Source organism: Sturnus vulgaris, chromosome Z (genome assembly GCF_052056855.1).
Source record: "Sturnus vulgaris isolate bStuVul1 chromosome Z, bStuVul1.hap1, whole genome shotgun sequence".
NCBI lineage: Eukaryota > Metazoa > Chordata > Aves > Passeriformes > Sturnidae > Sturnus > Sturnus vulgaris.
In genome coordinates, this window is record NC_142283.1 from 41,131,860 (window position 1) to 41,420,217 (window position 288,358).

At 34.8% G+C, this 288,358-nt stretch overlaps 1 protein-coding gene across 2 annotated transcripts; it reads left to right on the forward strand.

Annotated features, from left to right (window-relative positions):
* The first annotated feature begins 4,954 nt into the window (after positions 1-4,954).
* On the forward strand, positions 4,955-198,715 carry CNTNAP4 (contactin associated protein family member 4). 2 transcript variants are annotated; one of them, XM_014869079.2, is made up of 24 exons: positions 4,955-5,328; positions 45,756-45,866; positions 75,492-75,685; positions 124,093-124,240; positions 130,057-130,260; positions 130,434-130,618; positions 132,539-132,682; positions 135,097-135,358; positions 141,553-141,702; positions 147,032-147,203; positions 153,127-153,233; positions 155,374-155,493; positions 159,904-160,101; positions 163,095-163,251; positions 166,452-166,579; positions 174,857-175,027; positions 179,936-180,154; positions 184,088-184,327; positions 185,799-186,023; positions 187,366-187,499; positions 188,512-188,599; positions 194,517-194,735; positions 195,102-195,173; positions 198,206-198,715. In XM_014869079.2, exons 1-24 carry the CDS (start codon positions 5,232-5,234, stop codon positions 198,397-198,399), a joined length of 3,939 nt encoding a protein of 1,312 aa, XP_014724565.2. In that variant the 5' UTR covers positions 4,955-5,231; the 3' UTR covers positions 198,400-198,715. The 2 variants fall into 2 exon arrangements, with proteins under 2 accessions (XP_014724565.2, XP_088013521.1); XM_088157395.1 differs by lacking the exon at positions 195,102-195,173 and having other exon boundaries at positions 198,206-198,533.
* The last annotated feature ends 89,643 nt before the right edge of the window (positions 198,716-288,358 follow it).

A 288,358-nucleotide genomic window follows, 5' to 3' on the forward strand; every position in this document is an offset into this window, starting at 1 on the left:
AAGAGTAATTTCTTGAATGAAAGAGTAGTCAGACGTTGTAACAGACTTCCTAGGAAATGACGGAGTGACCATACTGAAAAAAATTGAGGGGGCATGTGGATGTGGCACTTGTGAACATGATTCAATAGCATAGATGTCAGTGCTGAGGTAATGGTCGGACACAATCATCTTAGTGGTCTTTCCCAACCTTAAAGAATCTATGATTCTGTGCATAAGTTCAGTTTCCAGTACCCCGTATTTATTTCCTGTGTTGGGAGCCGCAATATACAGAGAGTTTATGATAGAAATAATAAAATTCTTGACTGTGAAATGAGGGCTAATAGGAAGCATTTTCACAAACCCTGCAAAAAAGTTGTCTGTGGGATTTTCATGGCACCCTTTCAGGTAAAAAACCTGAATGGTCAGACATCAGCAGCAAAAGGACTCTCTGTGTAGCCACACACCTTATTACAACCTTCAAACACAGATATAAAACAGAGTTGAAGGCATTAATTCTTTTGTAGGTGCATGGAGCCATGTCTGACCTGGTTTGCGTTCTGGAAAAAAAATAGATTTCAAATCCTTAATGAAGTCATTAGTGTAGGTGCAATAAGTGTACTTGCAATAAGCGGTAAAATGAGCCATACACAGATGACTTCCATCCCCTCCCCTTTTAACAAATACAGCCTGAAAGGAAATTTGCAGCTTTGCAATAGGACAAACTATGCTATCTTGACCCTACTGGAAAATAACAAACCAAAACAAAATCAAAAAACCCCCCAAAACATTGTTAAGACTAGCAGTTATGCTACCATTATTTCTGAAAATCAATTTTTACTCTTATGTCATACCTACTATATAGAGATATATGATTAAAAACTACATGTAGAAATATAAGGTGGACATGAATTTTATTTTTACTTTAGAAATGGCTTAAAAACATTGCAAATATCATTATTAGTGTACCTGGCATTATGTGGTTCTGCTCATTTATTTTTGATTCATATTTGTCTTTGAGCATTTCTGCTCTCTGCAGTCTCTGCAGACAATTACAGCAGTGTTTTTCTGCAGGGCTGGGAATAATGCTGGGAAGATTTTACACGATCATGAAAGAATTCGATTGCATTACAAAGATACATTCTCCAGCTGCATTATACGACTGGATGCTACAAAGAGAAGGTGCAATACCAATTTACCTGCAGCAGGTGGCACTAGAAGGAGGGTTAACCAGGGCCATGATGCAGACAAGAGGACCAAGAAAACTATATAGGAAAAGACGAACACAAACGTTTAAAAACATTTACCTTTCTTTTCTGTCTCCTGAAATAAAGTTGCAGTGTCACTGCTAGTTGGATAGTAAAAGTGGGCTCGATGAAGCCGAATTAGTGAAAGGTGAGTTGAGGAAGGTAGTAAGTGAATAGCTAATTTCTAATTTGGTTTATGTCTTTGAATGAGGAATTTACTGGGAAGGAATAAAACAAATACTCTCAGTCAGTCAGACCGAGTATAGATGCTGTTGACTTCTATTTTTGTGCTTTGCAAGCAAATTATTATTTTGTTGTTATTAAATAATGTGTAGCGAATAACTGTAATACACTGAAAACAATTGTCCTGTTGTAAAGTGGATTTTGTACCAGAAGCAGAAGGAAGTGCTTATAACTGTCCTTTTCAAAATTGGTTTACAATTAATAAGCAGATCATAATAGTACCAGGAGTATGGTTAGCATTAATTTAAAAGTGCTTTTTCTTTATAGACAAAAAGTCACACTGTAAATAATTTTAAAGAGGAATCATTTATATACTAGTTTTCGTCTGCTAAGAAAAAGGACTTTACTACAAGGTCTTTCATTTGCAAATGAAGGCTGGGTATACCGAGGTCAAGTTTTGAATAACTAAATTTTGCAGATATTTTAGCTGTAAGGATTAATTTGTAACAGTTGTTCTAGGGAACTTGCACTCTTTCTAAAGAACACATGTATGAAGATCACTTGGGAAAGTTCCTCAATCAAATCAAGTGATCATAATGTTACATTTCAAAGGCAAATAAAACAAGTAAGTTTTTTGGTGTTTGGGGTAAATTTCAAAAGCAAATATGAGAAGAAAAACAAAACACTGGAAGAGTGAGGGAAATTTAAAAATTATAATAGGAAAAGAGGCTTGTAAGAAACAGAAAGACTTGTCTGGGTTCCACAAAGAGGAGCTCAGAAGTTAGTGAAAAATCTGGACACTGTATGGAAGAGAAATGGCAAATGTGATAAGATTATGTGAGCAGAAATATTTCATGGATGCAGGAGGAAAATATGATGCAGAAGCAAAGAGGAGGCTGCAATATTCTGTGTGAGTCAAGCAATGCTATCTTATGCATTTTACCAGTGCCAGATACCATAGATTCATCCCTGGATAAATAGATGAATATCTTGATATTCCAGGTAAATACTGTATAGACTTCTGTAATTCTGTCTGTCTAAGCAGAAACATATGTACATGTTTTGGCATACCATTTCATTCCAAGACTGGGGTTTTTTCCATAATTATAGAAGTATATAACATCATGTGTATATTTGCATGCAATTCAGTAAAAAAAATAAGAAAAAAAAAAGCGGAAAATCCTATGACCTTTGTCTGCTAGATGTTCCTTTTTGGTGACTGTAAGCTATTTTATAAGACAAATATTTACCCACAATGGCATTGGCCTTTTTACTGAATTTGCATTACATTACCAGAATAATAATTCTTCCTGATTCAAAGCCCTGGGGATCTTAGAGCTAATCCTAAAGAACATCATTACATTGAAAGTCCTTGCCAAGATTTTATGTGATATTTGTCCTATTTTTAAGCATGAAATTTTGTCTAGCTGCAGAGTCAAGGACCATCTCATGGGATATTCTTTAGAGATGGGATGCAGCACATGGAACATTTTTATGCTCATATTAATTTAGTTAGAAGGTCAATATTAACTCAAGGAACTATATAGCAAAGAAATCCAGCTTCTGGACAAGTGACTCTATGGTTGTACTAAACTCTGGAAACAGAATGTAGAATTTAAAGGATGATTTAGGAGAGCTGGAAGGCAGGTTATGATTCACATAATCTTTAATACAGTTTCTCCACGCATTTTCATTCAAATAAAAGTTGACATGGAGAAGTGGAAGGCCAGCTGCATAACAGATTATTAACTTCACTTGAAACTTTCTACCCAATACAGCAATTTAGAAATAGGCCTTTTTTTCTTAATCGTGCTGATTTGCTATTTTTAAAAGAATGTGACAAAAACCTGCATTAATCGTCTTTCAAATTTTTTATTTTTAATTGTTTTGGCTGAGCTGAAATACATTTTTGTAACACCTAACACAATCTGGCTTAGGTAGCATGAAGACAGAACATATTTTACTCTTACTTCTGAAGATGAATAAGAGCATCCTTCAAGGGGTGAGGAAGCTGATTTAAACAATCAGCAAATATTCAGAAGCTTCAGGAGCTTAATTCACGTTTCGTCTCTACTCCACAGTTATTCCTGACACCCAGCAGTTCTACACCGCAATTTGCAGAGAATTCCATAGCCTGTGCAACGTGGAAGAGGGACGCTCGGCAACATTGTACCCAGTGTCTAAGGCACAGACCGCAGTATCACTTAGGATGGAAAATCTCGTTGGTATAGAGGGGCTGCTAGATTGCTCGTATCGAGTAGGAAGACAAAGTTTGGACCACCGGGCTGAATATACAAATGCTAAGTCTGCTTTTTATACACCTCACAGTCACAAGGCACGCAGTTTTGTTGTGCGTTGTTATAGTAATTTCTGCCAGAATATAGACAGTTCATACATACGGTGCAAACACTGCAGAAGCAGCAGGGATGGGGCCACTGATGTCTTCCTTTAATGCAGCTTCTACCCTCACTAATGTCATGAGTTTGCTAATATGCAGTTAAATTTCTCACACTTGAGAAATAATGTCTCTAGGGTTAGCAAGTGCAGTAATGCAGCCTGTTTTGCAAAAAAATCTACAAATAAAGCAAACAAAAAAACAAACCAAAACCACACACTTTTAGGATATACTTAGAATATAATGAATTAAAACTCTTCGGAAGCTCTTTCTCAAATGAAGCTATTTCCCAAGCAGAAGCAATGGGACAGCTTAAAGAGAGCTTGTCCTTTGTGAAAGTTATAGAAAGCAAAATGCTCTATGTGGTATTTGGGGAATAAAGTATTTTGGGAATGCCAGGTGCAATCACATGTTTATATTACGTTTAGGTGTTTACTCTTAGGAGCTGAGAATGTAATTCTTTAATGCCAGCATTAATAGCGACAGAGCCCTCCAGGGACAGTGGTGGTGCCTTTTTCTGAGGGGCAGTCAATCACTCACTTCTCAACTACAGCCAGGCTCTCATTTTATTCGCAGGCTTAGGTTCTCTCCTACAGGCAAATCGCTTTCCTTTAAAGAGAGCAGAACTTGCAACGCTTTCGCAGCTGAAAAATATAAAAATAAAAAAAAAAATGTAAAAAAAAGAAAGAAAAATTACCACGCCGGGAAAGCTCGGCGGCACGCAGAGCCAGCGGTGCCTAGGCGCGGATAGAGAGCGGCAGAGCTCGGCTGAGCGCAGGCAGGGAGGGGAGGGCAGGTACACGGCGGGCAGAGCGCGGGGAGGGCAGGCAGGGCGCGGGCAGAGCGCGGCTGAGCGCGGGCAAGGCGGGCAGAGCGCATCAGAGCGGGCAGAGCGCAGCAGAGCGCGGGCAGAGCGCGGACAGGGAGGGCAGAGCGCAGGCAGAGCGCGGGCAGAGCGGGCAGAGCGGGCAGAGCGCAGCAGAGCGCGGCTGAACGCGGACAGGGAGGGCAGAGCGCAGGCAGAGCGCGGGCAGGGCGGGCAGAGCGCTCGCTCCCGTGCCGGCCGCGCCGCCCAGCGCCGCCCCCGCGGGGCCGGCCGGCTCCCACCTGCCGCCGCCAGGGGTGTCGAGCGGCGCGGCGGCAGCAGCGGGCAGACAGGCGGCCGGGCTGCCCGAGCAGCCCCCGGTGCCTCTGTGACAGCGGCCGCAGAGTCTCGCTCCTGCTGCTCAGGGCTTGCTGCTGCGAGGGGGAGAGGCAGATGCCGAGGTGTGCGTGCGTGTGCCAGGAGATGCGGAGCGCGTTTGGCTGAGGTGTCTGGCCTGGGAAGCTCTGCAAAAAAGAGGCGGGGAGACGCGGTGGGGAAGAGGCAGGAGCAGAACTGAAGTACAGCACAGCTGTTCGCGAATACTCTGGTTCTTTTGGGTGCCTCAATGAATGTGAACATGGATTCTGTCACTGAAATATTCTTGAAGCTGCTCTTTCTCCTGTCTGTTCATCACCAGCTCATGGCAGTGGCAGGGAATAAACGTAAGTATTGCAAATGATTTAAAACTCAATCCAGAGTGTGTTGAAAACTTCTGGGATTTTGATTTTATTTTTAATTTTCTTTTTCATTTAAAATAAATATAATTTTTAAGCAAACATTTCTGCTTTGAAATCATGATAGCAAGCTCCTAGCCTGAAAATGTTCTAAACTCTTCTATAGATTTTGGTCATGAGTCTATGTACAGAATGTTGTTTATAAAGCTTACTGTATTAGAGTATCCGAAAGCAGCATTTTGCTAAGGGATGTCTGTTCAGCTGTATTTTCATTTTTGTTTTCTCTTTTGAAGCGCAGTATTTTCCGAGGAATTGTGTCTTACATGAATATTACTGGCAGACTTCTATTGTGCAGTGCCTCTATTGTGTAGGGGGTTTTAGCATTTGAAAATTTTGAAAGCTGTTTCTGCATATCCTGGATTAAGCTGCACTCAACTTAAATGGCAGTCACAGCGCAGTTCAAAAACAGTAGAAATGTATGTAACAAGGAAAAATGTGCATAGCGAGACTTTGAAGTCTCTGCATTGATTGCTCAAGGAGTATTGTTCATGCATGACTAGAGAAGAGAATGCTAACAGCTACAATAGAAAGTTGTTTTTTCTTTAAATGAGTTAGCCAGTGGAGTGGTATCACAAAATAAAGACCGTGATTACAGTTTTAAGGACAATTTGCTCTCTTGAAGGCAAATCAGATGTGTGTATATATATATATATATATGGATAGACACACACATATATATATGTAGCTGAAAATCTCTGTTTCCAGCATTGAATTAGATTAATTATCTTTAAATTAAGAAAGAAAAAAAACCAAAACAACCCTACTGAGAAATTAATTTTTAGGGCTTTTATAATTCAGTAATAGAACTGAGTTATTCTTGTTCCATTTGATTCAGCTTTAAAAAGCTGAAGGATTTCATTTTGTGTTCTCTGGTAGTGCAGTAGCCTAAATGCCAGATGCTCATAACCTGAACTGAACATATTTTCTCCCCTTCCTGTTAAGGCACTGGTTGTGCATCACAGGAATGGGAAGGGCTGAAGTAATGCTTCTGTGGCAAGAAAGTGCATGCCAAAGCATTGAGGAATGTTCAGGAATAACCTTACAGCCCAGTGACAGGGGACAGCTCCCTGGAAATTTGAGCAATGGCAGAGAAGTTTGAAGTGCTCAATGGATCTGTAGCCTAGGGTTTTGCATATGGATGGTTTGTAAACTAAACATGCTCCCCTGAGCCAGACATTCACACTGCAGCACCAAAATGATCTTGTGCTGTCATTCAGTAATGATATCTCATTTGATACTCAAGTGCATAGTGTAGCCCTAAACATGAATACTAAGTTCCTCTTGTTAAACACCCTGCTGCAATCTAGTCACAGCTTTAATTCTCTTCATCATTCTGCATTGTACAGTTTATGAATACATCCATTTTCACAAGACCATGATAATTGAATTGCACATTAATAGCATTTGGCACTATGCACGAAACTAAATCAGTGGCTTACAGGGAGGCTTATTAAAACCATTGCAGAAAAGACTTGCATCACACAGCAAAGCAGTAAAGCACTAGAGGTCACTCTTACAATTTAGGAAGCACGGTTTGAGGAAGAGGCTCAAGCTCCTTTCCAATATACAATTCTGAAGGATAAAACAAATCAAGTATAAACGACTGTCTTGCTCAGACACATCTCAAAAACAGGGCAAAATCCTGTGTCAAATGGTTGAATTGAATGAACGGATTTTTTCACAGATATGCTACTATTTATAAATGGAAAGTATTTTTATTTAGGAATAAATCCTAACTACGATGTCAAAACATTCATCTGAAGTGAAAATACAAGAACTCTGCCCCATGCTACAGGGAAGATATTATTAAGGAAAGAATAAAATGAATTATTTAAATTAAACAATGAACAATAACCTATGAAGAGAACTTGGCTAGCCACACATATTGTTCATTTTCAATATCTAATCTGGGAAATAAATCCCTTTATATGTTGTTTTGAAAATAAAAATTTCTGTAGGACAGGTAGTTTGTTTTAGACGTGACAGTTTACATCAGAACTATTATGGTATGAGTTTTGTTAGCGTGTTACAATTTTAAAAATTGCCTTAGGAGAAAAGGTTTTTCATAATTACTGATTATGGTGGATCCATGCAGGAGCCATTATCTACCTACTTGAACTTACTTTACTCCTTTCTTCTTGTGATGTTAACCAGGAATTGAAATCCTTTTCAGTAGGTTCTTCTACTATTGGCAATAATGTACTTAAAAACATTTACAAAACCAAACAAAGTTTGATTTTCTTGAATGAATTTTGATGGCTAGATTTTCCAGGAGGCTGCCAATCATAAAAGACAATACGCTGGGTCTTTAATTTTTGCTCTATATTGATATATTTTTCTTGTTTTAATTTTATGGTTATTTTTTTAGTAATAGATCCTGAATACAGAAGTTTTGCTTTGCCTTTAAGGCCAGTGGCCAGTAAGAAAAGACGAAATTAAAGACCTTTAAATGTCATCTTGAAGTTGGTAATATTACTAAGTCACCTGTCCAAAGAAAATTTCTTAGATCAAAAATTGATGTGTTCAGAATTATTTGTCTTAAAGAAATTTTATTTAATACTCTTTTGAGTAAAATGATTTTGAAGTTCTTAGGTTGTTGGGAGCTAATAGACCTTGTAATCTAAAACATTAAATTTTATTTCTAGGGTCTTATTTGTGGTTTGTTTGTTTCCTCTGAAAATTAACACTGACACTTCCAACCAAGACAAGTAATAATTGGTGCTGAAATTTCAAATATTTTAAAAGTTCTGTGGTAGTGCTGCTTAGAGCTTTCCAATACTGTCTTCCTCCCAAAGAATTGCACTTCCAGTGTAGTTGAAAGAAGTTTGAAGTGCACGGCCTTAGTAAGTAATTGTATAAGGTCAGGTGTGAGTTTTCAATGGAAGATTGAAATGGAAGATTACTTACAGAGCAAGTACCGCTGTAAGTTTCTTCCACTGGAGCTATCAGACATTTTTAGTTTATTGGTAGCTGTCTCTGCTGTTGTAAATCAGCAAGTTACTAAATCATCACTTGAGAACCTGCCAGAAACTGGTACTCCAGAAGGGGCAGGGTTTTTTTTTTTAAACTTTCTAAAGCTTAGGTATTGCAGAAAACATAATTAAACCCTCTATACATATCAAGTCAGCTGTGACTGAAAATTATTAAGGGAAATTGTTACAGTGGATGGAAATAAAGAGGAATTGGGGAGTTTCCATGCAAATTCTCACTTCTGCGTACCTACTCCTCTGTGTTAAAACTCCCCAGTTTTACAGAAGGTTTTATGAATTCAGATTTTAACATGTGTACTATGATGAGCGCAATTTCTATAAAGGCATATTATTATTATTATTATTATTATTATTATTATTATTATTATTATTATTATTATTATTATTGCTACTATGATTGCTGTTGATTTTATTTTATGTAATAGGGATTTCTCATTAATGCTAGGTTAGAGGACCTCTCTAAAGCTGACTGAGAATGACTATTAATGAAACTGAAGTTTTCAAATAGAGGACTGAATGAACACATACCTTGATTATTCCATCAGATGCAAGTCATTGTACAAGTATTATCCCCTGGGAAAGAATTACGTGCTATAAGGAAAACATTGTATATTAATTTTGAAATGAATACCATTCTGATGTTAATCATTGGTACCAAACAGTTCCGTAGACTCACTGACAATTATATGGAATCACATTAAAAATAAACTTAAGTGCTGTTTATCAAAAACAATTTAATTTAAAATGTAATTCTTTTACTGTTAGTTTGTGGTTGATATGAACTGGAGGGGAGGAGAAAGTAGTCACTTCCTTAATTTTCTTTTAGCCTCATTAATATTTATTTTCTGTTTATTATCATCTATCTCTGCTATGAGAGAGCAATGGAGCTCTCATCAGAGATCAGGCCATCTCTGGGCAATTATTTACATGAATAAAACATTACAGACATCTCTGGTATATTTGGCATGTTGTTTGTACAGCAACATCAAAAACCTACATCAACATGAAATCTAAACTAATACCAGAAGAAAAATCTATCAATCTTTTTTATAGACTTTAAAGGCTTAGAATTCACGGAAAAGCCTTGGATTGATTGCACAGAATATAATCAACAATTCACATCCCATTGCTCTAGGATTTAAAATTCCCAGGAATAAACTTGTCCCAGAGCCCAGTCAGGTGGATGGATGGAGCAAACTTGGTCATGATTGGAGAAATCATGATTGGAGGAATTTGAAAGACAAGTAATGACATTCTCAAAGATAGAATGATGATAGAATCAACCACAAGAAGAAAATTAAGTAGATTATATGTTAATTATTTATTATATTTGCTGTGTAGTTTAGGATGTACTGTATTTTGATTAAATGACTGTCAAAAGCTCCAAAGGAAGCACTGACGACTTCATGTCTTCATAAATATTCAGTCATGGCCATTCTGCTTGCTTGCTTTCTTTCCTACTTAAGAGTACGTAAGCCTACATCTATGTTCATCCACAAGAAAGACAACTTTGGACTAAGACGTTTTGCCAAAGTCTCATAAAATAATGCATGCATTTATCATAGTATCAAGTTTAATATTCTTTCCAGACGTTTCTCTGTTGCATTAGAAATAATCCACAAATAGTTTGTCCTATATTTATACGTCTGTGGAGTTTTAACTCCAGCCATCAACCAAGCCGAACATAGCCACTCAGTGATTCCCTTAACAGTGGGTAAAAATGAGGAAGGGTAAAAGGTAGAACACTTATGCATTGAGAAAAGTTGAACTTTATGATCCTGATAGGTCTTTTTCAACTCAGAATGTTCTGAAATTCTGTAACTCTGTGCATAGAAAAAGCAGAAGCCACATACACAAGAAAAACAAGGAATGCTTGCAGCACTTCCCATGGGCAGGCAGAGGTGTTAAGCCATCTTCAGGACAGCAGGGTCCATCACACATCACAGTGACTTGGGAAGACAAATGACATCACTCCAAATGTCTGCCCCTACCCCTTCCTCCCCCTTCCCCCAGTTTTTATATGCTGAGTATGATGCCGTATAGTCTGGAGTATCAGTTTGGTCGGTTTGTGTCACCTGTCCTGGCTGTGTCTCCTCCCAGCCTTCCTTGCACTCACAATTTCCTTGCCATTGTGGCAGTGCAAAAAGCAGAAAGGATTTTGGCTCTATGTGATCCCTGCTCAGCAACAACAAAAAAAATCTGTATATTATCAACACTGTATTCAGCACAAACCCAAAACATGGCCCCATACTTGACACTGTGAAGGAAATTAATTCTACCCTAGCCAAAACCAGTGCAATATCTCATATAATATACTTGCCAGTAATCTGTCTACTGATTCATTTTCTGTAAAAACTTCAACAAGCTCACCTTCTAACAAATTCAGCTGAGAAAAATAGGCCAAATATTCCCCCCATCCCTTCTCAATCCTGCTACCTGCCCACTCCAAACAAGCAAATCAAAGAATAATTAAATAGCTGAATAATTGGAAGCATTAAATCTTTCCAAGATTTCTTCCCCCCCAAATAAACCTGTGCATTGGTGCTGCTCATAATCTGAGAGTTTAGTGTTCTGTATCACGCAGGATTCTGGGAGAGAGAACTGCTTCTTGGTACCTTTAATGTTTAATGTTAGCTGCTCTCAACTAACAAGGTGATAACAGAGGTGGGAGCTGTGAGAGCCATCACTAATTCAAAGGGCTTTCCTTCCTAGAACACTCTAGGCAATTTTTAAAAAACGGTGAAGAAATAACAAGTACCAAAATTAATCATGTCTGTGTCTGTCAGTGACTCCAGAAGTACACATTATCTTTAAGATGTTTCTGAAGTGAAAAGTTAAAATTTGCTTTTCCCTCTGAGTTTTCAGTTGTTTTATGAAGTGGAATGAAAAAGCAAAAACAACAGTGAAAACACTGATTACGATGAGTTTCTGTACAATTGTTTGTATTTTGTACTGTTAAGTGTTTTGGTAAATTGATCTGATAGTTGTTAAATACAGAATTCCATTGTAACTTGTAATTTTGGCAGTCAGGCCCCGTGTGTGACTTCTAGAGATGTCTTTCTCAGAATACTGATATGTATTAGATAAATATCGTTATAACAAAGGCTGTCTTTCTAAATTTGGAAATAACATAAAACATATAGGAGAAACAGCATGCTGTCAAGATGAAAATGTTTTGCTCGGATTCTTTGTAAAAAAGAATGTATCTTTACTGCTAGGGTTTAACCAACTGTGGCTTACTGAAATTTTACCTCTACAAAGTTTTATATCTAGGTGTTTTATCATTCTTACTTATATGTCATGTATTTGTGTTTTATATATGTGTAAGTATACCATTACAGGCTAATAGAGGTTATGCTGTATAGAATACTCTGTAGGTCATCTCTTATCAGTTGAAGTTGAGGCCAGTAGCCTTGAATTAAATCTGTGCAACACAGTGGAGGATTGTTGTCCAATTATTTTGCTTTTCAGAAGAAAGTTTTGAGTATTTCCTACAAATTGGTATTTTTTAGTAACCAAAATATTGTGTGGACCTGAGCTAAAAAATGTACTGTCTGTAATCTACTTAATGAGTATTTTTAGTGTAATAATTTGAAAAGTGATTGAAATCCTGGGAACTTCATTTTAAGTAGATTAAAATTACAAACAACAGAATTATTATTTAAATATCATACTCACTTAATAAACAAGTGAAGAAAACTGCCTCTAGGGCTTTAAGTCTCAAAGGATAGAGAAAAAATATGGTTAGAAAATCTATCCAGCTGGGTAGCTGGTCTAATAATTTTTCATTAAGTAGATCTTGTTATTTAGTTATGCTCAAGAATAAGTTATTGCTTGTTCCTTGCTGTTAGAGTGCCCGTTTGTTTCTATAATACTATTTTAGCAATTAAAATATTTGCATATGGGGTCTTGAGGGAAAAGTAGATCAGAAACAGCATGTTGGAATATTTGAATTTGTTTTTATTATTTAATATCTTTCTTTCTTCAGCCAATAGCTGAAGAAGATCTTGCGCTTTTCCGGGTGTTACTCTATCCTCTTCTAAATCTAAGTAGAAAGTGTTTTTTAAACCCTTAGTTGTTCCTAAAAATAAGATTTTTGATGGTTTTTTCCTGATTTTGTTTAATATTTGCTACAATAAACCCCCATCTGTATTTGCCTGATCTGTGAAAGAATACCTTTAGCGAAAATCCTAAGGAACAAAGGAAAAGTCTCATAAAATACGTGACTAAACAGGGTACCAAGAAATATGATTATGCAGATGCCATATAACCTAATAAACCTCACCTGGACAGAAAACGGAGTATATGGTTATTGAAAAAGGCCTGAAGCAGAGGTTTTGAACAAGACCGCAGGAATAAAACCTTTTGAGGGGAACATGCACTACAAAAGTGATGCTCTAGACAAACCGAGTTGCACACAGGGAGCCCGAAACGCTGGTTTAGTTCACCTGCAGCATTCTGCTGTATCCCAAGTTATACTGGACTGGAGGTGCGCAATATGGATATTCTATAGTTATCTGAAAATTTTGAGGGGAAAGGGTAAAGTTGGTTTCTTTAGGATTACTAATTATGTCAGAGGTCAGATGATGCTTACTGCTATAAGAAAATACCAATTTGAAGCTCAAAGACTTTTGGTATTAGAAATAAAATTATAGATGAGCAGGAGAAGGGAGAATTTCATTGTTCAATTTATTTGCAAATATGACTTACTTTTGAGAGGACTAACTTCTGTCTTCTGCAGAGACAGGAAAATTGGGATTTATCTGCCTGAAGTTAAAAATCTGAAACTTAGATATTTGTATCTGAGCCAGCTAAGTCCCTTTTTGGTCATATGAAAGAAAAAAGTATATCTTACATGAAGAAGTCATGACAAAGATGGAAGGAGGAAATCACATGCCAAGGCAATTTGCAGTATAAAAGTGTCATTTGGCTGACTACTGATTATGTAACTGAGTCTAAGTAACTACATACATACATACATCTGTATGCTTCATAGACATCTACACTAGATGAGAAGGGTTCCAGTTCTGTCAAAATATCCTACTGTAAATAAATGTTGGAAAAAAGTATACCAAGCATATTGATTATCTTGTACAGTAATCACCAGCTATACCTGGCGACTCGTTCTTACTTGCTGTTAACACTCCTTGAGTCTCCCTTTCCTGTGCTTGGTAACAAAGGTTCTCCTTGATTTCCCAGGGGTTAAGGCGGCTGCTATTGCTAGCCCTAGACAAAATATTGGGACTAAGTGAGGAGCTGGAAATGTCCTACCAGCGAGACTGTCTTTCATTCCTGAACGTGTGAAATAGATACTTTGACCATACACAATGTTCTGGTAAAGTGCAATCTCATTAAATTAAATAAGCTGAAACTGACTGTTCTATCCACCTGAGACAGTCTGATCTTTCCACCCCTTTGATAAACCATGATTAAAGCTCCATTTTAACCCTAGTCTTGTCAAAACCTGTCAGTTTTTTTTTTTTCTTCTAAAGAAAGCATGGAGTGAAAGAGACTCTATTATGAAAAAAACCAACAAAATGCCAGAATACCATAATAGGAAAAAAATACCTACAGCATTTCTTTTCATAAAACAATAATAAATAAAAATATCATGGTACTTTTATGGTTACTTTAAAACCTTTCTACCATCCAGACTGACTGTTACTTAGATTAGGAAGCCTTTTTATACTTCAAGCTAGTAAACTGTGGCTCTCACTCCGATCAATGACAGGAAGCCTATCCACTATGCAGTAGTTCAGTTTGCAGTAGTTTCGTAATCATAATGAGATTTACGTACCCTTATTTTTTTAGAGGAATAAGCAATCTTTAGTAATTGTTTCTGTTTGACTGATTGTTTTTTTTTGGGGGGGAGGTGTTTTTGTTTCAATTAAAAATAGCATTGAATCTCGCTGTCCTTACTCTTTATACCTAAAGCTTCTAGGGAAATCAATGGAAGCTTTGCCTAAATAAATATTGAATAAAAGCTTTAGAAAGAATGTGCTGAATATTCATTCAACAGTGATAGGGTGCATAGTTTGAATATAACTGAAATTAACTCTTTATTTTCTTTCTACATACCAGTCCTTTCACTATTCCTTGTTAGGAAGATGCAGATACACAATGATATAACAAACAAGAATTACTCATTTGTCCTGCTTGACAAAAAATAAATATGAGAAGAAAAAGACATTTAGAATTTTAGCTAGTTCCTGTGCTTGGGGAATTTCTTTGCCTGTAGCAAAAACTTGCTGTTTTTCTGAGCTAATGGTAACTTTAAAAAAAAAAAAAAACAACTATCAAGATGATTGATTTTAATTTTCAAGGGTGAAATAGCCCTTAAAACTAAATTCTTTCAGGACTATCTGGATGCAATGGAGCACACTGACAATTGCTGAGCTTTTGCGCTGCAATTGATAAAGTATGTTGAAGTAAACTCTGTTTTATCAGCCTGAGTGTGGAAATTTTAGGGCTGTTTTTCAGTCACATCATGCCAGCAGGCTCTGGAGCTCCACCATATCTGTCAGAGATTACATTTCTGTCCTCAAGCAAAACCTGTTTCAGAGACTACTTTTCCAAAGACTAGACATGTCCTCCAGTAATTAAGACTGAGAATGAACCAACCTTTTGGAGAAAGGAGGGATTATCATAAAACTTGTTTGCAAATAGTAACCCATAATTTTACTCCTAATATACTTGCTCTTACATAAAAATTTGTAAACATATATGTATGTCACTGAATTTGTTTGTCTCCCTGCAAAACAGGACGAACAGAACCATGGTGCTTCATAATCTCATTTCCTGGTGTACTTTTGGAAGATCTAGATAGCTAGTGGTTAGCCTGCCACAAGACAAGACTATCACAGGGTTTTTCTCAGGCACTGTTCTCTAAAAATGTTATTTGGACATCAAGTAAAATAAAATACAGAAGAAATTCAGTACCAAGCCTTTGCTATGTTTTTGATAGACTCACGGTTACTGTAAGAGAGTATCAATGTACTTTTATATGTGGGTAAAATTTGCATTGCATGTAACAATAATTTAAACCTCTCACCTAGACACGGGTGACAGGTTAAGCATAACTATAGCATTCTACAGAAGAATCCTTTCAGTTATGATAAGAAACATGTAAGTTTGTTTTTTTTTTATGGAATATCATTTTAACATCTATTCCTTATATATTGTTAATGTATTTGGGGTATGAAGACTTCTTTCTTTTTTTCATTTTTCTTTCACAAGGGCTCCCAGACCACCATCTCTACTCAACTTGTTTTGACTTTTGTGAGCAGTCATTACCTCATAGATCATACTTATGCTGTATAGCTGTGCTTTACTGTGTTCTGATTCATTCTCCATGGACAGGAAAATAAAGAATTTAAGAGGTAGAGACTGGGGAAAAGCAAGATTGCTGTGCAAGTACCCGTATGTACGTACATTTCTGTGCTGTCTGCAATGAAGTGTTGTTATTTTCAAACCCTTTGCAAATTGTCTACATCTCTTTGCCAATTTGCTTTTTGTAGCCCAGGAGTGGTAGATACCCAGTCAAACTACCCCAAATTTAGAGTGATGGGTGAGTGATGGATTCACACTTATGCGGAACTTTATCTCTATTATATATACTTAGGAAATTGCTGTAGAAAACAAGCTTTTTTTCACTATCTTGTGTCGTGTGGGAAGGTGGGTGGAGGTGGGGAATCTACCGTGGCAAATAAGTATTTTCTTCTTGTACCTCTGCATTGACTACATAGACATAGAAATTTGACAATATTCTGCTTCTTAGGTGGTAGTATATTCTCTGTAGATATTCTCCACAAGGACAGATTGAGAAATTCTAACAGAATTCTCTGATCTAACTCTCACCTCTAGTAAAATGTGTATGTGTGATGGAGGTACCGAAGACAGTAGTCTCTGTTTTGATGTTTCTAATATATTTTTATAATGTCTCAGTGGAAGTGTTTCTAAGATAATGCCGCAGGTGTTGAAAATGTATGTTGAGTAGAATCAAATTATGTCGAGTTTCAGTGCATGGTTGTGCATACTTGAATATTACAGATCTAAAGATATTATTAAAAAAAATTACTGGTGCTATGAATATGATGTTCACAGTTACATGTTAGCCTTTATAGTTATATGCATCCTTGTCTTGTTGAATGCTTTAATGATGTCTCAATAGATTTTTTTAAATGAGAGATTCATCTTTTACACCTGAATTTTTGTTCATATATTATCATTTACTGATTGCATAGATATTTAATTATTTAAATTATTTTTGTGGCTTTAATTAATGTAGAAGTACGTTTGGAAAAAAACATCCCAGACTGGACATGTGTCTTTTTCTCAGAAATACACAATGGATAAATGTAATAAATTTAATCTTAAACCCAGAAGACCCACACTCATGAGAATTTTTAAATGTTTCTGTTATCCTTGCTATCCTGCCTCTTTCCAGTAAAGTGCTATATGTAGGAGAAAGTGGTGATGAAGATGGTGTTCCTCTGACTTTGAAACCTCACTGCTAAAAATATGTTAGAACAACTTTTGCAGTAATGAACAATTTCAGTCAGAAAATCAGGTATTGTTTGGTACAAAATATTTTTTTTCAGACTACAACATTTTAAAATATTGATTGTTTCTTAAACTGCAATTTTTCACAAACATGACCAGATAAATAGGTGGTAAATAGCAGAGGGTGGTAATCACTCCGTGTGCTACCTTCTTGGAGTATAGATAGTGGTCTATTTTACAGTATCTTTTAATATCTGCCTAAAAATATTTGACAGATAGTATATTGATCCACTTAAATTTGTTCTAAGCAAATAATTCATTGCCATTTTTCCAGCAATTAATCTATCAGAGAAGAAATACTATGCTGCCAGATCAACATTATCAGTATTAGAATATGGAAATTTTATGAAAGAAGAATTGTTTACTCCTTCAGACTAAACCAAAATTTTATTTTCAAAGCCTAACTGCGTGACTCAGAAGAAAATAAAACATTTTTTTAAATAGTAAGTGATCTTCTGCTTGAGCTACTGTTGGGGAATTTTTATTTTATCTGTCAAGGCATGTTAAACAAAGTTCTTCAATGCTTAAATACATATATATATAAATATAATTAATGAACTGCACAGTGAGCAGAATCCCACTTCAATAAATGGTTCTAAAACAAGTCTGCATAGATGCCTCTTGACAAATGCCTTCTATCCACTTACCCCAGTACCAGCCCTGTGAATGGTCACACCTCAGGCCACCCTTGAGTCAATCCAGACCTTCTCCCAGTTCTGCTGCCCAAATGTGAACCCAGGCACCTTCCTGGTATTCCTGGATTGCTACAAGACAATAGGAAGTCATATGTCTGGCACCCTTACTCCTAGAGTGTTTAGTTCCTTCTGAGGCAATCTTGCCCTCTAGACCAAATTATTTCTCAATCACAAATTTACTACTGATAACCAGTTAGAATCTGACTTTCCCCTTTCCACTTTTATACTTGTGTGGCTTTGTAGATAACTGCTTTTTTTATTGACAAGTCTGATTTTGCGGCTCAAATGTGAAAATGAAATTTGTACCCAGTTTACATATAATACTATGTTTGAAGGTGTAGAATATGGACAGGGAGAAAACATAGATTCCCATGTCTTAGTCTCCTGTGTTTTCAAAGAATATTGAAATTGAAAAATTATGCTTGGCGCAGATTGTTTTAGGACTTGAAAATTCATTCATTTACTTTAGAAATATTTACACTTTAATGCAGGATTTGTGTGTGTGTGTGTGTGTGTGTGTGTTTGTGTGTGTGTTTGTGTGGTTTGTGTCAAAATTGACTCAGTTTTGGGTTTTTTTACAATGGTGGAGTTTGTTGTGGTATGAAAAAATGTTACATGATCAGTCAAAACAAAGGTTTGTGGAATCAGACTGTAAGGGATGCTCTTACTTCTTAAACGCCCTCCATTCCCTTTTGCAGGCATCAGAAATTCAGATGCTTGATTGTTTCATTTACCGGGGCCTCATTTATTTCCCTGGCAAGTTTTCCAAGACTTGGAATTATGTCTATTTCTGACATGTGATTTGGCTGCCTCAATAGGCCTTGGCCACTCTGCTCATTACTGTTCCTCACTGTTAGTGAGAAATGTGCAGTTTTCATAGGAATATGAGTAGATGGATCCTTCAAACTTGGAAGCTGTGGATACATATATTTGAATATTTGAAGCAACAACTCATTAAAAAAAGAAGAGCCTGACAGTCATTAAACCTGTGTACTGCTGATAGCCCATCTGTAAAACATCACGTGTGTGTTAGCAAATTGGTTTACTCAGAACGGTAGGTTGTGCATGTCAGCACTGCACGCCCAGTGTTGCCACTTTGTGTAGTTTTTATGCAGGCTTTTGATATTGTGCACCCTCTGTGTAATTCCAACAGTTGCACAAAACGAAGTATTTCCAATGATTTTTTAAAAAATTAATCTTCCTGATTGTGGAAGAGAATAAAACAACGAGTTAGTGAAGGCGTGAACTATCTGCGTGCGAGTCTAAAGGATTTTAGGTGTGAGTCCCATTCTGGGCTCCCAGTCCATCCTTATGTAAGGAAAGATTTCAGCAGGAACCTAGCTGGCATCAGCACCTGTAAAAGAGTAAGAATTTTTCCCTTATTTTGAATCTCACAATGATTGTGTGTCTTACTTTGGTTTTGACTTGAGAATTGTTTTTTTTTTTTGGTTGGGAACATTCAGGTAACATTGACCGTATTGTCAGATAACTCAAAATCTCAGGAAAAGAAAACCACAAAAGCATCAAACCAGTAAGAAAGAACTTTTCATCATTTAATTGTCAGGAGTTAAACTTCATAATATTTTTATGCATAATATCAATTAGGGTGCCACGATGGCACTTGTAACTGTACTCACAAATCTATATGTAAAGAATTACTTCACAAACCGGTGGAGTTTTTTGTTACTATTTTTATAATTGTGATTTTAAATTCTCTTTTAATGAAATTGCTAATATACATTAGCTTTTTTTATGTGCCTTACACTGCAGAGCTCTCTTTGATGCTTATTTTGTGCTCAGTTTTAACATGATTTTCCTATTGATGTTTATATGTTTATATTGACATTTGTGAATTTAACACAAGACACAAGCGATTGAACTGCAGATACTGATGCAGACCCTGCTGAAGGATGATCAGGAAAATATCTATTGTTACTCTTCAGAGTAAGTTTCAGAGTTGGTTCTCATATGCATTCACAGTAAAAAAAAAAAAAAAAAAGCCAAGCATCCTGCACAAATGTATTCTATGCTTTTTAGGTGATTCACAGCTGTTGTGTGTTGAACCCATATCTGTAAGAAGGGATGCCTTTCCAAATAACAGAAAGCTTCATTTTAATATGTCTTTTTCTGTGACTGGTAGAAGTTTTAACTGTTTTATGCAACACCGTTGAACAAAGTGACAACACTGGTTTATGTCAAAAGAGGACAAAACCAGCCGTGACCTCCTCTAGCCATGTATGTCTCTGATGGTGCTGTATTCAGTCATGCCCCTCAAAGAGCTGCTTCCCTCGCCACTCCACCTGCCCCTGCCGTAAGTTTAAATTATTGATCTAACAGTAAGAAATACTTGGTTTGATATTATAATTAGGCACTATCTTGACTAGAAAATGGATAATACTTTAATAATTAGAGCAGGAGCATTCTGTGCAATGATAAGTTTTATTTTAATCCTAGGTAAATTCATTAAGCAATTATGAAATACAGTGTTTTTCTAGGCGCTCTGCTATGTTATTAGATCGCTCAATTTGTTTTCTCTAAAGGTGAATCACATTTCTTCAAAGAGACCAATAAGATAAAACAGGCAGCTCAGCATAGCCTTTTTGTCTCCACAGTGATTTTTACAGCTGTATATGGAAATGTGAGAAGGCAGTACTAAATAGAAATGTCCAGCAAGAGATTTCCTTTCCATGCAAAGACTGCTTTCATTGAACAGGGTGAAGAAAGACTTCACAAACTAGGGCCAAGAGAAAAAAATTAATTAATTCTGTCAAACAATGTGTACTCTTCAGAAAAAAAAGGACCCATAGTTCTTTTATCTACTGTCTTTTTGAGATTTCGGTATTTGCCAAGAGATTAAGATACCATCTTCAGCCTAAAACGATCCTTTCATTTATAGTTTGAGTAAGCACAGCAGTAGATATCTCATACAAATTTTTCACTACTAAAAAATTAACATAATGATAAGATCTGTGATAATTAAGCTAACAAAGCAGGCTGGTCTTATAACCATGAAGGCAAATTTTTTTCAAAATAATCTTTCTTCTTGAAAAAAGAGGTATTGGACTGCAAGATTTATTTTGCAAGTAAATTGAAAATTAAATTATACCTCAAAGGCCTTATTAATTCTTTAAAACCAATTTTTAAAATGTAGCATTTTTGCAATGTTATTTTAACACTATTTCAATTCTACTGAAATGTGAGGGAGTGCAATAAAGATATTTTTCCTTTCTTGTATTTTTATTTCTTCTTGAAAGGTCTCATCATAACTTTGCAATATTCGACTCCAGAAATGGGTTGAAAGGGAGTATCTTTGTGCATTACCTGTGTTTTTCTTTATTTCACATAAGCAGCTTGAATAGCTTTACTTGTCTTACACTTATATAAATATGATAGAGTTAGCAGTCGAAATAAAGCGGGAACTCCTAAAGTTGACTGTCCAAATGTTCCTCATTGGTCCTCAATTACTGTGCACTTGCAAACTTTAAATAAACAGTAGATAAAAGATGTTGGTTTTCACTAAAAGGTCAGTTTTAAAAAAATTGATTTATCTGTCTTTTAAGACTTGAGGGTGGGGGCTAAGACTTGGTTTCACATTTACTGCTTTATATTGTGCCATTACTTCAATAAAACTCTTATCATTCATCTGAGAACGAGCAATCAGTAACACCGTATTTTTTCTTTTTATTCCACTACTCTGTTCTTCCTTATGAACATGTAAGGAAAAATGCGACAATCACCCCTGAAAAAGGAACTTTTTGCGTTTCTATAAGTCTCTTAATCCAGAGTAAACAAAATCTTGATATATTTTTGTCTTGGTTTGAAAGACAGGCATCTGCTAAGGAAGGCAGGAGCCTCCTTTGGAATGGAAAATGTAAACCCCTTCCCTCTGAATTACTATAATTTTGAAACTAAGGGGCTCTCGGGCCGAGATATGAGACTAGGAATCACAGTTCTTTACCGGTGTGTACAGTGAAGCGAACAAAGCCCCCCCGAGCGCCGCCCGGAGCGCGGGCAGAGCCGGAGCGCAGGGACGGCTCCTCTCGGCCGCGGGCCTTTCCCTGGGGGCAGTTCCGGGCACGGCCTGCAGGGGGCGCTGTGCGCGGGGCTCGGGCAGCGCGCCGTGATGGCGGCTGGGCCCAGACGGGAAGGGATGGGAGAGAGGCTTTGGTTCACAAACCCGGGGCAGTGTCGGTCCCGGTGTCCCTGCAGGACTCTCGGAAGCAGCCAGCTGGAGCAGCAGGATATCTCGGCAGGCAGGGGGTGCGAGGCTGCAGTGCAGTGAAAGCTCGGAGCGGTGCCGAAGCAGCAGCGGGGCCGGGACAGCGGCGGCCCGGCTCCAGCAGGGCAGGGAGAGGCGAGCTCAGGATCCCGGGCGCCCCAGCAGAGAGTGATAGGTCTCTCTTTTAGTGAGGTAGGTGAATAAGGTCCCAGTTCAGTGGCTGCTCTCACGAGCACAGGCTCACCCCACGGCAGAAGCAGCAGCTCGGCAGCAGAGAGAGCTACAAGTGCCCCAGCCTCATCTTTTATCAGCCCGGCCCAATGCTCGAGGTGTCTCTGCCCGAGAGAAACTCCCAGATAAGAGAAGTGCAACCCGACGCCCTCCTTCCCTGAGCTTGGCTACTTCTGTTTTTCTTAAGTACCCAGTTATTAGTGTTTCCTAGCAACTTCTGGGGAAAAAAATCCCTAAGTAAAAAGGAACAAAAGGAAAGAAAACTAACCCCCAACAATTTTGTGCTCTCTTTTTCTTTCTTGTCTCCAGATGATTGAAGGTTGTGGATGAGTTGTTATCCACTAGGACTGGCCTACAGTAAATTGTTTATATCCATATCTTTGGGGCTGGGGCATGGATTTGTAATTCTTCATGTTGAGACAGCAATTGAATGTGATAAATTTTAAGCATCCACTTGTTTTTTTACAGTTGTTCACACTTGTAAGTAATTTTATGTCACCTTATGACTAGTACACTTCAGTCGTGTCTGTCTAATAAGCTTCTGACATGAGCTGAAAGTCTTGTTATTTCCTGTCACGTACACGACCTTGTATTTTCTGATGCCAGACTTCATTCTCTGTTAAATTCTCTGCCATCACCTAGCTCTTTCTTTTGATACCTTGATTCTTCTCTGTATTGATGACCCGTAATTGTACAGGGAGATGAATTCATAAATGTATCTATAGTTTTTGTTTCATGGTCTTAATTAAATTAAGGAATTCCTCGATTCTTTGATCATTAAGTCACAAGTGATTTGATTCTTCACTTCTAAGTATCTCATGTTACCTTTTTCCTGTTTTTATGCAGTATGTAGTTCCTTTTCTCGTGTACTCATGAATGACTAGCAATTTCCTATATAACAATAGATAAAATCAGCCACTGCTTTTCCATCTAAAAATTGCCTGTCACAGAAAACCAGAGATTACTTTGACGTAATCTACATGAGATAAAGTTTGTTCCATTTGATCTTGTTTTTGATTTACCTTCATTTTCTAAAATATTCTTTCCTTTCAGAATTTTCTTAAATTCTCTCATATTATTGAAGTCAGATTTACACATTTTTTACTACCAGTTTTCTACCCATTCTGTCTTTCTTATACTTTCCTTTCTGTATTTTTGCTACACAGGGTTTAGTCCACTTATTCAGTTCTAATTCATCCTGTTAGATTAGTTTATGGTGCTTTTATTTGCATCTGTATCAGGTTTCAGAATTCAGAGACAGGTACTTCTGAACAGAGCTGGGGTAATATAATACACTGCTGTTAACTTTTTTTTGTGTTTCTCTTTTCTTCACGTTATGCATTGTACTTCAGTGTCTTTAGTCATCAGTCACATTTCTAAAATCATTTGAGGTAATTTTTTTTATAGAACTTAGTAGCTTGCATTGTATTTGTTTGGGGATCAAGGAAATTTTACATTTAAGCCTGGATGTTTTCATACTGTAAGAGAAAATGAGATATGTGTAGTGGAAAGTAGAATGTCTCAATAAACATAGGCACTCTATCCTTGTTCGACATATTGATATGCAGAAGCATGGATATTAAAAGATACACATATACTTAGAATTAATTCTTAAATTTCATCATAAAATAATTTGGTAACAGCCAATAAATGTGTAACCCGTATGAATATTGGAAATTCTTCTAGGATTAGTGCTTCTTAAAATACTTTACATGTACTTTATAGTTACTTTTTATTATATTATGAGGGAACAACCTAATTAAATTGTATATTGTTGGCTTTTCTTTTGCTTTTCTTAATCTGGTTAGATTAAGTAATGTATTTGAGCTGTTACAAGTAAATAAATGGTTTTCATTTAATAAAAATACCTAGTAAAATCTAGATCCTCACCAAACAAAAGCAGATGTAGTAGCAGTAAGTTCTGTTTAAGCCTAAATATGTTGTGCACTTTACAAATGTTTTGTGTAGTATGTTGTTTAAACACCTTGTTTTTTATGCTTAAAAATGTGTTTCCCTTTCAGATTTTTAGAGCCCCTTTATTTTGTGGCAAGAGTTATTAATTTATGTCATTCAGCTAATAAAGTATTTTCAAAATCTTGCATAGATTTCAAAAAGTGTGAAACTTGATTCTAAGTATCTGTGTTTGTAGATCTTGAAGTAACATTTGTAGATCTTGGAATAACATACATGAATAACTTCAAATAGTTAAAATAGTAAAGTATATAGATATTTTTGTAGATGAAGCAGGGAAAAATACTATGTTTTTCATTTGTCTGGAGTTACCAAAGTTTTGAATTCTCTCAGTTTTTTTAAACTTAAAATTATTAAATTGTACTGCATTATAACAGTAATGGCCCATCATTTTGAATAAATACAAGCAGTTAAATATAATGATAGTTTTAGGAAAATTACTGTGGATTATGCCGAATTTTAGTGTACTTTACCATGTAGCAACTTTTAGCTGTTACGTTAGACAACAATATGAGAATTATAATAATACCTCATTGCCTTAAGATGGAAAAGAACTGCCAGTGGCTTATGTTAAAATGTGCCTTGAAATGACACTCAGTCCCTTAAGATAACTTATATAAGATATGCTTTCTTTGCTATTTATCATACATTGTTTTGATAATATCATTGGAGTGTGTATTTATCTGCTTAGGGTTTTGTTTGTTTGGTTTTTCATTTATCTAAAGAAAGTGATTAGTATTCCGCAGTAACATAGTGCCTTCTCAACTCTGAATAAAAATACAGGAAGGAAGGAAGTAAACTTGATGACATTGCTTCGTTGATCGACTTGAGCTTTTATAAGCTTTCAGATTGTAAATATTTATGACTTTTATAAGGAGAAAACATAGTATTTTTACTTCAACCTTAAAATGCTAAAACACCTAAAAATAACTTTGACCTGCTTTAGAGTGAGTTTCAGCAGAGTATTGACAATTATATTTGACAATGACGAAAAATAATGGGGAATAATGGTTAGCTATCCTCCTCCCATATGTATCTGTTTTGTTTGGGTTTTATTGGTTTTGGTTGGTTGGTTGGTTGGTTGGTTGGTTGGTTGGTTGGTTTGTTGTTGGGGTTTTTTTTGGTTTGTTTTTAAAATTTTATTTCCTGGCAGGCTCACCATGTACCCTCCTGCTAAAGGTCAAGGTTCTTAGGACTCTGAAATGATGAGTGTAAAGCTTGTTCATAGGCAGTCAAAACTTTTGAAACCTCACAGTCTTGATAGAGACTTTTCCAGCTGTTTTTTTTTCCACCAGTGTTAAGATATCATCAATACATTTCTTCAGTTGCCCCACCACTGATTTTACATGACTGTATGCCTGTGCATGCATGCCTGTGAGCACATACACTGTTCTTTAATGTGACAGAAAAGAACCTCTGTTTTCTTTCCACTCTTTCAAGTTTTATTTCTCCCTCATATTAAAACCTGAAATTTGTGTGAGTAGAATGACAAACAAAAGAGAAAAATTAACAGATCTGACATGTTCATAATGAAATCATTACATTTCTACAAATAAAAGTTTCTGTAAGGGGAAGAGGTTGGCAGCAACTGATTAAAGATTTTATTCCTTCAAAGGCTGCAAACGTGTGCATGCAGATATGTCATAGTGTGGCTTGGTCCTGTCTCTAATAAATATGTGGATTTGAGAGTAATTAATGAAGCTAAAATAAGAAAAGGTGGAATTGAATTTCTAGGGGTTTGTATTTCATCTATATAATTTTAAAAAATATGTTTTATATTTAAATTTTTAATTTAAAACTGATTAAAGTTTGATTTTTTTATTAAAAATGCAAAATATTTTTGTTTCATATATGTAGGAGGCTTTTAATTCAATAAATTGCATGTAAAATATGTTGTTTGAATGAATTTATTTTGTTTCTGTTTGAGGAGGAAAAAGAAAATACCAGCACCAAAAATGCCACTTTTCTATGAATTTACATTTTGCAGTATAAAATTGTATACATACAAACCAATATGAATTCACATTTTTCCATAGATTTATATTTTGCAGTATAAAATTGAGTATATAAACTGATCAGTACTTATCAGTTTATAGTACTATATTCTATCAGTATATAAACTGATAAAAGCCATTTTGTGTACCACTCTAAGCATTTATCTTTGCTTGTGATTATTTGTGGTTGATTGTGTGGGTTCTCTGGTGCTATATTCTATAAGAAGAAAGTCCATCTGGCATCCTTAATAAAATCCCTTTCCATTAGGATCTTAAAGTTTTTATGAACTTTACTGTCTTTACAACTTCCCCTGTTCTTAAAATTGAGTTGAAATAAGGAAACATAAAGAAAAGTTGGACAGCAGAATAAAGGAGAGACATAAATAGTCATACCCACTGTAGAAATATGCAGTTACAGAATTATGCCTTACTTCTGTAGGGAACCAAGTTAAACATTATAACTCTTTCTTGATGTGGATTTTTTAAAGTTCTTGTATGAATTGTGAGAAAGTAACCGTCTAGTTGCATATTGCTTGTGAGACAGCCACCAAGCCTTTTCTTTGTCTATTCACACAATCTGGTATGTCTCAGAAGTTTGTGAAGGTAAGTATCTTGAAAACTTACACACTCAGATGTAACAGTAATGGGTATTGTGAAGTAAGTAGGAGAGAGAGAAATTTCTTTCAGTTTTGATCTGTGTTGCACCAGAACACCATGGAAAGGATAAGCTCTGGGTTAAACTCTTAAGTGCAGAAAGGAAGCATCAAGGCTTTAGCAGTTTGTAATACATCTATCTGAAGCAAATGTCATGAAAAGTAAACTGAACATGAAGATGGGCAGATATTTTGCTGACTAGTTTTGCTTCAAACTAGGTAAATAAGTCTGTGATTTTATTTCTTATTTGCTTTTACTTGTTTTTACCATAAATATTATGAGATTGCTCTGAAGGAGAGCATTACGAATTTTGCAGACAGAGCAAGGACAGTCTGTAGTTTCCTGAATATGGTTGTGCACAATCTCCGTTTGAGAGCATTTGCATTTACTGTGGCAGAAGTATTAAGCACCACTTCACTTTAGATAGATCATTCTTGGATATGACTGAAAACTTATATTTTTTTACCTCCCAAAAAATAAATTATGTGACTGTAAAATTGGTATCACCTAAAATATATACTATTAAATCAAGTAAACTTGACTCAAATACTTTTCACTGATTGAAATATTTTAATCACGTGGCTTGAAGATAATTTTTAATTCCCAGCCCTTTTAAAGTCTCTATGTGCTCTTAATTAGAGCCTAGTTTTGTAGTGGAAGCGTATATCCTTGTAAAACACTGAATTCTGAAATGCCTGCCGAGCATCTCAGAAAAGTAGTCTAATAAGAAAATCTGACAGAAAAAATTGAGGTTGTGTATCCTACTGCTCCTTTGATTTTTTTTTTAATTAAAAAAAATTGAAATTAATTATTCTAGGTTCCTATTTCACAGAGATTATGGGTTACAGATACTTTCATTTAATATATACTTTCCACCCAGTCAGAGGGGGGAAAATAGTCAATTTGCCAGAGAGAGGAACATTCCTATTTCTTTCTTCGTTCATTTTCTTAATCAAATAAATTCTTCTTGATATGTAGAGCAAGACAGTTCATTTGAACAAGATTTGGGTGAACAGTTGTGTCATGATTGAATGTCTTATGGTCACTTAAAGAATCACCTGCAAAGGTATCAGCAAATATGAGCAAATAATGTAAAAGCGAAATCATGACAGAGTTCATTGGCAAGGTTCACTCTGCTACTTACTAGATGCTTAAGACACACTGAGAAAAGCAAACTAAATTCTAAAATCAATCAATCCGAAACCAGAATCAACCCAAAAAGTACCCATGTGGAGGGGAGAGGGAAAAAGAGCAAGAGTCGGAAAGGGTAAGGATAATAAGGAATATAGAAGACAAAGTTGAGGTAAGACACCCAGTGGTAAACTGATTTAATTTTAGCAATATGAAGAGAAGAATTTTGTTGCAGAACAACCTCTGCATTAGGCATTTCAGAAGTGCATTTGGTTCATTCTGTAATTGCTGTGAATCTAAACTTTATCATGCAAATAATTTCTTTACAATGTGGTGATATGTACTTCTGGAGTATTATTCTCTGAAGGTCATCTGTGTCCAAAACAGAATGATTCCAAGAATACTATGAATTTTAGCTGTGATTTCACTTCAAGTCAATATTCAAATAAAACAAACAAACAAACAAACAAACAAACTTGTGTGTTTTCCTCAGAGTTACTGACTAATAAAACTGTCCTATAGCAGTTTCATAAGAAAAGGAAGGGCAGCTTTATGCTCTGTTCACTTCCTTAATCCTGAGACCCAGTCATACCTTTTAAATTAAAATCTGATTTACCAAGAAACAACAGAAATGGTAAATGAATTAAAAGTGAATATCTTTAGTTTTTACAAACCTGGAAATACTGGAATTTTGCCTTTGGGAATAATTATTAACTTATCACAAACTCTTCTAAATATGATTATAGCAGCCCCTCTTTCTGAAACAAGCTTTAAATGGCCTTTCTGCAGAATTAACACTTGACAAGTATCTCATAATAGCAATTAAAAACAAATCTCAATTGAATAACTAATTCCACTGAGTTTTGTGTGGTTGAACAAATGAATCTTTCTGTAAATCATAGAATTAAACTTAGTAATAATAAAAATTCCCATTCAGTTTTTAACAATGAGTTGCTACCTATTGATGAAGTTTAAAAATCCTGTTTTATTATATGCAAATATTAGAATTGTATTCTATGGAAAAGAAAAAAAAATAATGAAAAAATGAACAGGCTTTTATAGTAAAGTAATTACATATCAGACTAAATACAAGTACACTTTGCTTCCAAAAGCAGTGTCAATATTTGAGTGTTAATCTTCTAATACATTAATATATTCAAAGTTATAATCCACAGAATCAATTATATGTTTAATCTGTGTATAGCTAAAGGAAGATAAAACGTGATGTAAACTATAAAACTATTTAAACTTTTCTGATACTTTTGCATCAGTCTGTGACAGTGCTAATGCTCTAGAGGAAATTATGAGTTAAACAAACAAAGGTTTTTCCTTCTCTGAAATGCTGGATGACACTGTAGGATTTCCACTGTCAACCGTGCATCTCTTGTTTGATTTTACCACATTTATCTGGTAGCTTACCAAATTCCAACTTGTTCTGAAGACTTCTCAGTGCATTTATTTGCATAGAGAGACTTGTAGGATTGCTATTGTTTGTAAGACAGAAAACATAGCTATTCTCTTTCGTTTAGACATACTCTTTGATATAAAATAGGAGGAAAGTAAACTTGGTGTGTAACTTTTGTATTTCGAGTGTTTATCTCACGGGTCAAGATGAAGGCAGTTTAATAGGAAAGACAAAAGCCATGCACACAGGCAAAGCAAAACAAGAACTTCATTCAGTACTTCCCATTGGCAGGCAGGTGTTCTGTCATCTCCAGGAAGGCAGGGTTCCGCCATGTATAATGCTGGCTTGGAAGGATGAAAGAGAATTGCTCCAAAGGCAATTCTTCCTTCCTATTTCTTCCCCCAGATTTCTACAAGTAGCATAATCTGTATGATATGGTAGTGAGGAAGTATTTCAGCATCAGTTAACTGTGTGATTTGAAATTCCTGCAGACACCAAGTTGGTACAGATTAGTACTTTGGAGACTGATGCTACTTTATTTTACAAAGTACATACTCTTTTATGATTTCTTCACCACCTACTGGTCCTAATTTTTGTCTTGTGACTTCATTTTTGCCCACATTTTAATGCAAGGAGAAAAAAGTAAAGTTAAGGTTTTTCTATGTGCTGCATTAACAGATCTTTTTTTGTTGTTGTCATTAATTATAGAATTATCTCTTTTTCAGAGTACTTTACTGTGGATCTAATTAATTGATACATGAAATAATTTCAGTTAATTTAAAAACCTATAAAAGTTTGCTTTCATTTTCTTCATACCACTGCTACCCTTTGATTTTTTTTCCTGTTTTCCAATAAATTTTATTACTCATACTCCATGTAGTACTTCAGCTTTGAGTAGTTTTTTATAAAGATTTTATAATCCCTCTTTATTGAAATCTTTGGAGCTTTACTCCTTACTTCTCCTTACTTAGTGTCTATGAACCTTGCTGGAACCTTTTTTTATTTTTTTTCTGTAAATGTAACCTTTTTCCATACCAACTAAATAATAAGAGGCCTCAAAATCATATTTAAGTGTAATGTGATGTAGGAAGTCTAGGTAGGAAGTCTAGGTAAGATAAGCCGTGTGCTAACATCAAATTTATTTTGTATCTGAAAATTGTAAAATTCCTCAAAATCAAACATGAAATTCTTTCCTTTGAGTAAACATAGACGATGTTTGTAATAGAAAAAAAATTTATTTTCAGCTTTCTGAAAAAGGGAAAAATATTCACAATTTTTTTTAAAAAATGAAAAATCACACTGACGAATTTTAACCAAGTACTGTAGCTAGGAGTGCAAGTCAGTTTTGTAGCTGAATATCTCCATTATTGCTTGGCTTTCTTCTGCATGTTTTATATACATAATGTGGGACTTAGATCCATTTTCCCTGTGGTAAACTGCATTATGTATTAATCCCCAGCTACTGTGATATGTCCCATATTTAGTTAGATCTACTGCAATGAGCAAAGCTTACTGTTCAGCTGTCATGATTTAGAGAAATAATGTTGGCTCCTTCGGTGAGATTTTATCAGCACATACTGTGTTTTCATACTTAAAAGAAAGTACTCCTATGTTTTGGAAGTCCTGTATTGGTCCCACAGTTAATGTAAGTGTAGTCTTAAGGAAGAAAAAATGCTGTGAGATCAATAAAGTCAATCTTCCCCCATATAGTTGTACGTAACTTAGTTTTAGATCCAAAATACTTTAATCTTTTATGCTAACGTAATTATGAGAAGGCTTGTTAACTTTAAGCACTACAAAGTCTCACCTTAAATTTTTGAAATCAAAGGACTGTTCCAGTGTTTTGAGTTTTGATGTTGAGAGCTTTTAAAAATATATATATTAATGTTGTGAATAATCTGGCAATACAGTAAAAAGTGCAAGACTTCTGCTAGGGAAAGTAACACTCAGAGATATGGCTTCAGAAGGCTGGTGATGATTGAAAGGAAGATGTAATTTACTCAAAAGTCAATGAGGTCATAATGACTTCTGTTTTTTTCTCATGCTTTTCATCTCTACTGAGAGAAAACACAAAAATCTGTAATGCTTTAGACCAGATAACTATTCTTATTTTCATAATTTAAAGCAATCATGAAGCTGGTGAATTGATGACCTGAAAATCATCCTGTTTAGGGGATCTACATGACTTTGAGCTGTTATAGAAGGTCCTAAATCATGTCAGTTTTAACCTTGCACTCCTGGTATGAATGTTAAATGAGGACCTTCATGATTTTTCACACTGAAGGTTTTTGCAGGCGGGGTAAATGAACAAAAACTAGCCATGCTATCGAATTACTTTGCTTACCTTTAGTTAACACAGATGTAGCTGTATTATTTGAGACAGTTGTTTCTGGTTATTTCATTGTTGTAATGAGATTGGGTGAGAATTAACTTAGTTTGAAAATTACAGGTTCCAGAGGATATAAGTCTGCAAATGCCATAATATTATCATCAAGGAAAAGTGGTAAATAACTTATTAACAGAAAATAAAGATCTGTTACTTTTCAGTTTAAATAATTTAAATTCTCAGAATATAATGACATACAATTTTAGAGGTTTCATTTAAATTTTCCTAAATTTAGTGGTGTCTTGGCTGATCTGGAATCCCATTTTATGCCATTGTGCTTCCTAGTTAACAGTTTAAGTGAAGTTCCAGGTACACAGTTAAATTCCACTTAACTTGTGCAACAAAATGAGACCAATCAACCAACCAACTATCCAACCAACTAACCAACCAACTAACTAACCAACCAGCCAACCAACCAACCAACCAACCAACCAACCAACCAACCAACCAACCAACCAACCAAAAGTTCCTTATTGTAAGGCAGTTCTTTCCCAAATCACTATAGAAGTCGTGAAAAGACACCATAATTTAAAATGGGCTGGCATCCACTGGTTTTCTGCCCTGTGTGGTGTTGTATGGCTTCTGTTTAAATTTGAGTAATAAAACTATTGTCAGACTCCCGTATTCATCCCTTCCTGAGACAAAAAACTTTGGTATCTAGGGTATATTTTCTTCAAGTCATGTCAAAAAATGATTAATAAAATATTGACAAAACAATATCTTGAAATTCATTTCTGTTCTACATGATATCTCTCTGCCATCCATTCTTAGAAATGCAGTTAAAAGCAAGAAAAACCCACAAGGAAGACAAGAATGTTCTGTACATTACAGATTTGTTCTTTCATAGTAAGCTCTCCATTATTTGACATGCTTTAAGTCACTTTAATTAAATTGGTTGGGAATGAGGTTTCAAAAATCTCTGAATGGTTTGCTTATTAATTTAGTTTATAAGGGGAAAAAAAGAGGAAAAAAGTGAATTATTTCCCTACTTTGCACAAATATGCTTTGGGAAAATGTAGAATTGGCTGTGTACAACACTGATGGTACTCTTTTTTCCTTTCACTCTGTGCCATATTGTACTAATGTCTTCTTCATAAACTTAAGTACTAATTTAAGTGTATGCTTACAGACCATAAAACAAGTATTATTTTGAAATGCACTATTCAGTCATTTGGATATGTATTAGGGAGTTCCTGTATTCAGTTCCATTTATAGTGCTAAAACAATTTGAAAAATGTGTATAACATAAAGTGGATGTGTATAACATAAAGTGGTTAAGGTCCTGTCTCTGGGCTAGACTGACTTGGCAAAGCATCATGCCACTGTTTTTCTTAGGCTGTATTTTAATGCAGTGCCAGATACACAGGCAGCTTCAACCAAACTTGTGAAGAAATGAAAGTCCTTATTGTAAGAAGACTTCCTGATGATGATGATGATGATGATGATGATTCTTATTACCCAGATCACTGCTGAAGTCATAAGACTAAGATATCATAACTTAAAATTGTCTACAGTCCCGTTTTACTTACATGTATGGTGTAGTTCCCTCCACTTTGTTTCATGACAAGCAATAATGCCACCAATTTTAGAAGAGATTTTGCAGTTATGGTTGCTATTCAAAGACTTACCTGAAAGCCTTACAAATAATTTTATCTCCATATTTCTTTAATGTTTCTTTAATGTCACTATTAGCAGTATTAGCAGTTGCAGTAGTATCTGTTTATTGAGATAGAGTTGTGCTAAAATTCAGTTTAACAGAGAAAATTACTTGAGAGTATTTGCAGTGAAATGTCGCAAAGAAATATGGCATGAAGTGAAACTTTCACTGCTTAACCAAGTGGAATGAATTTGCAAAACTTGCAGGTTATTGAAAGGAACATATCTTTCTTTGTCTCTCTTCCTAGGACAGAGTTGAGCATTGAACTAGAAGTGGAAATTTGCCCCCTGATAATTTTGCTATTCCTTCTTTACTCAGATTTAATCGGTGTCTGGTTTCACATAAAATATTGATTTGTTTTAATTTAGAGAAGAAATAATTGTTGAGGTATTTAAGAGAAACTTCTGCATAACTCTTAGAGAAATATTGTATCCATTCTGGATCTCCACTCACAGAAAAAATTGCTAGGTTTTGTCCCTGTGAAGTCTGCATTTTAGGGGTTTTATTTGTGGAATCCACCCTAGTATTTTAGCATTTGTTTTATTATTGTAGAATATTTTCTCTTGGGAAACACGGAAAAGACATCACTTATTCAAACATTTTTTATCTCAACAAAGCTCTCAGTCTTCTCTGTTTACTGGACTGCAGCCAAAACCTGCAGGACATTTTAGAATGTGCTTGTGATGTAGCATAATGTAGGTCACCTCAAATTTTCTCCCACCCCAAACAGATTAAATGGATAGTCACACATAGGTGTTTTTAATCTTCCCTAGTGAACTGATAAATACTAAATAACTCATCCAGTGCAAAAGATATGTGTGGTAGCACATATCTGTAAGATTGGAGAGGGTATTATCCCTTTGGAGCAAGGAGCTGTTCACTACCTAGCAAAGTAGGCATGTCAGCCAGCCTAGGGAGGATACAACTGTATATTTAAGGAAGTGGAACAAAGATTATTTCAGTTATGAAGAGTGGTCATCTCAAGAAGGAAATGTGGGATGAAAAAATAAATCTTTCTGAATCCCTAGGAGACTTGGAAGATGAGTTTGCCTGTAAGAGTTAGTGAAGCACTCAAAAGGGGGCACCACAGCATGTACATTAGTGGAGGAGCTCTCTCCACTGGAGTTATCTGCGACTAACAGTCCCGAACAAGCAGCTATGATTTTTAAGGACTGAACACCAAAGTAATTGAATAAAAAATTGAAAGACAAAGAGAAATCAAAAAATATGGGTTGTTGTCTGATGCTATGGGCTTTCACTTTTCATAAGAAGAAATTTTACAAATTCTTTCTTTATCTTCTTTCTTAATTGAAAGTGAATTTAATGAGATTGAAAGTACCTGGATAAGAACTAGGCATTATCTGTCTATGCAGGTAGTTTGGAATGTTAGCTCTCGGAATAATTCTTCCAAAGCATGCAAAAGGTAATAACGTGTGACTTCACTCTAGCTGAAAGGGCAAGTGGGAAAATGTCATCAAAAATGAAAGAGAAGTATGTTCCAGCAAAACACGATAATTGAGAATGCACAGTAGCATGCAGTGACATGCAATGAGGTGTGTAAGCCTAAGCTTCAAGATTTGTGAGGTGTGTGTAACATTTCTGGGGTTGGTATTCATACTTGGTTTTTTGTTTTTTATTGTACCCTTATACAACATGATAGATAAATATGAAAGTTATATGGAATATTCCCTCTGTTTAAAATTTTCTATTTTCAAAATAATGCTCATTTTTATTAGAAAATCAGTACAGTAATTTTTCACGGTATTCCTGTGAAATCAAACACTGTATATATTTCTAAGTGTAATATGGTTTTCTCACTGATGTTTCTAATTTTAATTTTTTAAGGTTTCCATTGTGTATTTAATTATAGCATATTTAATCATACATGCCAGTGAAGCTGAAGCCTATTACACTGTTTGTTACACATGATGATACCAGGTCTCAGTAGATCCCAAACATTACAAAAAAAGAAAAGTGTTACTTCTTGTGGTCTATGCATGTCCACACTTTCTAAGAAGGTCTTAATACCAGCATTCCTTACTGGCATTTGCAAGTTATAAGGTGGTTAAAAAACTTGTCAATGAAAAGGAATTGTATTTGGACATTGATGAAGTTGTAATGAATGATTTTAGTGCCAGAAACTACCTTCATAAAGGTCTGGATATGACATAAGACAACAGACTGGTGTAACATCTTATGGATTTGGTCTGCTGCAGGATATTAGCTCAGGCTGTAGGATTCAGATCAATTCTTAAACTTAAAAATTTAGTAATAATCAGAAGGAATAAATTACATATTAATTAAAAACCAGTGATAAAAGCACTTCTAGTATTATATATTTTAATAACTCAGTAATGTGAGGTAGTGCTAGGTAAATTTTTGATTAAAGAATTGCCTTTTGTGTTATTAACATAAGAAATCTTAAATTCATAAAAACTGGCTAAATGCCAGTCTCAAAGTATGTAGGTGTAACTAAGGTGAGATAGCTGGATTGAGCTTTGTTTAGAAAGATGCCTGAGAGACAGGTGCTTCATCTAGTCCTGTTTTGCCTACAACGTATGCTGGGATAAAAATTGCGTGCTATTAATAATAAAATTGTTTGGATGAAGAGATAGACTCCTCAGCAAGTTTGCTGATGATACTAAAGTGGGATGAGGACCTGTGCAGGCTGGGAGCTGATGAGTTGGAAAACATCCCTGTGGAGAAGAACCTGGGACAACAAACTGTCCGTGAGCCAGCAGCATGCCCTGTGAGGCCAGCAAAGCTTGTGGAATCCTGGAGTGCGTTAGGAAAAGGATTGCCAGCAGGTCATGGCAGGTGATCTTGTTACTCAGCCCTGGTGAGGCCCAGTTCTGGCTCCCCAAAACAAGAGAGACATAGAGCTCCTGGAACAAGTCCAGCAGAGAGCTATTAAACTGATTAGGGAACTGGAACCTCTCTGTTATGAGGCGTCCTAGTTCTGGCCAGGACAGAATTAATGTTTTTTGCCAGGAGGGGGCATAGCCAGGACCCAGAGGTGATTCTATAGGACCTCACATCATATGGGCGTGGAGGAAGGGCTCCCTTCCATGTCAGATAGCTGCAGAGGGAGTTTTTGGGTGTTGTCAAGGGTTTTCCCAGAGGGTGAGGAATTGCATGTGAATCGTTCTTCTCTTTTCCTGTACACTTTATCATTAGTATTGTTACTGTTCATTGTTTTATTTTGTTTCCAGAGAAGATTGTAAACATATTTGATCTAATCATTTGTTGGTTTAGATCTCGAGTCACTGGTCACAATGTCACTTGCTGATTGTGGTACCTAATCCTGTATATATTCCTATATATGCACTGTGTACTCCTCACAATGTTCTTTTTCAGAACAGGGAGAGGGATTAAATTTTTTTTTTTTTTTTGCTGTACTGTGTGATACCAGCTTGTGATATGATAGCATCAAGGGCAATGAAGATAATTTGGGATGTGTATTCAATGTTGCTCTGCTATCCTTATCTTGGGTGTTACCTTTGGGAATCCATTAATAACTGTATCCACTGGAAAGAGCAGGGGAACATGAATTTCTGCAGCCTTTCACCCCTCTTTACTTCCTTCAAGTCAGTTACTTTTGAGAATTTTGAATTTCCCTTTGACGTTAAGGAAAGGATGTTCTTGCTAGGTCTGCAGGGCTTCCTCAGTGTGGTTCACACTCATGTTTGTGTCAACAAAAGAGTGACAAAAGCGATTTTTAGGAGGACCTTTCAAACGCCTGCCTTCAAGGGTGGATGAATGGCATGGAAAGTGGAAGAAAATGGGCCTGCTTTTGAAGGGCTGTTCTGCTCCAGTGGTTCAGATGGTCATTCCTGAAAAACTACAGAACCCTGATTAAATGACAGAATATCCAGCAGATAAATTCTGTGAGGTGCCAAGTTATGCAACGTGCTGGGCTGTGGCTACTACTTAGCAGACACTGCTTGTTATTATACTGCACTCTCATGAGGAGGAGAGGAAAGTAGAACAACAGACACTGTGGCTCCTCAAACTGCAGCTGAACCAGAGAAGCGACACATGCCAGTAGCAGTTGCCCCTATAAAAAGTAAAATTCAAGAACAAATCAGTTAGCTAAGTGAGAGGTGAAGAAGAAGCAAGACCCTCAAAACAGGAGGAAGTGGTAGGGGAAGAGGTAATCACCTGATCTCTATTCTTGGGTAAACTCAGAGATACATAAATAAATTGCAACTGGCAGCTGAGCGAGCCCCATGTGACCGGGCTGCTCTGATGCTGAGATATCACAGCCCATGGTAGGAAACAAGATGGTAGTAAAGCCAAGCAATGTTGGGGAAGATGAAACAGGAAAGCCTTATAAATACGATTGCCTGGCAAAAGATTATGAGGATATGGAAACTATAAACGAGATTGAAATGAAAGCCATCTTTGAGATACCAAACCTTAGTTACTGAACAACTGGAAAACAATAGTATGGCCAGCTGAAAGTAATCCCCTCTTGATTGAACAATTCCCTCTGCTTGCAGACAGGTCCAAGGGTCAGAGAAGACCGTACTAACTTGGCAGAGGGGGTCCAAAGAGTAGTTTTTAGGGTTTAAAGTGTAACACAGTATGGTAATGTAATGATTCTGATAGGCTGTATGAAAATGCTATAGGATTTGTTTCTTGTATTAGATTGATTAGTGAAAATTAGAATATTCAACACAGAAGAAGATGTATTGTAATGGGAATCTCGCTTTCTTACCTCTTACCTCTTTTACACCTCGCTCTCTTACACCTTGCTGTCTTACCTCTTAGTCTCTTTACTCTTCTTACTCTTGCCCTCCTGCTCTTACAGGCCTGCTCTGAGCTGCGGCTCGCAGCTCCAAGCAGGGCCTTTTTACCCACGCCCTTTGCAATAAACCACAGGTTCCAACACCTGGCTTTAGAGATCTCTGCATCAGTCAATGGTGAAAGAACACATGACTCAATAAAACATTAGACTAGGACAAATTAGACCTGAAAAGTTATAGGAGAAATGGTTGACTTCAAGTTAGGATCTTCTTATTCCCTTTGAAAAAATAAGACAAAACTTATTAATTAAGCAAATATACTTAAGTAACATTTTTGATCGACTTCTTCAGGATGTATTCTACAGTAAATAAAATAGAAGGGCTTCAATTAGATGGGCAAGTTTTGTGTCTTTTGACTTAAAGGCTTACTTCTTCTCAAAAAAGAGTCAGAATGGAAAAATATGATAAACACATTCCAGTTTTGTGGATTCTTAAGGGCCTTATTTGGTTGTATAAACTCAAAATAATATTTAATTAATATTTCTATGACTGAAATATTCATTTTCATTGAGTTTTGGTGGGGATCTTAGCAACATGGACTACAGGTTGCAAAAAAGCTTATAATTGGAATCTATGAAAAAATACAGTCTTTATCTGAACATCTTGGAAATTATTATAAGACCTTTTCTGGTTTCAAATGGTGGTAGGAATTAAGTTTTAGTGATAGTACTTGCCTTGCATTGAATCATTGTCTGAAGGTTTTTGGAAAAGACCAGGAGAATCAGGGGTGAGTTAATTCAGTTGTTATTAATGTTTTTTTAATATCAGGTAATAGTAGAGTTTCTGACTTGTGGCTGGTTTCTGAGTACTAAGAACATGGAAGTTCTTTATTTCACTTGCTTATGGATTTTCAGAACTTTGTGATTTTCATGGTCCCTTTTCCTGATATGTGGAACTAAAATATCATGTAATCAGATAAAAACAAAGAACTAAAAATAACCAAATAAAAACCTTAGGAAAGCAAAATTTCCAACTTATGTTATTGGTATAATTTCCCGTAACAACCATGTGGTTGCAGATTCATTGCAAGATGTGAATCTTTGCAAATATCTCTAGGGAAACATGTTTTTGTATCCCTTCCATTCCTGTATAATTAAATTCTGATCTATGTAACTTCAGTGTTTACCATATTCTTTCTGGTTTGTCCTTTTAAGTTTGCCATGTTCATTCACAAAAAGTCTTTCATGTCCCCGGACAATAGCAAGGTTGTCTGTGAACACAGAGGAAATTTGGCATTTTGTGCTTACTAGCTGTTCTTGATTTCTTGTTGGCATGAAGTAGCTGCAATTGTGAAAAAGGGATTGATCCTTGAAAGGAAGGAAATACAGCACTTCATGTAGTTTGTTAAGGTAAAAGTCACATGCCTGATATGAGTATAAAAGGAACAATTGACTGCTAAGTGTCAGAATTCGGTGGTGAATTTGTGCTAACTGCTATCTGGAAACGATAAAAATTTTATCAAAGAGCTGGAAGACTTTGTTTCAAATTCAAGAAAATCATCAGCCCTGTCATGCAGGTTATCTCCTCGATAAAGTCTTTACATTTGCAGAGAAACTATTTCAAAATACTAAAACCTTTTTTTTTTTTATCTTGGGCAGTCAGTTCTCTGCCTTCTCTCTCCACTGCCTTCAAGAAATAAATGAAATCTATTATTGAAAACTTGTGTGTAAATAAAAAATAAATTAAGAAAACCAGACTGAGCTAGTCACTAGTAAAATTTCAGCTTTAAAGGTTAATGTCTTTTGAAGAAGTAAACAGCAGAAAACCTTAGTGAAGTAAGGCATTATGAACTTATTTGCTACTACATGCAGTTGACATGTAATTGTGTAGAAATTCCTAATATGTTCCATAAACTGAACTGAAGAATGGAAAACCCTAATGGCTATCAAGAGGCATGAATGAAACAGTGCAACTTTCCTGGTGAGTTGTTTTTAAACTTCTAGCTACAGATAGCCAGCAGTACACCTGAGATAAAAAAGTTATGTTCTCTGAACAAGGGTAATTTATCCCTGTCCAGGAAGCAAATGCAAGTAATGACAGGCTGGGTTCATCTTAAGTGACATTGCATTTTGTGTAGCTAGAAGGCCTGAGACTGTGAAGGTCTAATGGTCTGTAAATCTGTCGACTTCTCCTCATTTCTCTTATTGATGAAGATTTCACTAAGATTGGGACCTGCATAATGGTCAATACCTCTCAGGAAAACAAGGAGAGGGGAAATCTGTTTTTATTTATGTCAAAGGAATCTCATTAAATTCAGTGAATCTTTTGAAACTAATTAGAAGCCTGCACACTGACCAAAGACTAAATTACCACGATTAACATACTAAAAAATTCTATTAGGTAAAATGACATAGGTGCTCACTCCTGGGGAAAATAAAGTCTCTTGTTGAAAGACAGGCTAGAGAATATTTGGTTTTCACAGTGTTGGGAAAAGACAGTTTGAAGTGCATATGACAGAACCAAAGATTTAATAAATACCTGTTGGAGGGCAGGTTTTTGGCACGTTTTTTTTAGGTTTCAGCAAGCACTAGTCTTGTTGCTTCAGTATGACATGTTCTTTATGAGCCTCATTACTTTTCATCGGGTTTTTCATCATAGATACTAATTTATTAACATTTAATAGCAAAGTTGATCCTTCTTAGGGCTTATCTGCATGGGAAAGATGAAGATATTACACTTCTGAGAGACTCCCAGAGCTATTGCCTCTTCTGTTCCACTATGACTGCATTTCTCGTTGTTTTTAGGTATTCTACTTGTCTGATGATTAGTAGTTTTCCCTGCTTGAGAAAAGATTGCAAAACGTTCTTTGATTTTTTTTTTCGCTCTTGTTTTGTTTTCACGTGGTTTACTGGAACCAATTTTTTTTTTGGTTCTGGTTTAATCTTAAAATACTGCTTTGCTCTTTAGGTACTCAGTTATTTCTTTGAGTCCTTCATAAAACCAAAAAATTTGACAGGTTCTAGGGAAGTCAAACATCATAATCTTTTTTCCCCTTCTATGCTACTTCTGTCCTGCCTTATGAGAGTTTAATAGTTATTTAAGGATTTGGTAGTTCTTGTTGGCTGAGGGAGTTTGGAGCAAATTAAGTTTTAAGAATAAAAAAAGGTGTATGCAACAATATAATAGCTGAAAATAATTTCATTAAAAAGTTAAACAAGTGAAATTGTAATATGTTAATTTGTGTATGCTCTTGCATTGGGATGTTTTACTTTAGGATACATCATGAGTACAGTCAATGTGTCAATGTAATGCATGTACTTTTTAGATAGTTATGAACAGAATGTCATTTTTCACATGAACTTGTGGTACCTAGGCCCTATATATAGACATTTGCTTATTTAGAGTAAATTTGCACTCAAATTGGAAAGTAGTTAGTCTTTATTGTGGACCAAGTTGATAATTCAGATAAAGAAACTATTCCATTCAAAATAAAATCAGTGCCATATATTCCTGAAATTTTCACAGAGGTTTATGCCTGTAAATGAAATCAGAGTTTTCTCACTGCGTGAAAATTAAAATATGCACTTACTCATTCTGAATAAATAAATCTCAGATTGTACCAGTATTTTGATATTTTTATTACTATTTGTATTTCAGCATGCAGCTGCTTTGGTGGAAGAAACAAAATTTATTTAATCAACCAGAATGTTATAAATGTAGTCATGATAACTATTACTGTTGTTGTTGTAACTGTTATTATTATAGGATGATATCCTATTTGAACTCCTTTGTTGTAGTTCATTTGACATGATCTATGTAATTTAGAGTACCTGTATATTAAAAATTTATTGATTTACTCTTATTATGCATAATGGGATATTATTTGGAGGTGGAAGGGAAATGATAGGCATACTTTATAAATGCGTCACCTTAGAGTTTTATCCCTTTAAAATGCCTCGGTTGCTTTATAAATTTCATTAAACTCAGGCTGGAATTACAGAATATGGAAAAGGATGCCTTTATGTAACTTGAAGAACTTTTCTTGAATAACAGGTAATATGTATTTTTTAATATATTTTTTCCTTCACAAAGCCTTATTTGTGACCAGATTTTTGTGCATATTACAGAAATGTAGTGTTTCTTTATGGTTTTGGTATCCTTATGTATTGTTTAAAAAATATATATTTATAACAAAAAATGTAATAAATGCTATAGGAGGGAAAACTTTTAACTACAACTCCTTGTTTTAAATCTCATGTTAGAATAGACTACTTAAGTATTCCCTTAGCCTAGAGAACTACGTGAAATATCACTAGTTTGCCTTCAGCAGTGAGATGTGTTCTGTTGAACACTGGAAGGCTGTCCAAGAGAAATGAAGAGTCACTGGTAGCATGTGAAAAAGCACTGAATTCAAACAATGGAAGCATTGTGTATAATGTCATCGAATATAAATGAAAGCATACAGAATTGTCACTCTTCAGAGACTATTCTTTCATTTGTTTTCATTTACATTGAGAAGCAAGTTGATACTGACCATCTGGTTCCTGAATATTTCTACAAAATATTTTGGTTTCACTCTGGAATTAATACTAAATTTTGAGTTAAACTGAACAATGGAAGTTGCCACAAAAATATGTTTTAAGCTACACGTGCTAAGCAATAAAGCAGAAGTTCATATGAGGTAATTTTCCTGAAATAAAGCATAGTGGCTGTTGTAAAAGAAATGTATAATTATTCAGGGTTTATATATTTGTGACACATTGCTTGTCTCTCATATTGTGCAAAGGCAAAAAGCCATATCATGGACTGTTGAATTTTGGTTAATACCTTCTTTTAATATTCAAAATGTTATGTGCCTTTCTATTATAAATTGAGTTTGACATAAACTATTATATGATAAATGCTAAGTGCTCATAGAATTCTTCTGGGAATATCTCAAAGCAATATGTGTGTTTCACAAAAGTACCTGTATTAAACCATCTGGGTAGAATATTTCAGTACCATTGACTCCTTTCCAACATGAACATTAAAAAGAAAAAAGGTGAAAAATCCATTTGGCAGAAGCTAACATTACAAAGGAAGATATATCATCCATCCATCCATCCATCCATCCATCCATCCATCCATCCATCCATCCATCCATCCATCCAGCAGAACTGTACCTTTTTTTTTATTTTGAATGGAAATTTGTGAAGACCTATACCCAAGGGTGATTTAAAAGTAGTGTGCCTGCTGTTGTTTATCTACTAGTGCTTCTATGTATTAATGGCATGCTCTCATTCCTGATGATTCATTTCATAATGCATGCCACCTCTCACCAGAAGAGCAACATTTAAAATATGAGGCATTTTGAAAGAGATGAGACATTTTGCTGCAAGTAGCTCTGCAATTTTCAGCACAGGGTAGGCATGGACCTATGGAGCAGGTCCAGATGAGAGTTGAAAAAATGTTCAGAGGGATGGAGCAGAACCTCTCATGCAAGGAAAGGCTGAGAGAGTTGGGATTGTTCAGCCTGGAAAAGAGAAGCCTCCATGGTGACCTTATTGTGGCCTTTTCAATACTTGATAAGAAAGTCTGTAGCAATAGAACAAGGGGTAATAGTTTTGAACCAAAAGAGGGTAGATTTAGATGAGTTACGAGGAGGAAATGTTTTCTGATGGGGGTGGTAAAACACAAGAGCTGTTTGGCTATAGAGACTGTAGATCCAGCACACCCAGAAACTTTGAAGATCAGGTTGGATGGGGCTCTGGGCAATCTTACCTAGTGCAGGTGTCCCAGCTTATGGCAGGGGGTTGGACTAGATGACCTTTAAACGTCCTTTCCAACTCAAACTGTTCTGTGATTCTGTGGGCCAGTGATTGTATATCATGCAGAAAAAAAATGAGTAAAAATGCCTTTTTATTTTCTCCTCTTAATATTCATCTTAGTATCTAGACTTGCAGTGTAGGGTTTGGCAGTAGAAAAAGGTTCAGTGACACTTGAAGTGTTCCCTTGCATCAGCAGTGTAAGTAGCTCTCTGTGTGAAACACAGCATAACCATATTCTTCTCTTTCTAATGAAATTTATGACTAATAAGCTCTTTCTATTTTCTGTGCTGTAAAGAAACCTTTTACTAATGAGATCCATTTCTAAGACTTACCAGTGCAATGCATTTACTCATAAGACCTTCATTTTTTTCTTTTTCTCTGCTTACCAGTTAGACAATTTGTCCCAAGTAGAAAAGCTTCTTTCACCATTTTAAATGTAATCTGTGGATAATGAAGTGAAAAAATGAGTTTGCAGTTAGACACTAAAGAATAGTTATAAAAGTTTGTCCTTTTTATTGTGTGAACCTAAAACAGGAAATAAACTTATGAAAGTGAGAATAATTTTTTTTTCGTGAGTGAAATGCTCTCAGTTTGGTAGAATATGGTACATGTGACTTTATCAAGAGTAATTATTAAAATCTGTTGTTTATTGTGAGTGGATATTATTTATGGGATGTAGGAGAGAACTTCTAACAGTCAAGGCCGAGCTTTCCTCTACGAACTACATTAAACACCATAAAAAATATTTTTGAATGTGATAAAAATGGGACATTGATATAAAAGTCTTGCTGCTAATTAGAAATATCTATAATTGCTTAGCAGAAACAATTATTAATTAAGGTAAGGAAAAGATTTTGTATTCATTAATATTTCTGGTTTTTGACAGTGAAACAAATAGAAGGGTTGGAAAAAGAATTCACCTATGACTTGACAATTATTAGTTCCATCAAAAGAATATGATTGTCCTGAAAAGTAACACTTCAGAAAGACTAAAAGTTGACATAATTTCCTCTTTCTCTAAACAGAGATATGTTCTCTAAAGAGATGCCAGCCCCAGAAGTTAATTTTCTTTCAGCTAAACTAGTCAGATATCGATTCTCAATTGATGCATTTCAAATTTAGATGGAGAATGAACACATATCCTGTATAGTAATTCAGCTGGAGAGGCATTTAAAGCTAGAGTATTGATTAGCGTTTGCTTGTTTCTGCACAATTGATTGTGAACTGCAGTTAAATCTTCTTTTTCTGAAACACTCAGGTTTTATTCTGTATGATGTTAGGATTTGCGTACTAATAATCGTGAGATAATGATTATTTTGCTGTGTCTGTACCAAACACGTATCATTTGCAAGGCAAAAAAATTTCGATTTTGTCATGTTTACTGTTCTTAAAAGGGATGAGATTACTTTGTTATTTAATTTCATTCAGTTTGCTTATAATTTTTTTTAAGAAATAGCTGTGTTAAATGTGATTGCACATTAAAAGTCATTGGAAAGACCTGTGCTGGCATGAGGTCAAAAGTAAATAAAAAGCTTGTTCTGAGGCTGTAGCTCGGTTCTGCAACACAGAATTGAATGTGCTATTCATGTAAATCATAGTGAGTGACCCATTTCTTGGTATGATCTGAGAAGTTAAGTTAGAAGGGGGTAAAAACAGCTGGTTAAAGAACATGATAAATTATCGTCTGGTAGTCTCATGAAATACTGGGTAAAAAAACCCAAAACCTGTGCTTAAGTACTGATACTTCTATACAGAAGTGTAGAATTATTAAGTATAATATGTTTGTAATACAGCAAGAAGAAATGCTTAGAGATACGCTGCTCTCAGATTCAGAGTTGATTGTGTCACAGTTCCAGTAAGCAGTGTCTGTTGGATTAACCTGAACGTGATATTTTTTGTTGGCAGATAATTGTGACGATCAGCTGGTGTCTGCTTTGCCTCAGTCGTCATTCAGTAGTTCATCAGAGCTGTCTAGCAGTCACAGCCCTGGCTTTGCAAGGCTTAATCGAAGAGAGGGTGAGTGAATTTTATTGGTTAATTGTTAATTCTGCGTTGAAATGAAAACAGTTTAGATATTCAAGAGCATATGTTACTGTTTCAAATTATTTTTGTCCGGTGTTTGTATACCAACCATGAATTACAGCATAGTCTCAGCGCAAGGAAGTTATCAGTCTCAACTTCCCATCCTACGGTCAGCTGTCTGGGCTGCTCTGTGGGCTTATTGAAGAGGCAGAATCTAAGGATATTTAATTATTGCCAATGAGGAATCTGATGAATAAACTGTTTCAAAGGTGCTGTCCTAGGAAATGTTCTCAAAATCTAGTCTTAATAATTCAGCCATAATATTAGTGGTGGTTACATTCAAATGCATCTGATTTCCCTCATGTAGTCCATTGTTATATTATACATTAATTTATTTAATTGGGAAGTATATAAAATAAATCTTGAAAATATTTTGTTGTGCCAAAATAATTTATGTCACTGGGCCTCCACGATTTCCTGGAATATTTTCTATGTCTGATAGACAGAAGCACTGTAGTGAAGAAGGAAAATCCCAATCTATTTTATTAACCTAATGTGCAGATTTGATAAGCATGAGCTTCTGTTTTGAATGCAGTTGTGATATCAGTGGAAATTATATATCCTGGAAGGGCTTCCTTGGGTTTGAATTAATGTAGGCTCTTAGAATTTTAAATAAGATATGTATAATCATCAACATTAGCATCTTCATATTGGTCTTCCCTAAAAATGTATGTTTGAAAGCTTTTTCCTTTTGGCTCTCTTCGTGTGCTGTGCAATTGTTTGTGCCATGTTAAAATGCATATTTTAGATTTATGATTTCCTTCACTTTGCCCTGTATTGTATGATCACATTAAAAATGCTTACAACCTTACATCTGCTATCATTTGAACTCATGTAGATACAAAACAGCAGGTAGCCTAATTAGAAGATTGTGACTGTCTACCTTCTCATTCTTTGTAACTCAGGTTCGTGGTACTCAACAGAGTACAGGTTTGAATGTTTTATTCATTTGTCATTGTTTAATAATATGGCTAGATTGTTTAGCTAGATACCTTTTAGTTCATTCAGATGTAATTTTATGGAATGGTGTAGATGAGGTGAGATGAAAATTTCTTCAGCAAATTAATCTTAATTAAATTAGTTTTAACTTACATTTTGTTCTTTATTTTTCACTGTGAGTAGAGACTCAGTACTTACTATGGAACCAGGAATAGATTTTCTGCATTGAATTTGTGTTTCCCCTGCAAAACCTGATTATATTTGTAGGTGTATATAGGTGAAAGTTTTATTTATTAGATGGAACCACGGTAGTCATTATACATACGTGGTAATAAACACAAGAAATGATTGCTAAACCATACAGAATGGAAAAAAAAATCTGTTATTAGGAGAATACAACATGTTCTATCAGTGATTTTATGGAAGCAATGAACAAATCATTAGAGTTTTAAAAGAAATCCTGTGATAAGTGAAAGTGGGTTTGCCTTTAATATAACTCATTCTCTACTACGAATAAAAGCAACTCTTTTTTTCAGCCAAAGTTAGAGATTGGGAGTAATTCTGACTTCCTAATGTTAATTTAGGACAAGCGGATTGTGGTTCCACCACAATAATCTGCTTGGTTCATAACAGTTAGGGAAAATTGAATACATTTTAGACAGAAAAAAGTTGAGCTTTACACAGATTACGTGAGAGTCAAAATGTTGTCCTTCATCAATAAAGAAATAAACTAAATATACATGGGCACTTACCCTGTTTCAGTTGGCAATGGAAAGTTAAAAAATAGCAGGAAATTTATCAGAAATGTGGGAAGTTGCACTGAAGTAGTTTTTTAACCATGTAGATTCGTGTTTGTTAAATGCAGAAGATCAATAGGAAAAGTTAAAGAGATTGAGGAGAGAAAACTGTAGGCTAAAAAAAAGTACAATATATACTTTATGTGAAGACATAGTAAAAATTATAACAGCAGAGAATGATTGATAAAACAGCTAACTGAGAATATGTTTCAGTTTTCTCTGTGTAAAGCAGAAAGATAATGTGGTTGAACTCCTTGATAAAAAAAAAAATCAGTCCATTAGAAGTTAGGGAAAGTGATAACATCCAGGAATAACTCATTAAATTTTCTTCAGAGTTTTAATTATTACTAGTTCATTGATTCCCTGAAGTTTTCAGATACTCAATACTGAAGCACAGTTAGTGAATACTCCTGCTAACTGCTAAAGTAGTTACTCTGACATCAGCTTTGCTTGCAATAATGGAAAATTAGGTAGAAAAGTTAAGTAACAAGAACTAAGTTAAAAACCCCCGAACACTAATAGCAGTTTAATATTTTTAAAGGAAAATAATTTTTTAAATTCCTGATTTCATGATTTGAAGTTAGCAGATATAAAATGCAGGGATTTAATGTAAGTAGAGTTTGACTTTTAGCCTAATGTTGTATGACTTTTTAATTTTAAATAATAGCACCATATCAATGCGGTCCAAATTAAATGTACTAAGATCTAGCTGGTGGACCTCATAATGCTTTTATCATTACTATATAAAGGTGTTTTCACAGAATTTTGAAGGAAACTCTAAGGCCAACTTTGTCAAATACTTTAGTTGATTATATGGAAGTAAGCACAAATCATTTTTGATGAAATGCATTATGACATGAAGATTGATGAAATAGTGAATAATCATGGCAAAGCAATTATGAAGAGATACGGTAATCAATATACCTAGTGAAATAAGCACTGCAACAGTGTGAGTTATAAAGTATTTAAAGAAAAGAGAAGAGGTCATACTTATCAAATAGGAACTGTATTCTACAAAGCTGCAATTGAGATTAAACTGGGAATTGAACTAAATTAGCAATTCTCTTTAGCTTCTTCGCTAGCAAAAAAAAACCCCAACCAACAAACTAAACCAAAACAAACAAACAAAATAACCCAAACCAAACAAACTTGTGCATAAGCAAACAGAAAAAACATTTATTTTTATACGTATTATTATTCGATATTATATATAGAATGGAATGGAATGGAATGGAATGGAATAGAATAGAATAGAATAGAATAGAATAGAATAGAATAGAATAGAATAGAATAGAATAGAATAGAATAGAATAGAATAGAATATATATATAATTTTATATAAAGCTATATATTTTACCACTGCGCTGTGTATTAATAAATTCTGGATCCTGAAAGTCTGGTTGAAATTCTAGGCTGTTTTCCTATGCCAGTGGGAATAGGCAACACAAAAAATGTTCAGGGGTGGTGCTCTCTTTTTACATATCTATCTAGTCAATGAAGCCAAAAGGAAGAAAGAGCAAAGGTAAAGTGCACCTCTTTATAGGGTGAAATGAGGCATCCCAAAATAAGGGAGAAAATAGCCAGCATTCAGAGCAGCTGGCCTGGGATAGTGATAGGAATTTAAATACCGATACCTAACCCGGATTGTCAAAGATGTGTTTCTGTCCACTCATTGCCAATAATTTACATTACAAGTAGTCAGTTGAAGTCTGGTGCTTCAGAGGATTTGCTCTATTTGCTCATTCTTGATGTATTGGCCCTCAACTATGATCTGTGAAAGAGCCCTTTACCACATGGAGAGAAGGCTGTGTCATTGTTGGGCTCAGCATTTTCTGGATTTATCTGCAGTGGGCTGTCAAGCTGGTTGTACAGACTCTTTAATTCACCATTCCAATACCCTTGGGAAAGATACCTTAATGCACCATGCCTTTATACCCAAGAACACAGGCTTTCTTTTGAATTAATGAACTTCTGAATCCTTGCAAGAAAAAAAGTTCAGAAGACTGTTGTTCTACAAGAGTGAACATACCACTGGAATAGCCTTAATATTTGGACAGCTAAGCAAGCTGGATAAGGATTTGGCTGTGATTATCTTGCCCCATGTTCACACACAATTAATTGATCAAAATATGACAGAAGAAAATTGAATATAGAAGTTGTTAAGTAGCCAAAAAAACTGGCTTACAGCTTTCTCTTTCCCTCATGTAGGGAGAAACCCATTTATTTTAATTACGCTGTCAGCTTACCCTGCCAGTTTTTCAAAAGCAGCCCGAAATTTTGAAGGCTTAACAGCTACCAGGTCTATTTTTTCCACTGGCGTATATATGGAACTTCTTTGTCTTTTTCATTACCTTTACCTTAGTATTACACTGAATATCCTCCACTTTATTGCATTCTTTTTGTTACAAAGAATATTTAAGGGATAGTTTATTCAGTATGGTACTATAAACTCCATATTTATTTTTCTTTTTATAAAACAGTACATTTTAATCACTCTTTGAGTGCTCACACTAAGTAGGTCAAAATGGATAAATGAATTCTTGCAATCAGTAGTTAAATAAAACATCAAATCAACAGTTAAAGGAAAAAATAACATTTCTTACACAATAATAAGGTCTATTTTCATCAGTTTTTATAAGAAGCTGTTTAACCTTCATAATGTGATGCTAACAATTAGAATAAAATGGCAGACAAACTAAAGCACTTAATTGTAGCTAGGATTGTATGTCACCAAAGGATAATTAGGAAACGTTTACCCCTCCATTTCAGTATTGTACAAATAAAATTCATTCAAGCTGATATTTTGCTTTAATACAAGGAATAAAAAAAGGAAACTAGAACAAAAAAAAAATCTGATGGTATGTTTTTATAAATTAACAGCAAATCTAAGTTCAACCATCTAACATCATGACATATTTTTATGATTTACCTGCATTTAATCTTATGTGTGTATGTTAGGAAAAAGGAAGAAGTAACAATCTCAATCTTTTGCTTTTAAACAACAATAAGCACTTTTACAGTGATTTCTGCATAAAGGATCAAATGATATACTGCTGTCCGGGTAAAGTTCAGGACTATGCAGTTTCCGAGGAAGAAATCAATTTGGCTTTGTTTGGTTGGTTTCTTTCCTGTAGCTGTTATAATAATAATATCTTTCAGTGAGAACATTAGATTTCATCTCTCAGCATATTCATTATAAAATTGTTTTTAATGCTATTTTACAGCTTCACTTTTTCTGCAGAAAATGTTTTTAATAAGTATATTAGACACCTTAAAAGTTACATGAGCACATAGGAAAGTGGCATATGGTGTTGCACATGCATATGTTGCATGTACACAATTTTAGGAAATTCTCAGGAGTATGTCAGCCTTATTAAAGGTAGAATTTGAAGCAGTGTTATTGCATTAATGTCAAAATTTGAATTTATGCTGCTTTTGTTTTGCTGTATCTTCTGTTCATATGTGTATATGGTGTGATTCTGATATTGCAAAAAGATGTGGGAGTGAGAAAAAAGTGAGAAAAAAATGAAGAAAGAAAGAAAGAAGGAATTAAATTACTCTTAACTGGAGTGAGTACATAGGATCAAAGATTCACTAATATTTTACATATTTACGGCCCATTGTGCTTTCATGAACATTTATGAGGAGTTAGGAATATTTGTACAGTTATTTCAAGAAACCTAATTCCAGCCTTGTCATCAAAATTCATTCAAGCATAACAAAGCATAACAAAAGGTTTCAACCAGCTATTTCATGTGTTTCATCATTGGAATAGCAAAATCCACGGTGAAATGCACAGAGGAAGTGAAAAAGTGGTAATAAGGGTACTTCATTGTTGAAATTGTTAGGGACTCTTTTTCTACCTGAAATATAGCTATGGGGATAGAAAAAATAAGAACAATAGTATTGCAAAAAACTTGTGTTGAACTAAAGTATTCAAATACTCTTAACAAGCAACCAAGAACAAGATCAAATAAAAATTTACTTCAAAAATAAAGTTTGCTACAACCCATGGCTACTACCCTTTTTGTTAAAGTTCATAAAATAAAAAAAAAAATCTGGATATAGCTATTTTGTTTTTCTAGGTTTAGATAGTTCTAAATAATATACTTTTGAAATCTTAGATAAAGGCTGAATTTTATCCAAAATTTGAATCATTATGATATCTTTTAGAGTCAAAATAGAATTTGACTCCCAGGATTGCTTTGCAGTAACAAAGAATTTAAGATCATTAAGATCCTTTAATATTTTGAGGGATAGAAAAATAGATCATAAGTGATGATGCATCTGATTTTCTTCTTTTTTTCCTTGTATATTTGGGGCAAGGGTAAAGGAGCTTAAAATATTTTTTGCTAAAAAGACCTTAAAAACAATTGCTAGATGGAAAAAAACAGATTTTGGAAAATATCTGAAATTTTAAAATGTAAAAAATTTTTATGTCATGTAATAATGACTAATTTCAGCTGTAGTACAAAATTAGCTTGAGTGTCATAAATTCCAATTTTAGAGAATTGTGAAATTTTCAGTTTTAAAAGAGAATGCTGTAAATATATAAAACATTTTTCCTGCCACACCCCTACAAAAAGTTCTGAGACTTTACTAGTACAAGGGATCTGTCTTTTGACATCTCATTTGCAGTAGTTTTCCTTGGCTTCTTAAGGACCAGCTTTCTGGCATAGAAGACATGGGTTTTTTCCCTTTCACCATCCTGCTTATACTGCACTGTTGGTACAACCAACTAGATTGGCTGAACAGAGAACTCAGGATTCCTAGACTAATCTCAGAACTTTATAAAATGGTGTTACTCTAATGAATATCCTCTATAGTCACTATTTCTCTCAGTATCATATAGGCAGATAATTAAATTATTGTAATAATCTTTGTATTTTCATAATCCTTATGAAATTATGTTAAATTTAAATATTGCATTATAATCCACATCGTTAGGTGTCTCAAAGATAGAGAAAATCATGGACTAAGCCACTTCAGATAAGAGATAAGAGCTGAAGGTACGTCAGGCACTCTTGAAATGTGTCTTTAGAAAGTAATCAGACATCATATTTAATTGACTCATATACAAAGTAGAACTTTCTGGTGAAAAGTAACTTCGAACTTATCTCAGCCTTTTGATTTCTATCCATCAATAAGATTTTATTTTTAAAGATAGATGTAATAATAAAGAATAAGTGAAATACACAGATCTATTAGACAATGGTATTATGTTCAAAATGCATTTTTACATATGTAATACCATTTTCATTCACGTTTTTAAATTTCTGTCACAAACTGCTCCTGCTCTGGACTTTGAAATGAAATTAGCAATGAATTTCACTGGAAATTCCTAATATTCAATAAATACTTAGCTGTTTTGAATAAATTTCACTGTTCTTTGGGTCAGATGTAAAACAGCAGTCTCTGTCTATCAGTCTTATATCCCTTTTTTTTCCTTCCAAAGCAGAAATAGGTTTTGTTCCAGAAGAATAATTTTCAATTGCCTCCTATTGCATATAAAGAATTAGACAGAGGAATTAGTTCTAAGTCATGAAAATTTGTGTAAAATAAACCAAATATATAGTTATTTCTCTATTTTCTTCAGATTTCAGTGAACAATGAAGTCTATTCATCATTCTTCAGTAAATTTCCCCATTGCAGTACCTCGATTGATAACCAGGGAGGTTGTAAAAAATTGTTTTTATGTAGATAGTTGAACGAGGCTTTTAACAAAAGTTTGAACTCTACAGGGAAGAATATAACAACACACTGACATCCTTGTCGATGTTGGAATTAATTCCAGTCGTTGCTCCTGGTATAAATATCACACAAAACTACAATGGTGCAGCTTTAGCTGGGTGGACTTGCAAGACAACTTTGTATACTTTATGATTTCCTTCACTTTCAAGGGAGTTGTTTCCATAACTACTCCCATTGGCTTAAAGCAGTAGAAAAAATAAAAATAACTACATCAGCAGGATTTTTATGTACAAATAGAAGTGTTAATGTAATTTTAGGTTCGTTGTTTTGTTTTGTTTTGTTTTGTTTTTACTTCGTGGTGTGATGATTAATAATGGAGTGGGCAGAACTGAGTTGAATAAAGTCAGTAGAAAATTTTATTAGTATTTTTAAGTCCCAGATGGAAGTACCCTTTTTCGGAGACCTTTTTTGAATACCTCTTCATTTCCTTTGTTATTATTTATCAAAATTAAGAATTCTGTCATAAATTTATTAACACAAATTTTAGTTTACACAATAACATCATTTAAGAATCAATAGATTATGATATATCATAAAAATAATAGTTTTATCATTTGCAAGATTGAAGATAGTTCTGTTAGCAGTTTTCTACAGTTAAATAATTTATGAACCTGTGAAATTCTCCAAAAAGTCTTCACCTGTGGGTTTTTAAATTTCCATTAATATGGCGTGCCAGCTCCTTTGTATTATTTTTTTAGGTTTCTTCAGTTTTAAATATTAGGGACCTAAATTCCAGTGTCAAGAAGATTATAGAATTGAAATAATTTCTTTAATGTTCTTTCTGTTGTTGTGGTCTCTTCCTAGTGTCACAATGGTAATTGTAGGTTATAGCTTACAAACCATGTTAAATGAAACCAAAAGGTCATCAGTAAATTAAGCTGCTCAGTCTTCATCATCTTGGGATATAAAAAGTCATCATCCTTTATATAGTATGTGAACTTATCTACACTACAGGCTATTTTTCTGTCTTAAGATTAACATTACATTTTTTGTTATTCTCTGGTGAGTTGCTTATGAGATTCTTTGGTTTTGGAGTTAGAAGCTTCTCAATTTTATAGTCATTTATTTTTCGTATTAATATGGCTTTCATTCTCCGAGAACTGAAGTACAGTTATGCCTTATTCTCATCATGTCTGCATCTAGAAAGAAAATGAAAGGTAGCCTATTTTTTTATGCACGTGTGTCAGTTCAGACTTTTTCTACAAGTTGATTTGAGTGTTTTATTTTCCAGTGTCTTAATCTGCCAGAATTGCAAATATGCAGTCATAGTCTTTGCAAAAGTCAGATTGGAGGTCAGCAAGTGAGTGTTTGTAATGAATTTATCATACTTTCTGGCTGAGGAATTCTCTAATCCTTCAGTAGAGAATTAACTTGAATAGAAATGGTGCTGCTATCAGATACCTGTGTATCAATTCATGCTAAGGTTGCTGTCTGCCTGAAGCATACGTGGATTGCAGGATGTCTCTCTCATAGATTATTCCTTGTATTTGCATTAAAAGCCAGCATTAAGAGGTCATTGATAAATAGTGTGACCTGCAAAGGAACAGGAAAAAAAATTATTTTGCAATTTATGGTAATTCTAAATTGCTATGAGTATATTTCACAAAATCATCACCCCAAGGCTGATTTCCCCTGTTTTGGGACAAGAGAAATGTAACCTTAAATAATCCTGTTTGAGGAAGTAGGTTTAAAGGAAAAACCAAAATAAAAACCCAAAGTAAAATCCAAATTATTAAATTGTTGCCTACATTAACAAATGTGTTTTGGGACAGGTAATTTATTGTATTCAAAACTAATTTTTACTTCTCAAATGTTATAATGAACCTGAAAGTTCAATAGGGATCTTCAAGACTTTTTAAGATTTGAATTTTGATTCCGTTACCTGAGAACTTTGTGAAAAACAATTATTTAAAAAAAAGCCATGAGGAACTAAATGTCCAGGAAAATAAGAAGGACTTAGTTAAGATCATTTCCGTCTTTTGTAGGCGAGTATTTTACTGCGACGTTCAACTGAAAAAAAATACTCTGAAGACTGAAAGAGCATGTTTCGCTTAATAGGCACCAAGAATGATGGGTAATACAATAGGAGAAAAAATTTTCCCATTTAATCTAAATTTTTTTTTTGTTGATAAGTTGAAATTATCTCTTTTAAAATTTCTCAAATGTAACAAAATGGGTATTTTACTGAATATCTTGTGTGAGCAGGACACTACATGTATAGCTAATACAATTTTGAAATGCAGATGGCATTTTAAGTACATAATTAGTGTCATTGATCAGGCCTTGATTTAAAAATATACTCAGCTGAGATCTCCAGTGCTGCAAGCTGCAAGAACAAAAATTCAAAGGTGGGAATTTTAACGCTGATACAATACAGAATGCTTTGCGCTTTTAGCATACTTTCAGAAGATAGCTGTTTATTTCAGTAGTACTGTGAAATTTAATTGAAAATTCTGAATTTTTAAAAGGGATTGTTAGAATAATTTTAATAAGCAAATAAAAATATTAAGAAAATATATAAATAGATTCCATCAGTTTTTTTTCCAGTATTTTAGTTTACTTGTTGTGTGAGTGATGAGTAAAAGCTGTGCTCAATATTTTTAGATATAAAGCAGCTGAAGTCTTCCTTTAATATTAGATCTTTGAGCTATAGAAAGATGAATGTCTTTCTGATGGGAAATCAAAAGTGTCTATTGATTCTAAAGCATAAATTGTCAAAAACACACTGGCGGGAGCTCACTGATAAATCAGTTTTCAGACAGCCTTGATATTTCAACTTCTAACATTTTAAAAGGGATTAAGGTGACTCATGTTGAAGTGCACCTGGTTTCTAAATATAGAATGAAGGGATGAAGTGGGATCTTCACTTTTGCTGTTGTTGAGAGGGATAATAGATTTACATCTGGCAAGAAGAACCCTTTGTTTGCGGTTACTGTGTGTCTTTAATTCTGAAACAGGATGTCTGCAATTTAAGTGCATTTATAAAACCACTGATGTTCTTAATTAAGCTCAAAAATAAACAAACAAAAAAGAACAGATCACAAAATGTGAACTGTAGCCAAGGATTTATTAATCTTGAATTCAGGAGCCTAAATATCGTAAAGTACCTTAAATTAATCAAGATCAGCATTGATGTGAAATGAGAAAAAACTCGAATATGCATCTGTTTTTTAAAAATTATTTTGATTTTTCTCCTTTTATTCCAGCTCATTTCACATAAAAAGTTTTTAATAAGATATTCAATGGACCATTCTCATGTATTTCAATGTATTTTAGCAATATTTATATGTAAAGGCTTCAAGACATCTTCTAAACATGTTTTGATCAATAAACCAAGAGAGTTTAAATATACATTTTAGCTTCAATCATCGTAAGAATTCATGACAATGCATGTGATTTTGTTTTGTTTATTCCTTTTTTATGATATTGTTTTATCTCTTTAGATCTTCAGTGTGTTCTCACAAATAACTACTTTGTTAACTGAATATCCTTTTGGTTTTTTTTAATATTAAATGTGTGACTCATTACATTGCTAAAATGAGTACTGCATTCTGAAGTGAACAGTAATTGGCAAGTAGTTGGCATCTTCCTTTTTAAAAAATAATTGCTCCTGAATATATCAGGTACTTGAAAAGATCTTCAATTTCCTTAAAAAGTGTGAATGCTTTACAGTCTTTCGAGGTGCAGCTATCATTGGTAAACTATTCTGAATTGCTAGAATGTAAGTGTTCTGACAGATTTGCAAAGTTTAACTCATCTATACATTTGTTTTACCGAGGAACAAATATTCAGTAGAAATAGAAGCAAAAGCTCTTTGATCATTAAGTATGTGTGCCTCATACCTAATCTAAAATACAATAAACCAGAACAGAATTTGGTTTTGCTATTGGTTTTTAATGATGAATTAGAATTATTTTATTTTAAAGTAATAGTTCAATAGGGTGTTTTTCTGTGTGGCTCTGCTTTTTGCATTTTTGCCTCTAGCTCTAGCTAAATGTGGTCACATTTAGGTATAAGGTTTTTTTAATATATTGAAAAATACTTTTTTTATTTGCCCAGACTTTATTCTATATTACCTTTTTCACACCGTCTAATAGCAGTAATAACTTTAAAATACATTTTTATAGGGAAATCACTGTATAATAAGCAATATCTGTATATACTCACAGGACTAGATTCTAATATGATGCAGAAGGCCAGCTGTCTACATTTAGCAAAAAGTCAACCTTGAAATTGGTAAGCTTAGAAGAGTACTCATGAAAGAGCAGTTCAGGCAAAAATGAAGCGATCCATTGAAATCATGGCTTTCACAAGTCATTACGTTGTTTACTCTGTTTCCTCAAGGGATTGTTTTGCCTTTTGGATAACTAAGAAGCCTTGATTATTTTTCTAGCCTGCAGAAATATGGAAAAGCTTTTATCATTTAATCTTTTGCAAAATGCAAGTGCTAGAGACATAAGTATATATACGTACAGGAAAAAAAATAGGAAAGAAAAAGTAATTTCAGCGTATTTCCTGATAAAGCAGAAGAAAACAAACAAATAAGCCCACCTCAATTTTCTATTTTTAACTGCAAAAAAGAATGTCTTATTTTTGCTGTTACATGAGTATTTGTCACATAAAATTAATTATGTGATCATTGTTGGGTCCTTAAAGTTTTCTGATATGTTTACACGGAAACAAAGTTTAAGATAATCAGACTGTTATGGGTAGAGATGGTGAAGGGGACACACACGTGCATAGGACTCTTCACACTCAAATGAGAAAGCACAAAACCCACCATGGCTTTGTTCTCATTTCTTAAGAGCATGTAAGATATTTTTTCTCTAATAAATCCAGAAAAGTTGTATGTGTGCATGTTCCCAGAACTCATAGAAACTTGTTTACAGGTTCATCTGTGTGACTGATCATACCTCTCACTGTAGTCTCAAAGACAGTATTCTCCTCTAGAGTGGGTTTTTTGAGCCACTTTTAAGCAATTCTTCCTCAAGAGAATATTCATCATTTTCTGGGAGTGAGGATTGCAAAGAAACCAGGAAAAAAATGGTAAAATTGAGACTGAACTGAGATTTCTGGCACACAAAATTATAACACCAGGAATGGCAGTATGACTACTGCTGTACTGTTTGACCTAGTGCCAGGATCTGAAGCAGCTGGAACCTCGTCCTGGGAGGGCATACATAATAACAAACAAGACGCATTTTCTAAATGTCAAATTTTTTCTTGAGGGAAACCATATTACCAGTACAGTTTCTGGCTATATTCCACTTGCAGTAGCTCTCAAGTCCTTTTATATGCCTTTTACACTCATTTCCCTAACCTTTTCACAATTTCTAAGATGAGAAAAGATGAAGGCACAATTATTTTTGTTGCTTTATTCTTGCTGAGGCAGTTTTGGCTTACGTGGTTACAAATGTCCTCCTGGCCTTTAGTCCAGGCTTCAGACTGCCTGGACTCAATTTCACAGTTGAACTACCAGAAATTCAAACCAGATATGAAGGCAGTGTTCCTGACTGACTGTCACATGTAAGTATTGATCTTAGAGATACAGAATATCCCATATAGCATGAAAACAGTTATCAGAGTACATTTTCCACCTAAAAATCCATATGGAAATTGAATGTTACCTGCAACTGATTCATGTTTTGGTACCAATAAGCTTTTGACTTCTCATTGGATCAAAAAGCAGATAGTATCTTAGTAATCTCATCCATGTCAAAAAGTGGACTACTGATAATATCCTTCATTTGTGCAACATGTCTGACTTCGTTTTTTCTTCATCTCACAGCATCCATATTTATGGGGGGAAAAATAAAAACCAAACTAACTAAAAACAAAGCAACAGTCAGAGAACGTTCTTTTCAAGATCACAGTTTATTCTTTCTGAGTGTCACTCTTTACCATTCTCTTTCTCAGCCTACTTAAATACTTTCTTATACTCACATATTCAGTATTTCTGATAAATCTGGTGCAGTTATTTTAAACAGCTATAACTGAAGTCCACTAAAAGTCACAACATTATTTGTAACAATTTATACTTCTCATCTTTGATCAAATTCTTATATTCCTGCACTGAATGTTCTGGCTTCTCATCACCAAAAGAAAGCAGAAGAAAATGAACTGCAAAATAAATTTCCTCATTTCAGTTCTTGTACTTGGTGTTAGCCCATAAATCTCAGCAGCGCCAATACTTCTGTGAAGTAATGCAGGCAGAACTTTCAGAGTTAACTGATAACCTAATAATATCTCAATAATTTGTTTCTGTTTTATATATCAGCCAAATGTGATTGATAAGAAAAAGGGGGGGAAATGTATTTTTTGGCACATATTCATCACCTAATAACAAACAAAATCGTTGTATGAATCTTAGAGTTGCTAAAGGCATTTCTCAGATAAGAAAAAACAAAAACAAAACTAGAAAAAGAGAGGGAATAAGCCTGAAAGATGAAAGTTTTCAGTCTACTTGTAAGTCTGACAGAATTTGAAATACCTGGAAATAATGGATAACCTTAATAATAAACCATACTACCAAGATTTCCTATAACGTAATTCTTCCTACCTTTTTTACAGATCAGTGGATTTAAAATCCAGATCTATATCTTTTCAATTTCATGTAACTTAATAAGGGAGGAAGAACATGTAGCTCTTGGCAAGCTATGGTTAGGCAATCAACATTCAGAGCTGACATCTAGCTGTAAAAGGCCTCAATAATATGATCAGCTGAGGGCGGGTTTGTGATTGATTTGTGCCCCTTCCAAGCCCTTTTGCAGAGTATCCTATTCAGTAAAATACAACATACTTGTTAATACCTAATTATGTAAGGAATAGGAGTAGAAAGTGGAATTTCAGCTGTCGGATCTCTTATTTCGCTGGTAGCTCAACAATATATTGTCAAATACTGAGTAATAAAAAAACCTAATGTAATATATGTGGGGGTGAGGGGTTAGTTTTTTTTTCTAGAGACTGTACTTTGAACTCTGAATTACCAATACTTTGTTACCTAATACTAATACTTTGTTACTAGTACTTTGTTACAATACTTTGTTACATCTTTGTATGGAGTATCATACATTTGTATGTTTGATTTAACCATTTAAAAATTACACTAATTCGTTCTATACTTGTGTAGTTTACAAGATCATTCAATTTGATTTCCTCCCTTTCACCCCCAGGTAAGTCTGTGATACTGTGGATTTACCCTGTAACAGTGCTGGGGACTAGAACGTTCTTGGTTGTCTTATTCTTGAAGTAGTTACATGTTAATAGCTCTCTAGATTTTCTAATTACCTCCCAGAAGAGAAGCTCCTGTATGACACTTTAAAATGCAAAATACGTAAAAATTTTACTGTTAGAACTTGGACAGCCTGATGTTGAGTGTTATTTTGTGACTGCCTGTAGTAGGTGGGAGATGAGAGATGTGGGATAAAATGTCTCTGATGACAAAAAAGGGAAAGCTTATTATCCTGCTTCCCAACAAATAGCTTTGTAAAAAATTTGACTTCTTTAGCACCCTTTTTTAATCTGTCATCTGCTGCATTACTACAGCTTTCTAGTCTTGACTAGGAGAGCAGATTTACTTCTGTTCAAAGTTACCTTTTGCTGGGAACTCCAGTTAAATGTAAGTATCAGAATTAAGATCTTCCTAGCCTTTGTGTGCGATATCTGCATTCCTTTTCATTTGTTGGCATAAGTTTTTAAGCGTTTCATAGGCTTTTTATGAGGTTTTGGCTTCTTTTTTGGCCTTTTCTTAAGAAATGAAACTATCATAGGGAGTATGTAGTATAGATACACAGAATGTAAACTTTTCAACCAACTGCAGTACTTCACGGTTTCTACAGTCAACATTATTATTATTGCATGACTTAAAGCTAACATTATGGCAAAAGTAATTGGAAATTACTTCCTTTTGTTTAGCTTGTGATTTTGTTACAGTCCAATAAAAGGAGAGACTGGTAAACAATAAAGCTTATTTCTTTCTATAAATGACAACAACAACAATTTTCAATATTAATGAGTAATTAATTAACTATTTACCTTTAATTATTAATTACAGTTTCACTACCATCTACTTATTTAATACTAAGGATCAGTATTCTCTAAATATTAGTTTTCAATGTGAAGAAATCTTTACTGCATCTTCATCCCTCTGTTTAAGTAAGCAGAATTTCCTCGTAAGGACTGAAACCTGCAAGACCAAGAAAATAAAGTATTATCATGTAGGCAAAAGAGTTATATACATAACATCTCAGAAATTTAAAGCTCTAAATCCACATCTCTTAGAGGCAGAGAGCTTTTAATCAATTTGGCTTCAATCCTTGACTAAATCTCTTTGGACTACCCAGGAGTAAGGGGAAGTAAGTTCTTGAATTCATAAAACCATCTACACTCCAGTTAGTAATGTACAATTTCCACCTTAAATTGCTATATCAAATAAGTAGCATGCTTTTAGAATTTTAAGGGACATTAAGGTATCTGTGTGTATATATATCTATATATCTATATATCTATATATCTATATATCTATATCTATATATATATATATACACACACATGATTTTCGGATGGATACAGTCAGCTTCTCTTTTTATACAGGTATACACACGCATACATATATGCATATGATGTGCTAATGTATGATATGTCTATATATAATATGTATACATGTATAAATCTGTGATATTTATTATCATAATCTACTTCTAAAAATCTTTAAAATATAGAGAGCTACAACTTCCACTCAAAATATACTACAGTTCCTTAACACTTTAACAAAAAAAAAGAAAAAAAGCAGAGAGAACAGTATGATTTTATTGAATATCTATCTAGCAAATCTTGAATATCCTATCATCCAGGATAATGTATGAGGATATAGTTAAGCTGGTATATGAACATTTTTACATAACGAGCAGCACCACGACATAATGCTGTTAGACCTTAGCTTGCAGTTGGGAATAAATAATTGCAAAAATACAGATTTAAATGAAGGAAAAATACTGTCTGGTCACATCCTATTGATATCTATATTTTTGCCTTTTATTTTAAAAGAGTTTTTTATTTTATTAATTAACACTTCATCTACTTGTGTGTTGCAAGAATTTGAAAATAATTGTTAAATAAGTGATTTTATACCTAAAAATAGAATAGTTTAATTCCTGATAATGTACAGTAATGTAATTCCTGATATCAGATTAAATTAGAGTTCATCAGGATCATGCTAAAGAAGCCTCAGTTTACAAAATTAGTTCCTAAGGGCAAGAAAAGACAATATTAACATTAATAAATTGCAGTGGGTTGTATTAAGTTTCATTTTGACTGTTAGTTAAATTCTCTGCAATATTTTAAGTAATATAATACTTGTGAAGAAAAAAAAATGGATCATGGTAGCCTGAAGAAGTTGCACTGTTCAAATCTTCAAGGTTTTTAACAGTAATATTACCTTTCTGTAGCTGTAGAAAAGCTGTAGAAACTTTTCTACACAACCACTACTATGATTTATTTATCATTACATCTATTTTTGTCTGATTCCAGTAGCTGTCCGTAATGGCTGTCATTAAAAGTGAAATGCTATGATGACTTGAAAAGATGGGATCTGAATATGCATAAATACAGAATTTTTGGTCTAAGAAAAGCTTTTAAATTAAATGTAATTTTGTAAGTAATACAGCTTAGTTGTGCATTAGTTATACACTGGTTGTCTTAAATCTGATGCAAATAAAAAATCCCTGAATTACTCATTTGTCTGTCAAGGTTGGCTGATTTAGTTTCATAAGCATTATAATGCTATTTTTGAAAATCACACATGAGCACTAATATTATCATAATACTCTGAAAAAAAAATCCAGAATGCTGAAAAACAAAGCTTTCTCCAGGGACAAAACTTAAGTGAATGGAACTGCAATTTTTCTTCATTGTTAAGTAACTCAATTAATAAATGTTGTTCTTCAGTATTGTAGGAAACAATAATAAAGCTCTGTTATTTATAGTGTACCACCTACAATTTAAACATTTAACCAACATAGATCTTATCTCCTAGATAATCAAGCCAGATGTGATTATATTTCTTAATCATGAAATTCCATTAGTCTAGCTCAATCCCATTTTCTCCATTTTGTTTTCTAGTCATCATTATTATACTCTCAGGCTTTATGCCAACAAAACTGAGTCAGGAGTCAATGCTGTTTGAAAGAGTTGAAACCTCAAAGTTAAAATATTCAACTCTCTTCTTATTTGTGAGCTCTTCATTCTAAATTATGTGGGGAAATAATGACATCATAATGCATGAATTCTGAAACACGCAGATGTTACACAAATACACAAAACCAGAAATTTACTTGTATTTGAAGAGAAGCAGTATATCTTTTTTTTACTTATTTTTATAAGAATAGGAATCTTAAACCATAGAAGGTAAATGATATCTCGACTTTATAAAAGCTCAGTAATAAATTTCTCTAGCAACGTTTTACCATTCAGGTCAATATGAAAAATATTTTTGGAAAATAAATAGAGGAGTTAGGGAGAGTTACACTAACTTCCCAGCTGAGGATCTGGTATAGTGTGTCATCTATAGATACCAATTAATGAAGTGCTAAGTTTCATGTGATATATATTTGTGAGTAATATATTTGTATTGTAACAAAATGCTGGGAGTAATGGCTAGAACACCAAATTAGGGAAATACCATATATTTAGGGGATAATGCATGTACCAGTTTTACCTCATCCTTTTCTGTTCTTGACGGGTCAAGTTGCTCTCAAATGTACAGAAGTGGAACTGCACATGTGCATGCATACTGTGACACTTGTACCTTATGCAACGTCAGAATGTAATCAGACTAGACATTTCAGTTGTCTTATCTGTCATTCCATTGCAAAATATTCATATTCCTGTGCACTTAGCACAAACAGACTTTAAAGACCAGAAGGCTGTTGCTGCACTTGTTTTCTCAAAATATCAAACTCTTTTTGTGCATGTCAGATACACATGCAGGCCCATAACGAGCTGGAGCTGGCCAGTATCTACCTGATCTTAGTTGTAGTAATTTACAATCACAGCAATGGAAATAAAATAGAGCTTTTCTCTTTTAAATATGTGTACTTAAAGTACTTTTGCTTGGGTATGGTTGTCAATATTTTTTTCTGTTTCCTTTGCTGTACTGACTGCATCATGTGTAGTGAAAGAGGTGGCAAAGTCAGTGAATCAGCATTTTAAAGGCTGAAATAGATTTTCCAGAAGTACCACCAGAAGTACCAAAGTGGATTATTGAGGATTGAGATTAAAGTAGTGATAAAAATGACAAGCACAAACATGTTCATCTGCTCAAAGGTACTATCCTGCTCATTTTATTGTAAAGTATACAAACATATCACTTTGCTAAGTAAAACTGGAGATGGTACATCTAGTTATATATTAGAACAGGGTGATAAATGTCAGGGGGTTTAAGATTTAGTTTGATAGTATATTTGAACTTGTTGCTGATCGTTTTACAGTTCAGTGATACTGCTGTATCTTCAACATTCTTCAAAGCAGTTGGCAAATCCTCAAGGAAAATGCAATAATATCTGAAATATTCATCTACCAGGGTTTTTTTTTTTTTTTTTTGCAATGAAGTTTGGTTTGTTGTTTTTTTTTTTTTTTTTAAAAACAAACTAGTTATTTCATACCTGTGTCAATCTATTCTTAATAAGTGTCACTATTTCCTATTAAAGTGGTGGATTTATGTTTGAGGAGACAGGAACACAAATCACAAATGAATTTTTGGATCAGAAAAATACAATTTAGGTACACATATTTGTCTGTTTTGGTGTAATTTATATCACTGGAGATTGTAGCTCGTATTAGGAAATTAGATTTAATTTAATTACTCTGGGATACCTCATCAAAACACTGTCATAGTGACAAACACTTAAAATACTCAGTCGTCTTATGTCAGGTGTACTTAGGCAAACTGATCAATGCAAAATGTTTTAAGCTTGATTTCATTTTCTTTGAATTCTGTGGCCATAAAATATTGGTCAGTAAAATACTGGGATGGCACACAAGCCTGAAGTGTACAGAAGTACATGCTAAAGAACCACGTTTAATTTGGTTTCAACTTTTGGGTTTGTGTGGTTGTTTCACCCTGGAATTAATGAAAGAAAAACAGCTAAGAAAGAAAGAAGAATAGTAAAATGTCTACAAGTGAATTAATTGCAGATATTTAACTGTAAAAAATATTTCTCAATATAAAAATATTTTTGTCCATGAAAACTATGGCTAATTATCACTACTAGATTTAAATTTCAAGACAGGAGTGTAACAAGTTGGGCAAGACCGCTGAGAGAGGGAAACAAATACAGATGTCTCAGTGAAAGTAGCTGCTCTGTAAAAAACATGTAAAAATTTATTAGCTTGAAAGAAGTGCATAACTTTATAAAACTGTGATGAACGGTGCATTTGAACTAGCTATGGGGGTTCGTAACAAATATTTATACAATAAATACATGTTTTCCATTTCCACTCAGTTAGTTTACATTTCCTGACATAATGCTGTATATACAAGAAATTACATCAGTACAGAAATTTTAGTGAGAATGCTGCTTAAACTCAGTGGTGTAGCAAAAGATGGTGGCAATGAAATTTTTTATTTTTGCTTCCCTGTGAAATTTTCTGTGCAACATCTATGAACAAAATAAGTGTCTCAAGTAAAATTTACAGTGATGAGATATATGTGATCCTTACTTCACTGATGGAAAAAAAGAGAGAGAAGGTTAAATGTTGGAAGTAGGGACCTAAACTTCATGCAGAGCAGGATTTACTAATACAGCATCCTAAACCTAGATATGACCAGAGAAGAGAATAGCACTATTGCAAGAGTACATTCTCCTAAGGAGGAGACAATTTCCCAGATGTAAAGTTCTGCTTTACTTGCAGTCTTGGATTATTGCCAGAATACGTGCCAAAAAGGGGTACAAATGCTGTGTGAAATTCCTAGTTTGTAGTAAGGGAGATAGTTTGCTTATCATCATGTAAAAGTGGATGGTAATAGCCAAGAATGATGTAAGTCTTGCCATGAACTGGCACATTTCCAAAACAGTTTTTCCTAAGAAACTTTATGGAGAGCAAGAGCATTTCTTCAGCATAAATATCTTGGAATGACATTTTTTTTAGTACCTGTCTCCTGCTGGAGACAGGTACTAAAAAAGCACCTTTTTAGTATAGTGCAGAAGTGGCTTAGAGTGGCTCAGATTATATCCTACACAATTATATCTTCATTACCTATATAATGTATATAAAAGCTTTTTATTCAAACTTGGGCTTTCCAGTGCACACAAAAGATGTCTACTGTAGGGCGCTGGTTCATAACACTGTGTGGTATGCTGGTGATGAAAAATCTGAACAAAATAGTTGCTTTGATAGGTGTTTGAACCATTGCAGTATGTTTTCCTTCTGATAAACTATCTCCCTCAATATATATACATAATAATTAATTGAGGAGAAATATCTTCAAAGCTTTCTGAAGAAATGTAAAATGGGATTCACTGATGCCCTTACCTAATTTACTGTTAATGCAGAAGGGGGGATGCAATAAAATTATCTACCTTTTTCTGTTTGAATGATGCAAAGTAGATCAAACTTTGTCAGTATTAATACTATTTCCTAGTGCCTTTGTGTTGCACTGATTCAAATTCGAAGTGCCTTTGAAACTCCACTTGACAAAGTAACTACTACTTGTCACAAATTATTATTAAAACCTAATATTCATTTTATAATACCTGTCACAATTTTGAAAGTTAAGTTCCTTAAATATTAAATATTCTGACAATTGAAAGAATAAATGCAATTGCTCCTTTTCTTCTAAGATCGTACATGTTTTCTTAATTGATATTCAGTCTCAGAATATCTTAAAATAAGGTTAGACCTTCCTACAAAATTAAGCTTATTTTACCTTTGAGGCCGCTGAAGTAGCTGCTACACCCACCTCCCTTAGACTGTTCTGTCTGACTGAGGCATTAATGTAGCTCTTTTTATGTTCTGTCTCAAAAGTAGCTGAAATTGTTAGTAGTTTTGATTTCTGTTGACAGAGCTCTGCATGCCACTTGTGAAATACTCCTTAGAAAACATATCTTCACTACATGGATAAGCCAAAACATACTTGTTATGCCTATACTTATTTCTGGAAATTACTTACATAAATTCATCTCATTCTTCGGATTTTAAGAGGCGAGATTTCATCATTAATTTCTTAGCAGAAAAAATAACGTATAGGTTTCAGAATCAGATTCCATTCATGAGACTTTTCAGTCTTTATTCAAGTAGTACATCTCATTACTGTGAGTGCGAAGTTCTGATATTAGGCCCTCAAAAATGTGTCTCTTAGTTATTCTCTCACAGTATTTTCTGAAACCTAACTAAGAGCTTCCTTAATAATCCAGAAAATGATGGCTTATATGTTGAGAAGGAGAGGGTAGTACTGAAGACCTTCAGAGTTTATGTAGTGCAACAGATTTGGTTTTGTTGTAATATACAGAGATAAGTTCTGTTTTCCAAAAAGAGGACATAATTCAGAGGAGTTATTTGAAGTGGAAATCTTGTTTTTGATTCCTTGAAATACATCCAAGTTTCCAGTCTGTTTCTGTACTTTTTTTGTTATATTGAACTTAACCAATATCTGTGAGTCTGTAACATTAGAAGACAAGACCAGAAAACATCTAAGAAGCTATATATGAAGTTGGATTATGTATTTCTTAGTTTTCATCTGTTCATCTTACTAGTTAGGACAGCTTCAGCTAATACGTAGTTTCCTATATACAAGTTATATTATTTAAACCATCCTAAAATAGAAGGACAATTGTGAAGACACTGAATGATTTCCTATGAAATCCAGTTATGGAAGGATACTAAACCATGACACTGTCCTGAAGGACAGCCATGCAGTCTTTTTATACACTGGTAGAATGACAGGTCACACCTGCTGTTAATTTCCTCCAAATCAGTAATGTGTCTTTCATGGACAAAGTAACTGCGTACTGGAAGTCTTAAGATTCCCCAACAATTCAAAGCCCCTTGTTTTAGTAATCTTTAAAGAGGTATTTCTCTGATCTTGCACTTTGTCTGAATGAACTATATCCTCCTGGCTTGCAAATCTTAAAATCAATAGAGGAGACTGTGGAGATGAAAACACCAGCTGGTTAGAGCATGATGCTAATAACACCAAGGATGTGGGTTTGATCCATTTGTGGACCATTCTCTTGAAAGATGGACTCGATGATCCTTGTGAATTGCTTCCAATTTGGAATATTCTGTGATTCTGTTTCCAAGGCTGTACAGTTTCTAACGAGTTAGACATGGGTCTTTTGTCAGGCAATAACAATTCTTTTTGAAGATGTGAGCTTTCCTGCACTAAATTCTCTTTTGACAAAGACTTTTTAGTCCTGATAATAATCTCATAGGAAACAATAGAGTTCAAGCTTCAGATAAAATTTGTCAGGGAGATTCTCTTGAGAAGTCAGAAAGTTCAGAAAGAAACACTTTGCTTTGTAAACTCCTTAGAGAGGAGTGTAGGTGAAGCAGGATCCATCCTAATTCCAGACTTAGTCCAGAGTTTATGTCTAATGGTTTATCTAGGTGTTATTCAGCCTTTATATAACTTTCTCTAACAGGATTAAGGACAGCGAACCAAATATATGAATAATAAGTATGTTATTTTTTGAAATTGGTGATGATTATGATTAGACTAAAAAACTTCAATCAGAGTTACTTCCTGCAGAGTGTATTTATAACTACTATTATAGTGCATTACTTTTTTAAAGCAATATTGAAGTCATTATATTAAGACTAGCAAAATAGTTATTAGCAGGAGATTTATACCATACCGATGACCCTGGGCAACTCTTTAATTCAGCCTCAAGGAGTAACCCTGAGGAGCATTACCACTCAAGGAAGGAATCTCCACATGCGTCCTAGAAGGAGTTGTTGCAAGTCCCTGCTGTAAGAAGAGGGATTGGGTTTTCATAGTATAAAGTCATTGACTGTCAAATGCATGTTTCTGGGCCAGCTGTGTCAGCCCAGCAGCCTTTAGCTCAGCAGCTTTAGATAAATTACGACTGCTATCACTTGGTGGTTCCTTTATTAGGATATCTGTATGCTGCATCCTCACTGGTATGAGTTTCTGTTGGGAAATGTTCTTCACATCCTCAGAATATTTAGCTTTGGATTGATGTGTCAGGCTGGCCTCAGTGTTCTTTAAAACAGGAAGAGTGTAACCCCTCCTCTCCACCTGTAATCAATAACTTTTGAAAGTATGGTAAATTCCAGGCTGTTTTATCTCCACCTAGAAGAGCATCCCACTACATATCAAAGGCAAAAGATGAACAGCTATCAAAAATGTGTCTGAAAATTGCTATGGTGAAATTTTATATGTGAAGCAGCAAATGCAGAACTGGGTTTTGATCTAGCTGTCCTTCTCAGGTTTCTTCAATCTGCGTGGGAAAAAAAATTCTGTGTCCTGTATTTCTTAATCATAGCTCAAGGTCCCTCATCTCTTCTCAGGTTTACTTGCCACAGTATATCTCTGGTTTCAAATTTTGAGGCTTTTGTCCATATCTTTTATCACTGAATTATGGCTTAGAACAGCATTGCTGTAATAGATTTCACACGGCCTTTCTGAAAAATGGGCCAAGTTGTGATTTATGCTCTTCGGCATTTTTGGCTATTTAGGTTCTTCTTGATGATTACTTTTCCTGCATTTTGCTGGGCTATAAATGGGAATCTCTAATTGCATGAGTTCTATGTCGTGAATTGCCTCATTAAGACATAGGAGAACTAAAATGTAAAAGACAAGGGGTTTATCACAGCAGTACACACTTTTTTAAGGGGCCAAGAGGATTGTCACCTGCTAACAATGTATAAATATCAGATATTGCCCCCAACTCCCCACCTCCATTTTCTGTCAATTAACTTAAAGAAAAAAACCCTTGGACTTTTTATGTAAGTATGCACCTAGTTTTTTAATTCTCCATTTGTGAAAGAGGATGCTATTCAGCTTAAGAAATGAAATAGTGTCATATTTTGATATTTTAGGGGTTTTGAATGCTGTAAAACAGTTCATTTTTCATTTCACATAAGCCTTAGAAGACTCAGTTGTCAATTACTTGCATGAAGAAAATCTGCTTTTTAATAAGAGCAGGCAAATTCATCCCTGCTGCAACTTTATTGACTTGAAATTAAAATCAGCTTCTGTTAAATGATCCATATGGGAAATACAGTTTGATTAATCAAAGGAAAGCATCCTTTCCGATATGTGTTAGTTTTAAACCTGAACTTTTGCTAATCCAGTATTGTAAATAAATATGAAAAAAACTCACAGAATTTAAGAGCGGTGTAGGTGCTGGTGCTGCCTAAATGATCTAATGAACTGCATGTGAAGAAGCAGATGTCAAGGCATGTATGACTGTAAACTGTTCTGTGGTTTATATGACAATATATTCGTAGTCATACAGATAAGAAAAAGTAGGGTGCTGTTCATATTAAGGGGTAATCTTTAAATCAGTTTCTATTCTATCTAGTTCAGAGTTTTTAAAATTATGCTAAAGTAGCCTGGCATCCTGATAACTATACAGGGCAAGTTTGGAAAGCTTAAGCATCACCAAATAAATTTTCTGCCATCAGGGTTAAAGGTTTTTAACCTGATATAGCATTCCAAGTCCACTGTAGCAATACTCAGGTATTTTCTGCCCTGGATTTGAGTTTTTTGACCTTATCTTCAGTTATTTCTAATTTTGTTCTAGTTTCTTTTTTGTTACCTATTTGCTAACTTTGCTGACTTTTTTTCCCCGTTTTCAATGTTAGTGATAACGATATTGTCATGATTAGCTGGTGAAGCTAAGGAAGTATGAAAGTAAAAGCTCTTTAAACACATATTCTAGCAGACAGGAACCAGGGTAATGAAATAATACCCATTCAGTGTTGTGATTTGTTTATGTTGATGGTCATGGGAGAGGTCAGAGGATATTTAAACTCCAAAAGCAAGAAAGGTAATATAATGAAATTTAAACTACATATGAAGAGCATAAAAATTTAATTCAAGAAATATGGGGTATTTGAAGGAAAGCAAGTCTTCTGCTAGAAGTTTAGTGCATAGATCTAGGACAGATTACAGGCTGCAGTCTTGTTTATAGTTTGGCAGTTGTAGTGATGAAGAAATTGCTGACAGAACTAATCAATGACATCACCTTGTACATCTCCCACAGAAGAGCACTGTGCACTGCTTGGAGTGAAAGTGTGAGGAAACTCCAATATATTTCACTTGACTGACTTGAAAATGAATGTTATAATGTTGTAGAAACAGAAATCAAGAATAATGGAATTTCACAGGCAAAATTTGAAATATGAAATATGCATGATTGCTTAGATTTTAAGTCTAGCGCAAATTAATCAATTTTAATGCATTAAAAATATCAAAAGCTTAGGAATTTTTTCTATCATTTAACAATCAATTTATTCATGAATATCACATAAAATGAAGGAGGCTATTTATCAATTACTACATATAAGTGACTGATGGAAACTTCAAACTTTGATTGATTTCTCCCAGTCACCATAGATCCTCCATTTACTTATGAGCCATCAAGTAAAGCTGGCAAGTTCTTACTAAAATGGAAATGAAAGATAAGGTTCATGAGTTAAGAAAAGGAGTTAGTAGAAAAAGTATTGCTAAATGTGTTCAGTAAATGATGTACTTAAAAAAGTACATCGTAGTTATACAAACGTTTTACAAGCATTGGCATGTAAATACTATAATAGGAATAATAAGTTAAATGAAAAGATTTTATGTATTATCTGTGTGTTCAACTTCAAGTCAGCATGTTCTTCATAAAAAGTAACTTTGTAATGCTTGGGGTTTTTAAAAGAAATAAAGCATGAATCTTGCATGCTTGGGCAGCTTGAATGTAGATTTTTGGTATGTTTCATACAAATAATCTCAATATTGGCATGACACGGTAGGAAAGAGAAAGGGTTAAAAACTCCCTGAGATAAAGTTCAAAAAAAGGAACTCTACATAAAGGTTTTCTCCCTTTTGAAAATTATTTTTCTGATTTGCTGTTAGTTCACAATAAAAGATGTTTCATCGGTCACTGCAGAACATACATTCATATGTTATTGAAGAAAACATATGCTTTACATAAAAGACATTGACGAAAAAAATAAAAAGAGAGAAATAAGGTGAAGACTTCAAAGTCAATAATTCAGGAAATTTAGAGAGGACAAAATTATGGTCCTGTAAATCTTAATCTATCCCTGTGTGTTCATATATTTTGGTACAGCCTTGTTTAATATACATGGTATCTGCATCCTTGTGAGGAGCTGTTTAAGACCTCTCCAGATCTTCGCAGAAACATCCACACCATGCAGCATGAAGTCTGACAAACAAGATCCTTTTGACATCTGTTGTGCAGCTAACTTCTGTGCATCACCATGTCCAGATGTATGCTGCAGACAAAAGCGGTTTGGCACACTCATTAATCTTGCTGCAAGGGCAGGACACACTGTAAAGAGTGCAGGGTGAGAAGCTGGCATGCTCTACTAGTGTTTTCTGCAGGACTGGGCAACCATTTCATGTCTGTGATGTGTCAGGTGGCAGCCAGATGTTGGGAGCACACCTGGCTGCTGTATAGTCAGACAGGAGAGTTCATGAAGAGCCTTTGACAGATGAAAGCATCATGTGAGCCAGGGTTGTGGTGTTTCAGGAAACATGTTGCAGCTTCTGCCTGGTGGTCCAGACTGTGGTTTGACACAGGCTCTTGGAGATATGCTGTTTCTGCTTGGTGGTTTTTCTTTATGGGCCTTATGTTGCATTAGTCAGTAAGGACCCAATAGATGACTTCTGGGACTGCATTTTTACTGGAATCCCTCAAATCAAATAGTGCTGACATTACAACAGTGTGTATCTGTGTCTCTTTCTCTTCTTTCTTTTCTAGATGTAGTGGAGCATGATGAGGGCATATAGACTAGCTGATGACATGCCTAGCAAAAGTTTCTGGAAAACATAGTGCTAAAGACAGGAGAACTTATCTCAGGCTAGCACCAAGTAGTACTGCCATAACAGGTTGCTTTTCAGGCATTTTATTGACATCCTTCTAACTTCCATTATGTCATTTTGAATAAAGTTCTGTAGTCATCAACTGAAGATGTTTTGTCTCAGAAGGAATTTACAAATTATGTACCTAGCATAGACTACTCCTGTTGACGACAGTTTAAGTGGAAAGTTCAAAAATGTCAAAACAGCATGGTGACATAATTCTGAGAAGGCTTTGGATAACACAGCATGGCAGAATGTTGCTGTGTCTGTTAGTGGTCATGCAGAAACTGAGGTTTTGGAAGTTGGCAATTAAGTTCTATGTGGTGTGTGCCACAGATGCAGTATAGGATGTGAATGTGGACCAGTCTGCCTATAGGTGAGAGGACCCTTGTTCAACCTCCCCTGCCAAATGCTCACGGAGTTTTTTTGTTTGATGCCACCACATGGCCACTAAAAGATGAAATTATGTGGTCACAAGGAAAGGCTTTGGAATATGCTTGAGGGTAATTGAGATGCAGCTACTGAAATCACGTATTTGCATAAAATTCTAAATACTGATTTGGATAAATAGAGAAAAAATATGCACAGTATTTAATCCATAGTTTTAATTCTGTTACATTTTAATTAGCACACAAATGGTGGGTAAAGGAATTGTTACATATATGGGACTTTATGTTTTTCTCTCAGTTCTTCCTGCTTGGCTCTGCACAATGGACCTCACTTTTTGCGATTTATGAATAGCTGTATGATCTCCCACCATTTTATATTTAAGCGACAGTTTTACATCCCTAATAAAAAAATTCTTTTTTTCTTTTTCTTTCCTAGAGAAGATAATGTTAAGAACTTGACTCATGACTCCAAAAAGAATTAAGCAACATGTAGTATTTAGCTATGAATTTTTCTACATCTTGAAGCCTATGCAAGCATAAAATTGGATTGTAGCTAACTGATTGTTGTGGAAACTAGATATATCTGTTCTGGTTCTGTGTATGCATGCTTTAAGAACTTTTCAAGGTGCCTCTTACTGTGTGTTTTTCAGAGTTAGATCTAAATCTAGCCTTAAATAATGGGTATTTAAAAATTTTTATCACACCATTCTCTGATAAAACTCACCAGATGCTGTGTCTGAATACTTGTATATTTTGCAATGTAGTTCTGTAAACCAATGCTTTTTCTTACGAGATTGATACCTATCCTTGACCTTTTCCACCCAGCTTTACAGGAAAACTAGCATGATCTGAGTAAATAAAAACAAACAAAGGAGCACTGAGTGATATGATTTCTTCCTTTTAATATGTTTCTGATTAATTAAAATACTGGAGGTCTAGGTCAACATTTTGTGTGATATTTTTTCTTTGCAGACAGGTTTGCCTGTGGTTGAAACTGCATGTGTACACCTCATATTCTCTTTCCATTTTGCTTACAAATTTATTGATCATTTTAAGGAGCATGTGCAAATCTGTCATGTAACTAAGCTTTATTGCTTCATATGCAAATTTATATATCCAGGCCTCACAGAACAGGATCGTCCAGAATCACTGAGGTTAGATAGGACCTCTGGAGATCTTCTAGTGTACATAAAGTGAAATTGGGATGCATAAAACAGAAACACAAAATTCAGATTTTTTTACTTGAAGAGTCTAGTTGGTAAAAATTACTCTGCAAAATTTTCTGTGGGACTTTGAGACAGAGAGGAGGATGTGAATAAATTCCTAATAATTTATAATAGTTACATTTGGTTACAAATGTCTAGTAATCTAGTATACATTTTCAGAATACTTGCTAAATAATACCAAAATAGTTTTGATGCAACTATATCTTGAATTAGAATCAGAGAATCATTGAATGGCTTGACTTGGAAAGGACTTCTAACAATCTTCTGGTTTGAAAACCCTATGTTGGAGAGGGATATTTTTCATTAGATAATGTTGCTCAATTTTATTTTTGCATATACAAATTTTGTGTTAACTTGCTTATTTTTAGGAATACTTTTCACTCTTTTTCATTTTTTTTAAGGTGCTGGTGGCTGGTCTCCACTTGTGTCCAATAAATATCAATGGCTTCAGATTGATCTTGGTGAAAGAACTGAGATTACTGCTGTTGCTACTCAAGGTGGTTATGGGAGCTCAGACTGGGTTACAAGCTACATTCTGATGTTTAGTGACAGTGGACGAAATTGGAAGCAATATCGTCAAGAAGAAAGCATTTGGGTATGTTCTTCCAATAATGAGAATTAAGTTTCTGCAAAAGACTTAAAGGCGACTTACTGCATATTGTTGGAGATCTAAGTAAAGCTGTAGAATATAAAGAACTACACTAAAAGTGTTTAGATAATTAAATATACAAAGCAATTTAGCTCTTGAAAAGATGAAAGACTGTAAAAAGAAAACAAACATAAAAAATCTAGCTGTAGCAGTACTCCATTAAGACACAAGGAATTATTCTGAGGATTAAAAATGTACTACAAAATCTCTTTTGTCTTGCTATGTATGGCAAACTTTTTTTTCCCAAAAGCATTGATCCCAGTGCATAAAACTTGGCTTTTAGTTACGGTTGAAAAACAAAACAAAACAAAACAAAGCAGAGCAAAGCAAACCAAACCAAACCAAAACAATACAAAACAAGTCAAAACACTTGCTTTATTTTTTTTGTAGAACGTTTGAACTGATTGTAAGAATAAAATGAAACAACCAAGCAAATCCCAGTCTATTTCAAAGAAAATGAAAAACATGAAGCAATATTTAAATTTTGGTCATCAAATTCAGAGTCAAGTTTCTGATGCTGTAATCTGTTTATCTCTGACTAGCTTTGTAAATAATAATGGTAATTAATAAGCCATTAATAAGGTCATCACTTTATTTTTGCATTAATATAAATGAGAGCAAAGGGTACAAAACCGGAGAGATGCTGTCCAAAGTCTACAAGAAAAGATGGATTATGTAGTTTTAGAAAAGTGTTGCATCTTTCCTTGATCCCCAGTAATTGGCAGCTTGGACTAGAGGAAGAATATTGGAGCTTGTGTTATATTATTGTATCCTGTCAAGTTAATTCTGTTCTCCATGCATAGAGCTGATAGATTTCTAAATTTTTCTAAGCCTTAGACTTCACTTATTTCTTGCTGCAGTTAAACATTATGTTAATATGTATTTCATTTTATGCATTTTGATTTTGTTGACTTTTAATTCAAAATGTTCTTGTCACTCTTACTGTCAAAACCCATCCATGGTATAATGAGATTATGCAGTGTTTTACTTGTTGCATAATTATCCTGCTTTTTAAATTTGCTATATACTTCCACTACAGATTGTGTTTTCATAACAAAGAGAAATAAATGAGTTTCTAATCCATATGGCTGTGGGGAGTAAGAAAATCAATCAATTTTCCAAATGTTAATTAAGCATAAGTTGCTACAATATTGTCTTTGCTCATCTTAAGACTGACTGACAAAACATATTTGAGAGGTAGGGGCAGCTTGATCTCTTCCACGGCAACTCCTTTGAAATCAAATACTGGCGTAGCAAACAGTGATGCAGATTGTTATTTCTTGTATATTGCCACCAGTAAAATATCAAATGAAAGTTCTGAAAAATAGCTAAATGCTGATGCAGACATTGCATAAGGGGGTCGTTAGATCTATAAGAGCTAAAAAGTGGAGCTTCAATTCCATCATCTCAAACTTAATAAAAAATGATTATTTTAATGATTGCAATGCAGATTGAAGGTATGGCTTGCAGGCAGTAATGAATAATTCAAGGATGCAAACCATCAAATTCGGGGCATTCTATTGATCTTTTTATGTATCTTTATTTAGGAGTTCTGCTTCTAGGGGAATATATTTTCTCTTTTCTAAACTAATACACAGATGTAGTGAAAACTCTTAAATCTCTATTTATTTTATAGATTTTCTTTGACTGATATCTCTGACTTCTTAAATGACATGCTCAAGTTCATTAAGGCAAGAACATCCAACATTTCATAATATCTACCGTGTTGCTATTTTTAACTGAGTCGTTGGCCTGACCAGAAGTAACTTTGGGAATTTTTTTAATACTACTCTGCAGTAGAATGATGGAAGATGTCCAGTTCTGAGGGGCCTGTTTTGAAATCTTCACTAGATACAAGGATTTTACTTTCTAACCACTTTTGCAGACTTGAGTAAAGATAGTTCTCTTGCCTGCAAATTCACTTCCTACTTTCTATCTTTCTTTTCAGAAGTCAGATTTGAATTATCTTTGTTTCCCTATGGCTTATCTTAAAGTTCTGAAACTCCTGTCACCGTGCAGCTATAGCAGTTTTCTTCATCCACTGTAAAATTTTTGTAACAACTGAGGTGAAAGAATACTATCTACACATCTGCAAATGATCTAGTTACCAAAACTCTCTTAATAGTTTGTGGAGAGGGTAGTTTTGTCTCTGACAATAGGTGTCTTGCTTAGGTTGAAATGAACCACCTTTCACCTTTCCCTGCCTATAAAACACTTCGTAGTGTGTTGGTGCTGAATTTGGATGTAAAAATTCTGACGTTTGGTGAGATTAGCCTCTCTCCCTTCCCTGTGAAACTATTAAATACTTGCTTTCACTTTTCTGTATATTGGGAATTGGTTTAAAAGGAAACATGGTGAATGTAGTCTTTACTCATGCAATATATTTTGGTCTCAGTGTTCTAATTTTCTTGTTGTACTGACGACCTAAATGTATGCCTTACTTGCTGTCTCACAACTATAGGAACTTTGCAGTTTATGTGAATTTTATTTATGGCTTAAAAACCTATAATTATTAGACGAGTTTTTGAAAGACTAACTCCATTACATTTAATTCCTAAGACTCCTGTCACTATAGATAAAGTATTGTTATCTATGGGTTCTACAGTAGAGTTTTTCTTATTTCAACTACACGTTTTGATTTCTGTCCTCAGTGATATTACTGTCACTGTATTTTAAAGTTAACTGTATTTTCTGCCCTTTTCTTGATATTTATTTTAAGATTTTTTTCACTCAGACCTTAGTAGAATCAGGATTTCCATCTCTTTTAGGAATTGGTACAGTTTCGGTCAAGATATAACTCTCAAGTAAAATAGTTGTTATAAGTGGTAAAACACGTTATTTTTGCATAGAAATAATTCCCTTTGATAATGATTAGTTTAATCTTGGGAAGAAATAATTCAACTCAATTTTATATTTTCTTTAATTTTGCCATAAATATAGACAACACATAGTGTTTGAACAACACATGTTGTGTCCTTTTACATTCTTCAGTCTTTTTATTGTGTTCCTATTCCTTAGGATGTAGTTTTGGATGCAGTAAAGTTCAAACTCACAAGCCCAATCTTTTGCATGGTTCTCTTTTAAAATGAGAAGACACCTCAAATATTTTTGTATCAGATGATTTTTTTCTCTGGAAATGATGATTCTTTTCACTTCTGTCAAAACTCAGGAGGTATACAGTAAAACATCATTTGAAAATATATGTTAAATTTTGGTCAAGAAGTGCTAGGAAACTTTATGTCTTTAAATACTGCCTTTATTAGAGGTACTGCTATTCATTTGTCCTCGTAATTTGTATTTGTATTCTTCCTCGTAATTCTAGATACCGTCACCTGTATTTTGTTTGTGAAGAATCTCATATTGTAATCATATTTATCTAGTTGGGGCTATGTATATTGATCATTTCAACTAGTATAGTTTCTGGGTTTAACTAAATTCATAGCGTTGTGTGTTTTTATCCTGTGTACCCTCTCCTTGACATTACTAATGGCTTTTCTTTTAAAAAGAGAGTAATAAGATAAAGAGATTAAAAGGGAGGAGTTAAGAGGGCAAAGAAGGATAGCAATTCACAGTTTCAATAACAAGTTTCCCATGGCTGATAATTTCAATGAAAACATGAATCATCTAACTCATGGAGAAATGCATCTCAATGTTATTCATTAAAAGGAGTTTCGAAGAACAAAAGAAATGCAATTTCTTTTTGATACAATATTGACTATTTCTTCTCTGACACACATATGGAAATATATTCAGCCGTCAATTTTGTGGATTGTATTTTTTTTCCTGTAAGTATAATGATTTATCCATTCCACAGCTGGTATTGAATTTTTACTTTTATGTGTTTCTTTTAAAAATTATTTCCAAAGAGAGAAATTAAAATTAATGGACAAAAATAGCTAAAAGTCGGGGAAATTATGACCATTTTAGTAAATTCTTTTTTAGAAGACAAATTTGTTTATGCCTGTTTATTTTTGTACATATATAGTTGTGATGTCTACTGGATGTTTAATTTAACTTAGCTGAAGTTAAAACTGTGAATTTCTTTTATCTAATATCCTCAACCTTGAGAGCTTGCACAGAAATATTTTCACTGTAACACTTGCTATTTTAATGGTATGTAGTATAATTTTATGAATGGTGAAGAATTAATTGTATATGCATTGCTACACATATTCAAAACTTTGTTTTTAAAGGAATTGGGGTTTTATATTTTATTGGAGACTTCCCATGGTGTCTCCAGTAATAAATAACTCACAATTAGGCAAACTTACAGGTTAAGAAATACCGAATCACAAGTATTTTGTAATAACCACATTATAAGTTTCAAGACTACACTGTTCTGATAAAGCTGGTGACTTTTTCTTAGACTCAGTGATTCACGTTTTCTGTGATCCTCCTCCTTAGAGAGCAGAGTCATCGTTCTTGATCATAATTTGCTTCACTTTAGTAGCAAAAGACTGTACATATGTGCTACTTTTTTTGAGTTCTGCTAATTACTTTTTGAACCCAAATGTTTTTTCTGTTGATTCCTTCTGCAAGCCATGTCATAGATAATTTAAGTGGGTACTCTATCACTACATTTTCTGTAGGTACACTTTTGAAATATTGTGACTTCAGACTGCCTGACACTTCTGTTAGTGACAGGAAAGAGAGAACCTCTTTTATCTGTGAATTAAAGTAGAGCATGGAGTAATGACCCCCATGGGGGATCCACACTGGACCGCTGAGCAGCTGAAGGACTGCACTCCGTGGAAAGGACACATGCTGAAGTACAGACGAGTGTGAAGAGTCACAGCCCCTTCAAGAAGAAGCATGTGACAGAAACCACTTCTCATAGAAGGTATCCCTGCCCGCTGCAGGGGAGTCAGGACTTTAAAGTCTCTTTATACAGCTGGCCCCCAATCCATTAATCCAGCCCAACTGGATCCCTCTGTAGAGCTTTTTACTCTCCAGCAAGAGTATCATGTCTGCCCAGCTTGGTGTTGTCTGTGAACTGACCAAGGGGGAACTTGATGGTTTTTGTTGATTGGGAAAAGATGCTGAGGAATGCAGGAAGAAGCAGGAAAAAATGAAGGAGGAGAATATTCTTAACTTGGGTAAAAAAGGAGCTTGAAGGGAAATACGAAAAAATAATTATGAAGAAAGTCAGAAATACAAGGAATCTTGGGTGGAATAACACAGACAGGGGACTATTGTGCAAATGCCTTTGTGAAACGGGTTGCATGCATAAACTTCCACTTACTATGAGGACATTTTAATATTTATTTAAAACATTAAAATTTTCTGAACTTACCCTCTGAGCTTTTGCATTTCTCTATCTCCTTCTGTTTTAAAAGCACTTTGACCACAATGCTATTTTTAGACACTTAAATGACAATCTAATAAGGCTAATTTTGCAGTTACAATGATTAATGTTCTGTATAAAGTAACTTATATTAGGTGAAGAGATGAATGCATGCATCAAGGTTAACCTGCCTCAGAATATTTAACGTAAGTTAAAAGGAAGGAAAAAAATATTGAAACATCAACAAAAATTGCAGTGCTGTAAATAAAATGTATATCATTTTTGTGGGTAAGCATTAAAGGAATTGTTAATGGCAGAATAGGTAAAATATATATTCACACTATGTATAGTATGGCAGACCATATGTGGAAAAAAAAAAAGCTACACACACGTTTAAAAAACATGTATTTAACCAAGGATAGGAAGATGCCTTGAAAATATGCAAATCCAGCAACATGCAGACATAAATATTCTCTAGATTTAGACATTTAATGGTTATTTCAAATGTGTGTGTTAATGTTGCAGTCATTAAATTAACAACAGCTTTGGGAAACAAATGTAAATTTGTTGGGATGATAGTTTGTTATTTTAAAGATTTCTGCTATGCAGACTATTACCTATGTACCAGAATTGGTTCTGGGACTGACCTTGATCAGGGCTATTTTCCAGACAGTTTCCAGCTGCATCATAAGCAATAGAAAAGCAGCTACAACTTTCTATATTTGGGTAGTACAAAAGAAACAACAAGCAGCAGTTCTTTTCTTCTGCCTTTTCTGCACATTTAGTTAGTGAGTTTGTGCTGTAATGACTTTGCACTTATAAGATGCAGAAATTCTGTAAATGACAGCACTATTATCTTGAGTTGTTTTTGTAAGTTAAAAATAGTGCTTTTTCATTGAGGTAATAATTTTCTTCTGGATCTCTGATTATCTCTACTCTAAATATATTATATCTACTCTAAATATAGTGATACTAGCACACCATTTTTCTATGATATATGATGAATTATTTTCTATTGCCTTAACTTATTGGTTATGTTATAAACAATGTAATATTCATATGTGTGCGAAAAATGCCATAGAAAGCATTAGAACTAAAAAAAAAAATATATAAAAGGAAAAAAAATTCTTTGTCTCGCCTCTCAGGTGTTGGCTGCTTTAGAGTGATATTGCACTGATCCCTATCATTCTCATTCTAATATGAGAAGCTTGTGCTTGAACACATATGCCTGCCTGAGAATGACTTATGATGTATGATGAAAATTGTGCTATGGCTGGGAAAATATTATCCCTATTTTCTGCAACAGACAGATTGTGTGCTTGAAGAAATCAAGCTGTCTTTGAAGAAAGCATTTCATCTTTATAATCAGGACAGAGTGTGTTCAGTTTGCTCAAGGCTTATTGAGCAAGTAAGTAGTAGCAGACCACATATTCAGCTTCTCTCTTGTTTATTCCAGCTACTTCTTTAAATATAGCAAAAATACTTTCAGAAATAGACTTCAAACCTAATTTGGAAGAATGTCTCTGTCATATATGATTTGTTTTATGCCTAGTATAATTCCTGATGTTTAAAGTTAACAACGTGAAAGAATTGATTTTTTATAAAAACTTTGGTCATTGAACTTCAGAGAAAACCTCAAATTATTTTGAATATATAATATCTTAACCCTGGTATTGTGGTGGTCATGCCATTTTAATAGTTTATGAGTTATTTTATTAGTATGTCTACAACACAGTAACATTTGAAACATTTTCACATTTCCCTTTTAGACGCTTAAATTTCCTTTGTAAATCTTTTTAAACATTGAAACTGCAGAGGCCTAAAAGTAGAAATAGGAATTTGGAGGTCTAAGTGTTTCTTGAACTTGGCAGCTCCAACATACACTTAGATGCTCAATTTCCTATTTCAACTTTTAGGAATCTGATTTTTGTCAACAGTATTTCAGTGTTTTCAACCCAAATTTCATCTGTTGCTTATCTTTCTCTGTATCTGCATTTCTATAAAACACATGCCATGGCTATTAATCTTGTTCTCTTACATGACTGAATGACAGTTTTCAGGCTAGTGTGGAATTAAGATCTGCCTTTTTTCTTTTGTAGCTGTTCTGTTTCATAAACACAGCAGAAGTTCCTTTTATTTCTTGTGCTGTCTGACCTAACATGGAATAAGAAATTGCCACCCTGCTGTATGATCCAACATGAACTGTTTAATGTGCAACATCACATTTTCATTGTGTACCCATGCCTAAGCATTCACTGGAAACTTAGAAAACCTCAGCCTCATAATTTTTTACATAGTAAAGGTATAAATAATGGGCAAGAATTATCTCCTGAATACTGTGAGAATGCAGAGACTTTTAAGGAAAAAAAATGAAACCTATTTCCAAAGTAGTTTTCTTAATGGGCAAATACAGTTTAAATATAGGATGAATCATAGAGTAGATGGGATTAGTCAGGACCTCTGGAGCTCATCTAGTCCAACACCACTGCTAAAGCAGAATCAGCTAGAATAGGTTGCACAGAATCACATCTAGGTGGATTTTGAATGTCTTCAGAGAAGGAGCCTCCACAGCCTGTCTGTGAAACCTGTTTTAGTGCTCTTGCTTCCAGAGGTCTGAGGTCCCTGAGGCCTGCCTTTAGCAGTAAAGACTAAACTGAAAAGGTATTCAGTACCCTCTCCTTCTCTGTGCCCTTTGTCACCAGGACACCTACATCATTCCACATCAGACCCACCTTTTCCCTAATCTTCCTTTTACTACCAATGTCCTTGAAATCCCTTACAAGATTTAATTCCAAATAGACCTTAGCCCTCCTTGTCACATTCCTGCACACTCTGAAAATGAAATCTCTATATTTAAGACAGACAGCTATACAAAAAGATCTTTTTTGAGATAACGAATACAATTTTTGTTGATTTTTGAAGTAAAATGCTCCTATATGTCTTAGTATAAATGTCTTATTTTATCAATATCACCTTCGATTGATACCGACCTGACCAGTAACTTTGCAAAAACTCCACTGTGGTTTTTTTTTTGGTTTTTTTTTTTTTTTTTTTCAGTTGTCTAAGATTCCATATAATCATCATATCTTCATAGCCTTGGTAATGGCATAGAATTTACTAAAGTTTTACATGCTTGTACTTTATATATTTTTGTTTCATTATTGGAAACTTGAATCACATAAGGACAAACAAGGTTAGTAATCTGTATATCAATACTGTGTACTTTCTTGCTTTTGTATTTTAGGGCTTTCATAAATGGAAAGGACTCTTATTCCTCTTCTGGACATGTACTTAAATCTTAGCATCTTGCATTTCTATGCTGAATGAGGAATAGGCTTTATTCTATAGTAGATTGGTGTTTAACCCATTTAAATCTACATTTTCTGCTGCCAGACAGTGACATTTCCTACCACTTGTTTTAAAGGTCATGGGTAAGTAGGTTTGAATGAACTTTATTGCATATTTTTTGCCTTGTATAAAACTTGCTAGACTTAAACTGTGTAAGGAATATTTCCGTGTGTTTTAAATAAGTGATTCAGCAACTGTAGCAATACTATTCATATCTAGTAAAGATTTTTGTGTGATCAGACCTATACTTTGAAAATTCAGTGAATATCTTATTGTTTCCCACTTCTTAAATTGCCTTATTTTTTCAAGGTCAAGTAGCCCTAATTAAAATATTGCTGAAAATAACTACCTTAATGTGCCTCAAGGAGCCTTTTCCTCTACTTTTTTATATAGTTATCTGTGAATATGCTAGCTGGAATTCATGTTTTTTTTGATCTTCAGATCTGAGTCACAGTATCAGAAAAGTTCCATGAAACATTCTAATTTACAGCATTTAAAAAAAGTATCTCCTTTATCTAAAGGTTTTTTTATTTCCTATATCTGTTAATTTATCTGCAAGTTTCTCAGCAGATTTCCTTGTATGAAGCTCACATCTTTGAGTAGAAATTGAGCATAGCTACTTCTTTGGGTAGACTTCATTAACTTCCATAATTTTCAATAAAAAGCATCTCAATTTTATTTGTACCTGTTAGATAAAGTTTTATTTGGGTTAGTAGACAGATAATGGATTCTATACATATTTGTTGGTTTTAATATTACATTCTATGTTGTAGGAGACATCAGATAAATTCTTATGGGATTCCATGGCTTATGCAATAATCTTCTTTTTCAACTATCTGGCTGTGGAGATTTTTCTTATAATTACCACATTCATTGTTATTTATTTGGGTTACTGACAGGAATGTTTGGGGAAAAATGATAAGTTAAGTAACTTAACTCCATAATATCCTGAATCTGTATCAGGTAGTGGTAGATACTGGTACTAAGCTTGTAGTTAAGGGCTTCTATGGTCTTAATGGAATCTTAAAAACTAGGTGGTGTTAGTGTTTAGTCATAGATACAAACCGGAGTCAGCATGGAATTTTTCTTCAGATTTGTCAGCTATTAACTTCGTCTTTATTTGTCTAGCATTCTAGTGACTGGAAAATAGAAAAATAGTGGAAAGGTATTTTTTAGCTTTTATGCATGATTTTGCTGACTTAACTGATTATTTTGCCTCAAAGAGATACATGTATCTATATTAACCTTGCCATGACAAGTTTTAACAACTCTATCAGTTACTTTTATGAATCTGTTTATCATAGTCAAACATACATTATATTACTTTTTCAAATAACTCCATCTTTCAAAACTTAGAATGCATTATTCACATGCAGTCAGAAATATTTGGGCATTTATTCCTGTTAAGAGCCATTAACCATAACATTTCAGTCTCACAATTCAAATGTAATGACAAATAACCTTGAAAATTTTAATCAGTGGAATGCGAAATTTATCAGATACGTGCAAAATAGTTTTAGCATTGAACATATCCTTAGTTGTTGTTAATTATGTTTTAATACCTGTTTGGTCTTAGTTTTTGTTGCTATTGTATTGTTGTATGTGTTGGAGATAAAAAGAGAAGTACAAAGGTCAGGCTTCACCTCTGATCCCTACTATACACAGTAGATTATTTTGAGAAGTGAGAGAAAGTGAAAACTTATTGTGCTTCACTTTTTATATTTGTGAAAAGAGTTATCTTTTTTCCCCCTTGGGCCAGTGAATCCTCAAGAGCATGCAGAAGCATGTATAAAGCTACAGAAGAATAGTTAAGACACAAGAATATTATTAAGGCACTCCACTCCCAGTCATCACACCAATGTCTTCTTAAGAAAAATTGTCCAGTACCATTTTTTGTCCAGATTTAATGCATTGATAATATATAGGCTAATTAAGTGGTGAGTTTATGTGATGGCTTTATGAGAATGTGCTTGCTGCAAAGTTATGACCAGGTTAAGAGTCTGAAGTAATTTGAATTTTAAAATGAGAGACTGAAAGATAGGCTTTACTTGATGTGGGGGGAAGACTGAGATTTAAAGTAGGAGCTTATAATGCTTTTTCACCTAGCAAAGTCAATGAATCGGGCAGGATTTTACTCCTTGATTCTGGTGTATTTTGCCTACAGTATATTTAATTAGCCCTAGACAGACATAATTTCTTCAGGTTTTGCTTTCCTAAGGCTGAGTCTAGGTTTCAGAGGACTATCACACTCATGCAAGTTGACTTGGAATATTCCACTAGAAAATTCACCCATTTAAACTCTTCTTCATATCATAACTTTGTATGAGGTTTTATTAAAGCAGGCTGAAGTACGTTGCAGATTAGAGATGAGGAGTTGCATATCTGGAGTTTCAAATTAATCTGTAAAACTGTGGCTTGATTTAACACATGAATTTATGATTAGATTCATCTTATGATATCTTCACTACTTAGACTCTCTTATGGAAAGTTGTTATTTTAGAGTACTTGAGAAAGAGCAAAGGAAGTGGTCAATTTTGTTGTTGTTTCTTGGGCAATTCCTTTTTCCGGTTAAATGTCAGAGATTTTTCTTTCTGCATAGTTTCCTTCTCTGTTTTAGCTTATGGAGTTATCAAAGCTTTCTTTTGAATTTAAACAGGTGCAATGTTCTACTCAGGCCAGTAAGAGTTGTAGAAAGAGGGGTTTGTGGTGATCTCAAGCAAAACTTTCCCGTTCTTCTTTGCATTGCTGAAATTTGCAAGGATTCTGGTTTCTCTTCCTGGCTGCCCATCAATCTTCATCACATTCTGGCAAACAGAGTGGGTGGTGAGAGTTGAAAGAATTTCAGATTCAGGACAGCAGTTTTATCCTTAATGTTTCTCAGACTGAAAAAAAATTGCTGTCATAAACTTAGTTGTCCCAAAATCTTATTGTTCAGCAGTAAAAAAACTGAAACTAGCAAATTAGTTGAAGTGAAAATATAAATCTAATCTTACAAGTGTCTGAAACAGTATCTTCATCTACTCATGTGTCTGTTTGTTTCTCCCATTACAAGACCCTTAAATTAGACTTAATGCTTAACGGTGGAAATCTTGAATCTGGGACAGAATAACAGCATTTCCCAGAAAATATCAACATTCCCGAAGAGACTTGTGAAGTAATATAGGCAATTCATATACTTTAACATGGGCTCTTGGTTTGAAAGAGGTGTCTGCCAAGGGAGGCAGGAACCTCCATTGAAATGGAGAATATGACCCCCTTTGCTCCGAATTATTATATAACTCTGATATTAGGGCCTTTCAGGCAAAGCTGTGGGAAAAGGAGTACGAGTCCTTTCCATGTGTGCATGTAGCAGCAGACACAGGAGCCAGGCCAGCGCCGGCCGCGGCCAAGCGGAGCCGCCATCCCAGGGCAGGCTCTTCCCGCTCTCCAAGGCCTCTCCCCGCTGCTGCGGTGACGGCCGCCGCCGGCAGGGGGCGCTGCTGGCTCCCGGCGGGCAGGGCGGGCCGTGGCTCCCCCGCGCCTGCAGGGGGCGCTGTGGCGCGGGGCCGCCCGCGGCTCCCGCACGCCCTCATGGCGGACGGGCTGGCAAAAGTGCGGCCAGCGGGAACCTCGGAGCAGGGGCTGGAACGTCAGGGCTAGCTCACCCAGGGCAGCAAGCAAGAGGCAGCAGAAACTGCAGCTGTAGCTGGAACCGTAGGGTGCCCCTGCAGGCAGGGGGTGAGGAGCTGTAGTGTAGCAAAAACCCAGAGTAGTGGCAGAGGACTGCCAGGGCTGGGCAGTAGCAGCCCCGATCTGAACACAGCCCAGAGAGGCTGGCTGGGAGGGGAAGGGGCTGGGGATCCCGGGATTTTCCCTGATGGTGAAGTCTCCTTTTTTTTAGTGAGGTAATGTGTTAATAAGATCCCAGTGTAATGGCAGTTCTTACGAGCAGAGGCGCGCCCGCAGCAGAAGAAGCAGGACTGGGCTGGCTCTGACGGCTGCAGAGAATTCCTCCCCCAACCTCATACACTCCCCCATGCCCTGTAAGCAGCAGGTCTATCCATCCTTCTCCAAAGCCAAGAGAGCAAGAGAGCTAGGAGTTGTCCCAACCCGATTCTTTCCATATCTCTGCTCCTCCATGGGGAAACACTCAGATAAGAGAGTAGTCAGCTGCATGCTTCTCTCGGCAACTTCTTTTCTATCTTAAGTACACGGTTGTTACTGTCTCTTAGCAACAAAATGGGAGAAAATTCCTTCACAGAAAGAAAACAAAAGGAAAAAAACTAGCCTCCAACACGTAGTTGATAATAAATTATCTCTGTTGCTAACATAACAAAAAGTGAGAATGTTAACTGGAAAAAAAGCTGCTTCTGTGTAAAACTAGAGATCTCTCTACATCTCTTGCCTCTATTCTGTCACTGACCATGATATTATTAAACCTTAACAGTCAGTAGTTGTTTGAAATGTTCTGAGTCATTATGTCTGTGCAAATAATGTTTTTACATTAGGGAAAGAGTAAACCTTTATCTTCTTACTGAGCCTCCTTGTAGATTGGGGTCACATTTGCTAACTTTGAATCACCTGAGACCCCTCTGATTAACCAGGACTGCTGGTCAATGATTGGAAGTCTCTCAGTAAGCACTTCTACCACGTCCTTCAGTACCTGTGGGTGAATTCCATGCGGCTTGGTACACCTGTGTGTGACTAAGTGGCGTGGCAGGTCACTATTTCCCCTTTAATTTTGGGCCCATCATTCCTCACCTCATCACTGCTTTCCAGCTCAGGGGTATAAGTATCCCCAGAACAAATGGCCTTGAAAGACTGTACCTCCTGTTACAACCTATCCGGGGAATAGCATCAATATATGTTTATTCCAAAAATTTATCCTAGAGAGCCATAGAGGTTTAGTTCCATATTAATAGTTCTTTTCTTTCATTTTGTAATAGTTTGCCTTTTGAAATAAAAATAAGCTATCTTGAAAAATTTATTATTATGAAAATGCTAGAATACAGAAGGTATTGGCAACGACATTTTCTTGTTAAAAACTGATTTCAGTAGGAGTTACCATATTTCAGTGTTCCCTGTGATAGTAGTGGGAGCGAACAAGGGACAGACATATGTACAGAAGTTAAGTTTTGACATTGGAAAACGCGCTTTATTTCCTGTCCTTCAGCCTGAAAAAGAGCCTGTAATTTGTGTCCATGTATTTTCAACGGTGTGGAACACTGTCTTTTATGAACCCTCTATATTGGTCTTACATGCTTAGCTGTGAAAAGAAAATAAAACCCTCTATGTTTCATAGAAAAATGTGTACATGAAGAATTCTGTACTGATCTTTTGTGTCTTAAAAAATTAAAGGGGATTTGTGCCTTTTCCTCAGGTCTGTATATAGGTCAGTCTGTTTGTTTGTGAATAATGATTAAAATGGACAAAATCTCAAATACATTTAGGAAAAAATCCATGGATAGTTTATCTAGGCTTTTTTTTGTTTTTTTTTCAAAAACCAATGATCACCACATAAAACTGATGACATATAGCTGTGAGATCAGTCTATTAACAGTAAGACAAATGTTTAAGACATCTTAAAAATTACTAGGAGGACTGTCATTACTTAAAATTTGTTTAACTATTATCTTTCAGTTCATGCTTGGTAGCAACAAATTTCTCTCTTACTGTTCGGAACATTTCTTTGCTGTTATTTTTAAAAATATATTGAATTAAGAAGCTTACTCAACATGGTTTAAAAAAGTAAGCTTGTTTATCAGCATCTCTGCAGAAGTCAGGTTATGATTCTTCTAAATAAAAGTATGCTTAAAAAGATTTACATTCTACTTTTCATCTTCTTAAGAAATACCAGACTTGAACAGAAACTTGCAATTCTGAGGAAAGCAAATCATGCTTTTTTTTACATTTTGAAATTATTCTGCATTGACGTTTGAGATGTCATATTTATTAACAGACTGTGAGCTGTTATGAATTACAGGAGATAAAGTGGTCCCAAGTTTATTGTTTTGTCATCTTTGCTGAAAATGAGGTGTTCAATTTTGTCTTATATTTCCAAGGTTAAGATAGATAGACATTTTATTATGCCTAGGGTTTCAAACCCAGTAGGAGATCAAAGTTTTTTGATTCCTGATATTTAACTGTAACATATATATATATACAGATATAATTGTTCAAGCTCTGAAATGTAAGAATATATCAGTGAAATCATATTGCAAATTGCATGAAGAAAAGTAGTACATGACCTCCTGAAAATCTCTTGCCATTATGCTCCTATGAAAATTGCTGGGGTTTTTTTTTGACTCATAGCAATCAAAAAGCTTTCCACAGGCTGGGAATAAACTTGATAAATTATTTCCTTTCTGGAATTCCAAAAAATCTTAGACCTAGTGGACTCAAGGCTCTAATCCACTTTCTTTATTTGTTTCTTAAGTGTGTTAGACCACAATAACTTTTCTTTTCATGTGTGTCATTTAGTAAATACTTTCCATATGTGAATTTGAACTTTTTCTTCATTTAACTTAAGCAAAATTTTATTTCTTTTTTTTAAACTATAAATTACTTCCAATTTTTTTTTTTGAATGACTGTATTGTCTTCAGCATATTTACAGATTTTGTATACCCTGCTGTGTGGAAATGCTTTCTTCTGTTCCTCATATGTCTTCTTTTAGTTCTTCAACTTTTATAGTATGAGAGACAGGCAAATTGTATTTTTTTCTTACCTTTTTAATGCATTTTTAATAAAAGAATACTAATTCGACTCTGGTTATGGTAGTCTGTATTTCTTGTATGATAGAATTGCGCCTAGGATTAGTTTTACAGTTAACATGATGTTAAAAAAGCATGACAAGTAGACATTTTACAAGACCATATGTAGAGCCACATCCATCTTTGCTATGAGTCTCTAGACAGTCAACATATCTGATGGCAAGCACTGGTTCAATGGAGAGCACCATCAATGTAGTGGAATGGACAGGTCAGAAGTATCATTTATGCTGGGAAATAAAAATTCATTTTAAGTGGGAAGAAAAATGTTTTTGACAGTTGCATTTCTTGGTATACCGAATATCTGCTCACAGCCAAACTGTTTTCTCAAAATCCAATGCTATTCTTTTATTAGGCACGATGGAAAATACTTGGCCAGAGGTACTTGCTGTTTCATTGCCCTAACAAGGTAGTTTCAGCAAAATGTTAAAATTTGGATGCCAGTGATAAAGTGTTGCTGCAAAGCCTTATACACAGGCTGAAGTAAAATTTTCATGGTTTCTGATGCTCCACTGAAGCATGTTAAAATCTACCCCTTGCCTCCATCAATTCCTCTTCTGTGGATCTGTTCATTCATCAAGAAACGTCTTTCCTGTTCATGTCCATATCTCCTCCTGACTTACTGGGCTGAATTACAACTGTATGCAATAAGTATTTTTCTTTTTGTTTGTATGTGCTTCGGGTTTTTTTGCTATTTTGTTTCTTTGGGATTTTGGCGTTTTGGGGTTTTTTTTTGTTATCGGTTTGTTAGGTTGGTTAAGGATTTTTTGTTTGTTTGTTTGTTGGTGTGTTGTTTCAGGTTTTTTATTTCTGTGTTCTGAAAATGCTAAGGAAGTGTGTATTTTTTTATGGTTTTCCTATTCAAGGGAATATAAGTATGGTATTTTCTTCCATCATAGTCCAATAGTCAGATAAAATGAACAGGAGATGGATTGCAGATCTGTACTCTCATTTTGAAATTCTTTGTCACATATAGGAAAGCACACTCTATTAAACTAACCTGTCATCAAAATTGATTTCTTTCATTGTATATATTTCTTTTCTATAATGCAGTACAAATTTCAGCTCTATGTAACATCACTGATAAATAAAAAAACCTTTATTTTAACCTTTCTAATGTTTTCACAACTCATTAATCACTGAATCCAGAATCTCAGAATGATTAAATTTAGAGGGGTCCACTGCAGGCCAACTAGTCCAACTTCCCTGTTTGAGCAGAGTCCTCTGGAAAACCTTATTGAAGATTGTGTCCAGATGGCTTTTGAATACCTCCAGGGAAGGAGACTCCTCAAGTTCTTTGGATAACCTGTTCCAATTCTTGGTGACCTTCACAGGAATGAAGCAAAATACCTGAATGCAAATTAATTAAAGACACTAACTAAGGATTTTTTTTCTATGACTTACGAAAGAAGAAAATAAAGGAGGAAGGTTTATGTGTTTTCGTTAGGTCAACCCTTCTTTGAAGGTTAGTCTTGATACAATAATTACTTAATAGAGTGCAATTAATATTGGGAGATCAAAAAAATCTGGAAGATGTTAATTAATTTTGTTATACACACACACACACACACACACACACACACACATATATGTATATATATATCCCCAAAAAAATGAAAAGGCACCCCGCCTCACACAAAAAAATGCTAAGAACACAGTAGCTTATGAACAAAACTAGTTAACAATGGATAGCAAGGCAGTGAGGAGAACAATCAGGAGCAGCAAAGAGCTCCTAATTTTAAGGAACCTTTATGGCTGTTTTTTTCTGTCCTGGTAAGATTGATCTAATGTAAACACCATCCAAAATTCAGTCCTATTTTCCTCATTCTGATGCATGCCTTTGGGACTTAAACACTGATAGAGCTTATTTTTATTTATTTTTATAGCACCAGGAAAAATATTTTGGCCCTATGATGTATTATTCACACTAGGAATTTACTTAGGTTTACTGGGAACCAGCAACATCCTACAATTCCAGAAACCATTCAAAATCATTGGAAAATATGGGGAGGACTTCATATTTACATGCACCAGTGTACAAATAGGTACACAGTCAGAACTTCATCAAAGTGATAAAATCTTCACCTATGCTTATTTGTATCTAATCTGTACAATTAAACTTTTTTTTAAGATCTATCTGCTGATCTATTCTTTCACAGACTCAGAAAGCAGGTATTAAATATTTTTCTATCTTGTTATTTGGGGTTTTTTAATTACCATATTTACAGGAACTGATGAATTCTTCATCTCGTATTTTTATTTCTGTTGGTTTTTTTTAATCATCCTATTCAGACCTATGATTCCACTTTTTGGAAAGTTTCTGTGGGATCCTCACTTGGGTATGATTTAATTCTTCAGGTAGTTTTGCATGTACTCTCCTGCATACCCTCTTTTGAGACTAGTTTCCCATCTCATAATTAACAAAACAAATTAAACAAAGACTTTTCTTTTTGAAAGAGAGATTTAAACATGTTAGTGATTATTTGTTTAGGATTATTGACGTGCAAATGACACCACATCGTTGCTTGTGACTTGCCTTTCTGACTCATGGGGTCCTAGTATTAATAATATTGTTCGCATGAAATCAATATATAAACTCAAGTCAGGAAACTGTGCATGATTGCCAAAGTGTCTGCAAACTGAGACTAATTAATGAGTCAATTCTGGCACAGTCAGACATGTATCAATAAGTGCTTCAACCGCACCAGCCTAATACTTTGATTGTGTGCTAATATACAAAAATATACTGTAGCAACAGAGATTTTTATTTTTGTATTTCTCCTTGAAATTATTGAGTGCAAAAGAGAAAGCCTGAAGAAAATTAAGTAATATAGGCCTTTGCAGATAATAGATCCTACCAAATTACAATTATTCCTCTTGTCCAACTCCTGTGTTTATAAATAGGCAATATTTTATTTTTATATAAAAAAAAATATGATTGTTTTGGGAGAGGAAATATTTGAAGTGTTATGCTCAGCAGTTTGTATTATAAAAGTTTTAAATTACGTGTTATACAAGGGTATTTAGGAAAAAAATCTTACCTGCCTGTATTCAAGGAGGTATTGAACTACTCATGAATATACCTTTGCAAAAAGCAAAACCTTAGGGTAGCAAAAATGGAATTTTAATTCTAGTTTTTACAAACTGTTACATTATTAGTGTTTACAAAGTTAGTGTAATAATGACTGTGCTCAGATCAGGAACCTAATGGCTTTTCAAAACGGTTTATAATGAATAGTTCCATGAAACACCTGACAGACCACTAGTTTGGTTTAGCTTTATAGTTTTGCTAAATTTTCTGCTACCTGAAAGTATGTAGCTGTGAATAAATGCACATTATGCATATTTTGAAAAGACTAAATTGTTTTTAATCTATATGTTAATGCGCTGTCAACGTACTGTGGCATTTTTTTTCTTTTATAATGTTACTGATGCAAGCAATAACATACAAAATACTATAATAACTGAAACACAAAAATTATTACTAGAGAAAATTATTCACTGTATTTAAAATACAACATGGAAATGAAAATCACAGAGCTGTTAGTAAGAGAAAAAATTGCAGAAGGAATATTTTCCTCTTAATGACTGCAAACATCAAATACTTTGATCAGATACAATAAATTATTTATGATGTAAAAAACAACATTCTCAGATATTGAGCAAATGTCTCAGAAAATCCTCAAAAAAAGGATTTTTACACAGTGTAAGCCAAGCTTTTTACTGTTTAACAAGCTAATTGGCTGTGTTGCATATCATAATCAAACAATGTTTCCTGAATTTTCCTTATAAAATAAGAGTTTAATTTGGTGTAAAGATACAGAGCAAAAAAAAAGGAGAAATTGCAGCACATGAACATGGCTCAAAATACCTTTTTTTGTTCATAGTTTTCATCAGAAACATGCTCACCTTTTCTTTAAGAGATAGTTCATAATATTTGTTCCTGATATGTTTTTTACTTTTTTTTTTTTTTCCTCTTTTACAAATTTATATTACCTGGTAAATCCCTCTGATAGTCTGTATCTCAAACAGCAAATGTGTTTCTTGAAAACAAGAACACCTAATATCTGCAGGAGTTTCTTAAACTCATTACAGTACTGGTACTGATTGTATACCGGCCCTAAATACCCCTCTTACTTATGCAATACTCGAGTGATGACACTTGGATATAAATGAACAGCAAGATACGTGGATCTTAACACAACTCTGAGAACTATTTTTGTCTTTCATTACATGCTATATCAGCACTTCTTCCCATTACAGGTGCAATTTGTTCCCTTAGTAGGATGTAAAATGCAGTTCCTATTTTGCCTTTTTTCTTTTTCCTCAAAATTCAGTCAGTAATTGGAAGATACCTTTGCCATATACATGCGCACATGATGGGTAGCTAGAAAATTTTAGGATCCTTGGTAGGGTCAACTGGATGCTCAAGACTAAAATCCTCTTACATACTCCTTGAAAATAGAAAACATAGACTGTTTAGAAGGCTACACAATGTTCGTATTTCTAAGGTCAAATTAATTTTCTAAACTATTTCTCTAGCTTGTCTTTTTCAATAAGTTAATTACCTCTTCCACTTCTTCGTCTTGTCCCACTCCCTTTGCCTGACTCCCTCCCTTTCTTTTACTCTCTCTCACTCTCTCATTCTCACAGAAGTCAAGAAAAACCTGAGAAAGCACACTGAAGTATTTTACATTCTCAGGAAGAATCTGAAAATTTGGTTAATCTTCCTTAATTTACATATTTTTGAATTTTCTAAGTTTTTATAGTCATGGCAGTTTAGTTTTGCTAGAGAGACTTCATGTATTTCCTTCAGCGAATATTAATGTATCCACGTATTTTAGATTTTAAATATAAAGGTCATTTTTAATCTAGAGCAATTTATTTTTTTGTTTTGCTTTCTTCTACATAGACAATAATAATACCTTAGAGTGGTGAAAAAAAAAGAAGTTGTTACACACCACACCACCTACCTGATGCTTGTCATCAATCATATAAATATCCCATTTAACTCCGATAATTGTCTTTGTAGTTTATTGTCCATTTATATTTAGGGATATTGTCTGAATAATGGCAGAGTTACAGTCCTAGCCTTAGAAAAGACCATAGTGGTTTTGAACTCAACAGGCAGTCCCTTATGGAAAAGCAGAAACAGAAAGCTGAAATTGGGTGTGGTTGGTGCTGCAAATATCCCTCAGAAAGGGTGGTATGGCACATCTATTAAGAAGATATTTACTGCAGGTAAACTTCACTGTGAAACAGTTTTGTTCCATTTTCTTTCCATTCCTTACCTTAGTCAGAAAAGTTGTGTATTTCAAGTACTATTCGGAACCAGACTGTGTAGCCTTTCATGGGTTTTTTGGCTGTTCAGAGGGCTTGGCTTGCTGCCATTAAGATAGAAGTAGTTTAATTCAGTGTGCTGTGTGATGATATTAAGCCATGTGTATTCAATTAGATGGAAAAGATTTCTTCTTTCTACTGACTGATTAAGAACTGCTTCTAATAGAAATGTGGGCAAGAGTCTCATGCCTGAGAAGTATACATTTCAAAATTATTTTGTGTCATTCTGAAAGAACGAGTAGTTTTGACTGAATGTGACAGTTCCATTGGGAAAATTAGATGTTTCAGACTTTCAGTAAAATAAAGGGAACTGTATGATCTTTCTGAGACATAAGATGCTGTTGAAGGAGTGCATCAATCAATAAACAATAAATAGTGAATCAACAGCTGTTTTTAAACTGATTAACATTATATTTTACATTTACATTCTATATACTTTCGTTGAGTTTGAGTTTCTTTGTAGGACATCTTTCTGTTCTTAATGTCATAAGAGATCATGTAACATTTCCGGTTTATTCCATCTGTGTACTGGATACACAACGTAGTTGTTAGAGTGTGCAATGAGTATTAAGGGATCATTAATAATGTAGACAATAAATAGAAAAAAAAAAACAAGATTTTTTTTTTGTTTCCTATTCTAAAAAAGGATACTTTCAGATTTAATTTGCCTTTTTTCAGTCAGTAGGTTGAACTATAGGGTAGAAGTAATACTTCGTATTATGAAATAGTCTTAAAAAAACCCATATCATTGCTTTTGCAGCCATATTTTATTTCAGACTGCAGAGTTTATTGATCAATTCTGTGGAATACAATTTAAATCTGGATAATATTTTTTGTTTTCTATGAGTTGCTTGATTAACCTACACTTATAAGGATCTTAAACAATGTGGATTCTTTTACTATTTTATAAAGGGCTTATCAGGATTCTGTTTTGTTTCGTAAGTATTTTGAAATATTTTAGTTGTTGCTGTAAAACTTGATTTGTTTTTTAATTTAACGTGAAGCTTTACTAATGATTTATGATTAAAATTGAAACTTTTTTATTACTATGTCTCAGCATATGTAATTCAAGCACAAGATTTGATGCAATTACAAATTAGGATTTTGTCAATGTGTTTTCATGGTGTGAAAACATTTATTTCATTGCCGTTTCAATATCTCACCTTGAAATTAGAATGTGGTAGTCATTCTGTTGGTGCCAAAGTCATTTTAAGGAGATGAAAATCAGTATAGTGGATTAGTTCAGGTATAATGTAAATAATCAGTGGTGGAATTTCATCAGGGTGTAATCAGGGTGTAATGTGAAAAAAACCCCACAATTTTTGCTATGCATATCCCTAGTAAAAATGAGAATTGAAACGTAAAAGGCTTTTTCACCCATCTATCATTCGTATGATCTCCAGGGTGAACAGAGGCAAAAGAAAGAAAAACTACCTATGTGTTTTAGTATGAATTTTATCTTTGTTTCTCAGGAAATGTGGGTGAAGCACACTCACTCAAGTAATAGAAAACTCCATAGATTCTCTGCCATCTTCTTTGGTAAATTTGACCTGCTAGGCCTCTGTTGTCTAAGATACAAAATCTCACATGGAAGAAGAATATAATGGATTGCAGGTATTGCATTTTGGTAGCAATTGAACAAAGGATAATATTTGATTAGCATGCAGATAGTATTTGCATAGGCATATGCAATGTCATTTATATGTTAAATACATAAATAATTTCCTGAAAAAAAGTATTTTCTCTAAATACGTATTTTGTTTAAAATGTATGCCCTTCTTGACGCAGGGTGGGAGTTTTATTTACTCCCAAACTGTTACTTTGTTCTTCTAGTTGCATTAAACATTGCTAAGAAAGAAAAATGTTTATTTCTGTGAAGAGCACAAAATATCTTTGGTATGGAAAGATTTCTTCATAAAAGTAATGCTGGCCTTTGAATGCATATCAGTCTAGATAAATATACTAAATCTATTAATCTCATATATATACATTCAGGCTCAGTCAATATTTTTTTTAATGTTTAAATAAAATTCAGTACGTGAAATATTAAGGGAAAAGTCTGGGTTACAAAGAAGTATTACTCATATTTTATTCATATTTTCATTAATACCACATTTGAAAATTTATTAATATTTTACATACGATGAAATTTGAAATCAACAAGGAACTAGTTACCTTATATGGAGTAGATTTTTTTCCTCGAAACTTCACATTAAAAAGAAATCTAACCTTTTCAGGCTATCAGAAGAGACATCTTGAAACTACTAAATGAGAAAGTAAATTATGTGGTCCTTAGAACAGCTGTTACATATGTCCAACTGTGTATTTTCAAAAACTAAAATAATAATTTTCACTCCTAGAAATATTTCCACCTTTCCATTCCTAGAAAAATCTTGCATTTCATGGCATTTTTTTGGCTTTTTTTTTCTTTTTTGTATTCTTGCAAAGAGTGTATATTTTGCCATCAGAAAATTTTCTAAGCATTTTGTGAGTCTTTAAATAATTCAGATATTTTCATTAAATTACGAAATTAAAAAAAAAAAAAAAAAAGGACCAGAAAATTAATTCCTGAAATATATATCTGTTTCAGCATTTTGTTGTTGATGACCTTGGTTTGGTCGTAATATTTTACATGGTGTCTTTGATATTCTTAACACTAAAAAAGCGAAAGTCGGGCAGTGCTGGAGCAAGACAGGTATGTAGCTGTGGAAAGGGGTTATGCACAGCTACATGGTCGTCTTTCATGACAGGAAGAAAGAGACAAGTTTATTCAGAAACACACTTGGTTTTACAGCATGACTCGCAATTCCAAGAGTAGAGAAAAGGTGATTGGTTCAGAGAGAAGACACCCCATTCCCAGGGCCTGGTCACACACCACAACAGGTGTTCTATCTTGTTATTAATTCCTTTTTATTTTGACCAAATTATCACCCTGGGAGAAAATCTCCCTAGCCTTGAGCTGGCCCAGCTTATCGGCTGGGAACAGAGCTGAAAAGCTCCAGCCTGGAATATTTTTCAGGCTGTAATTTTCTTACTTTCTCAATATGTGTCCCACACAGGTAGGACTGGAGTAACCTTCACCTAGTTCTGTTTTGCCTGCCACTCCAGTGAGTTCAGCTGCTTGGCTGTCTTGATATTATGGATTTCTGGGAATTCATGCATAGAATTTGCCATCCTACCGGGAACAAACTAGTAGTCTTCTGGATTACCTGCATCCATTTTTTATTTCATTCAACAATGTCCCAAAGCAAAAAAATAATAGGCAGTGAGGCTGGTCTGGTTGAAATTAGATATTTATTGTGGGTATTGGTTTCAATGTCATTTAAGTTTATTACAGTTTATTATAATCATGGCCAGCACTGATCAGAATCAACATAACTTCTCATTCTCAGATAAATGTGCACAATTTTTAAGGCCACGTCTTGAATTCACATCACTTTTTAAAACAGACTCAGTTAATGAACATTCAGAAACTGTGTGTATAATGTTTTGTGATTTCATTAAAAGCAAATATTTGTGTATTGTGTGGCAGTATTTTAGATTTCCCAGTGAAATGAAAAGTCTTTGTCTTGTCCCATTAAGAGAGAGAGAAAATTGAGGTCTCCCATTAGAAAATATTTCCATCCCAGTTACATTCACGTACTTGAAGACATAATCCTCTTCTGAACACTTTTCACAAATCAGTCCACTGCTGTCTTAGCAAATTTAAGGCCTCGTAATGCAGAATTCAGGAGGGGGAGGGAAGAAATTACCATTATATTACTGTTATGCTCCTGGAAGGTGATGTAAATTATTTGACTTAATTCCCGATAATAAATTTTCAGGAGTACCAAATTAGTGCATAAATATACTATCCTACAGAGTGCTATTTAAAAAGGAACTGCAGTAAAACTCTTTTTAGTAAACCCATTTTAATTCTCAAAAGACATTAATGGAAAGAAAAAAGGTATTATATATGAGAAGGGCATATGGATAGTTTTGCTATAAACAGCATTCCACTCTTCAAGAACTTTATGAGCCATTTAAATTTCTTTTGATCAGGTTAGCATTTAAGCTGTATTTATTACTTTTTTATTATAGTACTGGGTTACTGATACTGTGGGGTGTCATATATTTCTACTCCTACTGTCTTCTAAACCAAGATCAATTTTACCAAATCCTAAAACTCATGAGAAAAAAAAATCCAAGAGCAGAATGAAAAAATTTAGTGTCTGTGGGATGATAAAGATGTTTAGTTTAGAGACTCTGATAATGAGGAAAACTTGAGATGATCACTTTGTATCCAAAGTCTTCCAGAATCAGAATGTTGAAGGTGTTCTTGATATTAGCTAGAAAGGCCTTTTTCTTCTAATTTGCTAAAATAGGTTATATGCTTAATAATATTTAACTGCTTCATTCTTACAAGAAGAATGAAATATAAAAACATTAAAAAAAAAAAAAAGAGAAAATAAGGAGTCCAAGGATGCAGTAGAAGGCTTTCTTAAGATATAACTTCTATAAGGAACAGTGAGGGGTAGTGAAGAGGCTGAGAGAGTATTTCCAAAATATGAAGTATAGAGTAAGGAGTGTTTCTCAATTGAGTGGTAAAACAGCACATTTTTTAACCTGAAAAAGCTGCTTGTGTTGAATATAAAAGGAGCAAAGTTCTCATCTGAGCTGATGGATTTATCTTAAAGATGTTTAGATTAAAATAAGAAAGGACATTTTATTTTTTACGTTTTATTTGAAGTTTTCTACAGTTTGTCTTATATTCATGTTTTAAATGGAGAAGAAATATCGAAAGTGAGATACTTTTATTTGTAGTTTCAAGTCAACTGAACTTCAATAATCTAGAAAGAAAAAAAAACCAAGAAAATGTACTATTAATGTATTAAAAATACAAAACCAAACCAAAACAAAAAACCCCAAAACAAACAACAATAACAAAACAAAAACAAAACCAAACGAACACCCCCCCAAAAAAACCCAAACAAAACCAAACAATAATAACCCACCAAAAAACTAACAATATGTTTGAATGCTTTTTTTTATATTTCATATTTACATAATGCAAAGTAAACCAATCTGAAAAAAGAAATATTATATTATTCCCACTTTGCACCACTTGAATAAAACAGCTACAGCAGATGTGTGCCCCACACTAGATTTTTAAGTTCAATTTCTTTGAAAATTGATAATTTGACAAAACCAATATTCTCTAAGTAGTGTAAGAGCATATATTTGTAATATACCATGTATTCAGGTAGAGAAATAGTTTTTAGTGACTTTATTAAAACAAAGCACATATTAAGTAGAGAAGCTACCTTTATTCTAGCAGAGCTCCTCATTTCTAACCTAAAAATATCTCTTCCACCAAAGTACACTTTGGTATTACAATTTCCAGTCTTAGACGGAAGCTTGTAAGGGTCAAAACAAAATCTAATTTCAGATTTGTGGTTTAGAGAATGACAGAATGCTGAACCTTCCGTTAGAAACTGGATTTCAACAAAATCTTCCACAGATCAACATGCAATCTTTGTCTGTGTTACTCAATCACTGCTGAATTGGAATGAATTTAAACTGTCACCTGGAAATGAAAAGCTGATTTTCATATTTCTTGTTGAATTCAGTGTCTCAATTCATAGACTGATGTAATATCTCTGTCTTGGTCAGGTATATCAAAGAGCGATGACTTCAATATATGAATTAATTGGGCTTCTGACAGTTAGAATTACAATGATGACAATGACTTAAATGGTATGGAAATAATTTTAAATCTCTAAAAGCTACCTTTATCAAGTTATAGTTCTTTTTTGTTGATTTACTTGAGTAGTGGTTCAAGATACTCCTCTGAGACATGCTAGAAGCTGAGAGAGTTCTACAATAAAAATGATATACTCTGTAGCAACGGCTATTCTTCAACTGCAGTCAAGATGGAAACTGTTCTGCACTGTATTTTATATTGTGTTTTCTCTTTGTGGCCTGCCTTTGATTTTGTTTGTGCTCTATATCATATATCAGGATTCCAGTTTGTCCCTGGAATTCTATAGGGAAACCTCTGATACCTCTTGTTTATTTTCTCAGATCATATACTACACTATAGTGTGTGTCCTAGGGAAGATTATTTGTACTTTAAGGTTATTTTGTTAAAAACAAATAACGTTTGCAGTGCAAGTCTTAAATAAGGTTTCAGTAGAAAGCTCACATCTTTGTTAAGGTTATGTCTGCAAACCTGAGGTATTTAATCTAAAGTTTTCTATGCCAGAGAAGTCTCTTACTCTGAGCGTGGGATTGGAGAACGATTTTCAGATAAACATATTTATTTCTGATAGGAAAAAAGAAGAACATTTCTACCTAAAAGTGTGCTTTTTAGAACTATTGTTTCAGGATTTGTAGCATTCAGCATCAGAACAGATGTCACACGTTCGTGAAGCCTTATGTCATATACATTCATAGGAACTTCCTTTTGCACTGGAAAATTACCACTATTTTGATGTCATTGCAAATATGAAAAGCTAAGGCATTTGTAAGTACTTCAGTTTAATTCCTTTTGCAATAACAAAACAATTCTGAGATAAGTCATTCTTCAGGGACAGTTTACATCCAGGTGAAAAGGATTGTCTCTGATGCAACAGCATTGAAATAAAGTTTCTAATCTATATAAATATCTTTAAGGGAAAATGTCACCCACCATTTCTTTGTAAGTCTGATTTTTATAGTTTTTGCTTTCCAATGTAAAAAGTGGAGCTGCAAGAACAGAATAGCAATCCATAAAGTGCAGTTGATATCTACAGGCCTGGATTTTCTTAATATTCTATCTTCAAGTAATTGAGAGAAGTTAGCACTAAGGTTCCATAGAACCAGCATTACTTATGAATAGCAAACAAATTTTTGTGGCCTATTTTGAATATATCTTAGATAAAGTACAGAGAATTAACTCATTTAATTAAATAATCAATTAGAAAGGTTTCTTTAATTTGATTTTCTAAAGAATGTAGTTCTGTACAAACTTGTACTCCTAAACTCACTGCTCTTGAGAGAGGTGATTAATCTTTCTGATCTTGGTAGCTGCAAGTTTTACATCATAAGAGAAATTAAATCAGAATTCTATCCTTTTTGGTGGGATTGCTGAGAATCTTCCTTTCTACCCAAACCTCAAAAATAACGTTCAACAGTAATGTGAAACAATGGTATGAGGTCTGCTCATCCTACAGAACATTTTATACTATTACATAGAAGGCACTTGTCCTGCATAGTGTGAAGATTAAAGGTTTCGTGTGTTCAATTTTCCTTATACTTGCAATTTAGGTTACTTTAACCCACTTTATCTTTATGGAATATAGTTCTCATGAAAAGTTCAAATGCCAAAATCATCAGAAAATATAGCTAGAGTAGGTAGAGTAGTATTTTTGCTGTTGTGGTTTATCGATCACTTTGGGCCACAGCAATGCAAACACATGGACTCACAAAACTAAAAAAAAACAAAACACCACCACCACCAACAACAAACTTAAGAGTTTTTGCATAAAAAAAATCCTCATCTACTTAAACATTTAAAAACCAACTAATGTAGAAATGTATATTCCTTTACTTGTCAATATTAGATTGATTATTTCAGTATATTCCTGAAATTCTCATTTTGTAAAATATAAATGATGATTTATCTTAAAAACATTTAGGTTTTTCATTAGAGTTGCATCCCTTGGTGCTTTTTATCTACTATCCTGTCTGAATTTCATTATAGAAAACATTATTTTCTGCCTGAAATTCATTGGAACAGCTTTCACTGTTGCTTTTTTCCGTATATTACAGTCTTTTAGAAAAACTACTTTTTTAAATGTCATTCAGTCCTCTTTTTACAGTGAAGGTTGTTAACCACCACAACAATTCTGAGATATGCTAGAAATATAGCTGACATTGAAAATTCTCAGATCAATAATGAAATACATAAATGTTAGAAATGGAGCTCTTAGACCATCTCAGATGTTTCTTAAATAAAAGGAATATGTTCATATATAAAAATAATGTGTTTGTAAAGACTACTTTGAATAAATATTAAAGATAATAATTACAAATGATCATTGTTTGTCTTTACTTCTTAGATTTAAAATATCCTCTTACACTTTTCTACCTCTGCCATTCCTGTTATATCATCATTTTTGCAATTTGGGTATCTTTCTCATCTTATCTTTGTCTTCTCTATAACTATTGTCCTCCCACATCCAAAAATATCCTCCTCCACCCAAAAATATCATGCATACTGGAAAATCCAGCAATACAGCTGAGGGATTTATACTTTTCAGATTGCCTGTACAGTCTGTTTGTATTTCATTATGTCAAATAATTTTGACATAACTCCTCTTCAGAAAATTTCCCAAAGGACCCCTGTAGGCTCATCTTTTCATGTTGCTGAGATTGTATCGTATCTGCATTTACTCCTGGAGACCTTCCTTTTATTTGTAGTAGCACCTGATGAAAGAAATCAGTATTTATTCCCTTGATTCTCCACTGATGGATTTCTCCCTGAGGTAATGAAAATTCAGCATCAAGTTATGCAGTAAGTAAATTAGCCATGTGTCTAGTTTATGGTAATAAAATTTTAGAAATTTGCCTCTTAGGATATTTTTTAGCATTATGAGATTTGATATTTCTTAAGAACCTGCTTGAGTTAAATGAATCAAGCCAACATTAGAAACATACAAACAAGCAAATCCAAACACAAAAAAAACACATAGCAAACCAACCAAAGCAACAATGAAACAATCACCAAAATACCCAGTTTGATGCCAGTGAAGGTTTGCTGCTTATTTCATAATGGAAGTCTGGATAGTTTTATGCGTCTTTTTCAATATCTACAGACTGGCAAAAGGTATGGAAGATAATATTTTCTCTTATTTAGAAATTAGACAGTCAGAAAATAAATGCCTTTAAACAAATTTCACAGAGTCTCAGAGTAATCTGAATTAGAAGGTACCCATAAATATCATTAAGTCCAATTCCTGGTCCTGCCCAACACCATCCCCAGGAGTCACAACATGAGAAATTTAATTTAATACTATTACCATTCCTTAATTAATTAGCATGACTAAAAGAATATTCAGATTCTGGAAAAAAAATAGAATTATACATCATCAACATTCTTGACAAAAATAAGTTAAAAGAAAGCTTGAAACAATTTTGTTGCATTTTACTTTTTATTGTGGCTGTAGGTGAGAAACCTGTGATTTTAAGGGGTTTTTTTTAACAAGGTCTTCAGAAATACTGACCTGAAATTATGAGATAAAACTCTCAAATGAGGTAATGAAGACTGTTAAAACCAATCATTTGCAGTACTAGTGGCAACATGGCATTGTAGATATTTTGCGTATATACATTTTACTACATGTATACATGTACATTAACGTATAACTGTATTTCAGTTTATTATAAAATATACCATTCATATACATACAGAACCATAGAGTGGTTTGTTTTGGAAGGGACTGCAAAAATCATCCAGTTAAAACACCCTTGCCATGGGCAGGTTCACCTTCCACTTGACCTGGTTGCTCATTCAAACTGGCCTTGAACACTTCCAGGGATGGTGCCTCCACAGCTTCTGAGCAAACTGTTTCAGTGCCTCACCACCCTCACATTAAAAGATGATTTCTGAATTAATACCTAATCTTAATCCATCTTCTTTCAGTTTAAAGGCATTCTGTCTTGTGCTGTCACTTCATGCTCCTGTGAATAGTCTGCCTCCGTCTTTCTCGTAGGCGCCCTTTTCCTGGAAAGCTGCTCCAAGGTCTCTCTGCAGCCTGCATTTCTTCAGGCTGAACAGCCCAGCTCTCTCGCCTGTCTTCATGGGACAAGTGTTCCAGCCCTCAGATATCTTCATGGTCCTTCTTTGGACACAGGAGATGCTAGCCTCACACAGACTTATATTATGGGGACAATAAATAATGTTGAAGATAAGATCTTGAAAAGCCTTTTCAGGATCTTGATGTAAAGTTTCTATACTTTTTTTTTTAAATCTTGATTAAGTTCCCAGTTAATTTGCATTATTAAAAATGTCACCTGACATTGTTAGTATGATATTATGCTGATTTGTGACCTTTTAGTTCTGAAGGGTAAACCCAAACAACTAAGCAAAATAGGTAATTGTGTTTAATGTTACTTAGTTTTTGCAGTGTTTCTTTAACTCAGCCAATACAAATTCACAAAATTGCAAAAGAGGACTATGATTCTTCTTTCAATGTTGATGTGAGAAAATTTGACTCCACATTGAGGAAAAAGATCTTCTCTGTCCTCAGTAACTTTCCTTCCCTCAATCAGATTATAATTTTCAGTTTCTTCTTGTTGATTTGAAATTAAGGAGGGCTCTAGTAAGATGAAACCAGTAAAAATAGATATAATTGAAAAATTAAGTGAGTTGAATTTCTTTCTTTTTTTCCATGATTTTGTTTGGTCTGTGGCAATTCACGTAGTAGCAAGCTGTAAGCAAAGTTCTGTCGGTTTGTATACCAGACATTAAGTTTTGGATATGCTGAAGTAATGAAAACAAACAGATCATCTTTCCTTATCCGTGGTTCTGCTGGTATTTTTTTCACACTGTTTAGGGGATACAATTTAGGGGAAATGTGTCTCCATTCTCCTGAGGTGCAAATACTTCGGATGCAGTGAAGCTTTTAGAGGCATACATGATATCTATTGTGTAGTAAATTATGTACAGTAGTTCAGTCATTTGCATTTTCTGAGAGTGCAGTGGCACGGTGTCAAAACATAGCACCTGTACTCTGGAAGTTGAGGTGATAAAATAAACATACATATCAGGAAAAAACTGGTGAATAGTTAATATATTTTATGCATTTTAAATTATCATATATATTTTAAATCTTAAAATTAGAAAGAATATCATTTCTTGATGTTCTATGCTATCTTTGTGTTAATACATAATCAGTAAATAGAATCAAATTATCTTATTTTTTTCTTCCCTGTTTGTAAATGGCATTTAGGAATTGAAGGGTAATAAAATCCAAGTAAATTTGGATTAATAACACATTTTTATTTCCAAGAGTCTGACAAATAAAATGGGATCCTCAGGATACTACCCAAGCTGTTTAGTTTGCAAGAGTCATCATCATGACATATTTAAAAAAAAAAAAAAAAGATTTCAAAACACCCCCCAAACACCTACATATAATTATTCAGATTATGCAATGTCTATGATATTTCATCTCTCTTCCAGCACATTTCCTGCAATATGAAGTGAAATTCCTCTGTTTACCTTTGATCTGCTTTGAGGGGATGTCTGGAGTACTATCACAGAGGTAGTCTCTCATATCAGTGACTTCATCAAGACATGATAAACTTTGCCTCTTGGAAGAATCTAAACTTTAATAATCTGATATAAACAGAATGACTGCCTAATTCTGCACTCTACTTGTCTCATTTCTTTTCTAACCTGTTGTAAAAATGAAAAAAGGGGAGAAAAGGGAATTTTTCTAGGAACTGGTGACAATTCATGTGACAGATATAAGCATGCAAAGTATAAAGACAGGTACCAGGAAAGCCCTGAGTAACCTTCCCTGACCTAATAGCTGACCTTCATGTAAGCAAGAATTTGGAATAAATTACCTTCCAATCCAAATTACCATATGATGAAATGAAATGAAATGGTATTCAGCTGAAGTATTCCTGAAGTTTATGTTAGCAATTCACCTTCTCCTCTTTTTAATTTGTATGTTTCTATACTTCTGTTTTGCAAAATGGAAAACAATTCACATGATATGGGAGCAAAGGAAGAATTGTTAATGTTTCATTTAGTTTTGGTAGAAGCAGGATGATTGTAACATTTACAAACTCTCATAAAATTCCTATCGTCATCTACATACCCAATGCTGAATTATCACAGGTTCATATTCAAATATCATGCAAATTAATAAAGATAGCATTCTTCCATAAAATATGCACATATTTGAAAAGATTCCTTCAGTGAAAATTATGAAGCTATACAGATTTTCTTAAATTTTCACTGTTTCCTCTTTCTCACACAAACATACAAATATCAGCTCAAAATACTGTTTGAAATTGTGCATGTAATTTTGAAAGTCTGTTGCTGAAAATCATGTGGGTTTTGTTTGGTTTGTTTTTTAATTAAACCAAACAATAGTATAACTTTTTATCTGAGAGAAAATTCACGTTTTCTTTGAAGCAAACATATCGTATTAATACTTAATCTCTTTACCAGAAGTAGGAAAAAATGTGTTGCAGTAACAAGTGCATAACTCAAAACATATGAAATAATTAAAATATTGGTCTATTCCATAGTCTTATATAAGACCTCGCCATTTTAAATTTTCTCTGATATAGTCCAATATTTCTACTTGCCTTCTTTAAAAAAAAAAAAAAAAAAAAAAAAAACAAAAAACAAAACAAACCTAAAGACAAAAAAAAAAAATTAAAAAAAATAAAAGAAAAAATATTCCCAGATGAAGTTATGACTTAGCTTTTGGCCTGGAGCGTTTATAAGGCTTTCTAATATTTACATATGAACTACTGTGATTAAGCAGAAATACAAATATCCTGGCGTCATTGCTAACAAAATGTACATGGAAAAGAAATCCCTCAAATTACACCTCCCAAGACCCCATGGTCCTTTTCATGTTAAATGAGTGACTGTGGGATGCTACTTCCAGGATAACACCTGAAAATTCTAAAACATTTATGATTATCAGCTTAGTCTTCTGGAACAAAGATGAAAATAGGGTATTAGAATTATGAAGAAATTTGAGGCAAATGAGACAGAAAACCTTGTTATTCCACTGTGAATGTGTATATATTGTTCATTTTTTCAGTGCAGATTTGATCATTTGAAAATAATATAGTAGAACTGGAAAAGATTCAGAAAATTATGTTTTAAAATATTAAAAAACAGACAGCTGGCATGGAAAAAGTGACTGAATAGGCTGGGATTCTTTGGCCTGGAAAGAGAATATTGGGTATGAATGTGACACAAATCTGTAAGCACAGTGGCATGAAGAAGAAGGTCAGTTGTTCATTGCCTCTACCAGCACACCCGAGTGCAAATAACATACCCTGCTCATGACTCAACAAAACCTATCCCTCTGGGGATGTTTATTCTCAGTTGGCTGCTAAAACTGGTCCTTTGAAGACCAAATGAGGGACAGATATTACACGATAACAATTCTGACTATTCCTTGTAGATATTGCATTCAAAAAAAGCTCCATTCATTACAGGAGTATCTTCATAGGGATAAAGGTAGTGGTGAATATTGTCACTAAAATAAGCTTATTTCATATCACAGTTTATGCATTTGATACAAGAAAAAAATCATGTAAGTGCACATAACTAGGAATGCTGGCTATAAAGAAATAGACATTTTATGTTTTATAATACTGCCAAATACAGAAAATTTCACTTGATCTTTCTAAGAATTAATTGTACCAACGATTTGTATCATATGGCAAACACATCCTTGATAATAAGTTTGGGATGTTTAAATAATGGATAATCACACTGTTATATTTTCTGTTGCTCTTATCTGTTTAGACAATATTTATCATAATGCTATTATAATTTGTTTGAAGACAGATTTTGTTCTTCATATGGAATCTGCATTAGAGTTTGGTTAATTTGTGTTGTGTGGAGTTGAAATAACATTTTCATTCCACTATGTTATGAAAGCAAAGGTGATTTGAGCCAAAAAAATCCTACATAGAAAATATCTAACATTGGATAGAAGTTAGTCTGGAGTAGTAAAGAACCTGTACCAACTTTTGTTTAGTAAGAATAGAATATCATAATCTATAAAAGAGGTGTATTTTTGTTAGATCCAAATAATCAGTGGAGTTACTATCTTCCATATAATAGAGAGCTAACATTAAAACCAAAAAACTTGAAAAAAAATCCTCTGACAGCATTATTTTAGTGCAGGATATAATCTTTTGAACAACTGCAACCACTCCAATTCTATTTGTGATGGTGGGCCTTAGCAGCAAGAAGTACCTTGCCTCTGGCAATGTAGACAGGAGGAGTTTAATGTTTGAAAGATATTGTCATGAATGGCAGCAGGAAAAATCTGAGCTCTTTAGACGGAGCTTCTGCAAGACTGCAAAATCTGTGTGGTCTCAGGTGCAGAAAAATACAAAAAGGTATATGTGAAATATAGTGTACATAATATAAATAAATAGCATGGCAAAAATAATATTTGTTGTTGAAGATAGGAGAACTGTATTAATGGAAAACACTGCTGTACTGTGATTTAATGATAAACTTAGCTCTTAATGATAAAAAGTTGAATTCACTAATGTGATTAATTTTTTTTCTTAAGAATGGTTCAATCAAGTCCTCAAATTCATATAAAAAGAGATTTAATTTCAAGAAAAAGAAAAAAAGAAAAACAATCATACCTCTTTTTACTGAAGGCTAAGATAACTCATGATTTTAAATATATTTAAAATTGCTGGAAGCAATATGAAACATGAATATTTTTAAGTTTGACTTTCCCTTAATTTCCATTCTTTTGCTTCCTAAGGTAGTCTGTTTAAAAGAAATTCGTAATAAATACATAAAAATATAACTGCAAAGGCACTTGCAGTGTATAAATTGCTTAAAAGTTAATTATTTTTACTTTGTCTATAGCACATGCTTTTTCTTCTTCAAAAATAATAAAAATACATGTAGTTAGTAAACTGACATTTAAAATAAGAAATATAAATAAACAAAATTAGAAAAAAACTCCAGAGGAGATAAAAAGAATAAAAAATCAACAGAAAAACAAATCTCCAAAAGCACAAACCAACTTTCTGAAAATATGAAGATGGGAAATAATTAGGACTGCCAAATTCTAGTTTGATGGAGCGAAACAGTAAGAAAGAGTAAGTTCTTAATTGGATTAAGTATCCATAGCTAATTTTCTGACAAACAGATTTTACCGAGGGAGGGCTTGAGTGGTTGATTCATCATGCATGCATTCCTCAGTCTAAATAAAGCACACTGCAATTATTCTAACTTGCATTATTGGTTTGTTACGGCACATTTTCCAAATACTTTGTTCTTTTATCTGACATGTTTTACTTTCTACTTTTTCTAATTTCTCTAATAAAAAAAAAATTAAACTTTATCATTTTAATTGCAAATACTCTCCTCTCCTCAGTGGAATTATTTAAAAATGTTGTCTTAGTCTTTCTTCACATGAGATCAGATCTTCGCTTTATTAAAAATTCAGTCAGTTTAGGTGATGTTAGTGAAATTATGAAGCAGTATTGTAGCTGAGCAAAAGTCTTTCCTTACACATGTATTAGATTAAATACTCTGAAGAAACCTTGCTAAAAAAGTCTTTCTTTAGTTTTGTGTTTCTAAACAAACGTACCAGGCAACGCGTGAGCAGCTTACTTCCGTTTTGCAAGGAAAAAAGCTATAAAATTCATGAAAGATTATTACAAAATTAAGATTGTATGAATTTTTTAAAAGAATTATTGCTTAAAGATGTTCTGAATCTTCTGCATAATAAGTCTAAGTGGGGATTTCATCCCCAAGCACAGTCAAACATTCAGCATTTTGGACTGAGTATTATGAGAGAACTAGACTGGAGACAATTACAACATCCTTTACAAGGCAATGAATGTTTTCTCTTATTTTCAGTGTTTAATAATTATATACATTCGTTTTTTAGAATAATTTTGCCTTTTTTGGTGGCACTCCTGAGTGTCTGTTCTGTTGCACAAATGCGCATGCACGGATTGGTGTAGATGGGGACAGATTTCTGTTGCAGAATTTTCCATCTAGGTCTTTAGCAGCTAAAAGCCACCTCAGACCTTAGAAGCTAATGTCAAATGGAAATACTTGATTTATCCGTTTAGCATGATGGATGAGTAATTGTTTTTGTCTAATAGGGTTACAGGAGGGAAAGCCTGGCATACAAGTGGGGATCATGTTTAATTACTCCTCTGCTGGATTTCTTTCTTTCTCTTTTAGAATAAAAGGTAAATTTGTAAATTCGGTCTGAAATAGGTGGTCTTTTTTTTATTATTTATCACTGTCAAAATATCCAATCATGCCAAAAAAATAAAAAATCCAGCACATAAACTCACAGACGGTTAATGTTCCAAAACCAACTTTCATAGTCTTCATCTGTAAAGAGCAAGAAACTGCAGAATAATGCCTGTAAGTTTATGTTTCATATTCATTTATCAGCTTCAATCATTCCAGCTCCTAATTAATGTCCTAGAATTTATTGCCTGTGGCAGAACCATTTTCTCCTCAATTTCTTTTCAGTGTATTCTGTTTCTTTGGCAAGATGAGCATGATTCTTGGTCTACAGTCCTGAGTACGTTAATAGCTGATCACTACTCAGACTACGAACTTCCAGAATTGCCCTCTCTGTATGAGGAATGGTAATTTAAATCTTGCTCTTCACCAGCGAACAAGAAAAGACCAGGCAGACTGGCAGCCAGCATGACCACATGCCTTTTTAGATATGACAGAGGTGTGAGGGCAGTTCTGTGCATCCCTAGTGACTACTGTCCTCATGAGAGTCCCCTTAGGACAGACTTCACATGGACGTAATAGCAGATAAAATTTTACACAGACTTAGTAAGAAACTAATTTTCTTAAGAGCATATGTACTGAAAGCAGAGTCTGAGAAGTCTAAAGGGCTGGTTTGGGGTTTGTGGGTTTTTTTGTGGCTTTTTTTTGTGTGTGTGTGGCGGGGGGGTTGGGTTTTTTAATTTTTTTTTTTTAGTTTTGAGTTTCAATTTTTAATCGATCATAAGTAGCTTAGAATTGTGAAAGTATTAAAATACTGGTAACTTATTTAAGAATTACATGAAGAGATTATGTAATACCTAACAAATTAAGGTTTGTGATAATCCATGATTGCATTGTGTATTTCTTGTTGCTGGGTTTTTAAAATGTGTATTTATTTCAAATGGTTGTGCAGAATTGTTTGTATTTGAAGTACATTTACCAAGCACTATGATACTCTTTATAAATACAAATCTTAATTTGTGGTTTGAAAAAATGAGATGACAAAGGATGACATTTATTAATATTTTAAATACAATGTGAATGACATTTTCATTTTGAAAGTATTAGAAATCTTTTACTCTGTGTTATAAGAAGATAATTTGAAACATTGTTTGACAATTGAAGAATGACTTCTATTTTCTGACAGACCTAAAAATATTTACAAATGATTCCATATTGAACTGTCATTTCCTTTTCCTGTGCTCTTTTTGACATTACTTCTGATGCCAAGATGATAATTTGTCTAACAGAAACATTCTTCTTCTATAATTAGCCTAATCATTGATTTATTAAATGATGACGTTGTTTGGGAGCAACCAATTCTTTGTTTCAAAGAGAAGGTGCCTGTCATAAGATTATATGCCAGACTGGTTCAATTCATAGCTTTTAACATAGGTTAAAAAAAAAAAAGGACTTACGTAGCTGTCATGAAGTATGAACCTACCGGCTTTTAAAACACATTTAGATCTCAATAATTATAAACTTGAGAATGTTTTTGAGAATGGGTGAATTGACTTATTGACTTCTATGGGCACTTCCTACTTTGAGTGGCTCACTCAGTATCAGATGGAGGTACCAAATGAACTGATGAAGTGTTTCCACCGTCTTCCTCCCCCCAAATGTTCATCTTCCCCTAGTAGTTGTAAAAGGCACTGGTGAATTACTCTGTAATTGCTCCGTTAATTATATTATATTGCTATCTAGAAATTTTTTTTTTAACCTTTTCTCTCTCGGTTCTCCAAGGAAATCACTCTTTGTTGAATTGTGATCTGGCAACTTCATGCTTGATCTTTATCTTAATTTATTTGTTTCCAGATTTTGGCCTTCCTTAGAAAATAGAATAGAGTTTCTACTGTAGCACACACATACTGAAATACACTTATCAAAGGGAAAGAATAAGCTGTTTTCCAATGTAGTGACAAAATGTTTTTTAAACTGGTTTCAGTGGAGTTCCCCTGTGGTCTGATGTCAGAAATGCTCTTATTATTTATTTTTGCTTTTTATATATAAAATATGATAGCACCTGAAATACATGCTGTCCTTAACAGTGAATTGTGAGTTAAACTGTGTGCACTTAAATGTTGGTTGCAAATGAAAGAGATAACAGTCCTCAGTAGAATTACTTTTGTCTGATGAAATCTATACTTATAAAGTTGAGTAAGGCTAATTTTACAAATATGCATCGCTGCGACCTTTTGTGTCCTTAATTCAACTGGGGGAATAACATTGAGGCAGATTATTGTGTTTGTTGCAAGATAATTTTTTTTCCCCCAAGAACCCCTGCAGGAAACTAAATAAAAAAGTAAAAAATTAAAGGCGAGCCCACGACTAGAGTCCAAATTTGGATATCCCTCTGAATTCCTTCAGGTTCTCAGTTAGATCTCAGTTTGAATGTTTCTCAAAAGCATTTCAGAATCAGTTCAGCTGTTCAGATGTGTTGTTTTCTCAAGGTGTAAGAAGATAATTCTGCATTTTCTTCTGCCTGCACTTTACTTTTATCCAGATGCACCAAGTAGTTAATGATGACTTGCAAACTAAAATCATCCACTTGAAATAGCTTAATTTATAACTGTTCTGCAGCAACAGTGTGCACCAAAGGCAGTTAAAGATGTTACAGTGTAAGCAAGATCCTTTATGTCGAAATATTTCAAAAAAACTAAAGCAGTAAAATTAATCTATCACACTCTTTCCTGTGGATTACTGCAGGTTTCTCTACATCAAAAATTATCTAAAAGTTTTTTTGAAATGAAATCTCATACCACAAATATTTAGTCAAAGAACTAGCATATTTAAGATTCTTATAAAAGAAAGTAATATTTTATGGGGCTCCAAGTTCCACAAGCAATGGCTACATAAAATAGTTCGTACTATTTAGTTGTTTTCTTTTCCTACTGTACAGAAAGCCATGATGTGCTATCCATCCACAATTTTGGTTTAAAAATGGACTTAGGATCATCTTCATTCCATTTTGGAGTGTTACTTTTTTCTTTTAGAAAAGCTATTTCCACATAGTCTCTTTTGAGTATCAAAGCTAATTAAATAAAAATTAATTTCCAGACTACTCTTGAGCAAAGAATAATTTAGTTTGAGAGAAATGACCACCCATGTACCTGTAGTCATTTGATCATAATTTCCAGTGCCATGCACAAATGACTTCACTGTCTCTTGCCCTTCAAGCATTTCATAAGTGTTACACATGAATTCAGTACTCTGCAAATTGTGATATTAGAAGCTGGTAACACTTCAGGAGGTTGTGTTGATTTTTGTCTCACAAGCTTGTTGCTCACAGGAGAGCCTCCGTCTAGGAATACCAAGTAAAACCCAAATTTTTTAGTTCTTGCATTTAAGATTGATTATTTTTAATATAAAGAAACAGCCTTCATATGCATAGTCAATGCCAGTTTATCCAGAAAGCAGTTAATTATTGAAAGGAAGTGGTTGGTTGATTGTTTAAGGTTAAATGTCTTGCAGTGTGCACTTTACAATCTATGTGAGCTTAAACCCATTTCCTTTGGTCTGTGTTTTAGCTTTAACCCATAGTGATAGATATAAACATAGAGGTACAACTAAATACTTGCAATGTTTACATAAACTAAAGAGATCAGCATCACAAATTACCAGCATTACTCCCATATATTCAGTCACCTCCTCTGAAGAAGCAGTTATGGTTAGTGATGTCATATGCACTGAGTGAAATTTTTCCCATTTATACCATGTAAAGTCTGATTTCTGATTATTAGAGTTGAAATACCATAAAAGACCTTTAAAGTTTGAAATTCAGTGCTATATTCAAGCTATTATATCCTTAAGATATACACTTTTGGGTTCTTACTTCTGGGTTATACATTTCTCACATGCTATAACAGCCTTAGCATGGAGTTTGATCACAGTTATATTTGCAGTAACGCTGGGGACTCAAGTAAATACTAGAGACTCTACCTGTCCCTGAGGTAAATCAGTACTAGTGTAACTTGGACTTGTGTTTTTAAACTTGAGATATAGGAGTTGGGACAGCTGACATTGTCAGTTCCTGATAGAATTTTTTTTCCTGCCTTTTTACCTTAACAAACTGAGAAGATGAAATAAAATGTGCTGTGGAGGAGATGGGATAAGTGGTAAAAGACCCTGATCATTTTAGGTTTCACATAGAAAGTGATGTATCAGAATTATTGTTAATTATTGGTAATTATTATTATTATTAACTGACTTTCCTTTTGCTTTCTACCACATAGCCTTATGAAGAAAGCAGGTGACCATCACTGATGTGTCTTCAGGCTGCAAAGCATGTGTAATATTTTCCCTATGAGCTGTGAAGTTATTCAAACTTGTATCTGGAAAGAAACTTTGTCACCTAAAATTGTCTTCTCCCTTCTCTATTTGAAGATTTAACTAAATGTTGTTTCTTTGTTCCTTGCTTCTGCTTGCTCTTTCCTGTAGTTGATGGGGCACCACCATATCAGTTGGTTCTTTCCCTTCCACAAAGGTACCCATTTGCTGAGGGTTGAAAGTGTGTCCATTCTGCTGGCTGCCCATCGTGTGTTCTGGATTGTTCTCATTGCACACCAGATTTCCTGGTCACTGGTATTTGCTAGTCATTAATTTATATTTAAAGGCACAGGAGTACTGGAATGAATTACCATTATTTTGCTGCTTAGGATATCCAAATACCTGAAGTCTGTGTCAGGAGCTAATTCTCCGTATGAACTTGGTTTTATTGCATTCAGTGTGGCTTTTAAGACACATCCCCTGGGTTCAAAGAGAGCACTCTAGTAAATATTCCTAGGTGATCTCATAGTGTGTTTATAGTGCAGACTTTGCTCTCTGCATTACATTGCTGAAGCATCAGATGCCTCCTAGAGCAGTAGGCTCCACCATGAATGCTGATGTTTCTGAAAAAATGAAGCTCTACTTTTGTATTCTAAATGTTCTTAACAGGAAACATTTCCCACGTTTTAATAGTCCCTGATAACTATTGAATGCAACCTTAATACATATTCGCTGAACACTTTTGCACAGAATTTGTATTAGTATACAGAACATTCTTATAGCCTTATTGTTCACATCGTACCCAAAACATTTAATCTCATTAAGTTTCTTTTCATTTCTTGGTATCTTTCATCAGAGTAAAGCTAAAAAGATGGAAGTTGGTTGCTTTTGAAAGGTTTTCTAATTATCAGAATGGCAAGCCCTATGTGAAAAGTGAAATTTTGCCACTGAGGTTTTTGGTGAAATGGGTGAGATATTTGACTAATACTGTATCAACCTAACTAACAGATTGTCCTGTTAACTTGATGTTATACACTAGTTATATACCAGTCCATAATGATGAGTTGAAAATGAATTCATTTACAGAAATTTCTCTAAAGGCAGAAATCTTAAGACATTATATATGAAAAGCCACAGAAATGATTTAGTAGGAAAACTTTTTTATTGAACTATTTTATTGTTTATGATCCTCAGAACATGAGTATTTTCTGTGCGATTTCCGTGTTGCATAGTTAATAAGGTTTCTTTCCTTTCTTTCTAATAATTTCATTTCAAAGCAAGGTGTGAAATTTTATGAAAAGAAAATTTATACTATAATATTAATAAAGTTGGTTTTTTTCATATTGCTTTAAGCAAACAATTCCCACATACTGTTTTGACATTTCAGTGGATTTCATACACTGCTGTTACACTAAATGTATTTTAGTTATAAATTACCTGAATTACCTTTCTGGTAGTCTCTGGGTTATGTCATGTTTTGCAGAAGTACAATAGTGAATTGTGATTCCTACCTAAATTTCATACAATGAGAACTATATCATCTACACAATATTTTATTTTTTTCAAATTTTAACAAGTAAATATGTGGAAATAACAGGTTAAATATGCTACTGCTCTTTGAAAATATTTCATAACAGTTATGGAGTTATTTATTTCAAAGTGTATAAATTCAATTTTGCACTCTAGATTAAATACCATTAATAAAAACATTCGTTTACCCAGAAGAGTTGTGATTAAACTTCAGATTGATTTGAAAGTAAAAGGGACAGCTGCACTTTAGCTCAGATTCAAAATTCAATGTATTCATATTTTACAGATTATTTCAAATGGATTAATTAAAAAACAAGGGGGAAAAATGTGAAAATAAAACTACCAAAACTGCTTTGGTTTTTATCTTTTGAGCTAATCACAGTTACTTTTGGAATAATATTATAATATAATATAATATAATATAATATAATATAATATAATATAATATAATATAATATAATATAATATAATATAATATAATATAATATAATATAATATATATTAATAATTAAATAATTAATAATATAATTTAAATTCATTTACTACGGATCCATATAATAAAAAACATATCTATATTCATTCCAGATAAAGAGTTATCTAATCTTTGAGAGTTGTTAAAGATCATGTAGAATTCCAGTAACATGATCATGAAACACATTCATATTTTCAATTTTCAGGAATATCTCTGAGGTCCATGTGATTAGGCATTAATAAACAAAACGTAGTATATTCTTCTATATGCTGGGATTTTATAAAGAGGAATTGTTATGATAATTTTTAAAGGGGGAATGTTGTGCCTAGTTGTGTCAGTACAAGAGCTCCCTCTGATGGTGACAAGTTACTTCACATAAAATTTTTAGTACGTCGGAATGAATGAAAGGCAATAGGGTAGATGGAAGAATTCAAAACACCTATTAGTGGCTTGCAACAAGACTTTTTTGGTTTTATTTTATTTATTAGTCCCTATACCATGTCATCTAGAAAATTAAGTACCTTTTCATTTCAGCTATATTGAACATTAAATGAAAAAAGAGAGAAAACACATTTTATTAAGAACATTTCCAAACAAACATGGCTTGCTGTTGATAAATCTCTTCTGACTAACATTAGCTGTTCAAGGGCCCTAGATTCATACCCTTTTACACATCCCAGCAATGTTATATCCAACTACCATCACTGTAACAAGAAAAAAACCCCAACCTTTTCCCACTAGATTAATTTTAGATGTTGAAATCTCCTTCTTCTATGTTAATATGGAAACAAATTGCTGCAATTTTTTCTCAAAAAGAACAAAATCCACCAAAAAAACCCAAAAAACGAACAAACCCAGAAAAAAAAGAGAACCCCCCCAAAAATAAGTCCCAAACAAAACAGAAAGGCAGAGGAGTAATCTCGAGTCCGTTTGCAAATATCAGATGTCACCTTTGATAAATTAACTGGCAAGTGTGGTCTCACCCTCTCTTCACCTCTTAATTCTGGAGCTGTTCTCTTATGTAAAGTTACTCTAATATTCCACTCATATAGTGAAGGACACAAAAAGAGCATGAACCATGACAGTGAATCAAGCACTCACCAAATGTAAAGAAATAAAAGAGATAGAATGAAAGAACTTTGATGCAATTTACCCCACTACCCTGTCTCTGAGTGACAGTGATAGAAAGCTGTAAGTACAGTAGTGCAGTAGGGGGGGATTTAGGTGTTACGAGCAATGAACATTGACTGGAACAACAATTTATGATGGTTTTCTGCCAAGTGTTTTTTTCTGTCTATCTGATCTACATTAATCAGATTGTCATTAATATCTGCTGTCCTTTTTTTACAAAAGACATTATGAACACTCAGATTTATGAGTATGTGTAACTACTGTGTGTTTTGATCAATTTAAGGTAACACTACTATATTTCAACTGTATCTTCAAACAATTCAAAGAAAAGATCTAAGGGAAAATATAGCGAATAACTTTTGGCCCTTCTTACTGTAATAGCACTATTAGTGTTTTATATGAAACTTGTCAGCCAGCTTTTGATTATATATTGTTTGTAACCAATGGAGTCTTAAAAATCTGTTAATTTAACCTCTGATCTTTTTTTTTTAGTCGTAATTGTAATGTGGACATCTAGGAAAGGAGACAATTGTCTGGTACAGTGCTCTCTGGTCAGAGTGAAGGACTTACACATTTTTTTCACTTTAACTGAACAGTTGACTGAAGGTTGACTTTTGGGAGCAACTTCAATAGACTAACAATAACTCACCACAGTGGTAATGGGATGAGAAGGATGAGTCTGAGCATTTCGATTCTTGTTCAGAAAACGTGTCAATTGATGTGTACTTGTACTGTGTACTAAATTATCTGGAATAGACACTTCTGTTTTTTTACTGAGATGTAAAATTTAAACTGCTATATGAACTTGGATATGACTTAGAAGTAGTGGGACAAAATGGGAGAGATGTGTTAATCTTGCTGCATTATGTTTATGCAGTAGTTTATACAAACAGTTCCAAGTTACTTCACATTGATTTTTTCAACTACTTTTTCTGATGTTGGTACTAGAATTCATAAACCATATGATGAAGTTAGATCCATCCTGAGGTACACTGGTACCACAGCTTCTCTTCCAACAAAATTATCCAGGTTTGGTCCTGTTCCAGTACTTGTCATTAAACACTGAATGGAGATTTGCAGCTAAGTATACCCATAATTATTTATATATTTATATTTATGTAAGTAACATTTGTAATAGATATATTTATTGCAATGGGTACACAACATATGTAAAAGCTTTGTGCATATTATTTAGTATTATGTTTTACAGTATATATATATATTATACAGTAAAAGTTATATCTGTAAATAAGCGTTATGTTGTCTGAATTACGGGTCCAACACAGTTTCATTTCTGGGGAATTTTTGATTGGTGAGGAAGTTTCAGACAGGATGCCCTGTATTATCCCTGGTCAACATGTGCTTTCCACATTGAGGATGGGCAGAGAAACGAAGGAGCTTTTTTTTACCTTGTCTTGATGCAAGTTTACCTTCACAATCATTCTGAGCTTGACAATGCCCTTCTGTGGACAGGACTTTGCTTTACCCGTGCAGTGCAGGGTGCATCTGTGATTTCTGACACCATGATGAGCTGGATAATTCTGTCTTCAAAGCAGTGTTAAAGTAGCTTGAGATAAAGAAATTGCTGGGTTAGAAGTTGAGTAGGACGGTTAAACCAAGTTTGAGAGCAGTTCAGGCTTCAGCACAACCCAGAATGCTTTTACTTCATGGAACAAACTGCTGTGGAGAGTTATCTACTTAGATATCTATGCTGCTGAGTGGCATTGTTCCTGTTTACAGCTAAACAGCACTATAGTATTTCAGTGTTTCAAAGACTGCATTCTTTGAGGCAGATGGAGTGTTTTCTAGCTATTGGAAAGCAGTATCATATTGTACCTGTAAATGCATCAACTAAGATTCAACAAGTGGTTATACTGGGTTAAGTGTATAACCCCATTAATATTTATGTAAAGAGTGTTTATTAGATGCAATTATGACGTGTGTTATTTCTATTAACTGAGGGCCACATTACATCTCTTTAACCCATAGATGTCTGGGTAGGTTGTGAGGACTCAGTATAATCTAAGGTAATGGCACGTTCCCTGTACGTGGTTTGGCATAAGAATGAAGTGGTCTGAACAGCCTGAAGAACAGGGATAGGAAAAAAGAAGCTCATTATATGGTTACAATTCTATGTTTTAAAGGTTGCTGAATTGGACCATGAAACAGTAATTGTGTTCTACTGTAAAGACAGCACTGTCTGTCATGTCAAATATAATTCTCCTCTAAAAAGCTTACAGGCTTCTTTCCTAGGTTTTGGGTATACCTTTAGTACTGTTGCCTGGAGAAGAAGCAGTCTGATTTTGTCCTCTCTTTTTTTGAAGAGGACATAGACTGAAAAAAAAATCCAAAATGCATATTTTAACCTTTAGACTCCTTAAAACCAAAAATAAGGACCCATTTAATACTCAACAAAATTGATACGCTCTAAAATGTGGTTTTCCCAGATAAAAGCCTTGTAAAATTATAGCAAAAAAAATGCTGATTTCTAAACTGGCCATTCTGAGCAGTGTTAAAGGAGTACTCTGAAGTATTTTTAGGTTATTTTAAAAGCCAAAACCCAAATTTTGAATCAAAACCACATGGTTTAAATATATCCTACAGAAAAAAGAAAAAAACAAAAAAAACACCAAGCCATACACAGTCTGTTTCAAAACTTAAATTTTTATGAGGTGGCTGCTCTCCAAAAACAAATTTGCAAAACTTTAAATCTTAATGGAACACTTCATTTGCTCACAGTACTTAAACTTCTGGGTCCTGGTTCTGGTTCAATCAAAAAAAGAATTGGAACTTTCATGGGAAGTTGTATTTGTTACAGATTACAAATCGGATTTGAAGGGACAAGAGGCCTGGAAAGGTCACACCCTCCAAATAATAGATCTTCTCTGATTTTTGTTGTATTTCTACCTTTATGTTCTGTGTTAGTGGAATTCCAAAGCATTAAGATTAAAGTGGAGATTCAAAGTCACTAGCTCTCATTTCTTATTGCTAGCCTAATATATTAGCTTAAACAAGCCAATTCACCAACTGTTCTGTTTTTGTTTTGGTTAGTGGGTTGGTTTAGTTTGGGTATTTTTATTTAATTTGTTGGGGTTTTTTTCCATTGGGAGTTCAGACATTAGAATTTATTGAAATTTTACTAATACAGGAGAAAGAAGGTGCAAATATTTGTGTGTAGAAAGATAAATAATGAATGCAGTGAAGCTCATCTCTGTTTCTAAAACTTGCGGAAAGAGAAGCTGCATACCTAAAGATGTTGGTTGCTATGTACTTCTCCAGTTGCAACATCTGTGGCTTATAGCTATGGCAACAGCACTGTTCATACATCCAGAAATTTGTAATCTTTTAAATACTGCTCATTAAATATTTCAGAGAGCTATCAGACGTTTGGATTCAAAATGTCTGAAGAAATTCTTTCTGCTTCACATACCATATGACAAAAAAAGCACCACACAACCCAGAGAAATCAGAATATATTCTCCAGTTTTTAGAGTGCTTAAGTTTATTATTACAGCTCTTTCTTCCATCTTTCTTCTTTATATTTCTTTCTTTATATTTCCTGTTTACTTTATGTGAGAAAAAGGGAAAGTACTTTTATCAGTTAAATACTTCAAAAAGTCTACTTTTTTTCTTTCACCTTGGTAAAAAATGGAAATAAAAATTCTTCTTTTTTAACAGGACACTGAAAAACATTCCTTTTGAAATCATTTGGATTCTTTAGTTGGAGACAAGTCTTTTATTACCATGATCTCTCAGTATAAGACCATTTTAAATGCAGCATACTATACATTTGAAACACAGACTTGTAATTAAATCCATCTCGCCTTTCCATGGAAGAAATTTTTATATATCAGTCTGTTTACTTATGATAAAGTGTTAGATAGAGCCATGCACTGAAATGTGAGGATATTCTACATGTTTTTTGACAGGAATGTTTGGGTTTGCAGGGTTTGTCCACTGAAATTTTAGAAGTTGTTAACTAATTTGTTGAGTGGGCCATCAGTGCTAAATATACAGATGAGTTAACACCTGATCCAAAAGAATATTCAGAATTGTTTTGTCAGATGTTCCTATGAAATTCTCTGACAATTGCATTTTATTCCTGTGCTTGACAGTTTGCCATATGAAATGGAAATAAAATATATATAATCAAAAGATCAGTGATACTTCCATATATTTCTGTATTCAACGTGGATGTAGCTGATTTCTTTTTCATTTTCTTCTAGGCCTTTTCTGGAAACACAAATGCAGACAGTGTCGTGTACTATAAGCTTCAGCATTCTATTAAAGCAAGATTTCTCCGTTTTGTGCCTTTGGACTGGAATCCAAATGGCAGAATTGGAATGCGCATCGAAGTGTATGGATGCACATATAGTAAGTGTATTTCTGAGTCAGCTAAATTAAATGAATCTTCATCAATGTATTTTGCTACCTAAATAGCATTTGAAAGTTTATTTCTAAGACTAAATTTAATCTCGAATAAAACCAATTTAATAAGTTTATGTGCATACTTCACTATTTCTACATCAACTATCAATACGTGATGCTTATTTTCTAGTCCTTTCTGTATAGGAATGAATGGTGTGGACATAATCCAGCAACTGATTTAATGCAAACTCTTTCGGGTTTTTTTCATAGCCCTAAAAACTGCATTTTAACACAGTATACTTTCTAACCATCTCAAGGCCAAACTTGAAATATTTACAGTTTTAAATATATATGGTCTTGATCTTGAGCCAGTAAGACTACAACTAGATAGAGCCACAAATAAAAAATTGAAGGACAATTTGAAATCTTTTATATATTTAAGGGTACTTTTAGAATAGCTTTTGTGCCCTTAATAATGGACATAAGCCTTTGAAAATAGATTGCATAAGTGTTGTGGTTTCATTGAGAAGCAGGACAGTGAAAATTTTCTGACATCTTTCTGTTACAGTTTTTTGTCCCTGGATTTTTTTAAAAAGTTCCTCTCAGTAATTTTTTACCACTTTTTCTTCTTCACATCTTTTCTCCATGATGGAAACAGAATTAATTTTAAGCAACCTTTTTAATTGCTTTTTGTTCATACTTTAATCTGTTGTTCTTTGTTTTTTGGCTTTTCTTTTTTTTTTCTTTTCTTTTTTCTTCTTTTTTTTCTTTTATTCTTTTTTTCTTTTTTTCCAACTCTTTAAGTTATATTTTGTGTAGTTAATCTCTTTTGAATGGTCTCCCTGTATCTGTTTTCTATTCCATGCATTTGTATCTGACTTTAAGTGTATATCAAGAAAACATACCTCTGGGCTTTCTGCCTTAAACCTGACTTTGTAAAATTGGTAAAAGGTAGTGAACTAAGAATATTGAAAATTTAAACTTGGATGCAGGCGTTCAGGTCACCTTAGAAATCAGGTAAACTTCCCCATTCCAGAAAACAGACATCTCATGCCAGGAGAAGGGCCTGAAAGAGTCATGCAAAATTCCTCAGTGACAGCTGCTTTGAGACTAGGAACATGACTTATGGTTTGTAGAACAATCTGAGAAAATGGCCTTGAAAACTGAGTAACTGGGAAATAAGACCATGATTCAATTTGTCCTCAACTCTTTTGAGTTCCAGAACAACCAAAGTTTACAACTGGAGGCTGAATAGATGAATTTATCATTCCCAGCTAAAATGCCATCTGATTCTTCTGTTTGAGACTTGATTTCTGTGGTACATGTTGGGAGAATAGTCTTTCTTTTCTTTAAGCTTTGCTTTAAAATTCATTGATAGTCATCAGCTTTGCTTCTTCACAGTCCTTCACCTTGTGCATGTGATACTATTTCAATCCTTACTCAGTTTTGCTCTCAAACATTTCCAAACTGAAGAGCTCTCTTTTGACCATGCCTAAAATCCAGATTTTAATTATTTACATTCACTATCATAATTTTCTCTGTCACAACTTGCAAGATCCATATTATGGATCTCTTCAGTGTTGTGCCTATTTCCCAACAGTGGAAAACTCTATGAGTCTAAAGGACAAATAAAGAAAACTGTTTCATGCAATGGAAAAAAGAAAACCTTTAGAATACACAGCTAGGAAGTTAAACTATTTTTGTGTAGCCATTAACTATTTTTCAAGAAGCTTTTTTTTTTTTTTATTTTACATACTTGGCACAGAATTTATCCTATAGATAGCTTATGGAAGTGAATCAACTACGGTTATCTTCTAAGATTAGGATGAATTTTAAATGAATATTTACTTCATCCATTATTCACTATAATGCAGTGTAGTGAAGAACATGATGAGGTCAAAAAAATTTAATTTTTTTAAGATGGTTAAGGTTTTCTCTGAATTAGTGATATTGAGTGTTTTAGAAATGCTTATTTTTCCTATCTAGAAATGCTGTCATTCCAAATTAATTGCAAATTTCTTATCATCTCTGTATTTGTTTCAAGCATTTACTGATTACCAAGTGCTTTTACTAGTTAAATTCAGTGGTTGCCATTGAAGGCAAACCAGGTGATTATAGATTAAAGTTTTAAAAAATATTTTAAAATGTGAAAGTTTAGTTCTTTTTCTCCAGTCTTTTTCTCCATTTATCAGGCACAATGAGGCCATGTAGTTATTGTTACAGTAATTGTGCCTGGATCTTTTTGAATGACTGTGTACTTTTCAAAGTGGGACCAGAAAAAAAAAAAAAAAAAAAAGAAAAGTAGAAATGCCTATAATATCTACTTTAGTTTTGATTCGCATGTTTTGCATGTCCCATTTTCTCATCCTTCCCTTCAGCGAACTCTCACTGGGTATTAGATATTAAGACTAAATAACTCTTTTTGTTTACCATCAAGTATGTGAACTGTGTTCTGTGTTCTGTATTCAAGTGCAGACTAATTTCATTCTTAAGTCTTATCCGTTAGAAATTATACAGCTAAAACTAAATTTATGAGAATACAGGAAATAGATCTCTACTCCATAATGTGATGTGAAAGAATGCACGTCTCTATGTCCTTTATAAGTCATTACTATCTTAGAGAAGTCATACAGGGCAAATTTCGACGCTACTTCAAATCTGCTGTCTTCCAGTCAAATGCCTGCTCTGAATACCTTTGCCTAGTGTCCTGGTTTAGGGCAAATTTAGGGAGAAAACCTCTGAATGAGGTCCCTTTAGGAAACCAATTCTAGCAGTCCTTCCCCAACTGGTTTGGGGAAATATTTCCTCAGAGAGGAGTGGAAAAAAACCTGTTTATTTAACAGGCAAAGCACTTCCCAGCACAAAAATGAACAATACTAAACAACAAAACCTCTCACTGATCTGAAGAGATGACAAATTCAGAAGAGTCCCTTCTGTGGGTTGCAGCCCGGCTGACTCAGACTGTGATCCCATGAGAAGTTTGAACAGAGAGTGATGAAGAACCTTTGCCCCCAGGGAAGAGGACAAAGATCTCTGTTCCCAGAGAGGAAGATGATCTCAGAGACAGATGAAGAGAACCTTTGCTTCTGAACTGCTCAAATCCTTAAAAACAGTACCCCATAAGCTGACATGGCCCATGGACTCAGGTGTGGGAATGCTGTAAAAATGTGAGGGACTTTGTGATAGCAGATTTTCAGGTGGCTGCTATTCGCGAAAAATAAAAGCCACAAGAGAATTATTTTCTTGTAGAGAAGTCTCCATAGACTGACGAGAGAGACTCCACTCCCTAGGAGAACTGAAGAAAGACTATTCTAGAGATAAAATGACTGATTTGTTTCAGTACATTGTCATTGTGAAAGGAAAGAAAGTGTAGGGAGGAGAAAAAGTGTTTTGAAGGTTTCATTCAGATTCTTATTATTTTTTCTTTTAGTTTGTGTTAATAAAGTTTTCTTTATGCCCTTCAAAGTTTGAGCCTTCTTTGCCTTCCCTCCTAACCCTATCTTATAGCAGGAAATGAGTAGTTAATTCTAGTGGGTGAACGGATGATTTGGCCAGAACTAGACCCACTGCATAAATTGGTTGGTGCATTGGCCAGGAAACAGCAAATTGGCAAATCAAAACCACTAAACAAAATTGGTGTTACCACCTGGTTTTGAACTGAAACCACCACAAAAATGAAAATTACAAATGTATAAAATTGTAGAGTATAGATAACGAGAAAAAAAATATAATGCACATTAAAAATTGTTAGATATGTGTGTTATGATAACTAACAACAAGCATTGCAGATACTACTCAAACCCTTTTGCACTGTTGTCTATTACTTCCAATTCTATTGAGGCATTTTCAGCATTTCCTTCTTGGCTGAAATTATTTAAGTCAACATCACAGTAACATCAGTCAAAGAAAGGTATATCCTCTTCATAACTAGAATACTGGCCAGTTGGTTTCTATTGGTTTGCATGAGTTTTTTTTCTTTATAGAACATTAGCATTGATTTCAATGGATATAAAGATAAGAAAAAATAATGTTTTCAGAGATATTTCAACTAAAACTATTGCTCTGGATTGCTAGGATTCCTGGTCCTCTGGTACATGAGGCTTCCAGAATTTCCAGTTTCTCAGGGGCATTTCATGATTTCCAAAGATATTTTCATAATGTACTAAGGATTTAGATCACATTAATTTAAAGAAGACACACTGCAAATTGTGGAAACAAAAGATGAATGTTCGTAAAACAAGTCCTCCTGTTTTGTTTTTCTTATTTAAAAGAGTAGAGAAAATCCATGTAGAGGGATTTTGAAGTCCAGCAACTATAAGAATTTGCAAGTAGTTAGTAAATAAAAGAGGAAAATCTTATGATACTCTGGAGAGGTGCCCACATTCTATTTATCCTTATAACCGTGCAAGACACCAAAGCTGTCTTTCTCACAACTCTTAAAATGTATTTCTAGGGGTAATGCATGGATGCTGAAGACAAGCCCCGTGTGAGATATGTTGCAAGAATTTTGATTGCTGTCTGCAACCCTTTCACAATCTTCACTAATTCATGGGGTGAGGGTGGGGGCAAAACTTAATTTTGTTATTATTCCAAATTTAGACAAAGCAGATTTTGGTTCTTAGGAACTAGTGCTGCAGAATAGTGTAAGGGATTTTGGAGAGCCATGCTGATGTTGTTTATGCTCTTGTCCTACAATCCCAATCTTACTGTTATCATTGCCTACTAAGAATGTCTCTAGTTAGCTGGTTTGATAGATGTATATAAATGTACAAGTACTCTTATTGAAGTCATTTTTGAAGCTATTCTACATCACATTCATTATTTTAATTCAACATTAACACTTTTGTTATCCACATTAATTCAATGACAAAAGGAAGTAAAACAGTTAGTCTAGGATTCATATTTAGGTAGAATGTACATATTTAGCTATCATTGTACATTTGATAAATGAATTCTTCGTTATCAAGATATAAATAAAGTCAAGAAACTGTATTAGAAAACACAACTGCATTCACTTGACAAGAGCTTTTTGAAACTGGAATATAAATTACTAACCTAAAGTACAAAAGTTAATTTGAATTCATTTCATTTTCCTGTTGACAATATGGAGAAATATTTTTAGTGAAATTATATAAAGTTAGTAAATAGCTAATGGGTTTCCTTTGACTTGAAAGAAGTCAACCAGTCAGTTGAAAAACAACTTCATATTTTATTGAGTGTCCTTTACATCTTCATTCACTTCAAAAATGTATTTTTCAAGGGTAATTGCTTTTTTCTTCATTGCATATGAACTGTGAATACTCTATGAGCTTTTTATAGTGTTATCAGTTCCTTTGTGTGTGTCTTGTTCAATCTGTACTGATTTTGACAGATATCCTTTCATACTATTGGGATAAAATCAGTTAGCCCTATTCCCTTCCCGAAGGTCAACAGCAGCCTTGACTTTTTTTTTGGTCTTGATTTTGTTCATTAGAATGAATTGCAGATAAATTAATAGAGATTTTCAGCCTAAGAATACAAGTAGAAACAGAAATGGTCAGAGTACTTTATAGCTCCAAGGAAAGGAAAACCTACTTTTCAGCATGTGAATACTAGATTTGAATAGAGGCCAGATCTCTTCTCACATGGTTTTATTGTCTAGTTATATCATCATCATTAAAACACAACAGTCTTAATATACGGGGAAAAAATAAAGTATGATTTACTGTGCACAAGTGGATCTAGAGATGTTAGTGATGGAACTTCATACCATATTGAAGTAACATGCAACTGTTTCTTTTAGACATAGCATTATACATTATCTTTCATTTCTTTACTTCTAGGGTCTGAGGTGGTTGGCTTTGATGGGAAAAGTTCTCTAATTTACACATTAAATAAAAAACTCATTAATGCAGTGAAAGATGTGATTTCTCTGAAGTTTAAGACAATGCAAAGTGATGGAATTCTCCTCCACAGAGAAGGACAAAATGGAGACCACTTCACCATGGAATTAACTAAAGGGAAGCTGTCCCTACTCATTAATTTAGGTAACAGCTATAGTCTCATAAAGTCTAATATAGCTATTAGGCATTTTTTGACTAAACCTTCTCTTAAACTGTTTAGTGGATTTTAATGTATAAAGTATGATAAACTAGCAATATATTTTTGAATAATTATATTTTTGAATGAAATTAATAGTTTCTATTTTTCTTCTTTCAAGGTGATACTAAAACTCATCCTTCTAATGCCCAAATTAATATTACGCTGGGCAGCCTTTTGGATGATCAGCACTGGCATACTGTTCTCATTGAGCATTTTAACAATCAAGTAAACTTTACAGTGGATAAACACACTCATCATTTTCATGCAAAAGGAGAATTCAGTTATTTGGACCTTGATTATGAGGTGTGAAAATTACCTTTCCTTTATTACATTTATTACCTTTGTTATGTAAATGCACTGAAACAGGCAAAGGAAGTTTGTAGTCCTTAAGACCTTGAGGATTTTCTGTCTGTTAAGGGAATGAATCAAAGAAAAAGAGATGTTCTCGGAGAACAAATCTTCCACTAGACTCTCAACTCTGTATTTTCAAAAGACCATCTTTTTCATCTCAGAATTCATTATTTTAATACCTTTGTTTCAGTAGATCTGCAAACATGATAAACAATAATGTAAACATAATGAATGAGACCCAACTCAATGCTGTTATTTAATGAATATTAATGTTGTGAATATAAAACTTGATGACAAATGAAATAGATCAGCATAAAAACATTTTAGAAATGCTTATATCAAGACTTAAAACCCTGTTAGATCTGAAAATTATACTGTTAAAATATCTTGCATGGCCAAATAGTAGATTCATGAAAAGTAGTAGATGTAATATGCTGTGAAATTTTCCTGCCTGTGGTTTAAAATACCTCTATTTCACAGCTGTTATGTGATGACTGGCTGCTTTATGTTTGCCCTATACTGTTTGTTGGATAAGACAATGAGTGATAGAGCAGAATGTCTGGAACCCCAGGCTTTTTTGTACTAATTCCAGTTTTTAAGCATTTTAGGGTGAGTTGTCATGCTGTTCTGTATCTGCATTATTTCATTTCAAAAATATCTCTTCAGAATTTCTGAATGTAAATCATAATATCAAAGATTGGAGTATCATACTAATTTAAAAAAAAGAAAAGCAAGAGGGAAAAGAGCTAGTTGACAAAGAGATATCTTTTACTAAATCAGTCAATATTGCAAATTCAATTTTCTTCTCATCCACATGCTATAGTTTGAAGTATGTGTTGTTAACACAAGTAAAAAGAAAGCATAAAAACATTCAAAAAAGAGCAAACTACTGTGTTTTTAATTGCATTTCTAACTATAAAATGTTCTTAGTTTAATAGCTTAATGAAATATTATATATTTTATTTTGGTTGATTTTTTGGGGTAAAATTCTTTTAAATATTAAGCAAAATTTTGAAATTAAAAGGTTAATAGTTTAGACTGACCTTTTTTACAGTGTTGTCCAGAATAGCTTTGAAATATGTAAGCTCAAATGTTCACTTATACTGGGATCCTATTTTTGATGGTGTCCAAGAGTTAAAACATGGACTGGAGCAGAATTAAGGTCACCCTTGTGGCAATGCTTTTCTAAAATAATTTACTGTTTTCTAGCAGCTTTTGCCTTAGGGCAGGAAAGTATTTAGACAGAATGATATTCTTTAATTTAGTAGCTCTCAATGGGTTTTTATTTTTTATTAAATCTTCCAATCTCTTTCTGAAACTTAAGTAATTTTACAGCATTGTACAAAGGAACTGCAGAGCCTAAGCGTTTTGAAAGGGAAAATGTACCTCCTTCAGTTTGTTTCAAATCTGTCCTAGAATAATATAATTTGATGCACTGTTATTCTCTACCGTGGTAGTTATCGTGTGCACAGAGTGGAGAAGTTAAGCTCAAGTTGCTAAAGAAATTGTTGCTAATTTTCTTCTTCCTTTTTACACTGTTTTGCATAGTTTTCATGTACTTGGCCTTATAGTTCTTCTCCTTAGTTTTGCAGCTGTAATGGATGCTGAAAACTGATTCAAGACATTGCTAAGTGACATCAGAAGAAGAAAAAAAAAGCCAAAATGTCAGAATAATTTGCTACATACATTTGACTTGATATAGCCTAATTTTTTGTTAGTCTATTCTTTTAATATTTAGATGTGATACAGTGAAATACACAAGTAGCAGATTTGTTATAGGCCAGTCTTTTGACTTCTGCTCTTTCAGTATAGTCAACTTCTTTCCTTAGAAAGTTACTTAATAGTATTATTGATTTCTCTTCTCTTTCTAAGATCAGCTTTGGAGGGATCCCAGTGCCTGGAAAATCAGGGACATTATCACGCAGGAACTTTCATGGGTGTTTTGAAAATATTTATTATAATGGAGTGAACATTATTGACCTGGCCAGGAGGCATAAATCTCAGATCTACATTGTGGTAAGAGATTTATAGTTAAGAAAGAATAAATAACTAAAACAGAGAAAAATAGCACAACCACTTTCAAATCCAACCTGTTAGCAAACATTTTTAGTAAAATCTATGTTAGGTAACAAAAGGAAAATAAAGTATGGGCTGTTTTTCATTTTATGCTGTGTTGACCCATCCCAGTAGGAAAGGCAGGATGCATTTCATTCTTGAGGTCTTTAGCTGATATTTAGATGTCTGATGTCACAGTGTTGTGTGGTAACTGGGTGACAAAAGTAAACGAGTAACAAGATGCATGAGAAATCATTAAGTCTTTGGCTTTGTACAAGAGTGATAAGAATATGTGCCTGGCTAATAAGAGCACCAGCAGTACTAAAATTATAATTTTAATTTTTTTTTTTTTTCCTGAGGACGCTGACCCACTTTACTCTGTCCAGAGCATTATAATTTTGATAGATAAGTACTGTTGTTCCATTTTTACTGATCTTTGTCTGAAGACCTGTGTTTTAGGTTGGTGGGTTTAATGTATTTATTGTGATATGGCCAACAGTCATATTATCCAAATTCCTGCCTTTTAGAGAAACAGTTCCAATAACAAAATAAATGTCCTCTGTGTTACAAAAGGATTTCTAGAAATTTTACTAAGTCCTTTGCTGTTGGTTTTGGGTTTTTCTTCCCTAGTACAACAAGGGTCATCTCTGTTTGCAACAAGTACTTATTTAGTGGCAGGAAATGCAGAGGTATCATAGAAATCAGCTCCGAATAATTAAAAATATGTTAAATGTTTTCATGATCCAAATGTTTTAACTTGGATTTCTGTTCGGAATACAAAGAATAAAATTTGGTTATCTGTCATAGAAGATAGGGATGAGCGGCATCTCTTCTCATGTGAAATTCACATGAAATATTCCAAAATTAACTGTGCTGGTACCTCTGCATGGTAGTCTGTCCATGATGCTTATGAATACTAGGGAATGGGCAATTATAGTAGGTTCTGGGCAGACTAGCAGAAGGGGATCTATGAAATTATCTGTAACAGGAAATATCATTATTTTCATGTCAAATGTTTAAAATTGTTGTACTACTTTCAAAACTATTTTGGAGACGTTTCATAATGTAAATAATTATGGAAAGAATCTCTGTTACCACAAATTCCCTAAAAATAGGCACTTTACTGGGGGAATCTGCAAAAGGCCAGCTTTTAGCATTTAACAAGGTTTATTAATCTGATGAGTATCTTTTTACTGTGTGTCAGTTTAGCTGACTATTCATTTCTGTACAGCTGACTTCATAAGATAAAGGTTTTACTTATTTATGTATTTTCCTTGAAGAAAATGAAAACCCATAAACTTTAATACTTTGCCACATCAGATACTAGTGCGTAGTTTTCTTACATTGATTTTAAAACTTCTTACTGTGAGGTCAAAGTTTTATGTATGCTCAAAACTTTAAAACCTCTTAGTGTTGAATAGAAATTAAGTGTACTTCAAATTCCAAAACCATTAATCTTTCTTAATTCTTTGTCCAGAACAAATTAGTTAGAGTGCAAATGGTGTCAGCAAGTCATTCGATCAGAGTGCCCAGTGTACTACTATCAAGCACCATGAAGCATTAACTAACCCTGACAGCAGATGCAAAAAATGCATTATTCCCATTCCAGATTTCTTATTTACATCACTCAGTACAAGTACAGATGCAGGTTATTCTCAGAGTTTCTCAGTGAATTTAACTGCAAGTTTACCTAAGAAACAGTTATTTCAGAAGAAAATAAGCACAAAAAACCGCTAGGTGCATAAATCTAGTTCATCATCTAGTCCATATGGGCCTGCTTGAAAACACATTCCCTCTTAATTTAAGAAGTATGTGTTGAGCATGTGTAAGTAGCAAGAGTTTATATGTGTAATTTTTCTGTTTGTGAAAACAAATACTGGAATTGGTGCACGTTTCCAATTGCATTAATTTGGAAATAGTTTTTTTCTTACATTTAACACCGTCTTAAACAATCAGTGCCAGATCAACATTTTTTCTCTACATCCAAGCATTTAGACTCACTTAAGTGTTTACATGCAGTCAGTGGCATGGCATTTATTTGTCATTGAAGGATTTGTCAAGTCCCTAATGCTTACTGAGACTGACCCAATCTAGGAACAAAGCAGATCTTTCTAACTCCTGAAGTAGCATTAAATCAGCCTCATAATTTAGGATCTTACATCACTCCCTCAAAGGTCCTTGCCACTTTGTGCAGACAGATGAATCTATTCTGGTCAAACAACTATGTTAACATTTCTCAGACTGATGATGTTCACGTTTGATTTTTAGACTAATACATTGAAGTACTATGCCCCACGTTTTGAAACTCTACCATGTTTCCATGGATAAATTCTCATGACTCTTCCTAATGCCATATTTGTTTTCTTTCTTTCTAGGGCAATATGTCCTTCTCGTGTTTAGAGCCACAGGTGGTTCCTGTTACATTTCTCAGCTCCAACAGTTTCCTGGCACTGCCAGGAATATCAGGGCAAGATGAAATATTTGTCAGTTTTCAATTTCGCACTTGGAACAAGGAAGGACTTCTATTGTTCAGTAAACTGCACCAGGCTTCAAGTGGTTTCCTCTTATATCTGAGTGATGGGAGAGTCAAAATCAATCTTCATAAAACAGGAAGAGTACTGAGTGACATTGCTGCAGGTAACAGAAATGAAGTAAAAAACGTCCAGGACTTCTATGCATGAAAGAAAAGAAAGATTATAAGTTATTTACTTAGTACTTGCTTTCTTGAATTATTTTTATGACTAGTTTGTGTACAACTGTGCTTTACTTGTGAGAATTTTACATCAAATTATTTCTAAATGTTTTATTTTCTCACAAACATACCTATTCTTTTTTTCCCTATGAGTGAGCAGAAATTACTTGCAGTAATATAGACTGAAAAATTGAGTCCTTAGCTTAACATGCATACGGTATGTACAGCTCATGTGTATAACCGGGGAAATCTAAGCAGCTTTTTCAGTTGTGAAGTGTAAGAAATTTAGTCTCTTACTCTGTCAAGGTAAGTCATTAGGGTGTTTTTTGCCATTTTTCAGTGCTTTCAAAAGATATCAAGTAACTTTATAAGTTATACATCACTATAAATATTACATCTATTATCTTTTAGAGTTCTCAACTGCAGAGTTGTGCATTAAACTGGGAGAGTGTATGCCCAATACCAGACTGTGTTTCAGAAAACTTGGGCAAGTTTGAGCCTGTCATTAAAAAAAAAAAAAAAAAAAAAAAAAAAAAAAAAGGGAACTTGCGGAAAATTAATACCTGAGAGCTAAAGGGTCACTTTTGTAGTTAAACACTGAATTGAGACTAGATCATCTACTTTTGGTAGTGCATTGCTAGGCATCCCGCAGGGTGAAACAGATTTTCAGAAAGCTAATACCTTCTAGTCTTCTGATGAGTAATTTCACCCTTGGCAAACAAATGTGTCAAGATAAAAGGATGAAGCAACTACAGTGATACACAATCACGTTAGAGAGTATTCAGTTGGGATTCTAAGCAGATTCCAGCTTTAACTTTCTCTCTTCTAGGCAAGAATGGGACTAACTCTTTCACAAAGAGTCTCTTCAATTTTTCTGAGCAGTTAGCACTTGATGTGAGAGCAAGACTGTTGGCCCAGTCAGGAATCTCCATCTTTCAGGAATTATGAGAGCAGGACAGAAAAACATCGTCTCCACCTTCAAAGGCTTTTTATAAAATGCTGAGATCCAGTAACATCTCCATGTAATAATATCACCACCTTCACCTAGCAGCACTTCGTCAGTATTGTACTATTCTCTGACATTCCATGTATCACAGCTACCTTAGAGCTTCTCATTATTTATGCAAACAAATTGAATTTGGGCCTTTGCATGTAGATGGATTATATGATGTGACATGTTATGATGAGTCCTAAGACAGGAAAAACTGCAGAACAAAGATTAGGTGGACAGAAGGAATTACCAGGAATATATGAGTATGAGGAAATTGAGGCTGGGGTTGCAGTGGTTTCTACATGGACAAAGATGCCCAGAGTCCACTAGCTGGAAGAATATATTGTAGAAGCAATGGTGAATTTGGATGCAGAAAACACATTTATGATATCCAAAACATCATTTGATAATTGATTTATTTTGACCCATACACAAGTATGTATTTTCCGTTTCATATTCACAAATATCGCTATAAAAGAAGCCAAGTTAGTTCCAGTTACATAATGAAAAACAAGTGAGAAATCCCCTGACTAGTTATAATCAGTATAAAGACAAAATAAGAATAAACTGATCTAAATTGTTCTCAAAATTTATTAGGCAGTATAATGCAGACAAAGGAAGCAAAGCAGAACCAAACAGGACAAAGAAACTGCCACAGGATGTGAACATGAGGTCTCCTTAGTCTCTATTCCACACCCCTGTTTCTTTTAGATTGATTCTTTACTTTAGTTCCTCTAATAACTGAAAATGCCCTTGAGGGAGAAAAGAGGAAAAGAGGAAAAGGGGAAGAGGGGAGGAGGAGAAATAGGGAGAAGGAGAAGGAGAAGGAGAAGGAGAAGGAGAAGGAGAAGGAGAAGGAGAAGGAGAAGGAGAAGGGGAAGGGGAAGGGGAAGGGGAAGGGGAAGGGGAAGGAGAAGGGAAGGGAAACTGAAGTTCGTTATATTTCTACAGGTGTATAACTATTAAAAGTAAAATTTTAAACTGTTGATTATTTTAACTCAGGAAAAGACTATAAGCCTCTAATGACCACAGATAATGTTGAAATTTACATAAATACTTTGATCCTGCTTCTGTGGGTGGTAATAGAAATGGCCCTGGTATTTTTTATTATCTAAAATAACTGATGCACAAAGAGTACCACTTTAATGATAAGAGATTTCCCTAGGCTTACCATTTGAAAATGTCAATTTCTTAGTAAGAATGTCAGTGGTATGTAGTTAGCAGTGATGAATTTGACTTTTTAGGAGCTATTTCAATTGCTGTTCAATTAGGTGATGTATGTTAAAAAAAACTGTTGCCATGCACTGTCATTTAAACAGACTGGCTGAAGGTGGTGGCACTTTTAACAGCTGTAGGTAGACTTGCACATGGGGCAATTTATTCCGTTTTAAAGCTTCAACACAATGCATAAAATATTAGCATAAAAATCCCAAAATAAATCTTGACATTTTATACTGAAACCAAATTTAATGCTCTCATGCTAGGTTAAGCTTTCTGTTCATAAAGTCTAACAGGAGGAATTGTGTTTGTCTTTGTGAAGGCAAAAGCTACAGTAAAATCATCTTATTTTCTTCTGAGAAGGAATTTATCTAACAAAACCATATGGGATACTTTTCCTTGAGTTCTTGAAGTGTTTGTTGTAGCAATCACTGAAGCAATTCAAGTCTGCATTTGGAGACTGAGTAATTAAATTATGGATGGTTGGACAGAAGATTTGCTCCCTTACAGGCAAGGACTTATGACCTGACTTTCATATGCATGCACACACACACACACACAGACACAGACACACACACACACACACACACACACACACACATAATATTTGACAGTTAAATCCAACCATATTTCTTTGTGCACAAGTCTTAAATTAATTATACTGTGTTTTTAAAGAATTTCTTTGACCATATAAAACCGAGGGGAATAGCATGTTAATTCATAAGTAATTAAGTTATAGTTAGTTCTGTCTTTCTTTTGCAGAATGGTTGTTTAATGTCTTTCATTTGTAGCCTCTTTTGCAAGTGGTACATCGAATATTCACAAAGAAATAACATAGATTTTAAAAAAGAGAAATCAACACAAAGGTTAATTTGTTTTGAATTATGAGACCAAATTGAATTACAATATGTGTAAATGTTAGACCCTCCATTTCTATGCAGCTTTTAATTTCCATGCAGCTTTTGATTGATTTTAATAATAATGGGATTTCATTGTTGTACTTCAGATCAGTCTATAAATTACTTCCTTTAAACTTTTTTTTTTGTTTCTTACTGATCTCCTAATAATTTATACATACTGTATCTTATCTATCTGTTCCTGACATCAGGTATCATTGTTCTGCCTGACATCCCATAGACCCTATTTTAATACTTAGATTTAAAATGGTGGAACTAATGTCAACGAATGGACATCTTGTTTAGCAGCTATCTTATTTTGTACTAAAAAAAAATAATTGCTTTGTTTTTCCTACTTGTTTCTGGTGAAGCATTTTTCTAACTTAGTAGAGCAGCAGACAATACAATTTTCAGAAGGAATGTAGATGCTAATAGTCCACTGGCCTCTTCCACTTAGATGTTGTACCACTGAGTGACTCCACACATGCAAATGTGAATTTTGTCAAGGTTCTAAATTCAAGGGCTAAAATGAACAGTTTTCTTCAGAGTGGCTTGTGCTCCCACAATGGCATTCCTCAGTAATAAAAGGGATTTCTAGGAAGCCTTAACTTCAGCTACATGAACATTGTTGAAAGATACCAAATTCTAAGGAGAGATAAAATATCCCTTCCAAAATCATATAGTAGGACAATATGGTGAATTACAATCAACAAACCAAAAAGTGCAAAAGTCATATTAGTAATTTTCCAGTAACCAAAACTTCTGATAGTTTGAAATAACATTCTTTATGTGTTAGGACAGTCTCTTACCTACCTTCACAGTCAAATATTGCAAGGTTTGGAATATATTTTTCCCATCAGAACAAGAAGCTACTGAAAAAGGATGCACAACTAAGAATTAAAAGCAGTTATCCTAGTAACAATTAAAGTAAAGTGTCAGCATTTACTGCTAGATTTAATATTTTCAGTAAGGACATAGGTAGTGAGATCAAGTGTATCCTCAGCAAGTTTGCTGATGACACCAATCTGAGTGTGGCAGTTGATTCCCTTTAGGGAAGGAATGCAGCCCTTGGTAGATTTGGAGATGGAGGGCCCTTGATAGACTTCAAGAGTGGACTCATGTGAACATCATGAAGCTCAACAAAGCCAAATGCAAGTTCCTGCACTGTGTTTGAGTGTCCTCCAATATCAGTACAGACCAGGGGAGGAAGGGATTGAGAGCAGGCCTGCCAAGAAGAACTTGGAGGTGCTGGTAGATGAAACCCCACCTCAACAACTGCTTCAAGCTCTAGGGTCCCCAACACGTGAAAAACATGGTCCTGATAGAGGAAGACTGGCGTAGGGCCATGAAAATGATCAGAGAGCTGGAGCACGTCTTCACGAAGACAGGCTGAGAAAGTCAGTATTGTTTAGCATGGAAAAAAAATAAAGCTTAAGGGAGACCTTATTGTAATCTTTCAATACTTAAGAGAAGACCTATAAATGGAGAGTTTTATTCTTTTTTTCCTCCAAGGATCTGTAGTGGCAAAACAAGACGTAAAATTTTTAAAGGTGAAACGGGTTATATTTACATGTTCTGCTCCTAGAGATGTTCAAGGTTATGTTGTATGGGGGTTTTGGCAACCTGATCCAGTAAAAAAGGCCCTGCAAAGAGTGAAATTGATCTAACTGTTTTTTAAAGCTCACTTTCAGCCCAAAATGCTGTATGATTCTATGATTATTTGATTTCTAAAGGAAAAGATAATGTGTTAAAGAGATCTGATTGAGGAAAACTTCAATCACTTGAAGTACCTTTGAGAGGCTGGGGCTAAAGCAAAATGTTTAGGATTTCTTATTATGTGTTCTCTAATAAATATGCTGATTGAGGTAAGGAAAAAATTAGAGAAAAGTTATATGGGACTAATATTATCTTAAATATGTTGGAGATATTATCTAGGTGATAGTTCATTTGAGTTTGCAATGTTCTTCTAGGGTTTATCTCTTCATTGTATGACAATCCTGTATTTAGTCAACAATCTATGGATCCTAGTTATGCTATAATTCAGCTATTTGAACCTTCTCATCTTTCTCTTTTTATTTCTTTTCTTTCTGTTTAAATGAGTCTCTTAACTCATGGACTGTTAGTGCAGCATGTGCAACATGTTCGAGAGAGGAGTACATAAATACGTGAAATTTCAAGAGGGAAATCAGATCGCAAATCATAGGCACTCTGCAGTCAACAAAATGCTTTGCCTAATTTAAAGGTTGTATTTGTTCTTCACTGAAAGAAGTACCTCTATTCTGAAGAACACTCAAGAATATGATTAACTTTAAGCACTTGTTAAAGATAATAACCTGGTTACATGGTGCTCTGTGTAGAATTTATTTATGTATATATAAGTGTTTCCAGAATCAGGGCTATAAGTTTAGTGCTTTGTGGCACCTTACCCCTACACAACCAGAGATAATGTAAATTTGTGGTCATGGCTAAACTCTCAGAATATTTTCCCATACATATCCAATAAAAAAATCAAAAGCAAAATTGTCTTGTGACATTGGCATGATGATTACTGAAGCTTTTAGCATCCACAGTATTTTGCTATTTTGCCATGTTGTAGTATAATGACTACTTTTTATTTTAAAATATGAAGAAATCCTTTGTAACAGTGTAATAAAAATAAGTATTATGTGTAAAATACTTTATCAGCCATCACAATGATGTTTTAATGATAACCTCCTTGGATTGGGAGAATACTCTTCGCAGTCATTACATTAAATGGATATACTAGAGATAATTAGGCTACAACAGTAGTACTACACTAAGACTTATTCACTGAAGTACTTTTATTTTTTATTTATCAAATGTGAAGCAAGGTTCTGTCTTCATGAAATATGCTTGTGCATATTAAGTTCTTTTTCATTTCACTATCACTTGGAGATTTTGTGTGGGCATTATTGCTTTCTTGGTTCCTTCTCCTTTCAACTCTAAAACATTTAGATAGTATAACAATAAGTGAAAGCTTAAACTAAATTTTGGGGGTTTATTTTTCTTTCAGGTGCTGGATTAAATAACGGCCAGTGGCATTCTCTGTCTCTCTCTGTCAAAAGGAATCGTATCAGTGTAAGAGTGGACAATGATGTGACCTCGTCTGGCCATGTGTCCATACCTCTGCAGATTTATTCAGGAGATGTTTTCTACTTCGGAGGTGAAATATAGTTGCTTGTTTGTATAGGCAATGTCTAATAGTTACACCTAAATTTTTCCTGACATATTTAATCAAATGAAAAGAATTGTTTGGCTTGCTTCAAGTCTTCTTTGCCTAGCTTGTTCAGGCATTGTTCGATGTTTTTAGTTTGTTTCCTTTGAATTTTATCATGTTGGGTAGAATACCCTAAATACTTGGTCACTTTTTAGATTGTCGTAACTTGTATCATGTTGTGATAATTGAATATAGTCTGTCTGGCAATCAAACAGACATGCAAAGATTTCTCTTTCTGCAGACTTATTGTTTTGCTAAATGAATATTTTGCAGATTCTGCCACTGGAATGACCTTAAGTGTATGTTTACCTGTGTAAATACCCTCTTTGTATGATACATAGATTTTTTTTTTAACCACGGTGATACAATTTTTCTACATTTGACAAATATGATATCTAAAAACCAATATGTAAATATATATTCATTTCTCTAGGGATATCAACAGTCATCTGTCATCAAGAGATGATGTCATTAGTAACATGTATTGTTACTGATAGAGTGGAACAGGTTGTTCCATTATTCATATAATTCTTTAGGGAATGGGCTGCATAATAGCAATGATAAACATTACCTGAGTGCTTTATTAGCCTATTGCTTCCTCTCTTTTAAACACTAATGGTTGAATTATTAAATTATTATTTATTAATAATTCTCGAATTTCTGAGAAAACTGAGAAGGTTGTGTACAAAACACTGAGTATGGACTCAGTCATTACCCAAAAATCACTTTCCTCAAAACAATAGATTTTAAATAAATTTCATGCTCACAGGCGTATTCTTAATACAGTAACTGCTATATGAGCATTCACATGAATTTTCACATCTGGCATCTACCCTTTTCTACTATAAATACCCTTTGACCTGGCTAATAATCAGCAAAATCAGAGAAAATACTAGTCTTGAATCACCCTTCTATGTTGGTTCAGGTTCCCAGATCCCTGATTGGGTGATTTTCATCATTGCAGGGTTGATGGCACAGATGAACAGTTCAGAAGGGATGTGAGCAGTTACAAACACAGCATATTCAATTAAGTTGTATAAGGGCACTTCTTTTTGTGTTTTGCAGTTTGGAGAGGACAAAATAATGCCAGGAACACTGGAAGTACCAACTGCATGTCCACTTCTCAGATTCTCTGATCTCAGCCTTATTACTGAAATCTGCAGCTTATGCATCTCATAGAAAGTTAGGGAATCCTAGAAGTGGGTTTCTGAGTTTAGAAAATTATTTATTAATTATTTATGTTATATACCACTGTCAAAATGCAGACAATGCATTTTTACTTTCTTTCCAAGTTTATATGAACATTTAGTGTGTTTGTGCTGTTTGTGTAAATATGAGTATCAGCCTTTCAGGGGAGATGTCCTGGGGACATAGTGATTTGTTTACTTGTTTTAATGAATACAAATTATGCAGGAAATGTGTATGCTTAACTAGGAAAACGTGTAATAAACATGAAAATATTTTCGTGTTATGTCAGTACATTTTCTAATCATGCCATCATCAAGGATCTATAATCTCTCTCAGTTCTTGTAATAATAACTCACAGCAAATAAAAGGAAACTGATTAAAGGAATTCTCCTTGTATTAATATACAGCCTATAATTCCAAGAAAACACAATTTAATTAATGTTGGTGATGTTTGTCTTTTCTTCTAGCTAATAGAAGACAATTTTTGAAAGGGACACCAAGAAAAATATCTGAGACACACAATTTTGTAAAATAGCTATGCCTAAAATGCTAAACTTTTCCTGCTTTCTCTGGCCTTTACTTATGTATTTATTTATTTTAAAATATCTTATTTATTTATTTATTTATTTATTTATTTATTTATTTATTTATTTGAACTCTACTGGAAGTATTTCATTCTCAAATGAGCATCATTTTTTTCACCAGAAATGACAAATTTTCTGTTATTGTTCAACTGTAGAGTGCTGTAAAGGATGCAGTTAGACCTGTAATTGACTTTTCTAACTGTGTGTGGTGATGAAAACTTACTGTGCTCCTATTTTGACTTTTGCACATCTGTTTATTTGTTGTTCTTAAAGCAATACACCAGGCAGATCTTAAAGATTTGCCTTTAGAAACATGATAACAGTTTTTAACAGTTTGGTTCCTGAACAGAGTTATACACACTGAAAATCTATTAACTTGTTGAATTTCAGTTTTAATTAATTTTCTAATCTATATTTCTCAAAAATATATTTATACTATTTATGTTGTTGCACACTCATTTGAATATATTTAGTACTTTCCACTTTCATTTTGCATTCCTGTATCATAAGCCTCTCCATTGTCTTTACAGGATTTCAAAAGTACTCATTAGCTCTGTGGAATAGAAAAGTGTATTAAAACTCACTGCTTCCTAACACTGCTGTCCTGAAACATGAAGGTCTTCAAATGCTGAGAACCAAAATCAGTATTGTTTGAGTAAGATCAAAGGATGACCCTTGGTCATTTCAGAAACAGTACCCCTTGGAAGAAAGACAAATAACCATCTAAGTATTGTGATGCAGTGTTTAGCTGCCACTGGGAAAAACTGCTCCATGGATATGGTTTAAATCAAATCAGGATTAAAACAATTTAATTATTTATTACAAATGTTTAATTATTTGGCAATCAGTGAGCATGACAGTTCAGGATCAGTAAGACAATAGATAAACCACAATATTAGATTCTTACACAGTGTGGACATCCAGATGGTCTGTGGTCTCAGCATCTGTTCTAAACAAGTCTGATTAGATCAAGATGTACAGGGATGTGATGACCACTCAGGCTTTGTACAGCTGCAAAGATAAAAATCATGACTACTTGGAGAAAACTGTTCTCATATGGACCACTGTCACAATAAAAACACTTGTTGCTTGTATCTTATGCCTTATGATCCAAATTTGCAGGTTTTCAGTTTTTGCATCTTATCCTGTCACCATCCACTGCTAGAAGTAGTCTTGCTCCATCTTCTCTGTGCTATCTAATCAGATAGCTTTATCTTCTCTTCTTAAGACTAAGTAGGCCCAGGTCTCTCAGCCTCTCCTTATAGCTGCATTCAGCTTCCAGCTGTCTTGGAGGCCTCCTCTGGCCTCACTCTAGGACACTGATGTCCTTTCTGTACTGGGGAGCCCAGACCTACAGCACTCCAGATATGGCATCCCAAGTGCCACATAGCAGGAAGAACCACTTCCCAAGGCTTGCTGACTGTGCTCTTGATAATACATCCCAGAATGGCATTTGCCTTCTGTGCTGCAAGAACATATCCTCAGCTCATATTCCACTTGATGACCACTAGGATCTCAGGCCTCTCTTTGCACAGCTATCCTCCAGTTCAAATTGTTGTGTGGACTTGTTCCATCTCAGATTAAAAATCTTGATCTTATTCTTAATAAATTTCATGTCATTCCAATCCAGCCCCTTTTGAGTTGCAGCTCTGTTCTCCAACATTTTGTCCCTGCCCCTGGTTTGGTATTAGTTGCAGGCTTGCTGAAAGTGCCTGCTGTCTCATCATCCAAGTCATTAATCAAGACATTATAGATGCCACTACTGACATCTAAAGAATCTTCTTCTCAGTGCTCATCAGCTGGACTTTGCAGCATCAACTGCCTGCTTATCCCACCTGTATGTACTGTGAATCTTATTATTGGTTATTGGGAGAAAACTGTCAAGTCTTTGCTAAAGTCATAGTATGCAATGCTCAGAGCTCTCCCTTTGTCTGTACTGCTCATTACTTCAGCAAAGAAAACAAAGATCTCAGTCAGACATGATTTAACCTTCAAGCTAAACTTAGCCAGTTAACTTGTTGTCCTTTGCATGTTTAAAAATGGCTTTAAGAAGTTTTGCTCTGTGAATTTTCCAGGCACTGCAGTAAGACTAAGATGCAGTAAGATGGGTGTAACATCTTCCTTTTCCGTTTATCAAGAAGTTCAGTATATTGCGAAGACCCTTTGAGGATTAAAATGTTAATGAATTCTCAATGACATGGAAATTGTAATTGAAATGACAATTGAAATGGCATTGACCAAGCCCTGCAGCACCCTCAGATGCACCTTGGGCTCATTGTTCCTTTACTGTGGGTACTGCATTCTTTTTTTTTCATACTCTGCTAGGATGTGGGAATCCTAAGGATCAGTTTTACTAGTGAAGAAAAAGACCTTGGAAAATACAATTCTTCTCTAGACCTTTGTCACTAAGTCCCCTGCCCCATGGAATATATAGATAATATCCATAATCTCTTTAGCCTTCCTTTTCTTACTGTTCTACCTACAGAAGCCTTTTTTGTTGCACTTCAACTTCCTCGGCATGTTTTATTGCCTCTTGGTTTCCTAACTGCATTCCTAGACATGCAGGTAATGTCTTTGTAATCCCCTCTATGTTACATGTCCCTTCTAACACATTTTGTGTGCTTTCCTTTTGTGTTTGCACTCACTCAGGAGCTCCATGTTTATGTTTGCAGGCCTTATGCTACTCTTGCTTAACTATTTTGATATTGCTATGGACTTCTCTTTTGCTCTGAAGAGCTTTTTTGCTGAAAGCTCTCCAGCCCTTTTGCTCTCCAAGGCAATTTCTGATGGTATCCTAAAAACAGATCCTGATTGGAAAAATGTTGGCTTTTCTGAAGTCCAGAGTTATAATTCTGGGGTTTAGTTTCTTGCTCTCTTCTCCGTGGCTCATAAACTCCACAGCTTCATCTTTATGTTTGCTTTAACCAAGACTATTCTTGACCTTTACATTTTCAACGATTTCTTCTTTGTCCATGCAGGTCAATGGAGCATCTGTCCTAGTTGATTCATTGATGGTCTGCAACAAGAAGTTTCAGAACTTTAAAAATCTTTTTAACAACTGATGGAGTAAAATCACTGTACTTAATAACTGGGTTTTTTTTCCTTACTTGACATCAGTAGTGGCTTAAAACTTGTTCAAATTGTGACCTTGTATTGTAACCTTACATTCTGGGACTCACAGTCAAGCTGTTCATATTCAATGCTGACTCTCAGTCAACCTGTTCATATCTTGATTCCACTCATTGCTTTGGAACTTCTGTTTAGGTTATCCTTTAACAAATTTTTTAATGATGTTTTGCATATGCTTTAAAAATGGTAAGACTGCAGAGAAGTAGTTCATTAAGTCATATAACCATGGTTTACCAGAAGAGCTTCTAGCTAAAGTCCTTCAGTCACAAAGGTTAAAATATGTGGTGGCTATAAAAGTTCAATTTATTTTTGTAATGTATCATTTTTTTCAATATAATATTTCTTTTCAGCCCCAGTTTTTATTCTTCTTTCAGGCTGTCCAAGTAGTGGAAACATTTCTGAATGTAATACCTCATTTGGTGGTTTTCAAGGATGCATGCGACTTATTTCCATTGGTAACAAAGCAGTGGATATGATTTCTATTCAGCAAAATGGTTTTGGCAATTTCAGTGATCTTCAGATAGATTTATGTGGCATTACAGACAGGTAAGAAAATAATGTTTGCTCATTCGTTTATTTATGTCTGTGTTTTGTTTCTAATAGTGACTTGATGACAAGAACAGAACACTTACAAAATGACGTGCTGTTTCTTTTGTAAGAATTCGGAAGTCCAGAATAAATGCAGAATATGTAGCATATAGCAAGTAGACTTCCTTTTATCTGCAAATAAAATTTACTTTTTTAAAATTATTTTGTATCTGACAAATTTTAAATATCTTACTTTTTTTCAAGTAAGCGGCAGACACAAATCCCCTACTGCAACTTGTAGTCCCATCCACCCTTTAAAATACTATGTTTTTAGAAGATACTTCTGTTTCCTATGTTCTGCCTATTCAGAAACACAATACATAGTATCTATCACAGTGAGTGAGCAATCATCTTTTAGACCATGGTCAGACCTAATCTCATAATTTGTGATTAGCATCTCTCTATAAAAGAATGGCTAGTTGAAGTATTCCTCCCCATAAAGAAAGTCCCTCCCCAAAGAAGAAAGACTGTATACATTCCCAGAAATAGAAGTGCTTGTTGGAAAGATATTGCTGGACTTCAGTGTAGTGAAAGCAGAGGGGGTTGCAGTACAACAGAGCCTGCTGAGAAGAGAGGGAGTAAACACACAAACAGTCAGTGGAAAAAGTTTTTTTCTGTAGACTCTAGAGAATGCAGTCACACACAGCTATTTTGTCTTTAATCCAGAAGTGTTTTACTTGGATCCAGGTGAAAGGCTGTGCTGAAAGGACAACGCAGGCTGAAGGGAATAATATGCTTTTGAATTATTGTCTCTCCCTTTCTATATTTCTAGTCCTCATAACATGCCATTTGATTTCAAAAAGTCTTTCTTTTGAATCATAAAACTTTTCAAAAATTACATCTTTTTGGGAAAACACTGTAGGCAGAGATCTGCTTCAAAACAATAACCAGGTTCAGAATCAGTCACACAACTCTTCTTCTGTGACCTGCTATCCATTCCTAGAGAAAACACAGTGTACATCTAACCATGTTCTTATTTTGGAAACAATCACTACTCCTTGTAGATGAAAAACAAAAAAAATACTAGCTATTTACCTAATTCTTCATAAAAGTTTAAGAAGAGAAATGTCCAAGATAAGGATAAAAGTTCTTCCTACAATGTGTGCCTTTCAATTGCGTTTGTAGTGTGTATTCTCACTAATATTTCTACACCTATCATACATTAAAAACACATGTTGTTCATATATATATATATTCATATATAATTGTACTTTGTGCTAAGTTATCTCCTACTGAGCTAATCCTGACTTTCTGACTTTGCAGTAGGCACTAGGTGTGATAGAAATGTGCCACAACACAGTTTGTCCTCAGTCAAAACTTTACCGTATGGCTTACTAGGGACTTATATTTGGGATGCCACATACATTGATGCTTCTTTTTGCCTTTCTTTCATACTACTGCTTTTGACTTACTTTCTTACTTTTCAGTCATAACTGTCTCCTTCCTCTCCTCTTTGATGGACCTCATGACACTTCCTTCCAGCTTCTAAAGTACTGCATCACTACTGTTTTTTGAACTCTGGAATAGAACTTACTTCTCTTAGACTGCTTGTTTTCTTGCTCATATAAATACAAAATCAGGAAGAGAATCAGGTCAAAAGAATCTAATGTGGGAGTCTGCATATTCTTTAGTCAAACACTTTAAAAGATATCTAAGTAAGATTATGAGTGAAAAATATCACCCAGTTGGCTCACAATATAGTTGATACCAATTTCTGTCTGATTTACCATGAATTTCCAATGTTCACAGTAACTGTGGACATCCTAAAATGCTCCTCTCAGCGTTGCAGTTTAGAAGCTATCTCATCTTCCATGAACATGGACATATCTTACCAAATTTTTTAAAGGAAGATGGTACATTCTTTTTAATGTAGCGATTCCAGCTATTTTCAGTTTTGAATGACCATAAGATGTAAGTTTGTACATGAAGTTTTAAAAGGATGGTAAGTGTATAAATAAGCAATAAATAATGTTTAATTCACTATGTAAATCTCATTATATAGAAATCCGGAATTATTTAGAGCATGCAAGTGTTAGAACATTTAACTCTTACTACTTTCTCTCAATTTATTGACTTGAGCTTATATTACTTTCATACTTCATCGAAATTATGTGTGTTTTCTCAAGATCAGTGATGCAAAAGGAAAATAGCATATTTATGGAAGATTTATGGTTGGTTGGATTTGTTTTCTCTAATATTTGCTAGTGATAATTTATGCCTTTATTTCTATCTTGACCATTGTACCTTTCTTTCATTGGCTCTGCCTGATTTAGTTTTCAATTCCCAGCATGCTTATCATATATATGTCTTCCTTATTTATCAAAATAGAAGTTTAATCCACCCATTTTTATAAATATTCTTACCCTCATGATATTTTGCTAAAAATAGGCTGGTTTTAAAAATCCTGTCTGGTCATTTGTTGTATTACTTCTGCAACTGTTTTTTTCTCGTTTCCTGACACAGTCTCAATTCAATATCTGCAGCTTATCGTTTGGAACAAGCTTCATGTCTCTCTTTATCAAACTAATTTTACATGTCACCATAAATCTCAGGTGATAAAGCACATATATTTGGCAAAATTAAAACTGCTTACATGTTTTAAACGATTTTTAATAGGTAGCTTGTGTCATCCTGTCCTTATTGTTTAAGAAAAAATGCTTTCTTCCTACTATGATTTATAATTGTCTTCGAATGCCCTAAGCTAATGAGCATTTTTGCCACTGTGTTTCTGATAGTAATTATCTCCTATTGTAATAGTGATAGGTGAATGCAAACGAATTCCTTGTCTTGGAGTCTTCATGCAAGTCTTTACATCTCCAGTTCTAAATCGTGAAGCACAGCCCAGATTCTGGAGTTATTGATGGCTTTTGTAATATGACTCCTAAATATAGTAGTTTTATAGTAGATTTACACATTTAAAGTGCAAGAAAGAAACATAATTTACTCTTTGATAGCAGTCTGGATTTATATGCAATAGTAAATAAACTGAAAACAATTCTATTTAATCCATTCTTTACCTTATATATGCACATTTAACATATGAAGAGTGTTCTTTATGAGATTTACAGTCTCCATGGAGAGATGGTTAGTTAATAATTCATTTTCTGAATATAAATTATTAACTTTTTTTCATTTTATATGAACAAATGCCACACCATTTTCCTATTTTCAATTTTCTCAGTTTGATAAACTTTCTAATTCCTTATTGTAGTCTTAAATTGCTATGACTGTTTGCAGTCATCAGTCTTCCCATGATCCTTCATTTAGCCATTTCATTACATGATATCTTTATATTGTTCTATTGCTCATATATCTCTTATGCATGCAAACAATTCCCTTCATATATTTCTCCTCAATATATTTTCTCTCAGCTCCTTTATCAATATATATTGGTTTAATAACTCCCAATTAGATATAAACCATTCACAAAATCACTTCAAAGGACACAGTGTCATTTAAATATCTTACAATGTTAGCATATTTGGTCTCTGAGGAGAGAGTACCAGATGAGTCTGTCCTACATTGAGCCCTACACAGAAACATCCAGTTTTCTTCCAGGAAAAAGAGCTCCTACCAGGAACTCTTGCCTTGTTGTCTTGGCAGCAGCATACAAAAAAAATGATTGAATACGTTTATATCATTAAAAAGCCAAAAGTAAAAATAATGGTCACTGCACAGTTCTGAAATATTTTTTCTCTTTTTTTTTCATAAAGTGAAGGGTGAAGAAATAATAAGCGTTAAAAATGCAGCAGTTATTTGCTTTTTTTAAAGAATCTTTTAGCCATAATTTAGAACCATGATAAAGAAATAGCATATAAAGAAAAGTGTCTAGATGAAAATTTTCATACAAAGTTCTTATTTTTCCCCTTCTTTATCCTGGCTTCATTCATATTCCAGATCACTATTCTGCTCTCAATATCAGTTTGTAGTTATTAATAGGCTGCTGGCTTGGTTTAAAATATTATATCATTTTCAGAAGCCATACACTTAAAAGCATATTATCAAGAAATAGGTGGTAAATGTTGAATCAGCTGTTGCTTTTCTTGTTTTAGTAAACACAGTGATGAATCTAAAAATTATTTTTATAGAGGAAATATTAGAAATACTGTTTCAAATATGAGAAGTATTTTTTAGAAGATTAGGTTGTTCAAAGAAAGCTGTGTTCTAACTCTTGCTTTGGGGTAGGGTCACAGCATATAATATAGTTATACATTTACTTTGATGTAGCTAGTGGCTACTTTCTTATACATTCAGAAGCAGAGAAAAGAAGTTAATGCTAAAAGATTTAAAATATACTCTTAACTTGTTTTCACTTTCATTAAGATTGGTTCAAGTGTCATCACTTTCATTGAAGCTTTTCATTTTGTTAACAATATTAGGAAGATTAGTTAGTAGGAACAGGGAGTCAATACAAGTAAAGACCATGTAAAACACAGTTTTTGGAAAATGTCTTTATCAAAAAGGCATGAGACACAAAATGTGACTGAAATAAAAGCAGAGCAGCTGTTAATGAATGCACTGAAGGTCTTGAATGACAGTTTTGCTAGAGATTTGTATTTATAATAACTGATGATTAGTTATACCCCAAAAAAATAGAGCATTTACCTAAGAAACATTGGTATGCGTATTTATGTACTTCTATCAAACAAAGTATTTAAAATCAAAATAATTGTAACTCTAGTGCCTAATTTTTATCTTTGGTCCTAAAACAGAATTCATTGAAACATATGTAGTCTGCTGACTAGTCTTAGGAATACATTTTCTGAGTGAGAAAATAGATACAAGGTCAGCTCTTTCACTGCCAAAAAATGTCACAGATTTCCTTGAAAATAGGTGACATCTATCACTTCACTTACTTTACCTATACTTCACCTGCCACTTCTTTTTTTAATTCTCTTCTGTGAAAACCACTTGTCCTTGTTTATAAACATGAAAGAAAGATAAAATTCTTTGAGAGCCGTGAGTAACGAATGTGCAAGGACCCTGAATTATTTATAGGGCAGATGTGTGAAATGCTGGACTTTCTGCAGTCCTAATTTAATATTATCCTAACATTTCTTGAATTAATTAAAAGGTACTTTAAGGTCCTGTGAATGTTAGCAGGCATGTTGTTTTAGTTTGTTTTTTTCCTGTGGCTAATGTCAACGGTAAAATAATTTTACACTTTCTGAGCTTTATTAGACACATACACTCAGTGCAGTTAGAATGTCAACTAGTTTCTACTGCGAAAAGCTAGTTAATAATTGGTTGAAGTGTGCCAATCTATTTCAATATATTTTCAGCTGCATTTATAAAAAGAAGAGAATTTCTTTTTTTTCATGTCACAATTTTTATACTTCGATATGGTGCTGCAGTCTTAAACACTAAGAAGTTGCAGGTATTTTTTCAGTCAGTCAACCATTGTATACCTAGAAGAAACTCAAAAATCAAAACTCTTCAGGATCTTATCGTATTAACAGAATGGAAACTGGCTTTACAAGTAGTTAGGTCTGTTAGAGCTGACATACTGAATTCTTTCTAGGATAGAAAGTAAACAAGATTTTGGAATAAGAAATAGATGTCAGGTGCCAAGGTCAGATTTATTTGTTAGGTGATTTTTTTTTTTTTTACAAGAGCAGAAAGAAGCCTGCTGTAATGTTGCTTTAATCTTGCACTTTATTTCTGCTCACAAACTTATTACATAATTAAGATATGCAAAAGAAATACCAAGGAAGAAATTATCTTAATTTTCTTTTACTTACATTGACATCTTTACCAATGACCAGGATAACTTCCTTCACATTATACTTCTTTTACAGGATTTTGCTTTTCTTGCTAAGTACAAGTGGCATTTAAGTGACGAGACAAAAGAGTGAAAAAGCTTTTTTTTTTTTTGTTTTAGATGTTTGCCTAATTACTGTGAACATGGTGGTGAGTGCTCACAGTCCTGGAACAGTTTTCATTGTAACTGTGCCAATACTGGTTACAAGGGACCTACTTGTCACTATCGTAAGTCTAAGATGTTTTCTGATTTCTGATTATGCTTTTATTTCTGATTAAATTTCTTCACCACAAAACAAAACAAAGCAAAACAAAGCAAAATAAAACAAAACAAAAAATCAAAAAAGACAAACCAAACCAAAAAACATTTGAATCTATCATTCATAAAATATGTTCTGTCATAAAAATATTCATAATTTGGTTTGAGGAAAGGCCTTGGGAACTCAAAATATGTAACAAAAAATGGATTGAAAGTTTAAGTGTTTTTCTTTCACATTTTTTGTATTTTATATGAGATAGTAATATCACCTCTCATCCATATAATTCTGCTTTCTGAATCAATGTATCATTTAGAAATATGATAAATCCATCTGAATTCATCATAACAACTAATATTTATTATTTCTGAGCCAGTGGGACAACATGTAGGTCCAAGGGTAATCCCATGCTAAACCTCAAACACATGTTTATGTAGTTTGCTGGATCAGGAGGTAGATTAGGAGAAAATAAAATAAACACATTTTTAAAACCTAATTGAATGTAACTTAGGTAATTTCACAGGAGATGCTTTATTTTGGTACTGCTTTCAGCATGTTCTGTGAAGAAGATAAAATATGTACTCTGGCTTTCATTGCATGTCTCTAATAAGTAAAAATCCATAAAAATTTACGGTTTTGTGGGTTTTTTAGATACAAAGATTGCCCTAATCAACAGATAAATAATTCTATACTTATATATTATCTATATAAAATCTGTGCAATCATTTTTGGCAGCTTTTACACAAAGAATGTACGTCTACTCAAATGGGATTTTTTGAGAAATCACTGATTTTATAAGACTGACTATTTAAATCTTGCTTGTTCAAAGTCATCAACAGTCATAAGTAACAGTATTAAGAAAAACTGTGTAACATAAATATACCAATAGTAGAGATGCTTTTGAATACCTTGGTCTAGCCCGTTAAACTCTGATGAGCCTAGAGCAAAGATGAGGGTGATATGATTCATTGCAATTTGAAAAGTCACAAATTGAATCAACTGGTGATGTCTATGAAGACAGAGGGAGGCTAGGGTTTCCTGACGATTAAGACTCAATGAGAAATGCAATGATATGTGTTACTGATTTTTTTATTGTCAAAAATAATAATGAAATTTTGTAATTTCTAAATTTAGCTGAAAGTATTTACTGTAATGAACCACAAAATTACATTTGAAAATGGCATAAATTATTATGGATATTTCATAGAATAAGTAAAAGGAATGGTTTGTCCTTTTTTTTAGTTGTTGCCATATAACATCAGTAACCATCAGGCAAAAAAAATAGAAAGATAACCCTCTTTTTGGCAGAATTTTTTAAAGTTTTGCTGACTGATGGAGCGCAGTTTAATTTTGAAATGAAAGATTAAAACATTAATACTGCTCAAAAGAAATATAATGGTTAAAGAAGAATTTAATGTGTCCAGATGTGACATTATCATCATGTTTCCTGAGCTACAGTTAGAGGTGGATTCATACATCTTTTTTTCCTCAGATATTTGATATATACGAGGTATCACAGATTTTTTTTTTAGACCTGGACTGATATAAAGTATAGATGACAAGGAACCAAGGAGCTGTCATTTTGTCTTTGCTCATTTAGTTCTTTTACTGAAATCTCTGACAAGTCACTTGCTTTTCTGTTTAAAATGGGAAGAAAATAAGACATGTGAAAGCCAAAAAATGCTTACCGTCTGCTTTTCATTACAACAGCAGTAACAAAAACCTGAGTTGGTTGAGGTAGTTAGTGAGGGTTTCTTCAAAATCTGATAACCAGGGTGTTAGTACCCTTGGCATTCTAGTATTACTCAGCAATTTTGAAACCATTTACACACTCATATTTCATGGTTTTCTTCCAGAAGTTTTGAACTGGAAATACAGAATAAAATGCTTAAAAATGCACCTTGTGTTCTCCATAAGTAAAACCAAATATGCTTGACAATTTCTAATAAAGGCATAGTTTTGATTGCATGAATTTTCTTCATTCTTTAGCAGAGATAGTACACACCCACTTTCTTTTCCCAATGTCAAAGGTCATGCACTTTTATTTAAATTCCCTGAATGAAATGTAAAATCATGCCGTTGAATTTGTGATGGAATGTGTTCTTTTACAGCCATCTATGAGCAATCATGTGAAGCCTATAAGCACAGAGGGAACACTTCAGGGTTTTACAATATTGATTCAGATGGAAGTGGCCCATTGGGACCATTTCTCGTATACTGCAATATGACAGGTGAGGTGATAAACTTCCTTAACTTACAGCTGTGACTGTATGCATGCTCATTATATTGAAACATGACTTATCAAGTGAAAAGTCTCTGCAGTTCATGAATTTAATGTAAACATGCACAACAAAATGAAGGTGACTCCTTAACTCAGGATATTGGGTAAATAATTAGGCATAAAAATTAGAGTTATAACAGGATTCAGGCTGTGAAGCTAACACAGCATTCCTGTTATGCTTTGCATAAATGGTGCATGTGTTCCATATGGATACAATGTCACACTAGTTCATTTTTGGTGAGCAGCTTTGTTTTCACTGAAGTTGCAGCCTCTCAAGGATACTTAAGAAAATGAGAAATAAGTTATGTCTATGAGAAATTTGCTGACTTTCCCTGACAGCCTTCTGAAAAAATTTAATTTAGATCTGGCCTTTGTTGGGAGGAATATAGATATTAAACTTCATCTTTCAAACTGCAAGGTGATCTTTTAGAGAATACAAATGCAAGCAGTGGGACCCTTGCAGCCTCACATTTGGACACTGTTCCCCTCCTGCAACCAGTTCTTTGATCATATACATAACTAGAAGTTTTAGCTGTCAGGGTTTGTTTTTGATCTGCTTTTTATCGAAGCAGCTGATGTTATTTCTATGTGGTATATGGTGTATTGATATATGTACTTTCAACTAAGCTTAAATTTAAATGGCTTTATGGAATTTATTACTGCTGGATTTGTGGCTGTCTCCTTTTCTGTTTACCTAGCCCCTTTTATTTGAATTGCTTTCCAGCCAAAATGTTGGGAACATTTTATTGTTTTGTTTAACATAAAATTATTTTTACACAATTATAACTGTTTAAAAGAATACATGAATAAGCTAGATTTTAACTAGGTAGGGCTAGATACGCCCTAAGTGTTGAGAACTTGGCTTAGAAATTTTATGGTAAGATTTTGATGCTGACCTGAGCAACTTACCTAGTCTCACCATGTTAGCTTCTGACTGACTTTACAGCAAACTGTGCTTTTTTACAATAAGCACACTTCAGATTGGCACAGGCTCTTAAAAAGAAGTATTCTAGTGTCCTGTGAGACTGAAAGAGACCAAAGAATCATGGCAGAAAGATGACAATTTTTCTAAGTGTGTATAACTCTCTAAGGTACAGTGTAGTGTCTGATTTATCCTTGTGTGTCCATGAACAGCTGTTCCTGTTTTCCTCAGTCACTCCTTATTCACCACATTAAGCAAACATCATTGATCAGTTCTTCATATCAAGATGCATTCTGACAGGATGAATCCTCTATATTTGTTTTGCTCCCAGTTTCCTCATGACTGGTATTCCCTTTTCCCAACAGAGGCAGGGAAGGCAGATGCCCACATTTCTTACTGCACTGCCTTGTCTTTGACATTCATGGGGATCTATTTTCAGGCAGCTGGGAAGGAGGTGTCATTCCCTGATTTTATTCTTGGAGGTCAGTTTCAGAATCAAAAGCCTACAGTCCACACTGTCAATTAAAATAACTAAAATACTACAAACTTTGTAGTTACCTGTTTTTCTTTTTTTTTTTTTTTTTTTTTTTTGCTATTTTGGGAGTGTGACAATGAGTTGAATATCCAAGCTGCTTGTCTTCATTTTTATGTTCAGTGTAATGTTTAGATGTATTTGTGTTTGTATGTATGTCCATTGACCAAAAAAACCCCACAACTGTAGAAAACAGCACCCAAAACAAACAAAGGAACCAAAATTTAAATTTGTATTTCTAGCTAGTTTTGATAGTCTAATTTTATCCTTAAAAAATTATAATTAGATAAAAAATATTTAATTTAATTTTTCTGACTAATACTTATCTCTAAGTGACCATATGTGCTGGTTTTGCACATTTGACATTTGGTGATGAGAGAAGAAGTCACCCACAGAAATAATTTTTTCTGAGAGGAGATCCGGAGATGTTGAGATCCTGTATGTGTAACAAAAAATAATCAGTGATTAGTTTTGAGAATTGACAACCTCTTAAACCACTGAGAAAGCTGAACACACCTCTGTGAACACACATTTTAAAACTAACAAACCCCAATATACCCTCTTTTCCTTCTGGCCTGGGAGTAAGTTACAGGCCAGCCCAGTCCCTCAGGCAGCCAGGCCCCAGCCATTGCTAGGCAGGGCAGGGGAGGCCGTGGCCCTGAGATCCTGGCTGCTCCCCTCTCCCCAGCACGGCCACGCCGGCCCGTGGCTCCCTTGGAATGCTGCTGCTGAGTCTCAGCAAAAAGCACCGAGCAGGAGGATGGGGAGCCATCGACCCACGGGTGCTGCCCTGTGCTCTGGCCTGGCTGCTGAGATCCTGGCTTACCCCCGGCGCCGCTGCCGGAAAACTCGCCACCTTAAACAGCTCTGACTGGCACCTGGCAGGGATAACACAACCCTCTGCAGGCCTCGGGCCAGATATGAACTCTTGCATTGCACAGATGAGACTTGCACACCTTCCACCCTCTTTCGAGTGAGAGAAAAGGGCAGAATGAAGACACGTAGAGAAACAACATGAGGACACCAAGGTCAGTGCAGTAGAAGGTCCCAGATGGAAAGGATTGATAGAGATGCCTCACTCTTGGGCTGAAATCCTCTTGTAAGGCTATGGAGAAGATACAATTGATACATCAGACTCTTTTTCCCTGTAACTCGTTGAAAAGCATGGAGGGGATGAGGCATTCAAATTGTAGGTGTGAGCAAAGGCATTCACGCTACACAAGCCGATGTTGAAGTGGCTGTGATCCCATGAGAAATTTGAACAGAGAGAGAGTGATGAAGACTTTTTGCCCCAGGGAAGAAGAAGGATATCTCTTTTCCTAGAGATGAAGATGATCTCAGAGATAGATGAAGAGAACCTTTTTTTTCTGAACAGCTCATCCTTAAAAGTGTACCCCCTTAGCCAAAGATTGAGCCCTCAAAAACAGTTGTGGGGAAACTGTAAGTCGTGGGGAGAGACTTTTACACAGTGATCAGATTTCCATTCTCCCGGGCAGCTGATTCACTGTGACAATTGTTTTTTTGTGGAGAAGTCTCCATAGCGTGACAAGAGAGACTCCTCTCCCTAAGTTAACTGAAGAAAGACTAGTCTAGAGATGGCAAACTGATTAATTTGTTCCTTTACATTATCTTTGTGAAAGAAAATAAAATGTAGGGGGGAGGAGTGTTCTAAAAGTTTTCTGATTCTTATTATTCTTTTAGTCCTATTAATAAATTTTTGAAGTTTAAGCCTACTTTGCCTTCTTCCTAGTCCTATCTCACAACCATAAATGAATAAATAAATAAATAATTCTAATGAGTGCATTAGCATTTAGTCAAAGCTAGACTCACCACATAAAAGTACATTAACTGTACATATGCATTATGTACATTAGCCAAAAAATCTCAAATTAGCAAACCAAAACCACTACACCATAATTCTTTCCTATTTATGGATATTTTGTAATACCTGCCATGCTTGACCCATAGGCAGCTGGTGAAATAAAATACAGATCTAGTTAGAAAACTGCTATTAGAATGTCTGAAATATTATATCAATACTAAAATTCAGAAAAAAATAATATTTCTCATGTTTTTTTCAAATTACACTGGCCATGAAGATTAAAGAATACAGTGACCATTAATGCAAACTTGACTTGACTGTCCCAGATGGGCTTTAACTGGAAGCCTTCTGACCCCTACCTTGAAAGGAGTTTTGGTCAGGAGAGTGAGACTCACAGGTTTTGAAAGTGGTCATTGAAGCAGAATAAGATCATTTTTTTCCTATTCACAGGTTTGGCAAAAATACGAAACAGAAGAATTGTATGAGCCTTCACCATGACTACTATTTAATTTTAGGTGGCAGTAATAATTCACCTTCATGTAGTCTTATATATGAAGCATACTAAACACAGTATACTCAAGATACTTCTGCTTCTTTGTATAATAGAAAGGGCCTGTAGGCCATTTTCTCATACAGAATAAATTAATTCAAGATATAAGGATGTATGTAATGTAGGTAGATTCTATGAGAGAATTACTGTTTTTTTATACGTTATTTAAGCCTGGGGAAAGTAACAATAGTAAGTGGTTTTTTTCCTCCTAATGTCTCATTGAAATTTACCAAGTAAACAATATTTTATTTCTGATACAAATGTTTGGATGTCATCACATATTCTTTCCCTATTCAATAATCTTAACTAGTTGAATACCTGTTATAGTCATTGTACAATGATCTATCTATGAATAGAAACAATGAATAATTGTTTTAATTTTTGCTCAATTATTTATGTCTGTTTCATGGGCCCCAAAGGACTTTCTATCATCAAAGAAGTTGAAGTTTGGCTGCTTTAATCATAAATACTCTTTCCATAACTAACTTATGCAACTCTCTCATTCTTTACTACTTTTCACATGTGTTTTGAAAGATGCAACGTGGACAATTATACAGCATAATAGCACCAACCTAACCAGAGTTAAAAGTGCTAACCGAGAGAACCCACACACTGTGTTTTTCAAGTATTCTGCCAGCCTTGACCAGCTTCAGGCTACAATAAACCTTGCAGATCACTGTGAACAGGAGCTTGCTTACTACTGCAAAAAGTCAAGGCTTTTAGATAAGTCAGGTAAGTAAAGCAAACTTTATCATATTGCATTGTGCCTTTTATTTTAATGGCTCCTAGAGTTATTTATTTATATCAAGGCTATGGCATTTTGCTGCTATGAAGTTTAAACTGCTTCAAATACTGAGTTTTCAGGTTTCTGTACGCTAGAGATATTTGAAAATACAAATGTCGATTTATAATGATTTTCTTTCAGAGAATTAAATTCTCAAGTTTCTCAATTTTTCTCATAAGACTTTTAAATTAACGGAGATGGTTATTAGCAGAACCCCTCTTTGGTCTTCCAAGATTTTTTTTTTTAAAGAAGGAATTAAATTATTACTGAAGAAATATCTTTTTAAAAGAAATTAGTGCATAGATACCAGCAGAAGTTAACGTGTGGACTTAAGTGCATATTGTGAGTACTTGACAGAACACATCAATATCATTGAATTTCCACTGTCCAATATAAACATTCTTAAAAAGCTCAGTAGTTAAAATGTGGATTATTGACGAAATTATAATTGCTTTAAGTAATAAGGAGGTCTGATCTACATAAAGAAAAGTGATGTAGTCTATTTAAATTTTAATTCTAAGTGAAATTTTTTTACGTGTTCACCAGAAACTCTTAAGGTGCTAAAAATTGATTCATTGGCATTCTGTCCTACTAAACAGAGAATGCCTCTGCGTGAAGCCCTCTCTAGTTCTATGTCTAAGCTCTTTCCTTAAACATTCTTTCTCCCTAATTATGGCATGGACATCTCTGGGCTTCTTAGGCTGGTGTTTGCTCTTGGAAGAATATCTGTTTGAAAGCACTTCCACAGCAAAAAAAGGGAACCTGCTGCTTAAGATGTCCCAATGAACCTTCCTTTTACTCTGGGCTCCAAATTAAAGCTATGTTTAGCTGTTCAAAAGTCTGGTTTGCCTCAAGCAGAAAGTTTGAAGACTATTTTTTTATTAATCTGAGGAGATTTCATGTAAATGTGCTAAAATAATTCACTATCTATATTGTTATACTGTTTACATTACATATAGGTGCATCTTTATAATATGCACATAAATGTACTAAAATAAATGTTTTAGAAGTGTGCAACCAGTCACTTGTGGCAAGTCATCTAAAATTTAGTTTTGAATGCTAAGAATTAATAGACATGTAATAGCTATATGAGACTTCTACAAATTTTCTAAAATCATTCTTTTTTTAAAACACAGTTTAATCACTCTCATTTCTTCTGTTATATTCTTCACTAGCTATGCCTGAGAAATAGAAAATTTGATTACGGTTATATAAAATATTTTTTTTGGAACAAACAGTCCGCCTAGTATTCTTAACTGACTGTATTTTAGAAATGCATTATATTCAATCAGTCTGGATAGCATTTGCAAATGATCTCATTAAAGAAGTGATCGGTTAATACATTTATGTGATCATTATGAAGAAATCTCTAACCATTTTAATTAATGGCTTTATTTTGCCTAGGCAGTACTTTCTGCCAAGGCGGGGGAAAAAAATCCAGGCTAATCAGTATGAACTTGCAGCATTTCAGTAAATACTCTCTCCTCACCCTGCTGTATGAACAAATAACTGAGATCAGCTTTTAAGCATACCCCGATGTCCCTAGTGAAACACTGGGAATGCTAATTCATGACTACAATATAAACCTAAGGCATGCTGTTAAAGCAGCAGAAATATTCTGCTTTTTACAGTCTTAGTTGTTAGAACCTTTTTAAAGTGTCACCTGATAAATTATTTATACACAGTCTCTGGGTTTTCTTCCTCCTGTGATGGTTTGCAAACACAAACACTGATATTGGACATTGATGCCATTATGCAAGCTTGACTTTTCGAAAAACTGCTCACACTGTTTTTCGGCCTGCTGGGCTGACAGTTGTGTGGTAATGAATGCAGTCAATATGTTTGCGATCTGAAAGATTGTCAGTGTAACAGAGGTCTTATCTAACAGTGAGGTTTAATAAGCAGTAGCAGTTGTAAGTAAAGTTGAGAGTAGAATATATTCTGGCTTTTTCTTGGGGCTGGGTGCTGAGAATGGACCTCTAGCAGAAGCAAAAAGAAATGCATCTGTAAGAAACTCTGTAATTTAACAGTACTTGATTTCTTCTCACGCCTTGACTTTCATGCATCCATCATCCTTCTTCCATCTCATTTGAGATGGTTTATCTTTATGCTTCATATCATTTAACCGTTATGTGTTCTGCAGATATTTCTTCTGTTCCTATGCTTGCTTGGCAATATCTTTAAGCTTATTCTGCAGTACTGTAACATTAAGGAAACATACAGTTTTATCATTTTGCTATGAACAATGCTGACTTGATGCACCAGAGAGATGCAATAGTCCTGGAGAACCTCACTTCTGCTCACCAGATAAATCAACTTGCTTATGAGAACACCGTTAACATGATTTCTGTTGTCTCTGAGTATATAAATTCTGAATCTGCTGTCCGTGACCTAACAACTGTCTTTGGGCATTTCTGATTAACATCACTATTCAGCTGCTTGACGTTCATCACCGATGTGGGTAGTCGTAGGCTGTAGTACTCTTGGTAGTGGGATGAGGCCATTTCTGTGACTTTCCTCATTCTGTTTCTGGTAGTTCCAACATATGAAATTGATTTTTGCTTGGGAATATAAACTACCCTGATTTTTAGGATGATTATATCTCCTCTTTCATGAACCATTTTAAAATGACTTATATAAATGGACTGCTTAAGATAAATTATTCTAATATCATGGCTGGCTGAACTAGGTACTGTGAATTCCCTTTTCCACTAATGCAAGCAAAAATCTGTGACAGTCGCTTAATACATGATAATGAAGTATTAAAATGAATAATTACTTAAAGTAAAGGTGGAAATTTATTTTTTCCTGGTCATTTAAAGATTTTAGATTTGAGCAGGGATTTTTGTCTTCTTAACCTTTTGGAAAATTATTTGGATGGGAAACCTGAGAGAAGCAGGAGACAAGACTGGCCACTGATTTTCTCTAACCTGCTTTTTAGATGGGATGCCACTGAGTTGGTGGATTGGAAGAACCAATGAAACTCATACTTACTGGGGAGGTTCCTTGCCTGCTGTACAAAAATGTGCTTGTGGACTGGAGGGAAGCTGCATTGATTCCCAGCACTACTGCAACTGTGATGCAGACAGGGATGAATGGTGACTTTTTACTGTTGATTATTCACAATACTTTTTTTCTTAAAAGTAAATAAAGAAAATATACAGGGCTTAGCACATTTATAATACTAAGGCAGTTGTAAATCTAAGTTGCCATAGTGTCATCTGGTTATTTGCCATAGAACATATTTTTTCACAGAGTTATTGCTATGTACATTAAGTATTGCTGCTAATTCTTTCACTCTAAATTTTGGGGGAGGTTTAAGTTTACAGGTACTTTCTAGTCTATTAGTATATTGCATGTTGCAGATTAAGACAACAGTTCTTTAGCAGAACTTCAGTTAGTTTTAGACTACTGAGTGTAATTAAAGTTCAAATAAAACATTCTGTGAAAAAAAAGTTACTTTTTAGCATAATCTATAACTACACTTTAAGGTTTAGACTTTTTACACTCTTTTTTTCATCTATAACATAGATAATTAAAATTAATACTCTTGCTATCAATGAAGCAAAGAACTCATATGGAGTCCTATTCAAAGAGAATGAATGAATTTCTAGGATGTACACCTTCCACTTGTGTCTAAAATTCTCTGGGGTCATTTACGATAACATTCAAATAAATAATATAATGGATAAGTTCTTGTTACAATGTCAAATCTGAACCTGACTTTTTATGTAGTAGGATCAGATACAACTTTCTCAACCATAGCTGCAGTGCAGTATAGGCTTTGATAAAGCAGAGGGACTTTTCAGATTAAATCTCTTCTGTTGAAGAAACCTTTATAGTCTTAAAATTTTGAAGTCCGTGTAAGTTACATAAATCAAGTTCAGTGAGTACATTAATATATGCATTTAAAAAATGCATCAATATCTATTTTTTTGAAAGTAGGAGAATGTAAGATATTTAGGAACAACTTGATGTGTGCAAAATCAGGCGATGCATCATTTTTTTCTTCTGAAGCTCCACCCTTCCTTTAAAGGAGAGACTAATGAGTTGGGTTGGAAAATGCTCGTTCCCTCAACATAAGCAGGAAATTCAGCAGACACAGAAATGAAAGTACAAGAAAGAGTTGATTTAAGAACAATTCTTCACAAGCTTCAAAGATTTATGGAGAAAAGAATTTGCTATTGCAGTAAAATTCACAGGGCGATAGCTGCAACATTAATTCTGATAAAGAGAGTAAAGAAACACATATAACACTAAGAATTTCCCTATTATTATGCTGCATGAAAATAAAACCAGTGTGTTTTATAAATAAGTGTTAAAAGACAAATGCATTTTGGGAAAAAAATGAGCAAATTTTCTCATACATGTAAAATATTCTTGCTTAGTTTTGTCATTCATTCAATCCATGCTCACATATATAGGTTAATTTATAATGGTAGCATATTTGTAAATACAGTAGATGAGAGGATTATGTGCATGTCTTCACATGTACATCCATTTCGAGTAAGTTGCTGAGATGTTTATGAGTGTATAAAATGGAAAGAATAATGAATCTGGGTTTATGTTTCTGTTTGTATCACTTTTGACACTTATAAGTAGAGATTCTTCCCAGTGATTCTAGTGTTACAACAGTTATGTGTACACTCATTTTGGTACTTGTGATTAAGATTGTATTTGCTTCCCTAGAAGCTACTGTTTTGAATCAGTTGACTAGGTACTGTTCACTGGGTGGAAAGGTAGAAGTTCTGCTTGTTTGAGATGCATTTTGAGCATAGAGAACTAGTTACACACCACTGTTTTGACACACTGGTTTTGACAGTCCACTTTTATAATGAAATCTGTCTTATTTCTTACATAGATTTAACTCTAAACTCCTTACCTGACTAATCAAAAACTTTAAATCTCTAGAACTCTAGAACAGAAATATTATTTTTTTAAAAATCTGGTCCTAAAAATTTAAAAATTGCAAATCGTCTCAGAAGAAGATAATTTCTATTCAGTTTCATTTTGTTTACAGCTTCATTTTACTGAAGCAAACACTATTGGTGTTTTGAGGAATTTTCTTTAAGTTCTAAATTAGAAACGTGCAATATCTCACCTCATGAAAAATTAACATTTTTTTTAAAAAAACATGTTTTCATTCCTCACTTAAGCAAAATAGTTTACTGAAAAAATGTCCGTTTGTTTGCACTGTGCTCCGAAACAGATAAACAGAAATTGTGTGCAGGAGAAAGATGATGATGATGGGAAGGGGAAAGGGAGAGGGGAGAAGGGAAAAAGGTCGCTAATTTTATTTAGCATGAGAGTGGACTGTCTCCCTATTGTCTTAGTCCCAGTGCACTGTGCACTGAAAGACAAGGTTGCTAAGCCAAATGACATTCTCAGAGAAACATGGATTTCTTCCTGAGGTATGTCTTATGTTTCATCTCTAAGCAGTGGAGTCTCTAGATTGCTTCTCCTCTCCGAGTTTCTGCTGTTTATTCTGAACTATTTGCTTTGCCCTTTAGAGGGAATATTCAACCATGAATGGATTGAATGGACAGATTGAATTTTCCAGAATAGCCCTGAGTAACTGAACATTTCCATGGGTTTGGGGAAAGGAATTTCAGGGCCAAAACTGGTGCTTGTGAAATTTAAAAATTAAGGTCTGGCACTAAGTCAACAAAGATTTTAAACAAGGAATTAGGTCTAATATTACAAGTTCTAGATGCGTGCTCTGAGTACAAAGTTGTATACTTTCTTTCCTGCAAGTTTCATATTTGTAGCATATGCTGCTTTTCCTGTAGTCAGCATGACTTTGTACGTTTCTATTTGATTTTTTAAACTTTTCTCAAGGCAGAAAGAAAAAAAGTAGACTTACTTGAAAGTTATGTTAAGCCACTAAATATTCCAAATTGATGATGGAGTGAATTACAGATACAGTATCTCCTCAGAGACATAAAATTCATTTGCAAATTTGACTTGGGCAAATTCATTGACTTAGGCAGCCAGTTAGTTACTTCAAGGGGACTTTTCTCACGCTTGTCTAGACCAGCACAACCATAAAACTACCCACTTCCAATTAAATCCTTTCAGTCCTGTCAAATGAGCTCAATATCAACTCCAAAGAATATGTTTCTATTCACAGTTTTTTTGTATCACACACATATACAAACACATATGCACGCATACAAATTTTAGGCAGCCTGTTTCTTTTTTTAAAGTTTCTTTCCTTTTCCTCAGGAATGTGTCAATGATAATGAAATATTTTTTGGAAACATTTAGGAGAGCTGTGGCTTTCATTTTACCTTTTCAGGACTAATGATACTGGCTTCCTCTCCTACAAGGACCATCTACCAGTAACAGAAATTGTGATCACAGATACTGGCAGACCAAACTCGGAAGCTGCTTTCAAACTGGGGCCTTTGCTTTGCCGTGGTGATAGTAAGTAACTACTGAAAAGTTTTGCTAAACAATGATGCATTTTTTCTGCTATAACTTTTAAATGTTATTTGTTACAAGCGTAAGATAGGCTTCTCTAAAAACTTCATCCAGTTCTTCTTGGAATTAGAAAAAACCGGTCATCATCCAGTGCAATCCATCGACATTGTAAAAATGCATTTTTCATGATACACATCAATAGTGAAAACAGAAAGTGTTATAATAGTTTTCAAACAGATATTTTGGTTTATCCAACTGGAATTAAATTATGAATTCATGAATACATGAATAATTTAATTACATGTAGGGGAGTTCATAGCTGGTTACCATGTCTTGCAGACATACCCTTCACCAGCTATGCATGTGTCCATCACAAAACATTGCACACTTTATCTCCTCTGAACTTCTATACAGTGGGAGAGTAACTCAGTGTATGCAATACCTACATGCAAATTTTCAACTACCTGTAAGAATTCAAATTTTATAAATTTACACAATAATTCTAGGTTTACATTCTGAATATATATATGTGGTAATCAGAATAATATGTTTACGCAAAACACACCTTATTGAAGATTTGTGATAATACTTTTGTTTATAATAATTTCCCTATTCAATGGAAAACGCTTGATTTATGTTCAATAGTAACGTATTACACAAAATTCTATGCCTGCTGCTGTTTGCAATCAAAAATTAGGAATTAGGAGAAGAAATGCTATAAACTACCCCAAAGAACTCAACTGAAGAGTTGGATGAACCATATTTGATATATAGTTGAGTAAGTTATTACAATATGCAATTAGGTTAATTTCTTTAAATCATATGTTACCTCATCAGTTTTCATTAACTTATCTGTTATCTATAAAAATTATGTTTAATATATGATAGATATAATATTTAGAAATATTTTTATTCTTTATGTGAGTTTCCTCCTTCATCATATTTCTTCAGCTTATATGGATAAGAGAAATACCAGTACTGATTTATGTGTTTAAGCTCACTCAGGAAAGTGCATAAATTAAAGAAATATACATTAGTATGTATTTGTTTTTGTATCATCTCTGTCTTGTCAAGGAAGATTTCTTAACAGATGGGTGTTTCAGCACTGCATTCTAATTTTCCTATGAAAATTTATAAGACTTAAAAATCCCGTTGGGTTCTTTCACTTCACTAGTCTGACGTCTGATTGTGAACTATCATTTCTCCTACATATCATGGGGCTGTGATATAGTATTATGGTTTAATTCAGTGTGACAGGACCTCAGGAGGTCTCTTGCTTACAACAGGATTAGCCATGGGTAGAGATCTGATTTCTCAGTGCTTTGTCAAACTGGCTTTTGAAGCATTGAAGGATGGAGCCTGCACAGTTTTTCTGGGCAACCTCTTCTGCTGCTTGGCTGTCCCCAGTGAGAATTTCTTTTCACTTTTATCAAGACTTTTTACTTTTATATGTGCTTTCACTATAAGCACTGTCTTTGATACTCACACCTTACACCAAAGCAAAGACCCTGTATCTGTTTGATGATTTCCACTTAGGTTTTGGAGTCTGCTATAAGGTTCCCCAGAAAACGTTTTCCCTCCCCAGGCTGAAGCAGCCCTGCTCATCCAGCCTGAAGGGCAGGACAAGTGCTCCAGACCTGAACATTCTGGTGGCCTCCACAATGCTTCCTCCTGTTTATTAATGTTTTCCTTTGCTAGGGGAAAGGAAATTGGAAGCCCAATGCAGGTGCTCTCTTACAAATGCCGAATAGAGGGGTGTAACCACCTCCCTCAGTTGACTGGCCACGCTCACTCAGCCTGTGATTCAGCAGACCTCCCTTGTGGCCACAGACAGTGAAGCCAGTGATGAAGACAGCCGTGAAAACAGAACACTTAGAGCTTGGGTAATTCTAATTACTAGGGGAGAAGAATTTGAATTCCACTACTCACCAAGTTCCCAAGTATTATTAATTACATAACCTGAGTTCAGATGTGACAGATCTTAAAATGGAAGTCAACTAACTTCTTCAGAGTAATCTCTAAAACAAACAGACAGTTCTGACACCCATTGACCTCCCTGGCTTCATTTGATGTTTGCTTAGTCTGGGTGATTGAATTGCTGCAATATTTCACACACTGATGATGAATGATCACAGTATTTCTAGACAAGCTGTGATGTAGAATTCTAAAATATCATGAGAACAAGCACAAGAACTCAATCTGAATGTCAGAGAAATATGCTTGTAATGTCATACAACATTATAGTATTTGACTTCAAAAAGAAGCAATTTTGAACTGAAATAAGCCCAGTGAAAAGATTTCAAAATATAACACTTCATGGTCATAATACAGCAAAAACCTTGAAATAAAAACATTGACTTTTTTTTTCTCAGTCATTTGTATCATAAAGACAGTATGAGAAGATGTATTTAAGGTGCTAAGAACTAAAATTTGAGAAAACAACACCACTTTTGAAGGAGAATAATTATGTCATAGATTTGGACATAAACCCAAAGTACAATTTGTCAAGAAAACCACAAATTCTATGACTGTATATAATAAAATATCTAAATACAAGTTATTATATAATTTTTGGCATGTTATATATATAGACATAATATTTATAATGTATAATATATGAAATATTACCCATATTATGAAATTATGATATAAATATTTGATAGCATGATATGTAATGAAATCCAGAGAAGGGCAATGAGGCTGATGAAGGGCCTGGAGAGAAAGTCCCATGAGGAGAGTCTGAGGAAGATAGGGATGTTTCGCCTGGAGAAAAGGAGGCTCAGGGGTGACCTTATCACTCTCTACAACAGCCTGAAAGGAGTGTGTATCCAGGTGTGGATCAGCCTCTTTCCCAGGCAACCAGAAACAGGACAAGAAGACACCGGGCTTATGCTGCCCCAGGGGATGTTCAGGGTGGACATCAGGGGAATTTCTTCATAGAAAGTGTTGTTAAACACTGGAGTGAGCTGCTCAGGGAGGCTGTGAAGTAATCATCCCTGAAGGTTTTTAAGGAAAGACAGGATGGGGCACTCAGTGCTATGGTCTAGTTGACAAGGTGGTGTCCAGTTAAAAGTTGGACTTGATGATTTCAGAAGTCTTTCACGATGTAATTCATTCTGTGATATAGCCTACATAGGAAATTTTATATATATACATAATATATATGATATAATATATATAATTATTATAAGTTTTACATATTATATGTAGACTATATTGAAATATATTAGCATAATTCCTCACATATAATATATTATGTGTTATAATAAATAATGCGTGTAGGACTTAGTAGATTTTTTTCCAATGGTAATTATGTATCAGCATAGATTTTATAATTAACATTTTCTTTAATATTCAGTTTTACAGTTAATGTAAAGAGCTATGGCTTGCAGTAATTTCTGAGTTTTACATATAAATTTTCACACTAGAAAAAAACAATGAAATTTAAACTCTCTTGCCAGGCTGCTGCTTCTAACAACAGTTTGAAGAAGGAAAGCAGATTATTATTAAGACCTTTTTCCTAACCTGAGGTAGCTGACACCCATGAGGGTCTAATTAAATGTATTTTTAATAATGTTTACCTTTGTATAGGTGAAGAATATCAGGAAGGTGTAGTGGAAAATACCCAATTTTCAGAAGTGCTGTCAAAAAAGGGAGAATAGATATTCTTGGACTCACAGTGTTACTTGAACTCTTCAAAGAGATCGTTGCTTATTTTTGCTTCTGTTGCCCTCTAGAACTAAATGATACAATTGTATTTCACAGGAAGTATCCTTTATTAAATAGGCTTTTCTTCTATCTGACAGACATAATTTTTTCGGAATAACTGACTAGCATACCATGTAAAAACATGGATGAGAAAGTTTATTGGTATTTATAATATATTCAATACTTCATTAAATGACTTGAATCTAAAAGATCATAAATTCTTATTGCATCAATAATCTATTCCTTGTAGGACAGTTACTTGGAGGAAAAGAAAAAATTTTAAGCCTACAGCAAAATAAAGTAGAACCATGAATAATTGTTGAATTGAATTATCGTGAACCATGCACTCCACTAAGTTTCCAAATTAGAGTTACTTGTTTGGGTGCTTCTGAAAAGTCATGTATCAATGCAGTCCAGAAGAAGTTGCCTATTGTTGCATATTTTTTATTTAACATACCATTACTGTACGTGGCTTCTTCAAGGATTTAAGATTTTAAGGGTTGATCTCTTCAATGAAGTACGTTAATTATAAGAAAACCAAACCATATTAGTCAGAACAAGGCAGGAAAGAATAGCCTTCTGTAAGAAAAAAAAAAACCAACAAACCCCCCCCCCCCCAATCGAATATAAATATAAATATAAATATAAATATAAATATAAATATAAATATAAATATAAATATAAATATAAATATAAATATAAATATAAATATAAATATAAATATAAATATAAATATAGTTTATTTTATAAAGTCTTAAAAATTGTATTCAGATGTTATTGATTTTTTTCACCACTTGTGATAAAGTTGCCTTACTATATTTATAAGATGCCAAGGTACAATGAAACTACTAAACATATTCTAGAAGAATATAGCCATTAAAAAAAAAAAATCAATAGTATTTGGTGACAGCACCATGCATATGAGTAGCACTCACACTTTTCTGTCATCTTCAAAATGAAGTACTGATTTATTCCTGATTAATTTCTATATCCCCTTTTCTGCTCTACAATACAATATGTTCAATAAGTTGTATGATAGGACTGCTGATATCAAATTGAAAAATGCATCTAAATAAAATGAAATTTAAGATTAACATTAACATCTATCAACTGAAAGATTTTGAATCATATGAGCATGAACAACGTCTTTGGAACATTAATAGATAGAAATTCTGTGGTCTTCATTAAAAAAGATTTATCTCCACTATTTTTGTCATTATTGAAGTAAAAGCTAGATGTTGAATGAATTCCAACAGAGTTAACTACTATGAGTAGATTAAAGAAAAAGCCACCTTATATGTTGGGTGTTTTTTGTTCTTGTTCTTTTCATTACAAGAACTGAGTAGACATATTCTGATTTATTTCTATGAATAGAAAGTAAGTATTAGGATATATAAATAAATCCAATATATTGAAATATATCTAATTATTGTATTAAAATTATTTATTTAAAAAATATTGTATTAAATGAGTGATTATAATCTGTCAGCATAAGATTGATTCCTGGACCCAAAATAAAATTGATTACATAGAGTTTCGTAAAAATAATGTAAAGATACTATAAAGCATTGTAAAGATAAGGTATCATTCAGCAGGAATTTACATTAAATAAAGATAAAGATGATACTGATGGGGAGACTGATAGACTCTAGTAAGGTATTGAATGGACTGTCATTTAATTGGCTGAATAAAATAAAAGTAAATTCAACTGCAAAATGGCAGTGCAAGCATGTAAATGCAAGCAGATAATGCATTCAATGTGAGTTCTCTGACATTTAAATGAAGAAAGAAAAACCAAATAGTGTGAGTTTTGGATGTAACAGAGACTAACTGTATTAACCAATTGTAAGTGATACCTTCATTAAAGCAGCACAATAAATTTCTAATTTAGCAGAAGCAATCTCTTCAGTACCCTGAGAAATCAGAGCATGTCTTTTGCTTTCAATTGCAGGAGTAGTTGTAAACTGCGTGTTCAACTCTTCCCGTTTATTTAGCTTTATATAAATTGTTATTAATTCATATTTGTCCTAACCTCAGTCTAATCAGCATTGTTTTCATCCTCTTTGCAGCTTTCTGCATAATCAAGAGGTTTAATACAAGCCTGTGATTACAGTTTTACAATATAGGAAGAGAATGTAAGGATAGCATTAAAGTTGAGGTTCATTTTTAGTGAAAGCATTTAAATCTCTTTTCTGATTTTTGGGCATAATCTGAGGTGATTGTTAAACTTAAAAGGAGTTTCATAGAGGAATAAATTCCAAATAATATTATGAAAGCAGGAAATAAAACCAGAAAATTATTTAATGTTTGGGATTTGAAGCTAGACTAGGTGTGAATACATATATATGCACACCAACTGATAGTAAAAGCATTTGTGAATTTTCATAAATTGACATGTTTTAATGCAATCGAATATTTTTCCTAGACTAAGTTATCTTTTTCAGACAAGAATTGTTTCAGGGAATTTGTATAGTCTGTGTTATATCAGACATTGAACTAGATGATTGCAGTTCTCCCTTCTGGTCTTTTATCTATGGATCTTACAGTTTAAAAAAAAAAAAAAAGTACAAAATATACTGTTTGGCAACATAAGTTCTTTTTTTTCTCTGTCTCAAGACTAAGTGTCCCTACTGACAGAATGAAGATGCAAGTGTTAGAGATATCACAAGGAATCGATACAAATGATGAAGAGATTTCAGCGTTGAGTTGGAACTTGTAGAGTGCTACAAATTGCAATTGCATGATTGTTTTGAGAAGGTTTATTTATCTGTCTTTTCATTATTGTCTCTTTTTTATTTTACAGTTTCAAGTTGGTAAGACTAGTTGATATATGCCAAAAACTTATGCAATTTTTTCAATAAAAATAACTTTATGTATAATTTGTAAGAATAGGATCTCCCTTCTTTTTACTCATAGGAAGACTGCAATCTTACTGCTTAGATAAAATCCTGAATAATATTGATTTCCTAACCAAATGGCATTTGGCAGTTCCAGAAAACTAAATGGGAAATTGCGAGCCAGATGTCATAAAGTGAAGAAATTATTTTCCCAACATGATTTACAACAATATAATTTGTAATATGCTTTTCCTAAGCCTATATTTAACCTGCGTTATTGATAGAGTATCTTTATGTTCATAAATCACACAGTTTTCAGAGCTGAGAAAAAGAACAGTTAGACAAGAAAAGGCAGTAAATTAAGAGAGAAAATATAAAACTTCTTATCCCTACCCTCCCCCAAGGATTCCATTTTGATTTACAAATATAATTCAAATGCTTCAATGAAGCTAATTGTGTCATTACTTTACTGGACTGTTACTGCCACTATTGACTTTCTTCTAATTGTTGGCAATGTTGTACTAATTTTGTATAAATTACAGTATTAAACTTCCTATTGTGTTTGAATTACTGGTAACAGCCAACCCATTATTTTTAAGTAGCTGTGGTACACTTGACTCACAACTGTTGTGAAGTTTGCTCTGTGGGAGCCATGACCTGAAACAGCTGAGGAACACGGGCTTAAAATCGATGCCAATATATAAGGCTGCTGCTTTTCTGGTGTCACTTTTCAGAGGCTGGCAACTTCAAGAAGCCCATAAGGCAGCCCAGGAGAGCGAGGTGCAGAGCTAGGCATTCCCCTCCCAGCCCCAGCCATCTGTTCACAGCTGCCTCGCCGTGTAAATGTTGTCCCGATGGCTGCTGTAACTCGTGATTGCTGGCAATGCTCCTGAGCGCCAAAAGTCACAACGAGCAATTGCCAGAATATGTGTGAAAATCCTGTCATCCCGCTGTTCTACGGTTTTGAAGGTTTGGGATCCAAACCCTTCCTAAAATGGTAAAACTGCTGGAATGAAGGACTGGACTATAATTTTACTTCACTGTCTCTGGACTAGGCCTCCATATACACTGTGTTATAGGGTTTGATTTTGCAGGGAGAGAGAAATTGTCAAAATTTTTTTGTTGTTGTTTTTGGTTTTCTTTTTTTTTGCTTCTCCCTTCCCATCCTGAAAGCAGAGGATGGCTGGAGCAAAAATTAGTTTTGCATAACTGCTAGACCAAAATCAGACCATTATCAGGAGAATATGCAATGGTGTTGATCAATTAGGTAAGAAAGTATTGATGTCTCATTTGGTTTAGAATGCAATGTAACATAATAAAGAAATACTTATGTATCTGTAAATATTCAGCAATATTAACAAAGAACTTCTAGTTGACCACCATAAATGAAGATTATGTCCTTATTAGAAGAGGGTAATATCAAAGATTTTACATCAGCATTTTAATAATCAATAACAAAATTTTAATGATCAATAATAAAAGTTTGCAAATTATGATTGAATGCTCGCTGAAAAATAAATAAAACCAGGAAAATGTCTATGGTAATTTATTAAATTTTACAATTTTTATAAATTTATTCTACAATAATTGCAAGGATATTTGTCCTATATTCTTTAAGATATCTGGTAAATTTCACTGGACTACAATGATAACAGGTCTCTTTTCCTTGCTATAAAATTTGAACTTGAAATGTTAGATAACACTATATCTATCATCCTTTCATTCTGTTATCCAGGAACATTTTGGAATTCAGCTTCCTTCAACACAGAGACATCCTACCTGCATTTCCCCACCTTCCATGGAGAACTCAGTGCAGATGTGTCATTTTTCTTTAAAACTACTGCTTCCTCAGGAGTGTTTTTAGAGAACCTGGGAATTCAAGACTTCATAAGGATAGAGTTACAGTGTAAGTAATATGACTGATGGTGTTTTTGTTGTTGTTACTGTTATTATAATAAAAATTGGATTTTATTTAATTTAAAGGGGGAGTATTTAAAAAGTGTTCTCTACTTTTATTACTTCTACTACCACCAGTTCTTAATCATTATTGAAAAAAATCATAACACTGAAACTAAACAAGTATCCATTTGAGAAAATTTTCTGCCACAGAGGTTTCTTAATCTAAAAGCACAGCAATCAGCCCCTGACTGCTAAGACTGTTTCTGCTTCTTTTGTTCAGGGCATCCATGCCACCAAATTTTCTTCTTACACATTTTAACATTAGGCATTGTATGTGGCTGCTGGAAGATTCACTCAGTCACTGTGCGTGACTCAGATCTTTTGTGGCACAGTATCTTAAGTCACACATTCTCATATTTTTTTTTCTTTTTTCAATTTTGTTTCATTTTATTTGTGCAGACACAAATTCTTAGACTTACAAGCAGAAATAATTTTTTGTTGCATAAGAGAGAATTAAATATCCCACTAAATCCGACATAAGGTGACCAACGTCAAATGAAACCTTTATCTTAGTTGACTCAATGTATTATTCTTACATTGCTTTTTATTAGAAGAGAGAATATTTAAAAGGCTGAAGCATTTTTTTCATTAGGTTTTTGAATTAATTTGAAATGTCACATTAATTGAAAAATCTTGTGTTTGCCTGGTGATTCTGAGAGTTCTTTGGAACACTTTTTACCTTGGGATTAGACAGTTCCTCATTTTTTTCTAAATGAATTTTGTTCTGAGACTCCAGTATTTTCTGGGGAAGAGTAAAAATAAATATATGTGTTGTATTGCAAAATATTACTGGAGAAACTTTAAATAATTTTATTAAAAAGTAAAATATTTTACTTTCTTGGGGTTTTTTGTCCATGTTAACATCTTATGTTAATGAAACAAACAGGAAAACACCTTCCGTACATAGTTCAATTGTAGGGTACTCTATAGTGTTTAATGAATTTGTTTCTCATCATCACAAAGTATAGTGCTGCATTTGAAAACTACCCTGTTTTCAATATTGTTTTACCATGTTTTTTGGCAGTATGAAAACTTCCTTCTGTTAAAGCTCTGTGAACAGTTTAAAGGCCAGTAGCTTTGTAAACTCAGTGTCATACAATACAGAAAATGTGCTGGGTCAGCACTTTAGTGGAGGCTCTCAGAAGCATTGATGATAGTCTTGTCTGATAAATTATTTTCAATTTTCAAAATAAACAGGAAAATCATGGAAGCATTAAAGGAATGCTTCTGATAACTGAATTTATTTAGACATTTGTCAGAAGACTGTAAGTTTTTCTTCAGAAGACTGTAAGTTTTTCTTCAGAATAATATTATGAAGACAGACTCATGTCACTTACTTGTCCCATTCATTCATGAACGTACAAAGCACTGCATACTTATGGATTTTAAATGACTTTATATGAGTAGGGAGGTGTGAGAAAAAGCAAAAGGCTGAATTGGTCTGTAATTTCAGCATCTAAAAAAGCAAAGTTATCTCGTTATTGTGTAGCACATAGAGATATTTCTTCATTTCCATAAAAACCCTAATCTGTTGAGTAGACAGACCTATTATTTTTTGTATGTCATATGTAAATTATATGGAGGATTGTTTGTAGAGGATCCAGAACTGTCTGTTTTTATTGAGGAAAATATCAGCCAGAAATGAGCAATATATATTTCCATCAAGAGTACCTTTCTCAAAAAAAAAAAATTAACTTGAGCATTTCATACGGAACAAGATGATATAGATTTCACCACATAAAACATAATAAATATGAATGTAAATTACCAGCCTACACTTGATGTTCTCTTAATAGTTTAAAATAAATTAATATATTTTATTTATGTAATAATAAATAAAAACAATGTAAATTTCAGATGTCACTGTTTTAGATGATGATGTAATAAAATGTTTAAAAGTTATGTCTAACTTTTGACATTCAGTAGTTGGGAAGACTGATATTTTGTAATTTTATTGATTGTTTTCAAACTTTATATCTAATGCTTTTACATATGGGGTAGTGATCTTCAGACTGAAGTCTTGCTTCTTACAAAAAGTCAGATCCAGAAACTTAATAGGAAATGTGAAACTTAAAGCTATTCTGTTGGTTTTATGAAGTTATAAACACTGTAGCGCTTATATTCTAGAACACTGTTGCAAAAATGGTGTGTGCATCCTAACTGTATTTTAAAACAGAGGTTAAGGAAGATACTTATCTCAAAGAAGATTCTTCATTTCTTATTTTTGTTTTGCAATAAGTTATAAATGCATGTTGAACTTCTTCCTGATTTCCTCATTTTCTGCACAAGTAGTGGTTGAAAGCAATAAAGCCAATTGAACTCTGAAGAGTACACTCTGCTAAATACTTAGAGGACCAAAGGACCAAAGGTTACATGTTCTAGCCAAAATCTGGATATTTAATGTTGAATGCTCACTGAAGGTTTATTTCCAAAGACTTAAATATAAATTTAAAATAGGGTTGGAAACACCACAGTGTATTGATTTGGTTGAACTTCTGCAGTTGCTTTGGAAGTAGATCAGAAAAATCTAATATGCAACTACTTTGTCTGCCCAAATTTACAACCAGGGTGAGTGCAGTTCAACAGTTTCTTTTATGGAAAACGGTAGGATTTTGCATTCTGTAGCATATTAATTGGCAATCACTTTCTGCCTCTGCCCACGATGCTCAACTCAATGCTCTGGATGGTTCTCTGTAGCTCTGCTTTCTGTTTGTCGTTCTAGCCACAGCTAGTCACTGACCACTCTATAATTGCCAGCAATCTTCCACTCCACTTTGCCAGTCTGTAGCTGTGCTCTGCCTATGTTTGAATGCACTAGGGTTACAAGAGTTCCCGCAATACTTGGATAGTTTTTAAGTAACATCAGTGTAGGAAGGACTCAAAAAATACTTTTGTGCCAGGAGAGGACTCCTGGATGCATTCTCTTCTGCTGCCTAAGAAATGACCGAAGTGCTCTGTGCCTATGTCCTTTGTTGCAAGACAACACGTTTTAGAACCCAGCATCATCCTTCCACGTGGCATATTTTCTTGGTGATTCATATAAACCTAAATTTTCTTTCAAATTTGCAGTGTTGCTGTTATTAGCAGAAATACTTATAATATTGTAAAATGTTAAGTGATTATATTTTTCACTTTTGCTGACATATTCTGGTTAGACTTCAGACACTACAATGGATGACCATACACCCATTCTTTTTATTTCAGCTATCATATGTGGAACTTAAGGGATTTTTTCAAGATTATATTAATTTTTTAGTGGTACTAACATAATTCGTTATTGAAGTGATTATTTCAAAATCTTTATTATGTGTTTTCTTGCCTTTAAAATCTTAACAGTAACATTATTTGTCAGATCTGTCATTCTGATATGCTATTTAATAGGCCCATTCAGTGAGTTCAAAGCAGAACTTGTGTGTTCAGGCTAAACTCCAACAGTATCCAGAAGATTACAAAGACCTCTCTGCAGAAGGTAACATTCAGTAGAAATTCTTTTTAGCCAGTCACATGGACTTTCCGTTTCTTTTGTTCTCCTACTGTGTGGTTGGCTTTTTTTTTTCCTTTTATCCCTCTATTAAGGGGGAGTGAGTTCTCAGCTTTTTCTAAATAAAAGAAATTTATCCTAAAATTAATTTATTTTACTGTGGAGCTGTGTTTAGACATCAATTATTTCTTATTATTATGTAAAACTGTTGATTTTTAAGCAGAAGAGGTAATTTATTACAAAAGGCATTCCATTTATAAATTGACTGCACAATATGCTTTATTTTATTTAGTAAGTGAAACGGTTTATATATTTCCCATTTTACTTTTCTGTCTTAGGTTCAACTATTATAGAAAACTACTTTATAGGAACAAAATTTAGGGCTTAAGGGATTGCAAATGTGTGACATTACTCATTCTAAAGCTTGGCCAAAGTGGATTTAAATGTTTTAAAATGTTTAAAATATTTTAAAAGGTGAAAAGAAAGTAAAAATACTGTATAGAATATTTTTTTCTAGTTCAATAAATTCCTCTTTAAAATGTTATGTAAAGCTCACCTAATTCCTTGACTCCTAATTTTTTTGCTTTTCTGTCAGAATTCGATGACGTAAATAGGAAACTTTTTTTTGGATCCATGGAATCTTCTCTATAATATTTTAATGAAATTCTTAATAATTCAAAGTAATGGCTATCCATTGCATAGAGAATGCTTTTTTATCATAGATTATTGCCTTTGAATATATGAAAGAAAGACTTTCATAGAGAATATTCACAGTTTTCAGATTTTCAGTTTTCTGGCCTATTCCTCATCTTTATATTTTGACCTGAAAAGATACAGTTATGATTTTCTAGGCAAACCATGAAACTGTGTAATGTGAAAATTGCTTAGAGAAAAACTCAATTTACATCATAATTTTATAAACTACATCAAAATCTTCCCTCTGATGTTTGTAGAGACTATATGAATAATTAACAAAAGGGAATAGACAGTAGAATATGCTGGTTGGATAATAGTTGTGATAATTTAAATACAGTTAACAACAGCAATCAATTTGCATGTAATCAAGAGATGAATTTCATCCAAACCGAAAAATCACAAAGCTAGCACATTTTACTGTTCCTTGACTACTATGCTCTCCAGGGGTCCACCAACTGATTGGTTTCCATGCGGTGCATAAATCATTGCTCTTGCTGTCAGTGAGTATGAAGAATGGGCTGCAGGCCCCTGAAGTAAAGTCTTCCTCTAAAACAATGAGTCTTATCCCATGAAATAGTAGGCTAAACCTTAAAGTAGCTTGTTCTGCTATTAATTATTTTGTGAGCCAATTAATTAAGAACTTACTCAAATGTCTGTTAATTACTATCCTTTTTCTAGCTCCGTCTGAGGTGGTCTTTTCATTTGACGTGGGAAATGGACCCAGCGAAGTCATAGTGCAATCACGCAATTCCTTAAATGACAACCAATGGCATTATGTGAAGGCTGAACGAAATGTCAAAGAGGCTTCCTTACAAATAGATCAGCTTCCTCAAAGATCTCACAGTGCTCCACCTGATGGACATATTCGCTTGCAGCTCAACAGCCAGCTTTTTGTAGGTAGGTGATCCACAGAATAATTCTCAATCATCATCATTAAAAATATGAAAATTCTGGGGTGAGAAGGGGAAGAAGAGGTGTTGGTAACCAGATCTTTTGAAAACACTTTGTACAATGACATGAGAGACTTTGTGAAATATCTGTGGAGATATTAATTATTTTGAGATTATAGATCTCACAGCACCTTGGCCAATAGTTACTCCAGGACAGGATTTCAAGTGAAGTTTACTTCTTTTGCAGTTTGTTTGAAAGACCATCCAAGGATCTAGATTTATACTTTTTTTGAGAGGTTGTAATCTACTAAAGGAAGTTGTGCCATTTCTATAATTTCAAGGAAATTGTGTTGTATCTCTTTGTCCACAGCTTCTCAGGTTGACTTTAAGGCATTTAGATATAATACCAAAAAAGAAGAAATGGAGTAAAAAAGAATTAATTAGTATTTATTTAGCTATTACAGAAAGCTATATAGAGCTATGTGTTATATCCACAGTAGTGTTCTTAATATAATATTACCTTATTATGAATTCATAAGTTGCTAGTGTAAATATATGTTGTACAGTATTAGAGTATTTAAAGTTGGCCCTACTTTTAAAAAGATTTTTTTTATGTCTGCTCTGAGAAACTCATACTAAATTAGTGTAAGTTTTATTTGATGTGTTGGGGAGGAATACATTTAAGGGCAACAATGTTCTTAAACTGTAGCTACAAAAAATGTGAGTACTTCTGAAAAAATGAAATAAGGAGGAAAGTCTTGTATGCTCTGATAAAAAATTGCCTCAAAAGGTAGCAAGGGAAGAAGACAGAGACTAGACCAAACATTGAAGGCTTTTATATTTTGATTAAAAGTATAGAGAAGGATTCTATAACAAAAAAATATATCCAATGTATTAGTTGCAGTGGAGTTAGGAGAAGTTTTGAGGCTGGTTTATATTCACAGTAATGCACTAGATCTATTAATGGAAAGACCAGATTTCTTTTTATTCTACTAGAGTAAACTGTATTGCTGTTCTCTGACTTGACTTGCCATGTAACTGCTATTATATGAATACCTGAAATTAGATCAGTGAAATGGTCTAATTGTATAGGTGTTTTGGCACTATCAAATCTAAATACTTTTCTAATTATTTAGATAATTAGTTGGTCTCTAGTTCTTCTAATCCTCCTCCTAAAAATCTAATACTATCCTGTATTAACAGTTAAACTTTCTGGTGACTCTTTTGGCCATTGAATAAAGTGATTTTTATTGTCAAATAATCTGGCAAATTCAGGTATGCTCTTGTCTATTTCTTTGATCGAGCAGACAATATAAAAACTGTTTTGACTTATTTATAGGCAAGTTGTCTAGCTTGTTTTCTTCAGATAATGTTCAGGTGAATAATTGTACTGGAATAGTGACTTTGTTTTGAATCTGGTGCTGAGGGGTTTTTCTCACTCTGAAAAGTCGTGAACATCCGGGATTAATTAAAGGATCTAGAGAAAAACAAAATACAGAGTGTCTTTAGCATGACATTAGCAGAGGCACTCTTTACTTAAGTGTCATCTTGGAAATCTAGTACCTTCCTTAGTCACCCATCACAGTCAGTAACATATGAAGACTATGATTTCTTCAGATTAAAACACTCTTTACTTCTTATGAAGAAGTAAAGAAGTTGTATGCACTCTGGTTTTTCAAAACCAGAAGAACTAAAGCCTAAAGCAGCCCGGGAAACCACAAAATCATAGACTTGTAGAGTGATTAGGATTGAAAGGAACCTTAATCTAGTTTCAATTTCTTGCCATTTTAAGAGATAACATGAAATTGCCAACTCCAGGTGGTTTTGTTCCATTATAACTGAAAATAGCAATATCTATGTCAAGACCATGTAACACCAAGAATTATAGAAATTTTGAAATTGAAAACTCAAAATGGATGATCACATGGAAGCATTAATCCAAATGAGAACTGGAAATGTATGAGAATTATAGTCTACAGTCTCACCCATCATGGAATATTTTCTGCTTTTACTTCTTAAAAGAGAACAAAGGATAAGAAACATCAGAGTAAGTTGCTCAGTAAAGGACAAGGTATGTAGGTTGCACACCTTGCTAAGCAACACAGATTAATAAAATGTTAGCTATCGTGAAATGTGCTAAAAATAAGGAACAGTAAAAAAAATGAATCACCAATTCTTGTTAGTCCTAGGATTGCTCTGTATAGCTATTACCTATGCTTGGTACTCAGGTATAACCTGTCTGGTATTGCTCTGCAGAGAGGGGTGTTAACCTTCCTATTATTGAAGAATAGACATGGCTGCCTTCTGAGACAAATTATATCAGAACAGACACCAGCTGAGGGGTATTGTAGAATCATTAAGGTTGGAAAAAACCTCCAAGTTCACCAAGCCCAACCTTTGAATGAACATGACCTTGTGAACTAAACCACAGCACTAAATGCCACATTCAGTTATTTCTTGAACATTTTCTAGGAGTCAGGACTTCACAACATCCCTGAGTAGCTCACTCCAATGCTTAGTCACCCTTTCAGTGCAGAAGTTCTCCCCGATGTCCAACATGAACATACCCAGGCCCAGTTTGAGTATATGCCCTCCTGTCCTGTCTTTGTTTGCCTGGGAGAAGAAGCCCACCCCCACCTGGCTCCTCATTCCCTTCCAGCAGTTGTAGAGTGATAAGGTCACCCACGAACCTCCTTTTCCCCAGGCCAAACAAACCCAGTTCCCTCAGCTGCTTCTCATATGAATTACTCTCTTAATCCTTGTACCCACTCCATTCCCTGTCTCCTGACACACTCCAACACCTCAGTGTTTTTCTTGTTGTGAGGGGCCCAGAACTGAGCACAGCACTCTGGGTATGGCCTCACCAGGGCCACGTACAGGGGAACAATTCCTGCCCTGGTCCTGCTGGCCACACTATTGCTGATGCAGGCCAGGATGCCATGGCCTTGGCCACCTGGGTACAGCTGGCTTGTGTGCAGCTGCTGACCTGTAACCCCAGCTCCTTTTCCAGCAGGCAGCTTTCCAGTCACTCTTCTCCAAGCCTGCAGACTTGCATCAGGTTGTTTTGACCAAAGAGTTGGATTGCCAGAATTCTAATTTGTTGAACTTTGCACAACTGACCTCACCCCATCAATCCAGCCTGTCTAGATTCCCTAGCAGATCCTTCCTACCCTTCAGCAGATCAACACTCCCACCCAGCGTAGTATCACCTCCAAACTTACTGCAGGTGCATACAATACCCTCATCCAAATCACCAATAAAGAGATTACACAGAATTATAACTACACTGAGCCTTGTGGAGCCTAATCAGTGGCTGGACATCAGCTGGGTGTAATTCCCTTCACCACCACTCTCTGAGCTTGGCCATCCCACCAGTTTTTAACAGAGCAAAGAGTTCACCTGTTCAAGCCATGAGCTGCCAACTTCTCCAGAAAAATTTTAATGATAGAGGTATCATCATCCATACCATATGATTTACAGACAGATAGACACACGTCAGTTTATCAGTTTATTCAGTAGAATACTGAAATATTGAAATAATGAAACTATTCTCCTCTCCTCTCCTCTCCTCTCCTCTCCTCTCCTCTCCTCTCCTCTCCTCTCCTCTCCTCTCCTCTCCTCTCCTCTCCTCTCCTCTCCTCTCCTCTCCTCTCCTCTCCTCTCCTCTCCTCTCCTCTCCTCTCCTCTCCTCTCCTCTCCTCTCCTCTCCTCTCCTCTCCTCTCCATTTTTTGTGAATTAATAGAGTATTCAAGAGATCTCTGTAGTTACTTGACATAACAGAAATCAGATGTACTTTTAAAGCTACTTATAAATATTCTCACATGAATAAACTTGTGTCTTGAAAAGTCATAATATACTGTTCATAAACTGTAAACTATAAAGATGGTTTTACATATGAATTATTTGAAAGTTTTAAAACTCCTATACATTTATTTTCAGGTGGAACAGCATCCAGGCAGAAGGGATTTTTGGGATGCATTCGTTCATTACGGTTGAATGGAATGGCCCTTGATCTGGAAGAGAGAGCAAAGATAACACCAGGAGTTGAACCAGGCTGTCCTGGACATTGTAGCAGCTATGGTAACCTGTGTCACAATGGTGGAAAATGTAGAGAGAAATATAGTGGATTCTCCTGTGACTGCACTTTTTCAGCCTATGCTGGTCCATTCTGTAAGAAAGGCAAGTATGTCTTTTAGCTTTATCAGTTATTGAAAACAGGACCATACAGTCCACATCAAGATCTTCACATCCCTATAAAGAAATGTTTAAATGCTTCCAAAATATTTAGTGTACATAATGTAGGTAAATATTCAGCTGTATTTAGTCAATATCTGTAAGTTTTACTAAACACTCGTCTTTCAAAGATAACTTCAATATATACCATTTAAGCAGGAACCACATTACCCAAAAGGATTAACATTTTCAGGCAACTTTTTTGATTCTTTAATACTATAGTAAATCTAGGAACTATATTTTTGTGGTAAAGCATTTGAATTTCTGTCTTTCAAATAGTAGTCTCAAAACTAAGTCTGAGTTTGGAAAACAAACCAAGAAGTAAAACTTAAATCTACTTTTTGCTATAAGAAGATAGTAAGATCTTTGCAAACACAACTGGACCCATTTTCCAAGTCTTTTAAAAGTAGTTCTTTGGTGTTGTTATCATACCAGTAGATGATCATAAGCCATCAGGTCCGAATTTCAAAAATGAAAGTTTATCTAGAAGTTTTGGTGTTTGCATAAAATTCAGATTTGCAAAAAATCTTGCTTCCTCCATGTATTAAATGCATTCTGCAAAGTACTAAGCAGCTTGTATGCCACAACTTCATATTCCTCTAAATTAGCAAAAAATCTGCCCTGTCATCCTTGCTACCACAAAAGTGAGGAACCCATCTTTGATATATGGAAGACTTTCCATATCTAGCACTTCAGATCTAATGAGGAATAATGTTTTCCTCCTCTGCATCAGAAAAGACTAATAGTTGCGCTGTAATATTCAGCAGAGACGGAGTAACTTCTGTTGCTATAAGTGCAGGATGACCTAAATAACTTGCAGTTCAGCTTTTGTCAAATACTCAGCCAGATTACAGAAACTTGAAAAAATTTCACCAAAGTGTGAAAGCTGTGAAAACAGCTATGAGAAATCACAGAATTACAGAAGCCCTCTTTAAGTGATTCATCCTAAGACCATAAGACAGTTTCTATTTTCCTTTTCTTTCCCCTACCTGACCAGTCTCTTCTACCACATATGTGTTTCAAGCCAAATCTAATCTGTATGTTAGGATTCAAATTGCTGCACCCACTTCTTTGTAGGAGTAGTATACATACAAGACAGAATATATTGTGCTTGAGGACTAGGATGATCAATAGAAAATAACCTAGAAAAAAATGCACTTCTTCATTAAACAGGTATTTAAGACACACATCTAAATGAGCTTTTGCCCCAGACCAGGTCATGTCTTATATTTCTCGGTAGTTCTAAATGCTAGTTTCATTTATATTTATATTTTAGCTCTATCACAAAAGTGTAGAATACATTTTATTTTCTTCTGTGGTGAGGCAGAAGGAAAAAAAACAAAACCCAAGCAGACAAAAAGAGATGTCTAGTGTTATTTTGCATTATATTTAAATATTGATTTACTTTGTGTTTCAGAGATCTCAGCCTATTTTTGGACTGGCACTTCTGTGACCTACAACTTTCAAGAATACTACACGTTGGCTAAAAATTACAGTTCTCATGCTTCTTCTTTCTATGCTGACATGACACTGACCAGGGAAGAAATTACATTTGCCTTTCGAACAACGCGGACACCAAGCTTACTGCTCCATGTCAGCTCCTTCTACAAGGAATACCTCTCAGTCATTCTCACCAGGAATGGTGAGTTTTCAGATTGGATGTCTGGAAACACTGATGAACGTCATAACTGTCAGCTCTAATTCTCTGTGATTTCCAGACCTGAATCACAAACTACATGTTGTCTTGATGGTTCTTTAGATGGTTTGTTTTTCACCTGCATCAAGCATTCTTTCCACATCAAAAACATTCCTCCTACTGTAATTTCAACTTTCCCGACTGATTTTTTTATTGTGTTGTCAAAATGTTTATTTCTGAAAATCCTTTAGAAATTTTTGGATTTTAAAGTTTGGAAATAAAATTAAATTTTATCTGAGCTGTGTTCTACTCATGAGGCCTATTAATTGCCATCCTCAAAATAAATAACGAAATTAAATACTTTTAAAAGTGCTTTATCCATTTCCCAAATTAATCAGAGGTAATTTCATTAAATTGATTTCATAAGCTACTTATATACCTATGAAAATACATATATATGCATATAGCTGTTCAAATACATGTAACATGGTTGATGTTTTTATTTAAGCTGAACATTAATTATTAGTTGGATTCTTTTCCATTCTTTCATCTAGGTTGGTTTTTTGTTTGTTTTTTTTTAAGTAAAATAACCCTGCAGACTAAGTTAAATCTTCAGGTTTATTATAGACTCTGCAGTCACAGTTGTTCCACGCTAAAGGAAGGTTCTGCACTTTCTTAGACATATATCTGGATATAGAATAGCTGTATTATTCTCTGTGTCATGTGACATGGAACATGTTTTGCTCATGACTGGCCTGAGTCTGGCATGGGCCTTGATTTCTGGAGCATGAGCAGAAAGTTGTGGTCCATCTGCAGCTAAGAAGGAATTTCTGACCAGGAAACTACATTGCCTTTGTGTTCTCTTTGTGTGATTATTTGTGTTTACAGATGGTATTCTGAGAGCTAACAATAAGGAATGGAAAGGGAGTTAGTACATTTCATTCTACTTAATTTTCAAATGGTCAGAAGTTTACAGGACTGGACAGGGAAAGCATTATTCAAGAATTATATTTGACAAGTCACCATTAAGAGAGCTGCCAGACTGAGTCTTTCTCAGCTAAATTTTGAAAGTAATTATAAAATTTCTGCCCAAATTTTAACACAATAATCAAAATTGAGACAGCTTTTGACTATTTTTGCCACTATATCCTGCTTCCGACATTGCTATTACTCATTCTGTTGCCTTTAATTTCTCACTTGTATCCGTTTCTGATGACTAAGTCCTTAAACAAATCAAGCATATGTTTTGCCCTTGAAGCTCCCCTGTGAAGGAGTATATGATTTATACTGTTTATAAAGTGCTACACCTTTATACTGTGCTACACCTTTGCTCTCTTTATCCCTGCAGGAAGTTTACAGATTAGGTACAAGCTAGATAGCCATGAAGATCCTGATGTCTTCAGCATCAGTTTCAAAACCATGGCTGATGGACAACTACAACACGTGAAGATTAATAGAGAGGAGGAAACACTCTTTGTAGAGGTAATTCTTTTAGGGAGGGAATAAAGTGGATTATCATAAAAAAGTAGACAAGCAAAATGAAGTAAATACTTGCAACAAGGCAATTATCCCCAAATAATATGTGCCTTAATATCTCAAAGCTAACTTAACACTCGCATGATGCACAGTCAAAACTAATGTTAGCCAATCTCTGATGTTAATTTTGTTTATTTCAAAAGGTCAGTATCACCTCATAATTTTAAATGAAAATGCAATTAATTGTTTGATGGTTAAATTTTCAAAATTTGGTAAATGTGTATGACTGCTGTTGTTTGTTTCAGGTCTTGCATTTCCAGATTTTTTATTTCAATTATGCACTAAACTACAGTACAAATATATTAGCAACCAGATAACAATTTTATTCTATTTTTAAAACTTCCTTTGGTTTCTTTTACATCATCAAAGGAGCATAGCTATTAAGAAGAAAATTTTTATACTTTTTGTGGAAATATCATGATGAAATAGAAACATTTATTTTGCTAATTGTTAATACTAACATGCAAAAAGTCTTTCTTTTATTTTTAATTTTAAATTCATAATACCTGTATGTTACAATTTAGTATTTTGGGGCTAGAACTTGGGTTTGTAAGGGTACTTGGCTTGAAGTTGTTCTAGAGGTACCCTGAGAGACAGAGTATTTACACTATTTTTGATCTTTATGACGTTAAATACTGAGTACCTTTTTTAAATGAAAATAGGCTTTTTAATATTTTTAAAGATTTGCTATTTTTATTCATCTTAGAGGTGAAAAAGAAAGAATCATCCAAATCAATAAGATAAATAAAGGCTTATTAAGTGGGATGCTTAAGAATATCAGTTATAATCAGTGATCTAAGGAAGCTGATAATCTATTTCCTGATTAGTTTTTATGCTATAAATAACAAATACTTCCCCGAGACCCTCTTATTTTTAGCCATGATCTTACCTGCTTTTTTGAAAATATTGACTATCTCTTCCATTATACTACTTTGTTCCTCACTCTATCATTCCACAGGTTAACCAGAATGAAAGAATGAAGTTTATTCTGTCTTCAGGCACAGAATTCAATGCAATCAAGTCTCTCACACTTGGCAAGATTTTAGGTAAGTGGAACACTGCAGCGTTTTCTAAAATTGCAGGGTTTTCTAAAACATGGATCAAAATGTCATCATGGGGCATGAAAAATAATAGCACAAATGTCATTGAAAGACATTTGTTATTGTGGATTTACTTAGAAACAGAGTTACAATCAAGGTAGAAACTCTAGTCTTGTTGAAATACAGATATAATCACAAATAAGTGCTTCCTGAAAAAATGATCAAGTGGGGTCCATTTAAAATAATTGTACACTTCTCTCTCATTTTGCAATCAAGCATTAAGAAACAATGCTTTGTGTTCTATTCTGGAGAAAACAAATCAAATTGAGATCATACAAAGCTGATATGATACTATTAATCATGTATCATACTTGAAAAGCTTCCTGTGATTGGGTTTTGAGGCAAGCAGTGAAGAAAATGATAATGTAAGTAACATCTTTGTTGGAGATTCTTTGTCTCATGATGATTCATCAAAATATGTCTGTTTCTCTTCAATAATGATCAAAATGAAATTTACCTATCTATAGTGACCATTTTTTTATGTTCTTAAAAGAAAATAGCAATAGCCTGGACTAAAATTCTCAAGATCTTGTTATTTTCATACCTTTCACATTGGTAAAATCCAGCGATAGAAAAAGATTTGGTGCTGGTGCAAATTTAAAGGATATTTCTCTTTCCTCTAAAGTAATTTCATAGAATCATAGAACGTCTTTAGTTGAAAATGATATAAAAGATCACCCAGTTCCAAGACCCCTGCTGTGTGCCAGAACGCCTTCCTCCAGACCAGGTTTTTCAAAGCCTCATCCACTAGCCTTGAACACTTCCCATGAGGACATGAACCATTTTCCTGGACAATCTGTTCCAGTCTCTCTCACACACAGAGCAGAGAATTTCTTCCTCATTTCCAGGTTAAATCTACAATTCAGTTCAGTTTAAAGACATTCTCCTCTGTCCTATTACTACATGCATATGTGAAATGTCACTCATCAGCTCTCTTGTAGCCTCCTTTAGGAACTGGAAGGCTGCTTTAAAATCATCTTGGAGACTTCTCCAGGCTTGAACAACCCCAGTTCACTCAGTATTTCTTTATAGGAGAGCAACTCCAGTACTTTGATTGTCTTCACAGTCCTTCTCTAGACTTGCTCTATCCAGTCCATGCTTTTCCAATGCTGAGGACCCCAGAGCTGGATGCAGGGTTCCAGGTGGGGTCTCATCAGAGCAGACGAGAGGTGCAGAGTCTCCTCCCTTGCCCTGCTGGCCACACTGCTTTGGATGCAGCCCAGAATCATGGAATGGTCTAGATTGGAAGGGACCTTAAAGATCACCTCATTCCAACTCCCCTATGATAGGCAGGAACACCTTCCACTAGACCAGGTTTCTCAGGGCTGCATCCAACCTGGCTGTGAACAGTCCCAGAATACAAATGGCTTTTGGGCTGCAAGTGCACATTGCTGGCCCATATTGTGCTTCTTGTCCACCAGCATCCCCCAAGTCCTTCTCTACAGGGCTGCTCTCAATCCATTCACCCCCTAGCCTATGTTGATATTGGGAGTTGCCCAGATCCTGGTGCATAACTTTGCACTTGCCATTTTTGAACTTCATGAGATTCACTCAGTCCCAGTCCTCATGCCTGCCCTCTGGACAGCATTCCATACCCCAAGTGTGTCAACTGAACAATTGAGTTTAGTGTCATCCACAGACTTGCTTCGGATGCACTCAATCCTCTCTTGGTCATTAGAGAGGATACTGAGCAGAAATTGTATCAGTGTGGGCCCCAGAGGAGCACTACCTATCACCAGTCCCTATTTAGACTTTGAGCTATTGCATGCAAATGTTTGGATAAGGAGATCCGATTAATTCTTTATCTGTCAAATAGGTGGTTCTTGTTTTCAATTATGAGAGTGTTATCTAGAAAATGTAGAAGAATAATTTTAAATATATAATAAATTTCATATAGTGATAGTTATTATTATGAGAACAATTGCCAAATGTTAAATAGCTTAAAATGTATTAAAGAAATGTAGAAACCATGTTTATAGACCATATAAAAAAATCTTAATTACTTTTTAGTTATCATTAGGAGAATCTCAGTGTAGCTGATTTTTCTTATTTGAAAACTAAGCAAGTACCTCTAACACAAACAGAAATATATACTTTTGAAATGTAGATTTTATATATAAAATTCACACTCCAGAAAAGAACTGCTGTGTAGATATGCATAAAAAGAGGAAAAAAGAATGATCACTTAATCATAACTTTAAAGCAATATTAGCTGAAATATAAACTACTACAAGAAAATTGTTACAAATATTCCCAAACTTTACAATTTGATAATAAAATGGAATCAGGAACATATAGTATTTTGAAGTGTAGTAGTTTATTGCAGTTACACTCACATCACAGTGACCAGTGACAGAATAAAAGCTTATTTTATCTTTGTTATTAAATATCACATCAAAACTTTTATCAATTTTCGCAAAAATGCATTTGATGAAATTTATGGAAATGTACATTTTCTGACAAATAGTCTATTGGTCTTTTGACCAGGACCAATACTGTCTATTCCACAGGGCCATGCAGTTACAAAAATTCAGAGATGGGATTTTCTTCAGTTGTATGATGGCTTTGCAATGACCCAGCAGTGCAAAGCACAGAGTTACAATGACCTCTGGGGCACTCAGCACAGTTTGTTTCAGAATCTGTCCTGAAAAATGTGTATGTTTCTCCCCCTTTCAAAGGAGAGTTACTATTTCTTCTAGAAATTTGATTGCTTTGGGTTCTGATTCCTACCATGTCCTATCTAGAGACTGGAGAAGACTTCACGAAGGCAGAAGAAAAAAGTAATGAGTGCTTGTTGCAGTGAAGAGGTCTAAACATAAGAAGTTAATAAAATATGAAATCATGTATTTCTTGTACTTGAAAATGTTGCTCAGGAAAACCAGACAAGGAAACTTTTTAAAAAAGAATTAACTTCACTTGAAGTACTTTTCTGAACTCTTCTGCATTTGAACATGACTCAGTTTTTTTTCAAACAAGACTTATGCAGAATCTCCTGCTCCAGCTGGATCCCTGTAAATCTATGGGATCTGCTCCATATGCAAGCAAGAATACTCAAAAAGCTGGCTGATGTCACTGCCAGGTCCCTCTCAGTGGTTTTTGAATGATGGAATTTGTACAAGTTCCAGTTGACTGGAATCTCGCTCATGTTGTCCCAGGTTTCAATAAGGGTAAGAAGACTGACCCAGGAAACTACAAGTCTGTCAGTCTCACTTCAGTGCCTGGTATAATTATGGAGAAGATTATTTTGGAAGGCATTGAAAAACATCTGAAGGACAATGCAGTCATTAGCCACAGCCAGTACAGGTCCATGAATGGAAAGTCTTGCTTATCAAACCTGATTTCCTTTTATGCCAACATAACACACCTCATTGATCAAGGGAAGCCAGTTGACATAATCTTTTTCAGTAAATCTTTTGAAGGTGTCTCTCACAGGATGCTTCTGGACAAGATGTCCAGCCCATGTCTGGATAAAAACGTCATGTGATGGGTGAGCAGCTGGCTCATGTGTCAGGCACAAAGGGTTACAGGAATGGGGTGACATCAGGAACCCCATCCTCAGCCCTATGTTCTTCAACATCTCCATAAATTACTTGGATGCAGGACTCAAAGGTACAGTAAGTTTGACAATTATGCTAAATTAAGAGGAACTCTTGACTCCCTTGAAGGCAGAGAGGCCCTGCAGAGAGACAGCAACAAATTAGAGAGCTGAGCAGTTGCCAACTTACGAAGTTTAACAGAGACAAGTTCCAGAATCTGTGACTGAATGTAAGGAAATAATGGGAAATGAGATGCTGGAAAGCTGTGCCATGGAAAGGCATCAGGGGGTCTTGGTCAATGGCAAATTGAACCTGAGTCAGCAGTGCCCTGGTAGCCAGAGGTGGGGCAGCCCTGTCCTAGGGTGCATCAGGCACAGCATCACCAGGCAGGCGAAAAACGGGATTGTCCCACTCTGCTCTGCTCTGGGCTGGGACAGCCTCACCTCGAGGTGTGCAGTTAGGGTGATGTAATACAAGATATAAAGCCATTAGAAGGCCTCATAGTTCTTGTCAAAAAAGTTCTGAAGGAGCTGTGTGTCTGCTGACTTTCTGCTCGACTACTTCACAAGGACAAATTGTTGAAGCAGAGTTAAAGAAAGATAGTGTGTATTGGTTTTGAGGGATCCTTTTTTTGTTGTTTTATTTAAGAAGACAATGTAGGTGGAGTAATTTTGTCTATGGTGAACTTGGGTACACTTAGCAAATTAATTGCTATTTAAGATACTTGAGGATGTGTAACTTCAGTTTACTGCAATATACTGTCTCCAATAAACAACTTGTGAGTGTTTTTGAGTGTCACAGTCAGTTAAATTTTACTTTAGTGGGAAAGTGGATATGGTGGTCTTCCCTAAGCCCTTTCACTTTATCATCAAGATTTCCTGATCCAATATAATGCTTTACTTTATCCCAGCAATATTTCCCAGGAGTCAAGTGAAATCAAAGGATTTAAAATATTCCTTTCCTATTATAAAGTTTAAAAAAAATGATTCGTATAGGAACTAAAAAATAATAGAAGCCACCCTACTCTTGAGGTTTTCAATCTGACTCATATTTTGAGGTATCTCTTTTTATCACAGGGGGTTTGTGAAAATGTGTTCTTGCCACTTCAGTGTTAATTTTTTCTTAAAACATCCCATCCTAGCAGATCCTTCAGTGCATTAAGGCAGATATTGAAAACAGCTGCAAAGAAAGCAGAGACAATTAAACAGCCAATATCTTATGCAATCCATGAGTCAGGTGAGCTGACTTTTGGCTGACATCTATCTCTCGAGTAGTCTATCACCACTGCAATAAGCAGAGATTAGTTGAAGAAAATGCTACTCTGCTGTTTTGCAACATTCTACCTGAACATATTATCCCATTTTTTGCTATTACCTAAATTTTATTGAGGACTGCAGTGTAGAACTTTAAATTATTGTTGTAGTTATTGTAAAGATCCCAAGTTCATTTGTGGGTTCCAGGACATGTTGGAAGTGAAAATTAATGAGATTAAATTCCCATTTTATTTGCAAATTTATTTCCCTTATGAGTCCTCCTTTTATAACTAATACTTCCAGAGTTTTTGCTTAAATTAGAGCTGTCAGAGTAAATAAACTGTTTGTTTTCTGCATCGAAAGTGGTGCATTAGTGAGCATTACCTGGTGAATTAACAGAGTTCTAACATGCACAGTGCTTGTCACATGAGTTCAGAAATGCAACTCAAGGGAAAAAGTGAGGAGGTCTCTTTTTTGTTTTTTCTCCCCCTTTGTAATACCCGTAATGGTATCATCTTTTAAAATGTATAGTAAGCTGGAACACAATTCATTTTTTAAAATTTCACAGAAAATATCTTGATGGATTTCCAGGATCTGAGGACCTGAACTCTTCAGGATTTTTATTTTGACAGACTTGATGGTGCTGGAAGGGAGTAGATGTCTGAGTCTATAGAATGAGTATGTTCCAAAAATGTTTATTTATGAGAAGAAATCCAATAAAATGCGTATTTCTGGAATGCATTCTTCAGTCTTATGTTTTTGTTACATTTTAATTTAAATGCTTTATTTACAATAGAAACTTTTTGCTTTGGAACTTGCTATAATAATTTAAAAGCATTTCCCTCAGCAGATTAGCAACTGTCATCTGTTCAACAAAAAAAAGAGGGGGAGGGGTTGTATGTATCTGTCTTTTCATTAAAGTCAGAAAAGAAAGGGATTCAGTGAATCTACATATGTTGCTGCAACTCAAATATTCTCAGAGGAACACAGGTTAATTATTCATTTATTCTTCTGACACTTTATTTTGTACATTTGCACTATGATTAATTGTGTTCTGTTCCTTTTGATTAACAGAAAACAGCGATGTAGATGAGGAGACTATGAAGGCAAACTCTCAGGGGTTTGTTGGCTGTCTATCTTCAGTGCAGTTCAACCACATTGCTCCTTTGAAGGCTGCACTGCACCACAGCAGCTCAGCCCCTGTCATTGTAAAAGGGCGTTTCACTGAATCCAACTGTGGTACTTTAACTGGAGCTGACTCAACATCAAGTGAAACAACCCATTCATTTGCAGGTAGCATATGGTTATCACTTGTTCTGATCTCTGAAGCAAACTCCAAATAGAATACTCATGACCTGAATCACAACTGACTTTATTTTTCCATGCGGGTTAACCTCTCAGGAGTAGTTTGTAAATAATTCTCTTTTGTATGTATTTACTTCCTTTTCTCTAGCCTTTCTCTTTTCATCTGAATGTTTACATTTTTCTTTTTATCTCTGAAAAGTGTCATTTGCATTCATGTTCTATGCATGCTTACTGACCCACACTACTGCCACTGTATCATATTGTAAATGAACTGTAACAGTGTGAGAATTTCTTAAAAAAACATATCTTCTATTTGTCTGTCGTTTTCTTTTCTTTTTTTTTTTTCTGCTGCAGATCACTCTGGACCAATAGATGAGGGAAAGCCCTTAGCTAATGCAATCAGAAGTGACTCTGCAATTATTGGAGGTAATAGGGACTGTAAGACTGTAACAAGCCACAGGAAACTTTCTTTTCTAACTGTGAATCTGTCAGTGATGAAGTAACTTTAGCTTTGTTTGCATACAGAAACTAGTAAAAATTCTTCATTTTACTATAGTTGGCAGACGGATAAAAGTCAAGCATTGTTTTAAAATATAATTGATCACACTCGTCTTACTACATAAATTTATGCCATGTTTCCATATATTGAAGCATTCTGCTGAAAAACAAGGTAGTAAGGACAGAATTTCAACCTGCATAATAGTGGTGTCTACAATTTTAAAAAATGCTTGGATTTGTTGAAAAATTTGTTGAAAATTTAAGAAAGAACCATCATTTCTTCTTGACTTTGCCAAAAAATAACCTTTTGCTACAAAGTCAGTTTTAAAATCTTCTTTAATAAATCAGAACAACAAAGACTTTATCTTAAGAATATGAGGTTTAACACTTCTTGAATCAATCCTCTGGCAGTCTGAGGAAATTTCATCCTGGTTTCCTGTTGGAAAGGTAATGATCTCTTGGAAAGACTTTCACTTGCATTGATTTACAGCTTAAAATGCATGTTACAATAATAATAAGAATAATTACTGTTGCTTTGAAACACAGTCTTTTCTTCCGACTTCTTTTGGATATTTGTCAGCTCAAATAGAAGTACAAATAATAATTCATAACCTTTTTTTAAATAATTTTTTTTAATCAGAGGAATAGAGGAAGAACCTTGTAGAATTCAGTTACTTCTGAAGTGACTATGGTGATAGTCCCTATACTGTTTATGCCTATCAGAACAAATAGAGCATAACGCTTAGGATAGATGTGTGTGCTTAAAAGTACAGGACTGATAATCAGGATATACAGGTTCCATCACCGTGCCTTTCTGAATGATTGTCCTTAAGATACATCTCATGAATCCTATGTGAAGGATCCATCTCAGATGGACACTCATATGAAATCCAGCAGTGTCTCTTTAGCACAAATGAGGAGTACTCAAGTGAGCCTTAATAGGGACAGTTTGGGGTTGGGGACCCTGATCAGAAACTCAACTCCTTTTACCAGTGTTGAAGCAAGTATATGTCTCTGTCAGTTCAAATTTTCTTTTAAGGCATAGTGTCTTCTCCTGTGACTATCACCCTCTGTAAGAATTTCTAGGAGTATGTCTTCTCTTGGGAGGAGGTGAGGAAATAAAACTTGTTTTCACTCATGATGTTTTGGCAGTGTAATTCTGTTTCAATGTGCATAGATTTTGACAGAAAGGGCAGTGGGATGAAAAGGTCACCCACTCTTGTCTTTTAAATTCTGAAAATATTTACTTTCTAAGAGTTTTTAAAGCTCAGTAGAGAAAGGATATAGTGGAATTTAGTAGAATAAAACTGTCCAGTCTTTTCATTGAAGTTAAAATTGCTTAGGTTTATGAATGGTTGAGTTAGGATAAGAAACCACAATCACTTTTCTATCTTCCATTTAAACAATGATACCTGCTATGGTCAGTGCATGCAAAAGCACACTGCATGACCAGTGGCCTCTGCTCAAGACAATGATACCAAAGATACTAAGATGAGATTATTAAGCCTAAAAGCTTCCCTTCTTGTAAAATGATACTTTTGTCTGTATAGTTTTATACACAACAAATGTGAATTTTACCGCTGATTTCAAGGAAGGTCAGAATTTAAAAATACGTTGTCGGAGTTTTTTACATGTCTAGCTTAGTATAAATTTGCTTTACTGTTTCAAAATATTAATATTATTTTACATAAATATTTGTACATCAAGATCACTATGTACTAGATAACAGTGTGGGGTGAGGATTTTTATGTATGTTAACAGCAAAGTAATTTTTTAACTTGAAGCTGTAATAGTTACAATCCTTTTATGATAATAATAACAATACTTTTATTTTTATTAAGCACATTTGGGAATATGCAGTCACAATTTGTCTTCTGCCTGTGTTTGTTTGAAAGACAAAACAAAGCAAACTGTGCAGCTTTCAGTAAAATTTCAGGTTAAACATACTTAAATGAATATAACTGAGAATGGTATCAGTTCAGCTACTTCACACAAAAGAAGTTTCTAGAAAAGTCCTTAGAGAAAGCATTTACTGTGACTGAAATAAAAAAATTACTTTTCTAGTTAATTTAAATTTTAAAAAAAATACTTAGATTATAAAGTCCATTTCAGAGAAGGATCTACTGTATTAAAACCTTTATATTCCTACAATGATGGATGGCTACCCACAGTAGAGATCAAGAAAACTGGCATGTCCTGAATTTTGGATTTATGTGTGTTTATCTACAGTGCTAAGGGACTAGGTGTTTTTATTTTTCTTGCATCAGTAACCAAGTTGTGCAACAGACTGTCCCTTTGTCTACTGTAACTGAGCCACTGCATTAAAACTGTTTTCCAGACTGCTTAGTGCTCTTTCCATCCCAACAGCCTAGAGCTATTTTCTGCCTCTTTGACAAACTGGATCCAGTTCCTTTCTGTTTCCTCAAATTCCTCTCCTGCCCATTCTGTGACTCATGAAGCTAAGGTCCTAAGACCATTATGACTGGATGAATGAGGAGGAGAGAAGATGGGTTGGCAGTCCATAAGGTCTTGCTTGTCTCTGTGAGAAGTATCTCACCTTGCTGTTCCTTCTCCACGGTGGCTTGAGTTCCCAAACTAGCCGAAATCTAGGCCCTGATAGTGAAGGAGAAAAATAAACCCTCTTATTGAAAATACTCTAGGGTGCCTAGTGGGTTTTCCATTCAAAAATTTCAAAAATTATAATGATCTGTGGATTTAATATTACTATCATTATTATTATTATTAATAGGGTGCAAAATTTCAAAATATTTACCATGAAACTTACACATTAGAGTGCTGTTTCTTATTTGAAAGCAGCTATGTCTTCTCATTTCTCAGGCTTTCCTGTAAGCCCTTCCATTATGTGATGTAGTCATTCTTTCTTTGTCCTGTTCTCTGGCTTATGTGTTATTATTTTTCTGTCCTTCCTCATTACTTTTTTTTCTCTTTTCTTCTTGTAGGTGTGATAGCAGTTGTCATATTCATCCTACTTTGCATCACGGCCATAGCCATACGCATTTATAAAAAGAAAGGCATATACTCAAAAAATGAGGCAAAAGGATCTGAAAATGAAGACAGTGCTGAATCTGCATTGAAAAGTGAGCTCAGCATGCAAAACACAGCCAATGAAAATCAAAAGGAATACTTCTTCTGATTGTCATTAATGATTTAATCTAATAAAATAATGTGACAGTCTGACTTTCTTGCTAAGCCAGGGGGCTCTCACTGGACAGAAAAAGTTCTTGCACACTATTCTAAATGCAATGGATTTGAGACTTACTATACTTGATATGTTCAGTCTCAGTGATTGCTGTAGCGGGCCTCTTTAAATTACATGCATTCCTTAGCTATTATACCGTAAATGCATTTTATGTAACAGTGAATTAGATATTGTAGCCAATTTCATTGTTGGTAGTTTCCGACTGTTCTAATGTGACCTTCTACAAATGAAGTTTAATGTACACACTGAATATGATTTTTGAATGGGAAAATTGTTATGAATTTATTCCTATCATTTCCTTTAAAATTTGATTGATTATTTTTGTTCAAGGTGAAAGGTAGATTCTAATACTTTGTGTTACTAAAGAAATTCTGCTGTGCTGCATTATGGTGATCCGTCTTACTTCCTCAAACTGAAAATGCCTTTGGAGCTGCTGTTGGCTGGTGTCAGCATCTGCTTGTGAGCCATGGCATTTGATGTCCAGAACAAACTGTATTTATTTCCCCTGAGATGTGACTGATACCTTCATTATCCCTTCCTTTTGGCAGGCTTAGCAGAACTGAAGAGTGTACAGTGGGTTGAAATATTTTAAAATCTCTTTTGCAGTAGATTTTCACTTACAGTCAGGTGATGGCACCAAAAGACTCACACACATTTTGGGCATTTTGAATTAAATTGGGGGAAAAGAAGACAAGACCTTTGCTTGGAAAGATTAAGTAAAACACTAAGGGTTGTTAATTTATCAAGAGTGGAAGCACCAAAAGATGATCAAGGTTACTGTCCCTGGAAATTAGTGATGCTTCTGTCAAGAAGTTATGCTCAGTGCACTATCTGGGATGTATTCTTTGGAACTGTTGTATCTATGATTTGCCCCAGACTTCAAAACTAATTTTTTCTAAGTTATAGAAATCATACAGTGTCTGCTACATGAGTACTTTCGTTTGCACTCTTAATAGTACCTACTATATGTCTGTGAGATAAGGTCTGATTACACCACTCAAAATTAAATAGGTGCTTACTATGCTGACAGAGTAAATGAAAGCTATCTATGTTGTTAGATAGACAAATTGTTAGATATGAAGGCTAGGTTTAAGTTGTCTACAAAGAAGATTGTAAGGTCATTTTAGACACCACAGGGTATCTGAAATGCCCATGTGGCCTGATTTGAATGTCATAGATTCTACAGAAAGTATGTGTCTTTTGGAAGAGACATACAGGAATTGGGCATCATAAATGGCATTAGATGACAATGTTTATGCAACTGACCCACACAAAGCATTTTTTGGCTTTCCCCATTCAGATGACTGAGTGCCTAGAGCTTGGATCTGAGAAAACAAACAGGATTTCTGTGACCGTGTAGACTTGAATTTGAAATTTAAATATCTTCCAGAATTTATTTATATCTACTCCCATTGAAAGGAATGAGAACTCTCATTGTTATTCTATTAGAAAAATCAAAGCTAGACCCTAGATTATGAAGTTTAGAAAATGTTTATCATAGGTGCCCAACAACATTATAAAAACTGGAAAACTGGCATGGTATGCCAAAACATTTAGTAAGTAAATTTCTTTACATGAAAGGTAATTGTAAATATAAATGTCCAGCAGTTATTTTAGTTTGAAACTTACTTTCTTCCATCAGCCTTTACTTTCTATTTTCAGAATTCTACCAGTCCTTTCTACTTCCTTCTATACAGACTTACTTAATTTTTAGGAAAAAATTATTTCCTTTTTTTGGGTGCCTGGATGTTCTGCAATCATAAATTGTTCAGATTAACGTGTAGTGCTTTCTTGTTTTCATTTTAGCAATTTCGTTTGCATCCCTGATAGATTAATCAGGTTGAGGACCTGGGATGAAGAACTGTATCTATGTTGTGGATTTGATGCAGTTTGCTTCATGATAAGAGGTGACCTTTAGGAAGGCCAGAGTACTGGACTATTCCCAATAAGTGACAAAAATATCCTGTTAAGGATGGGGAGTGGTGAAGGTGAAAGCCTCACATGAGTCATGACAAGAAGATTTTGAATTATTAAGTTTGAACCTTCTCGTCTACTTACTTTGAAGTGAAAATTATGACTCCTTTTTGAGGCTGAGACCTAAGTTGCATTAAATTCAAGAGGAGCCCTTCCATGGACTTCTCTGCAGCCAAAGCCTCTGCATTTCAGGTTTTCCCTTTCCTCTGTAGACATGTAGGATCCACCTCTTAGTGCCACTTACTTCAACAGAGTCATCTGCGGGGATGTGTCCCAGTCAACTCCATTTTTTATCATTGTAGGATGTAGTAAGAATGTGGGACAAAACCTACAAGACGATGATTATAGTACACCAAAGCAAATATTTTGATTGAATGATAAAAGACAGATTGTCTTTTATCTTAACTCTCATATAAGATTTGCTCATATAAACCTAATAAACACAACAACCCACAACAGGTCAAGTTGGAAGAATGTAAACCTAACTTTGCAATCACTCACTCTTAGTTTTATTGCCTTGTAAAGTTTTATTGTGTGTCTTCATGGAGAGAAAGTTCTCTTTCCTTACTTTGTTTTGTTCCAAATGAATATTTTCTTTCCCTGTTCCTCATAATTTTTAAAAGGAACAGGAAGGGAAAATCGTAGTAAAATCCCTATTTCACAGACTATCTAAAAAGGTGGATGAAGATAAAAATGCCTGTATGAGTGGCACATTATTTCATTCAAAGACTTATTTTAAGGCATTTTATTTTGTGAGGGATTCTAAGAGGGAAAAGATATATGGATTTTGTTGAATGAACATCTGTAGATTTGTAGAATAAATCAGTTATGTTTCCCTGAAGATGCAAATGCCCATTTTCATCCGTAGGAACAGTGATCATATGTTTGTCACCTTAATCTAAAATATATATGTTTGAAATCAATGAAGCAGCATTTTTCATTACTTGCTGCATTTCTATGGGGATAAAAAAATGGTGGCACCGAAGTGCGCTAAAACGTCATACAACATTGTGCTGTCCCTTTTTTGATTCTCTATTCCATTGTGTGACTTTTCACCTCACTGTTAATAAAGACTTTTTAAAATAAAGTGAGGAAAATATTTTTTAAAAGAATTTGTATTAAAAAGTTTAAAACTGACAACAATATACTGATTTTTTTTTCAACAGTAAATATATGTAGAAGTGCACATAATATATTGTTGAGTGTGGTTATTTATAGATATTTTGGAGCACTAATGCAACAAATTTGCTATGCATCGACACATTTTCCATGGCAAATATACTTTTTCTAAAGTACATTAGAAAACAAATAACGACATGTGTGCTGGTACATTTTTAAAGCTTTGTGTGGGCTCTAGCTACAAAGGGCTTATAATTATTTATGTACTCAACATTTAGCGTATAAATATGATTTACTTAGGTTTTGGGAAAACATTTTCCAATACATCCAGTGTTGTGTAAATGAAGAATATGCTATAAACCAAGTGCACAACTTAACACGAAATGTAGTCACAATCAAAATAAATGTGCAATATTGTTATTCTTGGCAGTGATGTATAAGGAAAAAAGCATGTCAAAGACAAAATTCCTTTAAGGAACCATCTGCATAAATTCAGAACATGCAACTATTGCAAGTTAGCAGAGGACTGAAAAGAAAATATCCTTTTGGTATAAAATTAATTACCTTCAGAAGTAATTGTAGATGTTTACACTCAAGGCAGAGATATAGTCGCATAAACTATTTGATGCTACAGGAAAAGACTTTTCTTTGTAACAGAAAAAATATTTCCAAAGTCAAAAAAACTAATTCTGAAAAAGCTTGTGCCATAATCTCTGAGTGCCATGCACCTTCTCTGGAGTAAATATGCAGAAATTTTTTTTTTGCAAATTAAACACTTAATTCTGCAACCAAAAGGATGGTAATTGCTTCGTGTTTCTGATAATTTAATGAGATTGTGCGTTATCAAGAAGGAAGAAAAGTAAAACTAGAGCTGACTGAAAAGATACATGTGTAAATATATGAAAGTAGTTTCAGTGTTGGGGTTTTTTAAAGTGCGCACAACAACATGCTAACAAAGAATACAGAACAGAAAGGATGTGCCCTTTAAACTTCCTCTTTTTACAACCTTCTCCTGGGGGCTTTTGGTAGCGGTGGTAAGGAAAGAAGGGTTTAATGAGTTTGAGTACAGAAATTCTGAAGCTGCTTATTTGAGAAACAGAAAAAAAACCTCACAGAGGTGTTAATAGACTGCTTTGTAAGAAGTCATCTTTATTCTTAAAGGACTGTCTGAAAAGTAATTTTTGACAAAAAAATGGCACTGTTATTAGGATAGATCTCCCAAACCTCTTAATTTTTGCTCTTCCTATTTCTAAGAAAAGAATCAAACATAACAATATCATTGCACAGAGATGGATGTCTTTATGTCAAACACTAACATAAAATCTCACCTAAATTCATATTAATTTCTGATGTATGATGAAATGTTGATGTTTCTAACATTTTGTACAAATAACATTGAATAAATCATTACTAAACTTCTTATTAAACAGAATGGTAAATCCACAGTAAAAATCAGCTTCAGCCTACGGGGAAATATGTGCGTACACACATGCATGTAGATGAGCTATAAAGTCAGTGCTAAGATTCTTTAAATTTTATCATTTTCTTTGTATTATGTCAAATACTGAAAAAACATCCAGAGTTCAGAGCCATCCTCCCCACACTCCCTACTTTTGGAAATATTCCAACCATTTCAGGAAATAGTTAAGATTTTCAGGGTTTTTTCAAGGGGGCAAAAAATAAGATCTTGAAAGCTCCTCCAGGACTGTAAGAGGTAGACAGCCAGACTGCTGATAGAAAAGGTTGCAGCTTCCCTCACACACAGACGGCTTTTTTTTTCTTTTCTTTTTTTTTTTTTTTATATAGTTTTCTAGTTACATCTAGGGCTTGAGAAATCATCTGACGATATAAAATAAATTTCATACACATATACATAAATCTCTACATTGAACATCATATTTAAGCTACTGTGTAATATGTGTCATTAAAAAGTTATAATTTTTTAGTAATCTTTTACCTAGCTAGCATGTCCTTTACCAATTCAACTGAAGTGTACTTCTCCCTGTCATAACCTGATTTTATGTAGAACCGGGGCTCATGCCTTTGGATTACGTGAGACAGTGGGCATCAGAAAATGATTCCTAAAACTGCAGAAGAGAAACAGATACTCAAAATTCTTTTGAAGTCCAAGAAAATTGAAGATAAACTGTCAATGAGTTGGACCAGGTTTCATCACTGTGAATTTATCATCAGGAGCCTAGTGATAACAGCATAAAAATATTTTCAAATAATGCTTATATTCTTCTACAAACGAACTGATACCAGATAGGGCTTAGTAATCTTTGTGTGTTATACTTTTTAGCACAGCACAGTATTTTTGTCTTTAACATACTGATATGTACAAGAACTTAATTCAAGTACAATGCAATGGTTTTGGAGTCTGTGAACTGATGGTTTATTTTTCTCAGAAGCAACAGTGCCTTGCAAGCAATTTATAACGCCAATGTTCATTTATCTAAAAGAAGCCATCATAAAGCCTGGATTAAAAACAGGAAATCTGCGAGACATCCCTCACTACATATTATAAATTCAGTGATGCACACCTGCCTATAAACTATTTAAGTAATTAACAGAATTTCAGCACACTTCTCTACAGCTTGTGGACTGAAATCTGAGAAGCCTAAAAATATCTATCCCACCCTTAGATGTAGGGCGTTGGAAAAAGCCATTGACCTTAACATTCCATTTATTGAATGCAAAGAATATGCTGAAGTTTTGACTAACTTGCTTTATTAATATTTGTGAAGCCCTTAGAAGATGGAAGTTTTTATGTTAAATAGACAGTAGAAAATAGAAATGAGATCCTATACTTTATTTAGCAAAAAATGTTATGAAAACTAATATTAATAATCTGTATTTGTTTTAATACATTTATTTCAGGGGATGGTCCTATTTCTTTCAATCAAAAATAATAGCATTTTCCTGTTCTTTTATCCATAGAGTAACGCATGAATAAAGAGTAGAAAACCAGACCTTGCACTACTTGGTGCAGTATAGATGTGATTGAATGTCATCTCACATCAGAAAATTAGAGCCCAGAACATTTTCATCTAAATAAGTGGGAGATAGTGGAAATAAACATGACAGGTGTCATACAGATAAACACAAAAGAGGAATTGCAATGACATGTCTACATTCTTACAAAATGTTTCCTGCTAATTGATTAATTCAAAGCGAGTATCATGTGTAGATGTTTCAATACTCTTAGTAATTTCATCAGCTTCATTAATCTCATTTTCTGCTATTTTTTAGTTACTAAACAGTCACTCTTCCAGCCTGGCCATGGCCAGGCATGCCATATTTTATTTTCTAAATGACCTGATACTGTTTTCTAATACCTTTAAATCTATTGCATATAGAAACACTCCTTATCAACATAAAATACTATTGGGTATTCTATATGAAGAAGCAAATCTAAAAGTAAACATATACTGATGTGATCTTTGGTTCTTTTATGGTTTTGGAGTCCTTTGTTGGTTACCTGCCCCATCCAAACACCCTCACAGTAAACAGAAAAGGCTTTGCCACTTTTAGCTAAATCCTGTTTGTGAATAAATTATTTCAAAAGGGCCTTCTAGGATGTTAATAGTTAATTTTAAAACAGTAGACTTGGTAAGAAAACATTCATAATATTTCAGTAGATGCAAGCCCAAGAAATATCCTATCTATTTTTTAATTGAAAGTATTACTAAACATTCTATATGTGGTGTAGTTTTTTATTTTTTTCCCCAGTGCACTCAATGACACTAGAAATAGAGGTTTACATCTTGCAAATGGTAACCAGTCAGCCATTGTCCCCTCACTATGGCAGTTCAAAAACTTTACCTGTGAAATATTTGATATTTACAGATAGGAACAGGAAATACTTCTCCAGTTATGGTGTTTCAATTAAAAAATATAAAGGAAATTATTCTTGCACAGCAAAGACATCCCATGAAATTAAAATTCAACTGGATTGTTTAGTGTCATGATCTCTAAATCAGCGACTCACACTTAAGTTATTGGTGTTGTGTTGCTATGAATCTTTCTGCTTTGATGTTCAAATTCAAAATATATACATCTGATTCAAAGTATTTTTTTCTATATTTCTTGTTATAAGCATAAAAATTCTATGGTTTTTTTTACAGATAAATCCTACTGGAAATTAGCAGTTAAATATGGAATAGGATTTTTTAAATGTTTAATATATTCCTTTATGAGACACATTTATAAAGTTCATTTCTTTTTAGTGAGTGAGTATTGTGAGAGATTTATGATTTATTCCCAGAAGTCATAATAACAATAAAAGGACAAAATTCATAGAAAGGGAGAAAAATATAGAACATAAATTTTTAATAAAACTTTTTTATAAAGTTCTGAAAGTTTGCTTTTATGATATTCTTGTACAGATATTTTTCAATTCATATGAAGTGCTTATTTGGGATCATGTCATCAAGCATATCAACTTTAAATTATTTCTTTTGTAAAAACAAACTAGCAAATTTTAGTTTCAAGCTGGTATTTAGATGTCTGTTTGCCTCAGTTAAGTACTTCAATATGTAAATTAAGCACAGCATGAAACACTTATTATGTACATTCTCTCTATGTCTAGTACATTCTCCCTGAAAAATAATAATAATTAACAGCCCCCTGAAACAGGAAGATCTTTGAGTGTCTAGAGTTCCCTTCACAGTATTATTTTATGATTACAAGCAAACCTATGTAGTTAGAAACTAATTAGGAAAGCATTAGTAAATGCTTGTTATTCAGTATTCTAGAATGGTTAAGTGCTGCATTTGAGAAAAGAAATGCTTTTTAAATGAGTCAAATAATCCATATTATGGCAGTAAGGCTGCCCTTGTACAGTACCTGCCTGTCCACTCTGACACTTACTAGTCATTAAGAGTAATTTCCACCACTACCAAATTCACCTCAGGGTTCTATGGTATACTGTAATGTACTTAAAAACTAAACATACTTGCAGCAAATATGCCTTACTGTTTAACTCTGGCCCTTCTAAATTAATCTAGGAATTTCTTTATGTTTTGCTCATAATCATATATCCAGTGGAGAATCTATAGTTGTAATTACATAAGAGGCAGCTGCAATGGAGATTGCTTTTCCATAAGGTGTCTTGTGTACCATGAGTTAGCTCACAACAGGAGTCTGCACTGCCAGCTCACGTCTGGTTTGTTTCCATCTTGCTGAACTGTGTCTCTCCAAACTGTATTTCAGTGGTCCTGAGATGAATTAATGGGAAAAGCACCCGTCTTTGGTGCCAAGGTCTCCCAAGGACAGTGTGATCCATTCTAGCTGACCAAACATCATCAGCCACGTAGCTCTTTGCAGTTCTAGGGCCAGCTTGAACCTGGGAGGAAGCATCATGCTTCTGTTTCTACAAGGCACCTGCAGCTGACACATAGGGATACACCTCACCTGGAAACTTTTCTTATTCCACGCTTAATAAAAAGAATAAGAGGGTCAAGGGTGGTAGCTTTTGCTCAGGCCTGAGAAAGGAGGCACACAACCTGACGGGCTGTCAGCAGGGAGATGGCTGACAGTGACCTGGTCTGTCCAGGGAGCCAAAGAGGATCGTGCAAAGGAGGAAAAGGAGCTGATGGTTTCTCCTCTTGTTAGCAGAAAAAAAACCCCACAGCAATATGACCCTTGGTACCTTCTTGAAGGCATTTCTAGAAACAGTAAAAATAATTAGGACCCCCATAGCTCAGCTGAGTACAGTTCTTTCCCTGTGTAATTGACAATGTCAGAGCAATGATGCAATGCAGCCATTCCAGGGCATGTGATGCATTAAGAACAGTGTATTTCCAAGGCAGTTATGGCTTAAAAATTTCTTAAATAATACCACCCTCAAATTTCCAGCATAACATAATATTATCTAAGAAATCCATGCATAATGCTATCTATTAATTGGGTTAAGTCAACAAATTTATACTGTGCTAGCTAGTTACCTCCTGCTGGGAACAGAGACATCTCGTTCAAAACTGCTGTCTCTTGCTCCAGAAGACAAATGTCAGGCTGTATCTGGCAGAGACAGTAATATGAGGCAAAATAAGACCTCATAATGCCTTAAGAACATGTGGCAGAAATCAGTCTTCCTCCTTCAGTCAGGATAAGCAAGATTGTCAAAAACTCTTGTGTTGATTCAGGGGGCAGTTACCTGTTCAGTGCTCTGAACAAAATTACTAAACCTTCAGCTCACAGAATCATAGAATGGAAGGGAGTCCTAGGGGTCATCTGATGCAATTTCCCTACTCAGGCAGGGCCACCCATAAGAAGTTGCCTGGAACCATGACAAGATTGCTTTTAAAAGCAGCCAAGGATGGAGACTTCACCATCTCTTTCAGTAATGTCTGTCAGTGATAAGTTACCCTCATGGTAAAAAAAGTGCTTCCTGACGATCAGGGAGAGTGTCCAGTATGTCTGGTCATGCCCACTGTCTCTTGTCCTGTCGCTAGTCAGCAATGAAAAGAGCCTTCTTTACACCTGCCCTTCAGTCATTTATGTACAGTTACATTCATTTATGTATACAATTCCATCCTGGGTATTCTCTTTGCCAGGGTGAACAGTCCCACTTCTCTTAGTATTTGTTCACGGGAGAGACCACCAATGCCTTCATCTTTGTGGCCTTTCCTAGTGTCCCTAGTGCTGAGGAGAGGAGGAAGGATCAGCTCTTTCACCCTGCTGTCAGTGCTTTGTTTACTGCAGCCACGATGCCACTGGGCTTCCCTGCAGCTAGGGCACACTGCTGATTTATGTTCAACCTTGTCCCACCAGGACTCCCAGGTAATTTTCTCAAAAGCTACTCTCCAGATGGATGACTTCAGCATACACTGGGACATGGGCCTATTTCTCTCCACAAACAGAGTTTGTATCTATAAACTGATCACATTGATTAGATGTTCTGAAAAGCATGGCATTGACATTATAAACACCATTAATCAGCCTAATTTCTTCATTAGTACATCTTTACTTTTACTCAAAATGACAACACTTAATTTATTGTAATCAAAGCCTATATAAATATCTCACTAGGCTATGTAAAAAGATAGTGTTTCGACGTGCTATAAAAAGAGATCCAGCAATCATTACACTTTTGCAGTTGTCTGTATGCTATGCATGTGTGTGTGTGAAGATCAATGGTAAAGTGTAATGTTCTGTTTTTATTCTGACTGTGATCATATCACTCACTTTTTACTTTATTTAGAGTGGGAACTTCTTGCTACTAGAAGTGATGTGGCTCCATGAGGTGTTGGGAAAAACATTAGTCAAAAGGCCACCAGCACTTTTCTTTATGTATGTTCTAGATGTCAGATTCTCCTTAAATGGTAGCTAATAAAATAGAATTATGGCAATGACAAATCATAGCATATCCCATAACATTGTTTTTTTCAGTATAAATTGTACAAATATTAATCTTGCCATAAGCTCTTGATTGAATTAGTTTGTGAATACATTTCGTATATCAAATTTTATTAAATTGTTTCAACATAATGTAAAATTATATGTTCTACAATAAAAGTAAAAGTGACTTAAAAAGTAAGAGAAAGCTCTGTTGAAAATAATCAGAGCAATATGTGATAATAGACCATCAAATATCTACATGTCTTTAGGATACACTGAGTAACATAAAGTCAAAAAACAGAAACCTTAAGCAAATTGGAACACTAAAAGTTTTAAGAATGTTTCTTTTTTTTTTTTTAATAAACTTTCAGTCACAACATTTCTCTTAAAAAAACTCCCACAAGAGAAATTCAAACTGTCTGGTACAGTGTAAATAGCTGGCAGTTGATTTACATGCAGAGCTTAGGAGATTAGTGTATCTGGTGTCTTAACAATTTTAACTGTGCATTTCCCTAGACTGTGTATTCCTTATTTAATACATCATTCCTCCTGGATTTTTATTGTTTAGGGGTTTTATTGTTGTTGTTGTTGTTTTATTGCTTATAATCTTGCTGAAAATTCAAAGTGTCACATTCTTATTTTCATCTTAGAGGTGTCAAGAGATTTTAACTTAAACAATGATCCTGTTGCAGAAACAGAAAAAATACACACAAGTGCAGACATTCAGTATTAAATGGAAAGAGTCTCAAACAGTTTATCTACTCAATGACAGAAACAGACACAGGCTAGAAGTTGATCCCATTACTTCTTTTCTTCTCTTCAGCCACCAATTCAACTTGCCTCCATACAGAACAATTCTACTTAATTTGTCTCATATATGAATCATCTCCTGTAATTCAATTAATAGGAGGTATAATTGGATTGCATCCCCTCCAATACGATATTTTCAAATATAAAGTAAAAATAAAAAACCTACACCTTTATTTTATAGCTGTTTCTAATTAAAATTCTGCTAAAGTTTTTTCAATTATCAAATAACGAGACTGTCCTCAGCCTCAGTTCTTTAAACACCAGGAAATAGTATTGAAAATATATTTTTGTGCTGTCTGTCTGTATTTGTCTATATTTCTCACTTTCTCAGAATTCTGTTAGTGACTTAGTGAATTGGGCTCTTTGACAACAATGAACACCCAAGAAACATTGAAAGGGATTTACGAAAACTCACGGTATGAGAGCCCTACATATGGAATAATTACATTTATGGCCTATTCTCTTCAGGCTGAGCCAATCAATATTTAGGAGAATGAGGTCTTACTCATATATTTCCCTTTAGTTCTGTATTTTTTTTCCCTGAAATGCGCTAGAATAATCCTTCTGGATATACAGGTTTTGTGTCTTCTGTATGAATGAAAGATAAAACCATCAAGAAATCATCAATGGCAAAACTGTTGCTGCTAGTGCACTGGTACCAGTTGTTCTTGACTTTTTAATGCAGAGCACAGATGTTGTTTCCTCTCACGCTTGTTTTTTAGATACATATATCTAAAAGTGACTATTTAAAACAAAATATTGTAACAATTATTCCTGAGTTCATTTTGCGCTTGCATATTACATAAAAGGGTATCTGTTAAATAAACCATTCTGGATAATTTATTAAATGGGAAAGAAATTTACATTTTTCAAATACTGCACTGCTAAGTTAGCTCTCCTACATTTTATAATAATGGTTTTCTTTTCCTAATGTATCTGACAGGCAGTTATTGCCCTGTGGAGCTGACCTCGCCCGTGGGCATGTTCTGAGACCTGCTGGCAATGCTCTTTGAAAGTGCTCCCAGATGAAAGCACTGGTGAAGGCAAATTGAAGTCTTGTCATCCCAAACAAAGCCAGACAGGGAAGCCAGTTCAGAATGCCAGTGCTCAAGCCCTCAGCACCTTGCCTTTTCATTTGAAAACTTTTTCTGGCAATCTGCACAATCAGGGCAAGAGAATGAAGGTTGAAACAGCTCAGATGAATTCTTCCTTTTCAAAGTGGTGAATATTTAACCAAGAGCAGTGAAAATACAGAAGGTCTTAATATTAGTGCAAGGCTTACATAAGGTGAATATGTTAAAGTGACAATTATTCCTAGCTAAGATCTAACACATTTTTATTGCCTCATGTATCTGTCTTGCCTTTTTAGTTTTTATTACTTTAAATTATTTAAATTTGGGGTTTTTGTCTGAATACTTATTCTTAGAGTGATTTCAGAATTCTTTACTCACATGAAATTTCTAAGCCCTAAGATAAACTGAGGACTTAGCGAGATACATAGGGCATCTCTACACTTTCAATTCTTGAATTTACATAAATACCTCTTTAGCTTTGGAAAATAATTCCACACAAATATTAGATTAGTAACTTCTCCACTGAAGAAAATGCGAGACAGTGACTACAAAATAAAATGCTTTCCTCCATGTTACTTTTCCATGTGATTGTGGGAGCACGACATCATGGGTTTTTTAGTAAGTAAACAGGTAAATCTTCTATTAATACAGATTTCAATCAATGTTAGAAGGTGTGCTTTTAATACTCCAGTTAAAAAAAATAAATAAGTTCAACTTTTTAATCAGGAATGGATGACTACAATAGCTCATGAGACTGTCATTTTATCCTCTCTTTACAGCTTTTTGCCTATTTATGGTTCCTTCAAATGGCCTGTGAGGTTTTCTATTTCCCAAAAACAGCGTGTTTGAAATATAGAGCCCGAAGTGAGGAAAATTAGAAATAAAAGCAAAAGTGTTTTTTCGGTAATTGTGTTTGTTTCTTAGAACAGAGCTGAAAAATTTTTCTTCGTGTCTCTCTATTAGTTCATTTTATTCACTAAAAACTTATTTAATTCTAAACCAACAAAAGTAATGAGAGTCAAATTGATGGCATTTAGAGGGCTAAGGTATAAGAAATCTAGCAATGAAAAAAGTCTGGAAACCTCTTTTTTTCATAATCTTGTATGAAATATGTATGCATTTTACAATCTGAAGTGAAACCTCTTGACAGCAAGCAAGAGCAAATAGGATTGAGTTAAAATGTGTCTTCAGCTTCAGGAAAAGAGAAGGCACATTTTCACAGTATAAAGTTCTTCTTAGATCACCTACAAATAGTATATGTATTTCAACTTATAAATTTCGTGAACTGGACATCAATAGTTCAAAAAGTGAATTTCTTTGCTAAATAAACCACGTAAAAAATTATAACGACAGACAACCTATCAGCCTTAAAGAAGTAGATATAAAACGAGTTTTGGACTAAGATTTTTGCAACATGGGAATCTTCTTTGTGGATTAAAATGAAATTGTCAGGAATTTATCCATCCACCAGCAAAAAAAACCCGCTTTGGAATCAAATTACTGAAGCAGATGTAGTGACACTTACTGCAGCTCTAGCACTGAGCAGCAGGATGAAGCCTCCAGAGCCTCTTTTCCAGGATGTGAGGCCTTTCTCAATGCCTCTACTTCAGCAAAAGAGGAAAAAAATGGGCTCCTTTGGTGGCAGGTAACTGGTGCACTGGGTAGAAATAAAGGAGAGATGGTCAGGTGGCTGCTGCTGTTATTTATTAGGGCCATTGAAGCTGTGCATCAAGCTTCCCTACATTTAATGCACATTTAATGTGGCATTAAATAATGAAACATTGTTTGATGGGCATTCAGGCACATACATAAGATAATCTGTGCTGCACCAGAAAATGTGAAAGCAAATTTCGTAGTTTCTGAATCAGTGTAGTCACAGTCAAAGAATTTATTTTGAGGATTTTTAAGGAAAAATTAGAATAAGAGACTGTACAAACCAGTACTAACGTTAGAGACAGAGTGGAATAAAAATTTAACAGCCTCCTAGGTCTATCTAAAGAAGTTTAAGAGTTCACAACTGTGAGAAAAGCTTGGAACTTATAAAAAGCATAAAATTTTCTATCTTTAGGATTTAATTGCCGAAGTTTCTTCATGACCCCAGAAACACAGAGATTTAGAAAATTTATATATATTATAAATATATATATAATATGTAAAACAATTCAAGTCATCTTGTTTCTTACCCCTGCTCTGCTTTTGTTTTGCCTCACTTTCACTACATCAAAGGCAAAATGCTTTCAGCTTCATCACTTAAAAGTATTTTGTTATTACAGCAGGCATGTTGATTTGTAATTTTCTATCACTTAAAAACGAAATCCATCCTTGCCTCACACTCAGCCCCCAAAAAAGGACTTTTTTTGAAAAATGTATTCCTTCCCTGCAGCACTCACTATGAGTTCTAATGGAATTTCAAGTTTCTTAATACCATTAGGATTCTTATCAGTTTCTTACACAGAATGAAACTGTAGAAAACAACTTGTGAGGCTAAGTTGGAAAAAGATGTGAAAACATGTGAAAACAGAAAGTGACTGTTCTGTGAAGCAATATCAACAAACTGGGACTACTTGAGCATATAAACATTAAAAAAATATAGTAGTGACATGATTATAATATTTAATTTTCATTTAGAATTGATTTATTGCAGCAAGAGCTAGAAAACAGCCAAGGTAAAACTATGGCAGCATAGCTTGTAGGGCTTCTGTTGTTAGCATTGCAGCATGTGCTGCAAGCATTCTCATAAATAATGGCACCAAAAATGTGTTTTTCTCATACTGTTTCCCAGATTTCAAATATACAGGAGCAAAAGCCAAAGTAGCATGTCATGGTGCAAGACAAGAGGGAGATGATAAAGGTAGGAGTTCAGCTTACTGTTTCACTTGCTGGCAGTCAGAACCTTTTCCCTGTTATCAGAAGTGTTGTTCACTGCCCCAGAGCAGACCTTGAAAGTAAAAACAGAGGTCACTGGGCTGCCTGCAGGGAGGAAAAAATAATCTAAAAATAAAGCTAGCCTTTCATATAATGCTGCTTCCTAGTGCAGGTATTTTAATTTTACCTGTAGGATGGATATCTCTAAAAATTCCCACTCCTACTAATTTTCTTTTTCTCTACTGGCAAAATCTGAGGGCTGCTTTGAAAGCTCATCCTTCATTATGTAGGAAGATAATGTTTAATAATAAAGTAGAACTTGCAAATTTCATTGCTGATGTGTAATTTGGAGATAAGCTCTGAGATTTTTTTGCAGCCAAGTAAGAATGGATTTGTCTTGTGATGCTACGGATAAACAGTCCAGTACACAGACTAAGACTACTGGGGTCCAGAATAAAATGTGTAATGGAGAACAGGTAAAAAATACACCTGAGAAGTTGTGCTTGCAAGTAAGTAATGCTCTCGCCCTTGTCTCTAACCTTTGTACACTTGCTAGAGAGAAAATACATTAATAAAGAATACTGGGGTGGATATACTATATGTTAATTCTGAGTCAAAGTTCGTGTTAGGAACACATAGTGGCAAATGTGTAAGTATTTCAGTCAAAATTAATCAGATTTAGGATTAGGTTGTTTCCAATTTCGTGGTGAATCGTTTACAAACCTGCCAGGCAGTAGTAAAAAAATATACCTTGCTGAGCTACCATGGGTCAGAAGGAAAAATAGATTAGGATGCTTAATACCTTACAAAGAGATACTAATATTGAAAATCTCTTTCTCAGCAAAACTGAATGATAAACAAATGGCCCTTGCAAACAGCAATATTGCTACTCCCTGGCTCTAAACCTCAGACATATTTTCTGGATCACCCCAGTCTTTGGTGCAAAACCAGAAAGAAAGATATCCAGAATTCATTTTAAACAAGGACTCAGAGTCACCCTATGCAATATATTTAAAAGTCCTAGTTTACCCTGAGAATCTGGAAGTACATGAGCTTCATTTGTTTATAGAGGATACATTTTGCTACTTCTTTCTTATTTAAAGAGGAGATACTATAAAATCTTAAGTGAGGGCTAGAAGTCAAAGGCCAAACAACTTTATTTTTGATAGAGAGCATGTAGCGACCTAAATGTAAACTGGAAAGAAAATATTTTTGTTCATGATTTGCTGTCCCTTTGCAAAACCATCCCTGTGGTGAAGTCAGGGAGCAAAGCAATAGGCAGAAAAAAATGGAGAAGAAAATATGAGTCTGAGGGGGCAAATAAAAGTTGAAAGAAATAAGAATATAGCTTGGAACTCAATCCATCTCAATTGCAAATGTTTCTTGTTACATTCCCAGAGATATTTTCTGGGTCAAACAAAGAAGACCCTATTAGTGGCCAAGGTTAATTTAGTCAATTTTCTTGAAAATAAATTTAGACACACAGTTTGAGTCAGCTCTGAGCAACAGAAAGCAACTTCAGCTAGGTGGTGTAGTCAGCTAGAGGCTGCCATTCCTTCATTCCTTCTTCCCTAATCTTCCTCAGACACTTGAAAGTGTCTTTCTGTATGCAACATAATGCTACATAATTACAGAAAAATATTGTAGCATCTACTATATATTACATACATAATACATACATACATACTACATAATAAATATATTACATACAAATAATGTATTACATACATAATTACATACATATTACTATATATATACATACATAACATTACATGTTATATATAGTAGATGATTTTATATATATATATATACTACATAGTAATGTTATAATGTTATATAGTATATTGTGCATATAATATATTGAGGTATTGTTGTAGACAATGCTGCAATATTTTCCTTAAAGCACCAATAAATTATTTCTGTTGCCATTATCACAAGAAGAATTGATATTTCATACTGATGTAAAATACACAGAGTCAAATGGATTTTTGCAGCCCTGTGTGTAAATGAGCTGCAAACTTTAAGGCTCTGTTTCCCGAGGTTGATTAGACAATTTCCCTAAATCATAGTCTTATTGTTCAAGCTGGGGGGAAAAAAAAACTGGGGAAAAAAATTAAAATGTGTTTAAATCCTTTTCCTTTCCTTTGTGCAAGTCGCTGGCATATTTTTTTCCATATTTCCCTATTTCTTTATATTGAAAAATATTGACAATGGTCTTAGATGTTTCCAAATATATTCAAGTTGTTTAAAAGAAGGCTTATCTGACATTTATTAATCCTTTATTGTAGATGAGAAAGGATTAAGCCCAGGCAAGGTACCTGGTTACAAAACAGATTATGTTTCAGGTTAACCTAATAAATTACAAAAATCATTCACTTTTAATCTTTGTCTAGATCCAAATTTCACTCTCAATGTGTTGCAAATGCAATGATAAATATAAATATTCTTTGAATTTATAATGCAAAACTTGATTCACTCTGGTATACAAAAAACCCGAACATTCTTGACAAGTTCATACAGTTTATTGGACTTAATTTTTACTAGGTTAATTCCATATTTCATCATTCCCACAAATTCAGTGATTATCAGTTTGCTCCTGCTTTTGACATCTAGCTCTAATAATCTATACCTATATGCGTAACACTGACAGCTCTTTAAATAAGTAACTGGTACAATGTGGTGCAGTACAGCATATTCAAATGCTGAATTATTTCATTTTAAGAACTTCATATATAATGATTATTTCACCATTTGAAATGTCATTTCTGTACTTAAACCTTGAAAAAAAAATAATCCTGTGATTTTCTTGGTAGTAAACATCTGGCTGTCCTTTATTGCTGCCTACCACATACACAAAAAAAAAAAAAAAAAAAAAAAAAAAAAAAAAAAAAAAAAAAAAGGAAATCTGTTCAGAAAATCTCTAGCCTTAAAAACAGATATCAATGCATATATGGTGAAAGCAAATAGTTTAATTTTTTTTTCCAAAACTGTCTTTTTTCTGGGGTTCAGAGTTTTGAAAGCCATCCTTTTCTTATGGTTCAAGGCTCTTTTAATGCAAATACCGGGTCTCACTTATTCAGGATCTGAATAATATATAATGTGTCCCTAGAAAATTCAAATCACCAGAATCTTTAAAAGTACAGATAATGGGGATTTATCTTCTTAACATAGTCTCCTTTCAGTGATGTTTCAGTGATTCATTTAACTGCTGATTTAACAGTCTGCTCAAAAGTAGAGAATCTGTATCTGAGGTAGCAGTAAATTGAAAAAGAAGATCCAGAAGTGAAAAAAGTACAACGGAGTAGTTCTGACCATAAAACCTGGTACCAGAGCCAGGAAACAAATCTGGTCAGGCAATACTGAAATGTGGTTTTCTCTTACCTGCCTAAAATGTGTTTTTTTCTTACCTGCCTACTGTGTTCTTGTTACTGACAGTTCTTATAGTTTAAAGATGAGGATCAATATTATGGAAGAACCAAAGATGTCCAGCATCATGCTCATTCCATGTGACCTACATCCGCCAAACCTAGTGCCTTTATTCCAGATTTGGTTTTGATGTCGTCAGAAGTAAAGACTTTCATGAGTGTCACCAATTAGAATTCCAAAATTACCCCTCCTCAAATTTCCTTGTCTTCTCCAAATATATTTTCCACAATTTGACATATGCCAAATCTTCTCTCTAAAGTATAAAAACAGAAAAAGACAGTCTGCAAAAGGAGAAAAAATAAAGCACCCTGAAGACTCTGATATGAAAAACTGTAAGTCAATTTCCTTGCAAAATACACTATGCATCTGAAAATAAAAATAAAAATAAAAATATCAAAGAGAACATAGCATATAGTCTGTATAAGCTGTCTATAAGCAGATATGAAAATGAGTTCCACAGAAAGTAGGAAATAAAGGTAGCTTGGGAGTTCTGAACTCTTGAATGCATTCTTCAAAATTGAGATCTGAAGTTTGGTAGGAATTTTACTGCATAAAATGAATGTAGAAAGAAAAAGAAGCCCTTAATAGTTTCCTTGAGACAGATCATTGTAGACATCTTATAAACAGCTGAATGTTAAAATGTTGTCATATTTATTAATCTCATACCACTGCTGTTCAATAATGAGTTATATGAATTTTTATCAATGTTATTTTTTTGGGGTTTTTCATCCTTGAAACATCTTTATATAAATGGCCCAGAAGTAATGTGCAGTCTTAGGAATCATATTGGATATGAGATAAAATAGAAATAGCAAGATCTTTGATTTTGTATGCAAACTTCTCAAAAATATTGTTGCAATTATTTATTTTAATTAATTTTTCTCTCACATGAGCATGTGAGAACTGTGAGATCAAGGCCACAAGCTGGTCTCCATACCATTTGCCAAGTTTCCCTGTCACTAAGTACAAAGTCTGCTGCATCAACCCTTTTCTGGGAGCAGATAATAAATAGTAAGTTAGCACAGTGACTACTCAATAATCCAATGGCCTTGGAGCTTGTTACCTGAAATGGCTCATGTGAGAACTTCAGCATTCCTCTTTTACTTACCCATTTCAGAACTTATTCCATAAACTTATGCCACTGTTTACATGACGTCTATCTAACAAAATTCTGCATTTCCTAGGTCCTAGAAGCCCTTATATCTGTACCAGAATTTAGTAGTGATGTACAATTCATTAACAGAAGAACTGATGTATATTTCATTCATAGTTTACTGAATTTTCAAGGAAACTTCTGACCATTAAAGAGAAATTGCTGTCAGTGGTTGATTTCGCCACATCCTAATAACTACAGTAATTTTTCTGTAGTCAAAAATCCAGTCAGAATCTCTGGCCCCTAGACCCTTGCTTCTGTTAAAAGTTTCCATGTCCAACAGTATTGCAGATTCCTTCACTTTTACTACCTCCACAAATCTTCCCAGGCAATATCTAAGCAACAGATTTGTCACCTCCTGATTGAAATGTATCACATGTTCTTCAGTGAAATCCTTAAAGGTAGAAGAGGCTCAGTGGAAGAATAGCTGAAAGATCTTAGTCCCTGAGATGCTGAAGTACTTCAAAACAGCACCATTTCTTTGTATAAGAAAAGTCTGACCAATATATAAAATAAAAACTACATCAGCCCTGTTAGACTTGATTGATCACAATGGACAAGACTTTTTTCTTTTATAATGTATTTTTTTATTGAATTACTAGTCTTTGTTCAATGACCAACAAACTCTGAATGTACATGATGGTACTATAAAAATATGAAAAAGTCTCAGAAATTAAAATGGATAGTGATCAGGAATTTATCATAGTGTTCTGTGGATAAAATTTCGCTGTCAACCCAGCAAGGTCTGAGACACATGGGACAGTATAATAAGGGATGGCTTAAAGGGAAACCAGGCTGATTGTATTAGAGCATCTCAAATAAAACATTAACATTCAGGTACCTGAATGCCAGCTCTTACTTGCATACTAATATATCTGTCAAATAATAAAGACCATCTCCTCTAATTTATTTGAAAACTTCTTGCTGAGGTTTTAGGGAGTCTTTAACCTAGGTATAACATTTTTTCTGTAAGTACCTAAGAACTACTGCTGTATGAAACTTGATTGCTGTTTACTGATAATAAGTTTATTCTCTGTTCTTTAAGACACATATTTTATTATTTCCTTACATTCTTTCAATTTTTTAACCCAGCTAAGGATTGTTTTTGTCCCTTTCCACTTAATGTTATTTTAAAAATAGATTGATACTACTGTTCTGCTCTTTGCAGGACACATAAAAGTAGCAGATAAATTCACAGCTGATAAAGGTTAAAACTCTGAATTTCATTTGCCACTTTTTAGCCTGAATGTCTGACATGAGAATATCAGTGTCATCTCTTATGAGGATATTTTTAAGTTAGTTGAATGTTCTAGTTGATTGAAATAGCTGATAGAAATAATATGGTCCTAGATTACTCTTCTTGGGGTGGAAATATTTAAATATTTACCCAATAAACATCTAACCTATAACATCATAATGAAGAGCAGTTTCACCTTCACCTATTACTTTTTAGGAGAAAAAAAATTGCTCCTGGCCTTTAAGATTCCTAACATGTACTAAAATGGAAAAAATTCTAGAAGTAAATATGGTGAAAAATTATTTTTTATGATGTCTTCCGGTGACAAGAGCGTTTTGCATGAAGTTATTTTCAAGGTCTACTTTTGCTAGCTAAATAGAAAATAGGGCTATATAATACACATCAAGATGTAAAATTTGGCATATTTGCACCCATCTGGTTGGTTGGATGCAGTTTTCCAGAAATGGCCGTGTAGTTGGATGGGTATCAATTTACAGCAGCTCAGAATTTGGTTCATTATATCAATACCTGTAATAACATAACACTAGGCTTGCAGGTTTACCTAGCACCATGTTTTTCTTGGATGTGGGATAAAGCAACTTTGAAATAGCTTTGTGGCTGTTCCTGGAGGCAGAGACCCCAGCTGAAAGTGATTCTGGAGCCAGTGCAGTCCCCTCTCCAAGCTGGAAATGTCGTCACATGATGCCTACAAGTGAATGAAAGATTGAAGGGCTAGATTTTCTGGCTTGTCTGCAATGCTAAAACACCCTTGTGCAGAAAAAGCAGAGCAAAGGTTGTGTCTCTAAAGAATGTGTAATCAGCTAAACATCTCTAAGGGGCTAAATATAAATTTCGGTACAAGCAGATTTTGGCAATATTAGAATGACACTGTAACACAGATTAATGAACACTTAGTTAAATTTAACAAGAAAATGATTTTACCAAACGGGATCAGAGACCTTGTTATGTCCAAACAGAGGAAGTATCAAAAGGAAGAAATTGCCTCTCTGGATCAGGTCAGTGCTCCGTCTGGCAGAGGCAGGATCCTGACAGGGACAGATTCTCCAGAGGAAGGCACAGCACACTGCCAGCCTGGCTGCTGGCACACTCTTGCTTTCCCCACAGAAGTGGCAACGACTGGCCTATGCTCCGAGGTATGAAGATTTACATTTTTATCCTATCAAAAGCATTAGTTTATGTTCTTGATGTACATGTGAATGCAAAATGCTGTTTCAGCGTCCTTAGTTATAATCCCTATGACCTTTCATTGAAATAAGCCCCAAAGTTCTGGGGTTGGCAGTATATGTCACAGAAGATTTTCCTCCTCCTCCTAAGTCTTTCCTTTGTTACATCCAGCACATCTGCACTTCCACAAAAGGCAATTCTTTTTTTTTTTAACTAAAATGAAAAGACCAAGGGCAAAGTAATGGAGAAGCTAGATTCAAAACGATAATAGTGTTTTGGCAACCTTGTCAAATGCAGAGTGATGTCCGTATTTCTTGTGTACATGGGCTTGCTGGAGGGGCTGTCAGGTTGGGGAGGACTTTCACATGCCAGAAACAGCTCTTCCAGCTCATTGCACAATGTGCAACTCTTTGCGTTGTCCAAAAAATTAGCGCTGAGTAAGAGTGTGGGTTCAAATGTTTGTTTCACAGTCACAGCCAGTCTGAATCTCACAGCTTCTGAGACTGCTGTTCCCGTGGATGTGCAAATAGGTAGCCTGTAATGCCAATGTGAAGGTAGGCAGTGAAATTTCACTGGCATGTTGACCTGAGGAAGGCATGCCATACAGACATCGCTCTGCTCTTATTGCAAGAAGTCTGCCCATTGTGCCCATCAGCACATGTATAGACACGTGTGTGGAGGATTTTATTACCTAAGACTTAAGATCACTAAGATTTTAAACAAGTTTTGAGATTTTAAGTACTCAGTATGCCCTTTATACTGGCCCAGAGAATTGTGTGTGGAAAAAGTTATGCACAAGCATAGAGGACTCTAATAGCTTGTGAGCTCCAGGTCATACTTTATACATATAAGAAATACTCTTACTTATAAGCTACTAATAAGGAAGTGGGTCAAGAAAATGAGTCAGAATAGCTGTGTGGTTTTCGATATGATATCTTTCCTTCAGAGGCTGAAGGTTTAGGTCAGACAATGAACAGTTTAACTTCCAAATACAGTTTATATCAATGAGTGGACATAGTTGGAAGGAAGTGTGTATTGAATTCCAATTTTCTCATAAAGTTTAATCAAGATTTGCATTGAAGCAAAATGAGTATATCATAGGAATCAAGATCCTCTGTACAGGTTTGAAAAGAGAAATTTTCTCTGCTGCGTAGAACATAATGAAATAACTTGGAAAGAAAATTAACATATAATTTTCTATTTCTTTCTGTGAAAGAAAGTTATCATGAAGTTTAACATGTGCTATTTCCTTAAAGCATAATTTCAGCACACTTGCTTTATATAATGTAATATATTTGCATATCAACATACTGAGCTTCTCCAACTGTGGGACAAAAAATATTCCTTATTCACCCTTTTAAAAGATCCATCTCCCAATAAGCATTTTCAGTGTATACATACATACACCTTAATGGTGAAAAAAATCAACCAATATAAAAACTGATAAAACAAATCGTAGAAAAGAAGCCAGAGTTAGAAGGGCTGATAGAGAGACAGATGACTGTTTTTATCTAAAATCTAATTTTATTATACCAAATTGAGCTTTAAATGTTTTAAACTGAGACAGCTCCAAAACCGCTGTATGGTCTGGCATGTGAGGAAATATATTTCTCCTGTAAAGACACCAAAGTGGCTGAAAAGTCATCTCAGAGGATGTAAGAAACAAAATAAAAAAGAAAAAAATATTGTCTGCTGGCAGAGGAACAGGGCATAGTTGTTTACGATTCAGAAACAAATGCTGAAGCAGAACTGTTTTGTCAGAGAATGTCAGAAAATCTGCATTTGTTCATGTTGCTAGCATAGCAGGTTTTCAGGTAACAGTCATCTTCAAATGGTCATCCCTATCAGGTAAACAAGCACAGCCTCCCCGGGACACTGGATCCTTGTTCTCACTGCCAATGGTGCCCCCACCCATCGGATTCAGACAGGATTCTGAAAGCCTGTTATATAAAAGGAGAGGAACACTGCCCTCTCTGGGCCCCTATTGATTTAAAATATATAAATTAAGTAGTGAGCTAGCTAGTGGAAAAAAAAATCAATTATTTCCTAATGTGTAGGTCTTCATGCACTCTACATCTACCTCAGAGAATTCTCTTCTTTCAGAAAAACATACTCTTACTTGTTGTTTCAGCATCAAATTTATGTGTCTTCATCTCTTTATTTCCAGGTCCTCAGGCACTTGCACTCCTAGATATGGAGCCTACATGGGGTGATATAATATTTAATGAATCTCTTTTATCACCAAAATCATGTAAAAAATAACTTTCTGTCCTTTCAATTAAATTGGAAGGATAGAAATCTCAGGCTGTGGCTTTAGAAGGAAAAGCCATTTTATCAGCAGGGTGTTTTTGTTAATTTGTTTTAGTTGGGTTTTTTAGTTAATTCAGATGAAAATAACTTTTGGATCTATTTTTTGACTAGTGTTTTAGTTGACTTATAATAATACTTTAATGTTAAGGTCGGGCTCTACCAATAAATTGAATACAATAAAAGAATTCTGGGAGTTTTGGTTGGTTTTGGTTTTTTTGAGTTGTCCATTTCGCCACTTAACATTTTTGAATACTTATTAAGATAAAGGTACTACAAATTTATTTATTAAATTTACTAAAGTGGCTGTATTTACCAGCTTTCAGAAAGGCTTCTGTTTTCTCCTAGCAATGGGGTATATTTCCATGGCAAGATCTGTGTGCCTGTTGAAAGAACTTACCAGTCCCTCCTCTGGCAGAAACTTTTTTTTAGAGCTCAACTGGTCTTGTGTGCATTTTGTAGAAATTTGGCCGATTTAGTCCTTCACTGTTTTTTACTTTCATTCTAGCCCTCTTCTTCCCAAGAGTGTCACACAGTTCAACATCTTGATTTTTAATATGGATTATTTATTTTTTTTGAGCTATGCATAGAGAGTGGTCTACTTTATCTGACTGATTATGAGGCAACTCCTTCCATCTCTGAGTAGCTGTTTTAGTATGAAATTACTTTTATGTAGTCTTATAATCCCCAAAAAGGAAATTCACTAAAAAAACTATTATGCAAACATGTGAACAGGCATGAGTGGCTATAGCTCATTTCTAGGCTCTTGGATGAGGCAACTCACCATTGTAATCAAGCATTTTGGGATTAAGTATTTGGATTTTGGTTAATTAATTTGAGTTTTGATGACCAATGCTGGGTTTTTTTATTATTTTATAACAAACCACAGTTCTGGATCTATAATAGGATAACTATATGAGTAATCTAGCTTTCAAATAAGACATATTTTTACTATTATTTCATTGTCCTTTACATTTTTGAAAACAGACTTTAAAACTGGAAACTTCCTATTATGTCTGATGAATAAAGGCCTGACTTTATCATGTTTATTTGAGAAATCAGATTTTGCCCACTGTAATCCATTATTTATATTTGCCAAGCTATTCTGAAATGAATTTCAGTGCTTTGGAAAATTTTATGTAAAAGAATATGACAGAAGTTTTTCAGCCTGTCAGATAATTTGACTGGCTATGCATAAGTACTAAGGATTTTAATAATTACTGTTCTGCACGTAATGCTTCTTGCAAATGTAATTCATCTTTCTTGATTTTTTTGTCAGATGCCTGAAGTGACTGCTTCTATTTGAAATTGTAATTTGGTGGTAATTTGAAGTCACCATGGCTCAGGTTTTGGTATTGGTTAGTGTTACTAAGTGTTCAAGCAATAGGAAATAGTCAGTCTACTGAACCATACAGTTTCTTTTATATAATTATGATATATATTTATGTGTGTGTATGTGCATAGATCTTTAAAAAAGAGAGAGGAAGAAAACTTTGTATTTCTTGTGTGATTAAAAACACAGAGAACAAAAGTACTGGCTGATATTTCAACACAATTTGCAGTTCCCTCTTAACCAAAAGGAAAAGCAGTGTATTTTGTCCAGCTATCTACACATGAGGTGGCTCCTTAGTGACCATAGTCAGCCTGACATAGATTAGAGAAATTCCCAGGTTACTCTAATCTGTAAAGAACACCAATAAAAACATCAGGGAATGCCATTCCTTTCCCTATGAAACACAGGATTTCCTCTTAGCAGAGAAGGCTCTAAAATGTTATAAGGCGAAGGACTGACAAGTTCAAGGTAATAGTTTCTAGTCCTTTAAATAAATTAATTACTACTGCTGTCATACTCTAGAATGCTACTATTTGTTCAGAAACTCTTTTTTTTTTTTTTTTGCAACTTTGCATTCTGTTTCTGCAATTGTGTTATTCTTCAAGCAAATACTCTCATAAGAAAGCATAGAGACACAGCATACAGGAAAAAGATGGGACTATTTTTCCTAAGCTCCTACCCTAGTGGCAAAGCAGGCCTGAAGAGAGCTGGATGAACAAGTAATCTGAAATGTAAGTTAGAATGACAGAAATTCTCCCACACAGCACTGCCTCTGTGCTGGTGGTCATGCCCCTGTGAGACTGCCCCAGAAACCTCAGGGCATAGTCTCACTTCAGGGCACAGCTGCCAGCACACTCTCATTGGCTCCATCAAAACTTGTCTCATCTCTGCTTTGCTAGACAGAGGAATAACTCAGTTCTGATAAGCCAGAAAATCCTAAACAATTTTCTTTAGTCAGGTAGTGTGTCACAGGAGACATGCCCAAGTAATAAAGGATACTTCCAGTGTGTATTAAACTAGGCACAAAATCCAAGTCTTACTTTCAGGCATTGTCCCAGTTTGATTGCACAACTGCAGTATGGGATATATTCTGTTCTCTTGACAGAGTATATTTATTTTCTAATTGCCAGGGCATATAATTATAATCCCATCTTTTATTTTTACTTCCAACTAAGTATTTATTCAAGATTGTTACCAAAAGGTCTTCATAATAATCCCAAGTAGACATTATATCAAAATATAATTCTTAATTTTGCATGGTTTTTTAACGTTAATATAAATTAACTAGTTAATTGTACATTTTTTTTGCCACAGTTTGAGTACAGAGAAATAAATGTGTTTATGTTGCTACTTGTTTTAAGACGAAATTGTTTGATTTCCCCCATTACTTCTCAGTGAAAAGTAAACCTGTTTTTATAAACACTCACAAAAGTTATTAATACTTTTAGAACTGTTGTCTTATTTTGTAAAAATCACTTTTCTGAATTAGGTGAGCAGAACAAGAACAGAACAAGACAAGGCCAAGCCAATCTGACAAGGCCAAATATTCTGTAATTTTTATTAAAAGAAACACTTTAATAGTTATTTGAAGACATCAAAGGCAAAGAAAGAAAGCACATGAGAAGGGAAATATCCCCCAAAATAACTAAATAAATGGAGGAACAGTTCAATTAAGAAGACAATCTCAGTTTTTTCCTTTTCTCCCTGAGATGGTTCAACTGAAAGGTAAACAAATACAGGTTTGTGAGTTGGGGGTTTTATGGGGATTTTGTGTTTAATCAGTGAATATAATCTTAATTATAAATGATCCCTACTTCCTCAAAGATTAATTTTGTGACAAGAAAAATCTGAGAGGCATGAATTTAAAAAACAAACAAACAAACAAACAAAAAAAGCCCAAACCCCACAAAATAAAGCCTTGTGTTTTTTTCAATCTGTCCTGAATATGGGAGTAATAGGTCAGGTTCTTGGGATAAGTGTGGCTGTGTGTATATATAATTATGCATCTGGAGAGTGTGCAAAAAGTTTTATAATCTGTATAAAAGTTCTAAAAAGTATTTTATTCAACTTTATGTGTATAATTGAAAGAAAAAATATTGCAAAATTTAGGAGCAACCTCATACAATCTTGCAAAACCATCCATCTGAAACAAGATGAGAAGTTCTGCTAGCTGTGCTGCTGATTTTATTTTAAAATTCTAGTGCTTTTGATTTACTAAAAAATAGAAAATTCTTAATGTAAGAGCACAGATAGTAAAGTGGCACTTCTCAGAAGAAAAAATATCCATTTGCAGAACTCTAGAATGTTAAGTAATCTTTTAGAGTATTATATGAACAGGGCTCCTCTGCTTTCATCTTCTGTTCAGAAAGTGACTTCCAGAACCATACAATAACTGCTGCTAGGCTGCACTTTGCAGAGGAAAGAAAAAATATAAGCACTATGGTCTTACAACTCTCAAGGGGCCAAAAATATTTTGTCCATGTAAGTTTTGTGTATGTGAGTCTCAACATCTGCTTGAAATACTAACTGGATTTATTTCATCTTCAGGGAGGAAGTTTAACATCAAATTCAAAGTAAACAAAGCAAAATAAAGAGACTCTTAGACCTTTTGCTGATCTCATACTGCTCTAACTGCTGTTGGCAAACATAGATATAAAACCATGGTCTGCAAGGTTGCTCAAATGATACTAGTGTTTGAACAACAATATTACAAAAGGATTCATAAAAAATAGATTAGAAAAATTAGGGGAAAAAATTGTGCTATTTCTCTTTTTAGTTAACTATCTTCTCTGTACTTTGATCTTTGTAAGAGAATCATTCTCTAAATACTTCTCTTCATTTACTTGCAGGATTTATCTAACGTGTCCAGATGAGAACACTCTCAGGAAGTCCTGGGCTTTTGCCTTATTAAGGACTGGAGCACATGGATCTCCTTCCTGCAGAAGCCATGACTTGTAATAGTCCAGCACTCTATCATCCAGTAGTAGCTGTGATGTATTAGGACACTAGAAGCAGGGAAACACTCTCAGTCCATCAACATTATCACAAACCATAGCCTTAATGTCTTCTTTTCTCTTGGCTGGCTGAGATTACTCTGACTTCTCACACTGTGAAGATAATATTTAAGATTACATGTAGTATCTTTTCACACTACCAAGTGTTTTGATCAAAGTTCTTAAAAAAAAACCAAACAGGTATTTATTTTAATTTTTAGGTGCATTTTAACCTTTGAAATCTGTCTTAGGTTTATGAAAAGTAGTTCTCTATTTTAACTTGTTGAAGCATCTATAATAATGAGTCAGATCAAGGGTCCATTTAGCTGGACAATATGTTTGCAATGTTTTAATTGCAGACAGCATATGCTGTAGTCATATTGCATTAAAGTGTTTTGAGGGCTTTTTTAAGGCAAATAAATATCAAAACTGTATTTCATTTTCAAAACAAAGCTTTGGATTTTGTTCATTTTTAGCATCATATGTCTCCTTTGAACTTTGCTAGTAACTTCATATATTCAGGTCAACATAAAATATCCTCAGCAATGCTTAATTTTTTGTATATTCACACGGTCAGAAAATGCTCCTCAAAGTATGAAACCAGGCAATCAGCAACAAAGGTATGCTCTTCAGGGATGTTGAGAAAATGCTATTACTGAGAGGGTGAGTAAACATTATAGATATACTTCATGTTTTTTTGCCTCAGTTATGAAGAGAAAGCCCAGTTATCCTGAGGGCAGCCAGCCCCCTGAGCTGGTAGACAGGGATGGGGAGCAGAACAGACCCCGTGCAGCCCAGGAGGAAGAGTTAATGACCTGCTGTGCCACTTGGACAATCACAAGTGTGTGGACTGGATGGGATTCACCCAAGAGTACTGAGGGAAGGGAGGAAGAGCTCAGCAAGCCACTCACCATCATTTATTGTCAGTCCTGGTTAGCCAGGGAGGACTCAGGTGAAGCTGGTGAAGGGTCAAAGGAATAAGTCATATGATAAGAAACTGTGGGAATTGTGGGTGTTCAGCCTGGAGAAGGCTCAGGGAGTAATCTTATCACTCTCAAGAGCTACCTAAAAGGTGGTTGCAGCAAGGTGGGGGTTGGTCTCTTCCAGACAGCTAGTGACAGGACCAGAGGAAATAGCCTCAAGCCAGGGCAGGTTCAGGTTGGACATCAGGAAGAATTTCTTCAAAAAAGAGTTTTCAGGTGTTGTAAAGGACTTCTTAGGGAGGTGGTGGAGTCACCACCCCTGAAAGTATTCAAGCAATCACTAGATGTTGCACCTAGATCTATAGTTTAATTGATGTGGTTGTGTCTGGTCAATGATTGGACTTGATGGTCTTGGAGGTTTTTTCCAACTTCAATGATTCCATTATTCTAGGATTCTATGTTTACCAAAGTTTTCCCAGGAATAGTGTGGCAGCTCCATCCCTGGAAGTACTCAAACTAGACAGGATAGAACTTGGAGACAACTTATCTGACCAGCCATGGTCTGAGAAGAAAGCTGGCCTAGGTGGTCTCCAGAGACCACCCATCAGACTCAGTCATTCCACTATTTTTTGCAATGAAAAAAAGTGAGAAATTACAAACAAAAATGTGCTTAAAATGTTCTGAGATATTAGTAGCTGGGATGTCATATTAATCTGATTCTGCAGGTGTTCCTGTGGACCAGGTAATCCTTTGTGTTCGTGTGTTTAGGTTTATCCATATGTTCTCTTCTGAACATATTCAATATTTCAAAATTAGATGTTCCAGGATATGAAGTACCTGTGGTTATGCATAAACCCTCCTTGCAAGGTGAGATGAGGAAGAGGTATGATTTTCAGTTCTCCTGGTTTCAGGGTATGGCTACTCACATAGCAGCCCCCTCAGCACTGGGTGGCCACCCATTTCTTGTGGCATAGGACCCTTCTCCTAACCTTCATGGAGGTGGCTTCCCCATGGAGGAGGCTGGGGTCCCTGACCACCCTGTGTCCAGCCCATCAGCAGGCTCATGGCCACTTTGCTCACAGAAGGGATTCATGACGGCTACTGGCAGGAATGGGTTGAAATTGTGACCTACACAATTTCTTATGCTTTGAAAGTATTATGTCATCTCTTACCATGTATGTGCTAAAGTTTTGAGTTAGAGACTGTCTCCTGTTCTTGCCTGAACAGGAATAAATCAGAATTATCTTTTTTATTTAAGTGTTTGTGAGGGGCAGGGAGGGAAGGTGTATCAGTGGGAGAATGAGCTGAAGATTCGGGGGACTGTTAGGCTATACAGACCCTCTGATGGGTAGCAAAAGGATTGCAAAAGCAGTGTGAATTTAGGCATTGCCTAAGGTAATTCCAAGGAGTATGCTTTCCTCTTCATTTTACCCGTTTTCTTGTTTAATCCCTCCTCTTTAAATGAGTTTCTATAAAAGTCAGTTATCTAGAATTCTCTATTTCAGATGTGGCATACCTGTAAATTGCTTTCATTCTTTCAATTTAACAGCTATGGTCTAAGACTGAAAACAAAACACACGACCCAGCTAAACAACCCAATCCAGAGATACATCACAGGAATCAAGCAAATAACCTGTAAACACTCAAAAAGCTTTGGGAAAAAGGTGAAATCCAAACAACAACAAAAACCTGTTATCCTTGTCTTTTAGGACCAGCATTTGACAATTTGTACAAAGCAAAGTCTCTCTTTTTGAAAAGCCCTTTAAAGCTACCTCCTTTTTCTTCTCTCCTTTTTCTTCTACATAGTCTTCAATATGTGGTGAAAAAGTTAACCAATGCAAATGAAATAAGACAACGAATAATTAAAACTAAAAAATACACTCACTCATTGAATTTGATGGAGAATATAATAAAAACAAATGGAAGTTTGTGACATACTCTCTCTTCCTCTTTCTCTCTCTATACACATATGTGTTATTTTTTGCTATCAATGCATATTGAGTATATAATTTTGATCATCTAAACAAAAAGGATGTCTGATGAGACGAGGAAAAGGTTTTCAGATATGTGATAAAAGAGCTTGTAAGATAAAAACGAGGAAAAAATATTTTTCAAATGCTATATTACTGACGTACTTATACTTTATTTCCCAGTGTCTGTCAGATTATCATGTGGGGTTTTTTACATAAAACCAGAGACTATTATAAAGATCAAAACTACAAAGCCTTGAGTTCTTATGATATATTTGTAACTATGATCCATTTTCCAAATCATTATTCACCCAGCAGCACCTCTTGACCACAAGCAGAAATATCTTTGTAGGTACATTCACAGATTACTGGAAATAATTAGTAGATTTGAATATTGTAATGACTATAAAATCTTGCAAAAAGGCTGAGGTGAAACAAATCAATAAACTGCATGTAATTGTTCATCTACTTTTCTATTTCTGTATATTATTGGCATTCATAAATATTAAGGAAGTCAGCTAAATAATTGTAACAGTCTTAGGCAGCTCAATCGCTTATAAGTATTTAATTTTTTTATCTCTTTCTATGGGTTCTATTTGAAACTTACTACCCTTCTTTTACCTTTATTTGTATATAAGTGACCCATAATATTTTATGTCGGCCATAACTTTTATATAAGTTTGCCCCACCCAAGGTATCACTTACAGCATGTGTTTGTAAGGAAAGACAGCATTTAAGGTCACCATGCTGATCTGACATCAATACTTACAATCATATTTTTGAATTTTTTTGATTGATTGGAGATAAATTATAGAGAATAGAAGAAATCTAGGCAGGTACTTGCATAAAACTTTTGAGTATCTGCAGTCTTAGTTTTGGTATCTGTCTTCATTTTACAAAGTGAAAAGGGAAACATCATTCATTCTTGTATTTCTATATTCCTAATTATTTGTAGGCCATATATACCTGTTCTTAGAAGACAGTCCTGTGAGAACATACATGATATGTAGTGTAGTGACAAATTGAGTTGTGTAGCTCTAAATCACTTAATTTTATTTTCCTTGTTCTTAATTTAGGTTAATTGAAATAGAAATATCAATTATTTTAACTCCAAAGGCATGTATGTATACTAGCTTGTCAGTAAAAACAGACTTTAAGTATCATATTTATGTTCTCCATCCCCATTCTGCCAATTTATTTAATTGCAACTTTCAATACTCTGCTAGTAGTTGACTTTTGGAATCTGAAGCAGTGATCTTTTCAAAATATGCCAAATAAGGTGTTTGTCTTATGAAAAATTTTAACACTGCTTTTTTTAAAAAATTGATGGGTTTTTTTGACTGAATATCCATTTTATTTAAGGATTTTTTTGTTTGTCTGTTTTGTTGTTTTTGGTTTTTATTGTGTATTTCAGCAAAATTACCTTTCTTTTCAGGCCCATGCATAATCTTCTCTTTATCTGTTTGGATTTAATAAAATGTATTATGGAAGTTATATAGACAACTTTCTTTTTAACAGAATGTCTTGTTTCTGCTTTTCAGAATTTTCCCCAGTAGAGGTTAAAAATGGATGTTGAATTCTGACACCCACTGTCATCTCCCTCCGCCCACCAAAGCAAATGCCCAAGAAAGCAGACAGAATATTTTCTTTCTGTGAGACAGATTACTAGGCCATTTGCCTAATCAAGGTTTTTAAGAATCCCAATCCAGTTATACAATATGCAAATTTTTCTTTTCCCTTGTAACTGCAAATCTAAGATTACATTTAAAACTCTCTACTAACTTTTGGCAGCCAGAGACTTTTTGTAGGTTTTGGAGGTTTATTTGTTATTTAGTTAGTTTCTTTATTGTGGTTGGCTTAGGTTTTGTTGTTTTGTTTTTTAAAGTGTTAATGAAACCATATATTTTTGATTAAAACCAAAACCAACTAAATTTCAGGATTTAAATTTTTGCTTTTTTTGTGAACAAGAAATCACTTAAGTAAATCTATTGACTGAAGCAGCTTAAAGTTGGGATTTAACTATCTAGAAGACAAATTTATATGTGAAGAATATTTAAATCTATGTTAAATATCTCCTAGACAATCAAATTTAAAATTGAGAAATAAAGTAATTACTAAAGACAACATTAGACATAAATATTGAAAAGTGACTATTCAGTGTACATCGATTCTGTTATTGTCAAATATTATCTGCACTGACACATCTTACATGACTAAGAAGGACATGAAAGAAAAAAAAATTGAAAACCTAATTTTTTTAAAAAGTAAAATATCTATAATGGAATATTTTTTCGCTATGATAGCCAGTAGTATGGTTTCAGAAGTGATCATTAAGGACATTGCTCATATTGGTACTACAGTGAATTTGAAGAGATATGTCTATGATAGAGTGGGTAACAACTGTGTTGTACCTCTGGATAATTTGGACGGCTTTTATGACTTTACTTTGGCACTGAAAACTTTCCTGCAGTGTGTGAAGAAAATACTATAATAGGAGAGAGGAGAAAGAGTCCTGAGTTTTCAGATGAATCTGAAGTTTATGGGGTAATTTGCAGCAACCAAAAGACACCACACAGCCTTAAAGGCAGTTTCTTACCTCTATCAGGGAAATATTTCATCAGAAGTTCAGGAGAAAGATCACAAATCGTCACTCCTCCCCTACCTCTTCATCTTCTAATCTGCACTGTTTTGTCTCACTGTGCCCATGACTCCTTACCTGGACTTATCTAGTCTGTCAGCAGAAAATGCAAGGATGGCAATGTCCAAAATCCTACTGAAGGTACAATGTGAAGTCCTAAAATACATGGATGGTCTTACAGTTGCTTTGCCCCAGGTTCTTAATCCATCTTCAGTTTATTCTAACCTTTCTTTCTGGGAGGATTAACCTTCCAGAGGCTATCCTTTTCACATTTTAAAGGATAATCAAAGGAAAGGGAAGACTGTCATCATCTGTTTAGACCTCTGTCTGGGACAGACTTTTATACTGAGGCTGACTTCTAGCCTGAATTTGTCAGCAGATCTTGCATAATTTGTATGAAATTTTTACTCTTCTCTTCCAATGTTATTATTCTGCCATTTGTTTTATTTGTCTAACCTTACTAATTTCTTTTTTTCTTTTTTTTCTTTTTTTTTTTTTTTTTTGGGCTGAATCCTTTAAATTATTCTTTCTGGAGTGTTTCTACACCACTGAAGACCTCACTTGCAATGCCCCTTTCTTCTATTCCCCGTATTCTTCTTCCACACAGAAAAAAGGATTACTGACATTTTTTATGAACTGTGTCAACATTGCAGTAGCTTCAGCTGAGAACAGACACAATTATATACACAGGAAAAAGGGAGATGTTATTTAATATGATGTGAAGCTAAGATTCTGTTTTTAACATGTCATATTCAATATGACCCTGGAGACATATTTAATATGACCCATATTTAATATAAGACCCTGGAGATCAAAACTGAGTTTCTTAGCATATAATAGATAATATAAAATTGTCATTTCAAGACCTTTTCTAAAATCAAGTTATATTTTAAAACAAATATAATGTTGGTTTTTCATATTAATGCCAGGGGAAAGTGGGATAGAAAGAAATTTTTTAGCTTAAGGTCCCACGGTTGAAAATAAGTTTTTTATCTTTCCTCTCAAATTCGGAGGTTGAAATAAAGTTCTTGTCTTGTTTATTAAGAGATAAAAACACAACAGTAATAACTACAAAGTATTCTAAAACAGTCAAAGAGAAAATAAATTGGTTTGGAAGGATTGTGTGCGAAAATAATCTTCAGAAGTAGAATATAATTATAGTCAATCCTGGTGACAGAAGTTATCACATTGATGTTTGAAGACCCTTTCTTTGCTGCTGAATGGTATTATTTTTGTTAAACAGCGAGAGTAAGGTGTATGCTGCTACTAATATCATCACAGTGCTGGTTTGGGCTTAAGCAGAGTTAAGGTTCTTCAGAACAGCTGCTATGTTTTGTATTCTTGCTGATTGCTCTTGATAATGTAGAGATGGTAAAGATGTTTCTGCTATTGCTGAGCAAGGCTTACACGTGGCCAAACACTCTTGTGTGATTCGTACTGCCCTGCCCCTGGGTGAGAGGACGCATAGAAGAAGCTCTGAGGAGACACAGGAAGGACAGCTGGTCCAAACCAGGGGGATATTCCATAAAGCTAACATGTTTAGTATCTAAAACTGAGGAAAGAAGAAGGAAGATGGGAATTCTCAGAGCTATGGCATTTTTCTTGCCCATTAACCATGATTCATGTGTAGCCCTGCTTCCAAGGGAATGGCTGAACACCTGTTTGCCCATGGGAAGACTTGGGTTTTATTTTGCTTGTGTGTGTGGCTTTTGTTTTACCAATAATCTGTATTTATCTCAACCCAAGAGTTTTCTCACTTTCATTCTTCCCTAATTCTCTCTCATCCCACTGTGAGGGAGTGAGCAAGCAATGCACAGGGCTTAGTTGCTGGCTGATTTTAAATCATGAAAAGCACACAACAGTTTCATTCAATAATATCACTATCATAGTCACATGTTGGTTTTCACTTTAGTAATTACAGGCTAATTGAGCTGATCAAATCATCTTTGCCATTAAATTTCATGGTATTTTCTCCAAGCTCCCTAATATGCTCCATTTATCTACTGGCAGTATATGAGGACCCATAAAAAATTATGATGAATTGTCTGTACCTAAAATTCAGCTTAAGCCAGAAAGCTGAAAGAGTAGCTGTGTGGGAGAGCTGTCATGGTGATTCTTTACCCCATGAAAAGTAAGAGACACTCATTCCTGTGTTTCAAATGACCATTTGTTATAGAAGGAATTATGAGATGAAATATTAAGGGCAAACTACTTCATGAAAGAAAAAACCAATATGCATAGGAGAAAACAAAGGCTGCTAAGAATTGTAAATCAAGAGGTAACTCAAAAGAACCCAAGTAACAGAAGAAAATCTGAAAATTGTTGGGGATGAAGAACTATCATGGCACAAAAGTGATAACATTAGCACAATAATAATAATATTCTAGAAGGAAGGCAACATGAGTTATTTGATCTGAAACCTATGTGTGCAAGAAAGGGAAGACCAAAAACTTAGGCTTGCCTTAACATCAAAGAGCAAATGGGTAATTTAACACATGAGCTGGGAACTTCCTCTCCAAGAAAAAGGGCGTTAGTACTTAAGCAAAACAAGGACAACATTTTAGTACAGTCTGTATGAGAAGACTTTCCCATTAAGCGGCATTTCATTTAGGATGCAAGGTGTGAGAAGATATGAGAAGGTTGAGAAATTGTCTGCATGTTCTGTCTGCAATACCAAAGACTCCAAAGCCAAACTAAAATACAGAAAAATATCTTCTCCATTTAGAAAAATTACTTCTCCCCTAATAGCAAATAAACCATCATTACTATGCAATTCATATATTTTTGGACTGCTTACTATGATTGGGTGAAATTGTTGCTAACTGTATATTAAGTGAAGTTAATGATGGCAGAAAATTAATGTATTATGATTTTTCTATAGCAAACATAATTTATTTTAAAAATCAAGTAGAATTTTTGTAGAGCAGGCAAATGGTTGGGAACATAAAGGTAAGAAAATAATTTAATTTTAAGGGCTAGGAAATGGTTATGAGAGTGCAAGGCACCTATCTCCATGTTATAATTGATGACAATTGATCATGGTTTGAGTAGGTGCAATAAATTGATTTTTCTTTTTTCCTGAGTGATAAACTTGATTAGCATGGGTTTAGAAGCCGACAACTGGCTTTGAGTTAATTTTCAGTATATGAGAAAGCAGAAAAGGTAGCTGCTGCACTGGAATCTGAAAGGAGCATTGTGCTGCATTAAAGCAAAAAAAAAAAGTGTCTTTTATCTTTAAAAATGACAAAAGGAAGTCATTGTACTATGTCATTGAGAATTAACCTACATTTGGGTGTTTTTTTCCTTGGCCCTTTGAGATGATATCCAGCATACCAGGAAAAGTGATTACAGGAATGACTCCTACAGAAAGCCAAGACCAAGAGGTAGTTCATGGGAGATTTTCAGCATTGAAAGGAGAAAGTTCCTTGCTACAAAATGCACCTTTGAATTTGGAATTAAGGATTTTCAGGATCAAGACGAAAAATATGAACAAAGTTCCATCTCCTAGCTTGAGTGCCTGATGACATTCTTCTGACAAAAAATTATTTGTTCCAATGCATAGTCCTAAAATGCTGTTCAGAAGCTGTTTCAAAGACTGCAAGCTGTGTAACTTGATCAAGGCTTTTCACAAACTCACTGTGTCTTAGCTCCTGTCCATTGCCATTTGATGAGCACCAAGGGGGCAGAAAGCTCTACTACCATATCTCATTACAGACACTTTCAGTGGATTTTCAGTCAGTGGTATTTCTTAGCTAGAGAATCTTGGAGACAATATACAGTAACACATCTGTGAACTAGCATAGACAAAAATGACATGTTATGACAGAACTTCACATGTTTTTGCATACATATGATTTTCCCACAAAAGCTGAGATCACTGCAAACAATAGAAATGAAGTCCTCATTTTATCCAAAGTTTACCAGGTTCACTAGTGCTAAATGAATTTCTCTCATGTTTCACCCAGAGGCTATCTTTTGTCATGGCCATAGCTTAGCCATAAGACTTTTCTAAGAAACTACAGAAAATCGTGACTTAAGGATACACACTCTTTTTTAAAAGTACCCATCTCATAGGATTTCTGACACTGCAGCTTTTAATGTTTTGATACATACTTGCATTTGAACTGCAGTCATGTCAAGGTATAGTAATTGTGAGTAAATATTGAAGCACTTGTACCACTGTTTATTTGTAAGAAGACGCGACTGCTGAATTAAATCTCCACTTACGTTCCAAAGTGAAAACAGAAGTTAACTTTAAAACCACAAGTACACAAATTGATGAAATTATAGATAGCTAATTATAGTCTACAGCTCTTTTGGGAAGGATATAATTTTGGGGAGTTGGATGAGTAGAAAAACATATGCTAATTACTTTCTATTTTCATTTTCATGTGGGATTTAACTGGATTCCCTAGAATAACATGTATTTGAGGAAATGTCTCTGGTTCTGTACCCTGCTAAGAGTCAAAGGAAAAGTTGCTAGTACCTATTCCTGTGAAAGCAGTTCTGAACATTGACTTTATTAAATCAATTAGTGTGAGGAAATATTGTTAAATCAATATGATACTCACCTGAAAATGAGAAGTCAGATTTCGGGAAAAAAAGCATATATATTGTTTCTAGAATTAGTAATTTAGGTAAGAAAAGACTCTGCTCACACAATTCACCTACCTATGAGAAGCAGGGACAGCGTATCTCATGACTTTCATCTGTATCTGATCTTCATCCAGTATCTCAAAGAAGTAGGAAACCCAGAATTTTTAGGCAATCCCCTTTGGCGGCTTCAATATCATCACTCTGAAATATTTCTGATATCAAAATGGAATTTCCCTTGTTCCAGCCTTTCTTTTAACCTCTGTTCACACCAGACAAGTCTGGGTCTTTGTTTCCTAAATGTTTCCAAGAGCAGTAAGCTCTCTCACCGGCCCTCACTGCTTCAGAATGGGGAAGGTTTCTTCACTGTCTCATCTGTTACTAAACAAATTTCAAAATTTGATTTGTTTTCATCCAAAACTGAAAGCAAAAGTATAACTGGATAAACTTAAATGCTCCTGAGCATATAATTTAAATGCTTCTGCATGGCACTGTAAATGATCTGAGAATTTTAAGAAAATTTTGCAGGCTTAGGTGAATTCTTCTGATAGATGTTGTTGTTGTCTTTTGAGAATCAATCTCTCCTCTGAAAACAAAGATATTGTTAGTGTACTGTTAGAGTTTAGCATTTAGACGTGAGTAATTTATTGCATTGCCTCATTTAGTATGATTGAAATTAACATTTCAGAGGAAAATATAGTGAAAATAATTATTTTTGCAGTTGTCATTTAGATTTTGATTGTTATTTAAATAAACTAGCACATCAAATTGATCCAGTGCCAGGCAGATTTCAGAAGAAAACTTCTTCTAAGAAGACTAAGACCTTTAAGGTTTTGAAATAAAGAAATGTAACACATCTGTAAACAGCAATGATCATTTAAAAAAACCCCAAAAACCAAAAACCAACAACAACAAAAAACCAAAACCAAAAAACAACAAAACACCAAAAAATTTGCTTCTTAAAAAGAAAATACATTGGGATGTGAATAAGTAAGTCAGGATATGAAGTTTCATATTTTCAACAAAAAACTTTCAATTAAACTTTCCAGTGCCACAGAGATATGTTCTTGGCAACAATGCAAAAAACATCAAATCTACTTTAACATAGTTTTGATAACAACATTTGGCCTGAGAAGGTTTAAAATGTGCTTATTATTTCAGTGTGGAACAATTTTTGGATAGGTCATCCTCATATTTGACTTGCAGTATTCTAGATGACAGCAGCCTTTCTGAAATTTCATTATAACTAATGTATAGGACAGTTGCTATTTCTGCTTTATGCATCAATATACGAAGCATTTTTAAGGGAGCATAGATATAAATAAGTCTAGTAACAGAAAATAATTTTGGACTGCAGTCAGAAGCAAAATGATTGACAGAATTAACTGCAATATTAATCGCAGATTTTCAAGTCTAATCTACTAACTGACTAATCTAGATTTAGAAGATAATATTATATGGAGTTCAAAATCTTTTGTAAATAGGTGCTGTAATAGGTATATATTTCCAAAGGAAACATCAAATGCAACCAATTATAATAAAAGTAAAATATTTGGGAATAGGCCAAACAACTCTTATTTTTGAATAGGTATACTCCAATGCTCCTAGTCTGCAAACTTCAATAGGTGGTAAAACATTTTAAGAATGTGCTGTAACCTTCATTTACCCATGAGAAACAATGATGGATGCCTTGTAAGCACGGAATTATACACTATGGGATTCTGCCCCCTATCCTAAATTCTGGATTGTCAATTATTACTTCAGTGCATTTCTTTCATGCCACTGGGCTGGCCAATTAAATGTTGGTGAAACAACAGACTGCTGACTGAGTGCAGATTTTTTTTTAATTACAAAGCCTCAGACATACATATACATCCCTAAATTGTAAGCTCAAAGGAGAAAACAAAGTTCTGGAAGCCAAGAGACTAATGAGAAATGAGTTAAGAACAAGGCAAAATCCTATTACAGGGACAGTGCAGAGAAAATAAATGAAATTTATCAGAAGTAAAAAATTAATTTTATAAATCTTATTTGGAAATAGCCACACAAGGAAAGACTCTGCACTAATTAGCATATTTTTGCATTTAATATAATTTTTTTAATCCGTTTTTTCTTTCTGTGTTATCTTTAGTCATTGTATGCTGGTAATGATTTTAACAACCTCTTTAGAATATATTTTCTTGCTTTTGATGGCTGTGTTTTGTAAGAGTACATGTGGTCTTTACCTCTCAAACTTTTGAAAGAACAGTTGTATCTGTGTCCAGTTCTGGGCTCTGCAGCACAAGAGAGACAAGGAGGTCCTGGAGAGGGTCCAGCAAAGGGGACAAAAGATAATTTGGGGTCTGGACCATCTCTCTTATGAGGAGAGACTGCAGGAGCTGGCCTTGTTTGGTTTGGAGGATAGGACTGAGCAGGCATCTCATTAATGCATGTCCATATCTCAAAGCAGGTGATAGTTTAAGAGGATGGTGCCCGACTCTTTTCAGTGATGCCCAGCGAGAGGGTGAGGAGCAGTAGTTATAAACTGAAACAAGAAATTCCACACCAGCATGAGGAAGAAATTCTTTACACTGAGGGTATCCAAGCACTGTAACTGGCTGCCCAGGGAGGTCATGGAGTCTCCCTCTCTGGAGACATTCTAAAACATCTGGATGTGTTCCTGTGTCACCTGCTCTAGGTGACCATGCCTTGGCAGGAGGTCTCCATGCCTTGACTGGATCTTGACCATCTCGAGGTCCATTCCAATTCCTCTAACAATATTTTCGTTATCAGATCTAAAGTATAAAATTCCATTTTTTTTCAGAGGAGAACAAAATCATTGTGCTTGTGTTTTAAGAAACTGAACCTAAAGTTCCCATCCTTATCCAGAACCATAAAGTAAAACCTTAGCATGCATGCATGTATGCTTGTGCAGAAACTTTATCAGAAATACTCATCTCTGCGTGACATTCTAACTGTATCATTGTGTGCAGATTTCTAAATGCTAATTAAACTGCAACTCAAAAAGGCATTTTAAATACTCAGAGATATGTGTTTACTGGTACTTTGTGATCATAAAAATGCTAATTGATTTGTGTATGTGTTTGCATTTATTTTTACTGCATTATTTATTGTTTACTGTGAGTATGTTGGGTAGCACCTCAATACTGTTTATGGCTACAGAATAAAATCTTTTAAAATAGATTTTTCCTGTTTTCTGGAACACTGAAATATCAACTAACATATTAGTACTTTCCCAGTCCTTAAAATCTAGTAACATTTCCTTCCTCACTGTTTTGGTATTTTTTTACTGTAACATTTTCACCTGCCATTAGTCAGAAGTTAGACACCATTATACTCAAGAAAATAATGCAATATTTTCAAAAAGCTTCAAAAATTTAGCAGCTTAATTAATTAATTAGCAGCTTGCTACATTAGAAACAGTTAACGTTTTTAATAACAAAGTTATTAAAGAATTGACTACCATAAAAATATTTTCGTGCTGTTCCATTTCAGTACACCACTAAAACAAAGACAACTGAAGGTCATTTTAATTTGTTATTGCTTACAATAACTGTTGCAAGTTTACTGTGTCATTTTCAGTACTCCAGAGCCTGTGAAGTCTCACATGGGAGGACCAGTGGATTTGCTTAAGATTAGCTCAGACAAACCAGCCCTCTATTCTTTTGTTGTTCTGTACACTATACTATGTACTTGGAAGACAATTTAAGTACCAGAGAATCTTTGCCTTAGATCTAGGTTCAACTTTGTTTATAAGCCTTTGTCCCTACACTTTTTTTCCTTTGTACTGCACAAAATGGAATGAATACAAGCTCAAGTGGTTTAAGTAGATGGAATTTAACTTTGGTTGTCAAAAAGCTCTCTCTTTTTTAATAATATTATGAAGTAGTAATGAGGAAAATTTTCAGTCACAGCTCATTTTTTTTCTCCAATGTCAATCTCAATCCATTGTTGACACCCCACTGTTGTGCATTTAAGTGTGTTGAAAGACAGGAGAAAGGGGATCTGACTTGTTATTCTGTCAAGCATAAAGATTTCCTGGACTTCATCCAGCTTTGTTTCTTGTTATTATTGTTCTCTTGGGAGGTTTTTTGGTATTTGAGATGTCTGTTGGTATTTTGTTTGTCGGGTGTTTTTTCGAGAAATTCTGCTTCTGATTTATCTTTCCGAATATATTTACCAGAAAAGAAGATTCCCTTTAGCAAAAATAAAAATTAAAAATCGCTGCCTTCTGCTTTTGATCTCTTTTCCTTTACTTTCCTTATTCTGAATCAAATATATATTAAAATTACATGAATGACTAAAGTTCCCCCTGTAATATTTCCTGGGGGTGATTATTGATCTTCTTGCTCTTGATGACCCATTTGTCTCCTGATCTTATCAACTCATACAGACATACAAGTTTTCTGCCATATCCTACAGCATTTTAGGACACTTCTATTCTCTTTCTCTACCGCCACTGTTGAAAATCTCCTTTTATTTCTGTGGCAAACAAAGTGTAAAACTACTTTTAAACATCAGTTTTGATGGGAGGATTTCTTGTTTGTTTGAGATAGGTTCTCAACACAGGATCAATGAATTTGAGCACAAAATGGGTAAGAAGACACAAGGTAGACTAAACTTAATTTAAGAAATGATTGCTTCTCTAACCATTTTGTTTTAAAATCACTTTCTCTTGCACTCTAATTTTTCTCTAATTCCTGAAGGATTGGAGCAGTTGTACCTCAGAGGTTTAACATTTAATTGTAATAAAAAGTCTGATAAATGAGAAGAAGAGGACAGAGAGAGAAGATAAAAATAAAAAATGGGGAACAGCTGACAAAAGTGGCCTGGCAACAATACTAGGAATAAATCTCTATTAGAGTCAAGTAATATGTTTCCAGTACTGGCTTTGGATTAAAAGAAAGGAAATAATGAGGCTTTAGCAAGAGGAGTAAATTTCAGCAAGAGCCCCCTCTTTAGAAAGAAACTGAAAGCCATTAAAATTGAAAGGGGATTTGTACAGGGTGAAAAGAGGTGATACGAAGCATATGACTACCTCATTTGTGTAAACAGAAAATTTCATTATCAGAAGAAAATTTAAAATGAGGAAACAAAAATGACCATTGTATTTATAAATTCTGAGTCTTTATGAGTTTTAAAGTATAATAACAGTATAATAATAATATAACAGTAAAGTATAATAATAAGGAGAATGTAGTTGTTACTCTGATCTTAATATTGGTTAGATTACAATTTAGTAAATATATTTATACTCTTCATGATTTGTAGACATGAAAACAATATGCATGTTGAATTTATTTTCTTTGTATAAAGCCTAACATAATAAAAATACTTGTAGTCAATTTTTTGCTAGGGTCTTATCCCATTTTTATATTACGCTATACTATGATGTAACATATTATATTAATAATTTCATTACATTTGAAAATATGAGAAGAATATAAGCTTCTAAAGTTATGGCTTCTTCCTTTCCCACTGGAATATACATGTATATATATGTGTACAGTGTTTTTTTGTTACCAAATATGTGTCTATCCTATTTAAAAAAAATATCCTATTTTAAAAAAAATCCTAAAATCTTTACTGCCTACGTCACTTTACAGGAAAGGAAATTCACCTTACCACATGAATTTTGAAATGCAAAATTTGGAGAAGTGAGACTTTAATAACTCTTCTACTTTTGTGAATCTGACTGCTAATTTAGTTTAGGCTAAATTTATAGACACCAACATTGAAAACTTAATATTATATAATCACTTCCAAGAGGATTTGGATTTCTATTTAAACCGAAACTTTATGTTTCAGAATATACCCAGAAACGCAGATAACATACAAAGAGCTAAATTTGGAGTGTCTGGGGACTTATCCAAAAAATGAAGCAATGGTATTTTATAGCCACATTTCCATTTTTTTAAATTATTAAGTAGTGCATTTCACATGGAATATAGATAGGGTGTGGTAAAATCTCTATTACAACTATATCCAAGATAAATCTTCAGGTTCGAATATTCAAATATTTGAAAGGATTTTGTGCACAGCCAGAATCTGGGCTGGGATTTATTATAGATAATTTTAATTTTTACACAAAAGAAGCACCTAATATTTTATTTTTATTAAGCTTAAAGGTGATCTAAATCCATGTATCAACAGTGATGAAGATAGAGTGTCTTAACATGATGTCTTAAGTTTTAGCTTTCATATTTTCCAGATTCTGTACTGCATTAGTAGGTAACTCTGTATTTCATATAAAGTGTTAGTAAGTTCTCCTCACAGTTTAGTTAGAAAAAACAATCCTTTTCCAGCCTGAGAACCAAGGGCACTGTTGCCGCTTCGGGCCCAAAAAGTATAAACAGCAGCGAACTGAGGAGAGCAGTCTGGGAGGATGGGAATTCATAACCTGGAGCTATAATTGGACTATTAACCCTAATATGTAAATGGACCAAAACTTATAAAAGTGTGAAAATTCCTGACCAGTCGTCCCCCTTGGGTGCATTTTGGGTGGAGCCACAGCCGGGCTCTTTACTGCCCAAGGTGTATCCTTTGGAGGCCTTTTAATAAATACACAGTTTATTCCTTCAACGCTGTCTAGCCTCTGTTCTAGGTAGCCTCTCACAGGCATCAACATATTAATTCTAATTATATTTTTTATACTGTGGAGTTTCACATCTTTTTCTTCTTGGCATTCAGTGTCACATTACACTAAGAATAATGCAAGGTTCTGGATTAATTTTTATCAGATCATTATGAATATTAGATACATTAATCTCAGGTTGTTCAATGACATTAGTCTCCTATTTAAAATTCAGGTCTACCATGCGAGCTACAAAGCACCATATATGAACTTAATACTGTATAAATTTATTTCATTTACTATTTGCTTCATTAACCAGATTACAAAACTCAGACAGTACAAAACTTGGAATTAGACTCTTTGGAATCGTTCTAACTGATTCCAAACTGACTTCTCAACTCTTCATCACATTATTTGGCCTCATAACAAAGACAGAGCACGATGAGAAATGGAAAACAAAAAAGTAAGGAGATAGGATAAAACTAAAAAAGGGAATGCTTTCTTAAAATTTCATGCATGTCAGAGATGTTTTTATAAGTATTTAAGTCATATTTTTCCATTTAGTCTAGCATAGACTGATTTAAAATTTTTGGGGCTTATGACTTTATGTTCATAATTTCATTTTAATCTTGCCAAATAAAAATAGCATTTTTTCCTATCTCTTTTGAGTTGTTTCAGAATAAACTTCCACCAGGATGGGGCATTATGATTTAAATTGGCAATATATATAATAAAATCCCCCAACATTTTTTAGGTTTCATACACTTTAAAAAGTTCTCTATGCTTTACTTCCAGACAGACTTGGTTTTGGGTTATTTTTATGCACAATTCACATTTTTTAAGCTGTCTTTGGGGTTTTAAGCAAAGATACCATTTATGTCATAAAATAAATAATGCATCACAATCTAATGCATCAGAATTCAAATCTAAATGTATCAGGAAACCATAGTATTCCCAAAAAACCTGAAGCACAAGTTGGAGAGGATTTACACAAACTACAGATGGGAAAGAGCTTGATAGGGAGAGGCATGGCTGCATACAGGCCCTTCTGTAGCATTGAATGTGATTCTGAACAATCTTCTTGCAAGTGAAACATGCTACTGCCCCAGCAGTGGGAGACCAAAGCACCAGGGAGTAGAGAACAAGCTGTTACTTTTCTGTGCACCGTCATTTTGGAGAAATTTAATTGTAAAAGTATATTTAAAAATATGTATAAATTCTCATGAGCAGCAATATAAATCAAAACGAGGGAAAAAATAATGGTACAACTCCACCATCTGCACCACTAGAAATCCTTTTCCTCTGAAATCTTATCAGGTCTAATGGCCTGGATTAGATTGACCCAGCCTAATGAATACCAAAGGGAGACATTTCCTAGGTAAAAAGTCAGTACAGAGTTGCTCCTGGCTTTTGCAAAATGTCAGGCTTTGTGAGGAACTGGAATAAAACCCATGACCTTAAAATGTTTATGGGTAGAAGCACTATTTCTATGCAAAGGTCACTAAGCAGCCAGTATTCACAGCTAGTTTAGCAGCTTAGTGCTTCTCTCCAGATGACAACATGATTTAACATCTCACTGATGTGTTGGCCACCCAGCAGGTATTTCAAAATAGACATCTGTCAACATGCTTGAAGAATCATCTGTTTCCTTTCCATTGAGCAGGCAGATAATGAGGGTGATTTCGAAATAATCAGAAAACAAACACTTAGTTGAAATGAAGCTTTCAGTGTTTCCTTGTGCAGATTGTTTTGTTAGCTCAAACTGCTGTTCTTGGAGATTTCTGTAAATAGTAGTAATATGTTTCAGATTATAAGTGAAAGCAGCACGTCTAAGGCATTCAATTTATTTGTATCTATTGGAAACTTAAATATACTACAGAAAGTAATTAAATGATATTTCAGAGCATTTTTCTATTGTTAAAATTTATGACTAAATTAATTAATGACTAATTAATATCTTAGATAAATATTTGTTTTGTGAGCACAGTAGTTAGGGCAAAATATGGTTTACAAGTCTGTTTTAGTTGTCTGGTAAAATAGTCTGTTTTAAATAATTTACGTATTTAAGTTTCATTATTCCAAAGAATGTATGGAGGAAACATAAATTTAAATACTTTTAAAATAAATTCATTATTTTATTATGAAAAATAATTTAATTTTTAAATATATCCAGCTGCTATCCTAAAACAGGATTTTTTAAAATGAAACACACTAAAATAATTTTTGATTCTTTTTTTCAGCTAAAGATTAAAAAGAAAAATAAAGAAGTCCATTATCATAACAGGCCTAATGTTGATTATACAAGTATACTGAGAATACAAGGTAATTGGGAAATAGTGGTGTTTCTCAGGCTATTTAACAACAGAGCAACTCAGTGATTCATAGCAGTACAAGTATTGCAAAGATTAAGTTGGTTTACAGCAATGGGCTTTTTTTCCATTTTGCATGTTTTATATTTGATGTTTATTCACAGATTAGATCAGCTGCATTTTTGTGGTCGTTTTAGTGCTTCTATTATGTTCTTAAATACTCCATGTACATATTCTACCAATAACTTGGACTACCCTAAAAGTTCAGCAGCGTTAGCAATTTACGTAAATATTATTAAATCCATTTTATAAGATGCTAAAATACATGTAAACTGGATTTGCATTAGTTAAAGGCTTAAGATTTTATCAATAACTGATGTGAGAAACTGAGGCATATTTATTTTTAAAGTAATTGAAAAATTTTTCTGTAGGCTAGGACATTACATTTAATTATGGCAAACAGGCCTCATAACATGAAAGACTAGAGCTGGACAGCATTGAAAATCGGGGCACAGTAATAAAATATTAATTGAAACTGAAGGGAAATAAAATACTATGTTTAAAAAAACAGTTATTCACTGAATAAATGTTTGGCATAAGGAGCTTTTTATTTCACTTTTCTACAAAACAAAGAACCTTCCATTTGACTGAGAGTCCATGTTTTACTAATAGCTCTAATCCCCCATGGTATGTGTTTGCAGACTTTGAGCATACACAAACCTGTTTTGTTTTATCCAGGCCTCTGTCAAAAAGTCCACTCTCAGCGACTGGACACTGCTGTGGACTTCAGCCAATGGACAGTAGGGTTTTATCTAGTTCAGTCCTCCTCATCTTCTCATATCAGGAGAAAGAGGATTGAGGTCTGATGGAAGGTAAGAGTTATTGTAGAGAGATCACAGAATTTAGAAGAGGAAGTCTCAGTAAGATATGAATCTAAAGGTGAAAAAAGATAGATGATAATAGCATTAGGCAAAGCAAATATCCATTCTAACAGGCTTCTGTGAATAATTCATCTAATGGGTTTGATCGGTTGTTTCTATTTTTTCTAAACTGTGAAACACTGACAATAATTTTCAATAAGAATTTCAAAAATGCAATGTGTAAGGGTTTTATGTGAATTTTAAGTGTCTATATACTATTGTTTGTCTGACTTGGATCTATTGATAAAGAATATGGCAAATACTGTTTTCTATTTTACACCTATCCATTCTTATGGTCACCTCAAATTCAGAATAGCTAAGGATGTTGGCATAAGGATGCTGGCCAATTGAAATAACAAATGGGGTATTTCCTGTATTTTGAATCTAATGCTATTCCTTTCTTTACAGTCAATTTTTTTTTCTATGTAACATGCTTCAAAGATCAGCTAAAAAAACCTAGCAGAGCTGATTTCTAGTTAGAATAGAGTGAATAGGTAAGTATAGTATCCAATTCCAGGGCATATATTTTCCAGTTCAAGGTGAATTATAAAAAAACCACAGTTCATTAAAAGTAGCCTATCATTTTAACATACAGATTAAAATTTAAAATAATATTAATATATTAATGATTCCTCTGGGTTCCATATTCAGATGTCATGTCTAATTAGCATATTTATTTTGGATACTATTTTGGGTCGGAAAAGAACATTACCGTGTGAAATTCACAGTAACTACCTCCTTAGATTGGAATTGATTTGGTACTTCCAGGTGAGATTTTTCTCTAAGTGTAGTTTGTACACAGCCACTGTACAGTGTAAAAAACGAAAGCATACAATTAGAATTAGACACATATTTGTCTTAGTACAGAGTACTGATACCATTGCATTTGTGATCTATTGCAATACATTTTAAAACCAGACTAAACTATTTTCCTCCCTTCTAATTTGCAGTCACATAAATTGTTTCAAATCAAATCCCTAGTGCAACACTTTGCTGGCTAACTTTTGAGATTTCTTAGTTGTAAGACTGATTTACACTGAGATGAATTCTAAGCACAGAAATCCTTCAAGAGCTAATGAATGCTATTTCTACAGGAGTAACACAGGAACAGACAATTCATTTGGGTTTAATAAGCAAAACAATGTTTTTCTTCATGACAATGCTTTTCCATTTTGACATATGAACATGTTATAGCTAGGTATTAAATTACTTCAAAGCAGCTAGACCTTGGTAATTTCATGTGTAAAATTTTACCCAACAGTACCCTGCAGTAAAATATACAAATTTTTTCCTCCTACTTTGGAATAATATGGCTTAGTTATTGCAGTTCAGCTGATATGAAACAATGTGGTAATCTTAGAATCATAGAATTATTAAAATTGGAAAAGACCTCCAAGATCATTAAGTAGACCGTTGACCAAAAACCACATCAACTAAACCACAGCACTAAGTGACACATCCAGTTGTTTCTTGAACACTTGCAGCACTTCTCTGGGGATCCCATTCCAATGCTTGACTGATTTGAACCTCCTCTAGACTGGGGCCACTTCCTTTCCCCCCATCTTTTGTTATGTGGGAGAAGAGGTTGATCCTCACCTGGCTGCACCCTTCTTCTTTTAGGTCATTGTAGGGAGTGAGAAGGTCTCCAGCAGACTCAACAGCCTCAGGTGCTCCTCCTACCATTTACTCTTTAGACCCTTTTACCAGTTCTGTTGCCCTTCTCACATTCCATAAAGAATGGAGAATTTCCTTGTCTCTCCTTTTATTTTTAATATATTTACATAACCTCTTTTTGGTTTCTTTCACAATGGTGGCCAGATGGAATTCTAGCTGAGCTTATACCTTTCTAATTTTCTGTCTACATGATCTATTAACTTACTTGTATTCTTTCTGAGTGGCCTGCACCTTTTTTCAAAGTTCATACTTTTTTTTCTCTGCATTCCAGCGAAAGTTCCCTATTCAGCCAGGACACTCTGTGCATGACAGCTCATCTGTTGGTGCATACAGACGGCCTACTTTAACATTTTCTTCTTTAGGTATTTTTGTTATTCAACCATCCAAGAACTTTGTTCTCTCCTGTGAGCCACCAGAGTGAATCAAAAGTATGTAAAGCCCCTTTAAAACTTCACTGAGTGAGCTTGGGGCATAACAGCCCTCTAAACCAGTATCCTCGACAGGCCACTGTCTGCCCTCTGGAATTGAAAAGTGGAGGTTTTATTGACTGACCACCACATGTCCCAGGGCCCTTCTCTGTCTGTGAGCAGCAGGTCTGGCAGGGCATGCCCTGGCAGGCTCCCCTACCAGCTGTGCCTGAAGTTACCTCCCACACACTCCAGGAACCTCCCAGACTGTCTCCTCTCCACTGCTGAGTTTCCAGCAGGCATTTGGCAAGGTAAAGTCTCCCAAGAGCAAGGGCTAGAGATCATGAAACATCCACTGACAGAATATTTCACTTCACCCTGGTTGGGTGGTCTGTGACAGACTCCCAGCAGGATCTGTGCCTTGTTGGCCATCCCTGTGACTGTCACCCACAGGCTCTCAGCCTTATCCCCCCTGCCCCTGAGCTCTGTGCAGCCAAAACCCTGCCCAATGTACAGAGTACAGAGCCCCCCACCGCCTCTCCTTCCTCACCTGTCCCTTCTGAAGAGCTTGTAGCCATCCACTGCAGCATCCAGTCCTGCCACCACATTTCCATGGTGATAACTCCATCACAGCTTCCAATGGCTTCCATTGTTTGTTACCCGTGCTGGGTGCACTGGTGCAGATGCACTTCAGCTGGGCTGTCCATGTCACCCACAACACTGGTGTGTCACCCCAGGCTCATCTCCAGTGAGAATGGTCTTATCCTTTTCCTTCTTCAAGCCTAGTTAAAAGCCTTCACAATCTATCCCTGACAACTCATGGGCTAGAATAATTTTGGTCCTTTTAGACAGATGAACTCTGTCTGTTGGCAGGAGGCCTGGTGGTGTACAAACTGTCCCATGATCAAGAAAAATAAAATTCTACCAGTGCAATGAGTCTCAGTAATATTTTTGTTGCTACTTTAAAAGTAATTATATCTTAGGTTTTTAAATATAAATATAACCAATTCTTTTTCTCTTTTGCATAGTCTATGCAGTTATTGTTTTCTCTATATCTGAAAATTAAGTATGATTTATTCCTTGAAGAATCTTAGCTGTCTTGCATTATGCACACTATGCTAGAACTCTTCTTCTAGATTGTCAGACAAAGATTTTTGAGGCAAGACGTTCTAATATTCTTGATAGATTTTACTATTGTCATTCTAATAATTATGTCCTTCTAAGCAATGTGCTTTAAAAGACATCCAGTCTAAAACTTGATTCATTTTTTTGTTGCAGCTATGATTTGACTGTTCAAATATGTTATTTTCTATTTTTTTAATGTATTTCTACTAAAAATAGAAGACTATAAATAAAAGGAATACGGAATATTGTCTTCTTTCTCTTCAAAATATTTTTGCCTCTTGGACTCTTACAGTTACTTAAGATATCAACACATAGAAGATATATCATTGATCAAAGAGATATGGAGTATCTCCTTACAGAGTCTATCCTCAGTTTTCAGCTTCATTCTCAAAATTTTATGTATCATTAGTCAACAACTTTCATTAAAATCATTTGGAATATTTGTGGAAAAATAAGGTTACTATTATGCCGAGGTTTTCGGTTTTTTTCATTTTGCTAGTGTTACACAGGACTTAGTGTGATGGGTTGACTTAGGATGAAGAAACTCAGAAAAAAGTTCTCTCTAAGGGAGCTTCCTCTGTGGGGATTGGGAGAACTTCACCAGCCAATTAGAGAAAGGTCAGGTTACTCCGTGCACACACATTTTGAAGGAGGTAATCCGGAACTGAGGCTCTTCGTCTTTCTGGTGGAAATGTAGGTAACATCAACCTGAGTTTCTCCCCCACACCATGCAGGGGAGAGGTTTGGGAGGCCGCTTGGGCCCCGTTTGCCAAAGAGGAGACCCGATGGCCGGGAGGAGGAAAGGTTCTTTGATGAGACCTCCACGGCTTCCTCCTCCACGGGCCTGCGGCTCTGGGGGGGCCCGGTTCCCGCTGCTGTCGGAAGGGCCGGGCCTGCCCAGCCCCCACGGCCTGGGGGAGGCAGCCGGGCCCTGTCTGGGAGCAGGGGTGGCCATGGGCAGGGTCGGGCCCTGTCTGGGAGCAGGGGTGGCCATGGGCAGGGTCGGGCCCTGTCTGGGAGCAGGGGTGGCCATGGGCAGGGTCGGGCCCTGTCTGGGAGCAGGGGTGGCCATGGGCAGGGTCGGGCCCTGTCTGGGAGCAGGGGTGGCCATGGGCAGTGTGGGGCTGCAGCCCAACCCCAGAAAGGCTGAGTGACACCTCAGGCCTGAGCCTGGCCCAACTATCGTAGTTGTGTTAAACTTTAACTCTTTAATGCTCAGATAAGATTTGCAAAACCTCCGGCCTTCTATTGGATATGAAAGCGAATAAGAAGATTTCTGAAGTCAGTGAAGCACGAGCTAAGTTTTTTAGATGGAAGGAGAATGAGGAGATGCTGTAGATGGCTGAAAATCCTTTTGTAAGACTGTAGGGATGAACTGATGTACTGAATATTCCTATAAACCATGGAAAAAGACATGGGGGGATGGAGATGTTCCATTTGATGTATGATTTGATTAAAGAGCACCTGTGTCGAGAATCTTTTGCCCCGAGGAAAGAAGGGAATTTCGGTTTTCTGAGGATGAAGCCTGAACAGAGAGAAAAGAGATGAAGAGAACCTTTGCTGTAGAACATTTCATTCTTAAAAGCAATACCCCATGAGACAGACATGGCCCACATCTACAGCTTTGGGAAGGCTGTGGAGTTGGGAGGAGTGTCACAGTTGCAGGTTCCTGGGCGGATGCAAATCATGAAAAATGAAACCACGAAAGGACTGTTTTCTTCCTTCTTGTGGAAAAATCCTTCCAGGTTTCAACAAGAGGAGGCTTCTCTGTCCGGAAGTGAACTGAAAAAGACTAAATTGAGGACTGACCAAAGTATTTGTTATATGTTTGTTTTGTTGTTATGAAAATTGGGAGAGGGAAGGAAGGAGTGGTCTGAAATATATCTTATTCTGAATTTGTTTCCCCTCGCCCCCCACCCTCTTTGTTTGTGTAGTTAATAAATTTCTTTTCGTACTCTCAAGTTTTAGGCCTGCTTTGTACTTTTACTCCTGGTTCTGTCTCACAACAGAAAAATGAGTTTATTTAAATTGGCAAATCAAAATGAAGACATGGTTTAGTGCATTGGCTGGAAAACAAAATTAAACCAAGACATTTAATTATTTCAACTTCCTTAAATCCAGGGGTTGTCTATGTTACTCTTTGCAAAAGAATGAGTTTATATACAGTAAGGATAAAAACCCCATTAATCAAGTCACTCACTTAGATTTTTAAATCAAAATTATTTCCAAAATATGATAGAATATTATTTTGGTCAGGATACAAAATATCCCCAAACTGTTCAAGGATTAGTAGATATAAATAATTCTCTATCCGGTAAAGAATACAAGTAATGATCACCAAAGTTATAGGTGGTGATATTTTGATAGATGTATTTAACCATTCATCACTATATCAAGTGTCATTTCTGTGCAATATGTCACCTCCAGCAGCCTGAAAAATGCAGCAAAGAGGGAAAGGAACACCAAGACACAGATGTTTTCTCATACTAGGGCAATACTGACAAACATCATCAACAAAGTGAAATATTGAGATTTACAATAGCAAATTGCAACAAGATTCATATTGCGAATTATATAACAAATTAACTCGTAACCATGCTTTAGGGTGAAATAAAAGTCTAGTCCTGCACTTCATTCTGCAATTTCCAATATATTCCAATATTGCCTAATAAAACCAATAGGCCAGTTTTTGATTTAAAAGAGTGTTTCTTTTAATTATTTCTCCCCTATATGAGTCAACCAAAACATGTTACAATTACAAAATATTACAGACTTTGAAAGTTTGTAAAAAAAAAGAATCAGTTCCTTCCCCTTAAGAAGACGCTTTAAAATATCTGTAGAACATCATACATTTTGTTTGCAGTATAAATATGTTTTTTGAGTAAAACATTTAAAGATAGGATTCTTATCTGATATACTTGTACAGGTTATTGCAGTATTTTTAATGGTACAAAAAATTCTCCACTCTTAGAAAAAGAACAGGTGAGATAAGACTACAATAAGATTAGACTGGTAAAGTAGCTCACTATTAACAAACAATTAACAGGCACAGATGGTACAGAAAATTTGAGAAAATTTGGCATATTTCTAAAAAAACTATATCCTGTGTTCTGGTACCTTTCTGCCTTGTACTTTTTTCTACTCTGAAATTCTAAATCTGCAGCCGACAGGCTTTGCCCAGCAGCTCGTTCAGGGGAGGAAGTGATAGCCAGCTCTCTGGCACCCGAAGAATGTTTCCCTGAAGGAGGATTTCCGCTGCAGCCCCTGTCCAGTGGACCGAAAGGAGGGTGAGTATCCCCCAAGTTAAGCTGAGGGTGCTCCAATTAGGGAGAAGGGTGCATTGGCCTCCGGGGTGGAGGGGGGACCCAGAAACCTACAGGCTAAGATAGGTAGCTGCAGAGACAGCTCCCTGTCTGTGAAACTAAAACTGGCCCTGGACTCTTATCTTTAGTTGTTGTTTCTTTTTGCTGCAGCTAAGAGTGGAATTTGTCATGGCAGCATGGCTTAAGATCAGAAAATATGGGTGCAAAACTTTCAGCACAGCAGAAGGGGATTTATTTCCAAATTGTGGGTATCCTGGAGGGTGGAAAAAGAAAATTTTCAAAGCAGTTGTTAAAACAGTTTGTTCAATGGCTTTTCCTCTGCTTTCCAAAAGTTTCCCCGAAGAAATACCAACCATTCCTTTTTGGGCCAGAACTGTTTTGGATTAAAATCCACAGTTCCTTCCTGAGGTCTGCTCATGGGGGCCCCGCATTGGGCGCCAACTGACACACCAACTGAGTGCACTCACTTTGCCACTATGGTCCCGTGCCCAGAGTGAATTCCACCCTGGGAACAGGAGCCCTCAGGTGTGGCTCGGGCTATGGCTCCATGGCCTTTTGGCTGTCAGATTGTGTTCGAAGGAGGCAAGGAAGAGGGGGAGGTGTTTGCACAGGATGAAAAGGATTTATTACTCTGGGGAATCCTCAGAGTAAAAGACAAAAATGGCAAAGGTGCAACAACTTAAATATGGGGGACATTCAAGGGGAAGGTACAAATTCTTAGCAAATTGGAGAAATTCTGAGGAAGGATAAAGGGTACAGTTTACAAAGTTATTGTCCAATGAGAGTGGTACAGGGGAAAACTAAGTCACATGGACTAATGAGGCATCGAGTTTTAGGGGATTTCCAAAGAGGAATTCTAAGCAGGAGGCTGGCACAAAGCAGGATTTTCAGGTAGTTTAGGATAGATTGACAAGGTGGGTGGGAGGGTATAATTTTGGACTAAACCGTTAGCTTGGGCAATAACAGAACATACCATTAACAAGAAAGACACTGCAACATAAATCTTACTGGGAATGTGTTGTAAGAATACCTGTCAGTAATACTGTGGAAAAGGTCTGGACTGGAATGAAGCACCATGGCTATCTTTATGAAGAATGTACCAGATGTTCTCTAGTATAGCAAGCCCCATCTTGGAATTTGTGGTGTGCATTTTGCAGTATAGGACAAAGGGGAGATTTCAACACATTGTGTTCAGTGAAGAAGGTTTGATTTGCACTAAGCTCAAATATTAGGTTAAATTTCAAGCACTAGCATGTTAGATAGTATAATACTGCTATTACGACTGAAAATAATAATAATAAATTATTAGATATAATTGTTGCTAATAAGTGTAGCCTTGACAATAACTGTAGTTTATATAAATGCAGACTTTTTGGTCAGCATGTCTCCATTTATTCTTTACTGAATACAAGTTTATGCTTTCATATTTCCAAATGCTATGAAATGACTTTATACTAATGTGTCTTTCTTGGAGACCAATTCAATGCAAGCTGAAATTGTTGCAAATGAAGTTGTACTACAAAAGTAAATTAAGAGGCATGATAGAACTTGTTATATTAGACAAAACAATGCACAATTTCTTCTTGTGTACTTTGCAAGCTGTGAAAGTTATGAATGTGTACCTACTGAGATACTATGTGTTGAATGAAAATCTATTAGTAATCTTTGAGATCATAAGCGCCAGGAGTGTATCTGGAAGCTTGAATGTAGAACACCTTAGAACTCATTTTCCAGCAGAGTCTCCAGTTGATAACACTTCTCACTGCAGCATAGAAGCAGGAAGAATTAAATATAACAGTATTGTAAGTAACTATATTGATTAAAATTACTTATGATGTAGCTGTTTTTTAAAATAAAAAAAATGACTATGAGTTTAAAATAAGTAAGGTCAGATGTTAAATTCAATGCTATTGAGAGCCTTGACCAGCTACCTGTGAGATAAAGGAGAAAAAGAGTGTGTTTAATTAAGAAATACTAACAAATAATTAAAAATCAAACCTCTAGACAGGCAGATCTGACAAGACAAAATCTCTGAAACATGAAAGAAGGAAATTTAAGTAAAATTATGTCCCTACTATGTAAAAAAAGGTGTGGACAGGCTGGAGAGATTCTTAGAGATGAGTCACAGAGATGATCGAAAGTCTGGAAAACCTGCCATGTGAAGAAAGACTGAGAGAACAGGATTTTATCAGCCTTGAGAGAAGAAGGCTTAGGAAAAACCTTATCACCCTATTTTAGCATTTAAAAGGTGGCTACAAATGATATGGGGAACCCTTTTTTAACATGAATCACATGGAAAAGATGACAGACAATGGGTACAAGTTACCACTACAGAGACACCAGCTGGACATGGGAGGCAAATTTCTCACAATAAGGAGAGTCAGATATTAGCACAGTCTGCCCATGGAAGTGTTGGGTTCTGCAATAATGTATTCAGCTGGACAAGATTCTTCATTATCTTCCCTAGACTTTGCTTTTGCCAAGAGAAGTTGGACTAGATGATGAAGCCCCTTCTGGCCTGGTATTCTATGATTGTATGGAATGGTAACGAGTGAAGAGCTCTTCCTGTGAAATAACTTTCAAAATTTTACTCAGTCACTTTAACAGAATATATTTATCAGATAGAATTTTGCAAATAAAATTATAGGAAGGTCATTTTACCTGGGATTCTATTTTGCAATATATAAAACAAAGCAACTCCTCCAGGTAAGCTTCAGTGGAAAAGCAATTTGATTCACTGCAGCTTAGTTCTGAACAAAGCCCAAGATTTGTTAAATAAATATATCATCGCAAGGTATGAATTTTCTGAGCTGTCATGAGCAAAGATTCAGATTCTAGTAGAGATATGAGAAAGAATAGTTCTTCTAAAATTCTTTCTTTAAGTGTTTGCAGATCAGTACAAAGTTGCAAAAAAAGGTTGTTTTCAGAAAAGCCCCACAAAAAAATCAAAGATTACAGGTTGACTGACACTTGAGGCGTTTCAGTAATCTCTATTAAATAAAACATTAAAAGCCAAAACAATCCTTATTGCTATTCAGCATGTATAAAGACTAAGCAAAAAGAGGATGCTGTCAGATTTGTGCCTATATGAAGCATACCTCAATGTATTTACGTCAACCCAAAGAGTCAAGCAGTTTTTGTGGTTAATTTATCTGTGGTCCTGTGGTGGGCTGACCTCAGCTGGACACCAGGTGCTCACCAAGTCTGTCTATCATTTCTTTTTATCAGCTGGACAAGGAGGACAAAAATATAGCAAACAAAAGACTCATAGTACAAGATACCAACGAATCCTGATATCACTCATCAAATACTGTCACAGGTGAAATATTCGAGTAAATTAGTTTAGTTGTTTACAAATCAAATCAGATAAGAGCAATGAGGAATACACCTTCCCTCCAACCCTCCCTTCTTCCTGGAATCAACTTCACTCCCAATATCTCTACTTTCTCCTTTTGAGTGATGCAGGACGGCACAGAATGGGGGAGTCACAACTCTTGTCTTTGTCACTCTTCCCCTTCTCCCTCCTACAAGAGGCAGGAAGTTCCAGGTCTTCACAAACTGCTCCAGCACAGGCTCCTTCCATGGATTGCAGTCCTTCAGGAAGACACTGCTCCAGAGTGGGTCCTGTCAAGAAAATATGAACCAGTATGAGTTCCTCTCTTCATTTGCACAGGTCCTGCCAGGAGCCTGCTTCAGGACTGTCTCTCCACAAGGTCACAGCCTCCTTTGGGTGAATCCATGGGCTTAACTGGAGACCTCCATGGGCTGCTCTGCAGCATGGTCTGCGGGGAAATCTCTGCTCTGGTGCTGGAGCAAGTCTACCCCCTTCTTCTTCACTGACCTTGGTTCTACAGGGACATTTCTCTCATATTCATCTTTTACACCTGTTTTGGGCAGCAGTTTCTCCCCTTCTTAAACACTTTTTCCCAGAGATGCTACCACCATTTTTGATGTCTCACTCTTGGTTTGTGGTGTTAGGTCAGTGTTGGTACAGGCTGGCATTGGCTTTGTCACACAAGGGGAGCCCTTCTTACAGATTACACCCTTCTAGCCACCCCACTTCCAGAAGTTTGCCATGCAATCCAAATACATGCGTGTATCTTTTGTATTTTATATTCTTTGACCTGCAGTTTTGAACACTGATACACAGTGTCCCTTGGTACAAAATTCATTATTGTTTTGCATAAGTCTTTTGCTGCTGACTGCCTAGAACCTATTTCTGATACGTATTTAAACGCTCTCAAAAGGACCAGCTCACATTTACAGTCCTTAGTGGTTTTGTCACTGGGCACAGAATATATGGTAATTTTCACTTTATAGCTTTCTTTCTGCCTTAAAGCACAAAGTCTTCCTTCCTCTTGGTATTATACTATGGAGGAGGGATTTACACTTTGATTATTTTAAATTCCTATTGTGTTAAAAGGTTAAATATATGATCACCAAGGAGTTTGAAATGCACACTGTTGTGCTGAATTTACCAAAAATACAATTGATTGCTTTTGCACAGGTGAGTGGTTTGAACATAAGGTAATGACATGTTTAGTAAAAAGTTCAGTAACAGATTATTATACTTTGGGATAAATTATCCATTTTTTAAATTACTATAATTGTAAATATTACATTCTATTATATATTTGTAGTTAAGAACTAGTTCTTTACAACAATCAATTTCACTTGTAAAAATATAAAGAAAACAAAAGATAAGATAAATCAGTGAACACTTGCAGTATCGTTGAAGACCTAAACAGTTCATCCAAGCTTATCCATATGGTGTTTATAGATGATTTTTTCAGAATGACACTATCCCAATCCCACTCAAATCAGTATTAAAATTAATTTTCCATGAAAGAATAACCTGAAAAATATTTGAAACCCACAGATACATGAAAAATCAATAGTTTTGTTGCAATCTATGGTGTTACAAGGACTGGAGAACAGCTTTGAAGAGAGGTGGTGGGAGATAAATGTAATGTTAACATTCCCATTTTAAACTTTTGCAACTCATGCATAACAGTTACTGTTACTCAGATATGGTAGAGCCTATTATTGCTAAAAGCCCACTGTGCTCCTTCACCTATAAATTTAAAGTAAAAACTATCAGAAAGGTTATCTTTATAAAATTTGAAATGGTGTTATGTAATCAAATTTGCCTAAAGGTTATAAGCTGTGGAGCAGAAAATATTTACATATTCTAGAGTATAATCATGTAATTTTTTAATAGAAAGTAAAATACTTTCTTTAATATTAGTACCCTCAAGTAGTTTCAGTTACCTCTCTTGACATGTCCAGATATACAAGTAAACTGCATTTTAGCAAAATAGTTTGTAAGAAATATGGTGATATTTAGCAGTTCAAACAATAAGCCATAACATTTCTAAAATAGCATACTAATTTTCTCAAATAGCTTCCCTGAGGTTCAACATTTTTTAATGTGTGCAGCAACTTATGAGGTACATTCCTGGAAAAATTAATACTGCATTACAGCCTTAATGCAAATTCTTAATAACTCCTTAATAACGTATATTAATCATGGTCTTAGTATAGTCAATTTTGTGTGAAGAAGGTTTCAAGTAATTCTATACTTTTTCATTTTGGAGCTTCACTACACATATTCAGTATTATTCCACCGGAATAATATTGTTTATTTTTCTCTTTGTTTGCTTTTCTCTTTGTTAAACTTCCCTCCTTTTTCCTATTAATTACAGAGAATAAACCTTTATTTACTACTGCTTGAATTCTTTGTTGTTTCTGAGGTAATTGATTGCCTTATCAAAAATAACTCATTTTTTTTACTGGCTGTTACTGTAATGGTTTTTAGTTGTAACAAAGCTATGGTATTATCTAATTACCAAGTTGTTAAAACTTATTAATAATTTTGAGTGACAACTTAGTTGTTTAGACTCTATAGATAGAAGAAACTGATATTTCGATGAGATGATTCATCTTGACCTAAAGTAGTACCTGAAAATGAGATCTTTCTTATCCCCAAAGTGCTATTTCTCTCCACTGATTATAAAGTCAAGATGATTGGCATAGGCATTGCTATCTGCACAGTAAACATCTATAAACTTCTCTGTAAAGCCTGCACCAAACATAATTAATTCTGGTGAGGTCCACCATTAAAATCTTTCCATATGTCCATTTTTGAATTCTCACTTGTAAATGAATTTCTATGTCGGTTCAGAATGAAATTTTTTTTTTAGGAAAATAAGCCCAAAAAATGTTCTTTAGTTTTCATTTCTTCAGCCTATTCTTTAAGAGTACAATCCTAGAAAAACAGAAACTGTGGGCATTTATATCACAAAATCATAATATAAAGTATATAAATCTATTTCAATTTTGATTTAAATATCGGAGAAAAATAAGTAGTGCTTTGTATAAATATTTTCTCTGTATTTAACATGCCACTTCACACCCACCTCACAACACATATAAATAATACTTTCTTTCTGGTAGCAGAAACAGAATAATTAAAGAATCTGACTATCTTATTTTCATAGGTTATTTGTGACAGTTCACTTAGGTTCCTAGTAGTACTCTGATGAGATTAATGTCCTGAAACATATCAATCAAGAAAAATCTCCTGATTATCCTAAACTTTAGTTGCCTTATATGTAATTTTTTTGTGTGTTTCTGTAAGGATAAGCATTTTACTGCTCCCATACCTTACACAATGAATCATTATTTTATTTTGAAACAAGGGATTTTTCCAGCTCTTGATATTTGGCACTTGCTAAAGGATCTAGGTTCTCATCCAGTTTTCAGAAGGTTATTCTCAGCAAGATTAATGAGAAAATAATTATTGAAAATGGGCATTATTTTGCACCTCTAACAGAGGTTCTCTTTGAAAGACATTAAAAATAATAAATGTTTAAGAGTTAAGTCTGTGATGTAGAGGGAAAATGATACCCACATTAGATAGAGAGCCAGATGACAATGGTCAGTTTCTAGTCTTAAATTCAGATCTTACATATTCTCCCCAATAAATCAAAGGCAAGCTGTTCTTTCAATTGTTGAAAAACAAAACCAACCACCATATAAAAAAGCATCTGACTTCTATATGATATTCCTAAAAATTATGTGCAATACCTACTTGAATTCTTGTACACTGCAAAGACCTGTAAGCAAATACTAAAAGCATACAGGCAAAATTACAGACAAAGCCATGCAAAACAAAATAAATGAAAGTGATTTCAATAATTTCTATGTGAGAAAAATTCAACCGCAGTTTTTCTTACCATAAATTCAAAAATATATATTTTGGCTCAGTTTTTTTGTTTTATTTTATATCTGTTTATATAAACACAGTAATTTACAGGCACACATTAAATTGATAAATATTCGAAAATTCTACTTATAGATTGTAAGATTATATAGGTGATAAGATTTTGCTTTTGTTAACAGTGGCAAGTAAAAATCTATTTAGAAAGACAATATTCTAAATTACTCCAAAAGGCATCATTAGTCATCTTTTTCTTTTGCATTTATATTCCAGTAGATATAATTATTCTTTCCTTTCAGGTATCTTTAATACTTTTAGCTGTAACTTTTTTCAAAGAGTTACTTTGCTCCTCATTCTTATTGGTAAGCCAAACAGAACAAACTGGCTTTTGGCCAAATGCACACCTTTGATTCTGAATAGAAAAATGCCCCATGTCATCTAGGATGCTGTAGATATATTTTTGATTTCCAGTTCCTTAAGTTTTCCCAAACTATATGTTTTTCAGAAGAATTATTTTTTCCTCTTTCTTTTCTTGCCTGCTGATTTATTAGTCTGGTGAGTAGTCTACAGGGAGTTAGTGCTTAGAAAAAAATCTATGAACTGGAACTGCATTCAATTTAAATGGCAAGAAGGTACAGCTGTGCTATCAGAGTAATAGAGAGAGGTAAATTAGAGCTAGTTTACTATGAACTCTTTTCCCTTACAAGATCTCTATACACAGGGTCTTTGGACTTCTCAGAAAACAGTCCTGCCCCAGGCTGTCTTTCCTTTTAATCTTCTAAATAACTTCTAATCTTCTGCAACTGCAGTAAAAGAACATATCTGAATTAATGGGTAGGCGCAAAGATAACAGTATTAATGTTGGTGAGAATGAGATTAAATTTAGATTTTGCTGACAAAGTAGCTCTAATGCTTCAAACAATGTGCAAATAGTAAATGCTCGCATACTGCTGGTAGATTTCTAAGCAACCGTGAAAAAAGTAGACATAAAACTACCTTCTGGGAATTCCAAATGTGAACATTTTATTAGAAGGCAAAAGGTTATATAGAATTAATTAATTTACAAAATCCTGCAAGCAACATGTAGTCCAGTGGAAATATCTAGAACGAAAAAAAGACATGTAGGAGTTTCTTAGTCCAGCATAAACCCAGTTAATGAACATTAAAATAAGAAGGTGAAGATTAGTCTTATTTTGGTGATGTTACTATTTTTTTATCATGTGGGCAGAAAACTGAAAACATGAAAAAGTTTGAAAAAGTTTTCTAAATGCCTTTATAATAAATGCCACAGGAAAGCATTAAATAGGAATTAAAAGAGGTTTAGAATAACTGCCAATAATAACAATAATAATCAGTTATTTCCTACCTACAATGTTATACTGACAGAAACTTCTCAAATTATTTTGAAAGTGAATGCAGACCACCTGTTTAGACAGATGTGTTATAGGGCAGCAGCTGCAAGGACAGAAAAAGAAAAAAAAGAATGTAATTAGGAGGTATTAAGGAAAAATAACTTGCAATTAGTAGACTAGTGAAAAATGTGGTGGAAAGGAAGCAGATCCATAACCTGAAGAACACTAGTTTCTATGATGCAAATTTAGATTCAAAAGACAAAGTGAGCTACATTAATTCACATTAATGAATGTGAATAAGGAAACTGAAATCGAGACCATTGCTAGATTTTCAAGATTCCTCGACACCTTCCAGGTATCATTGAGCAAGAGATAGTCAGTTCTTCTGAAATATTCCAAAATATAGGCCATTCAGGCCAATTTTAACAATCTGGGAAAAAGAAAAAAGGAAGAAAGAAACATTTGCTTTTCTTGGTAAGACAAGATTTTTGTTTCTGGGAGATAGTTAGGGTTTTGTCTGTTTACTTGTTTGTTTGTTTTCCAGTTAATGGATTTTCCTTTATAAGGGAAGAATGATAAAAAATGACATTCTGAATGTGTCATGCAAGTTCTTTAATGGTTTGATTCCCCTGAAATAGAAAATCTACATTACAAGTAGATCCATATCAGATTGTTCATAGCAAATCAACCTAGAAGAATAAATTTGTTTTAAGGCAGGAGAACTCACATCATCTAAAGGTAATCATAAAATCAAAGAATCATAGAATAAGGCTCCAATTATTCTGAATATGTGGTTATAAAATTCATAGAGAAGTCCTTGAAACTTCCATTTGCTTAGGTATTTGATAAATTAGACCTTTCTTATGAAGAAGCATACTAAAAATCTATGTGTTGGAAATAGAAGTTCATCTCCTGTCTCCAATTTGTCCTATTGGATTTACCGTAAAGCTCTGGGAAAAATAATATATATAGCCGTGTGTTCATATAAGTAACTAATACTCAGTTACAACATGAATCTTTCTTTATATTTTTTTAAATTATGTAAAGAACAGGAAATTTAATAAATTACAATTCAGTTCTTCTCATTTAATAAGTATAGATTATTTATTATGACATTATACATGTACTTAAACTACAGTTTGCATATGCAGGAAATTGCAGAATTAAAAATAGATTCAACAATAAATACAGTTTGTTTTTTTTTTAATTGTACTATGTGTACCTATTAAACTGCAACTGTATAATAAAATACCATAAATCATTCATTCCTGAAAAAATTACTGCTCACTGGACTGTGCTGTCATGGTACCAACTGGAGGCTGCTTGTACTGCATGTACACGCCTGTCTCTCGGAGCACCTCACAATGGTCCATAAATCTTCCCACTGCTTGGCCACAAGCCACTTGCTTTGGAAAAGGACTATAAAAGAGTGATCCTCTGGAGAAGCTTTTGGGATCCCCCCACAGGTGAAGACCCGTCCATTGGCTGGAGCACGAGGACGCCCGTCTTGTCTGTTGGCAGCCATTGCTCCATTCCCCTCTTTTTCTCTCCATACTTTGTTTCCTGTACTCTCCCCTCTATTGCAACTGAGTTGTTGGCATTCAATAAAAATGCATTGCTGTGAATAAACTGATTTTGTCCCCCCGCTGTTTGCTGTTTGCACCTCTGAGATCAAACAAACTGTCATGACCCCCATCCTGCATTGGTGGATCATGGCAGTGTTCTCTTTCTCTTCATCCCAGATGGAAAAAACCATCCACCTTCCAGTCTTCCTAGAATATGAATGTGAATATTCTGGATTGATACAGGTGGCTCAGAAAATGTCCAGCCAGACAGGAAACTAATGGAGCAGGGGATGGTGGCAAAAAATAAATGAAATAAATAAGATAGTCTCCTTTCACTGCAGGTTTGAATGGGAGTGTAGGTTAGATATAAGTTTTCCTATTAAAGATTTAAGTGTAATTTTGAATGAATATTTACAAGTAGAAAGACAGATGAGTTTTGACTGGAAAAAAAGTCTTCTGTTCTTTACCTAGGACACTAATATAAGAAATTTGTAATTTTCAGACTCATAAAGCCAGTTAGCTAGCTGTTACATCATTGTCTGCCTCCTCCTCCATCCCCTTCTGGTATATATTTTTTTTTCACAAGTTTTTCATCATGAGCCCTTGTATTTTCATGGTGTTTTGCTGCTCTGTTAATTTACAGTTTGTAAGCTGTATCTTCCTATCTTGTCAGCCCATAATTTCACAATCCTCCTGAAATATATTCTTGCCCCTGGTGCTTTTGCCATATTTAGTATCATTCACAAACTGAATAGCCTTGGTCTCTCCTCCCTCTCCCAGGCCGTCAGCAGAGCTGTTGAACTCATCTCCATCATCCTGACACATGCTGTTCCACACAGCTCTGTGGCCGTGCTTCCAGCCATCCTCACGCCCTGCAGGTGCAGGTGGTTTGGTGTGGTCCCTGTGAGCCTGGGTGCCGTGTCCCTGCAGGGCGTGCCTGCCCGCACAAGCCACCAGGTGCTTACCCTGATCCTTGAGGAGCTGGAACAGAGGCTGCACACAGAGTTAAGGAGAATAAAATGGGTATTTATTGTGAAGCCTACAAAAGCCATACCCTAGCAGTATGAGTGCCACAGTCGTGGCCCCTGCCTGGATGGCTCCAAGATGGAAGGCAAGGAGGGGGTTGGTCACAAAATCTTACACTTTCATAGGTTCTGGTTAATTTGCATGAACCCACCCTCCACATTTCCACATTGTTTGTGCTTAGGGACTGAAGTTTGGAGAAACTGTCCTTGAGTTCTTAACTAGAGTAGGACTGTTCTGTCTTCATCACCCTAGCACATCAGAAAAGCACATCCAAGGAGAACAAGAAAACTTAAAACCAAAGGCATCAACCCCACATGCTGCACAGTGGCCGCCAGAAGGGTGGGCCAGCACAGCACTGGGGTGACAGACAGCCCGTCTGAGACTGCCTGGAGCACTGCTGGCTGCTGTGTGAGTGGGTGACTGCCACTGCTGACAGGGCCACTCCAAACCTCCTTGTACTCCAGCAGATTGATACCAGCCCAGGATGCCAAGAGGGGAGACACTTCAATGTTTTCAATGTGGCACCTCTATATAAGAGTTTTACAGCTTGTATACAGCCCACAGAGCATTTCCTAGACTATCTATAAGCAGGAATTGTTACTGGAAAAAACCCAAACCAAAACCACTCCAAAACCCCAAACATCTAGGTTCTCATACAGGAGGCATCATTGCACCAGCTAGAATGAGAGTGAACCAACTTCTACCAGCTGAGGCCATTCTTGCCTCATTTATCTTTAAAGCTCTAAAACTAAAAATGATGAACAAAATTATGCCAAAATGTCATCATATTTCTCCAAAACTAAGAAAGAGTCATTATCAGCTAAAATTAGCTAAAATTTAAGGAGCCCTACATGTCTTTCACTAGAGATTCCATAAGCCTTTTCCTTTCTTTTTGCTAATAAGTAGTACAATAGCTTGTCTCTGTCTTTCACTCATATCTCTTCTCTTTCTTTCTCTTTATTTTTCTTTCTTTCTTTCTTTCTTTCTTTCTTTCTTTCTTTCTTTCTTTCTTTCTTTCTTTCTTTCTTTCTTTCTTTCTTTCTTTCTTTCTTTCTTTCTTTCTTTCTTTCTTTCTTTCTTTCTTTCTTTCTTTCTTTCTTTCTTTCTTTCTTTCTTTCTTTCTTTCTTTCTCTTTCTTTCCTTTCTTTCTTTAACACAAGCACATACTGAAGACATTTAAAGGAATTCCATAAAGGTTTGCAACTGAGCAAAACTGAAATTCTATTTGCTGTGGGGAGCTAGGAAATCTGATCATTTGCATATCCTCATTTAATTTAATTGTTAGCCATGAGATGAAGATAAAGGTCAGTTTCAGGAATTAAAAAGTTTTTAAAATTTTTAGTAAATGTTTTAGCATTCCAGGAAGACCAAAGTAATGCACATATTTCCTAATGAAATACAAAACTTCTGATTTTGAAGAATGTATAGTTTACTAACTGCATAACATTCTAAACTAAAATTTTGAGATTTGCATCCTATTTTTCACATCCACTGAATGAAATACCTAATAGTAGGTGAAAATAGACTTTTTTTCTTTAAATCCTACTCCTGATGGTTCTAAGCAGGTGTATAATAGATGAGAGACTTGAGACATTCTGAATCACTATTTCTCCCACCTATGCATCTGTGTGATGTGAAACCATACTACAGATAATTTCTAAAAGTATTGATTAAATATTTTTAATCATTAAGCGTCACTTTAATAAATTTTCCTTCATGGCCATCAGAAATCAAATACCTAAAGAAAGGAAATCTCCTTTCTAACAGATAGTTTCCAGACTGAAGTTGTAAAAACTAATAAGTAACAGTATGTGATCAAAGTGTTTCAACAAAACTGGTAAAAGAGTTATTTTTTGTATGAAAAGGGCAGAGGTGAATTCAGAGATGGAAATGTTTTGCTTCATTGCTTGACACTAAGTACTTCATTTCCTTAGGGAGGAAGAGAACAGGTAAAAATAATCTCTACCTTTTTTGTACCCACTACCCCAAAATGAAAAGTGATCCAAAACACAGCTCAGAACTCAGAACAACCAAAACACCTTTAGGAGTAGTAGTAGTAAGAAAATTAAATAATATTCTGAGATAAATTTTGAAGTTTTTTCTATTAAAGATGCAGTTCAAAAAATGAGTTGAAAAATCTAATAAATATGGAAAAAGTTGTAAAATATAGTTCTTGTTAATATATTCACCAGACTTTCTTATCAAAAGAGATTTGATAAGACCAGACATGGTTATACAGGATGGATTAAAGTTCTTTAACATTCTTTAGTCATCCCACCAAATTGTAAAACTGAATAAAATCATAGTTTTCACTGTCTAATATTTTTATCTTCCTTTTGTACTCAGTTGCCTATTACTGGGCTTTTTTCCGTTTCCCTTTAATCCTCTTTCTCTTCTACTTTTGACACTTGCCATTTTTCTTGATTACCTGGCATCTAAAATCCAGTACCTAATTTTGTTGATATTTCAATAGCTTTAGTATCCTTTAAAAGAGACTGTGAACTCAAAATCACGGTAACCCTGCTAATCACAGGTAACTATGATTGCAAAATACTTTTCTACATAGTCAGTAGGTATGTTTTGCTTTTCTAATGCGGTTTTATATATTCAGAAAACCGGAGTATTATTTGGGTTGGAAGGGTCTTTCCCACTCAATTTTTCTTATTGCATACTTTGGCTAAGAAAGCTTGGATGCAGTTAGACATCCAACATCTGAAAATTCAAATAATTCTATGCACCAAACCTTTACAATAGTATGCAGAAGCCACAAAAGAGACAGTACTCACAAAATAATAAGTAGAAGACATTAATGATCTTAGTATTTCTGAAGTTCTATAAGGCTGGTATTCTTTAAAAATTTGTTTGATCTGTCAAAATTCTCTTATGTGCTTGGAGATGTATTCTTTCTTTTTTTAGAAAGCATTGTTCCGGTTGATTTCAATATTGAAATTAGTAGTTTAAAATACCTGGTATGATTTTGCAGAGTTTGAAATAAAATGTGTATTTTAGAACAAGTATTTCTATGCCTCTTTGAGCCTCCCACAGCTGGAATATCTGTCACAATTTCAGCAACAAAATGTAATACTGAACAGAGGGTGAACACATGCCACAGAGGTTACTACGTGCAGTAGAAAACTGTGAAACAATTAAAGAAAAATTGTTTTGCCCTAAATTCAGGAATGCTGCTGTAAGACTGCTATTATCCCAAGTCAGCTGTCTTCACAGTCATTGTATGGTTCTCTACCCAAGTGCATTTGGTGTGACTAGCTTAGAGTCAAGTTGCAAAGCTTGCCACTGTGTGGATCTCTGTGAATAAAACAGATAAAATAAAAAACAGAATAAAATGAACCTACATTTTCTTACCTTCCTGTTGTGAGCAGTGTAAGCAGCAACTTAACTCCTATATTGGCCTTTAAAATGTTTACTGTGATCTTTATGTGCTTATGATTTTACATGCTGAAACCTGAAGACAGGAAGTGACTACAGTTTACTTGAAATGGTATCATATTTTTTAAAACCTCTGTTTTCTTATTTCCTTCCAAAGACATCCTTCAGTTGATCACTTCTCTTCAGTCTTATGTAGACCTACATGCTCATCTGTTAATTAAATTCGGTATTGGATTAAGTAGTACCAGGTTCCTTTCCAATTGTTTCTGATAATGTGAATTTCCAGGTAAGTTACATTTAGATAATTGAAATCATGCTCTAATTATATGTCAGTGATCTAGAATATTTGTTTTATTCTCCTTTAATCATGTCAGCTTTTTTTTCTGGATCATAAAGTTAGACTAGACATATGTTTTTCTAATATAGATATACTTCCTGCGTTTTTTTATTCTATTACAGTTTAAAGAATTACTTCTACCCCACTAAATTAGACAGTAGATATAAACTTAACATTTTGAACTCCAAAATTACTCAGCTAGTGAAATCTTAATTAAATTAAGAATCATTGGAATAAAAATTTGAAAATTGTACTTTTTAAGATAATATAAACTGCACATTGAAAACACAGTCAAACAATCATCATTTGTAAAAGTCATGTGTAGTGAGGAACCACAGTGTTGAGTAGATGCTTAGAAAAACTTCCTACAACTGTGACTCAGTTATCTTAGTATTAACTGTAAGAAAGAGCAAGAGGGTAGTCCTTATATGAAATACACCTACAAAGGTTTTGTTCCTTTTAAAATTGTATGTTCTATGTGGATGGCACATCCACATCTGCAGACATTTACAAACCAAATCAAACATAAAAACCAGGATGCTATTCAAATGATGACCCACCTATGGGGTGTTTCCTAGTCTCTCTAAGAGCTATTCCAAGCTCAAATCTATCTTCCTTCCCCAGGTTTAATTTTTAATTTTAGCCATGTGGCAGAAAATAGATAAGGCCTGAAGTCACTGTAGCTTTACAAGTCTCATCTTTAGGCAAACTTCTTACTCTAAGAGCTCCCATTTCTTAGAAGTTGCCTCATTCTTTGGTGATTACTCTAGTTGCCTGAAAATCCTAAAAATGCGTGTGGAATATTCCCCATAACAAAATAATACCAGCATTACTTCTGTTGCAGTCATTGAATAAAGTTCTTTTTACCTTTATTTCATTGCAAGAGAAAATATAAAAACCCTGACTGAGACATGATAGCAATATGTGGTGCTATCAGATTATGATATGAAAGTTCAACATTAAGCAGATGAGGTCCACTTATTATGGAGTTGTTATGAACTCTGAGTAAAAGTCAAGTATTTCTTGAGTACTCTTACAGGTATTATACATTCAAGTACCTGTTCTGAAGGCTGTATGGAAAATGTCAGTCACAACTTAGAATGACGGAAATATGATGACAAAAATTATTTTCTGTGGACTGTGTTTAGTCCCCTTCCTAAAGTTTTAGCCCTGATGCAACTTCTGTCAAATTTTGGAACAGATATTTTTTCATGGTCATAAGAAAATGCTTTTCAACTATTTTCACATATGACAAGATACTTTTTCACAGAGAAATATATTGTATGTAAGTCACCTAAAAAATCTGTAATCTAGACCAACAGTTTGCAAAATGAGCAGACACTAAATAACAGTACTTGGTATAATTAGCTATAATTTCCCCTCAATTTTATTCTGGTCCAAAATGTCATAGTATCTTAGAATCTAAGGGTGTTAGAAAGAACCTCAAAGATCACCTAGCTCCAACATCCCTGCCATGGTCAGGTATGCCACACATTAGATCAGGTTTCTCAGGTCCCCATCCAGCCTGACCTTGAACATTTCTAGGGATAAGAATTAGGCATCAATGACTTCTCTGGCCGAAAAATTCAGTCTCATCATCCTCACAGTTAAGAATTTCTTTTAAACATTGAAGATAAACATACTGTCTTTCATTTTAAAGCCACTACTTCTTATCCTATCACTCTATTCCAAGCTATAAAATCCACCTCCAGCATTTTTCTGTGCCTTTTAGGTTTTGGGATGATGATATGTGATCTCTTTGGAGTCGTCTTGACACTGAACAACCTCAGTGTTCTCAGCCTGTCATTAAAGGAGAGGTATTCCAGACTTCTGATCATCTTCGTGATCTTACTCTGGACTCATTCCAACAACTTCACATCCTTCTTATTTTGGGTGTATGGGAGCTGGAGGTAGTACTCCAGGTGAGGTCTCACCAGACCAGACTAGAGCAGAGCAGAGCAGGGGGGGAAAATCAACCTGCTGGTCCTACTTCTCTTGTTGCAGCCTAGGATGTGGTTTCTGGGCTGCAAGTGCACAGTGAGGAATATCCTGAGCTTTCTCTGAAAGGCTGCAATCCATCTGTTCTCTGCTCAATATGTATTTCTGCACAGGAATGCCCTGTCCTAGGCTCAGCACCTTACACCTGGCCTTGTTCTTCCAGGATTTTACAGATACATACCTCTTAAGCCTTTCAAAGTCCCTTTTGGATGGCATTCCTTCTCTCCAGTGCATTGAGTGCACCATATAACTTGGTGTCAATGGTGAACTTGCCAATGGTACCCTCAATCCCATGTTGCTGGCAAATGCTGAACAGCACCTGTCCCAGTACTGACCTCTGAGGGACATCACTCATCATTTGGACATATTGACTGCAACTCTGAGTGCAGCTATCCAGTCAATTCCTTATCCATTCAGTGATCCATTGTCAAAACCATTCCTTTCCAGTTTAAAAATCAAGATGCCATGGGACAGTGTCAAATGTTTTGCACAAGTAAATGCAGATGATTTTGATTGCTCTTCCCTCATCAACCAGTGCAGTAATTCAAGGTGAAATTGTTATATTTGCAATAAGTCTAGTGACCAGTATTTGGGTTGGAATGTGAATTAATTAAAATTAATGCACTAGATGCTTGAAAAAATAATAATAAAATTAGCTGGGCTGACTACCATCTGTTAGTGGGTTATCTGATTTGACATTATTAATAGGAAGAAAATTATGTAAGATTTACCATTATTTTATACAGAAGACCTCCAAATCCATTAGGTCTTAATTTCAGATCTTAAATATCATGTTTGAACTGAATATAAGAACCTTGAAAACACAAAATAAGAAGCAAGTTCTCTACTTTTCCTTTCTCTCTTTTTTCGTTTTCTCTTTTTTGCTTGCAAAAGAGAATTGGGATAGAATTATGAGTAACTTTTTATACTTCTGTAGTCAGTCTTTGTGTCCCACTTAAGCAGAATACAAAGATCAAATAATTGTTTGGGTTCTTTTCTGCCAATGATCAAGAACCATAAACTTAGATTCTGAAGTAAAAATGCTTGTATGAATATAGCAAAGTTCTGCATTGCAAAGTTCTTTCTCTCTCTTTGCATTACAAAAATATATTTGCCATGCATTTCCTTAGGATGTTTGACAACACTAACAATTACATGTTCATCCTGCTTTTTTTTTAACGGACTTGTTTTAAGGCATGCTACCTGCATCCTATCCAGTTGAATACTGAAAAAATATACAGAAAAAAGAATAAACAAGACACTCCTTTTTAATCTTTGCCTAGCTATAACTAATAAAATGATGGATTTCTCCTGTCTTGCAACAGATTCTCTGAGAAGCTGCTTTGGTTTAAATTAATAAGAAAAAGGAAAAATATGGAAAATTAATTCTATAAAGGCCAATTAAAAGTTTTTTAAAAAGAAAAAATCTCATAAAGGTTTTCCAAAAATGCAGTTCAGATTAAGGAAGAATTTCATGTAAATTTTGTGTAAGTGTAAAAAGATTAAATCGATATTACCAGATATCTGGATAACAGAAATCCATTTCACTACTTTGATGCTTAGTAATATTTCAAGTGTTCTATTTAAAATACTTTATAAACTGCTTTGGTGTGATCTTCAGAGATTTATAGGTTTAAAAACAAAAAAAATCTGCAGCCTACAGCTAGAGACACTACAAGGCTAGATGCATTCTCTTGCTTTATGTAATGGGCCTTGAAATTAAAACACACATGAATTTTATAGCGTAATAGACAACCCCATTTCCAGATATTAAAACCCAGAGTTCACAACTTTTTCATGTAGAAAACAAAAGTTACTTGAAAAATGCTCCCTCTATATGAAGTCTTATTCAGATATTGAACATACATCAAATATAATAAGCCCATTAAATTTGTTGGGTAATGCTTTAACAGACATCAGTTACAGATTTTTAAGTAATGCCCACGTGTTTTGTATTATGGGTACATGGGTAGTATAATATCTGTCCACAACTACACATTCAGCAGCAGTTGAAGTCACGATGACATAACCTCTCGAGCTTTTTAACATTTCTCTTGACAATTTTCTGTTACAGAGTTACTGATTCTGAAGCACTGTGCTTGCAGAGGCAGAGCATATAGACAAAAGTGCTCGAAGTCCTGAGTATTATGTAACATAAGAGACTTTAGATGACAGCTGTAAGTAGATGAGTTGCAGAATATATTATATAAATAATCCCAACTACAATCTTTAAAACCAACATGGGCTGTTGGGATTGGGGGGGGATAATTTTTTTTGTTTGGTTGGTTTGCTTGTGGTTTGGTTTGTTTTGATTACATGGAACGTCTGAGGTAAAACATAGAATTTGTCAGACAAACTTGTAAAATAACCCCAAGTGCAGATTGTATTTGGTCCATAAAAGGTGTTTATTTCCTATCTGATGTGAATGGAATACTGCCTCTTGTAAAGGTCTCCTAGACATGAAAGTAGTACTTTGTTCTCAAATCCTTGTGATGATTAGTTCTGTTGAAAAATTTTCTGTCTAGCCAGAGTCTTCAGGGGATGAAAATGTATCATCTGTTGACATAAAATAATCTTTCTGTTGCTGGAAACAATGATTTCTTATAATAAATTGTTTTGTTTTGAATCTCTCAGGACAGGAATTTGAACTAGTTAATAAACATATTTGGTTAATGTTTGTTTAAGGAAAAGAATTAGAAACAACACTATTTAACATGCCTTGGTAATATTGGTGTAAAGGACCCTTCCACTCCTGTTTTTTTTTTTCCCTCCTGATCCATTTTTTAATCACTTGGTCTCTTATTCTACAGTTTAGATTGATGCCTGAGCCCGGATTTTAGTATACGGAGAGTTCTGACTTCATGTTCCTGGTCCTGGTCTTGGGCAAACCTGGCAATATCATCACCAAGAAAGCTCCTAAAGCAGTCAGAGGTAACTCTTCCAATATTTCATAAGAATTTGTGAGCTTGAGGTGCAATGACTCATACCTCAGTACAGCATTTGTCCATTCTTTCCATGCTTCTTCACTGTGTTGTCCAGAATCATATTTCTACCACTGTCACAGTTGTGGCCTTGTCCCAAATATTTCTCATTCTCATTTTGTGGCTGCTGTGGTTTGGTAGGATGATCATCACATATTCATAACTTTCAAAGAGTTTGTACCACCAGAAACCATGTGTACCACCTTATCTCACGTGAAGTATAGGCTCCATAATGCCATGAACATGGACCTAAATGTGGGTTAAATATGTCATGGCTACCAATATTTGTAGACTACATTGTATGGAGTCTTTCCTTTCCTGAACCCAGATGCAAAACACATTTTCATTTTCTCAGGGTTAGTATTCAATTGCTAGATCTCTAAAATAACCAAATTTTAAACTGATCTATTCTTTTTACCATTTCCTACTTTGCACCCTAGGAGATGTGAATCATATTCTAAAGTACACCTCTCTCCATGCTCCACATGGCTAACCAAAGCATTTCTTCAGGGTACTCTGATCATCAACTTAAAGTGGCAATGGTAAAAGTTTCTTCCTAAGTGTATCTGCTGAGCATTAGAATCAAGAACTATTTCCCATTTTTTTTCCAAGGGAAATCAAATGCTTTTAAAAGTTTAGTCTGTGTGCTATTGTTCATATTTGTGATATTTTCTTGGCTTCTTAGGTTATGGTCAATCTGTCAGAGTTGCAAAAGCAAATAGATCTGCAGAAAAAAATATAAGCATATTACTATTTTGTGGCCTCACTAATGTCAAGCCTAAAAATGGATATATAACACTAAATTTCTTTTCCTACACTACATGTTATCACTCAAAAATAATAATAAACAATTAATTTGCTTTATTTAGCTGGTATGACTGATATTTTTTCCTCTAGAACTACATCTTACTTTTGTCTGTATATGACAATTGATAAACAGTATTGTTAAGAATTCAGCACAGAGGTTTTTCCAGATGATTAATTGCAGCCCTTTTTACTGTGTCTCTGGGTGCTTCCTGCTGTCTGTGGCATCCCCAATCCCTCATTCAGTACAACACACAGACTACTGTTTCTTTCCAGGTGAATTATGATATGTATGCTTCTGACAAGAATCCTCTGAGATTAGATATTCTCCAGGGATCTTTCTTCCCACAGAATACTAGAAACAAACAACATTAATCTGTTCTAAAAAGTTATTTAGAATTCATTAAAAAAATTGATATAGAATTTAATTTAGAAAAATATTTAGGTTGAACAGTAAAGCTCGGGCAGTAGAGTCTCTGAAGATTAAAGGTCTACCCAACCTTAGCAAAATTAGGACACTAATAGAGGCAAAAGTGTCATTTGCAGCCATCAGACACAAGGGGTTGTCATGATGGCATCTTACCGACTTTTTCTCCCTAAGATGAGCAGTAATTAACTATTTTTGGCCATGACAGCTACATGTGGCTCCCAGTGGCTTTGAAACAAAGTTCGACCTTGATTAATATCTGCCGTATTACCGCATCCTTACAGAATAGTAGTCGCTATTTCATTCTAAAAATGTCTAAAAGTTCTTCAGGACCTGGAATGATTATTTTTTTTCAGTTCAGGAATATGTGTAGGGAAAAGCAAACATCAGCTATGCATTGATATGTCTTAAGAGTTCAGATGTTTCTTATTTCTTCTTTTTTTTTCCCAAGGAGAATAAAAAAATATGCAAAAGCCCCATTTTTTTATCTGCCATGTGTTCTAATTAGAGCAACTAAGGTATATCCACTTTATCCAGCCCAGTTGCTTCTGAATTCTCCTGAAAAACGAACTTAGTCATAATATCGAGGATGAAATCATACAACTTAAAAAGAAATGTGAGAGTTGTCATCACAGATTTCCTTGCTTAAGTTTACTTGTCCAAAAACATGCCTGAAAAATGCCCATACTTTTAAAGGGATTCATTCACGTGGAAAAAGTCCACAAGGGAAGTAAATAATGACAACATCAGACACTTTACAACAACATTGTGGTTCAGTACAGTGCAGTACAACCCTCAGAAGCATTCTGACATATATTAAAATGAAAAACATTCCAGAGCAGTGTCGCTGGTGGGGTTTGGGGCTCCCTGTGGGACCCCGAGACTGTCTCAGCAGTCCTCAGGGAAGGAGCACGTTCTCAAGACATGCCAGACAGAATTTTGCTCGCCCTGCGCCCTCAAACCAACAGGGTGAAGAGATTGGAATATGCGGAAAAGCACAAATCCATAGTTTATTCTATGAAGGCATCCAGTCTTACATATTCAACGGTTAGGGTTTTTCAGGGGTTTTTATATTTTTTGAAGGTTTTAAATTTTGCACCAATTACCAAGGGAATTCTACACTCTAAACAATCCCTGGGGGATTTTACATTCAAAGCTAGCCTATAGATACTTAAAGAAAATGAACCACTAATATTGGAGAAAGATAACAGAGGGGCCAACCAAGGGGGGAGCTGGATTCCTTTTTGTATTTGTCATTTAACAAGCCATTTCTTATCTTTAAGCTATGGTTTTCCGAGGGGCCTGTTCTGGGAACACAGAGAAACTTTATTCTTTATGAATGTTTTCTGCTCCCTCCACAGAGCAGGTTTTGAAAAAAAGCCATAGCAAAGCATAAAGAAGCATCAAAAATAAACATAGAATTACTTCCCAATATATTTTTTATTTTAGAGAAAGTTAATTAAGTTAAGTTAATTTCACTGTTTTTTGCTGTTAGATATAGCCAGCATGACTTCAGTCATGTTCTGGCTTTGTGGTGGAAATAAAACTTCCATTTACAAACTTATATCCCTGCCCATAGAAGGGATTTGGATCTATATGATCTTAAAGGTCCGTCCCAGCCCAAACCATTGCATAATTCAAAGATTTTTTTTTTTTTTTTTTTTAATTTCCTGCCTTACTCTCTTCTTGCACAAATCTGTCCCAAAGTTAGACATAGGACAAGCATTTCAGTCAACTGGTTTTTAAGTCTCTCCATAAAAACTGCTTTCCTCAGGGTATCCCTGCCATCACAAGTACAAACAATTTTCAGTCTCTTATGAAGAAGAAAGTTAGATTAGTAAATAACACAGCATTTAAAGTACTGGGTTTAAATTGTAAACTGTAACACAAGGAAAGACAGGTCAAATCTTGTTTGCTGAGAAATAATTATCTAAATGCACAGTTAAGTGTGCTCTTTCAAGGACGTGCTATGGTCTTTCAGTAACTTTGATAAAGATACTGCATCTGAAGTAAATGTTAGTATAAGTTTTATTTGTTCATGAATGTTGAAGGTTAGAGAAGAAATACCTATATGAATCCTGAAATAGCAAAGATTTCACATGTATAAAAGCTTTGTCAAGTGCATTTCTAAGGTACCAGTGTCTGATTTAGCACCTTAAATAAACTCATAATAAAAATAAATAAGGTTAGTTTTCTCCTTTCTCTTCTTTTAGATAAAAAGAAGCAATATTTTTAGGGTTTTCTTTTACTATGTAGCTTCAAAAATATATTTTGGGAAGAAAGATATCATAAGCTTCTTAAGACTTGTATGATAAGTAAAGTCATATAATTTTAATTTTTGTCTGATCTGTGAAGGCAGTGAATAGCAAAGGCAGGTCAAAGGCAACCAAGTATATCCTCTCATGTACTCCAGCAGCAACTGACAGCAGAAGTGCTCAATTAATTTTAAGTGCCATTAAAGTGAAAAGCAAGTGAACACTCTGAGAATCATATATAAGCAGAAGTTAATTAGAAATGCAATCTTGAATATATATATATATAAAATAGATATACTTAAAGACACAAAAAAGGCCCAACAGTAAGCCCTGCATTTAGACCAATAAGACCAATAACAGCTGTTACAAACGATAAAGCTAATCTTTCACATCGAAACAAGTATAGTAATTACATTATTTGGGGGAATATTAAGTTTTGTTTACCTGGTCTTAGAGCTGTATACTTGGGAGACATTTTCAGGCTAACCCACTGTGTTTTCAGCAATATCAAAAGAAAATAAGTTTGCCAGATCACTGAAATGTTTTGCATTCACTATGTTAAAGTGAAAGATCTTTTTCCTTTCCAGCACCTGGCAATAATTGCATTGGGAAGATCTGGAATCTACTACAAAAGTGTGGTCAGTGGCCACAGCCAATTATGAAAATGATATTAGTAGTGGGACACATAATTGTTAAAAATTTAATGGAGCTCATGTTGTAAGGCTGAAGCTACATTTGGTGTTGTGATAGGGAGGGGATCTAGGCCCTGGACCTTATAATCAGGTTGCATACAGGCAAAGAGTAAAAGAAAAAGAGGAAAAAACAGGGCTTCAAAGCTCCTATTTTTCTGAAAATATGAATTGATAATCAAACTGAACATCACCTATTGAGAATGTAAATTATAGTGTAAGCTTCTTCCCTGTTTTTCTATATGGTCAGCTCCAAATTTCATCTATATTTAAACTGATTCTCAAAAGCTTATGAAACCATAGAAGAGACTTTTTATGATTTTTAGGCAGAAGTACATGTTCTTACACATGCTTTAGAAATCTTCTAAAATGTGCAATTCAGCATCTAGAACCAATTATAAAAGCTTGTATAATCATAAAATGTGTAAGGAAAAATCCAGATAGGTGGTTGCGTTAGACATGTACTATGTACAAGATAATGGATAGATTTTCAATAATTGAATGCAAAAGAAATTAATATGGCCAATAAAGTAGATCTTTATCTACTTTATCTATGTCTATACTTATTTTGAAGGCATAAGTCGGAAATATATTTTTTCTAATAAAATATTTGCTTCTCTTGTTATATAATTGTTTCCCCATTTTCTTATCTTTTTATTCTTTATAGTTCATTTAAAGCACTATTTAATTCCCTAAAGTTAATTATAGTGGTGATGCACAGGTTTAGATAACAGAAAGTAAGATCCCTTACACTTATAGTCTTGTCAAATACTGGTGGAGAAGATTCAATGAATACTTTCTGAAAACAGAAATTAAAATGTCAAAGTACTTTTTACAAGGTTACTGAACAAATTAGTGGACTCTGAAAGTTTTACTAGTACATTTTGAACCCTTACAATATTTTGAAAGCAAATTCTGAAATTCTTAGCAGGAATTCACAATACTATGTTCCTTGAAAGGGTTTGTTTACTCTTTCACCTGGTGGCTGACACATGCTAGTGAGTTAACACTAAATGCAAACAAAGAACAAATCTGGCTAGCAAGTAAGACCTTCTTTATTGAGTCATGAATTACAATGCTATGTGGCATATCTGAATTTGACCAAACCTGCCATTGTCTCTTCAAGGATGATGTCACTTGACCTTTGTGGAACTTCTGAATCAGTTGAGTGCATTTACAGTGCTGGTAACCCATATAAAGGAAATTTCTATTGTAATGAAACTGACACTAATTGCACACATGTGATGCCTCAGCAAAAGGACCAATGACTGATTGTACAGGAGGAATTAATTCATCATACAACACCAAAAAGCTTCTTAAATTTTTCTTTTTGTTAAATACGATAACAGTATATTACTTTAGTAAGAAGTATTCTGTTGTCTCTGTATGTTTTATCTATAGGGTATAAAAGCAGATGAAATTCATCTCCATGAAGGTCAAAGAGGCCAGCACATTTCACTAGTTCTTTAAAGACTGGTTCTAATATGGTGAAATATGCTTTAATGCCCTAATTTGCATCTTACATAAAAGAAAGAGATGAACTGTTATCAGGCTTTGCCTCAGTTATATACCCAACAAGTAATCAATTAGTAAGATAATAAGAAGGCAATGGAGTGGAATAAGGTGATGAGAGATATGCATCTATTAAATTTTTTTAAGACATCCTATAGAAATTAAAATGTGTAAATGGGCAATGGAGCAGAAAAAAGGACATATAAATTCTACTGGCTCAATGTCAAATATCAAGAAAAACAGCTATTTTCACATCAAGATCACATATGAGTTTCCTTTCAGACCTTATAAGAATATCTGAATAAACTAATCAATGTCCTAAATATTCAGAAGGCAGAAAATGTAAGGGAAATTTCAAAAACTATATCACTGTAATTGCCCACAATTCTTGGAATCAATTTATTATCTACATTTTTATCCATCCCTGGATCATACAAACTATGAAACTCTGCAAAACTTTATGTTTCAGGAAATTGCAAGCACACCTCATAAAAAAGGTTTTATTAGTAAAGAAATGAGCAAAAAGTCCCACTCAGTGACATAGCAAGACATACCATTCAAAATAGTATATTCAAAATAGAATGCCATAACAGAACATATAATTGTCATTACCTCACAATATAACAGTTATAATTTACCAGATGTACGTGAAAAGAAAAAAGATCACCTAATGATATAGCTTGCATGAGTGTGATTTCCTTATATTTTTTCATGTGTCATATAGTCAATTTATTTCGTGCATTAGCAGCTTTTTATTATTACTTTTAAGTTTAATTATTTAAACCCTTTTGAAATTAATTACATAACTAAGCATAAAAGATCTAGGTAATAACAGAAGCAATGCTTCATCAGTATTGTTGTGGGATTATTTTTCTATCATCTCTAACTGCTTTAGGGCTTTACCACACCCACAAATGTTTTATGTTAGGTAATCTGCTCTAAATGAACCATTTCTGGGAAAAAAATATTGACTATTTAAAAGGCTTGAACAAAATGACAGTAGTATGAGATGTTAAAAATCTAACCAGCCAATTAAAACCAAACACCAAGACCTGTTTCAATTCATTCTTTGAAGAGTGCTAGTGTTTTCATGCTTTGAAACAAGTACTCTCTTTGAGTAGGTGCAATGACATGAATCAGTGTTGGCAGAATTACCTCCCATTAGAAAATGTTCATTATCTTTTTAGAAAGGGTGAAAAAAATGCAGAGTTTTCATTTTAATTATTAAAAAGTTTTACTTCAGAATTTTGGCAGGAAAAAAAACTCATGAACTTCCATTCTTATAGGTTAATGCATTTTAACAAATGATCCCTTCAAAATATGATAAAAGTCCTGATAAGCAAGTTCCAACCTCACAGGATTTATTTTGCATATGGTCCGTGTCCTGGTATAACTTTCCATCAGATTCAGATGATGCTGGTCTGCAGAGTTTTCAGCCTTAGGACAGTGAAAATCACCAGTTCTCTTTGGCATGCTGAGGGCTGCATTAGTCTGTGCTGGATTCCCGGTTTCAAAACTGAAAAGCTTTGAATTAATAACCTGTACTTATGAGCAAGCTCTCAAAAGAGTCGAGACAGTGTTCGTTGATAAAATATGCAATGGGAATGCTGAAAAGGTCACTGCTGGCACATCTGAGAAGACAAACAAACATGTCTGCATAATAGTAATCTTAACTACCTGCCCTTTCAGATAAATTTGTTCTAGCTAGGTGTTTTGTCATCTTTCAGAAACTAGGTTTTACTGGAAGAAAAACAGTAATTACCTAAATATTAGTGTCTTTTACTGGGACATATATATAGTAGGCTGTGTTTGTCTCTGTTTAGTAATTTTGTAAGTATTGCTAAGACGTCACTAAATGGGTATAATAGGAAAGTAAACAAACACAGGAAAGGTCAAGAGCCTGTGTATGGGAAAGAATCAAAAAGAGAAAAGAATCAGTATGAGTGGAATAAGAATTTCACTGTACTTTTAAAACTCATCTATTTTTCTCTGAACACATTTGAAACATGGATTTCATAACAAAATTCAAAAATTTTCCTATCTTTTCCTAATAAATTTTTTATCTTTATAATTGTTTTATGTTTTTAATACTTATATCTCCTGTTATGACTTCATTTTCTAAGTACTTTAGTGAAAATTCTCTGTGGCATTATGTCAAATGCTTTGGGAATCCCCAAATATATGACATCAAGATAGCTGTATTTTCCATCAAAACTCTTAAATAATTTAAAAATTTAAAAATAATTTTAGACATTTCTCTAGGGTTGGGTAAAAGCAGATTAAGTGAAACACATCTCAAGTAGGAATTTAAGTCAGTGCACTGTATGGATGAGACAGAGATAATTTTCTTTATATTAGTCCATGATGTGTTGTGTGACTATTTGTGACTAAACCAATACTGATAACATACCAATATTTCAGCTATTGCTGAACAGTGTTTGCACAGTAATGAGTTCTTCTCCATTTCTCACACTGCCCTCTCATGAGAAAGCAAGGGGTGGGCAAAATGTTGCGAAAGACTGAGCTGAGCCAGTCAAACTGAAGGGTATTCCATGCCATAATGTTACACTCAGCAACTTCAGCTGAAGGCAAGCTTCTCTGAAGTAGCCTTTGTGTGCAGACTGGATGAGCATTAATCTGCTGGTACAGTGTAGTGAGTGATTGCTTCAATCATTTGTTTGGGGGCTATTTACCCCTTTTTCTGCACTTATGAAATTGTCTTTATCTCAACCCATGAATTTTTCCCATATCCAAGGGAATATATCCCATAGTCAAGGATGACTCTGCTGTGGTGGCAGTGTCTTAAGTTCATCATATTTTTATGTAGTATCATTAGCCTGTAAATATAAAAGAAGGTCTCACCACCACTGGAAATATTAATCAAGATCAATATTACACCATTTTCCCAATATGCCTCATATTAGGCCTGTTGCTCAACTTCTTCCATTGTTGCTTAATTTCTGCTAAGAGTTCAATTCTACTTCTTTCAACTCACCAAAGAGTAGCTGAGAACTATTCTATCTGTGTGTGCAGCTGTTGGACCTGCATCAACAGATAATCAATGCTCTCCACTCTCAATGTGCAGAAAGACATCATCTTACCACACCTACCTCACCTGAAGGAGGAAAAAAAACCTTTATGTGAGTGCATATTTCTTCTCTACTGCGTCCTGTTCCAATACTCAAATTATACACAGAAAGATAAGATGTTAACGTAGCTTCTGTTTAGTGTAGAAATTGATTCCAGTATAACTGATTAACTCCTTCCACAAACCCTAATTACTTTCTGGATACTAGAGACATAAGAAGTCGCTGAGGAAGCTGGATTTCTTGAGCCTGGAGAAGGTTCAGAGGAGACTCTATCACTGCCTGAAATGAGGGTGCCAGCAGGCGGAGATCAGCCTCTTTTCCCAGGAAAGCAGTGGCAGGAGAAGAGGACATAGTCTCAAGCTGTGTCAAGGTAAATTCAGTTTGGGCAAAAGGAAGAATTTCTTCACTGAGAAGATATTAATTAAGGCACTGGAATGGGTTGCCCAGGGAGTCACCATCCCTGGAAGTGTTCTAGAAATAAATGGATGTCATATTTAGTGCTATGGTTCAGTTGATATCATAGTATTTGGTCAAGGGTTGGAATTCTTTTCCACCCTGTTGAGGGTTGAATTTTTCCCATTGTTATGCTGAGTATTTTTTAGCTACATCCTAGCTAGTACAGTTTCTCTCAAAGCGGGTGGGGAAAAGGAGGAACATGGGAAACGGAGAGGTGGGACCGGGGCCGCTCTCTGGGGCTCTGGCTCGGAGAAGGACGGTCACTGGAAACTCCGCTCTGCCATCCCGACACAGGGAGCTGCCTTCCTTGGCTGTGCGATCCCGCAATCTCCCTGCTCAGACGCTCTCTCCTGCATCTCCTGCCGACCTCAGACATCCTTTTGGAGCATCGGGATCTGTGGGCAGCGTCTCCCCTCCGCCCTTCCCGTCTGGGACACAGGCGCCATTCACCGCAGCGTCCCTCCAGCCCCGCGGGATCCCCGCATCTCCTCCCTGCTCACCCAGAGCTGGCAGGCAGCGCCAGAGCGGAGACTGCACCGCAGGGGAAAGGTGTCCACAGCCGGGAGAACTGCTCACTGGGCTGCCTGCTCTGCTGCTGTTGATCTCGCAGTTATTGTTGTTGTGTTTTTTTTCCCTTGTTACGTATATATATATATCTATGTCAGAAAAGAACTGTTATTCCTCTCCCCCCCCATATCTTCGCCTGAGAGCCCCTTAATTTCAAAATCATAGTAAAGTGAAGGGGTGGGGGGGTTATACTCTCCTTTTTAAAGATGAGGCTCCTGTCTCTTTTAACAAATACCTGTCTTTCAAACCAAGACACACCCCTAATAATTTCAAAAACAATTTAAAACGACTGAAAAAACTGTCTTTCTAGAAACAACCATCAAAAGTGAGTGATCTGAAGTTTCACTCTAGATAATATATAAATAAATGCATGTGTACATATATACACACACATAATGGAGAACATATCTAACTAGAAAGGTTCATATATGATATTATTTTTTTCTGAAATTATTCTTTAAAGCTATGCTAATTTCAAAATCTGAGAACAAATGTGCCACCAGTTAAGGATTCTATTTGGATGAAATCAGAGTACACAGGAAATTCTGAAAAATCTGGTCAGGAATTTCTGAAAGTGAATGTAGGTTGGAATTGTTAAAAGAATTGGTAATATTTGAATATGAATTATGATGATCATTTTAACATGATAAATTGCTTTAGCTAAATTTGTTGAATAAAACAGTTCAAGGAGCACATGCCAAAGATATATTCCTTTTTGTACTATCATTTCTTATGCTAACACTGTTCTGACTTCATGTATATATGACATCTCATCTGAAATGAAAATTATTGCCTGTAGCAAGACACAGTACAACCCACAACACTGCTGAAATCAAGCAATATTAAAAGTACTGGGTAAATTGCTGCCTAATGTAAAAGCAAATAATGATTAGCCCATTTCATTTCTAATACCTTGTGTGTTTATTTCCTGTACTGAGCCATAAACTACCTGAGCATTAAGCCACCACTATTTAACCATTATGTACATTGTATTATATACATCTTCATACAATGTATTACATATTAATATATAACTGATTTTTATTCTGGAAAGAAAAGTGAATGGACTTGATGACTGAGATCAATAGGGAAAAAAAAGAAGACTGAAAATGTGTACATTGGATGATGTTGTGACTCAAGACAGACATTGTCTAATATTTTCTAGAATTTAGACAATATAGGTGAGAGGAATAGCAGATATATGACAGATCAAATATGATTGTTGCAGTGGAAAGTAAATCTTTTGTTCCTCTATGGAGCATATACTCTGGCTGATAGGTTCAGCTAAGACCTTTACAGACTAACTTTAACAGTAAAGGGTTCAAGAACCAGAGAGAAGTTGGAACAAAAGGTTCGTGCAATTTCAGCTGCTAAGCACAAATAAACTTTATAGGCTTTTTGTTGCCCATGCCCCTATGAAGTAACCCTACACAATAGGTTTCTGCAATTTTTCACCCTGAAGAATCACAAGAGAAAGAAGGAGGAAGGATATGCCTTAACTGACACTCCAGTAGGATGACAAAAGAAATGGGATCAATATGATAACAAGAAGATGAAAATTATACCGGTAGAGGTGGCTGAAACTGAAAATGAAGTTTTAGATATGAATTTATAAGACTTCTAGTCACAGAAGGATACAAGATTAAAAAAAATAAATTAATTTGATCTAGGGCTTTGTCTTGCACTGGGAGGAGATGGTTCATTATGGTCCCAGAAAGACAGGCACTTAGACTTGCTTTTCATTACTGCTAAAACTCTGAAAGAATAGCGGGTGATATTAATACCTTTAGATACTAAGAGCCCTGAGCAGTATAACATTAAGGAGACTGACCCAAGTTCAGTGTGCTATGCAGACCCTATCCATAACAGTTTTTCCTTTTTTGGACAGCTAGGCCATTATTAAGACTTTCTTTACAAAAGAAAATCCCTATTCATCATTTCTACAGTTAAAGAGAAATATATTACAATCTTTTTGCCGAGGTTTTTGATAAAGGCAAGGCCACACCAGTGGCGTGATCCCCGGAGGTATGGAGTGAGAGCTGCCTGCTGCAGTAATGTGGCTGGGATTATCTTGTAGCCATGGGATCTGTGCAGCACAACATAGCCTGAGAGCCACACTGGATCCACAGCCCCATGTAGCACAGCCCTGAACTGGGAATATTTGGGTTAAGTGTACAGTGTATCCCTAAATTCTCCATATATAATTGTCTTCTGCTCATGATCATCCCAAAAATCATTTTTGTCTCTAAGTGATATGACTTCTAGATCAAAATTAAGTAGCTGAAAAGTTTTGGAAAACAATACCTGACAGTGAAATTACCCACTTAATAGGTTCAGGAAACTAATTTTTAAAAAATTCTGATGTGTAGCTTTCAGCCTGAAAGTGTTTCCCTTTAAAAATAATTTTAGTTATTCAAATTAATGTTTTTAATACTTTTATTTGATTTTTTAAATTCTAACTTTCAATTTCATTGGAGTGTATTTTTTTCTTCAAACCTAAGTTTTGTCTTGAGCAGAGAAAGTTTGTCGGAGAAGGGAGACGCGGACACCAGATGGTCATCAGCAAAGTCTCTTTTTTTGGTATGCAGAGTGGCGATTAAATACAATGCTTAATTAGCTCATGCATAGTGCAAAATCTTAGCTCCTTATTGGTCTAGATGTGCTGCTTAGCTAAGCACTTCGGCATTCATGTGGTTAACAGAGCTCCTTTTGTTCCTCATCTGCATCCTGTATTTCTCAAGTCTACATGCCTTCCTCTTATCAGGGACACTGCGTCCTTGAGGCTGAGGCCTACTTTGCTAGCCTTACTAAGTTGATCTGGCTATGGCCTTTCTCTTCTAGCCATTCCTGCACCAGGCTCTCTACACTTCCCCCGTTTTCTTTTTGAGCTAGAAGAGTGGCATGCCAAGCTTTGCTAACAGTCTTTTGAATAAAATTTTGTAAGCAAGTTATCAAGCAAGGTAGCAATAAAGCTAAGCACAAGAATATACCTAACACCATAATAGCATACTTAATAACGGTTCGAATCCATCCCCTAAGACCTAGGCCTTTTAACCACTCGTCGATGCCTTAGTGGTAGGAAACTAAACCATCCCCCTGTCTCTTTTCCAATAGTGGTGCTAGTACTCCCGAAGAGGTCAAGCTCTTCCGGAGGAGAAGCTAGAGTTTGGTTTAGGGCCAAGACAATTTTGCATTGCCAACACCCATCGTGCTGTTTGTGTGTGCTACCAGTTACGGCACAGCCCTGTGTTAGGTTGGCATCGGTCAATGTAGTCAGACTGTCATTGCTTACATATCCCTTAAACTCGCCTGGTTTCCATACTGGTAATCCGACTAGGCAGGTTCTAAAAGGGTTTTGTACTCCCCCTAGACTTAAGCAGATTGATTCTTGCTTTGTTATGTTAGCGAATGTTACCCACACATTCTCTCGAGGCGCGTGCTGTGGCGGGGGAGCTTGTGCATAAGCAAGGTGAGCGAGCGTAAGCAGTATAGCAAGCATCTCTATTTTGATTTCTTTGGTGGTCTATTTTTTTTGCGTCCTGTGTTGTTTTCTGTTATTTGCCACTGTTTTACCTTCGCTATACACTGATTGAATACCTCCTCTGGGTCTGTGCCGGGCTTAACTGGTCCTACCAGAGACCAAGGTAGGTGTGGTACCTTGTGTCTGCACCGTGCAGCGATGATATTTGAATTTGCAAAGATGTACTGCCTTCGAATCCAATTCTTAAGTTCCCACCGGACCCAAGCTAACAGGAGCTGTTCTGGCATCTCGTATAGGCTCCGAAGCTGTGCATATAGCACTCTTGCTTCTTCCTCTAGTGCCAGGCCCCAATCTGAGTGTCTTAGGTCTTCCCCTTGGCACCTTCGTCACCACAATTCAAACACCGTTCTCTATTCTACCCACGAGCAGTCCCCACAGCCCCCACACTTTAAAGCCACCCAAGCCTCACACAGCGCCCCCCCACACGCGCAACATGGACGGCTGTTGAGGGGCTGTTCTTCCTGGTAGGCGTGGCTCTCGATCCAATCAGCCCAGTTCGGTGGCGGCCGTTGCAGTGCCTCGCGGGCAGCGCGGCTATACTGTCCCAGTCTCTGCAAATAGGGCCGTATGGTCACCGTCAACCTCTGATGGATCCGCTCCTGGTCGGCTGGAGCCAGCCGTCTCCGCAGGAATCTTTCCACCAGTTCGGTCATCTAGAATGGGCTTCACCCACCTAGCAGGGACCCAAACTGTTCCTGTGGGGGTAGAAACACAAACATAACCTCTGCCCCAATATACCACTTCCGCTGGGCCACTCCATATTCCTGTCTTTGGATCCCGGTACTTTACCCATGCCTTCGTGCGCTCTTCTTTGTTACCTTTCCTTTTCCCTCTATGCCTGATTGCAGGCGGCTCAGATTCATCCCCAAACACACACAGATAATTCATCACATAGAGGACTTTGGCTAATCTTTCCTGTGGATCACCTATGGACTTGTGTTTGAGTAAATATTGTTTGAGTGTCCCATTAGTTCTTTCTACTATGGCCTGTCCCGTGGGTGAGTGTGGTACCCCTGTGATATGTTTGATTCCCCAGAGTCTCATAAACTGGCTTACTTTCCTGCCACCATATGCCGGCCCATTGTCGGTCTTTATCTCCTTGGGTGTTCCCATCACTGCAAAGCAACTTGTCAGGTGCCTAATAACGTGGATTGCCTTTTCTCCTGTCTGCGCTGTAGCCCAGATATATTTACTATACGTATCTATGGTAACGTGTACATACTTGAGCCTCCCAAATTCCGCTACGTGCGTAACGTCCATTTGCCAAATTTCGTTACTTTCCAGACCCCGAGGGTTTACCCCACATCCAAGGCCTATCCCACTATTGTGATGACTGCAGATGGGGCAGGCTCTCACTATTGTTCTTGCCTCCTGTATGCCTATTCTAAACTCGCGCACTAACCCTCTAGCGTT

Excerpts from the sequence above, each read along its gene's own strand:
- CNTNAP4 (XM_014869079.2), top strand. The coding sequence starts at position 5,232 with ATGAATGTGAACATGGATTCTGTCACTGAAATATTCTTGAAGCTGCTC. Across the intron at positions 124,241-130,056 it reads AGTGTATGGATGCACATATA|GGTCTGAGGTGGTTGGCTTT; the intron begins GTAAGTGTATTT and ends CTTTACTTCTAG. Across the intron at positions 175,028-179,935 it reads CATAAGGATAGAGTTACAGT|CTCCGTCTGAGGTGGTCTTT; the intron begins GTAAGTAATATG and ends TCCTTTTTCTAG.